General features: G+C 37.2%; 2 protein-coding genes across 6 annotated transcripts in view; both read left to right on the top strand.

Annotated features, from left to right (window-relative positions):
* The window catches only part of SALL3 (spalt like transcription factor 3), a 25,431-nt gene extending 16,471 nt beyond the window's left edge, over window positions 1–8,960 (top strand). For 2 of the 4 annotated variants that reach the window (XM_058032235.1, XM_058032220.1), the window contains exons 2-4: window positions 1–1,307; window positions 1,524–1,864; window positions 2,850–8,960. The exon at window positions 1–1,307 is cut by the window's left edge. In XM_058032235.1, coding sequence (XP_057888218.1) covers window positions 1–1,307; window positions 1,524–1,864; window positions 2,850–3,281 — 2,080 coding nt within the window. In that variant the 3' untranslated portion in view covers window positions 3,282–8,960. The remainder of the gene's footprint in view (window positions 1,308–1,523; window positions 1,865–2,849) is intronic. The other 2 variants (XR_009115083.1, XM_058032243.1) reach the window with 2 other exon arrangements.
* Window positions 8,961–45,117: 36,157 nt separating this feature from the next.
* On the top strand, window positions 45,118–201,717 carry ATP9B (ATPase phospholipid transporting 9B (putative)). 2 transcript variants are annotated; one of them, XM_058024544.1, is made up of 30 exons: window positions 45,118–45,240; window positions 61,562–61,735; window positions 70,717–70,867; window positions 74,356–74,469; window positions 78,061–78,169; window positions 86,892–86,950; window positions 93,266–93,317; window positions 107,878–107,972; window positions 116,799–116,879; window positions 123,241–123,316; window positions 130,265–130,341; window positions 151,830–151,990; window positions 163,253–163,395; window positions 171,170–171,282; window positions 175,486–175,734; window positions 184,034–184,195; window positions 184,804–184,896; window positions 186,042–186,125; window positions 186,698–186,868; window positions 188,276–188,374; window positions 190,881–190,970; window positions 191,417–191,561; window positions 191,889–191,953; window positions 192,387–192,542; window positions 192,705–192,769; window positions 193,960–194,068; window positions 195,717–195,774; window positions 196,455–196,658; window positions 199,139–199,171; window positions 199,928–201,717. In XM_058024544.1, the coding sequence occupies exons 1-30, from the start codon at window positions 45,146–45,148 to the stop codon at window positions 200,062–200,064; spliced, it is 3,420 nt and encodes a 1,139-aa protein (XP_057880527.1). In that variant the 5' UTR covers window positions 45,118–45,145; the 3' UTR covers window positions 200,065–201,717. The 2 variants fall into 2 exon arrangements, with proteins under 2 accessions (XP_057880527.1, XP_057880536.1); XM_058024553.1 differs by lacking the exon at window positions 199,139–199,171.
* Window positions 201,718–220,047: the final 18,330 nt, after the last annotated feature.

The following is a 220,047-nucleotide window of genomic DNA, read 5'->3' as shown; positions in this document are numbered from 1 at the left end:
GTCACCCCAGAGGCCTTCTCCCGCCTCCAGTGAATGCACTTCTCTATCCCCCAGCCTCAACACTTCTGAGTTGAGCGTTCCAGCATCTGCTGAATCCCCGCAGCCCGTTCAGAGTGGCTCATCTCTGAACAAGGCAGAACCTGTCACTCTGCCTCCCACGAGCACACGGCTCGGGGACCTTTCTGCAGGTGGGCAAGTTTCTGCAGCTGCCACATCTTCAATTCCTACGGTGGTTACAGACAGCACTGTTGCAACAAGCCTCCCAAACCCTGTGCTTCCAGCAGTGTCTGACCAGTTTAAGGCAAAGTTTCCATTTGGTGGTCTGCTAGACTCTATGCAAACATCAGAAACCTCAAAACTACAACAGCTAGTGGAGAACATTGATAAGAAGATGACAGATCCGAATCAATGTGTCATTTGTCACCGTGTTCTTAGTTGTCAGAGCGCTCTCAAGATGCATTACAGAACACATACTGGAGAAAGACCATTTAAATGCAAAATTTGTGGACGTGCCTTTACTACAAAAGGCAATCTAAAAACACATTTTGGAGTTCATCGAGCAAAGCCACCACTTAGAGTACAGCACTCGTGTCCCATTTGTCAGAAGAAATTTACAAACGCGGTTGTTCTTCAGCAGCACATTCGTATGCATATGGGTGGGCAAATTCCGAACACACCACTACCAGAGGGCTTCCAGGATGCCATGGACTCGGAGCTTTCCTATGACGAGAAGAATGTTGACACACTGAGCAACTTCGATGATGACATTGATGAAAATTCTATGGAAGAGGACCCGGAACTAAAGGACACGGCAAGTGATTCATCCAAACCCCTTATCTCTTACTCTGGGTCATGTCCTTCTTCACCACCTTCTGTGATCTCCAGTATTGCTGCTTTGGAGAATCAAATGAAAATGATTGATTCTGTCATGAACTGTCAGCAGCTGACCAGTTTAAAATCCATAGAAAATGGATCAGGGGAAAGTGACCATTTGAGCAATGACTCCTCATCAGCCGTTGGTGATCTTGAAAGCCAGAGTGCAGGCAGCCCTGCAATGTCAGAGTCTTCTTCCTCCATGCAAGCTTTGTCTCCTGTGAATAGCAATAGTGAAAGTTTCAGATCAAAGTCCCCCGGTCTCAGTAACCAGGAAGAGCCTCAAGAAATACAATTAAAGACAGAAAAACCAGACAGTCCACCACCCACAGCTGAAAATGGAGGCGCATTAGACCTGACATCCACCAACCCGGGAAGACCAGTCATCAAAGAGGAGGCTCCTTTTAGTCTGCTGTTCCTGAACAGAGAACGTGGTAAGTTTAAAAGTACTGTTTGTAATATCTGTGGCAAGCCTTTTGCTTGTAAGAGTGCATTGGAAATTCACTACCGCAGCCATACTAAAGAACGTCCATTTGTTTGTACAGTCTGCAGTCGTGGGTGTTCCACTATGGGTAATTTAAAACAGCACTTACTGACGCACAAATTAAAAGAGCTGCCTTCTCAGTTATTTGAACCCAACTTTACTCTAGGTCCCAGCCAAAGTACTCCTAGCCTGGTCACCAGTACAGCACCTACCATGATCAAAATGGAAGTGAATGGTCACAGCAAGCCGATCTCTTTGGGTGAGGTTCCCTCGCTTCCAGCTGGAATCCAGGTTCCTGCTGCACCACAGACAGTGATGAGTCCGGGGATCACCCCTATGCTGGCACCCCCCCCTCGCCGGACTCCCAAGCAGCACAACTGTCAGTCATGCGGGAAGACCTTCTCCTCAGCAAGTGCACTGCAGATACACGAGCGCACCCATACCGGTGAAAAACCGTTTGGTTGCACAATCTGTGGTAGAGCTTTTACCACAAAGGGGAATCTTAAGGTAAGAGGCCACATGAAACTGTAAAGGCTTGGGGAGGGGGGAAATAAAGAGCACTGCTCTTAAATTCAGCAAGTTTTAGTGCTAAGTGTTTGTCCCAAAGACAGGTGAGAAGGGACCTTCAAGGAAATGCTTGCTGTATGGTGGTGGTCGTTAAGCTTTCACTGTGTAGAAGATAAGGACTGGAAAGTGGCTGTGCAATGATGTGAACTTTAAAACTGGTTCCAACTATACATGCAGGCATGTTGTAGTTCTGACTGACATGATGGTACACCCAGTCAGCTGGTGGACATGTTCTGAGAGTTCTTGTGGACCATCAATGCAAAATAATGTTGCTATGAGCCAGGAACACAGGGCTTGCTCAGCTCCTTGGGTGCCTCCCCAATTTCTATTTTCTATTCCACTTTGAAGCTGTTGCAGAGCAGAAAGCTGTTTCTCACAGATTTACAATGGGTTACTGCAGGACTGGTTGCTCCTATTCCTGCCGTTTGGTTAACCATCAGGACTCAGCCTAGGGAAGACATTTTAAATGTCCTTTTAAAAAATAATAAATTTAGCAAATTAATCAGTGCTTCTGTGATGAGATAAAACATGAAAACAGACAGGATGAAAAAAGGAAAAGGAAAAAACCACCCTTCTCCTGGTATGAGTAATGCCCTTGGTAATCTTCAGTATGTGAGGACTTCCAGCTTGCATGTGAAATTCTCTAACCCAAGAGAGTATGTACCCTTAAATCTTGCAGCGCTGTTTGTTTTCACTGAGAAGAAGCAGATGCACATTGAAAAACAACCATGGACCTGGGTTTTCTTTGTGTGGGCTGACTGGAACTTAGAACTGTGTCCTTACTGAAATTATTTTTTTTCCAATGTGAATTAAAGGGCATTTTTTTAAAATAGCAAGCACTACTCTAAGTAACAGCATTTCAGGCTAGACTCCTCACCAGAACATGCTAACTTGGGGGTGCTTCTCTTCCCTGTTCACTCTGCAGGTTCACATGGGGACTCACATGTGGAATAACGCCCCTGCACGCCGTGGCCGACGCCTCTCTGTGGAAAATCCCATGGCTTTGCTCGGTGGCGACGCTCTCAAGTTCTCCGAGATGTTCCAGAAGGATTTGGCAGCTCGGGCCATGAATGTTGACCCCAATTTTTGGAACCAATATGCTGCAGCTATCACTAACGGACTTGCTATGAAGAACAATGAGATTTCTGTCATACAGAACGGAGGCATTCCTCAGCTCCCAGTAAGTCTAGGCGGAGGCGCCATCCCGCCTCTAAGTAACCTTACCGGTGGCATGGACAAAGCTCGCACGGGCAGCAGCCCTCCCATTGTCAGTCTGGACAAAGCAAGTTCTGAGACGGGAGCCGGTCGTCCATTCACCAGATTTATTGAGGATAATAAAGAGATTGGCATAAATTAAAAGCATTCATTCCGAATAACTGTTGGACCTCTACTCGACACAACACTTGTCCTGTTCCATGTACAGCTTTTGAAGCTAAGCATTAGTTTCCTGACCTAAATGCATAGGTTCCCTTTAAAATTTTACCCATAGCAGAAATACATAACTTTTTGTGGCTGCTGAAAAGTTGTCTTGCAAGATCTGCATGGTACTTCTTTCAACAGTGAGTTTGACTGTTACTGAGAACTTTGAAATCTTTTAATTTAACAGAAAACAAGCAAACAAACCAGTTATGGGATAACTTCATTAGAAACAGAAAGAGGCTAGTCTACATTCACTTTGCTTCTTACAAAACTTACTATCACCTGAGAAAGGGGGGCTTCATTACGGCATTCTGTCACACTTATTTGCTGGTTTTTGTTCAAATTAGTTAGCAACTTGGACTATGTTTTTAGGAATCTTAATCTTAAATAAGTGATTTAGTACCCCAATGCTGTGTATTATTACAGTATCCTTGTCTGTAGTATTTATAATGTTAAGATTATGCGGGTAACAGACAATATACTAGCCCCAAACTTAAATGAAGCTTTTGTACTGCAAAATACATCTGGCTATGTGATTTTTCTTTTTTCTTTTTCCTTTTGTCTTTTTGTTTTTTAAGCAAGTTTTGTTTTACTATGAATAAGTGGTTTCTTTCAATGCAGGCAAATTTGTGAAGTTTTATTGGGAAAGATAGCATGCTTTTCATGTGCAAGTACCTGTCAGTAACAAACCTTTTTTTATTTAAATATTTGTAGCTGCTATGTGGACAGTTGTTCTATTAAATGAAAAAAAAATGTAGTGTGGATTTTAGCTCAATGATTGGAAAACAAGTTACAGACAAACCTTAGCACCATAAATTATTCACAACATTATAAACAGTTGTGAGTAAATACTCCGTGTTATCAAAGCTGCACAATAAAAAGGTAATGTTTGTATAATGTGGTTGCAAACTCTTAATTTATACTATTGCACTTTTAGTATTTTGTATTAGGGAGGTTTGTCTATAATTTGAAGCTGAACAAAGATGTCAACTATTTTATAAATAGTACTTTGACTTAAGGAGTAAGGAGGAGGACCCTGTTGCAGTTTCTTGTTTTGTTTTAAGCTCAAACAATGAGAGATCTCTATCAACTAAGCAGAAAATTGCAGAGAACTGTCAGATCCTTCGGACATATGGGGACTGCCGTTTCTTAAATGGAAACTATTCATTTAACTTTTCTATAATGCCCACTTAAAAGCGGGACCACCCCTGACAGAATTCTGATACATTTATCTTAGGAGTGTGATATTAATACAAGTCTAGGATAGAGGAAGGAGAACATTATGTAGGTTTAATTTTCCTGTAATCTGTTCTGTCTCTTTCACACATAACCATAAGAAAGATGCTGACTGCCTAATAATAGTGGGAACAAAAGAAGAACTTTTGGGCAGCGTGAGCAGTAGTAACACACAAATGCTCTGTATTTGTTTCCAACTGTCTGATTATCTTTTCAGATTGCTCCAAAGCACAATGTACTCTGATTAATCAAATATAATTTTACGTTGATTGCATTGTTGGAATTACACTGAGTAAACAAAGGGATTGGTTCCACTCATAAGTTAAGCGGGGAATGCTGAGGAGACTGGGGCTTAATCAAAACTTGAACAGAAAATGTTTTGTGTACTACCTCATTTTTGTGCGTTACAAGCATGGTGGAGTTGACACTCTGAACTTCCGTCCAGCAGAATTGCTTGAGGGACATTATGGGTAGCTGGGAAACAGCGCAAGGAGTTTCATGCCCCTGAAGAACGAATCAGACAGTGAGGTCTTCTCAGTTAAGACTGAAAAATAGGACAATCTTATAAAACAGAAACCATTACTGTAAGAGGATGGACTATTTCTGCCATCACATAATGGAGTGAAAAGAGCTTCAAACACTTATTAGCTGTTTGTTTCTATTAGAAATGAACAATGAACTCTCCAGCTCCATTTTTCTACAATGATGAGATAGAGATATATAGATATAAAGATATATCTATATCTGAGCAAAATTATATATCTGTAACACCTCTACAATATGACATAATTTTTTGCCACAGTGTGTGGGTGGTTAGGGGTGTTTCCAAGCATTAAAGAAAAAGAAAACTGAGGTGGCTTAATGTTGCTGTATTTCAGCAATTGAATGTTTTTATTTATCTGTGTAATTTTTGGTGTGACTTTTTTTTTTTGTTAGTATTTGGTACCATGTAGTGTTATCTCTATTCCCTAAAGGATGTGTATAATTAAAAAAAAAAAAAAAAAGAAAAAAATAAAAAAGAAGGAAAAATAGAGAAGAAAAAATGAAAAAGGAAAAAGAGAAAAAATATGTATAGTGTTGTAAATAAGATGGTTGATGATGGTACAGTAAGACTGACCCCATTTTGTATTCAGGGTTAGGCATTCCTCTCTGCATGGTGAAGAGAGACACTATTTTTATACTGTGATACCATGTAGGGCTAGGAGCCTCCCTGAAACAGCTGGGAATTGTTACCTAGATCCAATATTTTTTATTATTAAATCTTGTTGGCTTGACACATCTACTGATTGAAATGGATGTCTTAGTCTAGGTTACTATTTTTGTCATATGGAATTGAATAAAATGCAGGATGTAATATTATTTCTGAATTGCGTTCCTTGATTACTCTAATAACAGAACAAGATATGAGACTGAGGTCACTTGTGGTAGATTGGTGTCAATGACTTCTAATCATTGCATCTGGAAATCAGAGTAAGGTCGACACCGTATATTCAAATGTTTTTCTAATTTATATTAATAGTGCAAAGGGATAGAATTATTAAAATATCTTTTCCAATGAAAATAAATTTTAAGAGCATTTATCTCAAGGTAGTAGAACTAAAAAAGACACCAAAAAGAAAATTTTGGAGCGGGGAAAACAGATTTTGGAATGACTACTGTTTCAACCTGACTGCTTTCTGAACATTTATCCTGTACTGTCTAATGAAAAAGCCTCCTTTTCAGGTTGTTTAAACATCTGCCTAATATTCATGATACACCACATGATAAAATTTGTGAACAAATTTATCAGGAGCAGTTCAAATTCTAAAATACAAAAAGGAAAAAAATTGATAGCTCGCATCCATTCATTCCAAATGACATAACCTATACGTTTAAACCCATGGTTTTGTTTTGTCTTTTTTTCCAATATCCTCAATTATCAAAGCATGTCTAACTTTAACAAAATTATTTTTTCACATTGATTTAAATAAAAGTATTTACATTCTTAAGGTTAGGCATGTGGTTACGTATCTCCTGCAAAAAAGCTGTATGTTTGAGTAAACTCCAAGCTGTTATATTCCGATGGTGAATGCCTGCTGCATTTAAAACCGACAAAAGATAAATAAAAGAGAAAAATCTGTATTAATCATTTTTCAGTGGCCTTGTTATGCAGATACTGTGTTTTATAAGACAAACCCAAAGAAGGTATGAGTTTCCTCAGGTTACTCAACAACAATGACAGATTTGTGCTTTTCTTCCTCCATGCACGTCCCTGAGTCTTGCTGAGAGAAAACATGATATGCAAAAGAGAAGAAAAGCAAAGGAGAGCTGATAGCTATGTTTCTGTTCAAAACACAAGAGGAAAATTACCTGCTTTCCCCTCCTCCCCCCAAAAAGGATCAAAGCAGAATGGTATCTATTTTTAAATATGTATGGGTTATTTTTTTTATCATACGAAGACATTAAATAATAAAATATGCTACACAGATTAAAATGGCCAAAGTCTGTTGAATTACAGATGTTTAAAAGGACAGCCATGTAGGAACTCTATATATGATCACAAAAACTGCCTGTTATGATTTTTTAAAGGGCAGTGTTCCAGAAAGGCTTTCAAAGTTTTCACTTCCATTTTTCCCATGAGTTATTAGACAGCATTTATGAAATTATTGAAATAACTTAATTTTTACCCAATTGTTTTTTTTATTTTGTATCTATTAGCCGTCAATATATTACCTGTTCCTTTACCTGTTTTTTCCTTTCTCTTTTGGTAAAAGGTTTGTTTTTCTAAAGCTGCATTTGTGCCGTTCTTCTGTTGTCTTTGATTTACTTCTCTGCATGTACTCTGTCATTTGGAAGACACTGTGGTTTATTTTTTCCCTTTTTCTCTAATTCTGCAGAGGTCAAAAGAGCTGCCTGTTTTTTACGTCTATGTGTAACACTAGCATAATGAGTGATGGAGTCTTCAGTGATGTGATCAGGTATGTGCATAGCTCACAGGATTTGCTGGCAAACATGCCACTCACACTCCCTCCTGCAGATGAAGGCATGAAGCTCACTAGTGCTGCTGGTAGAGGGCAGCCACAGATGGGCAGGAGGATGGAAGTCCTAATCCTGACCCCACTCTGCCTGCTTTTGCACCACTGAAACTCCACAGCCGTCAGTGGAGATGCTCCAGGTTTATTCTGGTGCGAGAGGGACTGCTTCCACTTTCAGATGTCTTGCTTTTCTTTATGCATCTTCAAAACAATGGCTGGCTATACAGTATTTTAAAGTATGTCTAAGCAAAAGCATTCCAGACTTTATTTTTAAAAAGAGGGAAAAGAAAATACATATATTTTAGTACATTCCACAGGATTATCCCAGTTTTAAAGGAGGTCCTGAAAGCTGAATCTAAAAAAATATATGGCTGTGCCCCTTAATATATAACTTGATGCCATCATACAACCATTCACATAAATGAGTATTCACATAAATGAGTAAAAGAAACTGTAATTTTTATGCATATAAGTAAAAGAATGGGAGAGTCTTGCTACAGCTCTGCTGCACAAGGTATGCACTCACAGGTAAATGCCTTCCCTTTGCAGATATGAAACGTACCAGCAGACTTACGAAAAGAAAAATACTTGTTTGTGCATGTCACAGGACCAATACATAGTACCTTATTTTTTCAAAGGGAGAATGTCTCAATCAATTGACAAAGTGACAAATATGAAAGCCAACAGATTTGGGCTGTGCCACTGACATTTTTAAGGATGTGGGCAAGTTCATAATTAGACTAATATTTTGCTGAAGAGCAACATGCTTCTGGGGCCTCTGGGAATCAGGAACCCGGGCCTCTGGGAATCCTCTTGCAGCATCAGCTAGCACCTTGTAGTATTGGGATGAGTTGCCCCATCAGTAAGACGGGGTAACACTTTCATACCTACCTCACAGGGGTGTTGTGAGGAATAGTTTTATGTTTGTATAGTGTTTCAAAGATGGAAAATGCTTGGTATTATCACTGAGTTTAGAGACTTTACAGTACATGTACTATTATTTATTATTTGTACTCCAGTAGTACCTATGAGCTCCAGTCAGGACTGAGAGGACTTATCCTAAATGTTGTACACTCACCTAGTTGGGACTGATACGAAATTTTACTCAGTAACGTTTTTCAAAGGAGATATTTCATTATCAAATGCCTATTTGATTACTATAGGGTTTAATTCAATTATTTAGGTATTTAAATTGATTATCAGTTTTAGGCTATGGCGGAGAATTATCTGGTATCATATTTTGTTTTGAGCTTATACTGATTTTCAGAAAAAGTGCACCAATTTTCTATGGATACTCTACAATCAAATCTTGCCATCAGTGGAATTCTACTGTACTTTTTGCTATTAAAGATAAACATTAAAAAACATGTGTGTCTATACATTATTATACACCAATATACAATATATATACCTTAAAACATGTATGTTTTAAATTTCTTTAGCTACTTAGATTAATTTCAAACTGTGTGTGGCATATTTTGCTCAAGAATTGCCCATTTCAGATGCAACTTAAACATCGTTAAATGGTGTTGGCTCTCAACAAAAGACATATTGTTGCTATCATATCCATGAAGGCTTGTAAGGAAAGTGTCTAAGTCTCAAATGTAATAAAAAACCTTCAGTAAGTAATAGAAGTCTACTTAGATTATGTTGAAATAAACTACTACATCAGAATAAGATCACTGTATATAAGTATGTTAAAATTAATAAATAATTCCAAAGGTAATGCTTGCTATCATTTGGATGTTGAACAGAAAGTAATTTGTTTCCCAGACTGGCAAACTATAGTTAATATGTTTTTACAGGTATCTGATTTACAAGACTGTGTTAAGCAGCCTCTTTAGCATCTGGTCGTGTGCTAAATATATTGGCTCAATTAATTCTATTGATAGTCTTGGCTTTTTTATTTGATTTTAAGGAAAGTTTTTGGTTCAGTTTTGATTGAATTGTCATCAGTGATGTTAGTCTCACTAATTTCACTCAGGCACATCATGGAGTAAACATATGAGCAAGAGTGGGTGAATCTAGCCTGAAGAATGTCTCTTTCTTTTCCTTCTGGGTATTACTGACATCTCTCCATCACCCCATTCCATGCTGGTCACCAGCAAACACACCATAGGTTGTCTTCCTTGTGTATTTATTAGCACTCGTGGCTCAGTCTATTTTGTTGGACACTTGGCACTTGTTCTGCTATGATGCACACTTCATACGGGACCCATAGACACACTAACATAAATATCATATTTAAGACAGGCTGCTGGTGGAGTAAGTGAACACCTCTGCTGGAAGCTGCACATCATTACCTGTTGTGTGTGGCAAATAAAATGGGCACATAAAGGGATGTGGTGATCAGGAGGTTTCTGTCACGTTATAGTCTCAATAATGTGCTTGATATAGGAATATTGGTTTGGATTTTGCTTTTTTAAAAAATTGCTGTAAGAGCAGTTATAAAAAGATACCTTAAAAAGGTGAATATATATTTTCAGGTAGGAGTTTTGCAGGCAGAATTTGATTGGGACCTTCCTTTTTGCTGCCCGTTTTCTATTAAATGACTCTTCCCAACATAATCTTCTAGATAACTTCACAGTCAGAATTTAGTCCTTCATCTAGGTTTTAGTGCCACTATCCCATTCCAAACAGGCTTACTAAAACCAAAGGGCTTTATACTAAGACATTAGCTAATACATCTAATGGGTTATAGAATCTACTTCCCTGTGCACTTTTTAAATTTTCTAAAAAGAAAATTCAGTTAAATCTTCAAAGAGTTTTTCATGTATCTTGTGTCATTGAATGTGATATCTATTCCAATATTTGGCAACAGTCTGGGCCACTCTGCAGTACTTTCCCTTAGACTGGGTTGCTCAGTTCTCCACAGTTTGCACTAAGTAATGCAATGACACGTGCCAACCAGTATTAGTCATTAAATGGATTTTTTTTCAATGTGTTATCATTGAAAGTAAGTTATTAGGAAGAGGCTTCAATTCCAGCCTCACAGAAGGCAGAGTAAATGAGCCTGGTAGTCTCTGCAGCCTACATAATCCCTCTTCTCCAAGCCCTACTATCTTTTTGAAGTAGCTTGCCAGTGTTTCCTCTGTGATAATGTGTCTTCTGATTCTTTTCAGCAAAGTAATGTTATATTAATTTCTTTGGTGTCATTGTCTTTCTGTACATGACGATGTTCTTCACATGTTTTCTTTTAAGGTTGTGTTAAATTTGCCCAATACACACATCTGTCCTTGTATCATGTTGAGATTAATTTCTTTTTTGATTTTGGAGCCAGGCCATATTGTCCCCACTTGTATATCCACCTGATTCCAATTAATTGCTTTTGCTAGGACTATGAGTAGAAGATACTGCATAATGAAGCAAAATTCATCACTCTGAAACTTTGAAGGATTTTTAAATGTTTGTCCAGCTGGTATTACTGCACACCCACATGTTGAACGCTTGAGTTTATCAACTTTAGCTCTTGGGCCTGTAATACATACAAATAGTTCCACTCTTAGCTCCTTTGTGTCTGGAAACTCTTTCAGGCTGACCCTAATTTTACATACTTTTTAAAATAGCAGGATACTACTTTTCCAAAAAAATTGTATCAAAACCCCCAGTCATTTAGTGGCTAATGTTTTCTATGCAACAAACAAATTGTAACAAGGAGTAATCAAATTTTGCTGTTATTTCAAAGGAACAACTCATATATAATGCTGAGATGGAAGTAAAGCTCAGATAAAGGCTCAGCAAAGGCTACAATAAGAAGCCTTTACTTCACAGGTATCTTTATAAGTAGCTTTATCTGTGTATCCCTACTGCTAAATTGAAGAAAAAGATATCACAGACTGCATGATTAGCAACCAACATGGAGATCATGGCAGTAGCAGAGTTAAGCACAAACACGGGCACAGTATCGGAATGAAACACAATAGAAAACACAAGAATGTAAGATACTAGCTTTTAAAAATATACATCATAAGGAAACAGAACCACACATTTATGCAATTAACAATCATAAGCTTTATTTTTTTACAAGGATTGACTTACCTGAAGTCAAGAGCATCTAAGGGAAGCCAAGCAGCACATCCCTGGGTTCAGCTTTTTCTTAGACTTAGGAAACACTTTTTCAAGTTCAGTTGTTAAGGCTGGGGAGCTCCTGAAACCAGAAATGTCCTCTAGTTTATGTTAGTGTGTATGAATGTTGCAAGCAGATTTTCAGCTTACCCCTACTCCACAGTCTTAGAAAAAAGCTGAATATATTGTTACTTCTAAAGCTTACCATAGGGCTCCAAAAGAGTAATGAATATGGCCCTCAGCACATCCTGATAAGTGAAGCTATAAAAGGACTCATCTTTCTTCTGGGCACAGATATTTCAACAGAATCACTCCTGATTTGCCCACTGGTATGGGCAAAATCAAAAGGCTGTAGTGACTGTGTCATCCCTTTTCAATCAGAGCAAGACACTTCTCTCTTTTCTTAAACCAAAAATTTTTCCGTGCACTTTTAGTGGTATAAATCACAGTACACTCTGGAACAAGCATGGGAAAATCAAAGTATATTCTATACTTCTGTTCCTGCCCTAGAGGCCACCTGTCCTAGCAGAAGCTGCATCCATATAATTTCAAACTCTTTCACTCTCTTGGAAGAGGACAGTTACATCCAAAGGGAATATTGAGATTGGCCCTTGCCCCCCAGGTCCCTCTTGGATATTGAATGGGAGTCTGTCTGCCAGCCTGTGTCAAAGCTTCCTATGAATATATTGCAGGCTGGTCGGGCAATTCCTGGCTGCGTGCCCTGGTCCTGGTCAGCTCAAAGAGATCCTTAAAGCCTATGAGGACAAACATTTCTTCCCTGAGAAGCAAAACGTGCTTTAAGGTGGAGTCATCTTCTATTCTGCTTTTATTTAGCTGTACTTTTGAAGTAGCTGGAATGGCCTCTATCAAACCACTCTGTTCAGCATCTTTCTCCCTTGCCATGAGGGATTTGACTCATGGTATGTGATTTCATAGGTCACATCTCATGCTCCTGGGAAGCTGGGCTTCTTCCACCAGCTCTAACGTGCAAAAAGTGAATCACTCCTTGTAGGTTTTCCGATTCAGTGAAGCTGCCAGAGCATCTTTTAGCACCTGTTTATTCATTATTTTATCTAGGCATATTATCTAGCCCACTCTTATTCCAGCATAAGGATGTTATTATTCATGGTTATTCAGGAATAATATTTCCTGAATACTTGTGTAGACAGAGTAGTCCCTTAAGTAATGAGTTCAATTAGGCTAAGATACACTATGCAGCAATTCAATAACAAAAGTCCTGGGAGGTAGAGGGAGGAGAGGCTTGCCAATTGCTTACACACAGTATGCTGGATGACAACTAAAGACTCCGTGCTGTGGCATATTTGGCACATGCTGGCCTTCAGTTATGCCTAGCAACTCCCATGGTTTGAGCAGTTCCTTACTAAGGTTTTAATCAAGGAAAAAAGTAGCATGGTGTGCAAATTAGTAAGACAACAGGCTCCATTTGAAATCTCTTTGGGGATGTTCATTCTTACAGAATACCAGCATCCAAGAAAATCAATTTATCTTCCATTTTTTCCTAAAAAAATGTCAATAGACACTTTATTTAGCAATTCACTACCCTGAGCACAGAGTATTGGATTCAGAACTGTAACTTTAAAAAAACGCTCTCAATACTCAAAACGCACAAAATTTGACAGATTTGAATTAGGAATTACAATGGATTCAGTATTTGGTCAGCATTTCTCATTTCCATTTTTAAAACATTTAAATATTTATTCTAAAAAGATCAGTTAGCTGCATTTTAAATGGGCTAAACATTCTACCATGTACTTGAAAAAACATGCCTTCACTATATATTCTTTTGCGAGAATAATACATTGCAAAACTGCCTGATCTTGCTTAGCTCTGCGTGTAGTCTAGTGAGATTACTCTTCCCAGTTTCCATTTCAAGTTCTTTTTGAGGAGCCTGCCCTGTATAATGTTGCTCATTTTCTGAGAAAATTCCTGCAACATTTAAAACCTACTTCAAATCATTTTAATGACTGTTCAAATGAAAACAATACCCAGAACCTAGCAACACTACATGAAAATGATATAGAATTAAAGGATTCTTATGCCAATACCTCTGATTCATCTGCTTTTCAAGCTGCTGGTTTTGTGATAGCAGTGGGATTCTGTCTGACAGAGCATTAAGAATTCTTCTCCAGCTTCTGAGGAGGTGACTGCCAGTCAAACCTCTTGACTGCTGCTGAGGTTAAGTCTTCAGAGGCTTGAAATATTGATAGAGATTTCTTAGCATTGATTTTTATGGATAATGTTAAAATGTAAAGTTTCACTCAAATGCTTTAAACGAATAACATTATTACAGTAGTCAAGCCACAGAAGCAAAGGAAAACTTTGGGTAATTAAATAAGAGCCATAAGCAGATTTCAGCTGCTGAAGTCATGCATAGCTTTAGAATCTGTGCTGATGGGCCATCCATGGTCTACAAAGGTTAGAACTTGCCTGCTGGGTTAGGATTTTTGAGCCAGACCTGATTGCTCATTGACCCAGCAAAAGCAAGACCCTAACAGGGTATTGGAAAACAGAAAAAAAGCCCCTGTTTCTCCATGGCAAGACAGAGATTTGACTGCTCTCCTGAGCACTTAAAGTTGATGTACTATAGTTTTCATGATTAGAGCATTACAGTAGATCTGAAACTCTGCCAGGGATTTCAATATGGATTTTTGTGCTTTGTTTTTAACTCATCTATATGCCAGTTCATTAACTTGAGGTAAGCTTTTCTCAGCTTGTATTTGATTTCCACTATCATTATTCTTATAATTGGCTTCTGTCCATGCTATTTTGTACACTGACAAGTGGTACTGTTCTGTTCACAGGATGTATTACTCAATAACTAGTTGTAATGTAACTGAAAGCATTCAGAGAAATCACAAATACCCATCACATTGCTGCTTTTTTTTATTAAGATGTCAGATACTGTACTCTAAATTCTTACCTTTGGGCGAAAGTGGCAGATTTGTCTCCATTTTTTTCTTTCCATGTACACCTATAAGAAGGGCACAGCCACTAAAATGACCATGGACTTGGTAGCTGATTCTCTGTTCTAAAACCAAACTCTCACTACCTTGTGCCTGAAGTCTGTATCTCTCCCAGAGTTGTATAACCACATTATATAGTCTCCATCAGTTATTTTGTGGTTTATATGTAGGAACCGGAACAACAGGTTTTTTCTTCTCAGAATGATTCAGAGATTTTAGTAACTTATTAAAACATTGCTACCACCATGACCAGAAATGGTTGGTTTGAGTTGCAGCAAAAGCTGGAGGCAATAACTGGCATAAAGTGATGCAGGCAGCCTTACTGCAGCACAGAAATAAGGAAGCAAGAGACAAGAAATTTGCTTGGGGGAGGGAGGGAGGGAGGAAGGAAGGAAGGAGAAGACTGACAGAGCTAATTGAACTGTTGTGTGTTTAGGAAAAAATCTCTTTGTATACAACGTCTTCAAAGAATACAAGACAAAGGTAATACACAGTGCATCTATATTTTGTGCAGACTGCAGGCTTTTCATTAACTGTTTGATTTTTCTGATATGCTTTCGGACAAACCTTATCTATAATTTATTCCTTGTCTTCAGTATTTCGCACTGTGAAAATTAGTAATGTTTAATTATCAGCTCTGGTTTTGCTTCAACATGAAACATTATAACTCCAATTGCTCCATTGGCTGCTATAAATGTTGTCCTATTGCAAGTTGCAGTAGTACAGTAACAAATTCCATATATCCTAGTCTGAATATAGAAAATTTATCTCAGCTAAAAAAAGCTCTTATAGGATCATCACCAGCACTTCAGGACTGTTGCCTGTGTTCTGATACCATAAAATTGGCCTTTCAGCCCTACTGGAGGCTCAACTGTTGCTGTTTATGGATGTGCTGTAATTTGTCTTTATTTTCTTTGAAGAAGCTGGGTTGACTTACTGAAGAAAATTTTTGAAACGCGGTTTAACAGATTCAGGGCAGACCACTGGAGTCCAGCAGAGCCATTGCAAATCTGTCCAGTTTGTATCTTTCAGAGGCCAAAAGGCTGAATGAAAGGCTTGGAAGCAGACAGCCAGACCTGAGGGGTGATGGAAAAAATGTCATAGGGGTGTGGGAAACTCAGCAGACTTTTCTACTTCTCAATTAGTGAACTGGGATGATGATCACAACTGAAATGCTGCTGTAGGCAGGGAATTGAATGTAACACAGATAATTTTGCCCTATCTATCTCCTCTAAGGGTATTTTTCTACTTAAAATTTGTCATTCAAATAAAAGCTTTTATTCGAATAAAAATTAGCTTCCCTGAGCTGGGGTGGGGAAGCAGAGGAAGCAGGTCTGCACCAAAGCTGTAGTTGAAACAGAGCCTCATGACTTTGTATGTTCAACCTGGTGGCTTCCTTAGGCCACACCAGCTCTAATAAATGTTCTCTTCCCTCATCCATTCAGCCAGCATACAAACACAGCCAGAACCTTCTTCTGAACTGTTTTGAGTTTCTGCATTTCCAAGTATCTGCACATGCAGTGTAAGAATATGATGGGGAAGATTGCATCTGTGCTGGAGAGCAGGATGGTAAAGGAGATCTGAGGTAGTGAAGCAAATGGTAAGGAATGTCTATCCCCATTAGCTGGCATGACCCGTGCTTGGACAAGAGGTGAAGGCATTCCTTCCAATACATTACAGTTAACTGCCTCCAGGCTGATTTCTGACTTTCTGAAATTGTTTGAAACTAATCAGGAACTATCACTGATGGCGAGAAAGGCTTTTCACTCCTATAGATCTTTTCCCCACGCAGAATGGACTGTAACTAAGCTTGTAGTTGAATTTGCTTTTATATGGCAGCAAACACAATTTAAAATAGTGATCACATACATAGCTGAGAAGAGGAAAGCAGGATGTTGGGAGAAGCTCATACATGTCACCTCTAAGTCTCCCTGGGTCTGGATTATTTTCTTTGGAGGCATGATTCACATTGCTGTTACTCCCTGCTGGATGAAGTAGTGGGAATTTTAAAAAGTTTGCAATTGGATTAAATGAAAATATTTGTTCTGGACAGAAGGAATGGATTTACTTATGGACATTGGTCAACCCTGTTCTTGCAGATGTGCAATCATATTTTGTACCTGTATTCAAATCACAATGATAGATTTTTATAAATGTATTTAAAGAAAGAGCAAATACCTGTTTAACTACCCCATTTCTGAAACACCTGTATTCTCTACAATGATGGCCTATTTTTCCTATGCCACTAACATCTGAATTCACCTGTCTGGGTTTTGCTTTCTTCTGTATCCCTTGCTTATGCCACTTTCAGGATCTGCCTATCTAATGTGACTGAGCTCCTGAATATGCGCACATTTTCAACTCTCCTCCCCCATGCTTTTTTCCCCCTTCAGTTATTTCCACGGCTTGTGAGCCATTATAACTCCACTTCTGCTGGTTTAATTAAATTTACCTATGGAAAACAAAGACATGAGATCTGGCAGTCAGGGAGCTCAGGGACACAAGGTGGTCTGTTACTGAATAAAGTGATGCTTGAGAGGTGCTATTCTTTATGCATCATCATGATCATCAGATAAGGAAGAATCATATGACACATTGCAAGAATGCTTTGAGGAAAGTGAAATTCTAATCCTTTCCCAACATAATCATAATGATGTAAATGTATCTCTTTATGTGGTGTAAAATTGATTTTTCCTTCCTGTTAACAGCTGTACAATTTCTGTTCTGCACACATTTTTCTTCAAAACTGCCTGGTTCCCTCTGAGTACATTGTTGTTCTTTCCCTCATCCCTTCCATAAACTCATTCATTTTTTATTTATTTTATTTGCCATCCTGACCCTTGGTAAGGTTAAAATGATTATTCAGCAGTTGTGCACTGTTGAATTACCTGTCTTTTGTTCCACGGTCTATTTTGTTGTTAGTGTATTCCATAGACGCCTTTGACTCAATTATCACTGATATTGTTAATCTCTGGGCTACTCAAGATGAATTCCCAAACTGTATAAAGATGACATTGGCCTATTCTATTCTTAAAAGACTAATTCTTTTGACAGAAATCCAGGAAACTTCAATCTGTGAATGAATAAGGTAAAAAGGACAGAGCAATGATGTGATACTTTTTATCACACTGACATTGTAACTTGATTCTATTATAACTCCTCTAAGGAATCTGATATCCTAGTCCAATAAAAAGTATGGCTGCCTTTATTTTATGTAACAAAAATCTAGCTTGTTCATGTACACTGCTGGACCTTAGCTGTCAGAATGTGGTCAAAGGAGTGCAAAAGCCTGTGCTCTGTTCTCAGAAATAACTTGTGTGCTTAGAAACATAAGGAGTCCCAGAGATGTCCCACGATACGAGGAAATTTTACTGATTTACTATCTTGATAGAGGAGGGGGCAAACTATTGTGCTGCTGAGTTCTCACGGGAAGGCAGGAGTGCTGAAATAGGTGTCTCACAAAATCACTGGACTTTTGCAGCTCTAAAGCCTAAGGTTTGCTTTAGAGGCACAGTGAAAGGCCTCGGCATACATTTGGACAAGGGTGCTTGGATCCAAAATGCCAAGAGCAGCACCCATTAGGACCTCAGAGGAGGTGATCACCCATAAGTATCACCTGCTTAAAGCACTGAATGCACTCTAATAATTTAACACTAGAAAGCTAAAGTACATGAAAATTAGGTAAAAGAAGGATTTTTCCATTTAGTCTCCGATCTCATTGTGGATCTAATACCATAATTTTAATGCTAATGAGAATGTTAATAGTTTAGGCCCACCTCCACTTTTCTCCTGCTTTTCTGGCATTCTACTCCTCAACCTCCCCTTAGATATGATTCTTGTCTATTCTATGTTGACCTGCCACATCTCTCCCTAATCCCTGTCTGCCAACTCACATTCCCCTAAGCTCTGACATTATATTCAAACTTCACACCTGCTTTTATTCTGGAGTATCTAATTCCCTTGGCTCCACTCACACTAGTCCAGGAGAAGTCAGTTCCTCAGACCAAGATCCATTCCAGTTGCAGAGCTTCCCACTGGATCTTCTGAGTGAACTGGTTATGCCTTTAGCCTGATTAGGTGGCTAGGATAGGACTTAGATACATGGCACGAGGAAGATTATTCAAAAAGGAGGATTAGACAGATAATAGCTAAATTGGCAGGGAAGCTAATCCTATGCATGTGCAAGAGGGACAGCTAGCTGTCAAGGGACTTTTCCCTCCCTCATCTGGGTGACTGCTGGGATAGGACAGGTGAAGAGATGGGAGCAAGGCAAGGTGGGCGTGTGGAAACAAATGGAGTTCAGGTGTAGCTCCAACACTTCTGAGTCCCACTGTGGGCCTTCACAGCACTCCTAAATGGGAATGATCCTAACCATTGAGAGAAGGATACAGATCCTGGACTAAGAGCCATCCGACAACTTTCAGGATTCAAAAAATAGATTGGTATGTAACATAGATATGTGTCCATATGGCCTTACAAGATATTTTATGTCTGTGCGGCTGCTCATCTGTCTGAAACAATTTTACTGGGCTACTATAAAATAGCTATTTCCAAAGCAAGCACAAAACCAGCCAGGGATCTCTTCTCTTCTCTTCTCTTCTCTTCTCTTCTCTTCTCTTCTCTTCTCTTCTCTTCTCTTCTCTTCTCTTCTCTTCTCTTCTCTTCTCTTCTCTTCTCTTCTCTTCTCTTCTCTTCTCTTCTCTTCTCTTCTCTTCTCTTCTCTTCTCTTCTCTTCTCTTCTCTTCTCTTCTCTTCTCTTCTCTTCTCTTCTCTTCTCTTCTCTTCTCTTCTCTTCTCTTCTCTTCTCTTCTCTTCTCTTCTCTTCTCTTCTCTTCTCTTCTCTTCTCTTCTCTTCTCTTCTCTTCTCTTCTCTTCTCTTCTCTTCTCTTCTCTTCTCTTCTCTTCTCTTCTCTTCTCTTCTCTTCTCTTCTCTTCTCTTCTCTTCTCTTCTCTTCTCTTCTCTTCTCTTCTCTTCTCTTCTCTTCTCTTCTCTTCTCTTCTCTTCTCTTCTCTTCTCTTCTCTTCTCTTCTCTTCTCTTCTCCTCTCCTCTCCTCTCCTCTCCTCTCCTCTCCTCTCCTCTCCTCTCCTCTCCTCTCCTCTCCTCTCCTCTCCTCTCCTCTCCTCTCCTCTCCTCTCCTCTCCTCTCCTCTCCTCTCCTCTCCTCTCCTCTCCTCTCCTCTCCTCTCCTCTCCTCTCCTCTCCTCTCCTCTCCTCTCCTCTCCTCTCCTCTCCTCTCCTCTCCTCTCCTCTCCTCTCCTCTCCTCTCCTCTCCTCTCCTCTCCTCTCCTCTCCTCTCCTCTCCTCTCCTCTCCTCTCCTCTCCTCTCCTCTCCTCTCCTCTCCTCTCCTCTCCTCTCCTCTCCTCTCCTCTCCTCTCCCCCAGCAGTGGAGGTGGTAATGATATCATTAATATAGAAAAATTTCATGTTTGGTCATAGGTACCTTAATCAATGACTTTCAGTTGGGCTAGAACATTGAGACTTGTGTTTGCCAAAAGGATCATAGTGTTCTATTTTTTGTTTTCATTTTTGGGGGTTTTTTTGTTTGTTTGTTTTAAAGACTTTTCACCTCTCTGTCTTTGACCATAGCCTCTGTTTATTTAGTGTGACTTCTTTACCAGCTGTTCTGGCAGGGTGCTGATCAGTGCAGATTTTATTTGTCTAATACTTTTCATTTGTAGTTTTAGGAATTAACATGATTTGGTTTTCATAATTCAATATTGATCTTAGTCCTCTTTTTCTCTTCTTATTTTTTCCCTTCAAAGGATGAAGTGTCTTTTGTTTTGCAATATTCTCTGCATTATTCAATTCTACTTACCTTCAAATATTCCTAAACTACCGCACAATTTATTTTTTTTTTTTGGCTTTGGCTATTAACTAACTTGCAAGTGCAGATGTCTCAGGTATCAGCTGTGGTATTTTCTTTTTATTGGCAATTCTTTTTGCTTTTCATATAGCTGACCATTTTACATAAGCAGAGAAGAGCTAAGAAACCTGAGATTTAACTCTAAATTTTTAGTTTATTCTAAATGAAACAATATGTACAGTTTTAATTTACACATTTCCATATAAGAAGATTTCAGAGATCCAGAAAAAATAATGTTTTAATAATTTCTTTATATTTTTTATTATTATTCATTTCAGAGCAACTGATCTAATTCAGAGTATTTTAACATTTCAGCTTGAAATTAAGTTTCTTTTCCCAAACTCATTCCCCACATCAAAACTTCACCTTTAACTTGCAAGGCCTTGCACAGTTTGACTACATGCAGACTTGGTGAGATATCCAGTTGCTCTGGGAATGCAATAATGAAGTGAGATATGTTTATGCACTGTTTACAGCACTAAATGGTGCTATTTGCAGTTAAACTGGGATTTTGAATTTTTAATACCTGGAAGAAGGACCAAAGCCAAGATCTTCAGAGAGAGACAGAGATTCATGATGCAGACACATGCTCATAAGTTGGCACTGAACTGCCTCAGCCAAAATATGCATGACTAAAGTTCACTAGAGTAACAACATTACTTTCCATGCATTTGAGCTTAAAGATATAATTGCATCAAAAAGTATAATTGAGCTCACTTACAAGGAAGCCAGCAAGGAGTAGAACCCTGTGTTAAGATAGGTTGTCATCTCAGAACTCTGAGCTGCTTGGTTTACCCTATAGAAAATGGCTCAGTATCTCTCTTTAAGCTTACTTGTGGCCTTACTTTTGTGTTGTCTTCAAGGGAAGTCAACAACTTGATAAATCACCAGAACTTTTCCTATATCACCTTTTCTTGTGTCCCAATCAGGATGAATTCTCTTTAAATTGTGACAGAACTGCAAACTGGAGTGAGATCTTTGCATAGAGATAGTTTTTAAAATGTAAACATGATGGTTTCAAATTTAAAATATGTGCCAAATGAAGCACATTAGGTTGCACTCCTTATGAGTCTCATTTACTTCTTTGCCATTTTTCCTAAATTACAAGGTCTTTGCTTATTCAAGAAATAAATACATCTAATTATTGTGATGTGGAGAAAAGAGCTTCCATTTTTGAAGTTATCCTGACTGACAATAAAACAGCAGTTCTGCTCAGAGAAAATAGCCAAAAGCATTGTAATTATTCTGCTATTGCATTTTCTATGTGCTTGGTTTTGAACTGTAATTATTTACTTCGTTTTTAGACTTGCCTATATTTACCCATGGTCAGAATTTTCTGCTTTTGTTTGACTCACATTACATCTAAACATTACTGAAAATATAAACACAACTGTGCTTCAATTACTATTTTCCTTCTTCCCTAATCAGGCTTTTTTCTTCCTTATTTTTGTGGCTATTATTGGCTCCCCTTTACCTACTCTAGACTGTTTCAGTATTTCCTCTTTGTCTCCATGCAGCCCTGTCTCACTCTTTTTTTGCTGTGTCCACTTCCACATAACTGTGGGCTGCCAAACAGTCTTCCTTCACTTCCTCCTACTTTTGTCTTAGAGCCACTGAGCTGGCAAAATCACAGGAGCCCACCCATTGACTGCAGAGAGAAGCAGGTCAGCTCTCCCCACTCTCCATGCTTTGATCCTGTGTGAGAGGAAAGAAGGGAAAAAAGCTCCAATGAGTTCCTTCTTTGTGTGTCTTCTGTGTCCTGGTCCTCTGTCTGTCTCAGTTTTGCAGCCTCCTTCAAGTATAGCTTTGTTTGGGTCATTGAGAGAGGAAAAATACTGTTTTTAATGTATTCACACACATTTCAGTGAGACCATTAGTCTTGGGGTGGGATGTTTTAGGATTTTTCCCTGCTGTTTCTAAACCCGTATTTAAGTTATACAGTATGAGGGAAGTTAGAAACTTTATTACTACTCAGAAAGCTTAAGGCATTCCCATTCACATAGAAAAACATGAAACTTGCAGTTCTTCTATCAAAAGCCAGAGATGTATCTATGCTGGTGCTGAACAAGTCAGCCCAAGAGAGGAAAAGATTAATCAATAAATTGTCCAAAACTGACTGAACTCCACAGGGTACAGGACTGAAATTAAAAATATTTTCTGATCTCCATACTCACTATACAGGAGATAAAGCAAGAAGGAAGAGCAGTTATGAAAGATAATAAAGCTTTCGGGGGGAAAAAATGAATGAACTAATACACTTAAGACACACATGAAGTGTTGGGGTAGTTGGTATGCCTGAAAATGCTTAGGGCATAGCTGAGGGCTTAGACCCAGAAGGATTTTTTACAAGCTGGCTGAAAGAGTTATTGAAACAAGCCAATTTAGCTGCCCCAGTTGTGCTGGCATCTGTCAGGAGCCTTCTTGCTAAATAAACTTCTCCCTTCCTGTGTACTGTGCTGGTGGGTTGTGTTATTGTTTTTGTAATAAAGAGGCTCCTTAAAACATCAAGAATTGCTTCTAATCTGAATTACCAAAGTTCTACTCTGGGAATATATATCCAGATTACACTATGTTACTTTTGAAGAGGAGACAGATGTTCATGGCTGTGAAACAGATCTTTCAATATATTGGTTTTCTCCTTGTGCAGTTCACTACTCAGCCAGACTTTGGGTACAAGGCAAGAGACATATGGACAGATTTTAAATCCTGATGAAGCAAGTATGTTTATACAGGATCATGGAAAGTGAGATTTCTGTATTTTCAGAAATGCAGAAATTAATAAATAAAAAAGATCCTCTTAGAAAACTTCATGATAGAGCAGCAAAATATGGAATTAAAACATCCTATAACACAGTGATTATATTTCTTTATGTGATAACTTTATTTAATTCTTAAGGTAAGGTTCAGAGGAAAAATGCATACCATCATTCAAGGATGAAAAGAAGGAAAAAAATACATTCTCTGGAAATCACTTCTCATATCATCATGTCATGGCTGAATTTTAGTCACCTAAGACAGACTTCAGCAAGCAAATTAAGAAGCAAGACCTCTTTAACCATATATTCTAATAATAACTGCTGTGTGCAGTCTTTTTTTTTTTTTCTTTTTTTTTTTTTTTAATTGGATATGCTTATGGGCACAAAACTGAAGGGCAGCTATTAATTTGTAGGATCATGTAATAAATGCCTTCTAGAAAGTATCTTCTATTCCATCTCTTAATACTTCCTAAAACACTGTGGTTTTGTTTGTGGTGGTTTTATATTCATTTTTAACTTACGGCTGTATATTGAGCAGATGGCTTCATTTGAGCCCAGCACAAGGATGTCATGGTCTTTTTCCTGAATGTTTACAGTTAGTTTAGAAAAGCCCAAAACTTCCACTGAAGTCAATGGGGAAAAACTGCTGAGGAAGGCTCAGAGACTATCATGATGTTACAATCTTCAGTATAATTTGGAAAAATAAAAAGAAGGCAGATTTTTTTTCTGAGATAAAAACTTATTAAAATGATAGTGCTAATAGCTTTCTTTTGATAAAACTGGATGTATGTGAAGTAGTTATCCATTTCTCATAAGAGGGATGACGTAGTTAGAGAATTAAGCATTATAAATAGGTCACAAAATTGTTTCCTCACTCCACAGACCAGAATGATGTAGGACAAAACGTCCACAGCTGGATGTTTCAGCATTCTTCTGGAGGCACATGGAGCTATTGGTGTTTAGCATAACTGAGAATCACACTTTATTTTGGTGAGTCTGCATGGAATCAGGATCCATTTTAGTTATTTAGATTTTGAGCTGAATAACTTTTTGTTTTCCTCTGGGTGTAATGGTAATTCTGCTGAGGGTACTGACTCTTTCACACAAACCAAGGGAAAGTGACAGAGGGCAGCCCAGCAGTAGGAGCAGGACCGTGAATTGGGCTGCTCCTATTACTTGTCTCCTTCTCCAGAAAACCACACATGGAAGATGTACAGCAGCACAGGACATATTTCATATTTTAAATCTAGAAGCACAGGGTGTAAACAGCTATAGGTTAGCTCAGCTTCAGTGGTGGCAAACAGGTACTAATTGGGTGCAAAAGCTGATGTTTGGCACCTCTGTGGTTCTTGGCTTAACTAGATGAACAAAGGCATCTACAATAGGGGACTTGACAATCCTGCCCTGAGTTAATAAATGACCAACTGTGTGTGAGGAGCTCTAGATATATGCATGTCTTTGACATTTCTGACCACACAGGTAGCTGAAACTCCTGTTAGAAGTCAGTAATATTCCAGTAGCTCATGCAGTTCTTATGGAAACTCCCTTTAGCATTTTAATAGTTCTCTATCAAACTCTATTTTTCTTCTTGTATCCTGGTGTTTGGTCCCTACATTTCAGTGCATTTCTCAAGAACTATTTCTTTCTGTAATGTTTTTCCATGGCAATATAAATCTATTCAAAGTAGTAAGTGGAATCTGCATGAACCTAAATTTTTGTGAAATTAATATTGTCTATGCAGTTAAAATATTACTTTCATGGATTATTGCGGTTTTTGTTGTGCAGGTAAAAACTGAAGTTGTTGGAAATAATTTGATATTGCAAAAAAGTCCTATTCTTTCTTTAGCTACTTTAGAAGTAATTTATGCAGATTGCTTAAATAACAACTACTTATATGCATTATATGCCAAAACAGATCTTTTCTTTAAAGTCCATTAGGGAATTAGAGAAAACCATTTCAGTTACCGATTCTGTTCTATGAGTTGAATAATTCGACGGTTTTCTTCTTGCAAGCTAATATGTTCATAGATAACCATTCATCTCTAGTGTGGGTATTGTTTACTGTCAAAATGTTTCTTTTGCAATGGGAATTTAGTTAGGGAAAAATGGGGAATTCCATATCCAGCTATCATAGGTCAGTAAACACTTAAAGAAAAGAAAACATTTCTGTGAGGCTTTTAGTTTCTTATATTGACACGGCTAGATTGGGAGAAAAAAACAATTTTTCTTATGGGTAAGAAAAACCCCAAGATGTCAATTTTTCAGACCAAAGAAATTCCATCAATAATTAAAACATATATGAACCAACAGTAGCTCAGTGACAAACTGCAGCTGCATGATACAGCTGGGTTCCAAATGATCAGGAGGCTATTGAGAAAGGTCTGTCCATTCCCTTAGACATAGTAGTGCTGTCTAAACTAAGAAGAAAAGAAGTGTCAATAAATATTAAGTAATGGATTGAAGTCATGATAACTTTTTTTTGAAGGCTGGCACCTAAAGAAACCAGATGGAAAAATCGAATCTGGCTGTGGTCAGTCGAAGAGACAGTGAACATGCTTGTTTTGATTCATATTTCTGAACAAGATGACAAGAAGTGGCATTTTACTGGGACATAAGAGGCTTGATCCTGTCTCCTGTACATATGTATTAGTGCCATCCGAGATTCCCTCAGATATCCCTCCTGGTGCCCCTGGCCCACCACTGCAGCTGGGTTAAGACCTCTTCTAGTCCTATATCACCTTTGCTGGGCCCATGCAGAGGTCTTAGGCACCACTTCTCTGGTTTTAGGAAAGTGAACTGTACACAAGGTGATGGCTGGAGCATCTCTTTCCTCATCCAGTACTACATATAGATGAACTATGTGCAGGTTTTGGTATGGGTGCATTTTGCAGCGTGTTTTATGCAAAACACTGAAGGTGAGATGTAGCTGAGGAAAGTGCTGGATGACAATAAACTAAACCACCACAGCTGGTTTTGCAGTGAAGAATTCAGAGCTTTTGCTGCTTAGGAAGGTGGAAGTGGTGGGGGTTTTCATGGGGTTTTTAAAATGGTTTTAAAGAACTATTGGATAGCAATAGCTTAGACCATTACACAATAACAATGCTGCAACACACAAACATTGTTTTTAACAAGGGGTCAAGGTATTAATTTTTAATTAGGGACGACAAAGGTTAACAGTTTACAATACTCCTATGTGTTCTTCATTTGGCTAGCCCCTTAGTTAATTATAAATCTAGGGAAAAAACAATATCCCCTCATACAAAGACCATACCATTATCACTAATTATTCACATATTTTATAATATCTACATTCAGGAGGAAATAGAGGACTAAACTGAAACACAGATTCCGTACAAACAAATATTAGCTTTATTTAAAGAGACAATATTCTCCAATGGCTAGGCTCAATCCTATTGACTACTTCCTGTGTTTCAGTCAAAATTCTCATGTCTCATGAATCTCAAGCTTTAGCTTCTAGTCAAGGTATTAATTAACCCAGATTGACTTCAAATGTCTATTGAATACAAATTTCATCTGCCTCATGTAATGGCTTTGAAAGGACTGGTCCTGTGATCCTCTATCTTCAGTTTTTGGACCTATGACTTGCTCAGAAAAGTGTACAAAACGTAGAAGGCACCAGTGAATGCTTGTGTAATGGTGTTGATTGGTGTCCCATTTGCCAGGACTCTGCTTCCTGACAACTCCTCCAGCACAGGTGCTTCCTGATCTATGCTGCTGATGGTCAGGCTGGGCAGGTGATTGCTGCATGGCATTTTTGAACTCCTAATTCTGGGTATTCTTTTTTCTTTTTCTTTTTCTTCTTCTTTTTTTTTTTTTTTTTTTTTTTTTTTTTTTTTTTTTTTTTTTTTTTTTGCCTCCAACAGTCTTGCTCTGTATCTAAATGTTTGCTATCTAATCATCTGATTTTTGGCGAGGACTTCAATGGTTCCTTGCTGACAATTTCCAAGGCTGCAGAAAGCTGCCAAAGGGGTCATTAGCACAAATCCATAAACATCTGCTGTGAAAGGGAGTTTTTTTGCCAAAGATAGTAAAATTGGGAAGGAAGTAAAGCTGTCCCAAAGAAGTCAAGGGAGGCAGCACTTCATCTGTAAATGAAATCAAGCTCTTTTGGGAACAAGGATTTTTCCTTCTGTGCTCAGATTGATGGTTCAGCAGTCTGGTGCCTGAGCAATCTCCTGGAAACTGGAGCTGAAGTAGGAGGGATGTGCTTCTGGAAGAAAAAAGATGGTAACTTAATATTCTTTCAGCAAGATGTTGTAGGAAGTACAAGGGCAAATGTCAGGTGATGATAGCACATAAGTATTCTGGTAGAGTGAATTTGATAACCTTCCTTTTCCTCTTTCTCTCTTACCTGATAAATCTGTGTTAAATGTACACAGATGCTTGTGTCTAATCCATGAACTATGTGCTAGGGAAGGAAAGGATCAGACTGATTTCTAAGTGACTGGGATGTCATGCAACTGAGTACCAGATCAGTGCTCAAGTCAACTACCCCAGGTGAAAGACAAGACTTTTTATCCACCCATGTAGCACCCAGTGACTTACTGGGAAAGGAAGTGAATTTTTAGAAAATTCTCTGCAGGTTAAGTGTATTCTATTATGGACAAAGCACAAAACTAAAGATCATGGACATCTGAACATGTCTGATGCCCCTCAAATCCTACTCAGATCCTACTCACTGCCGGAAACACAAACATCACAGAGGACATGAGAGAGGATGAGATGAAAACATCTAAGATGGACTGCTTTGCAGGCACACTGAACAATGGCCTCATTCAGTACATGCTGATGTAAATTCAAGCACAAACTAATGAGCAATTAAGTGATGTGATCTAGGGGAAAGTTAGCTGGCTACTAATTTTTTAAAAAAAACTTTTTTCAGAAAACAGCATACTAAAATATTTATCTTTATGGATCACCATTGCTGCTGTTTCCTTTCTGTGTAAATAAGGATGATAGGAAAGCTACAAAACATCATCACCTATTTAAAAATATTTCCAGTACTTACAGCTGGAATTCCCCATGAAAGATCACTATACTGAAATGGAGGATGGCCCAAATCAAACTTTCCACTCACCTCCAAGAGACATATCAAATAAGTCTTTTGGACTCTTGTGTAATTTTTTGCCAAAGATTGTATAGAATTATCTATGGATAATTCTCTTATCTATAGGATATAATTATATAAGCAAAAAAATTTTGATTCTATAATTATATAAAATACAGAATAATAAATAAGAATAATTGTTCCCTAAGAAATTATGAGAATATTACGGAATTCTTTTAGTTAGTCTCTAATGAGATATGGTCTCACTCTGTGGTGTAAAGACACTACTATCAGTTGTGCACAATTTTCCTGAACATTTAATCAAAAATTTACACCACGGAGAATTGTGAGGAGGTGGGATTTTTTGTTTTCTCATGGCAAAAATATTTCTGTTGCTTCTAAAAATGAGTTTAGGGAAAACACATCACTTTGCCCATATTAACTGTGAGTAGGATTCTTTCACTAAGATTTTCTTATGCTCCCATGACTGGGGACAGAGATTTGAGGCTTGATGTGGCATTGCAACATTTTCTTTTAGGGATGTTTCTTTTGTCATTATTGCACATTAACTGCCCAGATAAGGCCCATTACATGTCTTTAGAAAATGTCCATCTTCATAGGCTCTCCACAGGGTTGTCAGGCTGGTTGCTGCCTTTGTGAAAGGGCATGTTTACAGTGAATGTGCTCTAGTTTTTTTTACAGCTGTTCTGGCTGGGTTCTTTGGTACCAAAAATGAGATCAGGCACATCTTGCCCCTCTTGCCCTTTCATGCCCTTCTCATGTACAAAGGAATAAAATGCCTGAGTGGAATAAAAGGGAGAACAAACAAGTCATAGACTAGAAGGGTAAAGATGAAATAGGGTAAGGATCTAAAAGGTTGGACTGTCAGGCCTTGGGGAAGACTGACTGAGAGAGTAGGGGAGTCTGGCATTCAGACTGAGGGCAGAAAGGATGCCTGAGACTCAGTAACAAATTCAGAGGCAGGACAGAGGAGGGCATTACCCCCACATAACCTTGGAGACTCAAATTAGCATGTCAGAGGTGAAGGTCAGCATGGGAAGAAGAGGTGTGGAGAGTCTAATAGAGTTGCCTGACATTAGCTAAGCCAGGAGTTTTAAGAAAAAATAGTCTGTGTTCAGTGTAACTAAATGGCCTCATAAATTGTACAGAGCTGCATTGAGACTGTGGGAATTTGGAAGTCAAACGATGATGCCATTTTTGTCTTGCTTTATTAGACTAATAGAGAAAGGCTGAGATTTTGGTTGGTTTATTTGGTTTTTCCTTTGTGCAACTTTGAAAGGGAATTAATCCTTTTTTTTTTTTTTCTCTTACAAGCATAAAAAGAATTCTGTTCCTCAAAGTGCAAGCATTTATGAGGACTCAGTGAAAGCAAGAGCCTGAAAAGCCTAGGAACACTTACAGTGCTTGCCTTGGAGCATGTGTTACACCCTGCATGATACTAACCACCTAGAGGACTGGTGTACCACAGCACATGCAGTGATACCCTGCAGTGTGGTCGCTTCTGATATTTATATAGCCTAGAAAACACAGAGACTCAAGGGAGAAATGATCTCACAATAGAAATACTTTCTGGTAGAATAAGGAGCAATGGCCTGAAACTAAGAGAGGAAACATTTAGACTTGCTATTAGAAAAATGTCCTTAATGGTGAGAGCAATTGGGCAGAAGAACAGATTACAATGAGAAGAGATCATGGAACTGCTGCTATTTTAGATTACATTAGGCTGAGAATAATACCAAAAGCCAACAATACCTGTGGAAGTTCACTTTAAGTGTTTCATACTTATAAAAGGTAGAACTTTTAAATAACAATATATAGTTCTCATGGACTCTTTTTCTTGTGATTTTCGAAGCAGTGGATACAATACTAATGATTTCAACCAAAGAAAATGTATTAGGAGAAAACCATGGGAAAATGAAAAAATGTCTGATGGGATTTTGAAATTTCTTCACCAGAATGAAGACACATACACTCATGGTATTTCTTGGTTACCACTTCTGAAAAACTTAGAACAATGCTGAGTACCATGAACTGAACTACCTGCGAGAGCTAAGCCAGGTAATGACAGAAGGGATGTGTTCAGCTGTAGCCAAATCACGGGCAACCTCACTTTTCCACTAGGGTGAAGCTTTGCAGCTCTGAAACCTGACTGATCTGTCATGGTGGATGCCTGGAGGAGAGGTCATATGGGAGGAAAAAAATACTACATGTATTGTAGCACCCAAGAATGTGTTCAACAACTTTGTCATTTGCGGAAGGTAGACCTCAAAAACCTTTGCAATGTTAATAGGTTTTCTTCTATTTGTGTGCAGTTTATTGCCTCTTGTAAATGCCTTTGTGTTGAGTCAGAATCTCAGTCATGCACTGACTCTAAATTATGATCGTAGTAATAACAAAAAAACTACATTGTTATTACAGTTTTGGTTTAGTACATGATCTAAGAGAACCAATTACATTATTTGAAAAAAAGAGAGGCAAGCATAATAGCCAGTGCAAGATGTTGTAGAAATAAAATAATAATCTCATAATGTTGTTTTGTTTCTGATTTTTAATAGCAGGCAACATCTGGAATAAGTAAATGTTATCTAGTTTCATGAAGAGTCGGAAAGGCTACATACCAAACCCTTTTATAATTGAAAATAATGAATGCCTGTGGAAATATTTTTGTGTTATGGCAGAAAGGAAATTTTTATTGTTCTTAGCTACTCATTTGCACCATTGATATTAGAATTGAAACCATCTTAGCACAAAGTCTCTGAATCAGATTAAATAATCACTGACTGAGATAGTGAGATACCTGATTGAATGTAACACCTGATAATGGTATTGAGATGCTTCAAAGCCCCAGCAGATATTAGGGTTTAAAGAGGACGTTCATAAAAATATGAATCTATATATTCTTTAGCAAAGTATTTGTATCTTTAGGCAGTAAATTAAATAAATTAATATCAATTAATATTCTCTACAAGAATTATGAGGGGAAAGTAACTGCAGAAGCCAATAAGCTGCAAAGGTATTTCTTGAGCTCAGAATGTAATTTTCAAGACTAATGTTTCACTGCAGATGTGATGACCCATAGTGTCTCATCTTTTTGTTACATGAAATATATGATGGCACAGGTACTTCAACTGTTAGTCACACCAAGCACAGGAGACTTTCATTGAACATTCACTATACATTGATTACCTGCCATACATTCTGTGGCATGAGCTGACTTATTTGTTTTTATAGTTTAAAAATATACTTAGGACACACACTTTAAAAAAGATTTTGTTATTGTTAAGATTTTATGCTTAACTACTCAAACACAAGTGTTATAAAAAACCCAGTGAGGATTTCAGCATCACCACACAAAAATAAACCTACTTGTGTCACATAGTCTTGGAAGATTAATTGATAAAAAGGCAAAATTAGCTTATTCTTATCTAGGCTGTCCATATTTTTATTTTGAAGAGTAGGGGGTTTTTCAATGCCATTTAAAAGATCTGCTCCATTACACTGTGGCTTTGCAATAAAAACTCAGTGTGGGACAGAGGAACAGCTGTGCTATCTCAGAAGCATCTTAGTGAACCTAAAATTGCCTCATACAATTTTTTTCCCTTTGTCAGAAACTTGGATAATGTGGCTGAAGTTAGTTTGAGTTTTCTTTTATTTTTTTAAAGCTCTTAGAAAAATACATAATCTCTTTCCTTTTATCTGTGGGATAAACTTTTCAAAATATGTATTTACGTATCCAATTTTCCATCAAAATAGTTTTATCTGTATGTTTTTGATAAACCTAGCTTAGAACCACAAACCATCATATTTTCCATGATCCAGAAGGGGACTAAGGTAGTTTTTCCATTCACAGGGGCAGAACTCAGCTAACAAGGAATCAAACCTTTCTTTCAGATTCTCCCTTCTTGCATTTTCTTTGTAACTAGGAATCTGTATGCAACACTGGTCTGTGAAAGAAGTAAAATACTCTGGTTTGTGGCCTTGCAAATAAAGCATATGAAGAAAATGGTCAATCAGCATCTTCTCTTTTGTTTCCTACTTCATAAAGAAGCTCCTTTACCCTTCAAAGACAACATAACAAATGTAGATAAAAGATGGGTGAGAATTCTCTCTAGCTCATTTACTGGAGCCAAATGCAGTTCTCAGAAGAAGCTGGTAAGGACCATATTTTCAAAGTAAATACATCCACAGAATGTGCCAAAGCACAGGGCAGGTTTTGGGGATAGATAAGAGGGCACAGATTAGGTAATATCTGCCTTAACTCTTGAATGTGAGTGACAGAAGTAGTTGAAATACTGGCAATGGTCTGTCAGTTACATGCACTGAATCCTATGGGCTCTGCTTAACCTACAGAATTCAAGGAGGGGTGTTTTGGCTACATATCTGAGAAGGGTGGAAGGGTGTAACTTTGTGCTCTACAGAGTTGTGTACAGCATAAAATTGAATTATGATAACATAAACCATAAGAACAAACAGTTTTAGCAAAATACTGAGTGTCTTCAGGATGGCAGGACTGCAACTGCAACAAGATGGGTACAGTCCACAGTGGTTTGTGAATGTTACATGGACTTAATCTAAAACAAGATATTTTTTAAATCTTTCCTCATATAATGGATATGTCATTTTAAACAAGTTCATTCACAGGGAAAATTTAAGAGTAATATAAGCAAATGTCTGCTTATGTTGTTATATTACTGTATTATTAATATTATGTATTAAAATTCAAGAATAATATAAGCAAATATCTGTACACTGAAACTCTAAAAATAATAATAACACAAAATTCAGCACTGCAAAGCTCTTTCTTGCCTCCTGGGGCCCAGACACTGGAGAGCCACTGATTGCCAGATCTGCGGAGAACATGATGAGACTGGCACTTTGGGGCTACATCTCTTTGCTGAAATGCATTAAAAAGAGCAAGGGGGTTATTTTGGTATTTTAGAGCAGTTATTATTTTTTTCATGCAACTTTATAAGATCAAGATTAACACTTACAGAGAATATATGTGTGTGTTCATTACTACCATCATAACAAAAGTGTTTCTAAAATACGCAGTTGAAAAACCTCTTTTTTGATTATTTGTGATATTTTTGCATTAGTTTTGAAAAACCCACTCCTATAAAAATAAGAATTTAGTTTACAAAAGAGATGTTTGCACGTCATGGAAGAAATCTGCTTTGAACATCCTCAATCATTTTGTTGGTGACAAGGAGAAGCCATATTCTTTGAGCAAATTAAATGCAAGAGCCTAAATTTGCAAGAACAATAATTTTTGTCTTTAGTTTCTTAAATCCTTGAGGAACACCTCAGCACTGTCCTGAAAAAGACAAGAATGCAATATGATTGGGTTCTTTCTACTTTTTCTTATTTATTTAATACAAAATCATCAGTTTATGGGAATCTGTTGCTAAGAGATGGGATTGCACAAATGAAAGGCTAGAATCCTTGGGTCCTCTCTCCCTTCTGAAGAGGGCGCAGCCCTGCAGGATTTGAATCTATGGATGGGGCCCCATTTGCCCTGAATGCACAGCCCACTTGCTCCAGAGCATGGTTTCAAGACTCCATGTCTTTTGGGCAAACAGTAGTGGAGCATTTCTAGTCTTGTGGCTGACTGGACAGGACAAATCATTTGAGTTTCTCTCAGCTTTAACTATTTGTTGAGAGAAAGAACTATGGATAATTTTCCCTGTTCGCTACTTCTTCGATGCAGTACAGAATGGGCATTACCTATGCCAATGTGCTCCATGAATCTGAGGCAGGAAAGAAATGAAAATACCATAATCATCCTTTTGGAAATGCAGGAAGATTTAGACAGAATAATTACTGAAGCTGGAATTTAGCCAGAATGCTGAGTCTGAACACATTTTCTATTCCAAATACTACTGTGGATCCTTTCCTGACTGCATGTGGCCAGAATCTGATTTTTTGCGTGTTATAGCAAGCTGCCATCTCCTTTCATCCTCATACCAAATTAAGAATGACATATTACATCCAAATCATAGACCTGCATTATCAACAGCTCATAGAACAGTCTTCAACATAATCAGTGTAAGTAATTTACCAGATAAAAGAATGTTAATAGCAAGTACAGTATAATTTATGTGGACACAAATTGTACCTATCTTTCAGAAGAAGAAAGGCACTGCTGCGTACAAAGAGTGGAACAAGAGCAAGGTCAAGTGTAAGCACTTCTGTTTAACATGCACAGCCTGAAAACAGCAGGAAGAGCTTTCAAAGACAGATGGAAATTATACCAAATAAAGTTATTATAAATAATTGCTGTTTTTATGCTCCTAGTGGGTTTGATATGAGAGGCAGTTATAAATGGAAGACCTATTGTTTAGAAGGCATTTGATGAAGACCTCATTTCATCAAAAGGGTTGAAAGTTTACAACTTGTAATACTAGAGGGAAACGGTCATTTTAGTTAGCTAAGTTTCTTAGCTAGTGTGGGTAGATATATATGAACACTGGAACAGGAGATTTTGTTCACAGTTCTTGCATCTCAGTTATATGTGTCTTAAAAGCAAACACAAGCGAACAATCGCCTTTGGATTTATGGACCATCTTTTCTTTCTTTAATTACCAGTGCCTAAAATGTACTAGGAATGGACTAGACTGTGAAAATTAAGTATTTTCTTGATGTGTACCAAGGCTTGGGGCTTGTTAGTTGCACAAAAGATCCCATTTTGCCTATATTTTTTTTTTCTCTCCTCTTTATAACTCTGTATAATAGGTTTCAAGGAAAACACTCAGAACTGTCATGCTGTATCTTCATAGTATCTAATAACAAAGCTTCCACTTCTCAGGGAACCTGCTCTTTGCATCATGAGTTGTTTTTTCCCAAATCCACTCCTTCAACAAAGGAAGAAACCTCAGGCTCTTCCCTCTCGTGGTAGAACGTGGACTTTCTGAAGCACAGGAGAAAAAGCCACTTTACTAACTGGCTTTCAGAAGGTTGCTTAGGTGAGACACAGTTTGTAATTGATGCAATATGAGGAATGGTTATTACGAGCTGAAATTGCACTCTGCATGGCATGGAGATCACCCCAAAAATGTGTTGGCTACCATTCTGAAAACCTTCATGCTTCAGAGATCAGCTGTGTAATCTGGTGGATGGGAGTAGATTTCTGTCTAATGAAGCTCCACATTTTTCAGCAAGGTAATTAACCTGGAATAAGCTGGCAGACAGACAACTTTCTGGACAAGATGCTAGACTAGGACTGAGGTAAAAGTGAATTTTTCATTGGATTTTCCATAGCCTTTTTTATTTCATTACTGGTCAGTTCTGGTCCTATGTTTTTATGCTATGAAAAAAAGAATTCCATCTCCATCCCCAAATTTACTTGGGAAAAGTAGGGAATAAGTGAGGCCAGACATGCCACACTGATAGTACCTTGTCAGCACATATCAGCACATTTGCTTCTGGGTATCTGCTAATTTTCACCCCATTTTCTTCACCTTCCTGAGTCAGCCCTGTGTCCAAAGACCTGTGTCTCAGGCTTGTGCTTTGGGAGCTTTGCACAGCTGCTAACATAACTCATCTGGTCAATTCTCCTAAGTCTATCCAGATTTTTAGTCATGCTCTGACCAACAGCGAGGGCAAAGTGATTTTAACTGGTAGGTGAACAATGAGAGATGTCAGCACTCAGCAGCATTTCTGATCCCAGAAACAATGCTGGTGATACAAGGACACTTTAACTGATATCTTTTTCTTGAATTACATGCCATGGAGGGTAACAAAGGCAGACTTTCCAAACTTCACAGACAGAAGAGGAATCTCAGTCACAGTCTATGTCCATATATCTATGGATATACACACACATATACACACACACACATCTATACTGAACAAAGGTAACTGAATGAAAGTCAGATATCCACACAGTTCCCTTGTACTTAGATCATGTTTTCCACTGCCCTCAGTTGTGTTCTCACCTGAGCTCACTGCCAAAAACCTTTCATGCTGTACCCACGGCAAGGAAGCAAAGAAGACAGCAGAAAGGCTCCTTGCTGTAAAGACACAAGAGGTGACTGAGGAGAAATTGAATTTCAAATACTCACACGCACCCATTCACCTCACAATGATTCTATGCCTCTATGAAGCCTAAGGTTACAGGCCCATTCTAAACTCCACCTTTTATGTACCAGTGCACCCACATTGTTCATGTTTCAGAAAGGGCACAAGGATACATTTCTCCTCTCTATCAGTGATGCTTCCATCTCAGCAAAGTCTTCAAATAAGAATCCTATAATGAAATCCATTCTTTCTTCTTAGAGACGATGTTGCACATTATTAGTACAAAGGGATATGCAGTGTAAAACATTAATTTCTATTTTCCAGAAGAAACATCTTTGATCTTAAAACAAAGTTACATTTTGTTTCTTGAAAATATCGTACAATATTTGCAGGGTATCCTCTCTCATTTTTTTTTTTTTAACTGATCAACTTGCCTCTTTCCAGAAAGCAATCTGGATGCAACTTGAGACTACACATACATCCTAGAAGATCAATATTTAATAGTAATGTGTATAATAATCCATAAATTTCATAGAGAAAAAGGAATAGGCTTATGATCTTGGCAGGACGGTATGACGCAGTCCTAATCCCAACTGAATCTGTTTGTCAGCAAATAGTTTTATTCTGTATCACCATACTGACCAGAGGTCTGTTAAATTATTTTCAAGCACCTCTCTCATTGCTTTCAAACTGATCACTCAGATCTTTCCTTGTTTTAAATGAAAAAAAAAAATAAAGCCACAAAAAAACCCCAATAGGATAGGGAAAAAAGAGCATATAATCCCTCCCAAAAAGTCTATTTTCAGCAACAGGAGAAAATATCCTGTCTTATGACATTGATAGAATTCACAGAAGAGAGTATGACTTTTCTTCTTTTTTAAACAGGAAATGTATGGGAGAAGAACAATTCCCTAGGATTCTTTTCTGAAGAGCTTCTTTCTTGACTCTTACCTTACTTTCCTCTTGTCAACAGCCTTCTAACTCAATGAATTAATTCAATTTCCCTGAACTCTATACAAGATGTGGACTCCTTTAGATTCCTTTCACAGAAAATTTACTTAGGGGTTAGAAAAATCTTTCTTTTTTTTCAGAAGACTGAAAAATGACAAGCCATAGCTGACTGTCCTGGCATCCTTACAGTTGTACATACAATCTGCAAAAGAATTTCATGTTGCTCATTCCCTTAGCTGCTTGTTCCAATCAGGTTTTGTCTGTTGGGTTGTTGCACCTATAATTTTTGTTATATAATTATTTTCACTAACATCCTGGGTTATGACTCCACACCTCTGTAATCCAAGAAATTAAATCCTGGCAACTTCAATCTAAATGTATTTCAGACCTTAGGTATTATTTTTAAACAATGGACTGACTAACAATTTATATAGTCACAGTCAATTTTTGTGGATAACCTATTTACTCTGCTACATGAAGTAAATATTTCTTTTCAGCTTAAAGCCTCTTCACAACAATGTTATCTACTTTCAAAAACCACTGTGTTTGGCTACCAGTTCTTCCAGATTTAGATAAGTTAAAATCAGATAAGGATATTGGAAGTTGCAGGTAACTAACATTTGTAGAGTGATTGGTCTTTATCCTAGTACTTTGGAGACAAAATTGATTTTCTTTATTCAGTATTATTGAGGGCAACCCTGGTTTCAGTTTGCTTTGTAGAAGGAAGCTGACCCTTCTTAGTTCTGAAAAGAAGCAATGAGGGGTTTTGTTTTGATTTATGGGAAATTCCCCGGGGAATGGAAGAAAATGTTTGCAAATTATAGTAGACAAAACCCACTGGAATTATTTGATGATTGTAATGGGAAGCAATCTCTCAGTGACAAATAATGAGTTGAGTGGGAACAGATTGCTGCTCAGGCAGTACTGGGGAAGAAGGTAGAGGAAGGACATGGCAGGGCCACACCTCAAATCCTGTGTCCAGTTCTGGGCCTCTCACTGCAAGAAGGACATTGAAGTGCTGGAGCGTGTCCAGAGAAGGGCAATGGAGCTCAGAACGGGTCTGGAGCACATCCTATAAGGAGTGGCTAGGGGAGCTGGGGGTGCTAAGCCTGGAGAAAAGGAGGCCCAGGGGAGACCTTCTCACTCTCTACAACTGCCTGGAAGGAGGCTGTAGTGAAGTGGGGCTTGGCCTCTTCTGCCATGTCTTAGGTGAAAGGACAAGAGGAAATGGCCCTCAGTTGTGCCAGGGGAAGTTCAGATTAGATATCAGAAAAAAAAGGTTTCACTGAAAGTGTGTTCAGGTTCTGCAATAATTTGCCCAGGGAGGTGGTGGAGTCACTGTCTCTGGAAGTGTTCAAGAGCTGTCTGGACATAGCACCTGGGAATCTGAATTAGGAGTGACTATGGTGGTGTTGGGCTGACAGTCAGACTAGATGATCTTGAAGGTCTCTTCCAACCTTGATGACTCTGTGATTCTGTGAAAATAATGTTTCCTATATGGATAAGAGATACAAGAAAAATCTGTAAGGTTCAGTTTGCTGCTTGGAGTGAAATCAGTATACAAAGAGAAGATGTTTAGGTTTTAGCAGAAAACAGATCTGACTGGCTAAAATATCCGAGGAAAAACTCATTAGTAGCTGGTCTGAGGCAAATAAAGTTTCTTTTTTTACTCTTAGCCTGAGCTGATGGCTGAGACAGACATAGGGAGATATCAGAGAAAGAGGAGATTTCAAGCAATTTGAGACTTTCAAAGGATGCACTTTACAAGGCACTAAGTATTTTTTCACTAAGCATCTGGGAACTTTTTCTTCATCTACTTCTGTAGAGCTCCCAGAACAAAGACTCCTAACCCCATGTGAAGCTTTTGGTCATTACTGTATCAGAAACTGCAAAAAGAAATCAGATCCAAGCAAGTCTGATACTAGCAATCACAACTGGATACTTGAGTTTACACTTGGGCCTTATTTGTCCTTCCATGACCTTTTCAGAATGCTCTGAAACAACACAAAATTTGTAATTAACCCATGGGTGTATTTTCTTTCAGTTTCAAGAAGTAGTTAAAACAGTTATATTTATTTATTTGAAATATCAACAGCATGGAATTTGAAGAAATAAACCTACTGAGAAAACGCAAAAAGAAAAAAGGGTCCTTTGAAAGTACTGGTGGTGTGCTTTGCTGTAATTTTGCACAGTAGATCATGGGAATATTTTATCGTATATTCTCTCATTTTAAGAGAAGATCAGAAGTTGGTAATACAGCTCAAGAGTTTTGAGTCCATAGGGCTTTTTATTCTCCAATTAGAAACAGAAATCTAGCACTGAACTTACATACAATAAGAGCATTAGAAAGAATACCTCAGAAGCTAACTAGAAATTCAAAGGCATGGGATTTGAAATGTATATTACAGCAATGTTTAAGTCAGAGTTTAACTTAACAGAAGAGATACGGAGCAAAATTACTAGATGGTTGTCAGTGAAGGGTCATTGTGAAAATACAGTAAAATAATGAACATTGTACCACAAGTTTCTCCTTTTGTTTATTCACAATCAACACTTAACATCTTAAGTGAAAGCATGACTGATATTTATATCAGAAGTCACCAAAGTTTATCTGTTTTTAAACCAATTTTATTTCTAGGATTTGCACTTTTTCTGCCTCAAGCATTGCCAAGCAAATTGGAGAAAATGCCCTATCAGCCTGGCTTGTTACTGTCTAGAAGACATATATCTAGTAAAATCCAAAATACAGCATATACCTTATTTTTCTTATGTAATTGGAGAAGATATTGCTGGAATTTTATTCTGAATGTCTGACTTGGTAGAATACAGGTGAGGGTGACACAGGACTGAAGCCAATGCTGAGGGATGCATAGTTTGGTAAGGATGGACTACAAAAGGAGGAATAGAGATTTGGCAGTCCATAAATCCTGCAGGGCTGCAGAGAGTTGGCATTTACCTAAGAAAATACCTTGAAAGAAGTTGTGAAAGAAATGTAACAGCTGGGAGTGCAATTAATTGACAAACACTGAATGTTGTGAATATTAAAAATAAAATGTGTAGAAATAGAATTTTCTTCCAGCTATGTAGACAATAATATTTTTTAATATGTGAGTAGCATTTTGTTTTCAGAATTTTTATAGTATAGTAATATTTTAAATTATTATTTTTACTTCTTTTTTCTGTTTTTAAACTCATTTACTTTGGCATATAAGTGAATTGCATGAGGCTTCATTATCTGAAGAGATCTTTTAAAACAAGGATCCTTTCAGACAAAATAGTGTCTCCCCTTTTGTTCTCTCTCAGAGCAAGATAATATTTTGTTACATCCTACAGTAATATATTGAAGATGCAAAGGCACAGCTATTAGCATTATTAAAACTGATAACTGCAGCTGGTTTAGCTCCTTCTATTTGGTATATGTTTTGCTCCCTTTCTCTGACAGTGTAAGAATTTACTTGGTGTAGCATTGCCCTTAGCTCTTCCTATAAACAAAACCATATTCTTTCTGTGTTGGTGTGCTTAGGTCTTGCTAGTGATTTTTTTTTAAGCCACCAGGTGTTTTGGACCAATTTACACTTTGATGAAAATTTGAGGACAGATACCAGGCTGGTTCACCACTGATGAAAAAAGTTACACAATCTAAAGAGAAATACATGGCTGTTTGAAGGATAAGGTGACAAAATACCTAGTATATAAGTAATGTAAATTTTGTACCTGTAACATTACATGAGGCTTACTGAAATTTTTTCTTTTGTTTTATATCCAAGGATTTTTGTATCATTTCCACAGAGTTACTCCAGTATAAATGATTTTATAATTTGGCTTTGAGAAGGATAGCAAAGAATGAATTAGCTTCAAACTGCCTTTCATTTCCCCTGTTACCCTAGCCCAGGCTGGATACATAATCAGGATTAGAAGGGAGGGAGCAGTTAACCTTGAACATTTACAGCAGAAGTAGAATGGCAACAGAAGTATAAATTATTATGAAATGCCCTCTGGGGATATCAGGCAGAACTCGTTACAGATAGGTTCTGCACCCGTAGCAGATACATGCAACAAATGCAAAACAGTTTCCATGCCAGCTCATTCCTAGTCAAACCAAGAGTTCACAAGATCCATAAATCATAGGTTCTGGATCTCTCCCACTTATTAGAAATGCAAAAGTTATGCAAAAAAGAAGCACAGAAAGGATGATACAGAAAGCTTATTTCAGAGTGGTGCTATATTTACTTGTTAGCACAAATGTATGATATCATGATATTTAAGTGACAAACATTACTTAGCCAAGTATTAAAATACATATTATAATATTAATATTGAAATTAATTCCTAAAATGAAATTATTTTTTTAATTAAAAAAAAACAACATCTGCCTGAAACACCTGAATACCGAAATCTGGATCAAAAGCAAGTTTATTCTATGACCTTTCAGTATTGCTAAATAAGAAAAGAAATATATTTTCAAAATGCAGGGACATTTTCTAAAGGCAACTTGAAAAGTTATCACATATCACATGCCAAATTGTCAATTCTGCATAGTGAAAACTTTTATACAAAATGTTTAGAATTTTCTTTAAAAAACAAAAGACAGCATCACAGCATAATCTAGAGGCAAAACTGAATGATAATACATACCAAAAAATCAAAGATCCTGCACTTAAGAGCTTCCACCATTTTATGAAAATAGTGATGCAAAAAGGCATTTAGAGTGATCAAGAAGGAGAAATCATGATAGATTTCCAGCAACTGTCTTAACAAGCTTTAAACATATATTTGAAATAATCAAAACAGCATGTATTTAAAATTATTTTGTCACTCTCTTGGCCATTTGCATACTAAAAAACTAATTTTGCTCTTCTTAGAAGGCTTTCTGGTCAAACTCTTCTCTGTACACAGGCAATAGAGAAGTAGTTCTTTCTTGAAACCTTAAAGTAATAATAAATGAAATAATGCTTTATGGGCTACATGAGACTCGGTGAGAAATGAAGACTCTGAAGGTATTTATGATTCCTAATGATTGTCTCATGCTGGGGCCTTTACAAGTCTGACAAGAATAAACCTTTCCTTACACATCCTCAATCACTTATTTGTCTCTGCACATGGAATTTACAAACACATGCACATAATTGACTAACATCAGAGATTAGTTACAGGACAAACAACCTGCTAAATAGCCAGAAATATAACTGAATAGCCAGAACCAAAGTTCTGCACAGACAAGATGATTAATCTTAGGCCACTAACTTGTGAATGAAATGCTTTCTGTTCAGTCCAAAAATTGCTCTGCCATGGGCTAGAATCAATTAATAAACTGGAAGCAGTAGCTTAAATTCTCTTGGCCTCAGTGATCTGCAGTAACTTACTTAGCCACGTGAGAATTCTGAATATATAGTTATTAATATTAATGCTTAACATTTTAAAGCTGCGAAATGCGCAGAATTGCAGTAACAACAGCCATGAAAGCACCTAGGACTGGCATAATTGTTACCCTGAAAGATTTGCAGGCTGTGTTTGCTTATTCCAGCATGTACATCATGGCGGAGCAGGCAGGAGACAGGCAGTACCACACACACCCCATAAACTGCCATAAACATAAAATATATAAACATAAACACTTAAAACGTGGATGCAACGGCAACGTACCCTTGAGCAGAGTCATCCAGCCACACCCTGGGCATTATTACTAACTGTGCAGCCCTTCTCTTCTGTCTGGTACTTGTAGGACCTTATCTGGGTTACCATGCCCAGTTTTGGTCTTCTCATTACACTAGCTCATTGTGATTCGGAAGTGAGTCTATGAGAAAAGCTGACTAAGATGGCGAAGGGGCTGGAGAACATGATATATAAGGAGAGGTTGAAAGCTCAGCCTGCACAGCTTAGAGTAGAAAAAGTTAAGAAGAAGCTTTGTGGCTGAATAAGACTACTTAATGGCACAATACCAAGAAGATGGTGTGACAGGGTTCTTGGATGAGGGGAGAGAGGAGAATGTTGACTCCATGTTCAGAAGGCTTGATTTATTATTTTATGATATAGATATTAGATTTTAACTAACTAAAAAGAATAGAAGGAAAGGTTTCCTCAGAAGGCTAGCTAAGAATAGAATGGAATGAATAACAAAGATTTGTGGCTTGGACAGAGAGTCTAAGGTATTGGTCTGTGGTTGGCCATTAATTGTAAACATTCAAGATGGCCCAATCACAGACACACCCGATGCATTCCACAGTAGCAGACAACCATTGTTTACATTCTGTTTCTGAGGCCTCAGCTTCTCAGAAGGGAAAAAATCCTAAGAAAGGATTTTTAATGAAAAGATGTCTGCCACAGATGGTGGCCAGACTTTTCTCAGAGATGGATGGTTTTGGCTGATCCTGTGTTTCCCAAGCTGGAACACGGGAAGTTTTGGGTACTTATTAGCAATTTGTTTATCACAAGATAAAGATTGTGACAGGTAGCCCAGATAAGTTATGGAAACACTGTGCTGTCCTTGGGGTGTTCAATCCTCCATTGCACATGGCCATGAACAACCTGATATTACACATAAGGTCTTGGTCTAGGTGATGTCTAGACATCTCTTTCAATATAAATTACAATTCTGTGATTCTACTGGGGAACTGATTCTTATTCTAATACCAAGAACATTATAAGGATTAACAGAGTTAGAAAGCTAAATAAATATCTTTCCCCTTTCTGGAATTTCCACATGTGACCCTTTGAATACCCAGCAAAGTCCTGTCACATGCCCAGCATATTTTCCCCCTTCTATTCCTATAGAAGCCTTGTGCTTTCTGTGTAACTGTTGTTCCCATCTCCTGGTTCAACTTCAAAAGTTCTGTCAGAGTCCAGATAGTACACTTGAAGTCAAAATTCTGCTCAGAAATTTGCACTTGGAAAGAGCTGCCAGTGCTCCATAACCTTCACTCCAGCAGATAGGAGCATCCTTCATTGTAAGCTGTGTGTTGTGGTGCCTCCACAATGACCGTCTTCCCTTGGGTGAAGGTACAGCTCAGGAAACAGCAAAACTTCAGTCCAAAGTGCCTGGGTCATAGAAACAAACTTCATTTAGCAACAAGTATTGAGGAAAAAAAGAAAATAACTGTCTTTCTCCTGCTGTAGAAAGTCTTCTGTATTGGTAATGGTGTTAGGCCTTTTGCTCCCCCACAGCATCTAATTTCAGAGGAATACCAAGAGACACCATTCTACAGTAGGTCTATGAACACGCATATCTTCCAAACCAGCTTTTGCTGGTGGTGACCTGTCTATCAGCCCTGTGAGGTAACACAGACTGGTTCATTACTCCTGACATACAGAACGTCCCCTTCCAGGCAGCAATACTTGTCTCTGTTTAATGGCAGGAAACCATCACTGGCAGACGTGGAACCTCGGAAGCTGAATAATCACGGAATCGCAAAATAGCTCAGGTTGGAAGGAACCACAGTATCCAACCTCCCTGTGCAAGCAGGGCCGCCCAGGGCACACCACTGCGTCCAGACGGTGCTTCAGTATCTCCATCGCGGGAGACTCCACAGCCTGTCTGAGCAAGCGCACAGGAAAGAAGTTCTCCCTCGTGTTCAGGTGGAGCTTCCTGTGCACCAGCCGTGTCCTACAGCCGGGCAGCAGGGAGCAGAGCGCGGCTCCCTCCCTCGCTCGCTCCCGTCGTTCCCGCACTGCGGCTCCCCGAGGGCTCAGCGCTCCCTCAGGGCTTCGCGCGCCGCCCGCCCCGTGTTTACCTCGAGCCCCCGCCCCCCCGCCCCGCACGTCACCGGCGTGGCCGTGACGTCAGAAGGGCCGGGGCGGCGCCCGGCTGGGCGGCGGGGGGCGCCCCCAAGATGGCGGACCAGATCCCGCTGCGCCCGGTGCCGCGCAGCGCCCAGCGCAGGGCGGCCTATTACAGCAGCGCGGCCGCGGCGCAGCGGCACAGCAGGTACGGGCGGGGCCGGCACGGCGGCCGCTGACGCCCCCTTCCCCTCTCCTTCCCCTCTCCTTCCCCTCTCCTTCCCCTGTCCCCGGCTGCGGGCGGGGCGGCGTGCGCCCCTCGCCCAGTCCCGCTGCCCGGCGGGATCCGGGACCGCCCGCTCCGCGGGGAGGGCGGGAAAGGGCGGCGGCCCCGCCGCGGATGGCGGAGGGGGGTGTTGGCAGTCATTGGCTCCCGCAGGCCTCCGCGGCGGTGGCCGCCTCTCCTGGGCCGCTGTTCCCGTGTCCCGGCGGCAGGGCCGGGGCCGGGACGGGCTGCGGTGGCGGCGGGAGGATGCTCAGGGCGCCCTCGGCCCCGCTGCTCCCGGCGCCAGCCCCGCTCCCGCGGGTGCGGCCTTCGCTCGCCCGGCCCCGCCGCCCGCAACTCCGCGCAAGTCGGGTCCCTTGGCAGGAGTTCGCCGAGGAGAGGGATGCTCGCGGCGGGGGGCTTCTTTGGGCGTCCTTGGTAAATGTGCTGCGAGCTAGTTGTTGGGGCTAGCACGGACACCATTCCTGAGTGTGGCCATTAAAATGGTTTCAAATTCCTTCAAAGATACTCTATTGGGCTTAAACAATTTAGAGAAGACGGATTAAAGATCTGCCATCAAATTGTTTCCAGGCAAAAATTAAGCGTTGCTTTGCTTCCCATTATTCTGAATAATTTCTAGCTCTGCTCTTGTCGTGAGTGTGGAAAAACTCTGCTCCATAATTTTGGTATCTCCACTGGATAGCACTCTTACGGTGGATTATGTGATTGTACTCACTAATTACATGTTTCTTTCCTCTTTTAGTTCTTGTAGAGCATTGTTTGTGGGTAGAAGGACTGGAGGGAGCAGTTGTAGGATCTGAAGCAAATGGACTTGCTAAGAATAGATAGTTGGTGCTCTTTTTCTAGTTGAAATACAGTGATAAATCTGTTTCATAATGAATAAAATGTGATAAATCTGTTTCATAATGAATTAAATGTATTTACTTCTTTGTCTGGATGCGATAACCAACAAAAAAGGTTGTTTAAAGCTGTGCAAAATAGGTTAGGCTTACATTATGTTGTCTTGATTCTTAAACTAGATAGAGGGTTTTTTTAATGAACATTCACAAGTTTGTAGGACAGTCTGCCATAGTGTTAGCCTTCCCCATCACACTAATACTTGAATGTCTGACAACTTGTTGTAGGTTTGTCCTCTGTCTTGAGGTAGGGCAGTGTCATCATCATTAACCCTATACCTTAGAGAATTGAATCAGAGAATGCTCTTACTGAAATTTGCTTCTCAGTAGGTGTTGGGCTTGGGAATAAAGAGGAGGATTTGGTAGGCAAAAATTTAGTCCAGACTATCAAAGGTACTGGGAGTTCTGTAGGTAAACCAGGAGTGCTCCGGTGATGCTGTAGATGGGATGGCTTGAGTCCATAAGTCACATGGTTACACAGGTTAATTGAAGGTGTGTGTGCAGGTGTCATTGTGGTTCTTTAGACAAACTGTTTAATTGTGGCTCTTTATAAGCAGATTTGGCAAACTGTAGGAACTAGCAAGGATCTACCAACTCGTTACAGATTTGCTTCTTGCCCTCTGTCTTTGATCAACATTGCTCTCCAAAGATTGTGGGTTATATTCCTTCCAGTTTAGATGACATCTTTCAGAGTTAGGGTCTTTTATAATCTGTGTATTTAACATATTGATCCTCCATAAAAGAGATTATCTGTGTTTTTAGTTACTTTTGTGCAGCTTCTGGTAGGTATATAAAAGCTTTAAAAATTGACAGGCTCATTTATTGTGTTTCTTCATTTTTGATCACTTGATTAATGAATTGCTTATCTGAGCTCTGAGAATCAGAATACTTACACCAGCCTCTTCATTCACTTTATGGTTTTATTTTTCTTAATGTGGGTTGAGTAAGTTGGTCATTCTCCTTCAAGAATACCTTACTTTGGATTTGTGAGAGCACCTCTGGAAGGTGTCCTATGGACCTGCAGTAAAGGCATGGCAATGCTTGTGTGGAGTCTACCACAGCTGTCTTGTGTAGAGTCCAAGGGGAAATACAGCAGTGCAAAAAGTGGAATTACAACTTGTAAGTCTTGTGGCTCTAAACTTGTAATTGAACTACAGCTTCTATGTCTTTATGAATGATTCATCCTGCTTTTCCAGTCTTTATCTTCAGCACAGACTCTGAAGAAGCGTTGCATTCCTGTGGAAACTGCAGCAAAGGTCCTGATGTCAGATACTTATGAGAGTGTTGAAGTGAAGTCACTGAGGTCTCTGATATGCAGAAACCTATCATGTGCATGTATGCTTGAGGATTTTGCCTAAAAGGGTGTAATAAATATCTCTGAAGATGTCTAGAAACAAACACCTATTAAAACATACTGGAGTTGGCATGTTGGGTTTAATCCAGTGCTGTTGTTTCTGGACTTCAAGACTTTTTGACTTGGTGTGATTTATTTTTTCAGTGAAGAATTTACAGTATCTTGAAAGTCTTATACACACATCCTTAACTTTAGTGTGGTAGTGTTTTTAACTCCAGTTAATTGTCCTGCTGCTGTGCAACCTCAGTTAGTACAACTCATCAGTTGCTAACCCTTATTGGCCTTGCAGCTAATTTGTAGAATGACTTCTTTTGCTTGAGCTAAGCAGTCTGTAGGACTCTTTGCCAGTGTTTGTGTAGCTCACTTTGCAGTGAGGACAAAGATTATCTCAGTGTTTGTCACACTCACTGTTTGTCTGTAGTGCACGTTGTGCTTTTGAGATTTATTTAGACAGATTGATAGTGCATATTTTAAAGATGGAATATATTTTCCCATACATATCTAAAGAAACTTCAATAATATGCACACTTCTGTATAAAATTGTAGCCAGCTAAGAATCATTAAATATCCTGCAATGTACTTTTATACATAAATAAACATGAGAAGATGATGTATTTTTATATATTTATACTGTATGTGTTAAGGGCTGTTAAAAATATATTAAAAATACATATTAAATATTACCTATGGTTCAATGAACACATGCATCCTGTTCTGCTTTTATTTCTGATGTTTAAGCACAACTTATTACTTTTGCAGTAGAAATTCAGCTTTTACATTTTCTCTCATCTTTCCCTACCTCAGATGGACAGAGAACTATTCATGTGTTGCCATCAACAATCAGAGAAATCTGTCTCGGAGGAAAAAGTTGTTCACCTTAAAATGAATTTGAAAAATCCTTGCTATTGTTTAGTATATTCAATTTGCGTAGTTGTAAAAAGGCTTGGGGGAAAAAACTGATTGGTTCAGCACTTGTTTCAGCACCTTGTCCTTCAGCTTGAAGGTTGTTATCTACAGGGAAATAATTGCTGCTTTTTGTTTACATGGTGAGGGAGAGAGAGGAGCAGAGAACATTCAGGTTCACCTTAAATGTGCATTGAGGCTTATTCTCATCTGTTTGACTTGTGTTTGTCATCATCAACCACAGAGTAATCAACTGCTGACCACAGGAAGGAAGTTGACTGTGCTGTCATGTGAGGTCGGTGGTAGGAAAACAAGAAGCCTGGTGGAATTTTGAAGCTGATAAAGAACTAAACAGTAGTCAACTATCATTTATCCATAAACAAAATACCTGGTTTATTCAGGTGTTCTATGCTTGCTGCTGTCAGTGAGTGATTGTATTTGGCCTAATAGGGCTGAGGCAAGAGGTATTGGGACTCTTGGGCTGGTACCAGACAATCACATCTTTCCAGCTCTCCTTTATGTGACATAAATTCACTTGCACTCCAGATATTCATAAAAGAAATCTGTCCTTGTTCATGGTGTGAATAGTAGTGTGTTTATGAATGACACAACTGGATATATTAAGTGGTCATTGTGGGCAAGTTGTGGAACAGGTCAACTCTGTTGCTTGTCTCTGCAGTTTGCCACTGATGGACCAACTCTGTTTTGAGGCAACTGACTGTGCTGCTATTTGGGAATTCTTTTATGTCATTAGCAAATTAGAAACTTGCACATGAAGGAAAAATGAACCAAGTAATAGGATAATGTGTCTTTTGTGCAGGTAAATGTAGAATACTTGTTGCTTAACAGTTTGTGAACTGTAGCTTATTTAATGTGAAGTATGTATAATAGAAAAAAATGAAATCTGTTCCCGACAAAAGGGAATGGAAGTCTGCAGAACTTGAAATTCAATGAAAATTCACATGATTCCCTGATACTTACAAATTTCAAAACCAGTTTTTGTAGTACACAAAAAAATAAGATTATTTAATGTAGTAATACTGTTCTAGTGCTTTTGAATTGAATGAAAGCTGTTCCCAGCAATCTTGTAGTCCTTATGGTTATGATTTCTCAGAGTGTTTGGCTAGGTTCCACATTGAACCACCAAAAAAGAGATAAAAATGTCAATAGATAATAGTCAAGGCAGGTACTGTAATGCTGTGGAATTTTTAATTTCTGACAGTCTGTTATGAACTCAGTTAAAATACCTTTATTTTCCTACTGCCTTTTAGTTATTTGTTAGAGTTGTGTCCTAATTCTAAATGACAACGTGATTTATGCAGTCTAGATGTTATTCTTTGTAGTCCAGTAGATTTTGATATTTCATGTATAATAACTAAGAATAATGTCTCCAAATAACCAAAAATATTATTTGGTAAGACCATGTAACAATCAGAGCTTTTAGGACCTAACATCTCCTGTAGAATGCTGTTCACAGAAAGTTCATGACTTATATTGCTATAAGTGCAGGTCTGGAAATCCTTTCAAAATGTCCATAATTGTTCAAACCCCCCAAGAATTAATACATATTAGTGGAGTTTACCCATTGAATGGGCTATATGCAGTGATATTTGGTACTTAGTACAGTTTTGTGAAATGCTCCTAGTTTCTATGAATCTCCTTCCCTGGGTATTTCTGAATGTTTAGAACAAAAGTTCTTACAGTATCTGGCCAGAGTTATACAGATTTCAATTTCATCTTCTCCCCGAAACACCTGTTAATTGAATGGCTCTACATATTTCATCCTGAAAATGAGCTTGAAAATGATGGATGAGGCTGAATGGCTGACAATATTGGCATTAATTTGAATTTTAATGTAGTTTCTGTGATAAAAACTTCCAAAGATCAAACTGAATTTGCTTTTGAACATCTGTGTTTTAAAACTGATATTGCAAACTTCTTCCAACATCTGTTGTTTGACTAGAAGCAGTAACTTGTTAAATTCAGAAACTATAAATATCTATGGTTTTGCTGGGTTTTTTTGTTTGGTTGGTTTTGGTATTTGTTTCTTTGTTTTTTGTTTTGGGGTTTTTTTTTTGTAGAAATAGCATTGTTAATGCTATTCATTCTGCTACTCTGGACATGGTCACAGAAACTCCTGGAAGTTAAGCAGCTGTGGGAGTGTGTGGGAGTGGGTCCTGCTTATTAATTCTCCATATGTGTACTGGCGCACCTTCACTTCCTTGTGGATAAAACTCCTAACATCATCCTGGTTCCTGTGGTGCTTCCTTTACTCTGTGACAAGCAAACAGAAATGGCAGCAAATGGATGAACCATTACTGATGAGTCTTCTGTCTCTTTAGGACAGAAATCTTTGCTGGAGGTAGCAACTCAAAGTGAGATGTATCGGTAGTTACTGTGATGCCAAAAGCTGCAAATGTTGCAGGTTGCTCTGATACTTGCTAGAAATGTCATGAACCTTGAACAACTAAATATGTTATTCCTGGGAAGTGTTTCAGGCTGCAGGTGCTGATATGTTTTAGTGTATTGGGAATGAGAACACATTAAATTACACAGCTGTATGTTATGCTGATGTATTTGATTATATATATTCATTACAATACACCTGTCTTCTGTTTCAGCATAAGGAGGAAAGGATCAAATGCTGTATAAAGAAGTCTCTCTAGAATAGTCCTTAGGAGAGTTGTCTGTACTTTCATGCCATTCTTGCAAAGTGGATCAATCATGTATGTCCTTTGTTCTTTTCCAGAACTCTCACCCCTCCCTTTTTTATAGACTTGACCTGAAATTCAAAGTGTTTGTCTCTTTTTAATTAAAAAAAAATTCAACATTGATGTACTGTCTTGCAGGACATACTGCCCTTTGTTTATTAGCTTTTCCTGGATTGTGATTTTGGACAGAGGTTCATTATTACAGCGATCTGAGGAGGTCGCTTGGGGTGAGAGAGAAGGACAAGAATCTTGTTTCTTGATCAGAAGGCTGGATTTATTGATATATGATATATAATACATTATAACTATACTAAATAGAATAAGAAGAGAGAAGTTGCAGAGGCTTGCTAAGCTAAGCTAAGAATAGAATGAATCTAAAACAAAGTTCTGTGTCCTGGGACTCTGTCCCCAGCTTGCTTCTGTGATTGGCCCTTAATTATAAACACATAGAACATGAACCAATCACAGGTGCATCCTATTGCATTCTACAGCATGTGATAACAATTGTTTACATTCTTCTTCTGGGGCCCTTGCTTCCCAGAAGATGCAGAAATCTGAAAGAAATGATTTCTGTGAAAAATGTCTGTGACAGTTCATCCCTGTCATTTTTAACTATGCCACTCAGTGACTTTTAGGCTTAGTCTTAGATCTCATCTCTGAATTCTGATTCTTCCAACAAGGTTGTTTGTGTGGCAGCTTTGTACTTGGAATGCTGTATTTGTGTAACAGTGGTTGAGTTGGGCCTGTTTTCAAGATCTCAAGTTATGGAGAAACTAGTTCTCTACTTTTTAGAAAAAAGCAGTAGTTCATGTATTCCCATTCCTGGACTTTTTGTTTGTTTGGATTTTTTTATGTGGTTTTGTTTTTTATTTTTTTTTCCTCTGCTAAAGACTGTATTTATAGGCTAATCCTGCTGGTTGGAACTGACACCTTATTTAGGATAGGTACAGATTCTGAAACTTATGCCTGGAACAAAGGCCCAAGGAGTTTGAAATATAAGTCTTGAAAAATAGTGTCGCTGTATGTGAATATTTTCAGACCTTTTATGCAGTGTGTGTTGTCATTGTTAGGTTCTGGGGCTTTTACTTTTCAGAGCAAAGTTTAATGATTTAATGATGCAGGTAACCATATGGCATGCATATTAAGTTATTGACGTTAGCAACTGTAAAATAATTTTACGAACAATAAGATTTTCATTGGCACCATACCTGAGAAGCAGTTTGTCATATTTTATCTGCAGACACAAATTTAGATGACATACAAACCTTCGGTGATTTTGGTAAAAAAGTGATTTTTAATTGCAGTTCTTTGATTTGATATTATGTAAACTGTGCATTTGGAAAATGTTGTCTTTATGTTTTTCTGTTCACTAGTAATGGTCTTTCATACCAAGATAGGTTTACAGAAAGTCATAATTTTTGGCACAGTTATTCTTACAGTAACTATCCTGATCTGAAGTGTTTTAATCATTGGGCAGAAAAAAAGTTTGAGAACTTCAAATAACTATTGCAGGTGTTACTATTGTTTGCAGAAGCACAAGTTTAAGCATGTTTAAGCTATTATTTTTGCATGCCTTCCTGTTTTGTATCTATAGTATCTAAATACAGTGATTTGTATTGCTTGGGCAGGCATTTGGATTGCTAAGAAGAGGGAGGGAAAACAATTGATTGGGCTACAATGTCAATAACAATACCCAGTGACAGTGATAAAATGGCCCTGTTGTTCTGATCAATGACATACCCTACTAATTAAAAAAGGGTTCTGCTGAATGTAGATGATGTTTCCTGAGGTCCTACTGTGTACTTAGGTATTTCTAGTATCTATTTGTTAAATACAAGAGACTCACTCATCTTGTCATGGGTTGAAAAAGATCTTGTGTTAAGGTATGCATAGCGCTTTGTAAGGTGAGCAAGGGGTAATAAGGATGGGTGCCTTTTATCATGGAGGCTCCATTACATGTTTTCTCAATTTGCTTCTTCTCTATGTGGTTCTAGTAAGAAAGTGTGATGTAGGAGAAAGAGAAGGCAAATACCATTCAGAATATTTGATTTTTCTCTGGTGGAACCTGTTGTTTTAGTATCTGTTTTAAGCAATTTTTTAAAAGCTACTGATGGAAGGGAGCTGCTGTGGTAATAAGTTTCTATTATGCTTGTAGACCTTTATCTGAACAGATGTAAGGGATTTTCCCTTAGTTCTGCAAGGCTGAAGATATCAGCTTTTTGTTTGTTTGGGGTTTTTTGTTTGTTTAACTTGGTTTTTTGTTTGTTTGCTTTTGTGGTGGGGTTTTTTTGTTGTTGTTTCTTGGTTGGTTGTTGTTGTTGTTTAATTTTGTAGTAGTAGTTCAACAATGCTGCCTTGTGGTTTTCCGTATTATCTCTCTGTATCATTTGGGGCAGGGAGGCAAAGATTTATTTGGTCTTATTGCAGAGTTTGGTCTTACTCATCTCAGTGACACAGTGATAAACTTGCCTGCATGCAGTAGAAGTACTTTTTCCTTATATTTTGTTGTTCAGTGGATAAACATGCACTATGGCAAGAATATTGTACTGTTTTTAAAAGAGCCTGGATGTAAATGTTCTGCTCTACAAATATCCAGCATCCTTAAAAGCTGTTAGTATTAACTGTGGTTACTCCGGAAAAATTTGTAATAGCAGTATTTTGTGTGAGTGTCTGATTCTTTTTTTTCAGGTCAGGACCTGTGTTCAGAGACTTCCCAAGAAACACGGATTAGGGTGTTATGCTCGCATTAGAGGCACAGCTGAAGCTGAATATGAACATAGAACAGCAAGTTCTAATCAATTTTAAAAACTTTAGAAATACCTTTTTTGTGTTTTTTTGGAAGAGGTCAAAGAAAATTCTTTAAATTTCATGCATTTAGCTGTAGAAGATTTTTCCATTTTCAACTTCTCTTGTAATCTAGGAATAGCACGATTGCTTTGTAGATTAACAGAATTTACTGCTGTGTGAAGCATAGAGGTGTTTGAAATTCGAATAAAAATGTAATTTTTAATTCTTAGAAATGCAGGGTAATATTTGAGGAAAATAATTATTTGTAACTTGATTTTTCTTGGGTAACTTTCTAGCAAAGCAATTTGTTTTATGGATACAGTGGTTATTTGTTTAAGAAGAGTTACATGAAACTACATTGTTTAGTTATAAACATGGTTATGAATGAATGTGCCTTGCTAAATAAAATCTGTGCAGCTGCAGTTTCCTGGGAATTTTTTCTTCATTAGAGGATGTGATCTGGACAGTTTTGTCAGTGATACAGGCAGTCTACAGCAGTTGTTGATTTGGTGGTTCATCCTTTAAGAAACAATTTTTGCTCTTCATATAGAAATGCCTGTCACTTTCTTCATTTTTTTCTACTGATGCGTCTCTACAATTTGGCAGATTCCTCCTTTATCCTCGGACTGGGAAAGTGTTCACATAGGTTGGAGGTAGAGCAGGATAGGGTATGAGTGACAGAGATTGCGCAGGTCACTCGGTCCTGTGCCCGTGATGGGAAGCAGAGGGAGTCCTGTGGCAGCCACTCAGCCAAATCACCAGCTCTCAGCAGGATGTAACATGGTCACAGCATTGGGTGGCAGTAGCTCAGCTAGTGTTTCTCAGCTTTTTTGCTCAAGACTTTCTGCTGCAGCCTCTCTTCCATGCTACTCTGCATCCCACAGCCATCTCCTGGTTCCAATTCATTCATAGACTCATGACCATGCATTCCTTTTTTCCTCCCTCGCTAGGTTTGAGAAATACTGCTTTAAAGCATCAACTTTGTTTTCCTTCTTGAGGATGATCATCTATAGCAAAACTGATAGGTGATGAGGAACAAATATTTATGCAGGATCTGACACAGTGCTTATATTCCTGCCTGGGTCTTTTGATCAAGCAGATAAAACAACCCTCTTCATAAATACTGCTTCTACATTTGTTGAGTGAGTAAAACCAGAAAAGCATGCAGTCACAATTGCCCTGTGTCTTGCACCTTCCTGCTGCACCCTTGGATATTGCTCCTTTAGAGTAATGGAAAGCTGGCAGAAAACATAGAAATTATTATGGACCTGAATAGGTAACCAAGGTAGATTTAAATAACTTAAAATGTCTTTCATTACACATTATGGTACCTATGAAACTCTGCATCTGCATCTCCTCTGGCAAACAGCCATCAAAGTGGAATGACGTAAGTACATGTGACTTGAGGCATCATTTTCACCGCAGATATTTATATCAAAATTTCACTTAAAAGTATTTATTGTACATGACTTTGTTTATCTGTTCAATGAGATTCCTAATAGTAGTCAAATTTTGTGGAAAGTTGTTTAATATTAATGTTCCTTTTTTCTTAGGAAACCATATTTTGTCAAGGTAGTTTTCTTCATACCTGATTTAGTAGCAGTCGTGCTGAGAGTTTTGATGTCTCCACTCTGGCTTCTTTATTCATGTTGCTTTCAGTGCTTCCCTGTTTTAATACAAGTTTCTAGGATTATACTTAATTGATTTGTCACTCAAGGAAAATCAGCACTTCAAGCAATTAAGTGCAGCAAAATACTAGGTAACAAAGACACAAAGATTTTTGTTCGCATCCTAGTTATGAAAAATCCATTATTCATTATCTTACTGTTTTTAAATACTGAAGTACAATTTTCCAACACAATAGCAAAATTGCTTTTGAAACAGAATAAATTGCTTGCCAGTTCGCAGGCTGTATTTTGAAGTCAGGGTTACTAAACACGATGATGCTTATGCTCATTATCTTCACTACTTGGTGAAGCTCCATATTTGAAAGTGCAAATGTGGATATCAATTGTAGGGAAAAAAAACCCCTTGCCTTGTCTTTAATATAATGGTAAACAAATCTTAAAGAAATTATGATTAGAAGATCAATGTATTCTGCAAATATTACCACATTAACAAAACAGATTTTAACATTAGGCATATCTATGAATTTTTCTCCATCAAATCTCTCCCATGATTCTCTTGCATTCATGTGTTTCTTCAGGAAAGATTTTACTCTGTTTACTGTGTTACTGTTGTTTATAAGAGATACTATTTTCCAAGTCAGACACTTGTTAACTTTGTAGGAACTAAAAGGGATGTGTTACTTTGTGATATCTTGTACTCTCAATTTCAGCTGTCAGACTGTGATCGCACTGGGTGGTGTTAAAATACATCATTAATTAGTTGTCCAAGAGCAAAACACAAAGCTACATAAAGCTCTCTATTAAAACCATGATAATGTAATTTACAAATTTAATTAGAAAAGATTGTAAAAGCATTGGACAGGAGTATGTTTAAACACAGGCCTGTCTTATTGGAAGTCTAAGAATAAAGTAGTATCTTGAGTTTTTACTATGCAGTGGTTTTATTACCTAGTCTTGATCTGAGAGATCCATGTAATTTGGTATAATATGGATCTTAACCTGTAATAACTGCTGTGTTTTGTGAAGAGATTTTTTTGTATAATGTTTTTCTTCATGTCCATTAATAATAATAATAATAATAATAATAATAATAATAATAATAATAATAATAATAATAATAATAATAATAATAGGAAATATATTTCTAGATTGTCATATTAAACTAAACAACAGATGCAGCTTTTTGCAAACATCATTGTGAAGACCAAGTTTTCTCATGTTTGTTTTTAAACTTTTTTAAAGTACATGCTCTTAACAATAATTTGGAAAGCATTTTCCATGCTATATTCTCACATAACTTTCTGGAAACTTCTAGCTTTTAATATTAGCACAGTGTATTTTATTGTGAAACTTTGGTTGTGTTTTCTGCAGTGTGGCAGTGCTTTTACACGGGTTGAAACATTGATGAAGATTTCTTGTCATAAAGCCTAATGTACTAAAGGCTCCGATACTCGCTTGACTTGCAATGGTGTACAGGAGATGTTTGTTTATTATTACTCCTAGTTATGCAATATTTTCTAATGTGGTCTGAACACACCCCTTAATGGTGTTCCATGCCAAGTGATTCCAAGGCAGTGCAGAAATCTGGGCATCACCTGCCAAAGAAAAGAGGGAGTGTCTAACTCAAGACTTGTTACACAGTAGTGGGTTTAGGGCTTTTTATTCCCTTTCCCTATTAGAGTTTACTTCTTAACTGTATTGATACCAATTTATTGTATAGCCATTGTAAAGTATGTGGTGTACCTTTCCAATAGAAATCTAATATTCAGTCTCTTGCTTCCCTCCCTCTCTTTCCTGGCATCCAAAAAAGTTAGTAACTGCTTTAATATATATTCTTGTATACAATAAGGCTCAACATAGAAAATCTAAGAGGAATAGAAATGGTTTCAGGTTTTTGTATTAGATATATAGTGAGTTGAAAAAATGCAAGCTTTTTAATGCTTAACCCTTGTGGTTTTAATATTGCTTTTTCTAAAAAAAACCCCTGTATTTGACTGAATACTGTTCAGGGTGTTGTTCTGCCAGCAGAACTCCCTCCTGTTAAGCATGGCCACCTACAGCTGCTTGCTCAGGATCATGTCCAGACAGGTTTTAAATGTCTCAAAGGGTGGAGATGCCACAATCTTCCTGGACAGCTCATGCCTATGCTCAGTCATCCTCAAGTTAAAAGTGTTTCCTGATGTTGAGGTGGCACCTTCTGTGTTTCAGTTTGAGCCCATTACCTCTAGTCCTGTGACTGGGCACCACTGAAGAAGCCTGGCTCATTCATCTTTGCAACCTCCCTTCAGGTTCATAGACATTAATAAGATCCTGCTTGTACCTTGTCTTCTCCAGGCTGAGCAGTCCCACCTATCTCATTCTTTCCTTGTAGGAGAGATGCTTCAGTCCCTTCATCATCCTCATGGCCCTTCATTGGACGCTATTCAGCATGGCCATGTCTCTCTTGCACTGGACACACTGCTCCAGTTGTGGCATCCCCAGTGCTGAGCTGAGGGGAAGAATCTCCTCCCTTGATGTGCTGGCAGCACTTTGCCTGATGCAGCCCAGGACTGTCTTTGCAGCGAGGGCACAGCGCTGCCGTCCGCCAGGATCCCCAAATTCTTTGCTGCCAGGCTCCTTCCCTGGAGGGGCCCCCAACATGTAGTGATGAGTGAGGTTGTTCAGGTGAAAACTTAGTAATTCTTCTTGCTGAGCTTCCTGAGGTTCTTATCAATCTGTTTCTCCAGCCACTCAAATTTGCACTGGATAGTGGCATGTTCATCTGGCGTGTTGTCATTCCTTCCAGTTTTGTGTCATCTGCAAACTTGCTAAGGATGTATTTTTCCCCATCTTCCACATCATCAATGAAGATGTTAAACAAGACTAAGCCAGTATGGATCTCTGCGGTACACTGACCTAGTATACTGACCTCCAACTAGACTTTGTGCCCCTGACCACCCTCTGGACCTGGCCATTACAACAGAATTCAATTCATGTCACTGTTTGCTCATCCAGCTACTGCAGGAGCAGCTTGCCTACAGGAGTTTTATAGGAGACAGTGTCTAAGACCTTACTGAAGTTCAGGCAGACACTATCCACTGCTCTTCTCTCATCTACCAGGTCAGCTATTCAATCTTAGTAGTTTATCAGGTTGGTCAAGTAGGACATCCCTTTGGTGAAGCCATGCTTGACTACTCCTCATAATTTTCTTGTCCTTTTTTGGAAAAGATTTCTAAAGATGAACCACTCTTCCAGGGATTGTGATGAGACTGAAAGCTAAGGGCAGGTTCCCTGGGTCCTCCTTCTTGGAAAGGAGGAGAGGCATTTGATTTCCTCCAATCTTTATTCACTTACCCAATTGCCATGATTTATCCAAGATTATTGGAAGTGACTTTGCAAGGACATCTGACAGGTTCCTCCGCACTTGTGGGTGCATCCCATCAGGGCCCAAAAGCTTTTTTATATTTTTACATGCAAATATATATAATAGAATATTACTAATATATAATACATATTTTATTACATATTATAATTACTTTATTATATATGCAATATTACACTATATGAAAGAAATATATATATATATATATAAGTATTCAGTTTGCTTAAGTGTTTCCTCACTCATCTTCCTTGCTTTAGGCTTTTTTCCTGTTCTCTTAGACCTGGGACTCCTGAAAGTCAGTGTTGCTAATCAAGACTGAAGCAAAGGCATCCAGCACCTCAGCCTTTTCCATGTCCTGTGTAACCATATCCCCTGTGTTATTCAATGAGACCCCATTTTCCCTAGTCTTCCTTATCTCACCTATCTACTTAAAACTTCTTCTCTCTGACTTCCCTGGCTGGATTCAATTACATTTGGCTATAGCTGTCCTAGCTTTGTCCTTGGAAGCTTGGACAATGTTTTTGTATTTCCCCAGGTTACCTGTCTTTTTTCTACCCTCTGTGCACTTCTGTTTTGTGCCCGGTTTGAACAGCTCCTTGTTTGTCCAGTCAGAGCCATCCCATTGGATGGGAATCTCTTGAATTTGGAGTAGGTGATCCTTGAGTACTAGCCAGCTTTTTTGGGTCCCTCTTCTCCCCAAGACCTTATTCCATGGGACTCTTTCAAGCACTTCTTGAAGTGGCTGAATCCATTCTGAATTCCAGGGTTATGAGCTGCTTGCTACCTTCCCCCCTGCTCTCAGGGCCTTGAACTTTGCCATCTTATGGTTACTGCAGTCAAGGCTGTGTTGATCTTCCCATCCCCAGTGAGTTCCTCCTTGCTTGGTGAGTAGGAGGTTCAGCAGAACATCTTGTCTCATGGGCTTCCTCCAGAGTAATTAGAGGAGGAAGTTGTTATCAAAGTGCTGCAGGTCCCTCCAGGATTGCCTATGTCCTTTTGTGTTGCTCCTCCAGCAGATACCAGGGTGGCAGAGGTTCTCCATGAAGACCAGGGCTTGAGAATGTGAAGCTGCTCTTCTCTGTAAAGGGCTTCACCTGCATGCATTTCCTGTTCAGGTGGTCTCTAGAAGACACCTACTAAAATGTTGCCTTTACCTGTTCTCTCTTTGTTCTTAATCCAGAAGCTCTCGGTTGCCTCCTCATCCATCCCTAGGCAGAGCACCATGCACTCCATCTACTCAGTCATGTACAGGGAATGAATTTCTAATTTTGTTAATTACTATTTTTAAATGCTTTGGGATTAGCTTGCTGGGGAGAAAATGACACAGTCCCAGGATTCACCTTGTAAGAGATGACTTTAAATATAGTTTCATAAAAATTAAACTTCCTAATTCTGAGTAACAGTGCATCTTCTTTCAATCATCCTCCCTAAGGTATAAAAGGAGTAAGTTAGTCAATTTACATGCACTTAGAGGAATTTTCTTACTGAATATTCCAGTGTTTTGTCTTAGCTTAAAAAGCATTCCACATGTGTAAAATTGAGATAATGGGTAATAGTTTCTGGGAAGGAAAGGACCATTGTTAGTCCAATGTTTCCATGGGTCTGATGCCTTAAGTTTTACCTGCCATATGTTCCAGATTCTGTGCTGCATTAGTATATAACTCTGAATTTCATATAAAGTGTTAGCAAGTTCTCTTCACAGTTTAGTTAGACAAAAGAATCCTTTTCCAGCCCAAGAACCAAGGATGCCCCTGCAGCTTAAGGCCCAAAAAGTGTAAACAACAGCAAATTGAGGAGCATGGGAGGATGGGACGTCATAACCTGAAGCTGTAACTGGGCAATTAACCCCAGTATGTAAATGGACCAAAACTTATAAAAGTGTGAAAACATGTGACCTGTCATCAATGTTGGGTGTAGCCTTGGCTAGGCTCTTGTACAGCCCAAGGTGTACCCTTTGAAGGCCTTTTTAATAAATACCTCCTTTATTCATTTAACACTGCCTAGCCTCTGTTCTAGGTAGCCTCTTAAGGCATCAGGTCCCACAGGCAAATCTTCTTGGCTCACTGAATGTTTTTGTGTAGAATTGTAAGAATTAAACTATAATGTTTTCATAATTAAAGCCAAGATACTGATGAGTGGTGTAGAAAGTGAGGCTCAAAGGCCTGCACACACAAGAAAATACGTCAGGAAAGCAGGTTGAAAAAGCACAGTGGAAATATAAAGTCTGTACTTCCGTCAAAACTCAGTCACTTGTGTCTGCTATAAGCTTTGCAAAGTAACTTCTACCTAACAAAATCTTACAAAAAATCCTTTGAAAAGTAGGAAGTTGCAACTTTGTATGCACATGTTATATAAAAATTTAGAATTTCCCTAGAATTATTTATACTATGATTGACAATGATTGCAGGCTTTCTGCTGTATTACACAATTTTTACTAAAACCTTAATAATGTGTTAACAAAAATGCAGGAGATACTTAGATGAAAATATCTCCCTAATGAAATTCCATAAGGCAAAAAATTAACTTGGTTAGTTTAGGAAATTCCCAGTAACAAAAAGTGATGTACTCACTATTTATGTAGTGCTTTTATCTCATTTTGCCAGGTACCAAGCGGAAGATGAGTCCTCTCATTTGGATGAAATGCCACTTATGATGTCAGAAGAAGGCTTTGAAAATGATGAGAGTGATTACCATACTTTACCAAGAGCCAGAATTTCTCAGAGAAGAAGAGGCTTAGAATGGTTTATCTGTGGTGGCTGGAAGTTCCTTTGCACTAGGTTTGTCACACACTACTACTTCTAATTAAAGTTTAAAAAAAATTAAATAAATGCTAACTTTGTATTGTGTGATATGTGCAGAGTACAGAACACAGAATAATTTGCTTATTGTGAATATTTTATTTATTTATTTGCCTGAATTTTTCTTACTATGACACTGCCAGCTGTTAAAAGCAGTTCTGAAGGGCTGATGCTGTTTGTTGTGCTTCTCCTGTCTGCCTTGCTGCCTTGCAAGAGGGATCATGAGCTAAATTTGTATTAATCTGAGGTCTATAATTTAGCATGTAATCCTGGTTCTCGCTTCACTCAACGCTACATTAGGGTAGAGGGGTTAAATTTTTTACTTTTGCAGATATTAGAGCATTAAGTTTACAATATATATACATTTATTGATGTTACTGTAAGGAAAAAGCAAATTCATCAACTAATGATTAGTCAACCCTTCAATTTTAATGGTTAAAATGTAAATTTAACTGGTGGTCTTGGAGTGAGTCATAACTGGAATTAACTCTTGTGATTTGGTTCTTTCTTAAAAACTTTCTGTGCCAAACTCTACTGTATGCAAATACCTTGGAATATTAATTTTCCAACGAATTTTTAACATAACTTCTAAGTAGTGAAACTGCTGTTAGGATTATTAAGGATCTTCCTTTTTCTGTAATTTGGAGTGATAAAATCTGACAATGAGTAATGTGAAGTGAGTGAAGCATTTCTAGTGAATTTAAAATGCAAATGTTTTCTTTGGCAGATGTTTTTAAAACAGATTTAGATAGAAGTCTACATAGCTGATTTTCATGGTGCATTAAGAGGCCTGTTGTTTTACCTAAGCAAAGTTGTGTTTGTACACCTTCAGTTTTTTAAAATAATTGTTAGAAAGCTTTAAAAAACATGATCTGTGTTGATTCCTGTTTTATATAATGATTTAACAAAACCTCATGGTTTATCAATTTTATTATAGATGTTAAGTGTTTGGAAGGTAGAAGGAAGGAAGGTAGAAAAGTTTACAGAAGTAGTGTTTGTATATGTTAATGGGTTTTGGAAGCAGTGTTTCTGGTACAGGCCTACATTTTAGCTCTTAAAAATAATTTATAAGTATTTAAAGAAGTTGTTAATCTTTTGGACATATCTTAAAGTTTAGATACCTTTCAAACAATATACTTTTATGTGAGTTCAGCTCTGTAAGTATTAGTGATTATTAGTTACTGTGGTTATATTGCTGTAAGTTTGATGAAGACAGGCAGATCAGTAAAGACTGCATCCTGGCATGGAATTTACAGTGTTTGGATAGAGACAGGCAATTGCAAGGTGAGTTTATATTGGAATTAATTAAAAATTGTAAGAGAATGTCACAAGAAATGGTCATTAGTGCTGAAGATTGCAAAATTTCATGTTCCTGCTTGCTTGCTTTTTAAAATTGAGAGGTACATCTTAGCTTTCAAGCCTAGAAACTTTCAAACCTGTTCTTTAAATTACTTGAGTCATATTTATGATGGATTTTTGAGAAGGAAAAGAGAAAGGAAATTGCACTATGGATTCTTTTTTTCTGATTTTTTTGGGGGTTTTTTTTTTTGTTTTTTGTTTTTTTTTGGGGGAGGTTGGTTGTTTTTGTTTTTTGGTTTTTTGGGTTTTTTTTTTCTGGTTTTTTTTTTTTTTTTTTTGCTGTGCTTTATACATACTTTGCTGCTAATATAGGTGTGTGAAAAGGAAAGTCTTCACTAAGAAAGAAGCTTTAGGGGAGTATGACTTCTGCTTTGCTGATTTCCTCAACAAAATTTGGACACAGTAAAGAGTCCATTTGGACTTGCATTTATACTTGCAGGCACACATTAGTGTTCTCTAAAATAGAACATCATAGCAGATAATTTTCCTTTTTCATGGAAAAAATAATGAAAAAATGAGCATCAGATTCTAGCAGAAGATTGAAACTTCAGTTGGATATTAGGAGATAGAGGATACTCCCATAGGAAAACTGCAGATGCCTGCTTAGATGAAGTAGGGAAAAAGATGTGGAAGGGAGGTGAATCCTATGGTATCTTATCTACTGGTCCAGTTAGGCTGGATAGAAACCTCCTCTTGGATGAGAATTTCTGAGTGTGTAAATACCTGTCATTGTAGTAGGGAGATTTCATCTGGGCAGAGAGCATTGTTGAGGCTTTGTAATTGATAAAAATCAGGGATGTGTAGTTGGTGTAAGTTACTCTTTCTAATGGTTTCTCATTATAATAGCACTTTACAAATTTTTACTGGGGCCCACAAAGTAGTTGAGTTTTTGAAATGCCAATTTGCAGTTGATAAAATTACCTAGAATCATACAAAAAATCATGCAGGAAACTTGGAGGCTATTGTCACACATGCAGTATTTACTTACTCTGTGTAGTAGAATTAGTTACAGTGTTTTTATGTGGTGTGAAGTGTTGGTTTGAGATACAATTGTGTGTTGATGCCTTCACTCTTGAAATGGAGAGGATCGTGTTAGAAAACAATTTTTGTGTGTATTAGTGTATTCATGTTAAAGGAACAAATGAAACTTTTTTTCTAGAAGACAAACAGGGTTCTTTTAAGTGTAATGTATGATTAAAGCAGTCTGAGACCTGTTTGGTTAAACAGAACTTAAATTTTCACCTTATTTTTATGGAAATCAGTACTTCATACCTGCATCTGGGTGAGGGTGAAATCTCTGCTTCAACATCTAGAATTTCTTTTTGTGCTTTAAATGAAATTGTAAATTTTTCAAAGCTGTGTCAGAAAGATGAACACAATAAAAGACTTGGCATTATTCTGGAGCCAAGCTCAGGGGGCCCCTGATTTCTTTTGGATTCTCAGTGAGTCTTGTGTTTGTGTTCAAAATCACTTTACATGTTGCAAACAAACAAAAACCCCCATACTCAGTAGGGGTTTTGGTCTGTCTTGCATTGTGAGGATTAATCTCATTTTTGTGAGAGGAAGTTTTCCATCTCTTACTTTGCAGCTTTAGAATTTTATGTTCTATAGATTTTTGTTGCTATATCACAAACTGTTACTCTTTAGTCTAAAAAGTTCCACCTGCTTTGCAGACGCAAGTATGGAAGGTTTGACAAAGTTCTGTGTACTTGAAAAAAGATTTCGTAAAAATTTTTTATACAGCTTTTAACTTCAGTATAGACAATGGACTTGTTGATCAGATCTGAATGGTGTGAACTTTATTTGCAAATCTTCAGCTCTTTAAAGAGTTTTTCCATTTGCAAGAAAAACATCATAATTAAATAAAATGTTGTCTTTGATTTTGAACAAACTGAAGAATTAATTCAACCAATATAACTTTTAACTTCAGAAACTGCTTATTTCTTGCTTTCATAGCACAGTTAAAAGAAAAACTTTGTGATATAGCAGCTGTTTTGTGGTTGTAATCATTTCCCCTTTAACTTACAAATTCTCTTCAAGCTTGTGAAATTATAATGCACATAGATCAATACTCTGGAGTTCTTTGGGCTGGATTGATTTCTTTCTCATGAGATTTACATTCCACTTGTTATCAAAAAACACTTTGTCCCTATGAAATGGTGCCATTGAATGGCATTTCCATATGAAGTGAAGGGGATATCAAATGCTCGGATTAATTTGGGCTCTAAGATGGCCTGTACGCTTTCAATTAATCTGCAACGCATTTGTTATGCAGAAGCATGGGAAAATGCTGATCTTTTGAGAATGACATGACCACTGTGTTGCTTTTGGCCTGATTACTGAAGCTACCTGTTGAGTACAATAATTACAGTATGTTTTCTTTGCAGAACTAGTTTCTGCTACTTAAAACCTAATAAGGAAAAGCTGACCCTTGCAGACAATATAGAGCTTTTATATTATCTTGCCATTCTGATGAAAATGCTGTTTTGTGAAAGATACTGGCAGTTAAGCTCGTAGGATAAAAGTAATGAAAAGAGAGAGAAAAAAAAAGCCTTTATTATTAGAGCTGCAGAGTCAGTTGAGACTTTTACTTTAGCTTTTGACTTGTAGAGATATGCTCTATTTATGAAAAAGTTAAGGGTTCTTATTTAACAATTACTTCAGGTTTTGGTTTGTTGGTAGTGAGTTTTTTTGGTTGGTGGGTTTTTGTTGCTATTTTTAGTTTTAATATGGTATTGGTTATTAATATGAAGACAGTGGTTATTGTTCCTCCACATTAAAATAATACATTAGAAAGCAGGCTAGTAAAATGCTATTTTGTAGATATGCCTTGAAGTTCTTTTATAAATTTGGTTATTTTTCATACATATAGTCTGTTATGTTGATACAGAGAACAAAGCTTGCAACTAGCTTAAGGAAAAGAATTTCTGTGCATGTGTTGAATTTTCTAGGCAAGGCCATTTGAAATACAGACTTAAATCTGTAAATAAAGATGCACCTTATATTTTTTTATTGCTGAATCCCTAGCATTACATGTGGTTTTACATAAGAGTTCAGAAAAATCTGAAGCGTGTGTCAGTCATGCTGCATGTTATGTTATGTTTCTAGGCTATTTGAAGCTTCAAGAATGCTACTCTCATTTATCATACAAATTTACTGAGTACAGAAAGCCTTTGAAAGGGTCTGTACCCTTGCTCAAAAAAATGTTCTGTATTGGAGAATGTTAGTTCAAGAACATATTAGAAATGTGTTGGATGGTGATAATCTGAGTTACAAAAGTTTTGGGTAGACTTCATAGGTGTTAATTTTTTAAAATTAATATAAATTGATTAGGATTTTGGAGGCCAGCATGTCCACCTTGTATTCTTTCTGTGATAAAGCAGTAATTGCTGCTGAGACTGTAAATAGCAGAATCTAACTTATTTCTATGGTAGTAAAGCTCATCTGAACCATGACAATATTGATTTAGGCATAACCTGTAATATTTTCATCGTCTGTGACTTTTCACATCTGAAAACTTGACTGTTAGCTCTGTGTCAGTCAAACCTTTTATCAAAGGTATTGCAGTTGTTTCCCGGTCAGACGTGACTCTTGTGTTTGTACTTTTTGGCATTTGCTAAACTGATGGTCAGGATGGTGTCTGTTGGTCCGTAACAAAATAAGTAGTTTCAAGGAGGGGAGACTCTGTGGCAAGGAAGGCAGCGTAATTATGTTGTTTTAGGTGAATGTTTAATTTTAGCAGTAGAGAAGTCCTTAGTGTCTGAGGAAATGATTCTACAAAAGAGACTGTGCCTAATCAAATATTCCATCTGTTTGCAGTTCAAATTCAAAAACTGATTGAACAATGCTGGATTTCAAAGATTGTCAGGCAATTTCTGTCTACAGGACTGTAGGCAGATCTGTGATGCTAGCTCACTTTCTTCAGGAAAAAGTTGCTTTCCTTGAAACTTTTTTCCTATAGATCTGTCCTTACACTTCTCACTATATAACTAATCTGTGTCTTCTGTCTCCACATCCCTACCCTCGAAAATAACAAGTTTAAAGCTTTAATGTCATGAGCAGTTTTATCAAGTTGGCACTGAGTGAAATCATTCTGCCTTCTGCTGCAAATATATCACCTGCATTGTTTCAACTATTTTTACAGTTTTTTAGATTTTTAAGGATTGGGGATGGATATAACTGAAAATAATCCTCTTTTATTCTGCATTAGTTTACAGCTGGATTGATTTGCAGGCCCAGATTTCCCATGCAGTTACATGAATATTTGTGCCAGCACAAGAGAAAGAGCAAGAATCCACACCTTTGTTTTGGGGGGGAGGGAGGTACTGGACATTTTGGCAGCAGCAGGGTCTGTTCACAGCCATTAAACTGATTGTGGAATCATGAAAAGGAAAGACTGCTGTTTATTTTGCTTTAAGGACAAGTTTAAGTAATAATATTTCTCGTTTGTATGTTACTAAATAACAGGGCTAAATTTTGAAAGTTGAATTAACACTGTTACAATTTTTGTGATAGAATAATTCTTTGTCACTATTTTAAAGTGACTGGGAGAAGCTGATGAAAGGACATTTAATTTTTGTAGCAAAAATAAAATGCATGTTTAGGTCTATCCCATAGTGGGAGTTTTGGGGAGAAAATCTTAAGAATCCAGGAGAAAATCTTAAGAGTCCAGCATTTAAAATTGAAGTATTTTAAAGGTCAGCTTGTGAGTATTGATGTGGTGGTATTTACATAACAAAGTTATTGTTGCTATGAATAACTTTGCTATTGGCATATCCTTTAATTTTCCTTAAAAAGAACAAAAAAACTTTGAATTGCATTCTTTGGCAAAATTAATTTGTAATAAGCATGGGGTTCTGTAGACTACACACAAGAACATTTCAAGAGGCATTGTGGCAATGTAAACTAACTATCAGCCGTCCTTCCCTGCAGTATTTGTGTGTTTCATGATTCTGTAATTGTGAATAAACAGACTAGGAAGGGACCTTAGGAGGTTTCCAGCTGATTCCTTGCCTGTACAGAATTAATTTTATCTACCACTGATGTTTGATCTAGCCACATCTTAGAGATCTGCAGAAATTCCATCCTCCTTAAGCGTCTCCTCCACCACTCTCCTTAAAAGAGTTTACTCAATATCTGTCCATGTTGTGCCCACTCTGCTTATTGATTTGCTAACAGTTGAGGGTCTGTCATTAGTTAATGGTGGTGGACCTAGAGAATAATGGTCCCTTTCCTCTTTGCAGCAGGTTCTTACATACTTGAAACCGTATTAGGTCCACACTCAGCCTTCTGTGAACAGCTCTGTTTCTTTGGTGTATCTAATAGTCAGCTGTCCCTGCTTTCTAGACCTGTAATTGTTTTCTTGCTCTTGTGTGTGGTCTGTTTTCCCAGTAGGCCTGTTGAAATTTGGTATTCAGAATGGTCCTGTAAGCCTACTGAGATCATGCTAGCACAACTGAGAGAAAGGAATACATTCATGACTTCCTACAAGCATTCTTGTCCACACTGAACAGATTTGCACGTGTATAACATTCTCATGTAGTAACTGAGCTACCACCTGGTTTTGGAGCATTTCCTGGTTCTGTGTTTGTGTAGTTAGCTATTTCTCTGTAAATTGTGTTGCAGTTGTACCTGTTCAACTGCATTCTGTTCTTCCAGATAGTTTTTTAGTTTTTTAAATCTGTCAAGACAGCCTTGAACTCTGAACTGCTCTTTGCATCTACCCCTCTCTCTTCTAGTTTTTTTGTGGTCTGAGAAATGAAATATTCAACAGTCAATTACCCAGTAAGTTCTAAATAAAGCTTTAGAGATCTTCACTGAAATTACTTTGGTTTTATGTAAGCTACTCTGCAATTATGATTTTTCCAACTGCATCAGTTCCAAGAATATGTTCCTTTACTTTTCTTATGCTAAATCTCTTGAGAGTTAAATTTTATTAGAGACAGAATCATAGAATGATATCAGTTGAAAGGAACCTTTAAAGATCATCTATTCCAGTCTCCCTGGCATGGGCATGGGCATGGGCATCTCCCACTGGATGAGGGTGCTCAAAGCCCCAGGAGTCCATGGAGGACATGCACTCAAGCAGTAGTGCAATTGCTTCTTAGAGTGAAATTAGTTCAATTTTATAGATTGTTCTTGACATGTCAGTGTTGGTTGTGACTTCTGTTTTCTTACAGGTGTGTACAAATACAAATGAGTAGGTTGACTATAAGAATGAATCCAGTAAACAGGGCTGAGGTGATTGGATTTTAAATTTCTCTTTTGTTCTCAGCCAAATTCTTCCTGTTGGTGTGAATGAAATTTGTAGGAATTTCCTAACATTTGTTTTCTTTTTGCTGCATCAAAAATATTCCCAGTATATTCAAAAACCTCACTAGAAATTGTTTCTCATGTCAACGTCACTAGCTGATGTAGCTGAAATCTGCTGTTATCAGCTCAGTAAGTGCAGTAGGTGAAGAGCACAGAAGGCCTGTCTGCTCGGTATTCCTGATTCACTTGCCTAAAACAGACTCTCAACATGACTGAGGCACCTCCTCACTGTATTAACAAGTAAATACAGATAAATTCTCCTTTAATGTATGAGATTGTAAATCAAGAATATGCAATGTACAGCAAACCCGCTTTTCTTTGCAAATGGTCTCTGGATAGTCTTTCTGCTTCTGTAGATAGTACAAGCAAGTACTTAAGCTTATTGCATTATGTGAGTTGAGTCACTTCCATGTTTGTTCCTTGTTTTATGACTGTTAGTAAATATTCTGTTGAGCCTCAGAGGCATCATTGCATTTGCCAGCTTCTGTTCCTCCTTGTGACCCCTTCCCACCGTTCCTGTATCCTTGTCCAAAATGCAATTGCTCAAATGTCGCTGTGAGCTCTTCTCTATCTCACTGCTCATGGTTTAAACTTCTTCAGTCGATTTGTAAACTGCTTAGGCAAGGGTGCTGTTCCTTTCTTCTGTGAACTGAAGTTCCTCCATTGCAGATCATTGTGCAATCTGCATTTATGTAGTGGGCTTGTTTTGAATGGTTTTCTTGTTTTGTTTGTTAGGTTTGGTTAGGATTTTTTTTTTTTTTTTTTTTTTTTTTTTAATATTTGATACTATGGCATTAGCAGTGGTATGGAGGAAACTGAAGATTTGCAAATTATGTGGTAATTGTATCCAAAGCTGCTGAAATCTTTTGAATTGTATGAAACAGAAGCCTTATTTCCTGTTGAATCATTAGCATAATCTGAATGTTGGTAGTCCAAGATAGAGAGTTTAGCAAAAGGACTAAAAGGCGTGATGCAGAATCTTATTAACTAGAATTTTTTGGACCTGTATCAGGGTATTGTGTAGTGAAACTTCTCATTAGTGTATTGGGATTTTCTGCAAAGAATGTGTAAGTGTTTATATATGTGTATGTCTGGGTGAGTTCAGTACTCTGAAATGCTCTAAAGATTAGAAGCTGACATCATGCTTGCTTATATGCTTATAGAGATGGCAAACATTTTTTTTAACCTGTTTTTTTTAGGTATTTGCCTTCAGGAGCTCCAGGTTTGGAAATTGTGATCTTGTATAGTACATTTTTAGTTTTAAAATAAACAATTGTCTCTCTTTTCAGTTGTTCTGATTGGCTCATAAACATTTGTCGAAGAAAGAAAGACCTGAAGGCTCGCACAGTGTGGCTTGGGTGTCCTGAAAAGTGTGAAGAAAAATACCCCAAAAATGCTATAAAAAATCAAAAGTACAACATCTTTACCTTTATACCTGGGGTAAGGCCACTAAACATTTTCTGATGTTGTACTGACTCTATGTTCTGTAGTGTTTTTTGACTATTCCACAAAAAGATAATTTTATTTGCCCAAGTTCTTCTTTTTCTTTCTGTATTTGTCTCAATGATTTCAATGAAAGTTAACATTTGAGAGCAAGGTTGCATTTTTGTTAAATTCTTTGGTTTTTGAAGGGATATGTACTTAATTACAGTTTCAGTGGTTGGAATTCAGTGAAGCTTTTGAAATTTGAGATGAGTTTCTTTGCACTTCTATTCAGCATTAGAAATTTGTAATCCTTTTTAAAAAAGAAACAGTTCTGCATGCAAAGGATTGACTTCAATTGAGAAGTAAATAGCTGAAAATTTCAATTTATTCCCATGGATCTTTTCTCATACTCCTTGCCATTGAAAGTAAAATAAATAATGAATTCCAAAATGGACAGCTCTTAAAGGACAAAAACAACTAATATCTTCAATTTGTATTGCAAGTAGGGCTAATTTAATACTTTTCAGAGTTGCATGTGTTATTGCAGTCTTTTTGCAGGTATTTTTGACTTTGAGTGCAGTTCTTCAGCAAATACTTTTGTTGTGGAATGAAAATTTGTCACTTTTTTCCTACAAAGCCATATTGTGCTTTAATGTCAATTTTTGGCTTGTGCTATATACCATGTTTATGAAGATAAAAGAGACATTACAGTTTTGTCTAGTTCATAGTTTTTTAAAAAATGTTGTTATAATGAAATTTAGCAACAGAGAAGCAATTTTTGAAACTTAAGCAGTTACATCTAAAAATGTATCCTAGTGTGATATGATAAATTTTAGTATTACACTTTTAGTCATATTTTTAAAAATACCATCCAAGAGTCCTGTGTCCCATAGCAAAAATTGATGTGTCCCATAGCAAAAATTGTGTTTGAATACATTGAATGCTTTGTCTTAAATTTTTTATTTAAGTGATCATGCTGATTTATAAGAGTATTGATTCTATTCTTCTGGCCTCTTTAGTCCAAAGACTGGCAGGTGTTTGGTAATGCATTTCCTTATTAAAACAACAACAAAAAATTAATGGCCTTGTAATTAAGACTGATCTCCTGTCAGGAAAATAAAATGTCACTTATCACATGTGGATAAAATATTCTCATCATTATCGGACAAAGTAAATGTTTTCTTCCATAGTTTAAATTATTAAATACACTAAAATTGGTTAAGCCACATATGCTTTCCTAAAGGTCACAAAATTCATTAAACATATAGTGAGCCATTGATTATTGCAACTCGAAATCTGCAGTGTGGATTACAAGTTGTGAACCAGATTCACATTCCTTATGGGGATCAGATGTAGTTTGCAATTCCTTATTATGAGAGAGAATGTTTCTTCTTTTCTTTTAAAAATCTTGGTTTTATCCAATAGGTCAAGTCAGATTTTTAATTTGGCGCTAGTATTTGAAAACAATAGTTACTTCAAAATGAAGTGAGATCCTAAATGTAAGACCCAATAGTTGGTGAAAATGAAATGTTTTCAAATTTTAATTTTAGATATAAAGTAAGATTTTTATTAAAATATTTTATTGAATATTATATTTTATTAAAATATTAATATTTATTAAAATATTGTGTAGCTGTCTTTTTTTATGCTGGTTTACTGGAAGTAATTTGTAGGGAACATCACTGTATTGGTTCCAAACCCATAAATATTGATAAATATAAATAAACAGCAAATATTGACTCCAATGGTCGTCTCTGGTTGAAATTTTCATCATGTGAAATTTTGTATTCTCTTCTATGGTTTTTTAAACATTGAGGCTGGCAATGAGTGATATTCAAGGATTTCATACCTAAATACAAACTTAAAATAATGCTTAGATTAACAGAATTTTACTTGCTGGCTGAAAGAGCTGTGACATTTCCAAAATATCACCTGATTTCTGAACATTACATAAAATACTTGCTTCTTCTCCCTTTATACCAGTCTGTTCAATTTCTGTTTACAGTTTCATATACATCGTGATACAGCTGCTTAGGAATTTTGCATGTGTTTCCATAAAACAAATCTTCTGTGATGGGTGGGTTTTGAAGATACCTCTCCTGAACTTCAAGGCATTAGTTTCATTAGTTTTATGTAGTTGGAGACTTTTCAATTTGCTTAACTGGACTGAAGTGCTTAGCTTTGTATTGAATGAACTGTCAGTGGTCTGCCAGGATTCAAAAGATTTGTAGCAAGGTGTTTTTTAACTTCCACCTTCTCCTACAAGATCTGCGCCTCCTGAAGTACTGTCAGGACTTTTCTTTGAGTGTATCAAGTTTTTGTAAATAGTTAAACACACTAGCAGAAATGAGTATATGAACTTCATCAGGATCAATATAAGGCACAGGTTCAGCCTGAAATACTTTCATTTTGGAAGAAGGCTCTGACCTTTCTGACAACTTTCGATGTCAATTTTTTATCTTTACAGTTTTATTGGTAAGTCATGAAATAGCATTCCGTGCTCTGAAAAAAATTCTTATGTTTGGAGGCTGTTAAGGTAGTCTCTAGCTGAACTGGCAGCTTTGAGGTACCAGTACTGCGTTGTCCCTGCCAGAATGACACTTTGAACTTTCCTGAATATTTTTTCCTAGCATCTAGGTTTTTACATAATTAAGTACTAATGTTGGACTGGTAAGACTAATAAATATGAGTCAAATAACTTTAATTTTTATGGAAAAGTCATTGTAATATTAACTGAATTTTAAGATTAGAAGATGGACACAATCTCTGAATGTGGCTTTTTGATGTGTTTTGAAAGTTCTGTCTTTTAGATAATTGGTTGTTTGTTTTCTTAAGTGTTCCAAGCTCAGTAGCCACTTCTCTTAATGCTGCTGGAGGCGCCATATTACCCTGGCTTACTGAGGAAATATGTGAAGACTTTGAAGGTTCAAAATTCTATAAAATGAATAATGTTCTTAGCATTGTAATTACAACCAAAGCAATCTTGAGAATGTGTGCTTGCTGAAGTGGTGCTTTTAATTACCAAAGGAATCTCTGCATCTGACATTGCTTTGGAGTATGAGAACAATGTATTCTGTGATAAGTCTACTGTGGCTTCACTTAGAAGTTGGATAATTAGCTCTGAGTTTAAACCAAATCTTTGATTTAGTAGTAAGTATATCTTAATACCTATATTTAAATCTTTCCACAGTGATCTTGATACATAGTCCAGTTTTCAAAATATGCCAAATTTAGTAAATTGCTTTTTTAGAGTGAAAACAGGCAATACTGTCAATGGATTTTTCTCAACAAAAATAGCAGTATAAAAATAGCAGTGTAATATTAAATTAATGTAGTAGTGTGTGATGACATATAATATATTGTGCTATATAAGTATGGTAATAATGCCGTCTATAACAGTATGACATTTAATGCTTTTATATCTCCTATAATGAAAAAGTATACTTTATGTATATTATGAATGGAAATTTTAAGACATTTATCTACTTTCTTTTTCATTTTAGGTTTTATATGAACAGTTCAAGTTTTTCTTGAATCTCTATTTTCTCATCGTGTCCTGCTCACAATTTGTACCAGCACTGAAAATAGGCTACCTGTACACGTACTGGGCTCCTCTGGTAAACAGAAAAATATTATTAACTAGAAATTTGGGGGTTTTAATGTCAATGAAAGGTTCATGTCTATGTACATTGCATAAACCTGCAGCTGGTAAACTACAGTGGTCAAAGAACATAACAGAAGTAAAATGCTTATTTGAAAGCTGTTGTTTGACAGCCTTCCCTTCCATTTGCCTGCTATGCCTCTGCCCCACAGGCGAGGTCACTTTGTTAACCAGCTAGTGTCAGTGTGTAATGCTCCATTCTGCCTGCTGACTTGAGAGTTTAACAAAACCAGCCAGCAAAAAAATCTCCAGCTACTAAAGAAACTTACAGGGTAACATAGGTAATTTGTGTGTTAAATATCTTTCCATTGTTTGTAATTTGGTGACTATTCTGTGTTTTCAGACAAGGTCAGAATTGTTAGCATAATTTTTTTGCATTCCTTCTGTATCAGTTTTGATCACAACCTTTTCTCACAAAAATTGAGATCAAATATTTTAAGCCGTGGATAAATCAGGAGGAAATTGTGCCTTGAAAATAAGTTATTAATTAAACATACTTCTCCTAATTGATCATCCTGCCAGTTGCACTGGCTTTCTTTTGATATATCTTTTATTATTGAGGTCTCTGCAGTATTTTCTTGGGAAACTTTTCAAACCACTTGCTTCTGACTCAGATTTCCTATGGTTTGCAAACTGAATTCTCTTCAGAGGAGGCCCTTTTGGTAGTCTGCCAGTTGTATTGCCATGATTTGGGATTATTTTCTTATTTGTAATCAGATCATTACCTTTTCTTTCATCTTCTTCCCAGTCCCTTCACACTAGATTTAAAGGCAGGAAGTGCTAATGCCTAATGTTTTAAACTTTTTTTTTAAATTGGTATTTTTTAGTAGCATTTATTCTCAGTAGGATTCAAGAGGAACTGTGACATGTTGACTGCTTGAGTAAAGGTCGTTCTTAACGAGTCAATAGAGTAAATATTCTGGATTGATTTCATTGTTTTAATTGTTGTAACATGTGTCCTTCTAACTATGGATAAATGGAGAGACCATCCTGGATGCTCTTCCCACCTCTCTTCCCAGAATTTTGCTTCTTCTGCAACAAAAAAACACTTTTAAGACAGAAAGCTTGTTCAAAAGTGGGATTTTAAATGGATATTTACAAGTCTTTGTCACTGACACAGTAAGAAAAGACAGAAGTCAGCCTTGTCTGGAAGTTGCTCTGTTCACCATGCTGTGCTGTCTGCAGCACTATACATTAGTGGGATAGTAAGGAAAAAAAACCCGTAAACCCTTAGCATCTCAGCTCATTTCTATCCTGCTCAAAGAAGGGAGAAAATACTGCATTTTGTGAACACCAGTGACCTGTTCTGTATAAATGTTTGTCTTATTCAAAGGTATTTTGAATTATGCATCCCAGTTTTCACATATAGCTTAAAAATACTGGTACCTAGTATGGATTTTTTTGCTAAACTCACTTGTTTCTACTTTAATAACTTTTCTGCTAATAATCAACCTCCAGGTAAAAGGCAACAATTGAATGTTGAACAAAGCTAAGCATCTATGAGGAAAATAGAAAACATTTAATTCTGATCCACTGGTCTGCTTTTGCTGCTTAACAGATAAGTTTAGGTTTTTTTGAAGGGTGGGTAACTACTGATAAATCTTCAGTAATTATCACAGAAATAGCTATGACTTGTATTTTCTCTTAAAATTTTAAAGGAAATTGTTTGCCCTGATACATAAATCCAAATGACTAGAAGCTGACTATTCTAGAACTGTTTTGGGAGTTTTTGATTGTGTATGTGGATTTTGTGGGTTGTTTTGTTTAGGATTTTTTTTGCCTTTGGTTTACTTCAACAGATTTTTACAACACAGATACAGTTATATCAAGCCCCAAAGTTCTTAAAACAAGACTATTTTGGTAATTTGTTTTCAACTGCTTTAGGGAATGGACTTCTCATTTCCACTCCAGCATACAAAAGCTTTTAAAGCATACAGGTTTGATTGTAGGCAGTACATGAAAGATACTTACCTGCTTACAGTTAAAGAAAGATGACAGGTTCCCTTGTTAAACTGGCTTCACAATTTCAGCTCTCCTTTGAAGGAATATTGGCTCCCTTTGAGCAAATGAGTAGAAAGACAAGTGTCTTTCTTAAATTGTTCCTCATAGACATAGTCGGCTGTACTCAGCTGCTGAGCAAGAGGCTGCTAAAAGAAATTCTTGCAAGTAGCACCTTGCATTCTGTGTCTTGATTACTGTCTAGTAGCAATGTCTGTGCAAATGAAAAATATGTTTTAAAGTGCTTCAGGAGTGCCCTTTTTATGCAGCCGAAATATCTATATTGCCAAAGTATATGAAAATACTGCTGTCAGAAAAGGAGAAAATCTGATTTTTTTTTTCATTTATTATGCCCTGGGGAGTAAAAAGAGGATGCTTTTTGCATGGGCCATTTTTTGTTCTATGTAGTTCCACTATAATTGTAGCCAATGTAAACTTGAACAAATAACTAGTGCTTAACTGTAAGGTCACAGCTGGATAGGTCTTGGCACTTTGGTTTGGAATAGCAAAACATTAATAAAATCTGTAGTCAACCCTTTTTTTATCAACACTTTTGGGAAACCTCCACACCTTCACTCCTTTCATGTTTCTGGGACATTAGGGGAAGTTTGGCAAACAAAGTTTCTGCAAGAGAAGTCTAATGGCATAAATTTTCTTCTATAAAGTAGTGGTGGCTGTCTGAAGCTAGATAGATAATGTAGAATCTTATTTGTTGCTGGATTTGAATTTTGTGTCCACCTTATTCATAATAATGAAAGGTCCTTTTACTGGTAAAAATTTTCTTTCTCTTTCATTGATGGTGAAAAACTCAAGTGCTGGGTCTAAGCCTGTAGATCTGATATATGAGGAGGTTTAGAGAGGTAGAGAGAAAATGTGTGTGCTTATCCCTGAATTGTTGTGTTTTTTAGCTTACCACTCTTTCTAGCCAGAGATTATCACAGTTGAGTGAAGCACCTCTGTGCACTTCCAGTAGAAGCTGCAGCAGCATTATCTGTGAAAGGAGCAGCCAAAGCATTTAGACACTTAGTTTTTCGGAACAAATCCCCTTTTCCTTTGTCCATATTTGTGATGTGTTGCTAAATAGCTACATTTAAATGTAAAATTATAGAACTAGCCATCCATTTATCTTTTTCTATGTATTAGGAAAAAGGCAATTTTTCAGCATTAGAATTGGAGGCTTTTTAAATGTTTTTGGTGAAGCCTCAAAGTTTGTGGATGATAAGGAAATAAACTTATTGAAACTATAAAGGCTATCTTTAAGTAATCCAAAGCATCTTCTTTTTTTTGTATTTCAAAATGCTGTCTAAATTGTGTGTATTTGGACAGATAGTTACTCTAATTATATTTGTACAATGTGCAAGTATGATTTTGTTTTTCCTGGACTAAACCAAGATACTATTTTAACTTATTGAATAAAAGACTCAAATCCAAATTAAAAAAAAAAAAGTAAATGTTCTAAACACATGTTCTTACTCTGTGTAGTGTTGCTACATGTCTATTTCCATTCTTGCACTGAGAATTCTGAGCTGCATAATTGTATCTTTAACAGGGATTTGTTTTGACGGTCACAGTGGTACGGGAAGCTGTTGATGAATTTCGACGTTACAAGAGAGACAAAGAAATGAACTCACAGTTGTACAGCAAGCTGACAGTACGAGGTTAGCAACACCATTTTATAAATCCTTAAAATATTTCATCTTTTTCTTAAATATACATTTGCAGGTTTTCAGTTCAAAGAAATAACTGATAATTTCAAGCTGTAAAGCTCAGTATGAAACTTATATTCAACTAAATAAAGTAAGTGATTTTCCTTAGACAAATATGATTGTTAAATTTGGTCTGTTTAGGAATTTTAATAAATATTTGGTTGTTTGTCAAAGAAAGGTATATATATATAAGTGTATATATTTTTTAAAAATTCTTCTGTTTAGTACCCTGACTTCAAAGTGCAGTTTACCTCTGAAATTGATGCTGAACAGTAACTCAACAACATTGTCAACTATGTATCAAGCACATACAGGAAAAAAGGAAGTAGTAAATAATGAAACTAATTAAAATACCCTGGAGGTATTCAAATTTGGTGGATATATTTGTGCCTAAGAAAAGGAAGGCGTATTGAGAGTCAGCTTTGATATTAAAAATATTAATTTGATTTTTGCATGTAATTTGAAATGTTTGATTATGCAATGTGGAGCAGTCAGTTTTCTTTAACGAAAGGAGAAATCAGTTATGACTTCTTTTGGAATCATGAAACCAGTAGGTTTTCATGAAGACTTTTAAGGAAGTCAAGCATTTCAGATGTGAAATGACAATTACATTTTGTAGGATATTGTAAATTTTAGACAGGAGCAGAAGAGAGAATTGTGCGTTGCTCTTCACTTTTATGTGCTTAGCACTTCTTACTGTTAGATTCATAACAGAGTGCCACATAGAAAGGTGCCAAAAAATATTATCAAATCCAAATAATAACTTTACATTATGACCTCGCTATTACGATCAAAAGGTCTTTTTTCTTTGTTAATGATTTTCCTTGGCATAAAAATTCTAAAAGGGGGAAGTTAAGGGAATTTGAGGTTGCACCTCAAGCAGTTAGAGTATTTGGCGGACATTGTGCCAAATGGAAACTCTTTACTTCTTCCTAACACACATTTCAGTGCACTCTTCAGTATATCTTGGTGAATATTTTCTGAAAGTCAGTGCGAAGAGTAACATCACCAGGTCTTGGAATCTTGATTAGGAACTAAACTCTTGGAGTAGCTCTGGATAATATTCTCTCCAGAAAATAAGTGGATGAAAAGCTTGTAATGTAACACAAGTATGTTCTGTATGTTCCCGTTTTTTGAGTAATTGGAAGGTAAACAAACAGTCAACAGTCTCGTTAGTGATGGCATAACCTAGCAGCTGAGAGGCATTCATGCTGCTCCCTTGCCATGTGTATTCTTGCATTGTTTTCTGGAGTTTCCACCCTGAAGGGAACAATTGTAGGGAATAGTCTCATGTTCTTTTCTTTCCTTGTCAGTCTGAGATAGTGTTAACAACATTTAGAGGTACAGCTGTTCAAATTTGGCATATGGGATGATTGGCATAGCTATAATTTGTTTAACACAAGGGTTTCACTGCTGGCATACAGATCTTTTTTACAGTCATTAATACAGTCTGCTAGGAAGTAAACTCTTAATGGCTTTTGTTTCAAAGTTTTAATTTAAACTGCTAGTTGGCCGATTCATTTTTTAGATCTATTATGGTAGGCCACTGAACACTCACCTTGAAACAGATAGTACATTCCTGTCCTATTCAGCATCAGTGTTAGCAATCTGAAATTCTTAATTCAGGAAACATATGTACATTTTATAGTTACCTTTGTGATTTACATGTTAAGACTGACATTTTCTCTTTTAAGAGCAAGTTTTGGTACCTTTTGTCCTTCTCTTTTTTAAACATAAGTTAGACATTTAAGCAGCATTTAAGTAGAAGTTTTGGAATTGCAATTTCCTCTTTCCCTACTCATAAAATATTTTGTGAGGGTATATGTATTTGAAAAACCCTTAATTTTGTGGCTTCTTCTAGAAATAAGGAAGTTGTCAGTGAAAATTGGGTTTGGTCACCTTAAAGATTTAGAAGTAGTATACAGTAGTGTATAGGTAAAGTCCAGCAGTTATATCAGGAACTGACACATAGAGAGAAGAGACTTATTAAAAAGAGGCTTTAAAAGTGCCCCTTTAAAAAAAAAAAAAAAAGGATATCAGCTTTTAACCTACAAGAGTGTTTGTCATTTTGACTTTCAGACTTTGGTGTCAATGCCATCATGAATTCATACTTGAATGTTGTTCTATTTTTTGTGTTTTTTGAAGACTGGTCTTCTACAGAAGTAAAGATTCAAAAACTCTGCTTACAATGAACTCTGAATCCTATGTCGACAATTATGTGTGATCATTGAATTAACAGTCTTTTGAGTAATAACTAATTTTAAGAGTGAAAACATTACTGAAGTTACCACTCAAAATTGTACTACATGTTGCTACAAACCTATATATAAAATCATAAGTAGTGATAAATGTCACTTTTTTCCTAATATAGGGTTCTTTCATAATGAAGTATTCTAAAAAGGAGAGATGTAATTTTGATACAAAAAAATGGGATTTCATCCCATCATAATATTAGACCAAAATTCTTTACATGTTTAAAAAAGATGTAGGTTTATCTTATTTATCTGTGTAAATTAATAAAATCAAGTACTGTGCTTCCATAGACTATTTTTAAAAGTAACTTTCAATATAATGACATAATTTTTTCATATTGACAGTATTCTTCAAGTGGAAAAATTCAGTTAGGCCTACTATACTAAAGTACAGGCTAATGGTTTGGAGAAAGAAGGCTTTGTTTCTCGTGAATGAACAAACTTGATACTGATTTAATTAAAAGCCTGAAAACCGATGCCACTCTTAAGAGTCACTTTTCAGAGTGGAACTGCACTTTATACTGCTCTAGCATTTTTTTTTCCTAATGATTTTATGACTTGTGCTAGTTTTACAGACTTCTATTTGAAATATTTATTTTTTTCCATCTTAAAGTGAGAGAAACTGACATAGAGATGTTAAGCAGGTTTCCCCTGCTCAAACTAGACAGTAGAAAAAGTTAAAATTAACAAGGCTCAGTGTTCAGTTTTGGTTGATAAAAATGAAAATTTAATGAAAATAATGTCTAGTTAGTTGTTTTCCAAATTATGTGTTTACTAAAGGAAAATAGACATATTTGTTGCAATAGAAGTTATTGGGATCTAAGTTGTGATTAATTACTTCCATAAAAATATTGTGGGTTGGCTGATTTGTATAAACAATTTTTTTTTAATACAGTGCTGCAGAAAATTAAAATTGGAGAGTCTGTGACTATCTATCAGGCTTAATTTTCCATTGGAGTCTTTCTTAGTTTGGGGAATACTAAACATGTAAAACATGTGAATGCTGTCTTATGACTTGCATGTTGCTAGTGTAACAACTACCAACTTTTGAGGTTAAGAGTATTCATACTAGTAACTGTTGAAGACTTAGAATTTCTTTCTACTAATTCAAAATCTTGAAGATGTATTTATTGTAATCAGCTTTTTTAAATAATTATGAGCTGTTCAGAGCAGGAAATCAAGGGGGAATGGGGCATCTCCTTTAAGTGTTACTTATTTGTAGTTGGACAGGTTAACATCCATAGGCTAATTCTGATTCATGATATCCAGTGATATGCAGTTCCCTGTTTGACATGTAACATGGAAAAGCTCCCTATGTTGCATGGTCACCCCTTGTTGAATTTGCAGTGTGTAACTTTGCACTTTGTGAGCTGGTGAACCTGCTAACCATGAAGTTTGAATTGTTTCTATTTTTTGAACCCTTCATGGCAAGTGATGAAACATGCAAATCAGTAAATGCATTGAAGATTTAAGTGAGCACGTCAATTAAGTGTACCTGTCTCATGTCTGTCATGTGATTCTTTTCCTTTGTTTACTTGATGCTTGATTATTGTATTGAACATATTACATTGTTCAGTGTATGAACAATTCTGCTGTCCTAATCTTATCAAGATGTTTGCTGCAAAATCTGCTTTGCTGCATATGAAAGTCTGCAGATCCTTAATAGACAGTTTTCAGTCAGCATTCAATTTTAAGTTGGAAAGAGGAATTTCTGTTTCAGAGCAGTTCAGCTGCATATCCTTTTCTAGAGTAGAAAACTGCAGTGGGAAAAAATTTAAACCTAGGCATGCAGGTTTGGGAGGTCTTCTGTTTTTCTTACCTGAAGGACAATTATACTTTTGATACAGGCTTATATACAGTATACAGTAGTGTATAGGCTTTACCTATACACTACTGTACACTACTTTATTCTCTTGTGCACTTAGGTATGCCCAGTTAAGTGCCTATAAAAGACTGCTATTCTGAAGCAGAATCACCTGTTAAAAGCCAATTGGATAATAAAATTGTAAAGAAATTTTAACTTTTCTTTTCTCCCTTTCCATTCTTGAAGTTGGCAGTTCTGAACCTTTCCTAGTGAGGTTTGTCTGTGCAGTGTTACTGAAGTTTCCAATTAAAAAAAAGATCAAGAAGAAAATAACTTACTATTGTAGTCACAATTACTAGTAGCAGAAGAGGCCTGCATCTGTCACTTTATCTCATGATGTTTAACGTGTTGCAGAACTCTCACTTTGCAACCTGCAAAACAAAAGAAAAATTGAATGTCAGGAGAGAAAAGTTCAATGAAATAATTCCATACAGGATTCAGGTGTGAAAGCTTAGGTCTTGGCTGTATCCTTAAAAGCTATTAAGGAATGTAATCGTGTTGAAAACATACATTCAAAATTGTGTGAAATTAGGAAAATATCAACCACTAATTATTATACAAGAGGAAAAAGTATGAAAGGTAGTATGTTTCTTTTGGAGACCCAAAGTGATTTCAGCTCTTCAAGAACAGGTTGTCCCTCTGCTTTGAAAAGCCAGTTCATTAAGAAACTACACTATATCTGAATCTAGAGGTACAACATTTTAGGTCGTTATTGCTTGTAACATTTCAGACCTACTGATGATTTTATTCCTGATATTCAGATCATTTGCAACAGACAAGTTTTTAAAAAATTACATAAATTTTGTCTGATTAGGGAATCAGTGCTGTCAACAGAAACAGAATTTGAAATTTTAATGTAAGAAAGAATTTTAAATAGAGCCAGAAGAGAGGAAAAATCAAGGGGACTGTTATTCCACTTTTTTGCAGCATTGAGGAGGTTGGATAAGGAAGAATTTTACTCAAGAGTAGACAGGGCACATGCGAGAGAAGCTAGGAAGCTTTTTTGTAGAGTTTTACAATTGGTGGTTAAAGGCTAACCTTACTTCACTATATAAGATGGAGTTTGAAAGAACAACCTACAGACAACACTTGCTCTGAAAGATCAGCATCCTCATCTTGGACTCAATGGTACTTTTCCTCTGCTGCCTGCCTGCTGTGTTGTCCTCCAGCTTCCTGTTATGTTATGTGTACTCTAATTATGCTGACAGTTCAGGCTAATAGATATCAGGAAGAGCTTTCAAAGGTCTACACTGCCATCAGTCAAAAGAGTTTTGTATATATGGGTTAGAGACAGGCACCATTACTAACTCCACAAACAGTACTTCAGACAGTATTAAAGGTACCACGGGTAAGGTGCAATAGCAACTTTAAAAGAATTTGAAAATGCTGTTTTCAGAAGTGTCTGTTCTTTCAAGAGTGGCAGTCAGGTGATGGAGACACTTTTTAATAAAATGAAGCATAGTTTATACCCACATTTTGTTTACTTCATTTCCTATTTTTTTGCGTGAAGTACTTGTTAGCACATACGAGATATTTATTAGTTTTTCAAATCATTGCAGTTCATTTAAACTGGCTTTGTCTTGGGAGTAAAATGACTTACTACAGACACATTTCAGTGTTCCTGTTCTGCATAATTTTATACATTGCTTTAGGCGAAAGCCTTGCGCCTTGGTGGACTATAAAGTCTGGATGCGCAGCCACTTCTGACAGCTTTGGACTTTTTATTGGTAATTACACAGATGGTGAAGTGTGTTTTGCTATGGAGATGTTTTTAGAGAAAAAATAGTTTGCAAAAATAATTTATGCAGTGAATAACATTGTGTCTTTTTTTTCCTAAATGCATCTTCACTAAGATGTAGTACTGCATTATTTTAATGTTCTCTGAAATGATATCTAATGAGTCTCATTTTTGCTAGCATGAAAGAAAGCTTTATGTTGACTTTTCAGAATTTTAAGTTACTTTTTTAATTACTGCAGCATTTTGTAATTGAATATTTAATGTAATATATTCTGCCATTCAAATTTATTGTAGAATTGTCCTGTATGTATGAAAGGCCTTTTCGTTATGTGCGAGGATGTAAGGGATGATCCAACAAGACATGTTAGTGTCCAATGAAGAGAGCATTCTCTGTTATACTAAGCCACCTAGAAAACAGTCTGATGAGGAAGATTTTCAGTTCATTAAGAGAGATTCCTGGAGTTGCTAGATGAAGTACAAACACAGGTGCAGTATGCGTTCTTCTTGGTGTACTTGGCACCAAAAATCTTTGCTTTATATCTGCCCTACATCATGTTACACATGAACATTCTACCTTCTCTTGGTCTTTCAGGCTTAGTGTCTTTTGGTCTTTACTGTAGGTGCAGCTATGGCCTGACTGTGAAAATCTGATTGTTTAAGCTGATAAAATTGCCAGTAGTTACATTTGGTTAGTACCTCTAAATAGTTTTACTCATACATAACTGTATAGGTAGTGTAGATCTGTGACTTGACATAGCTCATACTAAAATTTTTGTGGCTGTTACTGCTATAATCAAGTGATTGACTGATAAATTGCTGAAAATTTTTAGCAGAAGAATAGAAAACAATATAGTTAATGCTATTCTTTTGATAAACCAGCAAATTTAGAAAGCAAAGTAACGCGACAATGTTTCCTCTGGTATATCCTATTCACTTCTGGTCAAAACTTCCAAATTTTTAAGGAGAATTCACAGGCTTGTGCAGGTAAGCAGGTGAAATATGTTGATTTTATGTCAGACTGTTCTTTTAGTGGTTGAGCTTTAGTTACTTTAAATTAAAAAAAAAAAAGATTTTGAAGCACTGACACTAATTTAATATCTATAGGTATCTTGAAATTCTTGTAGAGAATGGCTGATGTTCTTGTTACAGCTTTTTATACTTTCAGCAGTCTTCTCTTACTTCCTCTCACCTCACAAATTTATTTATTGAAGATAGCATTTGTCTTATATTTGAGAGCAGAGGACAGAAAGTGCTTATGGCAAGTCAAAAATTGAACTAGTGTAAAAGGTCGCTATCAGTAGCAAAGTCTGGCTCTCAGAAGTAACTTTGCAGACAGGCCAAAGAAAGATTGTGATTTTTCCTGACATTGCACATTTTTGAAGTGCTATTTTAATGGAAAATGTATTAAATATTAGCTGTATGTTGCAGGAATACATCTATTATTGACTGAATTAGACATAAAGCAGCTGCTGCTTTTGCATGAAATTTTAAACAGCAAGTACTCAAAATAATTACTCATAATGTGAATCTTACTGCCTTTTACTAAATGCAAATATAAGTATAAGGAATTATGGTCTTTCTTTACTGAGAGTTGTAATGAGAAGGGTCTCGTGGATTTGCATCCTACCCTAGTTTTCTTTGCTATACTTAGTATAAATGAGATGTGACTGTGCATTGAAAATCTGCTACTCATAGTATTTTTGACTGAACTTCAAACTTTTTGCTACTCATTCTGTGCTTTTGTGTGTCTTCTGTTCTGATTCATTCCACTTGTCATTTAGAACTCTAACACCTTGCCATGTTTTGACATGATTTCCATCTTATACCTGCTGCTTGGAATCATGGTAGTATTTCTGTTGAGGGAAGATCATACTTACAGGGGCGCAGGAGACTATTCAAATATGTCTGTGTGTTTATATCCTCAGGGAATTTGGGGTTTTCGTTTGTTTTTAACTCAGGGAAGCCACTTTATTTTGGAGTTGTAGACCTGGGACTAGAACTCCTGAATTCTAATAACTCAATATCAATATTCAATATATATTCAATATTCAAGATGAATAATAACATATTTTGGGCAATAGCTTAACACCTCTGTCTCAGTTTTCCAGTCCATCAAATAAGAATGTTAAAACTTAAGAGTCTTACAAATAATAATACCCTACAGAATGTATGGAAATTAAACAGGAAAATGTATTGTATATATTTTTGAGTGGGTTGTTCACAACAGTTACTGAATGGGCAGCTTTAGAGAATGAAAAACTTCTATTTCAACTTTTGATATTTTACTTTTCTAGAATTAAATCTTTATGCATTTCTTTGACTTCAGAGAGTTTTAAGTCTTTTCTGCTATAATTGCCAACATTATCAGACACTGCCGACAATTACATCAGGAACTTCAGTGGTCAAGCAAAGATACCTGTTGGTAACTGTGCTGTGAATAACAGCTCATATGTGCAAGACTGCTCCATGACTATAAACCTAACAATTCTTCTCAGACACAGAAGTGCTGCCTAGTAGATGTGAAAACTTCTTTTTCCAATTTTGCAACTCTATTACAGATACTATAGATCAGACTTTAGCATCTGCTATAAGTATTTTTCCTCTAATACTTCTACAGTGGCTAACTGGTTACAAAAGTGGAATTTTTTAAACCACTGGGTTATTTATTCAAACAGATTAAATGTATTTATCAATGTATTCAGCAGAGATCTGTTTTGTATCAATTAGTAGCATCTATAAATAACACTTGCATTCTGGAATTTATATTCTTGTTATTCTTTATTAATGTTGATTACATTTTTTCTTTTTTTTTTTTTTAAGGTAAAGTGCAAGTTAAGAGTTCAGACATACAAGTTGGAGACCTCATCATAGTGGAAAAGGTTGATACTTTTAAAATATATTTTAGAGACTAAAGATTATTAACATGCTAATTATCTTCTGAAGAAAAGTGTATCAAGGTACTTATCTGTGAAGTCCTAACTAGCTAGTATTTTAGTTCAAGTCCTATTTTAGAATCTTCAAGGAAGTCTATTATAGAATTAATTATATTTTAATTGAATTTATATATTTATATTTTATGAATAGTTACATGGTTAAATCAATCTTGTGAAGGGAATGCAACTACCAGATTAAATTCCCTGAAATGTGCTCTGCTGAATGTTTTAAGATGCCTCCTTACTGACACCTTCCTTCTGATGTTGAATCGGTGTTTCTCTGTCTGAAACTTTCAAGGATCATCTTTATTTATACATGTGTGTGTGTATATTTATATATTTGTGTCATTTTAATATAATATGTATCTAACTATATATAATTAAATAATAAGAAAGTTTATATGTTTTTTAATGGACAGAAAGCTTTCCAGTTTGTTTGCAGATGGTGAGTGAAAGCTGTGAATTCTTCCTTCATCTAATTACAACATCATAAACGTTATAATAAAGATTGTTGCTTATTTCAGTTGCCATTCTGGGCTACTAAGAAATTATTGTGATCTTAGAAGTCAGCTTAAATTTGTTTTCAGAGGTAACTATTTTTGCTTAAAATGATTCTAGAAAAGTGACTCACTTTCTGGTGCCTGCAACTAATTCCCATCACACTTTGCATCAGAGAGCTGATTCATTGAGATACTGGAAGGAGGCACCTCAAATTGAAGCTTGTATCTACTTCTGCTTCCTTTGGAAAACTTCTGTTTCCTTCCTTTCTATTTCTTATAGTTCAAAGAAAAAAACAATACACCCAGATCTCATTTGGCTTGCTGCTCTCAGCTTAAAATAGATATATTTTCATGTAGTTTTCACCATTTCTTGCTTTTTTCCTGTTCTTTTTTCTCTGCTCTGTGTACCTTATATCTTTTTGGGCCCTTCTGAGCAGCAAGTACTGGGCTGTACAATAAAGGCACTGGTATGTCTGGCCTGTACATCAGTTTTGCTTTATACCTTGTTACTTCAGAATGCAGGTGGAATTGGCTTGCACGTGCTTGCTTCTGCCTATTCCAGAACTTCTAGGAGACTGAGATATTTGCTTTGATTTTTATTAGGAAAGTTTTTGGCCCTTCTTGAACCCTAAACCTGGAATTAATTATTATAGAGTGCAGGGAAGACTCTGATGGCTACTTAGATAATCTGCCTTTCCTGAAATTCACTGTGATCCATCTGTCTGTGGGATTATAGTAGAATTTGGAAAACTGGAGTTACTTTGGGGATAATTCTGTCATGCATGAAGTTGCTATTTTAGCAGTATTTGCAGTAGCTTAGATCTCATATGTTGTGAGTACCTGAAGTTTCTAATGAAAAAAGTAATGTTTAAGGATTTAGAGAAATAATGATTAATGGGCTTTTTGATGAAGATTTGAGTCAGGTATTGCCAGTAAGATGCATATAATGGTTTGAATGTAGTATTTCAGCTTCAAGCTCCCTACTGCCCCAGCAGAGCTGTCTTTTTTCCTTTTGACCTAGCTGGGGGTGCTTTCAGGCTAATGAAATTAAATGTTTTCTGGTTCTGTTGAGGAGTGTATTTTGTTGGAGCAAGCAGTTTTCAATTTCAGAGTATGACTCTTAAGCCAAAGAACCAGTCAGGAGTGAAATGTTCAATTGCTCACTCTAATGGCAGAGAAACAAGTTAACATTGTATTTGACTGGTAGATGCATCAACAGCATCTGCAGTGAAATTAATGACTCACTTGAGCTGAAGATCCATATGTTAACTAGTGACTGCATCACAAATACTAACAGCTTAGGTGAAAGGCTCTTCTAGATTTAAACTTTTAATATCCTGTGATCGTCTTTTTTTTTAATAGTCCTAATTAATTTCAAAATATTTCTTAAGTGACTGTAATATGCTTAAAATAGTTTAAAGTAATAAATCTGTTGTTCCAATTGAAAATTTCATATTGCACTAGTAGTAGGCAGGATGAAGCCTGAACAGATGAAAACATTGCCTAATTTTAAAAGCTCAAAGACATTCATATCTGTTAGCTGAACAATGCCTTGAGCAGTCATGCTACTTCTGGATGTTCTCCTTGGCTTGTGTTAAGATACACGTTTTAGTTTGCAGTGGAAGCAGAGATGTGCATAGTGTTCCTAAATAAGACAATTGAAAGGATGAGTTGTTGAGTTCAGATATTGTTATTTAGACACTGTACCTTATTGACTGTTTGGAAAACATTTTGGAGATGGGAGGAGGCCATAAAACTCAACAACACGTTAAATTAATAATAATAACTACAGATTTATGAGACAACATTTAACAACACATAATAGTGATTTAAAGCATGAGAAGAGCTTTTTCTTCAAACCTTGAGAGTTTTTCTTGGAGCGGTAAAGGTACACAATTTTTACTTTAATCTTGTGTGCAAAGTGAAATTAGTCCAGTATTTGCAAGGATTGCAGCTAATGCTAACATGAAGTATTTCACAGCATGCAGATCCAGGAAGATAACTGGGAAGTGCCTGTTCTATTTATAACTCACAAGCAAGTGGGGGTATTTTAGTTAATGATAGAAGTACATGGTCCATTGCATGCATGGAGAAGGAAGGACAGCAAATGCAGAATTCCAGGGGTCTGTAGCTATGCACAATTGAGGAGAATTGGAAGACTGACTAGGGAACAGGAAAAGTTTATGTAAATAACAATTTCTTGATAATAACATGAGAAAAACATAAAATTAATTTGAAAGCTACGAGAAGAGTATTTTTAAGTGAATATTGTAGTCTGTGTTGCAGGGAAGTATCAATGTCCTTATGGGTTTCTTGTTTACCAATTTGGCTGGTATTCCTGGATGGCATAGTTACTTATGGGAACCCTAGAGCTGGGGAAGCACTTGCCTTGTATTGACCATTGGCTGGCTGTAGTTAGATCTCTAGGACTGAATCTAGAAGTCTGTAAACACTGAGATAAATGGAGCCTTCCTTCTCTGGATCTCTAATTCTGCCCAGATTCAAGAAAAACAATGTATTCAGTAATTTCCATTACTTACATATTTGAATTTCAGTATATTTTAATAAGCATTTCTGGTATAATCTCCACGGTAATTGAGATTATGTAGTTTTTTCACGGGTTTCTGAATGCTTGAAGTTGTATCTGTTGTCATTTTAACTTGTTCTACTTTGATAAATATGACATGAGAGGGCTAACGTGATTGACATACTGCTGCTGTTTGACTGTGACAATGTTCAACAGAATTTAATTTTCTCCATAATGAGATGTTAAAGATTTTTGTAGCATACTTGCCATCTGTTTCTATGTAGTCACACTTTTATAGTGACTAGGTATGTATCTGCAGGGCTATCTTTGCTCTCCAGAGTCAGCAATAATAGTGACAATGTTTTTGGTGCCTAGTACTCCTGTAGTGTCTTTCTGTCCACTTCCAAATTATGAAAAATCTGATAATAAAACAAGATGTCAATTTGAAATACTTTAAAGACAACTCAGTCTCACTACCCTACATGGTAGGATACATTCAGATACATATATGCAGAAAAGGTTTCATTATTTTACAGGAAAGAAAAATGAGCAAGAGCGAACACAAAAGAAGGCAAAATCAATATCTAGTTTTTGCATTAAAATGAGAAATATTCACATGGCTAATTTGATCACAGTCTATAACTTTCTTATTGGGGGTAGAGGGGGAGGAGTTGCTGATCACCCTCTGGTGATCAGCGTCAGGTCACGAGGAAATGGAATCACAATGGTATGCAGTGACAGTACAAGGAGGAGTAATGGCTTTAAATTGAAAAAGGGCGGATACAGATTAGATAGTAGCCAGAAATTCTTCACTGTGATGGTGGTGAGACACTGAACAGATTGCTCAGAGAAGCTGTGTATCCCCTGTCCCTAGAAGTGTTAAAGGTCAGGATGGATGGGGCTTTGAGCAACCTGGTCTAGTGAAAGGTGTTCCTGCCCATAGCAGAGGGTTGGAACAAGATGATATTTAAGGTCCCTTCCAACCCAAACCATTCTATGATTCTATGAATGAAGCTGTGTTAGGGAAAGTTATGGGAAAAGGCTAGTCACTGAACAGGATTCCCAGAGAAGTGATCCTGGCACCAAACCTGTTTGGACTGTCTGAATACTGCTATTAGTCAAATGACTTAGTCATAGATAGTCCTTAAAGCAGCAGGGAGTTGGACTCTGTGATCCTTATGGGTCCCTTCCAACTTCAGATATGCTATGATTCTGCCCAGTTTTGTCAGGCATAAAGTATCTGAATCTTGCATACTCTGTACCAAGCTAATGTTTCATTCAGTCAGTGTGAACTTAAATGTGTCCTCAGTGGAAATTGGTAGTGACTGTTAGGTTCCTCCTTTGTATTACCAGAACTTTTATTTAATTCAGTATCAGATCATTTGACAGTTATTTTTGCAAAATTTTTGGATGTTAGTGAAGTGTTTTAGTTTGTTTACAAGTAGCTGGAAGTTTGTAGGCATGAAGTCAGTAACCTGAAACTCATGTAATGGATTTATGTCAGAGCTGGCAGGGGAGCTGCAAAAATGTATAGCTAATCTATATTAAGACTGGATATCTGTTTAATTGTTATTGTCATTTAAGGACAGAATTATTTAATTTTGAAGTTGTCTTTTCCTTTTCCTCTTTTTTCTTTTTAAGAGGTGCAAAATAATATAGTTTAAGGTTAATATTTTTTCTGCATTTTTTTTCCAAATTTGAACAAGATATTCCTCCTTGAATCTGGGCTCATGGTGGATAAAAAATTTCACTACAACCTTAATTATTAGCTCTTATAGGACAAGATTCAAAGAAATGCTGTACTAGTTACAGATGAACAGCCTCTTCAAGGTGAATAGTGTTGGATTACAAGCAAGTGAACTTTGTAAAAGCATAAAGAGTTAAAATGGGATGTGATGCAGATTAGGAAATACTAATGGATGAAAATGCGTCATTTTAAGTTATGCAGATGGCTTTTTGCTACCTATGTAGAATTTTCAGGTAGACTAAAACATGCATCTGTGTTTTAGTGTTTTCCAATTTCCTCATTTTTCAAGCATCATCTTTGCTTATGATAGTAGCCCTCTCTGTAGCCCCCCTCTTTATGGAACTTCCCATAGAGAATACAGTTACAATTGCTTCCAGTCCCATTTATAAACTGGTGTTGGTGAGAGTATGTTACAAGGAGTGGTGAGAAGTACTGGAGATTCAGAGAGTTTGCATCATGATATTTTGGAAGCTAAGCCCATAAAACACATAGCCTTACAGTTGACTCTGGCAGATCTCTTCAGATTACACTATTCCAAATGGCACTGTTGTGGTGGCATGCTGATTTTGGGAAGGTTTCTGTGGATTAATGGAAAACCTTTTTTTTTGCCTTTCGAGTCCTGTGTCTTGCAAATTTTGATATGTTGGTTATTTTTCCTTTCTCTGGTGTTTCATTCCTAAACCCTGTGTTGGCCATGTGTAACTGGTGCTGGTAGATGCCTTGGGAACAAGTGGAAAGGGAGCTGAGGATTTGGGTAGTCGTGTAGCAGATACCATGTGTGTGGGAGGCTGGTATTGTTCATCTCGTTTAACCTGCGAAAGCTTAGAAAACCTTTCTGTGAGGAACAAATAATTGAAAACTTGATACAGACAATTTTGTGCTGGAAGGGGAAATGGCATAACAGGTACATCTGACTGTGCATGTGATTCTGTGTCTTAGTGAGGAAGAAATTTTGTTCATTTTACATATGTGGAATAGGAAAATGCTGTTCCCTAATTTGCTATTTCCCCTGTGTGTGTTTGTGTGTATTGGAAGAGAGAAGAATGCTCGGTATACATAACATTTGCAACTTGAGTGCCAAGACAGATATTTTAAACTTACCTTCTTTTTTTTTTCCGTTATGTGTGCTAACTGAAGTCAGAGTTTTGCTCAGTGAAACTATGTTTTAAAATATTTTGATTACATATTTATATACTTGAAGTACTGTTTTCAGTCAAGAAAATGTTAATCTGTTCTTCAGGTATTTATGATTCACTTATAAAGAACATCTGAAAGGATTAGCTGTTGTTTGCTTATGGTATAATTTTTCGAAAATATTGATTTCTGAATTGCAAATGCTGAATGTAAAGTACTGCGAGAAATCCTATTTTAATTGAGTTTCAATCCAAGTGTGACCTTTTGGTGATAGATCTTACTGGACTTTTGATTGGAATTCACTTTTTTTGTACTTAGAAAAAATATACCTTTTTTCTGTCTTCTTCTCTCAGAATCAACGAATCCCATCTGATATGGTGTTTCTGAGAACCTCGGAAAAAACAGGTATGTTTTCACAATTCACATTGGTTACATGATAATGTAACCACAATTCTTATTGATTACATGGTTGGTAGTTTTGGTAGAATTTTAGATTGTACACTGTGGCCAATTTGAAATGGTTGAATAGATTGATAGAGCTCTTCCTTCATCAGATTAATTGGAGAGAGTCCATATGTGACAAACACGTTATGCTTGGACTATAAGCCAGAGGTAATCTTACTGCCAACATGAGACTTCTATAGATATGTTTCTCTACATGAGTGGTTTTATGAGCTGTTTTAACAAAAGATTTAAATATTAAAAATGCTAAAAATATTTAGCAGATAGATTTATAAGACTGCATTTTATTAGCATGATTTGTCATTATTTTCACATTTTGACATGATTTCCAACTGATCATTGTCTTGCAACATACCTTTAAATGTCATCTGATTGTGTTTCTGTTACTACATTTGCAAGAACTCAAATCTGAACCTCCTAATATATGTTTAAAATAACTATTTTTGGAAAAATTTATTACAATGATCTGAACTCCTGAAATAACTTTTTTGGGTTCTTTTACTTCGAAATAATACTGCCTTTTTAGTCAGTCAAAAAAAAAAAAAAAGCCAAAAACCCAGGAATTTTCTTGCATGAGAGAAAGAAAAGTGCTGCTTGTTAGCTCCATTACTCTTCACATGGTGATAGGGGACTACTCTTAATCTTTGAGAAACAAATATTTCCTTTATAGGAACCCTATAAATTATAGCTGTTTTGTAAACTTTAGAAATTACTACTGGATGCCCCTGTGTATAACTCAAATGAGTTTTCCTCCTTTATATTACCATTTCTCTTCAGATCCTGAAGAACTGTCTGGTATTTGTCAGACAGCACTAAATTTCACAAAGTTAATAGCTGTGATATTGGTAAGCTCCATATTAGTGGCACATAGTATTTCACTGTGGCACTGAAGTTCTATCATATATTTCAGATAAAAGCCTAAATTTGTAGAGATCATTTGAAAGAGAAGACAAAAATACTTCTGATAGCCTACGGAACTCCGGGAGAGCTATATATTTGCTAAAAGAAGAAATTTCTGTATAGTTACTGTGTCTTGTTGATGCTGATTACATGCAGTGGACATCTATAACTGGCCTGGAGTGACAGTCTTCTACTGGTCTTATATAAGCTCCATTTTTGTTAACCATCCTCTGGTTCAGGATACAGGGATTTTATTTTTATCCCCTCTCAGAACCTCAATCTATTAAAAAGCCTAATTTTCTGTTTACAAGCAACAGGTTAACTAGTTTTATTGGTGCTGCACTTCTTTAAAAACAAAAAAAGAAAGCAAAACCACGCAAAAATAATTTCCTAAACTTCAAGCATATGGCATTAATTGTTTTTTGACTAAAGAGTGAACACTTACATCTGTAATTGTTTCTTCCTGATGTTGCAGTTTTGACTGATTTATGCTTTAATTTATAGTTGAAACTTGTAAGTACTTTGTGAAATAGTTTTTGCATGGTTTTATCTATATGTAATTTTATCTCCTGTGTAATAAAGCAGTTTAACTATAGCTTCTTACTATAAATCTCTAAAGAGTAATGAACTCTTTAGAGAGTTTGAACTAATCTCAAAATCCAAACCTCCCTGTAAGCTTCTTTTGGGGTAAAGTACAATTTTCCAGCTTCAATATTTACATTACATATTAATGCAGTCTGCAGCACTGCAGTATCCTACATCATCACTCAAAAGAAGAAGCAATTTGAGTTATAAATAGACAGCTTACAAAGTTCATCCATAAACTTACCCCCCCACCCCCAATTGCATTTTTAGAGTTTTCTAGGATATTTTTAACTGTGCATAGCAGAAGCTGCATTCTGGGGTATCAAGCTTATTTTGATAAAACTAATTTCTTGTTAGCTATATTTTTCCTTTATCAAATGCATTGTCTTTTAGGTAGAATGATCTCTTCAAAGATCTGCTATAATAACTCGATGTCAATTGTGTGCCTGTATCTAATTTCTAAGTTTCCTATGTTTATTGATCAGACTTTACAGAAGTTATAATCTAAAGGCTCATATCGGTGGCACTTTCTTTGGTATTCATGTGACAGTCTGTAACACTCATATTCCTCTCCTTCATGGATGGAGGCAGCTAGATGGCTGTTTGTATTTTCAGTCAGAATTACTTCCCAGGGGGATGGAGCAGGTGGAAATCATTCCTCAAATGTGAATTCTTTGCTGCTGTCTGGCTCCCTGCATAACAGAGGTTTCCAAAAGATTTTCATGGACTTCCAAAATAAAGAAAAACAATTTATGAAAATTAGGCATGAAAAGCTTGTGGAGCAATATGTTGGAGTTGTATGTATTTGAAAAGGTAGGAGGGGATTATCTATGGCTGAATCTTGATTTTATTCATTATATATGGCAGAAGTGACAAGAAATTTGGATGATTTGTCCCATTTATCAGCTTTCCACCAAATAAAAGGAAATGTTCATGCTGAGCTGGCTGCAAAAGATGGTTTAAAGGTTATTATCATTTTCTGTATAAGCAGGCAGCATGCCAAAATCAACTGACTACCTTAGAGTAAAGCTGTTATGCAAATGTAGGCAAGATCTCTGTTACACCAACACAAAACTCCCTTGCTGAAATTAAACTAGATCTTAAGTGGCCCTTAACAAAACTTTCCAGGATCATTTTTAATTTGTTTGGCATGTTCTCTGCATTTCATTTGTCTATATGCCATCTCAGTCAAAAATCAAAGGCTAGACAGGGCATTCCAGAGATCATCAAATAACTTTATATTTGTCCCCAGAAACTGACAACTGAAGCATGTGTTAACAACTTCATTATGGGAGCATCAAAGATACTGTGTGTGTAAAAACACAAGAAAAATTTCAAAGATAAACTCTTTCCTTCTGTGAGCTACAGTCCTTGCACTCCTCATTGGCTGTGCCTTGGTGCAGTGTCTGGCTTCTGATCCAGCTCAGGTATTCCTATGGTAACATGTGCTCTGAGCATGGGTCTGGTCCTGCCAGAAAATCTGGTGCATGTGACTGTAAGACTCAGTGTTTCTGGAATTTGTGCTCTTTCTACTTTCAAATGTGAAATTTTGAGAGGAATACAAACTTTATAGGGTGACTACAAAGTGTCAAAAAAGAATGAATTAAGCTTATTTTTTTTCCAGACAAGCTTTTCATTTACATTCCTCTAATAATTCCAGATTGTTATTATTCATGGTGAAAAGCTGGCAAATGTAGTGGCAAGTTCTGAGCTAAGCAAATGTTGATTTTAGGTATCAATTTTTGCTAGGTCCTGGAACAGATAACTGTTTGGAGTTACCAGCTTGGCTTTTCTTTTATTCATATGGCTCTTTCATCCTCTCTTGTTTCACAAAACCTCAGGGAACTTGCTAGTTTTGAGTCCATTGTGCTGCCAAACTAGGTTGAAATCGGCCACAAGTCAAAAGTTGCTGGTAGAAAAATGGCATGGCAGAATAGCATTGTACGTGGAATTACAGCTAAAGGAACTAATTGTGTACATCTGCAGCTGGAATAGCCAAGGGGTAAAAAGTTTTAAGTCTTGTGATATGCTCCATGGACACTAGGACTGCAAAAGATTGTTTCTGTATTACTGCTAACTACTTAGGCCTATGACAGACTAATCACAGTGCTGGAAGGGTACTGCAGGAGTAGAATTGCTTAATCTTAGTCAAACTCTTTTGATTGTTCCCAACTCCTCTTTGTCACAGATAGTGCTTTGTGATGATATGGAAGATAGAGCTGCATTTTCTCTTTAGCCTTTTCTGGTGAAACTGAACTTCCAAAGGGTGAATAGGAAGTGGTTTTCCTGGTCTGCTTCAGCTTTCCTGCCCATAGTCTTCTTTCCTAGCACAAGTCTTCTGCATAGAGTTAAATTTTTTTGTAGACATTTGATTTCATGTAGAGTAACAGCCATTGCTTCTGGAAAAGTAGGATTTTTTTTCAAGAGTGAGAGTACTGCTTTAAAATATTTCTCTTTTAACAAACTTGTAAAAGTTCATAAAAAAGATGTATATGTAGATGTCTGGTAAAATAAAGTCACAAATTTATTTTAATATCTCAGCTGCTTTAGATTTCACAACAGCTACTAAATTCACAAAATAGGTTTTTGTTTTGGTTTGTTTTCTTTTTTAATTGTAGAGGTGATACTCTGGAGGGAGCAACTCCCAATGGTTGATCAGTTCCACTGCTGTCGTGCATACTCTCATGCAAACGTTTTTATCATAAACCAGTTTTGGACTGTTTGTCCTTAAATCCAGTACATAATAACTTAGTGGTGTGGACATTGCAAAACACTGTCCTCCACTACAGCTGTGCAATGCAAGCAGTAGGGAAATGGAAAATCATTTAAAAATTCTTACAGTCCTTTGTGAAGAACATTTAACTCTTTCCAAAGTAATGCAAGTTGCACAGTTGCTGCATGCAGGATTTTTCAGGTCACTCTTACATTGTTCTGGTGCTTACTCATCAGCCAATTTCTCCAGCTTGTCAAGGTGCCCATGGACATTTTCCATTGCATAGATCAGTGTTTTGTATTCCACTTATGAAATTATTTAAAAATGGTATTTTTGCTCAGGCATAAAATACTAGTTGCAAACATCTTTATACTTTTTAGAATTGTAGCAAAAAGAGTAATCTCCCTTGCATTAAAATTTGTAGTTAAGTTTTCAAGATTCTTTACTTGTAATTACTTTAGCAACAATGGTATAAGGAAAATGTGGGAATAAAACAGGAAAATAATTTTTATTTTGAGGCTTTGTAGCAATTCATTTCTGTAGCAATATAATTCTCAGATGCGATTTTTATTTAAATGCAAATCATTTAACTGGCATAAACTCTGCAATGCAAGTACAAGCCTAAATAATCATTCATGCAAGTTGATTTTCTGTTGGAAGGAGCTGTGAGTTAACCAGTAAAGGCATACACCAGAGTCTACCATCTCAAACAATGTCTGCTCATTAAAGACATTTTTTTGAAAATGATAAGTTCTTAAGCATTTCTATACAAAAAGAGAGCATTGTGCTCCCAACTACGTTTTACTTATTTAAAATACCTAGTTTTGTAGGTCTTAAAAAGCAAATATTAGTAGAACATTTGTATCAAAGAATGAAACTCCAAACTCACTGCAAGGAAAAATATAATAAAGGTGATGCTAGTACTGTGTATATATTCTGGACAGTTAGGAGTGAGTGTTCTACAAACAACTTGATTGTCTCGGTCCCAGCCTGGCCTGGAACTTCAGATATTTGAAAATCAAACCAGAGGAGAAAATGTCAGTTTGGAATTCTGTTGTGCAGCTGATGTCACTTTTTATTTCTTCATAAAACCAGCTACTGCAGATCATAAGGCTGAAGGAGTTGCATTTGTCACACATTCTGGAATTTTCTATTATGTTTAGAAAACAAGTGTTGTAAAACCTACCTGTCTGGAAACTAAAATGCTTTGAAAATCTATTGCTATAGAGAATGATAAATGACTAGAGTTAAGTTTTGCACATACGGCTAGATAAAAGTTTATCTTCAGGGCATGAGTAGCTGCCAACAATCTGTCCAAACTACTTTAATCTGTTTCTCTGTTTCAGTTCCTATTCCGTTTTTAGCATTTGATTTAACTCAGGCTTGAAATGTTTTGGTATCTGCTTTAAGCCACTGAGTACGGGTGATTTGATGTGATCAGCTACTTGTTTAAAATGTAGTCAGATAGTATGAATGTTATGTAGTGGAAGGAGGTGGTCTTGGCAGACGTTAGGCTCCAAATAATATTCTACTCTTCTATTAGAGCTGTAAAATTACACAGTAAAATATTATTAGAAGACATGATCAGATATTATTTTATTTTTTCTGCATACTTGTCTGACTAGTACAATCCATGTGTTTCATTAGCTTTGCAGCAAAATAAGTGTTAGCAAAGAAATATTCTAATTTTTTTTTCTGTATTTAAAAAAAAGACTAGTTATAGTTGAGAAAATTCATGTGTAAGGAGACTGTGTGTTGTGTTCGCATAAATGAGCCTCTTCCTATTTGCCAGTGAGAATGCATTTTCCCAGAAATTTGAGGGGATTTGGTGGCTTGGCTTGAGTAGCAGCCTGAATGTCCCGAAATCCCAAACAATTCCCCATTTTTGGGAAACAATGTAGAGAAACTGAAGGTGAGATCATCAAAGCAGATGTCAGAAGCAGGGCAAGTCAGGCAAACAAATATATGTATATTAAGTGCTGATAGACTTGTTGATATGTTGTCAAAGACTGTGAAAGTAGAAAAACTAAAATTACTCTTGCAAAAGTAGGTTTAAAGAATTCCTTGTGTGGAAGTTTATAACATGTTGTCTCTAAAGCATCTGTAAAGTCCAGTGTTAAATCTTCATAGCTGAGTCTCTTGCTTCTTTCCAGTTACCAAACAGTAAAGGAAAATTTGCTTTTCCCTGCTAAATTTTAACTAGAAATTTATCCTCATGTTTTTCACATGCCTGTTGTACCCTGATGGCTTTGTCAGCTCCTTTGACTTGTACTTTTCTGTGTTTAAGTTTTATGAGATACGAAGGCTTTTATTACTACTCCTCCTAATTTAGTTAGACTGTCCTTCAAGTTGATTATTATTGCTGCTAAAATCTTGGAAGCAAAACATGTTCTCAGTGGATCCTGGTATATTTGGCCATATGCTTTTCCCAACCTCCTCTGTGAGCTCTGCTTTCATCAAAAGAGGAAATGCTCCTTAAGTCTTCTACAAGCACTCTTCTTTGAGGTGTATATGTACTTTTTCGTGTTACTGGTCTTTAGAAATACATAAGTGCATTAGGAACATTGATGGGGACAGTGAGTTCTGCTATGCTTCCAGAGCTCTCAAATCATGGAGCTGTTTAGCTGGTATTTATATTTTATCTGAAAAGTGAGAATTTTTTCAGTGTTCTAAGCATTGTCTATGGCAGGCTTTTTGATTTAGTCATTACTCTGAATATGTAAATAATGTACACCATCTTGTATCTGTATCAGTGGCTTTCTGCAAAATGAGATTGCTAGTATGCATCAGATGAATAATGGAGGAAAGTGGTGCATCAGATCCTCTTAAAAGGAAAAATTAATGTTTTTTAGTATCCTTCTGTATATCTCGAATAATATAAATCAATAAGCCAGAATTTTAGAATGTGAATACGAATTTAGACTTTTTAAACTTGGAACATTGTTTGCTATATCTGAAAATTCCATAATGTTTTAATAGAGATAAAAATTCCTGAAGCGTAGTGAATCAATACCACAATTCAAAAAAGATGCAATGTGATCAAGCTTGGATTAAAAAACGTCCAAGTTCTTGTCAATAAGGAGCTGTGATGAGTTTAGGGGTATCATATTGACTGTGTATTAATACATGGTATCCTATAAGACCATCAGCTGATTGTTTAGAATGTAAATGAAACTGTTCATGGATCCAGTGACTGATGGCTTAAATTCCAATTAATCAATTGCTTCATCGGTTTCTTAATCAGATCAAATATCTCAAGTACACACAGTTCTTCTCTGGTCTTAAGAGAAATTAATGCTTTTAAACTAATTTAGTCTTTCATAAATTTGTGTCCTCTGGAATGGTGATGGAGCTTAAACGTTTAGGATGTTTCAGGTGTCTTGCGGTTTTGTTCCTCCTAAGATGCCACCATAATTGAAAGCTGTTCATTAGAATAGTAAATGAAACTCTGTACTCCAATATGTCATCTTGGTGCTGCTATTCACCTTGTCATCAGTTTAAAATTTTCATGTACATAGTCACTTAAGTAATATAAATGATTTAAAAATTAAGTTGTTTGTAAATGATCTGGTGTTCAGTGTGCAAAGTCAAAGTCTGTTTTCTTTTGCTGAGTACATTCTAGTAACCCATCTCTTTCAATGTTTTCCACTTAAAGCTGGGAGGCTGGTAATATTGCCAGAAAATATAAAGCTGTTTATGGCACTGCAGTTCCACATGTTTCCCACTGACCCATCAATTAATTCATCAACACTTGACACAAGCTCTTCACTCTGACACTTATACCAGTTGATCGTAATTTGATTGCCGTTAAAACCTTTCTTTCCTGACAACTGTTTTCAATTATACAAAATAAAATCAAGTATTCATAAGTAGGCTGTAATAGGATATAGGCAGACAGATTTAATAATTCAGTTTTGCTGAGGCTTGAAAGGCATTAGTTGTAGCTGTTGTTCTCATTTGTAAAAAATTCATTGGATACAGGTCTGGCGAGAGAAGGCAGACATAATTTTATTTAGTTAGATTGGACAGAGAAGAACCCAGACATGTAGTGATGGTTTAGCATTATCTCTAATTAATAATAACTGACAGGAATTCTTATCAGTTACATATTATAGAAAGTAAATGTAATTCACTTTTATGAATTTTTTTTTACTAATATAAGTACATTATAGGGTTGCTTTTTGACAATATCTGTAATGGAGTGTGGAATTGAACCCTGCATTTATGCAGAAAAAACAATACCTTTTCAAGACTGGGGCGCCTTGCTTTTATTATGCTTGTAAAATATGCATATTCCTGTACATCTGCTATATACAACTAAATTATAGTTGCTTCCCTCTGAAGCATCTTCCTTACTCTATAACATCAAAATGTGTGCTATGGCATATTTGAATTATACCTATAAGTTTACTTTAGTGCTTATTGGCAAGTCGACTTTTAAAGCTTGCTGGTAATTGGCAAAAAAATGCAAGCAGAAATCTATTAACTTTAATGTTTTTTGAGAGAAAATTAAATACAGTTTTTAGAATTTCTGTGTTGATTAACTTCTTATACATTATTCTTTACTGTGTACACTGATGTTTGTAACAAATCCCATAGATGGGTTGACTGGTAAGGCCCTGTGGATTTCCATGTACTTGTGAAATCTAAAAATAGAAATATTGAAAAAAATAATTTCACTCAAAATGCTGATTTAATAGATGTAGTCAAAGACAAGATCTGCTCTAAATTATTGCTCAAAGCAAGAGCAGAAATAGTGAAGGATCAAAGTGTGCAACTCCTTTTATGATGTGTCATTTACTTTGTTGGTTTTTAATGCTAGTCTGAATAAGTTATTCCTTAGCAGGGTTTCTTTTTCCTGAATTGAAAATCCTCTTGTGTCTCATCTCATGACTTAGAACTGCTTTCTCAGACCCTTCCTACAGGCCAGGAGTCAGGAAATGAAAATTAAGTTTGGATACTGGACAAGTTGGATAGCTTAGTTATGTCAAGAAAGCTATCTTAATTTTTCATGTTGCTATTTGTCCAGAAACATGGCCAGTCCTGGAAAGCAAGCATTAGCATATTTTATCTTTAGGTATTAGCATATTTTATCTTTAGGTATTAGCATATTTTCCAACCTTCTCTTTGTAAAAGCAAAGCCAGTAGACTTCATGATCAAGAAGGAAGTAAGGAGGAAGCTCGGTCTTTTCATCATGCCACTCTACGTAAACTTTTTGCTTGCCATTTTCAGAGTCTGATTTGCTCATAATTTCCATCAGTTGATGAATTCATTTTAAGGTATTTGGATTCAGTTATGCAGTCTAGGATTATTCAAGAGTATTACTGCCTAATAAAGAACATTAGGTCATATTTTCATACCTGGTAAGATATTCTGTGTCTGTCTGGCTATTTAAGGGCACCATTAGGCTACTAAGAAAAGTATACAACAGAACAGTCTTTGCCTAAAGCCATGTGTGAAATTAAAATGTCTAGGATATGCAGGAATGTATGTAAACTAACGCAGGAGAGGCTACAAATAGCACAGAGTTTTGATTCTGCGACAAACTAAATCAACTTCTCTAGGCCAGTTGAGATTTCCTTTCCCCACATATTTCAAATATTAAATCTCAATGTTATTAGGATAACATGATTTTTTTTTTCATTGCAGCTTTCCATTAAAATCAAGGGATGCAGTTCTACAAGGAATAAATTATTTTCATTTTGTGAAGTAATTGCTTTAGTCTGTCAATTTTGGGTTTCTTGTGTTAAGCAAAAGTTCTATAAAAGCTACTTGTTTAACAGGCTGAATATTAAGGTAATTGTTCTGAGGAGAAATTATCCATCTTTCTGCTTAACAGAAATAACGTTTCCAAATCAAATAAAATAGAAACAAATAATTTAATTAATAGCCAGCAAATTTTCTTTTCTGACTGACTTTCTAAATAAACCCTGGAAGCTAGAAATCATTTAAGAAAATATGTAACATCCCAAGTAATAGCTTGTTTTCAGAAGCTTAATTTAAAAGCTGTATTTAATATTCTGAAGTATGTATATAAAAATAAAACGGAAGTGTTTGATATTATTGAAAGTTCATATACATCACTATAATTTCAGGAATTTAAAAACATCTACATATAAGGAAATTAATACATAAGCTATGATTAGCAAGTTTGGTAGTATAAAAAAATTAGGCTGGTGATAACCTGGTGATGATGCATAGTATTAAGAGAAAGGGTATGATATAAATGTGTTTTACTTGATTAAGGAGATTCCCTTTCTGGTTTTGGGGAAGAATTTTTTCCTTTTTTTTTTTTCTCTCCTGCGCATTTTTTAAGGTGAAAATATTCCCAGCTTTTTCAAAGGATGACCTGTATTTAGTTTGAGAATTTTAGTTCAGGATTCCTAGAGGCAGGTAGGTAACTGCTGCATGTGCACATGTACACCATTCCCAAAAGCATTAGACATGTACACGTCCTTCAGGTATTATCTGATTGAAGCCTTAAGTCCATCACACACTAAGTAGAATTCTTCCTGCTTACTCTGTATTAACAATACAGAGTTTGTTTGACAAATCTAGGCCAGGCATATTATGGCTCAAGATTAGTGCCATCATAGATAAGCTTTTTTATCTCTATTTCAAAACACTGTAAAAGCTACTGAAGTAAGCATTACTTTTCTTCAATATTCTACTAACACACAAAATACCTTTAAAAATGTATTTTTATCCATGATATATCAAAAAACATAAATAAGAGGTCTTAATAATTATCAATGTATCCTTATAATGTGAAGTTACATAGTTATTTCAAGTTCTTAAAATCATTTAATCCTTTGTATTGATGTGCAATTTTTCCTTGGAAAAGTAACCTTAGGATAAATTCTGGACAGAACTCAAATAATTGAGCTTTTCCTAAACCACCAAACAGAATTGTGAAACCAAAACAGAATTGTAGCTCCAAGACTTTCCTAAGCATCCAACTTTCAAAGTTTCAGCTGAAAAGGTTTCAAAAATCAGTTTAGTTGGTCTTTGGGCAGCACTTTGCATGCATTGCTCTATGTTGATTTCTGCCTGTCTTCAACTGATTAGGTTCAATGAATATTACATACTTGTAAATTAGTTTAAATGTGCTCATGAAGTTTGTACCACTTTTGATAAATGCTTAATCTATATAGATCCAGTGTGATTTCCTTGAATTAATCTTAAATTCTAATTCAGATAATTCCAAAATTTTCACTTGAATGATGGAAATAAGTCAGATGTTCACAATGTACAACTTTGTCTACTAATTTTAAAGAACTGTATAGTTGTGGGAAATGAGCAGCTGAGTGCTTCACTGTATAAGGTAGAAGTTTTAATTTTGTGCATTCTTCTTTATATATAGCCTTATGAAAATTTCTCACGTTCAGTGTGTATTTAAATTTTTATTTTTTAGTTTTTTCTTTTTGTAAACAGCTACTTTTGATTGGTAAATACTTAAAATACTTAATGGCATTTCCTTAAATGCCTCATTTTTAAAAGCAGGACAAGCTTCAAAAAAATTCTTGTGTGCTGTAAAATAATTGTCAGGTTCAAGAGCTATTTCTGTATTCAGAAGGAATAACAACTCCTGACATGTGTAGATGATTTGGGGATTCTTTTATTTTTCTGGCATGTCATATTTGGGTTAGAAATGTAAGAGACTTTTCACATTGTTCTTAAGTATGTAACACAATTTTTACTACTTTTTTGTATAAGCTTTTTGGTTTTAATTTTGTTATTGAGGGAGGAGGGTACAATGCTTCCAAGCATTTTAAAATGGAAAAATAAAAATACTTTTTTTTCAAAAGACTTTGATTTTTAGAAGTTTTATGTACTGCTGACTCAAATACCTCTCAAAGGTAAAGTACACGTGACTTCCACAGAATACACAGTGGAGAATATTTAGTTTTACAAAAATTAAAGGTTTTTGGTAGGGGTGAAGAGTTCTTTTTTTATACTTTCCAATTACATATTTAATCTTCCATGTTTATAGCTTAGTTAAGCTGAGTTAACTTAGAGAATAGTTAAAATTACTTAGTCAAATCTACTGCAATATTTGAGGTGGAGGAGAGGATTGTATTGTTTCAGTTTTGCTTTTGTGATCACTGTTGAAAGCTGACTTGGCAGAAAGCAGTCCTTTTTTCTGGATAAAAGGGAAACAGGCTATGAGATAAGTTATTGATGAAATGAACTGCTGAAGTGAAGAGGAAATGCAGCTGGCCAATACATGTCATAGTGTGAGCTCTATTAAATGAATATATGTGCAGTCAACCATTCACAGCAGCCACACTGGTCTTGAACTGCATTGATCTATAGTATAATTCTAAATGAAATTGATGCAAGAGAGCAACCATTGACAGCAAGGGTAAAGAGAACCATGAAATGTCTTGTACAGGAAAGGTATGATGGAGACTAGGCTCATCTATGCCATGGAATGAAAATGCAGTGATACCGTGGTGTTTCTAGGTACCTCACACTTCATTATAATGCAGTGGATGTTGCTGACTCTTCAAAAAGTGCTTTATAGTATTTTATTCTAAGAAGAAAATTCATAAAGAATTCTATTAAGAATTTAAAACCAGCTTTTCAAGAACTTCGGACGCAGCTTTGCAGCTTGCATCTGTGAACTTTGGGTGAAATTTAGCCGTGATAATGTTTTCTGAGAGCTGTCTATATTAACATTTAAAAATTTGTTTATTTACAATGCCCTTAATATAAATAGAGCTGTTACATGAAAGCTTGTAAGATTCTTTGAAGTCTGTTGTGCAAGAACACTACCTTTTAGTCAGGTACAATTTCAGGTGGCTTTCTCTCAAGCATGTCTTTTCAGGCAACCATTCATCAAACTGCTTAATTTGCAGACTTTGATGGATAAAACATTGAGTTCTATTAGACTTTACTTACACCAGGGTCCACTTGTCCTATAAAATAATCTGTCAATTTATGTTCACTGGTAGGTACCCTTTCTTGGCATACTGCCTTGACACATTCTAGCAGACCTTCTTCTTGTCTATAATGAGACTCAAACCTGGACAAACTCCTTTGCAGTGTTTCCTTCCACCTAATTGCTACCACATCACTTCTGGGGGTAAAATTACTTTGTTAGTTTTTATTGGATTGGTTGAAATACAGACAGAAATATGTGTGTTTACATTAATGTCTGTTAGTTAAAATTTATTAAAAACTTGTAAAATCTATTATTTGCAGACCCATAGCACCCAGTAACAATACTGTATACATTTGTTTAGCTGTAGTATAAAGGAAATTGTAATTACTACTTCAGAAATATTTACGGCTTCTCTAGTGTAGCAGTTGTGAAGAGTGTTGCTAAAATTTTACCACCTTTTTAAAAGGCTTCAAGCTTAGTAGAACGGCAGTTAATTTTGTATTTTTAATACATTTGTGCTGTTTGTGTGTGGTCTTTTTTGAATCTTACATTAGTAATGCATGTAATACTCCAGACTTGATGGTATCCATCAAACTATGTACGGGGGTAAGGGTAGGATCTGCAGCGTTCTCAGTTTTCTGTTCCTTCAATCCTGGTCTTTGGTCTGTACAGCACACTGATTCTCTTTGGTGTATATCAGTGTGTATCTTGAGTTTCCCTCATATCTTAAGTACTTTGCATGTGTTGACAGGTTTCTTTAGTCTTGGACCACCAATAGTTGCAGATGATTCAAAAATATTTCTTTTAAGTATCATACATTCAATTCCACATTGTTTTGAATGCTGTCCATATTAAGGACTTGTTTAATTTATTTTTTTTTCAGAGAAGGCAGGAGACAATAAGCACTGAAAGTTTGTGATGTTATACCAGCATGGAGAAAAAAAATACAGTATTCTGTAGTGTTGGAATTGTACAAGTGACAGAATTATATAAAAAAATGAAATTAAATCTTTTTCAACTCAAGTTGAAGTTGTATCTCTTGATGATAATATTTGAAAACCTACTCAGAAACTTTGAAGAAATCTGTAAACGGTTTTTAAAGGATTCTCATATCCATCACAAAAAATGATGCTCAGTGCCCATGACAGAACATTATTTCCATTCCTGTGAAATGTGGCCTGAATGTGGGTAAAATCAGACATATTGCTAAATTTATTAGAAAAAATGGTGCGTGTGATATCTAAAGCATTCCTGGAAGAGAGCACACAGACACTCCAAAATACAAATCTTTTATATCTTGCACATTTATTTTAAAATGGTTGTAAATTGCGGGTTTTTTCGCTCTTTTACATGTTTTTAACCCAAACTGAATTTTTGAAATGGAAATAATAGTTTGATGTCTCTTTGTAACTTCAAGGTTCATGTTTCATTCGAACTGACCAGCTGGATGGGGAAACAGACTGGAAACTGAAGGTTGCTGTCAGTTGCACACAAAGATTGCCAGCTTTGGGGGTAAGCATTCTGTTTGCTTTTAAGTTATCTTCTGTGTATGCATCTATATCTGTTGTCCAAAAGATTATTACAGTTAATGTAGGTGTTGAAAAATACCCGTTACCAGAACCTTAGTTTTTACAATTAATAAGGCACAAATATTCCTGGTTTTGCAATGAAAAGAAACTGAGTCAGAATTGGATTTTCATCTTTCACCCTAGTGGTTCTCATTGTTGTCCATGCAGAGATTCACACTGTCCAGAAGCAAGTCACAGTTACAGTGTTTTCAACCAAGTGTTAGACTGCAAGTACAAATTATTCTTGTCTCAGGAACCATTGCTTTAATCACTTACTTGTGAGCTTGGGAAACATAATCTGCTTCTGGAAGATGAAGTGCTTTTTGTTGTCACTATTCTTTCTGATCCAACTAGGTACAATGTGCCAGTTCTTGCAAGCAGAGCTCTCTAAGAGTGGCCTAAATGTGGGTATTTTTTGAGTACATTCATTTGTTGTATCACAAGTAGATCTACAGTCATGAAAAGGAGCACAAGTGTGTGTGTCTGTGTGTGTGTGCATATGTGTATATATATACACATCCAAAATAGACACATACCTACAAAAGCAAATGTAAAATTGTATAAACATCTCCTGTACAAGAAGCTCAATTGTTTCCTTTGTACTGGGAAAGCTTTCTGTTATACTGGTGTGTTGGCTTGGTATTAGGAGACCTCCTTTGAAAACATACTCAAGTGACAAGCTCGTGGAAATTTACCTCCACAGATTTTCTGGTGTTTTTACACTAAATCTTTTAAGTGTTTTATTAAAGGCAAATAGACCTTAAGAAGACTGTTTATATTCCATCTCAATGGCAAAAGTGTTAGATTATGTGCTGGATCTTAACAGGACTTCTGCAGTTACACTTCCAGAAATAGAGTTGCTGCCACAGTGTCATACTAGCAAAAAGGAGAAGTTTTCTCCTGTGTTCATATTCTCTGACTACTACCTTCAAAAGTGACAGAAGGAAGAAGTAGTTACATTGCACTTTAAATGCACTTTAGAGGATTTGAGAACAAGGTTTGGAACCAAAGGTGTATCATGCCAGACAGAGATGCCAAGTCAGGCTTCAAGTCATGAGTTCTAGTGCCAGAACAGACTTTTACAAATATTCTGTAACCTGCAATTGAATTTACTGTTTGTAATAACGCTTCTGCTGTCATTTTTAATATTTAATCAAAGCCTTCTCTTGTTTTCTCATAAAAGAAAGTCATATCCAAATTTGGGACACATGTAATGTATTTGACTAAAATACAGTCAACTTTCTATCTTGCTTTAATTTTTTTAAAATTTAATTTAGTAGTACTTCTCCAACAGTTACTCCTGTATTCAACTTAGGTGTTATGTTTTGTTTGTTTTTTTTTTTGGAAACATCACTTACTGCAGTTGCAAATACTCTGCAAGGCACTGCCTCAGTGTTTTATTTGTTGATTATAATTTTGATATTCTCAGTTTAGAAGTCTTGGTCTACTGAGGCTGATGAAATCTGGAGTAAGTAACAATGCAGAGGCTTCTCTGCGTTATTGTTTGGAAAAGAAAAAAAAACTTTTGCATTAACTTTTCTTTTTCCCCTAAAAAAATTCAAATACATGTTTAAAGTTTTTCCCTTCTTGTTAGAAGAAAGCATGGAATTACCTTTCTACCTTTCATGTTAGAAGGAACATGAAATTTTTTTATTGTAACTTTTATATTATGTTCTTTGTTTAAAAAAATATCAATAGACTTGATAAATAAAGCATTAGACATCTATGGTGATAATGCAAAATTATGGCTAAATCTGTGCAGTATGATTTGGAGAACTAAATAAACTTTTCTAGACCAGTAAATCAGAAGTGGTTGAAGTTGGGATGTCTGCATTTGAATGGTGGGACATGCAGCCTCATCTTCCTGCAGACATGAAGGTTCGCTTCAGGGATGGTTGTTTTGGGTGTGAAGGGGAGGGAAGGCAAGTCATTGCCAAGAAATTATTTGTTCATCTGGGAAAAAATATAGTGGGGTCAGCTGTACCCCACTGTAGGAACCATTTCTTCCTTAGTTGTTTCCACTTAGGGCTGTTAACCTCCATCTAACTGTTCTGGGCTTCTTGCAAGATCTTTATACTCTCCCTCTTGAGCTGTAGGTGACCTCAGTCATATTGTAAGTGTGGTTAATCAGGAACTGCTTTCACTTAACACACCTCTCCTGGCTACCAGCAGCATATGAAAGCCACCAAGCAGTTGATGTGCCTCTGCCCTTTCTCACACCACTCATTATTGGTGCTTAAAAAGTGCTAGACAAGGCTTTGTCTGCATAAGCTGACATTTCATTCTGAAGTGACTGACACTGGGTGTAATATTTCCTGCCAACTAAACTGGAAACACTTCCAAATTATTCTACTATGGGGTATGGACAAACCACTTACACCTGGTGGTTCTTCATTGAGCTTATTTTAAATGGCTGCTCCCAGCAAGACTTAGACGTTTGTGATGCTCATGTCTGCTTTGCTCCTAAGCCACATCTGTCTGTGACTTGCTTTGGTGGAGCGGTAGGCGAATGAACCCAAATCTAAATGGTTTTTAAGGGATTCTCATATCCGTCACAAAAAATGATGCTCAGTACCCATCACAGAATATTATTTTCATTCCTGTAGAAAAGCACATTAATAATTAGATTTCTGCAAAGATGTTTTTTACCTTTACTCAAATTACAGTGATATGCAGGAGTGTCAGCCATGTAAAGAAACTCTGTGGATAGACAACTTCAGAGATTGGTATGGAGGTCTAAGCAAGCTGTGAATACCAAACTAACAAAAAATACCATTATGTAACTGTTTTACTGTCAGCTTATTTTTGGGCTTTATAATATAGTCATAAGCTATATTTGTATGTGGGCCGTACAGGAAGTCAAAATGTAGTCCCCAGAATTATTTGGTTACAGTTACCCGGTGGGGTTCCCTTCCTGTACGGAACGCCAGGCGGATGGCGCAGTCACCGTGCTGCTGCCGTGTCCGGCAGTGCAGCCGATGCGCGCCTGCGGCCCGGGGCTCCCGAGCGCCCCTGGCGGCTCCCCAGGCCGGCACAGCCCTCGGCGTGCCCCGAGGCTAAAAGCCCCTATGGCCGTGTGATGGACCCGCACCCGGCGGCTTCTCCCAGGCAGAGCCCGTGCCAGCCAGGGCAGCGGGCTTCAGTCACGGCGGCTCTGCCCTCTCTGCCCCTGGGCTGACGTTTCGGGCTGTTACTGGATGGATCACATTATTTCAGCCAGCCTCTGCCCACAGTGGCTTCCAGAGACGCATCAAGCATCACTGCCACAGTGGCTTTGTTGCATTCTTATTGTTATTATCATATTTCTAGAGTCCCATACTGTTGTTGTTATATTTCTAAAGTCCATACCTTCTAGCTGGTTTTCTACCAGGCCGCTCTACTTCACAGGGGCTCCTCTCTGCAGCAGAGTTCCTCGTGGCTTCACAGGGGCTCCTCCAGGGCTCTCAGCCCACCCCTTTTATCCGTGTTATCTTTACAAGCCACAGCTGCTGCCCAGCTAAGGACTTCACACCAGTAGCTCATTTAGAATAGCTGGGACCCACTTATCTAATACATAGGACCCTCACTACATTTCCCCCTTTTTCTATTACTAACAGATATATTCAAATACAATATAGATATTCAAGTACAATATATGCATTTCCTTACAATACATGTTTTATCCCGAGACCCAAAGGCCTCGTACAACACGCAGCTTCTTGCTCAAAGGCCATATTTCTGGCAGCTCCTGGCTGCCACAGCTCCTTGATTCAATAGCTATGTTCTTCTGCAGCTCTTGGCCACCTTTCTCACAGTCCTGGCTCTATCACTCTGGGGTCACCAATTGTTGTTATCTTGTTGTATATTTCATATTTCTAGCATCCCATCCTATTGTTATTATATTTCTAACGTCCATACCTTCTAGCTGGTTTTCTACCATGCCGCTCTTCTCTGCCATGCAGTTCCACATGGCTTCACAGGAGCTCCTCCAGGGCCCTCAGCCCACCCCCTTTTATCCCAGCTACCTTCACGAGCCACAGCTGCTGCCCAGCTAAGGACTTCGCAGCTGCAGCTCATTTAGAATAGCTGGGTCTCACTTATCCAATACATAGGACTCTCACTATAAGGACCCACTTATCCAATACATAGGACTCTCACTACATGGCTCCTCCATATCTTTGATGTACTTCAAAGCTGAGACTTATAGTTCATGCTTCCATATTGAAATATGTTTTTAATAATTAAAAAATACAATTTATGCAAGTTGAACATAAAGTAGACTATGAATAATTAGCTGTAGTGTTGGATAGAATAAACTCTCCATATTTATCACTCATTTTGATTTCTTTAATTGTAAAAACATAGTCATTAAGGTTGGAAAAGACCTCTAGGACTGTTGAATCCAGTGAACAGCTCCACTGTGTTCACCACTAAACTGTATACCCTAGTGCCACATCCACATGCCTTTTGAACACTTCCAGGTATGGTGATTCCACCGCTTCCCTGGCCAACCTGTTCCGATGCCTGGCACCCTTTCTGAGAAGAAGTTTTGTCTAAGATTTAATCTAAACCTCCCCTGGAGCAACCTGGGGCCATTTCCTCTGCTCCTGTCACTTGTTACCTGGGAGAAGAATCCGACCCCCACCTCGCTACAACCTCCTTTGAGGTAGGAGAGTGAGTATCTTGTGTTGGCATGAGCTGTCAGCCGTGTCACCAGAGCAGCACTGTAATCCTACCCACTGTGGCACCCAGCACAAACAACCCTGCAGACCTTCAGAGCTTTTCTTAAAGAACAGATGATACCACCAAGATGATCGGTACAGATTTTGTTGTCTTTCTAAAGCACTTAATGTGATCAGAGAATTAAAATTTCAGCAAGTCCCTTAATGATGGCTGGGCAGCAAATATGGTAACACCTGGATTAGGTTTCTTGCAGTTTCATAGTTATAGGTGGGACAGTTCTGGCAATACACAAGTTCTGAGGCATTCTTCTCTAGCTTGTGTGATCAGCTGTATTTATTAACAGCAGTGAGGTCACTGTAATTTTCAATAAATGGTGACTTGCTGATTTATATCAGAAGATCCATACGGCAGTAAACAATACCATTTACATTTAATTAGTTTTATTGAACCAAAGGCAATTTTATTTGCAATGAACTACATGTTATGATTAAGAATGTATTTTAATGATCTTTAAGTAAGGTGAACAAATGTTGCCTTTGACCTAATAGAGGAGATTTTTCTGTGTTATTGATAACTGTGGCAATTTTTAAATTGTGAAATGCAAAACAGAGCATTTTCATTATTATACCGTCACAAAGTCATTTTCTGACTTGAGGTGTAGAAGAATGAAATGCATTCTTCACAATTATTATTTTTAAGTATGAGATAATTAAATGCATATCAATTTTTAAGAAAAACTCATCTGCTCTTATATAAGAATATTTTTTACTTGTGATTCAAGTCTTTCATATAGTTTTTTAAATCTAGAACTGTTACAATCCCCACCCAAATGTGGTTTTTTGTCTTGAGTAAGAAAATAAATGAGATCATTTGACCTTATTTCATCCTAAAAGTGATGTAATTTTAGGTATAGAATACTGTTTCTGTTGAAGGTATCAGTAAAATTATTTGGCTTCAGTGAATCAGCAGTTCAATGTATTAGTATGAAAGTAAGTCTTTACTGAAGCTGAGTTTCAAAAATCCCCCATTAGTTAAATCATTAATAAAAAGTAGTTGCCTTTTCTAAAAATAATAGAATCTAATCCTTTGTTTAAGGTAATTTCCTTTCCCCCTGCTTTTGTATAAGGGAAAGCAATGACATAACTGAACAGGGTAATTTTTTCTTGCCTAGTGAGCGGAAATTATATTTACATGTAGTGTTGCTTACAAATCATGATGTCTCCTTGTTAAAATCACCCTCACCATTTCTTTCAAGACATTGAGAGGAGAAATGCAGAGCTTTCATTCTGGAAAAGCAGCACTTGGTGAAAAAATATCTTTATATTACAGTAACCTTTCCTGGTTGTTGAATGGAGTCCATAGGAAATTTGTCTTCTGTAACTGTGTCATTCTTCAAGTTTTTATTTTTTTTTACCTCATATTATAAAACTACCATATTTTATTGGCCTGAGAATGGTGTCCAGTTGGAGTACAGAACACTTGGCTACAGCAAATAAGAATCTTTAACTCTTTTCTTTACCCTAATAATGAAAAAAATACTTCAGAAATCTACTGAGCTCAAGTAATATGCTTTTATGTCTTTCTGCTACTCATGAATTAAATGCCAATTTAATTCATGAGTAGCAGAAAGATTTCACTCAGAACATAGTTTTTTTTAATTTGCAGAAAAACCCCATGCCCTTCTGGAACGCTATGCCAGTTCTAGCTTGTAGCATTTTTGAGTAATGCCAATAATGTGCAGATCTCAGTTTTTCACAAAGGTAAGTAAGTTTGTTTCACAGTTAAAATTCAAAAAAGAAAAAATGGAAAACACAAATTTAGGTGTTAAATGAGAAATAAAAAAGGGGAACTAAAACATAAAAAGACACCAAAGGAATGTAGATAGGTAGACTGAATCTTTTACGTTTGAGATGAAACAAAGGAGATCACCGTAGAAAAAAATAGATTAGAACCAAGGAAAATATATTACTGTACAAATGCCAATTCACTTTAAAAAGGTGTATATTTCTACTTTCTTTTATTTTAATTTTGCTTCCCACTAAGGCGTTCTTTTAAAAGAGAGAAGTTGACGCATTTCACTAGCAGTTTTTATTGTGTATATGAGCATGTGTGTGGTATTAGTTTTCTTCTGTTATCCACTACTGAGAGACTCTTTATTTTTCTTTGCATAATAAAGCACATAATAGCTTAGATTAGCTAAATTGTAGGTGATAACAGATTGGAGAGAAGTGAATGATGAAGATATAGGACACCACATGTGTATTAGTTTCATATGAATTATTTCTCGTGAACTCGTTGAAAGTAGGTAGGAAGAACAAGGGTGCAATGAATGAACTTTGTGTGATAGACTTCAATAAATGTCTAGTAGTTTAAGATAAAGGTAAGTTGTGAGATTCAGTGTTCAGATTTCATTCATGTTTTGAAAAGCATATGAAATATAAAGTTTTTTGGAAGCTATGAGAGATTTCTTGTGTGCAGAATATAAATACAATTTATTATTCGTAGAGCTACACATTTTTAAACTAAAGTCAAACATATTTCATAAATGTACACTGGATTTTAAGAAAGCATTCATTTTGATAATGAAAAGCAAAAATATAGTGATATTCATCAGTCTAGCCATTGTATCAGAGATAAGAAAGGATATAAATATGTTGGGTTTTAAGACATTAACACAGATAGACAATTGCACTTTTAGTTAAATTTTTTTTTACTGTTCAAATTGTGAAACATTCTTACATTGAAAATTTTGGGGAAAAAAATAATGGCCTACTTTTAAAAGTAGCATTTGTGCCAAGGTGTGGTTTATATGTCCTTGAAAGAGGCTGTAAAATAAATTCTCCTTTGGAAGGCAGCACATCCTAGCTAGCTTGAACAAGGTATTGTACCCATGTAATTTAGTCCCCAGAGATGGTGTTTGATTAGCCTTTTGCAAGATTCATCTGGTAGTAAGGGATGGAGATAACCCAAATAATTAGGTGCTGCATAGAGTGGGAAGGTGTACAATCTTCCATTTGATCAGAGATTGCAATTCTTAGATTGACTGGGAGTTGGTATCCAGCATCTGCTCCTCTCCAGAGTTGAAATTGGACTGTTGTGTATGCATAAATGGTCAACTCCTTTTGAAATCCCTTTGCTGCTGTTGGTTCTTATCACCTAAAAAGCACCAAAAATTTGCTTTTGTGATTGACAAATTCCTTTCTATCATGGCTTTAGTCTGTAGTATTTTTGCTGTGGAAGGTGCATGTTTTAGAGCAATTACTTGATGGAATAATTGTTTCAGAATTTTAAGGTGAACTTCCCTGGGCCTCTAGGGACAACTCTTAAGATCTAACAATCATCAGATTTATTAAGGTTTTTTTTCTTTTGTTTATAGTATACTGCCATCAGTTTATAGAGGCTGTTAGTGCACTATCTTAGGTGTTTCCTATTCTTCTTAGTTTTAGGGTAGGAACATTTGTGGATTGATTGTTTGCTGTCATGAGTAGTGGTACCACAATATGTTAGACCAAATTTTATCAGACTAGTTTTGATGTATCCCTGAGTTTAAAGATTTGAGTAATCCTGTTGATGTAGTCAGGCTTTCCTGAAGCTGGTAGGGTTTTCTTGTGGGGTTTTCACTGGGGTGCTGGAGCATTCAAGAGAACTCAAATCCATTTCATTGTTGCCTTTTGTACTCAGTTGGCTTTGTCTTTGCTGGAAAAGTATTTTTTTCCCTGTTTCATTAGAAAACCCAACCAACAAATAAATCAACCGTCCTCCCTCTCCCACTTTATTTTGAGAAGGACAAATATCTGGAAAATATTGTAAGATTACACTATAATTAATTAAAATGGGGCTGTTAAAAGAAATTAGATAAAAATATCTAACTCATAAATGTAAAACAGTTTAGTTTTTGAACTATAAACACATTAAGGATATCAACTTGAAAGTGATTCCTCTATAGCAAGATGTACTAGAAAAAACCCCCATGTTCCTTAGTTGGGTAAAAGTTGTGTGAGCTTAGTTTGGGGTGGGTTGGTGAGGGTCATAAACTGGAATCTTTACCAGGTCTTCAAAATAAATGATTATATTTAAGTAATAACAAATACATTATTCTGTTTTACAGGATCTCTTTTCAATCAATGCTTATGTTTATGCTCAGAAGCCACAGCTGGATATCCACAGTTTTGAGGGCACTTTCACACGGGTAAGTAGTCCATGTTAATAAATTTTCTACTTTCCTCTTTAATACCTTAGTCCTACATGTAGTGTCAACTTTGTACCAGATCTTTCCTTGACTTTACAGCAGTATTTTTTCCTATGTTCCTGCCATGGCAATACTTCATATTAAAAATATCCTGTTAAACATGTATGGCAGAAAACGAATGCATAAAGATTATCTGAAAAAATCTGAATCGGAGAGTTGAATATTTGTTGATTGACATCACTTTAATCTTTTTATGTGAAACTCTTTGTGAACAGTATACTGTTTCCAGGCATCTGATGTATTGTTCATATATGTCAAAAACTGACAAGTTGAATAATAGCAGTAGCCTGAGACAATGTATCTGCTAGTTTATGTGCAATAAAAGTGTGCCTTGTTTAACAGCATTTCTGCTGTACTTCTGAAGTTCAGTTTTCTCAAAATGTAAAAAAAGCTAAAAGCTACTTTTGGGGGCTTTGTATTGAATCTCTTTTCCACAGATAATTATATTCAAAACTAATTATGAAAATAACAATGCAATAATATCTATGTCTTGTTTCTGTTGTTTTTAAAAGGTGGCCTGCTAAAGTTGACCTTATAAAGCAGTGTCCTAATAGGTAGTAATTCTTTTTTTTTTTCATAGATTTAGAGTTTTGTAGCAGTATGTTAGCAGATATAGTGATTATTCTGTTTGTTTCAGCCAAACTCAGTGGTGTTAGACTCATTCCTCTTGATGTTTTTTTTCTAAAATAATTTGAGAGAATTAACTGCTGCGGAGGTAAAGAGAAGGGTTTTTTCCCCGTGACTCAAACTGCTAAAAGATTTTGTTTTGTAATTGGAATTCCAGTTCCCAGTTGTAAATACACTGATGAATGAAATATTGCAATTGCTGCCTCTCAAAGACCAATTTATACTGGGTTCCATCGTCCATGCTGCCTACAAAGTAAATGTCATTTGTTCACACCTTCTAAAGCAGTAAGCAACAGTGTTTACTTAAACCTTGTATTGACCAATTGTCCAAATGAAACTTCCATTAACAGCTGTAAATTCATATTATTCCTCTCAGTGGCTAAGTGTGTAATTTCCTACATATATATTGAACTCTTTGGAATCTTTTTAACAACTCTGGTATAAGTAATTGAGACATTGGGAAATCATCACAGTAATTTGTGTTGTGGGCTCTGTTTGTACACGTCATAAAAGCTGTATGATTCAAATATCCCAGTGGGTGTAAATACCTGTGGTGCATTTTATGGTTTCAGGATTGCATATATGGTTTTTTGGGTGCTTCAGTAGCAAGGATAGTTTAAACTGAACTTGTGTGTTCAGTTTAAAGCATGTGAGGGCATTGCCCTCAAATTTGGTTCACAGTGAATCACACTAGAGATTTTTCAAAGGTTGGTTTTTGTTAGTGGTGTACCTTCTGCATTGTGAAATGCTGTTTTAGGACAATTGTTTACTGATTTATCTTTCTGCTTTTGATGTGAGCCCTTGCTTCTTACAACAAATCAGTTCTTGCATCTAATTTCTATTTTATGTTAAAGCAAAAAAAATTAGTGTGCTTAGTGATGCTAATGCGTACATTTTTTCTACTTAAGCATTGATGTTCAAAGAATTCTTGCAAGGGTAGGTTGACAGGGTAATAGCACATTGATTTTTCTTTTTCTTTTTCCCCCCCATTATGGAGACAGAGTACTAACAATGTAAAAGACAAACTTAGATAATTTCAAAAAGTATGTGTCCATAAAACAAACCAGAAACTTGGGAGCACAGTGCTGGGGTTTTTATGAACAAGCAAGGTCTAAGTACAAATCTATCCACAAAAACCCTGTGGGCTGACAGAAGATATATTTTGCAGAACACCTACATAATCATGTCAGGAGACATAAAAGCTTTGCTTTACTCTAGTGATATCTGCTAGCTTCACATGAAGTTGTTTTCCATTCTCCAAAATTCTCCATAAATTTTGGTGTGGTTTTCCATTGTTCACCACAGATTTTGGATATGCAGTCAGTGCATGAAAGTGAGTGTGTGTCCTTGCATGATCATGTCTGGCCCTTGAATAATGGCATAAATTAATTCCTCTCCTCCTTTCACATTTACTAGACAGCCTATCAAAAAACAATAGATAAGCTAAATTAGTGTTTTGTGGAAATTTATGAGATAGTTTTATTTGTTCTGAGGGCATCATCCATTTCTTTGCTGAGCTTATTTTTAAATAGTGGTGTACAGAGCAAGGATGTAAACAGATATAACTACTAGAGTTTCTCTTCTGTCTGATGCTCCTCTGTAGGCTTGATAAATGAGGGAGCAATTTTATCAATGCTGAAAATCTGTAAAACGACAATAAAAGGTAACCATATTTCTTAACCCAACTTTTACCAGTTAGAGCCTAAAGAGTGTACTAGAGCATTGCATCAGGTGTGTATTGGCATAGCCAGTATTATTTAACCTTTGCTTACTTCTGTATAGGATCATAGAGAGTCTCTCTTGCTTTTAACTTTGGCTATTTTTTGTTTAAATTTGGGTGTTACTTTCACTATTCCCTTGAGAATATTTTCCTTTTATTTCTTGTATGTTGCAGCTCTGTTCTGTCCCCATAGTCTCTTTATTTACTTTGGAACTATATCTTAATTTTTTTAGATTCTAATAGCAATCTTAGAAAGCAAATGCTATTGAGTTTGGTTCAACTATTTCAATAATCTTTTTTTTTCATATGGTACAGAACTATATTGTATAATATATATAATTTTTTACAATATTGCATGTTGTTTGATGCTTAAAATAAACCTAAACTGATGTAATACCCGGTGCATGTAGCTTTATTCATTTATGAGTAGAATCTCTGGCCTGACGCTAATTATACAGATGTTTTCTTGGATATGCCTTGCATTTTAGTAGAGAGAACATTAAGTCACTTTCTTTATTCATGTTTGGTAAAGAATTACCTGTTTTAAAGCAATGGTTGTGTTCACGTCAATCTGGCTTGCTTTTATGTTGCCACTGAAGATAATGGCATTATGTTTTGGAAGTCCTTGTGACTCCCCTTCCTTTATGCCAGCAGTTACAACTATACAGACAACTTGACTAGGGAGTTAATGTGTATGGAACCTAATCTGACCCTGTCCAAAACACATACCAGTAAAAGGAACATAGCCATAAAAATTAACTGTGGGGTTGGGTTGGAGAAGGAATCTCTTTCAGTGATTCAAGTAAATTAATGTTTATTCCACTTTCCTACAAAAGTTGATGGGGGTTGTTGTACTGTATCCTGTCATGCGGGAACTGAGATAGAAAAGGTCAAATAGAAGTGGTACCCTGGTTTACTCAAGGATTAGGGATTTCATCTCAAAGACCTCGCTTATTATTTACAAAAATTTCTAAAAAATGAGAGCTTTGAATTTTTTTAATGACTCCTTGAAATTTGTCATGATCTTTGGTCAGCTGTATTATGAATTCATGAAAGGACTTTATGAAATAATAATGAAAGGACCGAAAATGGGTTGTATTCAATTTTTATTTCACTGATCATCTTTCCTTTCTCACTGCACATGCATGAGCTGCAGACTAATTTGTGCAAAGAAACTATAGACAATTTAAACCTCTATGATCAATGCTGCTCACAGATTAAAAAACTGAGCCTGAATATGAAGCTTGAATATAATACTGAACTCCACTATTCTGGTAATGAACTTAATTCAGAACCCAAAGACCAAGAAACATACAGCTGCCAAATGAAACTCAACCCAGCAGACCTTAAGTGGAAACTTTGTCAGCTGGACAAAGAAGCCCTTGTATGTCAAATTTCTGCTATGAGAGCGAGTGATGGATTTCATTTAACCCGAAACATACATTGTTCTGTTAGTGTCAGAAAATTTGGAGAAATATCTTTTTAACACAGGTCTGGTCTCACTCAGGAGTTGCAGTTTTTGTCCTTCCCTGCTTCATCTATCCCTACTGTCTCTCTAGAAGTACGAATAAATATAGTGTGAAACAGCTAAACCCTTAAATGCACCTTGTTTTTTTCATTTGAATAACTTAGAATAAAAGAAAAATAAGGGTAAGTCATCATCTGATTGGCATGGAAAGTGTGATATTTTGGAAATGGAATGAACTGAAGAAAGCTGAAAATTTTAGGTGAGGGCATAATGACATGAAATAAGGAGAAGATAAGGGGTTGGCAGACCCTTCTGTGGATGAGCATGAGTGGAAAGAGAGAGAGCTCATTTGATGTTTTCCTATTTTGAATCACCTAAAACAAGGTATTTCACTTAATCTTGTATCAGTGTTAGACATTAAACAAGTGACTTTTTCCTAACCCTGTTGTCAGCTCTCTACAATAATTGCAGGGCTTTTGATTTCTTCTTGTAATATGGAAGAGTTTCACAATTCAGTCTTACAATCTGCTAACTGAAAAATAAGGGAAAACAAAGGATTTACCTAGCTTAGTATCCTGTTCTTGACAACAGCCAGAAGCAGAGTGCTGGGAAGCAGAATACAACTAGAGTAAGGACACAGTAGTTCCTCCTCAAAAGAGCCACCTGTTTCTTAACACAAGATATGGGAAATTTCCTGAGTTAGAGCTCTTTGCTGTAAGTAACTTGCAATGAATTTTCGTTCTCTAAACTTACCCAGTTCACCCTTGAACGTGTGTAACCTTTTAATATTGCAATTGAAGGAAGTTACACAGACTAAGTACATATTTAAGAATGATAGCCTGTTTTCAATTTTGTTGACTCTATTTATGACTTCTTTCTTCTTTAGTAAAAATAAGCAGTATCTATCATCCCTTTTTAGGTGCTTGTTTCATAGATGTCTGTCATATTCCCCATTAGAAGCCAGGTTTATTTAGTTGTATCTAGTGTGGAAGACACGTTGACTTCCTTATTGCTCTGTTTGAACATTATCCAGTTCTTTTTACTTTCTGTTTGGAATAAACACAAGAAATAATCACAGAAGCCAAATAATTTGGGAACAATTGTAAATCAAACCAGGAATCTAAGCATTGAGATGTAGGAGTATAACAAATAATTCTTGCAGCATTAATTCCTGAGGTGAGAATCAAAAAATAATTCTCATTTTTCTTAATTTAAGGCTAATCTTATAGAGCATTAATGATTTTTCACAGAATATTCTGAATTGTAAGGGACCCACAACGATCATCAAGTCCAAATCTTAGTGAGTGACTCATAATGGGGATTGAAACCATAAACTTGGCATAATTAGCACCATGCCCTAACCAACTCTGCTAATCCCAAGATTGTCAGAATATAAGTCTTGATTCAGAATTGGTGGTTTTCATCTTAGGGCTAATTCCATATCCTCCCCCTCTTCCCCTCTGTTTTTGCCAGAATGGTTCTCCATGCCTTTTAAATAACAATTTTTCCTCACTTAGGAGAGTAAGAGCTATAGTTTCCTTGCTATATTGGGATCTCTTGATCTATGCACAAAAAGTTATGTGTTTAATTGGAGATTTTTCTTTTTTTAGAAACAGAAATTTCTGTGCAGCTCTTCCTGTGCTTGGTGATTGTTTCAAAATAGAGATGAAAAATGGGCATAGGTTTTGATTATTGACAATATGTATATTGCATACTTTGATAAATAAGTCATCTCCCCTTTCTTGCAAAATGTTTAGCTACAATCTGTAATTTGATCAAATACACTTGATTATCCTACCTCCTAAAGTTGTAAACAGCACATTTCACAGCTGCTAATGAGCAACAAATCTGTACATGCTCCAAATTGATTATGAGAGATTGTCTGTTTACAATCTGCAGATCATTATTGCTTGGGAGGAGAGAGGGGAGGAAAAAAAGGGGATGTTTAAAGTAATCAGGGAAGCAGTTTTCTATTGGAAGTATTTTCCCAAGGAGTATATATTTTGTAAGCATGTAGTAAGATAATGCAAGCCTGCGTTTCATTTTAAGTTGCAATATTTTTCCCTGAAGTTTATATGATGTTGATCAGGTGCAAAGTGATGATCACCATAGCTTACTGTAAGAATTATACATGATTTAAATACAGAACAGGGTGTTAATTTTTGGGAGTTAGTGTTCATAACTCACCTTAAGTGCATGCTGTAACATACTGCTCTGCAGTTTGATACATCTGAGGAAAAGAATATGTTACTTTTAAAATACTTTTGACTAGTTCTTTTAGAATGATTGGGTAGAAGTAATATGAACTTCAAACGTTATTTCACTTTTTAGACAGTGTTTTGTATCTGTGTATGTGCAATGAAAGCTATTATACAGTGATTGATACAAGGTTGCAAATATCCCATGTCAGTTATTCAGATGGTATAACATGGTACTTAACTTCTTGCAATGGCGATTCCCTTATTAGCTGTTCTTATTTTTAACAGGAAGACAGTGATCCTGCAGTTCATGAAAGCCTTAGCATAGAAAATACATTATGGGCAAGCACTGTTGTTGCTTCGGGTAAGTGCTGCAATACAAAGCTGCCAATATATCTAAATACTTCCAAGGAAATGCATCCTTTTATTTCAAAAGTCATTAATATTTCACATTGTAAAATACTTTTATCTTCCAGGCTATTAAACTGTTGCTTTTCCGCCTTCCTGTTGGTTTTATCATGCTGCTCTAAATATTTTCATACATTTTTAATCCTCCTTAATAGCTTTGGGGGTTTCTTAACTTCAGTTTTGATCTTTCAGTATTACAGTCCCTTGTAGCCCACTGACATCACTGACCTTTTTGATTTAATTAAAACTTTAAGTTGTAAGGTGCTCTTTTCAATCATAGTGGATGCTTTTCCGTGCTGAAAACAAGGGTAGTTTTGTATTTTTAGGAGCTTTTCTTCTATGTATACTCTGTGATTAGTATCTTCTATTAGGCAAAGTCTTAATCAGAGAGAGTAGATAAGTTTCAAAGTTAGGCAATTTTAAAATATTGGGATCTAAATATTATTACTGTTTCATGTATGTCCCAGATATTATAAATGAGTACACATTAATACCTAGATGCTCTATTCAGACTTTAAGCCATTGTAACTTCTTGATTTTTAGAGCAGAATTTTTTTTTTCATTTTTGCTCTATGTAAGAAAATTCAAAAGGGCAGTGGTTATTCTGCATGACAACGGAGAATAAGAAATTGAGAGAGCGTGATTTCTGAAGAGAGCTAGGATTTAAGATGGCGAATTGGAACAATTAGAAACAGCCAAGAAATGGGAAGGAACTAAAGAAATTTCCAGCTAAATTGTAAAGTTAGTCCCTACTATGAAGACTTCTTACATCAGTGAGGGGCCTGCTGGAAGGATGTGGGGAAGAGATGAATTCTGACGAGGTAGAAAAGAAGTCTGTGACTGAGAACTCCCTTCCCTAGTGTTGAAAAGACAGTCATGATCTTTGATTGTTAGTGTTGTTTGGTTTGATTGCACTGGAAAATTATTGCTGGAAAATTACCACTCTAAAACTGTGGTCAAATGGATGATGCCTAAAGCTGTCCTCAGGTTTTTAACTTTGGATAAAAAGATGCTTCTCATGAATTATAAATTTCAATACTGTATAAACTTGGTTTGAATTTCCTTTTCCTCAAATCTATGTGTGGAAAAAAACTACAAACAAAGACTATGCATTTGCAAACTCTTTAATTCTGAATCAGTATATATGAATTTTAATTGAAAGCTGTTCATGTTTTCATTTCCATGGTAGATGATTTTGTTTAGAAGTGTAGCTATTGACTGATTGCTCTTGGTCTGCTATTAGAATTTGGCACCTATATTAATGGAAACAGTTCTCCCTAAAATTTATACCTTAGGATAAGTTTGAGTTTTTTACTTCTGAGGGGTCTTGTGAAAGTTTAATTATTTATGAAGGACTTTAGCTCATTATTAATTATGGCAGTGGAAAAACATAAAAAAGGTAATTCTCTTGTTGGGACATAGTTTTTAATAGTGGAATAATACTTTAAGGCAGACTAAGGGCAAACTCACTGAACAATGCAAGGTAAAAAATATTGAATGGCTCTTCAAGACTGCAATGCCTTCTGAAGGGAAAAATAGTGTGATCATGAAATTAAAAACTGTGCTGTGGTGTGCATACAGAAGTTACCTTGAATTTAGGTACCAGACAAAAATAATTTCCTTCAGTAACTGATTTTGTGACATTAATTATATCTAACGTCCGGCATATCATTCATTTCACTTACCTAATTTCATGTATTAACTGCAATTTGATACCATGGTAATGTGCTTCTCTCATGTAAGTATTCATTGTCCTGTAGGCCAAAAATCCAGATCTTAAGAATTACTCAGGAACTGTGTGGATGTAATTTTAGCATTTGATAGGATTAGCCCTTCAGCAAAAACTAGGAAATTATTTCCTTCAGTCTGTTGCTTATCTAATAAGACATTTACAGGATCTTAGAGGTACACTGTGCATATAGTCTTGAGGAAGACCATAAGGTAAAACATCTAGCAAATTGTTAAAATTAAGATGCTCTAGATCTGGTTGATAACTGATGCATCATTCAGTTGTTTCCACCTCACTTCCAAGTTGAATGTACAAAACTAAGTTAGAACACTTGATGCTGAGCTAATTAAATTTGCTTGGGTTTTTTTTACAGTAGATTTAATAATTGAATTTCCAAGATTTGTGACAACTGAAAATCTTAATAAAAATTCTGGTCACTGTCTGACTGCATTATAAACATACATAAGCTGAATTGCTTAAACCTGCCATGGCAGGATATCAAAGGTGGACTCTGCCTACACAAGTTTGCAGGCGCCTCTGCATTCTCTCCCCTGCTATAATCAGTCACAGCCTTTAATTATATCTGAAAAATCTAGTGGAAGAATATACTTGTGCACAGCTTCTATACATAAGTGACACTAGGATTTCATGAAAACAGAAGAATAAACAGCTTGTAGTATGTGAAAGTGTGCAGTTTTTCTACTCTGTAGACAGCTACTTCACCCACACTTGTATCTGATTTCAATGTCCTCACTGTCTAGGTTCACAGTTCTGTTACACACATTTTTCACTGGAAAAAGTCTATGATGTCTGTGTGCAAACCTAATAATTCTATTACTGTTCCACTTTGGTTCAAGAAAGAGGATTTGAGGCCTGAGTCCAGATAGTGGAGGGTAGAGTTCTGCCCTGCAAGGTTTCCTGTATATCTCTTCATTTACCCTAAGACTCTTTAGTATGACAGTCTTTAATACTGTCTAGCTTGAAAGGCTGCTCCCTCCAGTGCTCTCTAAGCAGCCTGGACAGCATCTGTTACTAAGCCAAGCAAATGTGTGACTCATTGGGACCCTGTTAGGCCCTTTCCAACCCCTTGTAGGTTGTTACAGTGTTCTGGGTCAACCTAGCACTATTATCTTGACATATTACTGACTGATGGTGTCAGTTTCAGGAGCAGAGAGAGCTACATCACTGACACCCAGGAAAGGAATATGTACCTGAGTTGCAGACACAAAGCCTAATTTAATTTTTAAAAATGGTTTTGTATAGGACATACAGGACAATTTTTGGGTGAGGGGCTCTCCTCCCAGTGATTAATAGATGTTGAATTTTCTGACAGAACTCTTTGACATATTAGAAAAACCACATTGCATCAGGTAGGATAGCCCACTATCTCCAGGATAGATGCCACTGCTATTTGTCAAGGTGACACAGAGGGTCAAGGTTAGGCTGGGAAAAGTGTTTGGGGAATTATGTGGGGAATACCTCAGAAAATTTGAGCTCTGGTTGCTGATGCCATGATAATTCTAGAAGAGAGAGACCACAAATCAATTATTTCACAGATCAGTAACAGTAAATTTAAGTGTATAACGGTTTCAAGAAATCTTATCAACCGCATCTTGAATGCTGATTACCAAAGCTCATGAGAATATCAGAATACTACAGTAATGGATTCTACAGAGAAAAAAAGCACCTATTGCTAGAACAGTAGAAGTGACAAGAAAAGTATTTGCTATAATTTAAGACTTTTTTGTTTTCTTCATGAATTTTGGGAACCAAAAAATTGATTCAACAAAATTGTGTAATTCCAAACAACTCAAGAATAAACTATTCTATGTCATTTTTTGTATCAAAATATAATGTTCAGAAGAATGAGGTTACTCAGATTTGTACATTTGGAAGGCATTTACTTTCCCTGCATTTAGTTTGTCTCTTTACTCCTTAAAAGAATAATAAGCTAAATGGGAGGGGGGAAGGGAAAACCATTTTACTGCGCCTAATATATACCCAGTTTCAAAACTGATAGTTTAGATATCTAAATGGAGATTCCTACTGATACCCAATTTGCAAGGCTTTTTGCCCTTTGCTGTAAAGCTCTGACAGAGATCTGGTGATCATCTGTATGATGTTTATCCTAACCCTAAAAAAGACAAAGATTAATGTGCCTGGATCACACTGGAAGCTTCTGGCAGGGATGGAAATCAAAAGCCTTTTTCTCAAGTCCAAAGCATGCAGTCATCCTTTAGTTATTCTTTAATAAGTGAGATAGGAAAAAAATATTCTGACTTATCCACTTACAAGTTGTGTTCTAGCAGGTTTTTTAAAAGTAACAGTAAGGCACAGAGTCTCTGTCATTCTTAATATCTGTATTATCACTGTGGAATTAATAACAGTGCCTGAAGGAAAGGAAATTTTGGTTAGTGAAAACTTGCAAAACTACTGTCCCTGGAGAAACACTTTTAAATATAAGCAAGTAACTTAAACCACTGAGTTTTCTGAAAACCTCTTAGTTTATCTTCAATTAAATTACTTATCTTTCAGATGCTTTGTGCTTGTGGCATCAATGACTGTGGTGTTTGTGCTTATTGAAAACTTCAGTAGATTTCATTTCAGAAAGGGAGAGAGGACAGTTAGCAGTTAAATTTTAAAAAGCCTCAGAAGGTCCACTACAGTATGGACTTTAGCTTTTTGTTCTCCACTTGTGGTAATGATTAGTGTGGTTCAAATGCTGAACAAGATAATGCAGCTTTCTGAGAAACCTGCTGAGATACCTATTAAGAGAAGATTTGTATTAATGAAATTGCATCATCATTTTGGCAGATGTCAGTCTTGTGAAGTCACTTTAGATAAAATCAGAACAATTTATATAAATGCACAGCTGTCAAAAGCAGTATTTTCTTCCACCTCCTACCTATGACTTTAATTAATTTGAGCACACCCGGGTTTTTCTGTGGTTCATACAGTGAAGATGTTTGCTTGGGAGACAGCAAAATTGGAATCATCACACACGGGATCCAGAGTATGCTTGGCTATCACAAGTCTGCTTTTCTTTTTTTTCTAGGCCCACATTTGTTCTAGGGGTATGTCCTAACTTCTCTCCCCAGCATTAAGCACTCCCCCCACAGCTATCAGGGATTGCCCAGTGTAGGAGAGCCAGTTTGCAGAGGCCCCTTACGCAATAATACGAGAGTCGGTGCTTTCAGTAAGCTGAGGCCTGCGGTACGGCTGTGCTTCCAGAAATCCCAGCTTGGATTCAATTTGTTATTGGATACCAGAACTGTACCTGCTGCAACCACTGTGGGACAACAATGAAACTACAGATAAAGCTCCCTGCACCAATGTACTTCAGATTTAAGGAGCACTTAGTTATCACTGATACTGTGCTGATGGCACAAAGTTTAAAATCTAAGATCAATGACTTGTTATAAGCAGCAGCTTAGTCAGATCTAACCAAAATTCTGCTCTAAGTTCAGTCATCAAAATGGAATTTATCTGACTTTCACCTTTGAAACCAACTTTTCAAGGAACAAAATATGAGACAAGTAGGACAGTTTGTTTTTCTGAGCTGCAGCAGCCAGGCAAAGCTTTGAAGAAATGTGCCATCTGGAACGTAGAGTCCTCCCAGCTTCTACTGAACTAGATACCTGTGAAGGCAGAGGTTGCTGGAGTGTGCAGGAGGAGATTCCCTACAGCATATTGTCCAATATGTTCTGACTATTGGACACAGGTCAGCTCAGGATCACTCCAAAATAAAGTGCCCCAAAGAGATATGTGGCCATTGGTTGGAGACCGTAGAAAGGGCTTAGAAATTATAGATTAGTGACTATTGGAGGAATTTTGGGGTGGCCTGGGCATTGATCAGTGGGCATGAGCCAATGGTACTATGCATCACTTGTTTCACTTTGGTCTTTGTTTTCTTTTGGGGGGAGGTGGGGTTTGGTGTTTGGTTGGTTGGTTTTAGTTTTTGTTTTTGGGGTTTTTTCCTCTTTATTTCAATATTTATAATATTATCACAAGTATTACTACTATTGTTGTTATGTTTACTTTGTTTCAATCATTAAACCATTCTTATCTCAATCCATGCGTTGTGATGAGATTTTTTCTTTTGTTTTGTTTGTTTTGTTTTCTTTTCAATTTTTATTTTTCTTATCCTCCTCACCATCCTTGTCGTTGGTGCTCTGGGGAGGAAGTGAGTGAACAGCTGCATAAAACTTAGTTGCCTGGGGTTAAACCGGGATACATTCTTATTTTTGAGTAAATGCAGACATCTTTAATGCAAACATCTTTCACTATCATTATTTTTGTCTTTGGGAGTTTCTTCAATTTTTTACAACCTGTTACACTAGAAGAGTAGTGATAGCAGATCTTATATGGGGTTCTAATTGCCAAAGACTAAGTTAATGTCAGACAAACATGTAATACTTCTACGTTTTAAAAAAGTTTTCTGAGTATGCAGTTTTTGAATAGTTATGTTTATTATTTCTTCATATCATAGTGACCCCCAGAAAAATCACGTTATTGGTTGTACTGCCATAAAACCATCTCAGGTAACCTGATGAAGTAATAGAAATAGGAAGTGTTATGTAACATATTAATAATAGAATTAATTTTTTTTAATATAAAAATTTATTAAGTCATGCTGAAGCCAGATTTTCCTATACCATGCTGTAAAAATGGCTAAAAATAATTTTTAAATTAAAATGTTTATAAGCTAATGAAGATAATATTTATGTATAACACTCTGTCAAAGTAATTAATTGGCTGAATCAGATTTTACTTCATTATAGATGGCAGAGGTAGCAGGCAATTGATGTGTGATGTGTTCAGCACCACTTTACTCATTTTTTATTCACTCTGCAGTTATTTATGCTGTCCTAACTTCTGAAAACAGCTAGAGGAAATTTTAAGTTTAAATACAAGTTTCTAACCAGTTTCCATTGGAAGTATTGTTTCCATAAAAAAGAAGGAAAGCATGTTATCATCTTTACAGATGTTTATTGCAGAAGTTAAAATAATTCTTCATTTTTCATTCTGAAAATCAGCACTCACAGTGTTATGCAGAAATGTTGGGGGTTTTTTCATACCATTGATTTATTTAAGGAACTAAATTTGTGCAAGTTGTAATTTGGGAACATCTTCTCTCATTTACCTGACACCTCTGGGGTTTTGTTTGTTTTTCAGGAACTGTAATTGGTGTTGTTATTTACACAGGCAAGGAAACACGAAGTGTAATGAACACATCCAATCCAAAAAATAAGGTAAGTTAGTCTTACTCTGGAATTGCCACATTCTGTTCTCAGAAAACTTAAAAAGAGATGTACCTAAACCCAAAAATCTAAAAGCTTTTGCTGTGGTGTGTTTCATGTGTGCTGCTGCCTTGAATTTTGGTACAGTCTGCTACAGTCTCCTTCTGAAAGTAAAATTATATTTCCTTTAGCTAGGAGTGTTACAGGTGGTAATGTGGGCATTTGCCTTTGAAGTATCAGTGTTCCTCTTCAGACCTTTATAATACTGTCTCACAGCTAAATATTAATTTTCACTTCCCCCAGATTATTTTACTGTACAGTATTTGGTTAAAGGTAGACAGTAGTTTTAAGAAGTGTTTTAAGTTTATAACAGAATACTAAAGTTTATTCAGGCTACCAGTGGTGGTAGAACAAGATGTTCCAGTCACTACCCAGAGCACTCTTCAGTGATTTTTGCAAGCAATTAAAACATTTTCAAGAGATTTTTCTGTAAAGAAGATACCAGAGGTTTCAGTGCTTCCCTCTGTACAAGATTCTTTCAGGTCTAAACAAAGCAAATAGCTCTTCACTTAATCAGTAATGTTTCTAATGTAAGTTGGGGAGCACTCTCAGTTTTAAAGAGATAGAACTTCAGCTGTGGGCTGTACCTTACAACCTAGACCTGTGTTTAGTAAGAAGATAATTATATTAAGAAAGAAAAAAATTATTGCAAGAGGTTTAGAAAAACAATCATCAGTGACAGGTTACCATTTTCACGCCATTCATAATAAGTTGCTCTGAGTAGGAACATCAAGAGTGAAATGATAATACAAATTGCTTGAAGCAGTTATTGCAGTCCCCTGAGTGTATTGATTTGTGTTTCTAATAAAGAGATGCTTTTAAATGTCTCATTGACAGAGACAGGTGATATGTACCATTATGAGGATTAAGATGGCCTTTTATTATTTTAATCTTTGTAACGTGCATTTTAAAATAATAGAGTAAAATGGAACCAGAATCTTTGTGGTGTATGGTTATTTTCTCTTCTACCTGATACAAAGATGAGTCCTTTAGTATAGAATCTTTCTCTCAAGAATTCTCAACAACTTCTCCCTAATAAATAACTTGCACAGGTGTTTAAAATGAAATTATTTAATGTAGCAAACTGATAGGGAAGTATGCATCAGTGTAGCATGCATTACCTAAATTCAACACATTCTGGGGATGTATTAGGCTTTTAGTAAATGTTAATTTTTTTGTATGTGACTATTTCAACAATAATATTGGCGTGGAGATTTTGTCTCTGTGAACTGAACAACCATGTTTAAAGACGTAACCAACATTTAACATGGCCAGTAAGGATGAATTGGGGAACTGAAAACAGGAAAACACTTAGAACTCTCAGAGCTGAGTAAGTGATAAAATGGAGTACTCCACTGTAAAAAATAGTTGTCATCATTTTTAAGGTGTAGTTTTAGCTGTATCTTTATTTGCAGTTTGCATCTTATTTTCTCTTCATCTTCTACCATGGGATGAGATTGGTTTGCATACTTCTGTATGATGAGACACTTGCTATCTGTAGGTGATATTTTGTGCTAGCTAACCATGTAGAAGGTAGACAAACAGTACTCAGTTCATTCCTCCTCTGTGTATTCAGGGATCCTCCTGTGTTTTCTCAAGCTTGAAAATAATGGTTACATGTTAGCTAGGGTATGTAGCATTAGGACCCAAAAGAAGGGCAGAGGGAGTCTAAAATAATCTTTGAGAGTAGAAGATGTATTACATTTGAGAGATTAAAGATTTGAACATTTAAAAATAAAATTAGCATACAACTTGCTGAAACAAAATTAAAATTAAATTGATCAGTTTTGCTATTGCTGCAAACTTGAGAGGAAATAAGTCTGCAGCCTGTTCTGCTTTAGGAAAGCATTGTTTGAAATACCGTTCAAAACCAGTTTTAAAAGGCACATTGTCTCTCTCTGCTGCTCTTTGAAGAAAATAAAAATAACATTTTAGAGATTTTCCTGTACAGTGTGTTGATACACTCTTGTTGGGAACATAGTTCAATAATGCTATTGTCTTCTTTCTCTGGGGGAAAGCAAACACTGAGATCTATGATTCCCAAATTACACTGTCAAACTGATACTCATATGTCCAGAAATAAGCAAGAAATTCATGGGCCTGACTCTTTTATCAGTACTCTCTTCATTGAAATACAAATAAGTGCTACAGCTGTATTTTTTGCTGGAGAATAATATTACTGCTGTACTTCATATTATAAATTTGGTTTTTTCTAATGATAGATTTTTAATTTGCCTTCTTAACACTAGATGCTTTTTGAATGAACCAATATTAAAATTTAAATGTGTAGACATGCTCTATAAATGCTCAGCAAAAGACTAAAACTGAAATAAGTTTAGGAAAACTTGGATAGGAAAAATTGTGAAATTTATGTACCTGTTCAAGCATGGGATTTATCTGTATGTTAAACTTAGAAGGATTTATTGTGTTTACTGAAGTATTTAGTCATTCAAGCAACAATTTTCTTAACTTAAAGTCAACGCTTACTTGTTTTATTACAATTGTAAAAATTGTTTCATTGCCTAAGGATGCAAACACAGTCTGAAAAACACAAAGATAGAGAGTGTAGAATTTTCTTAATGGATCAATTCAATATGTTTTTAATTCCAACAATATAAAGAAAAATTATTTCTGGCAAGGTTTAATTTCAGTCTAAAATGATATATGTTCTGCGCTTCGGATAAATGTGGAAGTGGTAACATCAACATTATAGTGTAATGACTCTCTGCATTTTACCTCATTGGCAGTCACATCAGCTTACTCAGGAATGCAGTTCCAGTCTTTAAAGGAAAAAAAAAATCAGATTGAATTGTGCTCCTCACAATGCTGTAATCAGTAATCAATCCTATTTGGATAGATATTCTTAAACCTTGGCTTTCTGGATGAAGTTGGACTTGTCAATGCTAAAGGTCATTTATAGGTGTTAATTAACCAAGAGGGAAATTAACAAACTAAGGTTATTTATTTATTTTGTCTGGCATTTTGCAGTGTTCTCATTCTTCTTTAAAGTGCAGAACAGTTTTTTGTTATCTAAATTCAGAGTTGCCTTTGCAGCTTTAGTCTTTATAGAAAACAAGACTGTTGGTGCTACCCTTCTGCAAATGTGACTTGTTTCCATCAATGGAAACAAATTTTGGGGGTGAAATTAAAATACCACAGTATCCTTGGCAGGAGATGGAAATGTATTTTGTGTACTAAGATTGAAATATTAAAATTTCTTGAAGTTTTTAATATATATACACCCAGAATGTACACAGTAATGCATCAAAATTAGTAGAAATTATCTCAAATGGAACTGCTGAGAAACCAGTAGCCTCTCTAAAGGAGCTACAGCATGTAATCTGCCTAGTGTGCTTCAGATTAGTATAAAAATAGTTTTAATGTTGCTAATCCTTAAAAGCAGCATTTGAAACACTCTTTCTTCCCCCTTATTTTATGGAATTTTACATCTGCTGTTAAATTTTAACATCAGAAGTAAAACTTCATAGTAACCATTCAATGTTCATCAAAATAGTAATATTGTTTTTACCCTAATTCTTAACTAGCCTGAAAGCTAACTACTCTTATGGTTCCTGCTTTTTTTCCTTGTTTGCTGTTTTGATTTGGTTTTTTAACATATGAAAATCTCAAAAGGGTGGTTGGGTTTTTTTTTCTTTTATTCTGTGTATGTTCCCCTTGGTTATTTGAAAATGGCCTTGCTATTCTGGTAAACTGAGGCAAAATCACTTTGCTACTCTCTCTCTCTCAGTCTCTCATTCTTTCTCTCCTCCAAACATCTCTTTCTGGTTTTCTGTGACCAAACTTACTTCTCTGTGTTTAAAAGGCTTTTATCTATGCTCATTCTCCATTTTTATGAGGATGATTTTTGAAAAATATTTGCTAAAAACAAGGATACCCTCCCTCCAGTTCTTTATTTGGAGTGAAATGGAGTGGCTTCATGTGGTAGATTCATGTTGTCCCAGAAGCTGATGCCACTTCAGCATAGCTATTTCAATATTCAAAATATATGCTTCTTCTGCCTTGACACATTTTTTTGAACAGCAATAAATTAGGTTGTCCAGCATCTTGTTAGTGGCATTAGTAAGACATTCTTGTCTCTTCTACCCCAAAGGCTGACATTTCTAAGTCCAATTTGCATTTCTGTTCTGGGCTTCATAAGGGCATTCACTTCATCCTGCTGCTACATTGTTGAGCAAGAGCCCAGTAATTTCACTTGCATATTTTTTTTACTAAATTGAGAATTTCATGTTCATAGTCTGTTTGAGAAGAATGGCTTTCTCTGGCTGTATGTCTGAAGGGCCAGGGTTAGAGTAGAACAGTGAAAACTGTTACATGGCTCTTCATGGCAAATGTTAGGGATTTATAAGAAAAATGTTTATGCAGCACTTTGTATTGGAGTATAGTCTGCTGTAGTTAATCCTCCTAAAAACTTCTCTTTGTATTGGATAAAACTGAGAAAGCTGTCACCTACAGGTTATATGTAGTGACATGCTTAGCTTGTCCCCTGACACAGAGCTTCTGTCCAAGGAAGTGATTAACTACCAGCTTCCCATGAAGTATGAGACTCCTTTTCTTGGTGTACAGGACAACTTGTGGGATCAGGCCACAGGGAAATGCCTATCATGTAGTGTTGTTGATGCTTTTCTCTCCATGTGCTTTCATCTCTGAGCAAAAGAAGGAGAGTAGCACCTTGAAGAGCCTGGTGTCCCTCGGCAAGAGGGATGGAACTGTGTTGGGTAAGGAGGAAGACAAAAGGTACTTTTCTTTAAAAGTTTGGAAAGAAAGGGCTAAATGGCAGAGGAGGCACCTTTGTTGTTCCAAAATTAGAATGTAGGAATTTTAATGCTTGGAAGCAGTCAGCAGAGTTTTAGCAAACCAAAGACAAAATTTGAGTGTCCTTTACTCTGAGACAGAGAGAACACCTACCTACTATAATTATCTTTAACACCATTAACTGAAATAGCAAGAGTGTCGAGTGGGAATTTCAATCCTTAGATGACTAGTATCAGAAAGCATAATTCCACATAAAGGAGCTGAGGTTTTCAATTTTCTTTGATATTTAGAAAACTGGAAGAATGCTAGATTTATACCATGATTTTAAGACAATAAGAAAACAATAAGACTGGAAGTCTTGACTGACTTCCTTGAGTGTATATGTGGACAAAAATCACTTCATGCAGTCTGTTGAGCTGGGGTGTTTTTTACACTCATGAATTTTATTTACAGCATGCTGCTTCTTTTCAGAGACTTGGTGGGGCACTTTTTATCCCCATTAGCAATGCTTTTCGAGTAATGGTGTATATATTTTTATTCTCTTCCTATTTACATTGTTCTCCTCTAAAGAAATAAAATGGTAATACTACAAATGGGAAACTGAGGCATGAGAGATAAAGGAGGTGGGGTGGGGGAAAACAGAAGATCCACAAAAGAAACAGGAGCTGAGAGTGGTCAGTTAAGGGTATTCAACTTCATTTTTCATCCAACCTAGCTGAATGTTTTACAGTACTCTTAGGTTTCAAAATCCACTAATTTGGGGTTTGTGTACACATGATATATATGGGTTTGTATGTATGTGATGCCTGTAGCCTTAAAGTTGATCATCATGTATTTTCTTTGGCATCTTAAAATAATTAGATCATCACTTGCTTATCTACTTCGCTGTTGTATCCCTAAGCTAGAGAAGTTGTTCCATGATGTGGCTATCAATTCACAAGTTAAAGTTACAGAATAACCTATACCCCAATTTCTTATTTGTTCTGGAACCAACAACTAAACATATCATGCAATTGCTATACCTAGGCACGTGATAGGTCTTTTCTGGCTGCATGAAAGTTGTGTGGCACACTGTGTTGCTGTGTGGTGCCTGAGGCACTCAGCCTGAATGCTGCTCAAGGACCAGGCTGAGGAGCTTGGCTGTGGTGTGTTAGGGTGCTGCTGCTTGGGACATGGATGTTGAATCACTGTCCTTTTTCAGCTGGTGCCACTTTTTGTTTACAGAGTTTAGTTCCAAACAACTCATTGCTATTCAACAATATACAGAACAAGTGAGGGAATGGCCCTTCAGTAGTGGGAGAGTATTCTCACTGTACTCTGGGTATACTCCTGAGTTTACTGTGTATTTTAGAGTTCATGCCAAACTCTAGCGCTGATTTTGCAAAGCTATATAATTTATTCACAGCTGTAAAATTCCTACAGTGTTAAATTTATTCCCTATTGCAAAGCTGTAGAAGGATAAAAATTGATATATGCCAGAATGTTAATGGCAAGTCACAAACCATGTCTAACTTGGAGTCCTAAATTCTGGTGATTCTCATCAAGAATGTTACTTGATGTTCTGTGATATCTCTCTTCCCATTTTGGAGACTCCCATGAAAAAGTTGCTTGAGTTTTGTTATCTTAGTGTTTTTAGAACATATGTAGGTTAGAATTTGTCTCGGTAGTTCAATGTCATTTCACACTGATGTTTAAGGAAGGATCAGTGGTGGAATACACCATTTCTGAACTAATCTATAAATCTATTAAAATAGATTAACCTCACAAAATAGTCAGAACAATTCTTAAAAAGGATCAAGTTATGGAATAGCAACAGCGTGCTATTTAGCTTATTCACCAGAAATTACATGTATTTTACCTGGGACAATCTAAGCTAAAATTAATGATTTATGGTAAAATAAAGAAATCATTTTAAATGTTGTCATTCTGCAGGAGACAGTGCAAAAAGGAGATTCCCTGCACATTTGCTTGTGTGGAATATCCCAGTAAGCTCTCAAAGAAGCAGACTCTGATGGCCATTTTCTTTCAGCTGCTGCCTCCACTGCTGCTCATCAGCTGAGGGAGTTTGCTTTTACCTTTTCATTGCTCCTTATGGCTTTGTTGCCATTCAGAATTTAATCATGCCCTTGGCAAAATGCAGCTGCTGGGAGATGAGGGTAGGGGCAAAGGGCACGGCCTCTCAGAGGGTACTTGGAACCTCATCCCATGGCTTAGGACTGCACCATTTTCAGAAGGCTCTGCCCGCAAGGCCTTGCTGGCTGTGAGCAAGCCAAAGTGGTGGCAACTAAATACTGATGATGTGGAAGGAGGCTGCTGTGCATTTTCCTTCATTAGGGTTATGTTCTGTACACTTGGTGTTTGATAATAAAAACAATTGTATCCCAGTCAGCACTTTTTTGGGTTTTTTTTCTTTTTTGTGTGTATTTTATAGGAAATCTGAAACCTTATTTTTGGAATTATTTTTTCCTTAATTAAGATGCATGCAAACACATTTCTTTGATATATAGTTCCAAAACTTGATGCTGCAACTGTGTAGCAAGTCAGGTGTGCCTAAGGTCCTTATGAACTCTAGTTGTTATTAGGAAAAGCCTACATAATGTCTTTTGCATAATTTTCATTATTTCTGCAATTATTTTCATATTTTTTCTGAATAAGCTTAATTTTTTCTAATATGGAAAGGAACTCTATAAGAAATGATAGAGATATTAATTTTAGTGATGGGTAAGTTGAAAGTATATTGATTATTATTTTTTACGATTATTATGAAAGAGGGATGTCTCAAATGTCAGAAACTAGGATGTTTAAGACCTGCAGAGCATTCTTAGAATAGATGCTCATCCATTTTTCAAAACATCTATTTGGATGCTTACAAGCATTAATTATTATTTACTGTTATTATTGGATAGCCTTCTCTTTGTGTGAAGCAAGTAAAAAAATACATCTTTTGAGGTTTTTATGTGACTCAATAATTCATGCAACTGAAGTCTCATGTATTTCTCTAATTAGTGGAGGCTCAGAAACCATCATGATTCACATGACCTGAAATCTTAGTTTACAGTGATGGATATCTAGAGGGAATGTTCTCTCCATATCAGAACATAGTATTTGTTGTGGTGTAGGCTGAACATAGTGATCATAACTAAGATAATTTACTGAGTTGTGTTTGATGCTTGAAGTAACAAGCTTGTCATAATCTTAACAAATACAGTCTTTGCCCTTCTTTTTTACCTCAGTTCAGAGAGCAAGCCCGTGGATACACTGAGCATTAAAATCAGCATTCCAAATTGTACCAGATGAAAATAATGTGGTTTAGATTGTGGATTAGTTTGTAAAGAGTGGGTTGCTCTTCATATTCTTAAAGCTCATTTTCTTCCCATTATATCTTTTGGAATGTATCCCAAAATACTGTTTATACAAAACAGCATTCAGTTTCATTTCTCTTATGATTTGGAGACATTGTGGAATCTTTTCTTAATCTCGTAGTCTCCAAGGAATCCACTCAAATGTTTTCTTTTGTAAAAGCAAAGATAGATGACTTGTGACTCAGCTCAAGAAAGAAAATAAGATTCTTACTGACGCCTACTGGGTTTGAGGGATAGGCTTTTTTTTGTTTGTTTGTTTTTGGGGGTTTTTTTTGTTTTGCTTATCACATAGAGTTCTTTTTCTAGTCTAAATTTGACAGTCCTTGGACAGTTGTTTATTTTGGGTTTTTTGAAAGAACTCTTGAAAAACTTTTTGATTCAGTTAGTTGTGATTCCCTACTATATGTATGGTCTCTGGAAGATTCAGCCAGCACCAGTGCTTTGTATTCAATATATCTTTCTTCTGACTACCTTCCCCCTTGCCTTGTTCTGCTTCTCCACCCTATTACTCTGGTCTAATACTTTCACTAGGTCCACCTACTTCCCTTCCTTCCTTCCTTCCTTCCTTCCTTCCTTCCTTCCTTCCTTCCTTCCTTCCTTCCTTCCTTCCTTCCTTCCTTCCTTCCTTCCTTCCTTCCTTCCTTCCTTCCTTCCTTCCTTCCTTCCTTCCTTCCTTCCTTCCTTCCTTCCTTCCTTCCTTCCTTCCTTCCTTCCTTCCTTCCTTCCTTCCTTCCTTCCTTCCTTCCTTCCTTCCGCCACTTCCTTCCTTCCGCCACTTCCTTCCTTCCGCCACTTCCTTCCTTCCGCCACTTCCTTCCTTCCGCCACTTCCTTCCGCCACTTCCTTCCGCCACTTCCTTCCTTCCTTCCGCCACTTCCTTCCGCCACTTCCTTCCGCCACTTCCTTCCGCCACTTCCTTCCGCCACTTCCTTCCGCCACTTCCTTCCTTCCTTCCGCCACTTCCTTCCGCCACTTCCTTCCGCCACTTCCTTCCTTCCTTCCGCCACTTCCTTCCGCCACTTCCTTCCGCCACTTCCTTCCTTCCTTCCGCCACTTCCTTCCTTCCTTCCGCCACTTCCTTCCTTCCTTCCGCCACTTCCTTCCGCCACTTCCTTCCGCCACTTCCTTCCTTCCTTCCGCCACTTCCTTCCTTCCGCCACTTCCTTCCTTCCTTCCGCCACTTCCTTCCGCCACTTCCTTCCGCCACTTCCTTCCGCCACTTCCTTCCTTCCGCCACTTCCTTCCGCCACTTCCTTCCTTCCGCCACTTCCTTCCTTCCTTCCTTCCGCCACTTCCTTCCTTCCGCCACTTCCTTCCTTCCGCCACTTCCTTCCGCCACTTCCTTCCGCCACTTCCTTCCTTCCTTCCTTCCTTCCTTCCTTCCTTCCTTCCTTCCTTCCTTCCTTCCTTCCTTCCTTCCTTCCTTCCTTCCTTCCTTCCTTCCTTCCTTCCTTCCTTCCTTCCTTCCTTCCTTCCTTCCTTCCTTCCTTCCTTCCTTCCGACACTTCCTTCCGACACTTCCTTCCGACACTTCCTTCCTTCCGACACTTCCTTCCTTCCTTCCTTCCGACACTTCCTTCCTTCCGACACTTCCTTCCGACGCTTCCTTCCTTCCGACACTTCCTTCCTTCCTTCCGCCACTTCCTTCCGCCACTTCCTTCCTCTCTCTTTCTCTCTCTTTCTTTCTTCTCTCTCTTTCGTCTCCCTCCCTCTCTTTCCTTCTTTTTTCTCTTTGCACATCTTACACATGCTCATTTTTTTTCTCTGACAGGGTAGTACATTTGTGAAGAAGAAAGTTTAAGTCTTTGATCAGATAAAATTATCAAATAATCTGTCACAATTTTTTTACCTTGAAAAATGCTGTCTTGGTTAGTGTGCACTCATATTGTGATGATAAAAGATGATGATCCTGGTTCACCTCTTCAGCTCTTACCCCCATCTTTCCATGAGTTCCTTCCTCCTTAGTCTATCCAGCCCTGTCACCTTCCTTTTAAAGCTACTTTTATCACAACTCATGTATCTTTCATCTGCTCTGCTATCAAGTTGTTGGCTACAACTTTTGAATGCATTGTTGATTTTTTAACAGTTTTATGCACAAGAAGAAATTCCTCCATAAGCAGCTGCGTAGCCATTTCATTGACCTTATCTATACATTTTTGAAATTCTCAAAATTGAATTTTTGAAATTCTCAAAAGTTCTCTGGCTCTATGTCCACATCTTACTCTCACTTTTGGGGTTTTGTTTCAGCTATTACTTGTATCATTAAGTACCATTACTTGAATTAAGTATCATTATTTGATCCTTTATGCTCAAATCAATTTATCTTTCCATGGCTTGTTGAGGTAGTTCATGCAGTACCTGGTGCGGCACTGTGCTTCATCTAAGGGGATCTCACTCTTGATTTGCAGCTAAAAAAATCAAAGCAAATTTGTGTGTATTTATAAATTTGGAGGTTGTAGGAATTAATTTTTGCCAATGAGACACACCTAATTGTGTTTGAGCTGTGAAACAGTACATTTGAAGGCACAGCAGAAGTGTGGAGGGGCATCCACTTAAGTGTTGTATTCCAGGTATGAATCTTCCCTTGGCCTTTTTTTCCTCTTGCATTGAAGCATGTATTCAGTAAGTATCTTATTCATGCACTGAAGAAGAAGTGTGTTTATGTTTCCCCTCCTTTGGGACACAGGTTTGAATTGTTTAGCAGGTACATTAGCTGATGTTCCTACTAGTTTTGTAATGACTCTCCCCATTGTGAGGCTAAGATATGCTCTGTGTGCACTGTTTTATTTTTAAATGTATTTAGTCCTGTAAACACTAGGTGAGCTTTTAATGCCTTGCATAATATTTTATATTCTATTTTGACCTTCCAATTTTCTTTGAGAACCTGAATAATTTATTTCTAAGTACTGAAGTGTTTTACAGTTGTACTGCACAACAGTTTCCTTGTGGAAGGTCTGCTAGCTTCCAATGACCCTTAGCTACCATCTGGTACAAATTCAAAGTGCTTCTGTCATCTGCTGCTAATTGCTGTCACCTGCATATTGCAGTCACTGAGCAACTTGGAGTGCAGTAAAGCAGGAGGCATACTGCTTTGTATAGCTGCAATCTATCCATAATACCCATGATTTCTGATTTCTTTATTAATATTAATTTAATGATAAAAGAAGTATATGCCTCATGAAATGGTATGAATTAATATAAATGACATTTCATGTTTATTTTAGTAACTTTCAGGGTTTAATCTGACATTCAAAAATGCATGTAGATTTGTATTATAAATATATTTATTATTTCGGTATTCTTCAGCCTGTTTATTCTGCTGAGATTGTTCAAACTGAATCTTACAGAAGAGTTCTTTAATCTTTTTTGTAAGCTGATAAGCTTTAGTCAGGGCACTAGCCTACAGCACCATATTATATTAATGTATTTTACTTGTAATTTAGAGAACAAGAAGAATATCCTGATCTGAAGGCTAAACTGTCCCCTGTGGCACTTGCACAGCTGATAATCGTGAACTAGAAAGATGTGTATATCAAATAGTTTACAAAATGAAGCCAGCTGTGTTTCCCTACATACTGTGGCTTCCTGACATGCATCATTAAACCTTATTAGCTACTTCCTTTTACAAAGATTCTTGTAGTCTTGAACATTGCATATTAACATTTTCTGCCCCTCCAACTGGAAATTATTTGCTTTATTGTAGAGTGTCAACTTGCTCTAGTTTCTGATATGCGTTCTAATTGGTACTTTGGAGTATAATCATAGTGAAATACCACTCAGTGCATTTCTTTATTTGGAAAATTAATACAGACCTTTTCACTTCATCTGTCAATCTGTGCAACTTTTCACACAATTCCCAACTGTTGGGATTGCTTGCAAACCATTAAGTATGAAGTGGTTCATAAAATGTCTTGAAGAATATAAACACAAAAAGAAGGAGTTGACTTTTATGGTAAGATTTTTTTGTTGTTGTTGCTTGCTTAATAGAAATAAAGCTATTTCAGCTGATAAATTTAATGATGTAAAAATTCTAGAAAATGTAGTGATATTATAAAGTTAATTTTTGTTGTTCAGATGAGGCTTTGTTTAATAAAACCACCATCTTGCACATTTACACACACACACACCACTTGGTTGCTGAATTCTGATAATGGAATTCAGCTCTTAAACCTTAGGAAAGCAGAATTTTTGAAATATTAATCTCTCTGTGGGTAAAAACAGATTTGGAATTAAGTACCAAAATCATAATATGTGTTATGTATATACATTTGTACATATTTACAGCTCTTTTCTATATCTGACCAGAAAGGCAATTAAATACTTCTGATCTTTATGGACAACATTTTGGAAAATATTATTCCAGAACCTTATTTGTTTGTATGATCTCAAGAACAATTTCAAAGAAACATGTTCTGTTAATAGTCTTGAAACATATTTTGTATTTATGTTAGGACAGGAGGCACTCATAACACAGACATTATATAGATTATGAATAACATGTAACTGGATAAAGAAAAAAAAATTAAGAACCATCCTAAAAACCTTTTTGTTGATATTCCTCATCTAAAAACTTTGCTATTTGTTTCAGAAGGACAGATATATTTGTAAACACATCCGTGCATTTAAATTGAGCTAGAAATTTTAGAGCTCAGGTCATAATTTCTTCTACTTATTTTGAGTCTGAAAATTGATGTTTTTACATAATATTAGTAAGAAGTTGCACATCAGATCTTATCTAGAATTCTTTACTAAGAAAATCTGGTTTTTATGTGCCTTAAATGGTTGTGGACATTTGCTCTGGATTTATTTTGGTATTTCTACTTAGACTTGAAGAAGGGCCACTCCCTTTTCTTGGACATTTTTCTATATATTTTGACATTTAATCTTTTAGGAGACTATTGCTGATTTCCCGCTGTATGGAGCATTTCTTAAGCTTCTATTTAATTTTGAAGTAAAAATAACACCAAGTTTTTCTTTCAATATATATCTCAGGCTTTTTGAAACATTTCTTCTCAGTTTGCAGGCTAACGGGATTTTATAGTCAGGAATAGCTGGGGGCAGAGACAAAAGTTCAATGCAGTCAAAATGCTCTTTCTCACTTCCTTTCTCACACGTTTTTCCATTTATTCTTGAATATTATTATATGTAAATTACATTTTATTCCTTATGAATAGGATTCAGATTTAAATGCTTCAAAACAAACTATGAGATGCTTTGTGTTGTGTGGCTGTTCATTTTTTTAACCTGATTTCCTGTGCAAGAATACCTGGATGATTTTCTTTGTATGTGGACCTGTGCTGAGACAGGTTTAATGATGGGCGTGGAGTATGCACATCAGAGGAGTAGGGAGGTTGTAGAAATGCTCCACCAATTACTGAATCAGTGCATACTGCCAATTTTGATTCTTCATTCAAGAATTTTTATTTATTCTTTTACATTTATTGGCTAATCTATTTCTGAAAGTTTCCTCAGTCACTTTAATAATCTGTGTATTGTATGTACTGTATTACTGTAATGTATTACTTAATTTGCTTTTCCATGAAGAAAGGTTGCAGCTCTGCTTTCCATCTACTTTGGGGCATAAGCACCAACTTCATATATATCAGTGTTTCTCATTGAAGTTTTTTTCCAACTTTCATTAACTTTTATGTATGTAATTACAGACATACATTTACCTAGAAAGAAATTTTAAAAATGAACCTCTGAATTTAACCTCTAGTAAGATGGAAGGAAATCATATCCTTTCAACTGTTTTTAAGTTTAGTTTCAGTTTGAGATAAAATGAAATGGTGACATTTTAAAATAAGCTTGGACTTTCTGGGTTCTTGGCTTCATTTATTGAATTATATTCTTAATGTAAAAATTGACATGTGTTTTGATAACCTTAGCTCTGACCTCTCTTATCCCAGCCCTGTGTGAGATTAAACTCATTACAAAATGTAATAATCTCTGCTAATAGCTTAATCTAGATAGTCTATGAGGAGATGAGTTACTAACACTTCTTTTGAATGTGGAGTAAAGAAATGTTGGATTTCTGTAAGCATCCATTTTCCAGTATTCAATTTCAAAGATGTCTTTGAAAAAGCTGTAAGGTTCTCATACCGTTTATGAAATATTATTACACATACTGTGTTATATATAAAACCCACAAATGCAATCCCTGCTATGAAAATACTACATTTGTGCAGTTTTCTATTGGAAAAAGTTATTTAGACCAGTCAGCCACAGGTCTGACAGTAGACTTCAGGCACAGGTCTGAAGTGTAGGTATATTACTATTTCCAACATTTATGCAAATGAAAGAACTAGCTGTTGTCAATTTGTTAGGTCCCTTTTGTAATTCTTTTTTCTTGAAGGAAGTAGTACCTGTTACTGAGCTATTTATTTTTTTACATATATCTCAAATTTTTGCATTTATTTATTTATATGCAAATTTTACACAATAAAAGTTTTGGAACCAGTTTTCTCTGCACTAATTTTGCGGTTATTTTGGTACAGCTAATTATCTTAATCTGTGGGAGAGTAAATAATGTTTTTTAACCTATTCAGAGTTGAAAAAATGCCATCTCCATTGAGCGTATTTTAATAATAGTGTGTAATGTGTAAAGCTGCTTATTCTGTATTCTGACCCTTGAAAGACCTGATTACATGACAGCATCCGTAGAAAAGTCTTGAGTTGAAGCTGGTGATGGCTGAGCTTAAAGAAGGTATAACAAGCACATGTGAAAGGTACATATGAAATAGAAATCTGAAGATAATGTTGCAGTGTAAAATCAAGCACCTTTAAATCCTGCTCTTCCCCCACCCCTGAGAATTCCATGTCTTAGCAATATTGATCAGATATAAGGAGGATTGCGAGTGCTTAGAAACTAAATTTTTTCTGTGCTGTGTACCTAATTTTTTTTTTAATTGAAAAAAATCCTGATGAATTAGAGTTTCCCTGTGTGAATGTTTTTGGTTGAAGTTTCCAGTATGACTAGTTATCTTAGATTACTGAAGCAATTATTCTAAATTGATGGGTGGTCTTGAGAAAATGTTTTCAACTGGTAGCTTTTAATAGGAGGAGAGTATGTAATACAGCACAGTCCCTGTATGAATACCGGAATTCAGGGGGCTGTTAACCTTTTCGATTTCTTAACGTGCTCTCTACACATTTTAATCAATCATTTGTGTTTGTGACAAATACATAGCAAAGTCGGAGAACATATGGTCGCACAGCATCTGACTGCTGCTGCCTTAAGGTGCCAGACTGTGGCTGTATAAAAGGTGTATGAAGTGAAGCGTTTCGCTGGGGAGGAAGCAGAACGATGTGAGCGCACACTCCGAGGTGTCGAAGCCGAGCCCTTCGCTCCGAAGTCTCAAAGCCGAGCCCCTCGCTCCGAAGTGTCCAAGCCGAGCCCCTCGCTCCGAAGTGCCCAAGCCGAGCCCCTCGCTCCGAAGTGCCCAAGCCGAGCCCCTCGCTCCGAAGTGTCCAAGCCGAGCCCCTCGCTCCGAAGTGCCCAAGCCGAGCCCCTCGCTCCGAAGTGTCCAAGCCGAGCCCCTCGCTCCGAAGTGTCCAAGCCGAGCCCCTCGCTCCGAAGTGTCAAAGCCGAGCCCCTCGCTCCGAAGTGTCCAAGCCGAGCCCCTCGCTCCGAAGTGTCAAAGCCGAGCCCTTCGCTCCGAAGTGTCAAAGCCGAGCCCCTCGCTCCGAAGTGTCAAAGCCGAGCCCCTCGCTCCGAAGTGTCAAAGCCGAGCCCCTCGCTCCGAAGTGTCAAAGCCGAGCCCTTCGCTCCGAGCGGCTCTCGCCGAGCGCGGCCGAGGCTCCGCGCTGCACAGGCGGGCGCGGGCGCCCTCTGCTGACCAAAGCGCGCATGGCAGCGCTGCCCGGGGAAGCCAAACATCCACGGCTTGGCTTCCCTGCTCCGCGTAAAGACTTGTTCTAAGAAAAAACAGCGGATTGAAGAATATATAGAGATAATAATGTAGTTTACCAAGCCACAAAAGTGTTAATGAAGGCCAGATTTATGGTCAGAAGGATATTAGGAATGAGTCATGTTCAGTTTCTCTCATTGGGATCATTTGAAACAGTATTTTTACTACAAAAAAAAATTAAATCGTTGGCATTCAGGTAAACCAGGATACAATTGAAAAAGAAGACACTCTTAGGAAGGTTATGGAATCTGTGACTAACATTTGACAAAACGAGGGCCTTGCTTCAAACAACTGAGCCCTACCAAAGTGCAGTTGTGGAAATAGCTCACTTACAGTTTTTATTGCAGTAGACAAGTAGAGAGAGCTAAGCACCTCTAAAATCCTGGAGAGGACTCTCAAGCTTCAGTTTGAGTATCCAGACTCAGATGATGTTGAGTCTGGAAAAGGCAATAATATAAAATAGACAAATAAATGAGGCAATGAGGCAGTGAGAGAAAGAATGGTGTGCATCCTCTTTTTTTAAATTTATTTTAGAATTATAGATATTTCCATTTACAAAAGGAAATTATGCATCCAAAGTGATTAGTTTATTTCAAAGCACATAAATATTAGTTTATGAATGGAGTGTTAAAGTAAAGCCAGGCAAGTCAGAAGGGTAATTGCAAAACATAATAATAGTATTCTGCTTTTAAGAGCAGTTAAACCTCTGGTTTTAAATATGCATCAAAACACTACAAAAGTGTACTTGAGCTTCTGTTTCACTGGGCAATGAACTGTATTTCTTCTTGGCTTCTAAAATTTCTGCTGTTTTCAACATCTGTGCGTTGGAGACAGACTGATTTATGTAAGAGTACAGAGAAGTAATTTGTTTCTTTGGGGATGTGATTAACACTAAATATCTAAAATTATTTGTTGCAATCAGTGTAGAAATTACATAATTCAGTTCCATAAAACTGCAGTATTAACATGATAACAAATATTTCACTTTGCACAAAGGTTCAGTTCCATGAAGGATGAATTTTTTTTTGCCAAAAGTAAGACAGAAAATTTTACTGGAATCAAATGAACTATTTTCTGGTAATTACTTCTGCACAAGTCAAATGGAGTAGACTAAATAATTAAAGTTTATTTCATTTTTATGAACTTAAGTAGACCAGTCCTCCCCCTGCATTATTGCTCAATTCTAAAATTAATCAAACTTGTAAAAGGTTTTTAGTGCTTCAGAAAATGTTCTCAAGGTTTCCTTGTTGCTCTTGCAGCTAAACCAATGATGAGACTGTTTGAAAATTGATATCAGAAAAAGCAGGGATAGGTGACTTTTTTTACTAAATGGTCACTTTATGGTTTTTTATGTTTTTTTGCCTTTCCCGCCTTTGAATTTACTGATTAAAAGAATGAGGAAGATATTGATTAAACAGAGTACATACTGTATGCAAGATTTGGTAGGCTTGACATTAATCAGGTTACGTTTGTAGAGAATCATATTTGTCCAGACTATTGCATGAGTAGAGGGAATTAAGGCAAGATGCTTCCTAACCCTGAATTTACTTGTTTTGATTCATAGTTACATTATCTTAATGTGGTTACTGGGATTGCTGAGCAGCCAAGTATTTGAATCATAGGAGACTTGAGAAAGAAGAAACATTTACAGATTCCAGAGTTGCTCTTTGTGGTTTTAATGTCAAAGATTAAGGTAGTTGCATAAGGATGTGTCACTTTATTTAGCCTTTAAACACAGATTAGTAATCTGTTATTTCCAGGGACTATGGGGAGGGTTTAACAGATTATTGAAGGAGGTCTTGGAGGTTTGGATAAATGCAGCTGACTGTATAGTAAAATATATATAATTTTTTATAAATGATGGAATGCTACTAATAATTTTTGTTAGGCAAACCTTGTTTTTGTTACCCTGAAGCTGAAAGATGTATTATTTGAATTTTAGTCCTTTGAAGTATTTACTGTAATATACCTTTTACCTCTAAGTGTATGCTACAACTAATGGAAACATATGTAATATACTAGTAATCAAGGATTAATAAATTAATTTCAGAGCATGTATTAAGAATAGGAAAGAAAATTTTTGTGTTTACAGTGCAAATTAAAACCCAAGTCCCTCTCAAACATGCATACCATGAAATTTCATTGTAGTCAATGTAGTGTTTGGCAGTGCAGAACCAGGCTGATTACTGAAATATAATTACCTTTGTGGAGGAATTTGGTTGCAGGGGGAAGTCTGTCCTAAGACTGTGCCTTAATACTTCAGTAGTATTAAAGTAGGACATTTAAAGGCTATTCGTGAGCAATTATTTCTAATGCACTTTAAACTGTAATTGAATAAAAAATGGCTGCACTAGACTATTTTGAGGAATCTTTGCCATTTTATAACATTTAATTATCAAATTTTGCATATCAGTATTCTAGCATTTTAAAAGTTCTCATTTTCAAAGTAATACACATTTTATAGTGCTAAAAGAATTGTTCTATTGCTACAAGAATAGCTTCAGAAGATAACCTTTCCTAAAAGTTAAGCATCTAGGGCAGGAACAGCAATATTGTTGTTCAGATTGTATTTCAGTAACCGGAAAAGTTCTTGTTGTTTTCAGCTTTTTAATTAAATTAAGATTTTTCTCATAAGATAATGAATTATACCTTGTGGCCCAGAATGTAAAGTGTAGACTTTGAATCTTTGCCTCATTCAAATATGAAGTATTTTAAAAACTTGTCAGCTTTTTTACCACGCAAGTAGACAATTGATGGTATAAGCCATTACTTTATTGAAAACCATTAGCTGTTTAAAACTCTGTGCATAAATTAAAGAGGAGCTAAATGGATTTGTGGCTGTTGCCATTAGTAGCATTTTAAATTATACAGGCAATTATTGTGTTCATTTTCATTATCCTAGAACAGCTCTTTTCCAAAACTATTGTGGTTTTCTTAGACATTATGTACAAATTTTCCCTTGGTGATTAAAATTTCCAGTGGTGTGTTTAATTTTGTTAAGTTGTTTCAAATAGAACAAATATTATGACAAGTAGAAGAAAATTTGTTTTACTAATATGGGAAATAGCAATAAACATGGAAAATTACTGCAATTCTTAATTCATCTATTTCTAATATTTTCATAGTTATTCTAATTACTATTTTCCAAAGAAAAGAAGTAGCATTTGTAAGATGGCATATTTTACAAGTACTTTGGTAAAATCACAGTCTAGTTAAAATGAAATCTATCCACTTTTCCAATATTCAGATAAATTTTAGAGAATATTAGTGATTTTCTACATGAAATTTATATGGATAGTTCAACAGTGTTTCATTAGTTGACTGCAGAAATTGTTTAAGTGGAAAGGCACACAATTAAACTAACTAAGTATCTTTTAGTACATTGGAGTAACTAGTTTTTGAGAAATGGAGAATGCATTTCTATTAAAACTTACTTTCTTTATGTGCCTTCTTAAGTAGAATTTTGCAATTGCCTTCACTTACTATAGTAAGAAAAACATTGACATTTACTATGGCCAATAGTATGATCTATATTTAAAAAAATTGGCATTATTAGTGGCAAATCAAGTGTTCTTGAGCAAAAGATTTATAGTGTGAGAAGTTTTTCAGCATCGACTTTTTTATTGTCATAATACCTCTCCAAACATGTTTTTTTTGGGTCCCAAACTCAAATTCACATCTGTCTTCATCAATTAGAAAGGTATTGATGCTTTGAGTTAGCTACATATCAGTGCACAGTGGACTAAATTTAATGTTTCTGTCCTAAAAGTGGCATTCTTTCCAAAGAAGCTCTTTATTCATTTCTCTTCTGGAGTGGGGTTTTTTATGGGGGGTGGAGAGGGGAGAGATAGGCTTTCACTACCATGATGCAGGGGAAAAAAAAGTGTGAGGTAGTAGTTATGCATATTGCAAGACAGTGATTCTTTATTTTATTACAAAAAAAGACCAACTCTAGAAGGCCAGATTAAATCATTCCTTTCACTTTTTAATGGGATTTGGATGAATAGAGTAAAATATGCACTTTGCATTCATTGATAGCATCTTTAGGTTGAGGTAATTGAGTCTTTTTTCCCTGACTGAATGAATAATGACTTCATCTGATCCTCAGCGAGGCCTGAAACTTAGGCTGCCTTTGTCAACGCAAAAAGATCTGGGCTTTGAAACATGCTCTACTTCCCTGGCTTCATTTTTCTTCATTTTAATCCAAAAACCTATTTTTCTCAATAATTCAAGCATAAACTATGTAGTAGTTGAAGCAGCGGAAATTGCAAGATATTTGTCCTCGTTGTGCTGCTTTTTAAATGCAGCTGATAAATCAGCCGCTGTGGTCTTCAGCTGCCTGCTTCTCTAGGGAAGGGACAGCCCATGTGTAAGCAAGATTGCTGGAATTTTTAAGAACTATATTTAAAGTGCTTCTTTTTCAGCCTGTTTGTTATCTAAGGAAGTGTTATGTTTTACTGCTCTTACTGGCAAGACTTGGAGATAAAAGGGGCATCTGTGATGGGGCCTAGGAAACTCTTCCTGACACGATTTTCCCACATATTTTACTGACTACTAGGCCATCCCAAAAAGTGGAGTAAAAATACCTTAGCTTACATCATACATTATTGAAATGGTGAGAGTCTTAGTTACATAGCTTAAATATATTTTTTTCATGAGAAACAGTGGGTGAAGGATAGCTTCTCCTAATGTTGTACTTAAAATGTTTCTAAATCAAATACCTTTCTATTCATGTGCAGTTGAAGCCCTGTTTCACTGTATTGGTTTGAAAATGGATATTCCACTTTATTGTTGTTTTTATTATTATATTGGATAAGTGAAAGCTTTATACAATTAAAAATTGTTTCTGTGGCATTGGTTCAGATTTACAGAGTGGGATGAGAGCATAGAGACGAGTTGCAGTGCACTTGTCCCATAAATAAGTCACAGGCTCTGACCCATGTGCCTCTTGGTTCTTGAATCTAACAGGTATTTGATCTTCTAGCAGTCAATGGGTAATACCCTGTGCCCGTATTTTTGCTGAAGCATGACAGAAGAAAATTTTCCCTGCTCATTTGTTCATCTGTAATTATCTTGTCTCCTTGCCCTTCTGTGTTCCTGTCCTAGAACAAGGAATGGAGAAGGGATGTGTCAGATTTGAAGGTGTTCAAAAGACTTGGCTGGGACAGTTCATATTGGTTCTAGGAACTGGTATTGCCAAAAAACCAGGGAACATCTTCTGTGTGCAAGCATAGGAATAACAATCAATGCAATTATCAAAGTTCAGTTAATGGTTGCAAGTGCATGGATTTTTAATAGGTAGGAATAACAAAGCAAATAATGCTAATTGTTTGCATTGCAGAAGCATAAATTAAGAAAAACTCCTGACTAACTTGATTTCTTTTTCTTCCTCCAGGTTGGCTTGTTGGACCTGGAGCTGAATCAACTGACCAAAGCCCTGTTTTTGGCCTTAGTTGCACTTTCAGTTGTTATGGTCACTTTGCAAGGATTTGTAGGCCCGTGGTATCGCAACCTTTTCCGGTTCCTCCTCCTGTTCTCCTATATCATCCCAATCAGGTAGGTAGAAGAATGAAAGCAAAATACAGTTGCTTAAATTTACTGTATGTGGCTTTCTTGAAATTTATACTTGCTTCTCATTGCAAAGGAAATTGATCTTATCAGGAAGCTGAAGGAGAAGGTGCCAACAAATCTGCTGATTCTTGAAGGATCACTGTACAGAAAACAATACTGTTGTATTTTTTCTGTATAATGTTCATCTTGCTGGAGTAATCAGGATATCTAATCCTTTGCTAGCATAAATGTATTAATAAGGATACAAGGTATATGAGAAGGTGGTTTCAGGAAGCAGGCAGATGAATGAACTGCTAGACACGTTATGGAATTTTATTTTCAATGCCTTAAATACTAAAAATGTTCCATTTCTCTGGTTAAAATATAGACATTTTACCCCAATAATAATTAATTTAAATTGGATGGCTGAATAATGTAAGTGCTCTTTTACAACGAGAGGAGTTTTAACGTGTAACCAAGTAGAGACTTGCCCTGAATTAATTAATTCATTAAGCATGAGTACTGTATATTCAAATTGCAGATAAACTGGAACACGAAATAATATCCATGTGTGTAATCAAGTCTTCTGTGCACACAGAAGTGAGAACAGTGCCCCTGAACTGAATTATTTTCTTTGCATGGGTATTGCCTTTGCAAAATGGACATACTGTTTCCTGTTAAAATACCCAGTGTTTAGATTAAGGTAATTGTTAGTTTTAGATCCTCTTTAGAACTGTTCAGTTTGAGATACATCATTCAGTAAGCCCAGTGATCAGCCAGAGTTATCAGCATCTAAACTGTAGCTAGATTTAAGACCTGTCCCCTCAGGCATGCACACAATATTTAAGTTCACATAGTAAAGAAAAGAAAAATAACAGGGGGATTTCATTAGGCCTTTTAATCTAAGTTTACATTACTTACACGTTACTGTGATCACATTTTTAAAGTACATGTCTGTGTGAAGGAAATTGTATCATATTTGACCAATGGGGTGCTCAGGAAGCCTCTGTTTTAACATTTTATAATTAGGACTTTATTTTTAGAGTACTTTTGTGTTGCAAGAGAAACTGATTCTGTGGGAAGTTGAAGGAGAAGGTTCTGGCAAATCTGCTGGAACCACAATTTTGGAATATCTTTCTCAACACTGTCACTGTCATAACTCCTTTACTGCTTGAATGATGCTGTTCAATCATATTGCCCTCAACCCCCATACACAAACAGTTACTGAGTATTAAGCAATTTATCCATGTGAAGAGGCAAAAAGGCCTCCATTCAAATGGTTAAGTCTATGTTTTACCACACATGTACTTTAAAACTTCCAGAGGAGGAGAAAAAAGGGCATCACTTCTAACTAAAGGACAACTTTTAACCATTTTAATGTCTTTGTTACTGGATGCAAGAGGATTAAGGCCATATAGGTGTTGTAAGTAAATTTTATTCTATATTGAAGGTTCAACATATGCCATTAAAAAAATATTTTCACTGAGCAGCTCATTTTCAGTGTAAGAGTTCTTTAGTGGACTTGTGGAATAGCTTTTTTCCAAAAATAACTTCTAGTATGCATATAATCCAATTTACAATTTTTTGGGAGAGATAATATAAAAACTAAAAGTATTAGAGAATAAGGTTGGTTTAGTTCATCAGACAGGAATTTATCACGGAATGCTTTCCTCCCTAGAGATTTATCTGTTTCTCTACCAAATCTTATTCAACCCGAATCTTCATTAATACAGAGTTGCTTCCCACACTGTCAGCAAGAAGAACAACTCAATCATGCTGGTGTTCAGACTTGACTACACTTCCCTTCCTCTCTTCTGTATGTTAAGCATGAGAATGACTTAATTTCTAGGCTGAGTTTTCATCTCAAAGATGAAAATTACAAAGCCAATGACATCCAAGCACCAGATGTTGTACCCTCCCATTATTTTTAAAATAGCTATGTGGGGGAAATAATTAACTTAAAGATTTAAATGAAATGTCAGAGATTAGGATTCACTGGTAGAGGCAAAGCATATCTGGACTCAGGCACACATGAAATGTGTTGCTTGATAGTTTTAGAGAATTCAGGAAATTTCTAATTGTGGAACTTTTTTGCAGTTCTGTTTGGCTTTTGGTTTGCAGAGCAAGGGAACTTCCAGGTATGCAATAAAAACAGATTTTCATGTCTAGACATGTTTGGTGAAGATCATCAGGAAGATGATGATACAGTTAGTAGAGTTTAACTGATCTCTGTGCAGCCTCTCCTATCATTAATAGGAAGAGGAACTTTTCAGATGCTTCAGAAAGAAGCTGGTTCCTTGTATTTCAGCTGCATCCTAAATACTCGTGTAGATCAGTGTTGCTTCACTTTGTGCAGGGTATTACTGTGGGGTATATAAGACTACAGAAGTATGAACATAAAACAACTGTAAAAAAAACCCCAACAGCACTGCAAAATAAAAACCATCCCTATAAGCAACACTTACCCACCCCTCACCTTCAAAAAATCAGCCTCCAACATTGCACACATTCTGTGGTGTACAAGGAATCAAGAAAAATGGAGAAAAAGTAGTAATAAACAGATATCAAAAGCTCAGTCCATCTCTAAACTGTTTGTAAGTTAGAATCATTATGCACAAAATGGCTTTGAACAGCCCCACACCTCCAGAAATCTGCTGCCCTAAAAAGTCAAGGTATTTTAATTTCTTAAGATTTATCAGGGAAAGAGGATATAAAGCAAGTCCTTGACAGTCTGTTCAAAACAAAGTAAATCTCACTATGATTATCTTCATCCATTATCTGAATTCTTCCATGTTCTCTAGCATTTTTAGGCATTTTTGTAGCTGATTCTAGCCAACTGGACTGTATCACCTGGTGTAGTTGTCACATAGCAGGCCAGTGTGTGTGTCCTCAAGTATGTCCATGCTGCTGCTGTTTGTGATACCAGTGTGGAAGTTCTTAAGTCTGTGATGTCACCTTTACTTTTTTTTAATAAGGTGCTTTTGTTGAACAACTTGTATTTTTTGGATTGTCTGTTTTCTGAATTACATGGGTCAGAGGGCAATAACAGTCATGCTAATGAAAAGCCAGTAGCCTGGGTGGGGGAAGATTTTTGAATAAGTGCAAGAGAATAGAAGAGGTTTTAATCAGTATGGGGTGCAAGATACCAGCTGCTACTGAGATGAAAATTCTGATGTTTGTGTATATGGATGTAGGAAAGATGTTAAGGTTGTTAGAGAGCCTTGTCACAAAATGACTCTGTTCTTTTCCCTGGCCTTGAGTACTAACATGTCTTTATCAGCTCACTTGAGCTATCATAGCAAATGGTTCAAAAAGCCCAGGCCAAATTAAAGAATTAGTGATGACACTGCCCCACAAACTGGATCCCTTCCATCACCAGCAGACTTTGTTAATTCATTGTCCAGTCTTCTTCACCACCTTGAAAGACAAAGTGAGTTGCACTATGTGTTGAGGTCTTCTGTATGTTTGGGTTTTGTTTAAAAAAATAAATAAGTAACTAAATAATGTAGCCAGGAAAGTTTTTCAAGATAATTAGCCAGTGTTTGGTGAAATTGCTGCTTCACGTACAGACGTGTGAGTCTTGTAGCTGTATGTGCTTCTGCTTAGCTATTAAGAACTGTAGAGAATTTACCATAAAATTATAAGATATTGACTTGGGATCTGTTAAAAATGTGTATCACCCAAGCTCTATATTTAGTAGCAGTTTACAGCTGGATTGACAGGGGCTTAATCAGCCATCATTTTAGAAGGATCCTTTAGTTTTTATGTGAACAAAAGCTGAAATGTCTCTTGTCCTCTCCTTTGTACACCCCGAGGCTCCTTGTCACTGAGCTGTTCTGCCAAAAGAAGCTGTCCCAAATGACTGGAAGGAACTGCCTTGCACTTAAGTAGTAAAGTTTTGGGGCATTAGGTGGTTCCCAGCTGGGTTTTTTTCAGGATCTTTAAGAGAAGCACTTAAATCAAATCCTTCAAATTATGTCAGTCTGTTCTCAAGGGCAGTGAGGAAAACACTGCTAGGAGGTCTAATATCTGAAATTCATTAATAGCCTCTCAAATGCCAGATCATACAGATATGAATTTCTGTGTTTTCTTGAGATCCAGGCAACTCACACCTCTGCAGGCTGTCTAATAGCCACAAGCAACTATGCTGCTTTAAATCATGCTGTAGTTTCTGCTGTATTGGAGATTATCTGTATAATCTATAGATGTGAGAGTATCAGTACATGAAGTGTCACACAGAGAGACAGAATATATTTTAGATATATGATGCAAAGGTTTCAGTGTGGAAGAGCTAAAGAGCTGCTTATGAAGTGGCTTAAGCAAGTGGTTTAATACACATTTAGTGTATTGTGCTTTACCATATAATGATATTATAATACAATCTCCAATAATATAATGCAATATATAGAGACTGAAAACATTATGTGACGCTTCCTGACATTTTACCAATTAATTTTGCAGCAGAAGTTAAGGTGTGTCTCTCTTGTGCTAGGACTGTCTTACACTGTCCAGTGTGGTGCTGTACTACTGCCTGAGCTAGATTTTTGTTTCTCTTAAAATGTCTGATATTCATGCTACACAGAAAAACACAGAATCAAAGTTATTTAGATTAGAGGACTTAAAAGATCATCAAATCCAACTATTAACCCAGCACTGCCAAGTCCACCGCTAAAACATTTCCTTAAGTGTTAGTCCGATCTGTGGGTCTTTTAAAATACCTCCAGGGGTCTAGACTCTACCACTAGCCTAGGCAGCTAGTTCTAATGCTTGGCAACAGTTACAGTGAGGAAATTTTTCCTGATACCCAATCTAGAGTTCCCCTGGTGTGACTTGACGCTGTTTCCTTTTGAGACTGACCCCCACCTGGCTACACCCTCTTCCAGGCAGTTGTAGAGAGTGATAAGGTCACCCCTGAGCCTCCTTTGCTCCAGGCTAAACACCCCCAGCTCCCTCAGCTGCTCCTCATAGGACTTGTGCTCCAGACCCTTCCCCAGCTTTGTTGCCCTTATCTGGACACTCTCCAGCCCCTCAATGTGGTGCATTCTTGTAGTGAGGGGCTCAACACTGAGCACAAGATTCAAGGTGTGGCCTGGCCAGTGCTGAGTACAGTGGGACAATCACTGCCCTGGTCCTGCTGGCCACACCATTGCTGATACAGGCAACCTGGGCCACCTGGGCACTGCTGGCTCAGGTTCAACAGCTGCCAACCAGCACCCCCAGGTCCTTTTCTGCAGGGCAGCTTTCCAGGCAGTCTGTCCCCAGCCTGTGGAGCTGCCTGGGCTTGTTGTGACCCAAGGGCAGGACCTGGCAGCTGGCCTTGCTGACCCTCATACAATGGCCTCTGCCCATTGACACAGCCCGTCCAAACCCCTCTGTAGGTCCATCCTTCCTTCCTTCCCTCCAGCAGATCAACACTCCCACCCAGCCTGGTGTCCTCCACAAACTTACTCAGGAGGATCTAGGGATCCTACTCTAGATCTAGGGATCTTACTCTAGATCCCCTTGTCCAGATCATTATTACAGATATTTATAAAACAGGACTGGCCACAGTACTGAGCACAATCAGTCTAAAAAAGAAGTCATTTTTAAAGTGATCTATTGTAGTAAATCTTTCTTCAAATCTTGCAACATTGCCTATTTGCTTCTAGGTTATTTTTTCTGGTTTTACAGCAAGTAATACAAGAATTTGTGTAGAATATCCAAAAAACCCTCCCCCCCTCATGTTTTAAGTATTATTTGTATTGGACCTCCAATATCAATATTGTCACGCTGGTATAAGAGGCCTAATGAAGGATGGCATCTGAGCTGGTAAATGTGATCGTAACAAAGGAACATTTTTCATAGGAAGTGATCACTGTCACTCTGATCTGCACATGCTACATCTCTTACGCAAAGGTGCTTGTTTGACATGTGAGTTGTTTATTTTTTTTTTTTTTTGCATTCTTCTGTGTTTTAAGCCTGTAAGAAATTCACAGATAAATTTTTTCATTCATTATTCCCTAGATTTCCTAAGTTCTATCTATGTTACAACATGTAATTATCTGTATCTGGGTTGCATTTGGCCCTTGAAAAACTGCATGTACCACAGTCACTATAGCAATACAGAGTTGATACACTTTTTTTGCCTCAAATATTTAATCGTGTATGTGGGGTTGAGTTCTCTTTTAAAGTTGCATTCACTCTCAGGGTTTCATGCAAAATGCTATGTGTACCTTCCTTAATTTTCTTTTATATGCTCACATAATAGGCAAAATTTAGAAAAATTAGTGAAAGAGAAGTAGTGAGACCAGTTATGAAGCAAACAGGAACTGAGTTCTGAGGCTCTTCTTGGGAGTGCCAAACAGATAGCAAAAAAAGCTAAATAAAAAAAAAATATGTAGTGGACAAAACACAAAGGAATATTATATTCCATTTTCCTTGTCAAATAAAATATGAGAGATGGGGAAATTAAAGGATGATCTATAGGTTGATTTTTATTTGCTTAGATCTTTGTATGATATTGTGCTTAAATTAAGTAACTTCTGTTTTGTTCTAATTTTTTCTGTTTAATGACAGTTAATACCAGTTACTAGGCTCCAAAAAATCAGTTTCTGTGAAGATTTAACTTTCCAGGCATATTGAATTGAAAATATTTTTGGTTGTTTTTTGACCAATATTTTAAAAACTATTCAATTTTTTCCTACATTTTAAATAATGCATATATCACTTATAGCTTATGGCTGTTTCAAGAAAGCAGGGATATGTTAAGAAGTTTAGGGGATGTAGCCATAGGGGATTTGGTGCAGTTTTGGATAATAATGGGACCCAAATATCAGTATCATTTTCACAGAGAAGGAAGTCCTGAAAATAAGACTACATCTCAAATACTTCACTTATTTTAAAAAGTAGATACCGCTTTGGGTAGTTGTATTTATCTGGAGTTCTGGTAGTGCACTGGTGTTTTGGTTACAAAATTCTTACATATACAGGAAGTGCAGGAAGTTAGGAAAAAAACCTGCCATCTAACTTTTAGTCAAAATCATACTTGAATTTTATTGTCGCAATATCACTTTGTTCACAAAATTGTCCTTACTACCTTCATTAGGTCTTGATTGCTTTTCACTGAATGGTAGCATGTTACTGGAGTTTCTAAATGTATTTGTCAAACTTTCTTAGTGAAGGCCTTTGCTTATTGGCAAATTTGTCCTTTTGACAAAAAAAACCCCAAATCAGACACCTTTAGAAGGGGACCTTGCATCATTACAATTTGTTAAAAAAAAAAAAGAAATTTAGAAATCCTGTAAATAGGAGTGTTTAATCTAAAATATTGGTGTTGTTTTTGAGGGAATAAGAGCACAGCTATTCATTTTTAACATGTAGTTAAAAGCAGTGTGGATTCTGAAATGTTGTCCTGAGGCTGAATTGAAGAGAAACCCTGGCTCTTAATGGAATAAATCCCCAAGCTGGATAAAAATTGCCTTAGGATTGCCTGCTTTAGGATAACTAGTGCTGAGGTGGAGAGACCAGAAACGTATTACTGTGCTTGCTAAATATGCTCATTCTCTGCAACAGCCTTCAAATTCCTGTATTAACATACTCTGCCTAAATATTGCATGTTAATTGGTTTGCTAAAAATTAGTGTTACTAATGCAACAGTTGCTAATGCTACGTTGGATGCTGTTCTGTGTGTTTTCATGAATAACTGATGTGTTTGAAGTTGGTTAATTTGGATTAAATTGAGAAGGATTTGAAAAATGGTGAATTTAAAATGTTTTGCTTATATAATGAGGTTTCCTAAAGTCCGCAAAGAAATTATGAGAAATTACAGCTAATATTATCAGGCACTGAAAGTAGCTTTATGTTGAGTAAGCTTAGTGTCTCCTTGTTTTATTATGTAAAAATTCTTGGACTTTTCAGTGAAGTATTTTTATCCATTCCTGTGAAGCTCTGTTGGAGAGGTTTCTAGTTTCAAAAGCAAACTCACTATTAATAGGCCATCAGCATTTTTAGTATTGCATCAGTTTCCATAATGTGCTAAGCAACAGCTACAATGATTTCAAATATAAAAATTTCCTCTAAGACAACAAGCATTAAGTGAAAGAAGTCAGAAAAGGCTACAGTGTGCAAATTTTAGAATTAATACTAAAAAAATAATCTATGGCACTCATTTTTATTCCCATTTAATTCTTTATTCATCTTAACAATTCAAGCATATACCCAATATCTTTCTGTGTGCCAGAAAGCTGCCTTGGACTGTCCTAGTCATTGGGGAGACATTATTTCTCTATAGACCTGGAGTGCCAGCTATTAGGTCCATCAGCATAAAGGGGGTACATTCTGTTCTACTTAGCAGTGTATGCTGGAAAACAAGAGTAATTCCTAAAATGCCGTAGTACTTTGAAATATGGATTTCTCCTGACTGCTCAACAAGAAAAGTTGGAGTCTGGTTTTCTTTTCTTTTTTCCTTACCTTTAAATTATATTCAAGTATATTGTAGTTCAATGCATGGAGTGTTTAGAACATCAAAACCAGGTGATAAACATGCTTATAAAAAGTGCAAGTAAAGATGCCTGCTGCACTTCAGCTTTGGGAGCCTTTTCTGATTTTATCTTACCAAAGCACTATTTTTCCTGTCTGAGCAGCTGCAGATCTCCATTGGTAGAGCAGCCATGTGGACATGTCTCTGTGTGTGCCATGCACCTGAGACTGAAGTACTTAAATAGAGTGTTCATCTCAGAATTTCTGTCTTGGTAGATAGCCTAAATGCCTCTTTGAAGTGGGGTGGTGAGCAGCTTTCATCATTCGGTTAATCCACTTGCTCGTGGCTAGAGCAAATGTCCATCTGTTTTTAAATTAACTAAGTGTGCTTCGGGTATCTCTTGTCAAGTTGAACGGCATCCTTTGTACTTGACTGGCTAACTAGCAGGTTTGTATCCCCAAGAGGAGTAAAGCTTTTGCTCTTCCTTTGGTTTCAATGTGAGGTGTGTTACTTTGGTCTTTATATTCACTCTGAAAGTTAACAGACAAGCATAATAAGAATGCAGTTTGCACAGTACTGGCTCTGGAATGAGTTCTTACTCGTTTTTACCCTCTTACAGGGTAGAACTGTAGTTAACCAGTGTGAGGCAAGTTACTTCCAGTATTTTTCTCGCATTTTCAGTAAAAAGAATCTGTAGAGTCCTCCTTCTGTTGTCTGTCCTTTTGTTATATGTATTTGCATGTCTGAAGACAGATGAAATTAGGGAAAATGTTGCAGGACTAATTTGGGCATATCACCACAGAGAAGGATAATTTTCAGATTATTATGATTATGGTGGGAAAATAAGATGTAGTTAAAGCATAAAATACCATCCTAAATAGTAAATCTTGTGTTTAAAATGTATGTTTCTTTTCTGTGGCAACATGTTTTGTCTTCTGCTGTACAAATTCAGGAGGTAGGGTATGTAGAATAAACTTTTTTTCAGCATGTGTCAAAATTTCAGATGCTCTCACAATTCTAATTAAATGCATCTCTTCTTTATGGGATAGTGCAGATTGTGGCTCACTGTTCCCTCCACTGTTACCTCAGGTAATCCGCAATCTGTTGCTGTGATTCCAAGAGGACGGATGAAAATTCCTGGTAGCTGCGCTTTTTGTTATGCAGTTAAACAGGATGGTGTCAGGACTGTTACAAAAATGTCTGAAGTGCATTAGCAGTATTTTGACCTTGATAGGTACCTTTGAACAGTTCTAAGAATTACATTACTGTAAACCTGTTGCTTAACTTGGGACTCTTGTGATAGCAACTTAGCTACTAATAGTTTGCAGAATCACAGAATATGCTGAATTGGAAGGAACTGATATTGATCATCGAGTCCAACTCCTGGCCCTGCACAGGACCATCCTCAAGAGTCACACCATGTGCCTGAGAGCATTGTCCAAACACACCTTGAATTCTATCAGGCTTGGTGCTGTGACAGCTTCCTTGGGGAGCCTGTGCCAGTGCCCAAACATCCTTTGGGTGAAGAGACTTTTTCTAATATTCAATATATTTCTAATATTTAAACATCCCCTTACACAAATCAGGCCATTCCCTCAGATCCTTTCACTGGTCATCACAGAGAAGAGATCAGAATTTGCCCCTCCTCTTCCCCTTAGAAGCAAGTTATAGACTATGATGAGGTCTCCCCTCAGTCTCCCCTTAGTCTCCCCTTCTCCAGGCTGAACAGACCAAGTGACCTCAGTAGTTCATGTAGCTGCTGTCCTACCTGTCTTTTCAGTATTTCTGTTAGAGCAGAGTCAAGAGAAACCAACATATGCCTTTTTCTTAGTGACCGCTCCTCTGACATGGCAACAGAAATATGGTGAATAGCCAGAGGAAAGTAGCATTTTAATAGTTTAGAACAAGGTGGATAGAGTTTTGTGTTGGAACATTTTATTATGGGGAAGATAATTGTGATTAAATGAGTGAAGACTTTTTTATTGTAACATAGGAATACAAGGTCCGTCTTAGTTCTTATATGATGAAGACATGGAAATATTAAAAAATTAATGCACAGAGTGAACTGGAAAAACATACTTTTGATTTTGGACTTCTATGTCTAATCAGTAAAACTTGCTGCAAATTGCATATTTTCTGTTAGTGAGCAGCCCAAAGATTACTTCATGCCAATGTGGTATCACGAGGGTGCATTTTGCTGTTTTGCATTTTTCTCCTTTTACAATGGACCCTCTCTAGCTACAATTTGGAAAGGACAAAAATATAATTGATTTTTTGGGAAAGAGCAATTGACAAATATAGTTCTACTATCCTAAAGAAATACTATTGTTGGTTGTTTTTTATAAAACAAAAAAATCCCACGAGTGACTTGAAAAGGTACAAAAATATTTGTAATTTCACATCATAAAGAGAACCTAGATGGTGTTTCTGGTTTTTTTATCAGATAAAAACTTGAATCTGTTCTTGCTGAATCTGTTTTTGCTATATGTTATCCCTCATGTTATGTATAAGAGTAGTAATGTAATTATGTCAAGAGTCTTCATAAAGTGTTGGAATCTGTCTCATGCAGAATGCATGATACTGCATTTGTTGGTATAGCCATATCTTCTAAAAGTCTCAGATGAAGCCTGTGTGTGATATGTACTCTACAAACACATTAAAAAAGCATTCTTCCAAAATTTTCGTGCACATAGGTTTAAGATCTTTCTTTTTTCAGATATCCAAAAAAGAGCTTGTGTTGTTATTTTTATGGTTATCATTTTCATTTTGCCTAATATTCACACTGATTATGGTATAAATTTCCTTTGCAGTTTACGTGTCAACTTGGACATGGGTAAGGCAGCCTATGGGTGGATGATTATGAAAGATGACAATATTCCTGGAACAGTTGTTCGAACTAGCACCATACCAGAAGAGTTGGGACGATTAGTTTATTTACTAACGGATAAAACAGGTATATCAGGTTACCATTCTGAAATCTGATAACTTTTATAAAATTTCTAAATGTAATTCTATGAATATGCTAACGTAAGAGTAGATTTAGACTGCTGATTTTTTTTTCTCAGTAAAATTTTACATATTTGCTTGAGTACTTTTACAAGTACCTATAGGCTTGGGTAGGTCAGTAATTAGATGTTAAAATCAATATTTGGTAGTACTCTGATTTATTCCAGTGGGAACAGCTCTTCTATAGCAAGAGGATACTGTACAGCATGAGTAAGAGTACCATATGTCTTCCTCTGAAAAGACTTTGGAATAGCACTCAGGATGCTGGATTATTTTGCACTTCATTGCTACTGCAATATTGTATGATAATAAGTAAGAATGGCTTTTGAGAGCAAGCAATTTCCAAAACAAGTCACGAGATCAGCCTTCAAAATGGTATCTGTTGGCCCAGTGAAATTATTTGCCCTTTATGTTGCCAAGACCAGTTCTAGAGTTGCTGAATGATTTCAGCTTCATAACTGCAACCTGTTACTGTACCTCATCTGGTGTACTGGAACCCCCAACCCTTACCAAGATCAGAAGGTAAGTACTGAGTGTGAAGGAGTAATAACTTGTGTTACACTTTCTTGTTTCTTTCTGAGATTGAATAAATAATTTCTGATAGGTATACATGGGTATTTTTAAAGAAGCTTTACTTCTGAACAGAGAAAGTTGTTTCTCGAAAAACTTGAGGAATGCTTTTACTTGTTTTAAGTAAAATATAGTTCAAAATCATGAAAAGCTGCTGGAGAAGGCAGGGGTTGGCCTCTGTTATACTGCTCCAAAAGCATAATATACAGTTTATATCTCCATCTGTTTTAAATAGTTCTCTATTCCCTCCCATGCTAACACTTCCATTACTGCATATTTGAAATGAAGTGTTAGTATAATAAATCGTCACTTTCTCAAAACACGCTATCCTTTTTTCTTCTATAGGCACATATGTTATCCTGTATACATCTGAATGTTCTTCTATTTTGTAAAAGGAAAGTACATTGCTAATTATAGTGTGGCAATTCTTCAGACCAAGTGAATGATTGTTATACAAGTCTTATTTCAGTTACCTAATGATTTGTATAGTATTTGAAACTGTTTATTGATTTTAATTGCAACCTTCATCATGATAATTTATGTAACTTTGAGTGCTGTCCCATTGAAGACTTGAAGTATGTAATTTACAGCATGTTTGGAAAAAGTATGTTCAAAAATAATTTATTTTCAAAACAATGCAGTAAAGTTAAATTACAAAGTAAATTCTAAAGTTAGTTACAAAACACTACTTTCTAAGCAAAACCAATGTAAACTTTTAAACTTTGCTGGTAGAGATTCCAGATTGTTGGTGTTCAACCTCAAAGGCTTTTCAGAGGACTGAGGTCTGCTGAGCTCTGGTGGAAGGTCTGAATCTGTACAATAATGGTGTAAAAATGAAAGTGAAGGCCATACTCTAGGGCAGTAGTTTCGAAGTGTTTTGAAAAGGAGCAGTCAGCAGTCTCACCCTATGCGTTTTTACCTGAGTGTCAGCTGAAAGCTCATGGAAGTGAAAATAAGCCAGGAGTCCTGGAGACGTCACCAGCTTCTCACCACTGACTGTGCCTGGCAGAGATGGGAAACACTTCTCTGTTTTAATAAGCTTAAGTGCCTTGCAAATTCTAAACTGTTCTTCATTCTGGGCAAACACATCGACAATGTACTTTTTACCCAAGTATATTGGTAGCTGCTTCCAGTTTCCTTTCCTGAATACATTTGTTCTCATTATGCATTTTATGATAAATGTGAAAAATACTGTGAGATAATGAACAAAGTCTGTGCTCTTAATCCATGATTGACATTGCATGATTATACAGTTTATAAGAGCTGGTCTTGGCACTTTCTCATTTGAATTTTCATTTCTAGTCATATAAACTAGTTGATTCTGTTCTTCTGCCCACTTAAGGCCTGGCTGTCAGAGGATAAAGAAGGGAGTCAGTTTTGCAGCCATCTGCCCAAGTGGGTGCTACCAAAAAGCAACACTAAAAGGCTGATTTAGTTAAATGTAAATAGGCAAAGTTTTTCTCAATACTGAAAAGGAAAGGAAATCCAGAGAACTGTCTGCAAAAGTCTTATATTGTGGCCCAAGCTTCACTGGAAATGATTGAGAATTAGTTGTTGAGTCTAAGGAGCATTGCATTACTAACATAATTGCAAGGTAGTCCTTTGTATGATTGTAAATTGGGTTTGTGCTTCATCAATAAGCTTTTTGACAAGAAGCGTCCATCACAGTGGCTCTCTCATTTGCCACAGTATAATAGAAAATGAAGTATCCCAATAATTGCATTATAGTTTCCTTATTGTGGGACAAGAAAGCAATGTGGTATAATTAGGTTTGATTGGAGTGCATGTTTCCGGTAAGATCTGAAATTAATGATGTTGCTATAGTGACACATCTGTGGCCACCAGTGCGTGAAACATAAAGTAATTCATTCGACAAGAGAAGACATCTGTTAACTGCAAGGATGCAGAGCATATTGACACTGACCAGAAATACTAGACGTTATGTGATAAATGAACAAATGATGCTGAAACAGGAGGACAGATAATTTGTACTTAATCTGCTGGGACAACTTTAATCTTCTCACTGGTTGCATTTGACAATGCCATTGTTTAAAGAACAATGCTGCAGAGAACTCATAAATTTTAAAACTTAACTCAGGGTGCAGCCTATTAAAGCAATACATTAATTCCTTTGTTAGGGAGTTTTTATCTTCATGTAGAACAAAGCCATTACTAAAAGCACCCAGTAAAGCAACAGGTTTTTTAGGACTCACATTTTAATTATAGCATCCATTACCCATAATGCCACGTTGTTTGGACTTGAATCACATATAACTTTGACAGAAAGGCATCATCCATTATGATGGTGGATAGCAGTTTGCATGAGCATGATTTCTCATGGTCTCCAGGGTACAGAAAATTTCTAATGGTGAAAAAAAAAGATGTTTGCCCATATTTAATGAGAGTTTTTGTTTCTTTGGATGTGGTTTAGAAATCCACCTGCTATTCATAACTACCAATGTGTTCAGCTAAAACAAACATGTAGTCGTCCAAGTGTAGTTATTTACTAATGAATGTACTTGTATTTGAGTTCTGTAATTAACATTTTAGTGGTATTTGGACCAAATGAGATACTTAACAGATATAATCGTTGAACAGATGCATAGAGCAATGGGATTCTTGAATTTTTTGGAAAATCTGTGTATTAGAGGTCAGTGTATATGGACTTTTGTTAAATGTGCCTAATGTAATGTACTATTAGAATGTTACTCTTCAGTGTAAGCAACTAGAGAGAAGGAGTAATTTAAAAAATTGATGGAATAACATCTTCCTTCCTTCACTTAGATGTATCTATATTTATGCTCTGCCTCTTGAGATTTTTAGTACCACTAGGTTTGCAGGGTGAGTAGAGCAGAGTAGAAATGAAATTTTTTCATTGAGACATCCTACTGGAAGATTCTAGACTAAGGAATCCTTACTTTTTGTCTTCTGTTGGACTCCCATTCACTGAAAACACCCAGCGAGCATGATGTTGCTCTTACACTGCTGAATGCACAGGTATTGTGCTTGTGGGAGGCAGAAGGCACAGAGGAAATAGGTACTGCTCTTCACAGCATGGTTTAGGAGTGGGATTCCCTAACTCAGTGCCCCCAAGTTACCTGTTACCTCCACTGTGACCCTCTGCCCAGGAAAGATGAGGTTTAGCTCAACTCTCTTGGTCTTTGTCCTCATTCTCAATGGGTTGTACTGGGACTTCCTTGGTCTGAGGTTTTGTGTAGGTTGTGTTTATGGCATACTCACAAGTGGAGCAGCTGAATGAGCAGACATATGCTATGTATGCTTACCATGAGTTTTTTTCATCTTCTTCTTATATTATATGCCAGATTTTATTTTTTCCAGGGTTCATAGAAAAAAATATGTATTTCCAGATTGTTGTCAACAGTCTAATTATTAGACTGATTAGGCCTGATCTCCCTTAAAGTTTCCATAGAAATGTGCACATTTACACTGACTTTTTATCTGTTTAAGCAAATAGCTTAAACAACATACTCAAATTATATGAAAAGTTACTCATCTCTTAATTTCTCACAAAGTTACTAATTTTTCTGCTGTACAAATTTTCTTGCTTTTTCTTGTTTTGGACTTTTTAGATTGCTGGTATTGGTCCAAATTGCTGGCTAGTATTACAGGATCAGAATGATCTGCATCTGCTTCTCAAAAAACAGCAACAAAAAAATCTCTGCTGCTCTGTGAATCACATCTGTTGCCACCCAAGGAATGATGCCTTCAGGACTTTTTCCTTAGAAATTAATTTCCTCTTTGCCTGCTTTACTCTGTGTTTAATGATACAATTGTAGGAAAGAAGGGACAAAAAAAAGCTCTTGGCTTCAATAAAGAACACACTAAATTTTTCTCCAGCAATTCTACACTAACTTTTTTGTCAGGCTATTTTCCTTGTGTGGTACCTGCATTCCAGAGCTAAGTTCAGGAATGTATAACAGTAGTACTAGATGGTACATTGACTGATGTGCTTTTTGGAAGCTTTTCTAAAGTAAGCTGTTTTTTAAATCTAACAACGCTTCGTATTAGCAAAGTCCTGAAAGTGTGGAATTGATAACTATTTAAAAATATTTTTAAAAATAGAAAGTTCCTCCACTGTTCTATAGTACTTACCACCTTGAGCAGACTGAAAAAGTTCAGCTTTGTATTGTTTTTGTTGTTCAAAAAGTGGGCAATATTAGAAAATCTACCTCTAGATACTTGAAGAGTTTGCATATAGGGGCATAAAATACAAGACATGTTGTTCTGTCATAGAGTATTAGTCATCAACTAAAACTAATTAGTCTTCGACTAAAATTTAAGACAGAACTGCTGCTGAAGTCATAACATGACTGGTTGGCACCATGTAATGTATGGAACAAGTTATTGGGAATGTTTCTGTCCCGTTTTGGCATTTCATTAATTAGAAGAATTTAGAAGTGAAGCTTAATTTGCACACGTGATGAAATATTATTTCCATGTGAAAGGCTGAAAAAGGTGTATTTTGTTAAGGTGGGGGTTTTTTTCAGAATTTTTTGAGAATATTTTCATAACTTCAGCTACCCCTTTTTGTCTAACAACACATCAGGTTTATTATGGCTGTTCTTGAAAGTCTTACTCTAGTCTTGAGAAGCATAAGCAAACTGGAATTGTTGCTTCTTTTCTTTATTTTTGTTTTTGGTTAGTTGTCATAGATATTTCCTACTAGCATAGCTGATAAAAAGGATTGTATTAGAGATGTGTAAGGTGCAAGTATTGAATCAGGATTTCCAGCATGTTTATTTCCGTGTCTTTGTTGATTGTTTTTCCTCACCTGTTTTTCCTAAACCTTCTTCCCTGGCTCCTGTTGATTGCAAGATAGGAAAATTCATACTTTTCTATGCAGAAGCTTTTCTTCTCTGCTTGCTGAGAAAGAGGGGGTAGAACACAGAAATTTTCCAGCCATCTACCTTTCCCTCACCAAGCATGATATGGCGTTGGACTGATTTAGTGGTGTCAGAAGAAATAATCTATCCATATAATAATCATAGGGCTAATTTTGTTTCCTGCTCAGTTTTCCCAAGCAGCAATTACAGAAGTAGTGGGAAGCAGGTTTGACAGCTGCCTGTTGTCTCACCTTTTGACTAGCATTTAGTTTCACAATTCCTAGAGAGAGATTTTTTAATTCAAAGACTTGGCAAAGTCAAGGACAGTGAGAAGGTATTAGCACACCTGGAAGGTTAGGAAGGTGATAAAGATTGGCTTGAGAATTTCTTGCACTGAATATTTTTGCACAGTGTATGGGTTTTGGTTTTGCTTTCTTTTAGAAATGGAGATTTTAGTTTCTTGTATTTATTGGTGGAAATGTTCATGTTTCTCATGTGCAAACTGGAGATTTAATTTTTCTAGTCATGAATTTAAGTACAAAAATGTAATGAATTTTAATAAAAAGTCTCAATAAAAGCACAGCTTATAAAAGTAGAACAAGTGGATTTATGTGATTACTGTAAAACAAAATTTCATTTTCCCATGTATGAAAGCAACCAAAAATTTCCAATTTGCTAATTATAGAGATATGGAACTTTGTCTTCCTGGGCTGTTTCCCAGCCTTGGGAATGTTCAGCTTCTCATGTAAATTTTTAATAATGTTATGCATATTTTGTAGAGAATTTATGCATTTCACATAAACCTTATTTTAATTATTTTTTCAAATTCAAATAATATCATTATAGAAAGAAAAATCATCAGCAACATGTAAGGAAAAGCAAATTGGAAATGTAGTTTTTAATGGTAAAGGGAGAATTTGGAACAAAAATCTTGCACTGGTAAAACAGAAAGAGTTTGATAGTGCAGTGTGGTGGTACAACAATGGAGATGAAGTGTCACTGTACAGGTATCACCAGGAAGTGGGAGTAGTAGACATTTCACATGCAACTGGGAAAGACATGAGACTTTTACAGCCCTAATGAATCTTTGAAGATCTCTGATAGTTCTAGCCCTGATAAGAGCATAAGCTGTATGCTGACTGGCCAGACTGTTGTTTTGCAGACAACTATAGCATACCTCATCCTTTTAGTCTTTTCTTCTCCTGTTGCTTAGCATGTAGCTTGGCATATAGCATGTAGTTTGGCACACTACGATAAAGATGTGAAATAAAAATAGTTAAGTTAAATAAAATACTTATGAAGTATTTTATTCTGCAGTATTTATTTCCAGAGAATTTTCTTGTACTCCATTTAAAAAATATTGTAGAAGCTTCAAGAATGTCTACTCTGGTACTATGTTTGGTTTATTTTTTTATGATCAGACTTATGCATTTTAATGACACAAACCTGTCTGGTTAAATATAGGAATAGCTTTATACTGTTATTATACTTACTCTGCCTGAGTAGCCATAGGGAAAAATTTTAGGAAGAGCCATAATCAAAATAATCTTTTGTGAGCTGACCATGGAAAGCTAGGCAGTAGTGACCCCTTTCTGCCTCACATACCCCATCAGGCAAGGCTGACACCCCCACCCCTCAATTAGAGGTTTTCCAAACCAGAGGATGTGACTGGTTGGCAGAGGTGGGTGCAGTGTCAGTCTGCCTGACACTCTGTAGTTTCTTGCAAATGTGAAGTGAGCACAGAAAACACTGGTTTTGTTCATTCTGCCTTATTCTGCTTGGAGGCTCAATCTGTCAAATTTGGAAGTGATATTAGGTCTTAATGACTTAATCTAGATAACACTGACACTGAATGTGTCCAGTTGTCAGAATGTCTGCCTTGGTACATGAAGTGTAGAAAATTTGTAAAATTTGTATTAATTTTTGGGGTTTCCTGTAGGGTTTTTTTCCTTTAGATTTTCTGATACATGGTGCAAACTCTTGCTTTTGAGAGTTAGCTCTATCTACATACTGCAAATTCAATTTTTTGTATATATATATTTTGAAAGAAAGGTTTTGTCTCTTCAAGTTTGTATGTTTAGTTATTGGCAAAATCAGCTTGCAGGTGGAACCAGTGATTTCTTCCAGAATGACTAACCCTGATCTTTCTCCACAAACGTTCCTTTAATTAAGTAAATTGATGCTAAGTTGTGATTCATTCCTGCTTTCCAGAGGAAAGATTTTTTGGGGGGGGGAGGCAGAGGAGGTGTCTGTGGCCATCTCATAGTATTTTTCACTGCTTTGTGATATACTTCTCCTTTATTACAGGAACACTTACACAGAATGAGATGATATTTAAGCGCCTCCACCTAGGTACTGTTTCCTATGGAACAGACACAATGGATGAAATACAGAGTCATATTATAAACTCTTATTCACAGGTATTTCATAAATCATTTACATTTCATATGGGGGGTGTAATGACATTGAAGCATTGTTGTTAATAATTATGTCTAGAATTTGAGAAGCTATGAAAGTTGCTATGTCTAGGTATCTCTTAAGAAATATGATGGAAGGGAAAAATATGAGTACGTAGATCTCTCCTGATTCCAAAGTTCCTCATAATGCCCACTTAAAGAGATTTACTTTTCTGTTCTTCACTAGCAGAAATCTGTGTTAACCTGTCTGTGCAGTACAGTCTTTCTCCTGCCAAATCATCTAAGAGTAAGCTATTCATTACTGTGACTACAAATTATAAGGAAGTGTCCAGAACAACACTGGACACTGAACAGTAATTATATCTTTGAAGATACTCATCAAGAATATACATCAAAAAGCCACATTAATTGGTATAACCAAATGGTATAACAGTAGTGGTCAAAATAAAACTTACACAGATATATTTTAAAATTCTTTTCTAAAAAAATTAAGATGATTTCAAACAGCATAAAACTGGGAGGGAGAAAGGGTGAGAAAATGGAAAACTCCATATTGCTTGAGATCAAATTGTTCCTGTGATGTATAAGAGTGCTTGGTCTGGAAAGTGTACTAGAGGATTGTGACTGAGTGGGATTCTGCAACAATTACTTACATTTCCCATGTATGTAAACTGTTTGGGTGCTTGCTGCAAACCTTCCTAAACACTTGATCCTACTCTGAGATTAAGATGAACTTTGTGCTTTATTTTTTATTTCTATTCTTTGAAACAAAAAAATAAGAAAATTTACAGAAGAGACAACAAATGAAAAGTTAACTGGTATTTCCCTGATGTTTACAGTATGATAATAAAAATTTATATAATTTTCCCCTGTAGTTAACGTGAATAAACAAACATGATTTCCTGACCCAGTGTCCTGGTTGATGGCAAATTTGGGAGGAAACCTCTGAATGGGGTCTCTCTAGAAAGCAAATTCCCAACCACTGGTCCAGGAAAGATTTCCTTGGAGAAGAGTGGAAAAAACTGTTTATTTAACAAGCCAAGTGTGTACAAGTATAAAAAAAATGAATAATACTAAACAATAAAACCTCTCGCTGTTCTGAAGAGATCGCAAATTAAGAAAGTCCTTTTGTAATTCCAAGAGTCCTCTGTGGGTATTTCTTGGCTCACTGAGTGTCTCTCAGTCCCTCTGGCACTGGAAAATGCCACGTCCCAGGCCCCGATGGGCCATAGGTGTGAGAACCCAGTGTTTTTCTGGGTTTTCAGTCCAAAGCAGTTCCCAGAAAAAGAAAAGCCACAGTCTAGAGAACTTCTTTGCCTCAGCTAGGTAAAAACTAAATAAAAGCAAAGGAGAGCTCTGTCCTGCTGTCTCTGTTGCAGACAACACAGTCTGTGAGAAGGAATGAGGGGAGCAAGAGCAGTTTCTGATAACAAACTGAGCTGCTTCTCCCTCCCTTCGTTCTCAGAACCAGTCTTAAAGCTGCAGAACTTAATATCCAGCATAAGCAGAACAGACAACTGGGGATGCAAGCATCATAAAGTCACACTAGGACACCCAGTTAAGTTTGTAGACTGACTTCCTTGTCTGTGTCCTCATTTTCTCTCTTGGAAGAACTGTAGAATCAACAATTGCTTGGAATATCTAGCTGTGCTGTGTTGTAAATGCGGTTCCCTTCTTATTTGCTTAAAATAAGAATAAAAGTTTAATTTAACACCACACCGGACCCAGTTAATACTTTGTAGCTTTTGGGAAGAGAGACAAGAGGGAAGACAGTGATGAAGTGTGTACATTTTAAGCTCACAACTTAAATTCTTAATTATTTTCTGTCTATACAATTCAACAAATCCCCTTCTTGAATTCTTTTCCTTGGATAAATCTATTTCAGCTTAATTTTTAGTAGGTATAGCCACGGATAGTGAGTGAGATACAATAATCATGCCTTGGAAAAGGGAAATTGAGCTCTTTCACCTAAAGATCAGCTGTCCAGATTTGGTTCAGAATGTGTTAACTGAAATTACCTGCTACTCACTAAGTTTATAAAAACCACACCAAGCTTGTGCCATTTGGGTGTTCACAGCAACAGGTGTAGCAATAAATGATATTAACTGACAGTCTTGAGCTGACACACCTTGGTCTGAGTGAGTTTGACAGCTAAGCACCAAGCATGCTCACAAATACCAGTTTTATATTTTGCAGTTAAATATGCTGTCTGAAAAGAATTGGATTCCTGGAACAATTCCTGGAATTCTTACTACTGAAAGCTTTTACTAATTTACTGTAAAATTTAATGAGTGGCAACCATGGTTACGAGTTTTTAGTAACTGTAACATACTTAAAATAAGAAATGTGAGGGAAACTTTTCTTCTCAATTCTGGGAAAAAGGTTTTCAAAATATAGGGTTGCTATTAGTAGATGATGAAAAGAACTTTCTTGGAACGTCCTTTCTTTCAGCTTTGTATAACACTACTCTGTGTTTAAATAATGCTTTATAAATAATGCTTTAATTGTGCTTATGTTAGTAGCAACTCATTAAAACAGAACAGTGATGGAGTCTCAGTAACAAACCAAGCAACTACTAAACAATTGTTTCAATCTGAAAAAGTATGGGGAGGTTTTTTAATTTAATCTATGATAATAGAAGCTGCCGGTTAGCTAGGCAGTGGTTCTTGTGTGACATTGATTTTATCCCTTGTTTGTGTTCTGTTTTATTATTACAGTGGACCTACCAGACTATTGTCATCTTAATGTAACACACAAATCTATTATAACCTGATTATATTTCCCCACTGGAAGCATTTTGTGATAGAGGGCATAATCTTTAATGGAATTTGTGTGAAATTAAATTATACAAGCATCAATAAACATAACATAATTCAGAAGGAGTAAATCAGCTTAATTTATTTGTGACTGTAATGGCATCAGTGTTAGCAGAATGCAAATGCAGAGGTTTAAAGCAGTAGCTGAAAAGCAGTGCCAGATGAGCAGAAAGTTAAACCCTTTATTAGACAACACTGTAATTTGATGGGCAGAATGTTCACGGTTCAGCAGATTGCAGTCAGGAGGAAAAAAGCGTGGATTCTGAAAAGGTTTTCTGAGTTCCATTGGAGTGAACGGAAGAGCACTGTGGTGGTACTGCTGATATATTTAATGTGCTGACTTTTAAACAAAAAAAACAAAACCCAACCAGCAAAAACCAATAACCCCCCCACCTAAAAACGCAACTGATTTTAACTAATCATGAACACATAGTACTTTTGAGAGGAAGATTAGCTCTGCCATGTGCTCGAGCATTTGTGAAAGGTAACTTAAAACAGTGGTAGTTTGTTGGTTATGCAACAGTAATACAGTCTTCAAGTATGTGTCAAACTGTTATTTTGCATGATTATTTTACTGGATTATTGCATTCTTGTAAGGACAAAAAACATTTCAGCTGGAGCAAAAGAGTAAAACTGCATTAGTTCACAAATAATACAGAAATTGTGTAAGTTATAAATAAAATCAGCAATATTGGTATTTTAATTATTCCTAATATTTATACTTGACAATGTTCCTGCTTTTGTTCTTCTGATCTCCTCTTCTTCTGGTCTCTCCTGATTACCACAAATGTGGTCATCTTTTAAAATACTGAGATTTACGTGTTTTTTTTTTAAAAAGGGGTTCTTTTCAGTTTAATGACGCATGTGAAGAAGAACAACAAAATATCAAATTTTGAAATTTTGTCTCAGTGTTTCTGAACTCATCCACTTGGTGTCTGGTTTAAATACTTTTTCTTAAAAGGAAGAGAAAAAATAATTCACTGGATGCAATAGACATGAAAGGACTATTGTGACAGATAATTGAAAAATGTAAAATCTGAAGTGAGGTAGCAGGGGTTTCTGCAGAATCTGATCAGCCTATTCAGCCCTTTTCCAACGTACTTGTTTTTATTTCATGTTTTTCAATAGTCTCCAGGCTCTGTTATTGAAATTTGACTACAAATGCAAGGTGATGAGCCCATAGTTATGTATCATTTCTTTAAAAAAGGAGATGAGGCTTTTTATTTATCACAAGCTGAATGCGTTAACCATAGGTTATATAAAAATAAATGGATGCTTACTAGCCTTATCACCTTTGTAAAAGGAACAGTCAGATATAGATGGATAAGTATTCATGTTTTGTTTCCAGTTTTGAACTTTGGTTCACTGTTCATTGTGTTGGCTCTTAAAGGTCCACTCTCAGAACAGTGGGAACAGTACAAGCTCCACACCATCCAGGAAGCCTCAATCATCGGCGCCCAAAGTGCGCAAGAGCGTGAGCAGCCGGATCCACGAGGCGGTGAAGGCCATCGCGCTCTGCCACAACGTCACCCCTGTGTACGAGTCCCGCGCCGGCGTGTCTGCAGAGACTGAGTATGCAGAAGTGGATCAGGACTTCAGCGATGAGAATCGAACTTACCAGGCTTCCAGCCCGGATGAGGTTGGTGTGCAAGGCTGAAAATATTTATTTATAACTCCTAAAGAATGGGGGAGACTAAGTAAAAAAGAGAAATGATGTGAAAAAAATGTGTTTTGAGCTGGAGTTTCTTTAAACCCCTATAGTATGTTACTATAAGACACAAAATAACATGACAAACACGCACTGCTGTTTTCGAAGTAAAAACGAGACCTTTTAATTTCTAACTTTAGCATTTTCAGATTTCTAAAAGTGACAGTAGATTAGAAGGCAAAAGTGCTGCCTCTCCAATGACACTAAACAAACTAATAGTCTATCAAATTTCTCTTCTTCTATAAAAGTATACAAAACAATACGTTATTTACAAAAAGTGTGTGAAAAAGTTCATTACAAGAATGTAAACATCAAAAAGCTTAAAAAATCTTAAAAAATCAAAACAACATCAGTACTAATCTATTTTTATATTTTCTAGCTTAGGAAAGATCTACTGGTTCTGACGCCTTGCTGTATAAAAGTGTTTTCAGTTTTTGACTTAAAGACCTATGAAGTCAGAATTTTGGGGTCAGTATTGTATTGAGGATTGCAATTAAAGATTTATGATTTTTTATTATTATTCTCAAAACATTAATCCATGTGTGAATCAAAGTATGCTACTAAATGGAATATGAAGCGCTACCAGATACCAGAACGTACAGATTCCTAACAGGAAAAAACAACAAACTAACAAAACCCCCAGAAAGAAACAAACAAAAAAACCCCATCAAATCTTGAATACTTCTGTAGAAAAGTTTTTGAGCTTCAAACTGTAGGCAGCTTCATAATCTTTCAAAATTGCATCAAGTGTAACAGAAATTAACCGTTTCAATAAAAACATGCCTTTGAGTTTTATTGAAATCCAAATTTTAAAAAAATCCTAGTGCTTTCATTGGATTTGTGTTATTGTTCTGAATAATCCTATTTTGGTCCTTAAATTGATTGCCTAAAATTCAATCTAAAAAGATACTAGAAGAGAGAGGCAAAGCTCATGTTGCAAGATACTGGAAAGAGTTTACTTTATAATAATGTGTATAGTTGATATAGTAAAATGGAGAAATAGACTATTTTGAAGTTGGTTTGAAAGTGAACAGGTTGAGAAGAATCTTTGTTTTAAAGAATTTCTAGCATTTTCTGAAGGTACTGTTTTTGTTGTAACCCCAGTAGCTTAGTCATAAATAAAATAAGGTTTTTGTAAGATATGAAGAAGGAATTATGTACCTGAAAGCCTGAATATTTCTCTAGCTGTGCAAGTTGATCTCATACAAGTTAATGTTTCTTTCACAAACTTCATCCTGCTACATAGTGTATTATTCAAGTATACATTTGGTTTTCATGTCTAATATGTCACCATATGTAATGCTAACAAAACTTAAGCAGTTCATACTGCAGGCTATCATTGCCAAAAGAAACAAGTCTGTAACAAGGGTTTTTAGAAATGCAAGAAATAAAATTAAATCTCTCTTTATGTACTAACAAGATAGCAGACATTACATACCTTTCAGATGCCATAAACACAGCTAATAGTGTCAAAGGATTGTAGAATATAAAGTGGCTGGTTCTCCATGACTAAAAAATGGCAGTCAGAACAGTTTTAAAAATAAAACTCTTTATTCTTAAATAAAGAAGTAGAACTTGAGATGCTGATCTTTGGCTAAAATCAGTAATCCATAATACAGTATGTGGTGTTATACAGTATGAGCTGATCCACATTATGAATTGAGAATCCTGGAAGGGCATTTGTTTATGCCAGAAGGGTGTTTGTTTATGATATATATTTGTATAATGTTCGACTTGTATTATACACAAGTGAACAAATTTTCATCTGCACATGCATTCATATTTACTTAATGTTTCAGTTTAATGAGCCTGTGAGGTACTACTGAGTATAATGAATGACTGCATGAGCAAGGATCTGACTAGGAAGATATGATGACAGCTATAAATTAAGTAAATATTCTGCTTTAATAGCCAAAGGTATTACTAAATCAGGTGAAGAGATGTGCATTTGAGAGAGACTATGTGAGTTTTTTCTCCCGCTTGCTCCTCTCTCCCTGTGGGCTTTTGTGTATTTGTTCAGTTGTTTGAAAGCTGAAAATGCTACCATGAAGAACAATTCTCCTCCCATATTTACTAAAGAAAGCAGCTGTAAGACTCAAGAATTATACAAGCGCTGCCCTGGGAAGACAGTAGGGAATTTGACCTTGGAGAGATGAAAGGAAGGAAAGGAAAGTTGATAAAGTGCTAATATAATAGATCTGGGACTCAGGGTGGAAAAGGAGGTAGAAGAAGAAATCAACAACAAAGAAACTGTTCATGCTGCAAAGGAGATAATGCACAGATACTGTTTTAATAATGATTTTTTTATCATTTAAGCTCATACATTAAAACTATATGGCAGTGAGAGGAAATGTTTCCATTCTAAAACAGGCTTAAATTTCATTTTTGTTTCTCAAAGATAATGCTTGAAACACTAGTAAAATTATCATATGGAACAAATATGCTTTTATGTAATGAGAAATTGATGTTAAATGGAGTCTTGTAAAAAGATGAAGCTACAAAAAGCATGTAAACAGCATAAAAATTGCAGCATGACAGAAAAAAGCCTGAGAGTTCAAAGACTAGCAGGTCTTTATCATAATTTTTTTAAGACTTCTATTGATGCAATGTTTGCAAATCACTGGAGCCTAAGGAAAATAATGTAAATGGTTCATTATTTAGCTTATTGAACTTTCCTGCAGTTAGGTTGACGAATGATGCCAATGTTTCCCAATCACCAAAGTACCATTTTAAAAGCATTTTTTATTGAATAAAGTGCTTTGAATATTGCACCCTGGAGCTTTATTTAGGGAAATGGTTCAATTGATGTTTTCTGTTTAACCTCAGCACTGACCTATCACAACATACTTGGTTAATAAGCAACATTATCATTTAATAGACTTAACTGGTTTTATGCATTGTACTTTCTCCACATTTCAACACTGTTCTCTTAGATTTTGTTTATGGATCTGGCTTGATTGCAGTCTTTTGGAACAAGATGTTGTTTGCATAGTTGTGTGTTGCATTATATAATATTGCATGATCACACCATAGGATGTAAAGAGCAGAGAACAGCATGTAAGTATAAACTATTCTTCCATGTAGGAAGGTATAAGAAACAGCTCAGCAATAGGCTGACTACACTGCGCACTTAATTAGTGGACTTGAGGAACTCTTTTGAAATTCCTCACATCTGTGCATATATGTGTGCATCCATATACAGATATAATATGAGCATAACAAAGTATGCACATTTAGAAGTAGGTATATTCATCATAAAAGATGTATTTATTCATTGTTAGAGTAACCTGAGATAAGTAACTGATTTTGTATTCATAATGCAAATCCTACTTATGCCAGGCTCTTTGTTTCTTATGATAAGTGATCAATATTTCATTTTCTCTGAAAGAGTGGAAAGTTTCATTTGTCTGTCACTTGTCCTCTACAGCTGTAGCATAGCAAACAATAAACATTCACTGAGAACCCACTGGATGGAAAAAAAAACTAAAAGGAAAAAAAGCCATACCAAAACTCAGCTTCGACTTTGCCATCATAGGTGTGGGTTCAGCTCATCTGTAGAAAGCCAGTTACCTTAATGTAATGAACAATCATGAAAGGATATAAGCTAAGTAGGCAAAGTGATGGAGTTCAAAGGTCAGAGACCCAAGCAATTCAGGGCATGCTATGAACAGGAGCCTTTGAAGACCTTTGCTCCCCTTAGTTAGAAAAGGTTGATCAGTCATGATTTTTAATGACTGCTTACTCTCATAAACCAGCCATTTATTGGTTATGCTTTGTCCTGCACTGTTATAGTCTCAAGCATTTCTAATTCCAGGATCTTGAATATTTAAATACCACCTTGAAGTGTGGTCAGTTATTTAATTCCAGCGTTTCTGTCCAGAGACAACAGAGTTGCTAAAATTAATTACAAGGATACAAAGCCAATCATTTAAAAACAGACAGGGAAATTATATGCCCTTAGTGAAGCAGCTTTTGTGTTTACAAAAGTGAAGCTGTAATGTATGAGACATGTTGTATTGTTTAATTCATTTTATTGTGTGTGCTTATTGAAGCAAGACTAATTGTGTTGTTTTGTCAATGTATTGTGAAAAGCAAATCACTCAGTAGCATAAAACCATCACTTGCGTGACCTTCGAGACTCACAAAGAATAACTACTCCATAGCTTGTCTTGAATATTGATTGGTAGTTTTTTCACATGATCAAGCTGTATTTTTAAGTTAATAATTTTATTTTAATTATGAAGGGTTTTTTATGAAAAGTGATGGACTGCAAACGTTAGTTTGCATAAAATGGTTGTTTATAAATATAAACAAACCAAACCACTGATTGGAAACAGATATGAGATGTTGAACAGTCCCAGTGGAAATGGTTGGAAACACTCAGGCAGTGGGGAAAGGATAGCTCACTGCTTCTTTTCTGTTTCCAAAGCAATAGCCTTAACTTAAAAAATACCCCACTTACAATGTCTGTACAACTTATAGGACAGTTTGATTTTGAAAGCAGTTCCTATTGTCTGAAGTGATGCTCTTAAATACTCTGAAAGGAATACAAGTGGGTTACATGAGAATTCTTCTAAGCAGCAAAACTGGCTAACAAAATTCCCATGTCTAGTCCTTCTTTTTTGCCCTACAAATTGCTCCCTCATATATGCTAAAAACATTGAAGACTTTATTAATGCAGATTCTTTTTTGGTTTAAGTGGCCAGGTTCACAGCAGGGCTTCAGGAAAGATATGAGTACAACTATGGTGCAGCTCCTAAACTGGTCCCTGTGAGGTAGAGAACTGCCAACTGCAGCAACAAGGCAGTGGGACTTTTTCTTAAACTAATGTCAGCTCAAAAAAGAATATTGTACATTGAAAGTGACAATTATTTGTTCATAAAATGTTTTGAGCAACAAGTACTGTAAATGTTGAGCAGTTCAATATTTCTGCTAGGGAGCAGAAATGATAGCCTGGGCCATAAGGAAAGAAAAGCAGGAGGTGGGTATGATAGCCAGGCTGCTGGAGGTTGAGGCCTCAGTGATGAGGTGTATAGCCCCACAGGATCCAAGTATGGTGAACAGAGCATGTCCTGTGATGGAAACCTGCAGTCAAGAGTATTATTGTACAGGTCAACCCTAACCCAGTGCAAAAGCTATGTGTGGTTTGATTTGGTTCGATAAATGAACATTTCTAAAAAAAATGGGATGATAATGTCCCCAAAACATGGACATGAATGGTGCTTTTGAAGTTTCACCTCTTTATGCCCTTCTGGAAATGCACTCATTCCTCAGGTGACTGAGTGAGACACACTCCTACTGAGAGAAGCTGCTTCTAACTCTTGAGCTGCTACTGCTCTAGGTGATGTGGGTTGCACAGTTACTGCTTAATTTGGGAGAGTTTCCTTATGAAATCTCTGAATTTGAGTGGAAATCTGTGCCCTGGTAATTGAAGAGTGTGCTGTTTGGATCTGTGAACTCTAGAAGCTCAGAATGTTGGGTGGCCTTTAGTGGGGAGACTGCTGACAGAAGCAGCCAGAGTTCAAGAGTGGGCATGTGGTAAATGGAAGCATCTGAAAGATTTAGGGTAAGAGCACTAGGTGGTATTTCTCACTAGTTTGCATCAGATCTGTTGCATTTCTGTTTCACAATGCAATTATTTGCTCCTTTCTTTCCTAATTTGTAAGTTGCATCTTTGACATCGTCATGTGAGAGGTGAATGGTCATCTTTACCCTTGGGGTTGCTACTTAGGAGGAGGAAAATCAGCAAGTTAGCAACCACAAATCTCTCTTTGCCTCCATATGCATTACCTGCCCTAGGAACATCACACAGTTAGTGAGTTCACTGCATACCTGTGTCTCAGTAATGGGAAGACCATTTAGCCACCAACAGGCTTATGTCTCCCAGGCAGCCAGTTTCCCTAGAAGGGAAGCTTTGTGATAAGCCAGAGAAGATCCATAAAACATTCAAATAAGTCCCTAATCTGGACTCAAGAAACTTGACACATTTCATCTGTTTGTGTGTCAGCAAATTAAGATTATCTGCAAATTAATATTAACATTGCAATGGATTATTTTAAAGCCTTTTATGCTTGTCCAACCGTTAATTGCTTTATCTGCCTTCATCCAATATGTCAAGCTCTGTAGAAGCCACAGCTTCTGCATTTTCCTGGTATTCTAGGAGTTCTTGATTTAGGTACACTAGATTGCAAGACCATTTTAATGTAAAGGTTCCGAAATGTATTGAAGAGAAGAGAATGTGTTTGTAGAGGGGAAACCTCAAGAAGAGAGACTAGCCTAAGAATCTTTTTTCTGAACTCTCTATAGCCAGCCTTTTAGTATATGTGTATTTGTTAGGATTTACAATGTAGATGTTAATTTGTGAAATACTTGTTGAGAAAAAAAATTCTACATTCCAAAAGCTTCAGGTATTTCAATGGTAAGATCTGGCTGTATTGTTTTGGGTGCTGCGCTGATTCATTCTGAGTGATGGGAGTCAAACTCGTCTTTCTCTCAAGTTTTTCAGTGTCCTTGTAGGCATCTGTTTGACTCTTGAGCCTTATTGACTGTTTCTTGTATGGTATTTGCCCTGATCAATTTAAAAGAAAAAATAAATATGCAGTTGTGTATAGGCCAGGTATAAGAATACAAAATGACTGTGCTGCAAAATGCTAATTTAAATGGTATGTGAAGCCAAGCATAAATATAATAAACAGATCTGAGTCACCAAATATAGAACACTTTAGTCCTAGCTGCAAAGGGACACAAATAAGATGATAGGGTTTTAGTAGAAAGATGCAATTTACAGGTCAGAATGTAATAGTAACCCTTCACTGTGAAAATTGAAAATTAACCTTGGAAGTACTGGATCGTTTACAGCTTATAAGCTACTTCTGGTAAAGTAGAAAAGTTTGTAAAAAGGCTTGTAAAAAAAAAAAGGCTTGTAAAAAAAAAAGTTTTTAAAAAGGCAGTTTTCAAGAATTTAAAATGATCCTTTTCAAAGTGTGCTCTATTCTCTTCCATTACTGCATCTCACTGTATTTTCATCTGGTGATGCCTACACAGATGGCATTACTAGGGTTTTTACAGGTTCACACAGGATTTTATTCCAATTTTAAATTTTCTTAGAAGCTGAGGTGTTTTATTTGCTTTGTGTGAAATTCTTAGTGACCATCATGTCCGTTGAACTTACCGAGGGAATTTTCTACTTGCTTGTTTTTTATCAGAGTGTTTGATGTTTATTGTTTTCATCTTGCCTGAGATTAATAGCAGAGCCTATTAATCCGTAAAAATCCAGGATCCATAAAAATCATGTGAATTTCCTTATAGTTAACTTTCCAGTGATTTAAAAATCTGGTTTCCAGTAAAGATTAACCTTTGGAAAACTAAAAGCAGATTGAGGAGAAGTTTTCTTTAATCAGAAAAAAAATGAGATATGGAATGTGTCTTGTATACAAAACAGTAAAATCAGTGAAACAGTTTTCCTAAAATATTAATTTTTTTGAAGGAATAAATCAGATGGTGGTGGTGGGAGATATTTAAAGTGTAATACAGAAAAATGTTGAAGCTACATGTCATGCACTTCAAAGCAGCAAAATTTTGGAAAAGGGACTTTCCCATGTGAGTTTGTGGGATGCAGTATTGTAAGGTTGGTTTCCATCTAATTTGATGTCAGAAGTCATATTACTGTTGAAACAAAGTATTGATATTATGCAAGTGAGTAAACTTAAAATAAGGTCCTTTGCTTTCCTATTTATTACCAATTAAATTGTCTCATCTTGCATGTAACTGTAGATTTAACAAAATATTTTATATTGAAATTCTCCCAAAGAGTTTTACTTACATAATGGTCTTGTTGATATAGAAATCGTCTTCTCATTTTGCAAAATTTCTACTTGATGTTCTTGATTTATTCTTGAATATATGTGGGTATTTATTAAAATAGTTATTTCTAAACAATATATTGAGAGTACCTCATTTTCAGCAATAAGTTGAAGAAGGTTTTATATTCTTCATAAGAAATTTTTATAAGCTCTTCAAGGGACACACATAATTTGATGTGTTAATATTTTATACTCAGTCTGCTGCTGTTCCCTTGTTTTTTTCCCTAGATTATTGGAAGAGTTTATACTTTCACCCTAGCAACAGTTCTTTGGTTTTAACTTATGTAACAGTGTCACAGACCTTTCACATTTAAATAATTTAAATATGTCTCTTTTTTCTTTCTTTTTTTTTTTCCTTTGTTCTTTAGGTAGCTCTGGTGCAGTGGACAGAGAGTGTGGGTCTCACTCTGGTTAACAGGGATCTGACCTCAATGCAGCTGAAGACCCCTGGTGGGCACATCCTCACATATTATATCCTGCAGATCTTCCCCTTCACTTCTGAGAGCAAGCGCATGGGCATCATAGTTAGGGTAATTTGGGGCATTTTCTGGGTGCTTGGTTTGATTTTTTAAAAATGCTGGCAGATCAGACTGATTCACTCCTTCTGCAACAGACAATACCACAGGAATTCATTGATTGCATTCGCCTGTGTGTGGATTCACTGACTATGCAATGAGTGTTGCATCATTAAAATGTGTAACAAGTATATACACTAAGTTATTTGTAAATTTTTCATTACCAGGTGTTTCAGACATACAGAGCTTTCTGTTTTGGGTTGGTATTTGCCACCCAAGAAACAAAATACAAGTTAGAGGGGATGTAACATGGATATTTTAAAATTTAGTTTAGGGGTGCTGAGAATGTCTTATGCTTGTGGACTTCAGTTAGAACTGATCCTCTTACATGGAAATAGCAGACATGTATCTCAGTGGAATCAGAGATAACACTGGAAATAGTAACATCAAGTAATACAACCTACCCACTTCTTGACAAGGTACTTTGTCTTTTATAAATGGGAACCTATTGAGTGCTTCAGAAGGCAATTAAGTTATTGGTAGGTAATTGTTTTGACTTTATAAACAGATATTCCTCTCCCTCCACACCCCCACCCCTTCCCATTTCTTTTGTAAAATTTTAGGATGAATCTTCAGGAGAAATTACATTTTACATGAAGGGTGCAGATGTTGCCATGTCCACTATTGTACAGTACAATGATTGGTTAGAAGAAGAGGTAAGAAAGAAAATCAACATTTACAAAAATTAATATTTTATAAAAATTTCAAATCTCAAATATATCAGATGGTATTGGGATATGTTGAAAGGACAATCTGAGGCAATGCAATAATGGATTTTGAACTTCAGTTATGGATATCCTGAATGGGTTTTAAGGGATTACAACTATTTCCAATTCCTGAGTAACATACAAGAAAAGTGAAGCTGGTAGCAGTAGCAGGACACGTTCCTACTTAAAACGAGGAAAGTTGTTTTTCATTGACTGACCTTTCACATAAAACCTAATTACTGCTGAGAAGTATTCTGCTATAAATCTTTTTATCCCTTGTTTGATCAAAATCTGCAGTGAGGTATGATTATGAATTATAGACTTTGACAAGCATTGTGTCCAAAATATTTTCTTTTTACCACATTTATTAAACTTCAAATAAAATAGTTAGTGACTAAATTTCAAACCTGATTAATATTTTTCAGTATGTGTTCTAGTAGGTACCAGCAATCATCTTATTTTTGACCCTACATACAGCCAATATGTTAATACAATGATTACACCATGTATGTTCATAATGGTATTGGCAATATGAATCAATATCTGCTGCAGGGCAGTTTGATTTATTCAGGGACATGAATAAATTAAACTCCCTCAAGACCTAGCAAAATGTCATAAAAATTACTTTTGGCGATAATGATGCACAATTAATTGTAAAATACTTGTTTAATTTATTTAGCTTTATGAGGTCAAATCAATAAGCGTTTGCACTGGAGAGCCCTGTCTTTCATTAAGACATGCTATTCCATGGCTATTTTTAATGTGTAGATGCTTTTCTGATAAGGGATACGTTCAGTGAAAAAAGAAATTGAATTCTGTTATGTGCCTCAAAAGTAGTTTTAGTTTAAAGCTTCAACCTAAAAGATATTTTCTTTAAGCTAGGAGAGGAGATCTAATTGACTTACTGATATCAAACCACTTCATTTGGGACACCTGGAGTATAATTGCTTTTCATCCTGTTTGTGGCTTCTCCAGAATATTTTAAGAGTCTAAAGAAACACCAAAGCTACAGATACACCCTGTTAGCATACAGTAGAAATCATGAACACAGATTTGAATATTTGCATGACTGTTCTGTGCTTTGGTTCATTTAGTGTGGTAATATGGCACGAGAAGGACTGCGCACACTGGTCGTTGCCAAAAAATCACTTACTGAAGAACAGTATCAAGATTTTGAGGTATGAAAGGACAGAGTGATCTTGTGCTTATGGTCATCATGTGCTTACGATCATGTTTAATTACTTCAAGGAGAACATTCCTCTATTTTATTGTTTAAGATTGCAGAAAAAGATGATTCATATTTAAAAAACAGATAATTGAGATATTGTCCACAATCTGTTAAAGGCTTTGTCATTCATTAATGATGGTTGTGCAGTCATATTTGCAGGGTCCTATTTGCTTTATTATTGGATTGGACAGTGTTTTCCCAGAAGCTAATGTAATGTTACTTTTGTAGGTTCAACATGACCTAAAAGACCTACTTGTTCTCAAAGAAAAGGCCTGTCCTCCTTTGAAGCTGTGATGCCTAGTTCTTAATAGTTCTTCAGGAGGCATTCTCTTTAGGTGCATTGTCAGAAGAGCCCTGTATAACAGTGGGTGTAAAGTAAAATTGCTCCTTTAGCCTTGTTCTTCATTAAAGATATATAAAGACAAACATTTAGCCTAATGGATCCATGCTATCTCTGAGTGGTAGACTGAATGTATACTTTATGAGTTGAAGCAAACTCTAAGTGGTTTTGTGTTTGTGCAGAGTCGATATAACCAAGCAAAGCTAAGCATACATGACAGAAACCTGAAGGTTGCCGCTGTTGTAGAGAGTTTGGAGCGAGAAATGGAATTACTGTGTCTCACTGGAGTAGAAGATCAGCTGCAAACAGATGTTAGACCAACTCTAGAGATGCTAAGGAATGCTGGAATAAAGGTACTTAACACATATTGCTGACATAACAGGTTATCATTTATTAACTTTTTAAATCAAGACATAACTTATATTTTTCTGTATTTAGTTTCTTTCAAAGTAAGAAATGTGTCAAGTCCCCAGCACATTCTGGGCATGAACTAGCAGAAACAAACAAGACACTGTGTGCAAAGTTCCCTTGCCTACAAGGTTTCATCAATCTCAAACTTACTTCTGTAGGAAAACTACCAATGGATAGATGAATGTGTGTCTCAGTCATTTATCCCCAGGCTGTCTACGGTAAACTGTCCTTGCTGACACTGACTGAGTTTGGCACAAGATTTGTGTGACAACGATGTTTTCAGGTTTGATGCTTGTAAGAAGTTTCAGCAAAGATCAAAACGTGAATTATTTGAACTATAATTCAGAACTGCCCTTGGAGTTTGTTCAGTTCATGTTAAAGGGATGGCATGAAAAGCCATGCAGAAGAGTTGGTTTGCTAGACACCTATCAATTGCACATATACATATATAATGCATATACAATTTATTTGAGGGAGGGTTTCAAGTAAATAGATGAACAGTATCTGAGGGGAGGGGGCAAGATTATAGACATTTTGCTTTAAGCAGTGTCAAACTCTACTCCAGATAGTTGTAATGACTTTGCATTGGTTAAACTGAGTCAGACACAGTGGGATATTTTGCATATGCTGCTTGTGCTGGACTTCAGCCCCTCCATTATCTGCTGGAAGGGCAGCTCAGGAGGTCAAAGCAAACCAGGAGAATTTTGGGATGCGATGACAATAATTTCCTTACACTGGTGACTGAGTCATCTTCCTAACTAGTCATCATACTAACAAACCTTCTTGGTGTTAAGGGCCTGAAAGAGCTGTCACACGATGGGAACGTAACAACTTTATCCCTTAATCTTTACTGCTTCCTCAGTTCTGCGTGGTCAGTGGGCAGGATCTTTTCAGAGTGTTGGGACTGTAGCTCATGCTCCAAGATTTGCTGTCTCATGGCTTGGCTGCTGCTTCCTGAGATTATCACCAGGGTCACAGATTGTTGTGTTGCATCATTTTGCTGACAAATGTAATCTGTATGCTCACTTTTCTGATCAAGGTCGTGTCAAGGCCTCGGGGAAAGGATTTTATGCTTCCCCAGAGCTTTACTTTGTCTTCATATACATTGAGACATTGGCCCTTGTGAGAATGGAGCTGCAAAAAGTAAAGACAGTTCTTTTCTGCTTTGCATACTATTGCAGTAAAAACTGTTAGTTAATTTTACTTTAAAATGCACAAGTCAGTATATTTTCTTGGATAACTTAATCCAAAAAGGTGCCAGAGAAAAGTTGGAGAGAGATGTCACTTAGATTTGGAGAGCAGACAATTCGCTAATGTCCAAAGAAATAAACTCTTACATTTTTTTGCAGATATGGATGTTAACAGGAGATAAACTGGAGACAGCAACTTGCATTGCAAAAAGTTCTCACTTAGTGTCTAGAAATCAAGATATTCATATTTTCAGACCTGTAAGTATAGTTCAAACTTTTTTTGTTGGTTCATCAAAGAATGGGTAACAGCAGTGTTGCTGTATTAATAGCTGGCTGGCTGTTGGAAGTTGTTGGGTTATTGTACTGAGTGTCACTGTAATGGTCCAGAGGGTAGTACTTAAGTCGTTATTCAAGGCAGTAAAATGACAAAGCATTTAAGGGTGTTGTTTTCTAGAGTTGGTGATGTGCTGTAGAAATGTTTGTAGCCATGTGAGGGTGAGCCAGGTTCAACAGACGTTTTACACCCTTCATAAGAGACATAGCAAGATACCTCTAAATAGTGATGGAGGTGGGGTGCTGAGCAACTAAGAAACTGTCCATGCATTTAGGCTGTCTGAATGTCATTCTTGCTTGTTTTAGCATTTTCATTGATAGAACTCTTTAGACTCAAGCAGAATTAATCCTGAATGAAACTGTGAGCATCCCCTCTGTAAACAGAGATCAAATTGGTATGAGAAATTTTTTTCATGTCATTATATACATGTGCATTTTACCAGCAGACTGTTTAAGTAATTGTTATAAAAGTAAACTGAATCTTCTTCTATATATTTTATATGCATGCTATTCACTTGACTGAAGCCAAACAAAAATAGATTTTCCAGACATTGATTGATGCTGTGTGATCAGACATAATGCATCTGTTTGTTCTAAATGAACCACTCGCACCTACAGAAATAATTATATGAATATAATTTACATGTAAATGTATTTTCTTCTGAAGCATCAGAATGGCAAATTAGGCCCTGCAGACTACTATTTGCAATTAAATTATTAATGCTTCTGATAAAACTTCAGATCAATTTTTGTTGACCTTTCCACATTGTAACACCACAAATTAAGTCTTCCTGAACAAAATGTATTTAGTTGAGTCAGATTTTTATTTTCATTACCTTGACTGGTAATAAGAGATCAGCATAAAGCTATGTTAACTTAGAATACAGTTTTAAATTAGTAAGAAAACACATTTATACAGAATTACTTCTGTGGCTATACTTGTTGCAAAGAAATAACTACTAAATTAATGTAAGAAAATATCAAGCACTATAACACTTCTACTGTAGTTATAAATTAGAGTGATAAAACCTTTTGCTACTCTCTTACCAAGAAGCTGTGTTTTGTTTTTAAAAAAACTGTTTATTCTTAGAAGTCTCAGCTTCCATAGTTTGTAATTCTGGAGATATTTACAAATTTAAAAAAAAAAAAAAGGCGTTCTGTTAGGTTGAAATGTAGAACAGAGAGGAAAATCACTGCTCATCAGTGTGCACAAGTGCTGACATCTCTTCATCTCTGCAATGCAGAAAGAATGTGCTAGGCCAACACAGGCTGGGCTTCCTAACAGCTGCCAGACAAGGAGGTTTCTCTTTTCATGCTTAATTGCGGAAAAGAAGGAAAAAAATTCTGAATTGGGGCATGTGCATGAGTTTTTCTCTTTGCAGGGACTTTTTAATGTAACTCAAATTTTATGGGTAGTAGAACCCATCTGGAGAGAGAAGATTCTTTGAACTGCATCAGGCTGGGTAATTGTGGGTCAAGGACAAAGCTTCACATTCAATGTAATTAAGATTCATATATCTTAAAAGTTATTTAATCTATGTGATCTGTTGACAGAGACAAAATTAAAAGTGTAATCAGACCTTGTGTTTTATTCTGTGCTTGGAAGTTTGTCTAGCATGATACCTCTAAAATACATTGATATTTATGGGGAAAAAAATTAAAAATAAACAAACAAAAAACCCACCAAAAACCACACAAAAAAAAACCCCACCACCACACCCAAATCTGCCAGTCTCCTCAAAATCTGATTATAATTTCAATTTTTTGTATTCTGTTTATAGTTCAAAACCTTCTAAAATGCATTTAGTATCATTTGACTGTTTTTTGCACTTCACAGCTGGGCTTTTCTGAAACAATTATGTAAATTTTTAAAATCTATGATGTAATTCTTTCATGTTATGCCACTTGATCTTGTCTTCAGAGTCATGCAAGATCCAAAAGGATTAGTACTAATGAGCATCTTTATGTCCCTTTGAAATCTGTGCTTGGTTTTCCTTCCTGAAACTGAAGGGACAATTAATAGGGACCCTTTATGTTATTCTAAGAGCATATTTTGCTGGTTAATAAACAAAACAATTAAGGTTTGCTTGAGAAAGTTTTATATTTTTCTCTAGACCTGCCAGGATGAAAAGACTCAGGCCAGCTCAAAACTGAGATATTTTAATGTCATTAATTCAGCACTATTTCAGCCCTAGCAAACTTTAGTGAGGAACCACTTAAGCCGACGACATAGATTTTACTTGTTTGAGGATTACTCTGTCAATTCATAAGGCTTGAGGCTTATAGTAAAATTCCATGGGTATTAGACTTGCAATGGGATAAAACCCTTGAACCAAGGCTTCTGGATATGAGTTCTCAAAACTTGATTTGTTTAGGCAGGGGTTTTTTAAGAATATAACAAAATCTTTTAACTGAGTGGTTTTTATTGAAGGTTGTCACTCGAGGAGAGGCTCACTTAGAACTAAATGCTTTTAGGAGGAAGCATGACTGTGCCTTGGTGATATCTGGGGACTCACTTGAGGTAAAAACTTGGTTTTGGTCAAATTATTTATATGCTTATGGTCAGAAAGTAATGTATCAGCACCTTCATGCTCTTTTTTCAAGTATTTCCCCATACTTTTAAGTAGTCCTTAGAGATACTTTTGCTTATCGCTGAGTGTGAATTAGATGATATATGTTGTAAATGTTACTGGGTTTCTAGTCTTCTGTACAGTAATAGAAATGGAATGTGTATACAGCATGCTTTAGTATTGTCTATTCTCTTAACCTCAAAGCACTTTGCCACTCAATCCCTTTGATTTAAAAAATAATAAAGCCACAGTCAGGAGAATCTTTCCTTTTTTTTCCTTCCAGTTAGATGTTGTACATGGAAAACACAATAAAAAATCTTTATACTGTGTTTTTGTGTTGGGCTACATGTAGTAATATTTAATTGTAAATAAATCCAAGCATTTTTTTTCCCCTCAGGTTTGTCTGAAGTATTATGAGCATGAATTTGTAGAGCTGGCTTGTCAGTGTCCTGCTGTGGTGTGCTGCCGATGCTCTCCCACGCAGAAAGCCCACATTGTGAAACTGTTACAGCACCACACCGGGAAACGCACGTGTGCAATAGGTAACTGGGCACAATCCTCCTAGGAAAATCTGTAAAAATGTAAGCAGCAGGTGGCACCACAGAGAAATAGCTGAAACAAAACCAGAGACCTCTTTACCAACCTTTATCAGCAGCCAGGTATTGCATAGTTATGGCAAAAATGCTATTCCGTGAGAAAGGTGTGGTTATCTTCTCTATTCTGCAGGAGAGTCTTGATTACTGAAGTAATTAATGATAAGTCATAGATTAATTGTAAGAATTTAAAGGCATGTAAGAGGTTTCTCAATTACTGTAAGGCCAGGAGAATAAAACCTCTGAAGAACTGAATATTGCAGTGACATTTTCCAGGTGATGGAGGAAATGATGTCAGCATGATCCAAGCAGCAGACTGTGGAATTGGAATTGAAGGCAAGGTAATGTTAACAGTTTCATTGTGAAATGTGTGTCACATAGAGGCCTGGTAGAATGTGATTAGATGCTTTATTCTTAAACAACAGTGAATTGATAATTTCCAATTAAAGAATTCTGCAAGATTATAAGAATGCTTAGTCTTTAGTATTTTTGCTTGTGTGTCTTCTGCTTAATCTTTTTAAAAGCAGGAAAAATTATAGTTGTTTCTGTGCAGCATTTACCTGGAAGAAGTGAGAGAAGCAATTCAACTTATTTGTTACAGCACACTGCATCTTAGAATATGCGCAAAAAAATTGTCGTTGTCTCATTGTAGGGTTGATTCTCAAAAAAGGAACAAACTTGTCTTTTGAAATTAATTATTGCTTAGGATTTTGAAACTTGATATACATCTTTTACACTGGGATTCATATTTGAAATATTTTTCTTTTTTTCTAGGAGGGAAAACAAGCTTCTCTAGCAGCTGACTTTTCTATCACACAGTTTAAACACATAGGTAGGCTGCTGATGGTACATGGCCGAAACAGTTACAAAAGATCAGCAGCACTTGGTCAGTTTGTCATGCACCGAGGCCTTATTATTTCAACTATGCAGGTATTTAATACTTTGTTTTCTGAATAGTTAAAATCCCTATGTCTGTCTTTGAAATGTCACAAATGTTTTGTGATTGTTATTTTTTGTATTGTTATTTTTTGCTATATTGTATCATTTTGTATGTAGAATTACATTAAATAATTAATTACCTGCTTTCTCTAGGCTGTATTTTCATCAGTCTTCTACTTTGCATCTGTTCCCTTGTACCAAGGATTCCTAATGGTAGGGTAAGTCAAAGCAGCAGTAACAATTTCTGGTAATAAATAAAGCCAACTAACTGGTTAAATAACACTGTGGGCTTGGTGTCATCCATGTTTTCCATGCATTTATCATGGGTACACTACCAAAACCTGGGATGAGTGCACCAAGAAAAGTCACTTTTAGGTTGGTTATGCACTATATGATGGGGGAAGTCTCATTATCAGTTCTCTGGAGAAAGGGATCTGCATAGCCTTAGAAGAAGATACTGTAGAACCTGTGCACATACAGGGTGAAAACAATAAAGAAAATCTCCCAGACCAGACCAGCTTCAGCTGGGCTAGATTAATGTCCAAATCTCAGTGAGAATCACAGGGGTTTGTGTTTAAAATGGAGCTGAAGCTACTGTGATATTTCCTCTGAGAGTGCACTATCCAAGTTTGCCACATAGATTTCCATTAATGTGAATATGTGCAGCACTGAGAGCACCTTGGTCGTGTTGCAGCAGCTGGTTTATTCATATGGTTCCCCAAGTTATATAGCTGAGAGCTGTGCATATGTTTGTGTTTGTCCCTGTTCTCTGTCCCTGTGACCTAAGAGCTTCTTTTTATTCTCCTTGTAAGTAATAACAACTGAAACCAAGAGTAACTTAAACCTTAGTCAAACCATGGTCTGATTACACCAGACTTTGCAGAGGCAAGCAGCAGACCTCTTTAAAAGGTTTGCAGAAGTGTGCTAAGTTCCAAGGAAGTATATGTGGAAGTGTGTATCTGGCATGTGTACAATAAAATCCAAAGCCATTCAGAGAGCTGTTAAGACTCTTACTCATCCACCTACCATGTTGTCCAGAATATAGTGCCCTTTTTTTAATTCCATTTTCACGCATCCATCTATAGATGAATTTAAATGTCAGGTCTTTGGACTGGTTGTCCAAAGTGCAAGTGCACAGGGAGTATGGTAACAGGTGATAGGCTTGGGTGATAGAATAAAGAAATGTGTTTATTGGTTTTGACTGTATAAGACTGTAACTTCTCACAACTGACAGCTCTCAGAACTGCAAGAGCAGGTTGCATGTGAAAGCTCTGTTGGTAAGCTGCCTAAGTACTGGGAAAAAGAATCAGTTTCATTTCATTTCATAAAAAGAATAATTGAACTCATTGAACTCAAGTTAAAATTATGTCATATGAAAGTGTTAATGTGTGTTCTTCCTTTCTCTTAGGTATGCAACCATATATACTATGTTTCCAGTCTTCTCTCTAGTATTGGATCAAGATGTGAAGCCAGAAATGGCATTGCTATATCCAGAACTTTATAAGGATCTCACAAAGGTATGAATGTCCTCAGTGCTCAGCTACAAACAAATGCTAAAATCTCCAGTGTGCGAAACTGGGAATTGTTGCAATCATTTTCATAAGATATTCCAAGCAAGACAGATTGCACAACTATTGCCAACTTCTGCACTATTAAAATAATCCACAGTACTAAACATTTCAATCATTTTTATTAATACATTTCTCTAGTCACCAGTGGCTGTACTGAAATAATTCAAACCTGAAGGTATGTTGATAAAGCAACCTTCACTCTGGCCCCAAAATCTCTCATGTGGAGTTATTTGTTTACATTTTTACATCTTACTTTTCTGTTCTAATTGGTAGCTGAATTTATAGATTTATTTTTTCTCAACGTGCAGAAATTACTGCTGTTGTCTCCCAAAATGCTCTTCTTTTAAATAACAGATATTTATAACTGATATATCTGAACTCAGTCATCAATGGATACTGCTTTCTTTGTGTTTGCACATACTTGCAAACAATCAAAGTTTGTAATTTTGTTACCCACAAGAGTGAAATAAATATCAAGATTCTGGTTTAATAGGCTTTTTGAAAAGCACTTCTTCTCCATCCTTAGCTGTCAGCTAGGAAAGTTATAGTCCAAGACAGAAGCAGACAGTCTTTTTTAGGGATAGTAAATTCTTCAAAGATGTTTCTAAAAGTTCAGAAGCAGACTCCTGTTAAAGACTCCAGTTCAAAATTTTCTGAGTCTTTGTCTTTTTAATTGCACTAAATTAGCTATTACCTATGTTAATCTGGGATCATCTTTTTTCCTCTTTTGGAGACCTTGGTTCTTTCTCTGCTTGAGAATCTTTGAAGTTTTTGATATTTCAGTCCTTTATCAAACTCCAAAAAGCATGGCCTTCACCTGCTAAACAGAGTCATAAGCTTGTCTGTGGAACGCTGTTCACAGAACTTGGAACTTGTTGCAGTAATGAAGAACTGCTGATTCTAGATTGATCTTTTTTTTTTTTTTGTTGCAAAATGGCTGCTTTGTTTGCCACTTTATCCCTTAAAATGTGTATCTTTTCAACTCTTCAGTTCTAACATATTTCATCAGTACCCTCACAGAATGCAAGAGTCATATTACATGTACAGCATTTATTCTTTGATTTTTGCATATATTTCAGTCTCTACCATTCACAATCAAAATATTTAAAATTTATTTGGTAATAGTTACTTGCTGAAAATTTGCAGTAATCATAAATTTATTCTGTGAAAGCAAATGGGCAGTTTATCCAACGTTTAGAAGTTACTAGTAAATAACTGCAGATTTGCTTAAGGTTTTGGTCAGTAGGTACAACGCTGTAGTTATTTTGAAGACTACATTTTACAAATAAAAAATAAATGAATTTTTCTGTATTTATCATTCTGAAAACCAGCCAGAGCATTGCAAGCTAAAATATCTCTTCTGTTTATGGCCTTAACTTCTTACTCCTAAGTTTAGACTTTGTGCGATTTCTATATAAACTTGAAATGAAGAATCATAAAAACAAGTAGAAGCTTTGTAGCCTTTATCACTTCAAATACTGTGTATTTTACTTGTAAAATGTTTCTCTGGCAATGAACTATTAAAAATATATGAGCTGAGTAGATTTATTTTTTTAAAGTTGTGTTTAACTGTCCTCTCACATGTTTCCCTTAGGGGAGATCTTTGTCCTTTAAGACCTTCCTCATCTGGGTTTTAATCAGTATTTACCAAGGTAGGAGAGAGTCCTAATTTTGCTGAACTGAGAAATTTTTGTCTGCTATTAGCAATATTGTTTTTCAGCTGCAGGTTGAATTCCCAAAGCTTAGCATTTCATCAGTAGTTATATATATTGCTTTCTGTTTATCTCGTAAATCGATATTCCTGTAGTGTGCCAGGCCTATTCAAAACACAGCTTGATTGGTATTTTTATTGGTGCATGTCACCTAAAAAAGGACATATTTTTAATTAAATGCTAATCCAGAAAAAATTTAATGAGTGCTTATCACATTGCATGTATTTACACAGTAGTTTTCTTTCATTGAATGACAGAAGTACTGTTGAAGAAATATGAATTACGTAATCAGTAGAAAGTAATTACAGTTTCAGCAATATCTCATTTATTTGCAGCACTTGACAAAATTAGGTTAATTAACAGTTCATCAGATATATTGCACTAAAAGGTGTGTAATTTTCTAATAGTTTTATTTCTGTATGGCTTTACTTTGGTTGGCTTATTTCACATGTACAAAGTACAGTAAATATCCTTCTTTTAGAAAGACGGATGTTTTAAAAATTACTGGACAAACTTTCATAATGAGCAATCAAACATTCGGTGTGCAGTTGTAAAAGCTGGTACAGTGAAATTTCACTGCAGGGTGTCTTGCCAACCCTGTGTGCCTCTGCACCCCACAGGTGGAATTCTGATGTACGGAGCCCTGCTGCTTTTTGAATCCGAGTTTGTTCACGTCGTTGCCATTTCCTTCACTGCCCTGATCTTGACTGAGCTCTTGATGGTTGCACTGACCATACGAACGTGGCACTGGTTAATGGTGGTGGCTGAATTCCTCAGTCTTGGCTGCTATGTGGCCTCTCTTGCATTCCTAAATGAATACTTTGGTGAGTAAAAGTTCTTTAGCAAAGAACTGTTTTGTATCTTTAATAATGTTTTTCTCTTCCCTCTTTTTCAATGAAGATTAGGTGATGTTTTAAAATGCAGCTTTCTTTATAAGAAATATAATTGAGTCCAAATTAGGCCAAATTAGTGCTGGGTTAAAATATTCTCTTACCCTTTTCTCCTAGAATTCAACACTCTTTATCCTGTTAGTATGGTTTATCTGGATTATAAACTTTAGTCAAAACACTCCTGCCTTTTCCATCCTTGGTCTGATATTGACAGTCGAAATTGTATAGTTTAAATTAGCTTTGAGATTTGCACTATTGAAAATAGATATAGTTTGTTAAAAATCAGGATCTTTTGCTGAATTGGTGCATTATTTTACACACCAGGCCAAGTGGGCCTCATTAGATCTAACTCACAAGGCTAAAATTGCTGAAATATTGTTAGGAAGTGATGCAGCAGCCTAGAAGGAAAGACCTTATATAGGAGCCATTGCTTCATAATTATAGTAAGCTTGTATTAAGCTTGCTTTGCTTTAGGTTTTGGCATGCCATACTGTGCCTTAAGGTACTGATTGTTTACAGTTCACAAGATGAAAGAACACATTCCAACTGCAAATCTTACCAATCAAGAATCTCAGCATCAAAATAATACCTATTTCTTCTTGGATCAACTTATCCTTTAGTAAAAATAAAGTATCTAGGTGTGATTTTACAAATGTAGCTTACAGAAATATATGTAACAGCTTTAATTATACCTCATGAGGAGCTGAGAATCCAGCTTCTTCTCTGACTTTTAGGATCTGATGAGTATTGAGCTGCCCTTCTTCACCTGTCATTTCACATAGCAGAATTGAGCATTACATGGCAGTTTCTAGAAGTCTTACAATTCTGCCTTCACTTTGTCAGTCCCCAGGTGGTCAGTGCTAGGGTAGTGTGTGTGCATTATATAATTATTTATATAATTATTTATATAATTATTTATTTAATCAGTAAATGCTTCACTGCCTGTCCCAGGTGTTCTAGTACTTCCAAGATTTCTCAGGAGTGAAGAAACAACTCTGCTGGGCTTGGTACTTATTTTGCACATTATTTCAGGTTTGCCAGAGCACCCTTTTTTTTCCTCTGACACTGATGCACAGACACAATAATAGAGATTATTGGGTTGATTTTTGAATGTTTGCGGTCAAATTACAAATTAAAGGAACAAACAAGATCAGATATAGGTACTTGCACTTGAGTCCAGACCTGCAGGAACTTCATAAAGCAGAACTTACAGCTTCACCTTTGAAAGTCTGTAGTATTGGTAACAGCCAGTCCTTCCATCCTTTCTGGTGTTGTTCTGTGAAAAACATTTTTAGATGATGTTCACAAAGGTGTAGAAACCACAGGAACTTTGTTTCTTGCAGACTTTTCTGTAAAGGGGAGTGTTTTCCTTTCTGTGCTTGTGGATTTGCTGGGCAAGCCCAAGCGAGTCCATAAACAGTTGCATGGCTTCTTGCAACCCAGGGACTTAACTTCACTATTTTTGTTTTTGAGAGTACTGAAAAGGCTGCAGTTTCATGAGATTTTGTAAAGATGTATTTTATGTGTGTTATTCACCACTTATCTGAGAAAATGCCTTTCTTCTAGTCTCACTTCTGCTTAATGCTTTGTTCTTATTTAATCTGTCCCATTATAACTGGGGGGAGGGAACGTTTTTGTGTATGTGATGCAGCATAATGTGATGGTTTGCAGTTCAAGATATAGAACAACTTCCATGGATCAGGAAAAATGGTCCAGACCAATAGTGCTTGACTTCACTTGCAGATAAACTTATTTCAGTGATGGTGCTTATAAGGATCGTCTCCTTCCAGAGAAATTATATGATGACATGGCACTTAAATTAGAAAGGCAAAAATACCAAAGGCAAAGCAGATACTGCTCTAGAGCTCTGACTCATGAAAGCAAACCAGTTTTTATGTTTCTGAGTTAATTACACACAGTGGCCTTTTTAGGGTGTCTATGATAGGTTACATGGGCTTTCAGTATGTCCAAGCAGGCTTAGGCTAAAACTGCATAACAAGTTTATACATTGAAATTTAATATACTAAGTATTTTAATAAGCAGAGTTGGAGCAGGAAAGGATTTCTTTATTGCATTTTATGAAGTGAATTTTCATTCACATGATCAAGTTGTTTGTACAGTAAATTATACCTTGAAGTAAAATGTAAGAAAAGTGCCAATCTATTTCCAACCTTAAAACATGACCAAATATAAAATCTCTATGTTTTCAAAGTGTTTTGATTTAATTGCTGCTTAAAGTAATCTGACTGACATGTGAAAGGCAATACTAATCCAGTTAATGCTACTAACATATTTTTCATCTCCTCTTTGTGTAGCTAACCTGTTGGAGTTTGTTGTTGTTTTGGGGGTTTTTTTTGCATAACTTTTGTATTTTCTGTAAATCTATCCTTTCACTTTCCCTCTTTGTGAAACAGGTATAGGCAGAGTGTCTTTTGGAGCTTTCTTAGGTAGGTGAAGTTTAACTTTTCTTGAAGTTTTGGGTTGGCTTTTTTTTTTTTTATCTTTAAAGATTCAGTCAAGAGTAGAGAATTTCTTAATATATGCATTTGTAAATAATAGGTAAAAATTAAAGAAAAAATTCTTGGGGTTCCCTGAGTTCTAGGATCTTTTCGTGATTTTTAAGTATGATCTAATTATCACAAATAGGGTCCAAAAAATTCATTAGCAAGCATAGTGTGTCAGCATTATTGTTAATTTTTTGTCAAAAATGATTATATTTTCCTTGTGGTAGGTAGCAGTATCACTACATTTTGCCTTGAAATATATGGGCTCTGATTTAATCTCTATGATTTTAAGAATCATTCAGCATAGATGTAAGAAAAATAATACAGAATAAAAGATCCAAATTGGTTGGGAACGTATAGGAGGTAAAAATCATTCTTACTAATAGAAAAATAAGCTGAATTAGCTTTTTATTATGAGAGAGTTGTGCTTTTAAACTGAGATTCTGCTTCCCCTAAAAGTTACTTCAGCTGAAAAACAGTGTGAGGACCATAAAGGAACTCTGAAGTTCCTCTCCAAAAAAATAATTTGCAAAAGCAAAAGCCTGAGATTAACTTTCTGTTGCTTTATTGCCCTTTTTTTAAAAATTGGACAATAGCATAAGCAAACAATTAATAGACATTTATTGACTTTGCACTGTGGAAGTTTCAGTTTCCATGTTAGTGGCTCCCATTACTTATTTTCCCTTTTTGTTTCTGCAGATGTTGCCTTTATCACAACTGTGACCTTCCTGTGGAAAGTGTCAGCAATCACTGTTGTAAGCTGTCTTCCACTTTACATTCTCAAGTACTTGAAGCGCAAGTTCTCTCCTCCAAGTTACTCCAAGCTTACCTCGTAAAAGTGATTATATTCCCTATGGGTTTTCACTCACACCAGTCTGCAGATTGCATATTCACTGTGCTTTAGCATCTATGGATTCATGTTGGACTAAAGAAATTTAAAAAAAAAATCAAAATTCAAAAGGGATAATGTGAATAGAGCACAAAAAGAGGAGGAAACATCTGAGAGATACAATAACACAGAAGTACACTAACAGCTATCAGAGATAAACTAAATTTTCTTTGTGTTAATTTTCTTTTTTTCTTTCGGTTGTTATGATTATAAATTAAAACCAAATTACCTTTGATTTGACAATGATTCTGAATGGTTTCATTGCTACTGTGAAGGATCTTTTGCTACTATAAAGGATTTTTTCCAACTATGTTTATCTTCTGCAAGTTAAATTGAAACTTTTGTTATTTATTACATAAATTTCCATCTTTAATTATTGTATGACTTCTTAATTCAAGCCCTTTCTTTTAATGTTTATATATGGAAAAGTTTATTCATCCATACTTACTCTAACAAACCTAATACCTGTAAATGCCTGTGTCTGTATTAGCAGCTATTATTCCTCATCAGACATTGATTAATATGCACTATTTGAATTATGTACTGATGTCTGCATAGCACAGTATTATTTTAGAGCTGTTGTCCTATTCTGTACTCTCCATTTCTGGCACCAGTAAATTACAGATGTGTGATGTTGACAGCAGTTTTTTAAATGCACATTACAGCCAGGTTGCACAAAAGCTGTTTAAAAATTAAATTATAAATTCTGTACATAATTCCACAGCACTTATTGATCTGTACAGATATCAAAACATGGCTGCTCAGTAAATATGTTTTAAAGTTCTTATTCATTTTGTATTTGTAAAACTGCAAATAGTGTCAAAGTACATTTCTATATATGAGAAGTCCAGTAAACCTTGTATTAGCTAATATGTCTAAATTGCCTTGTAATCTGTTTACTTAGGTTACTCAGGTAAAAGAAAATAAGAGGAACACATGAACATCATGGTAGGAAAACCTTTCATCTTCCAAGTTGTAAATGTTATGTTTTTACAATTAGTTTGGATGCAAACTTGCAAAAAAAAATCAAAATATTTTTGCTTGTAAGCTGTCAGAGTTGAGTGTCTTGGCTGAGTTATGACACTTTATCACACTCAAGATTTGTTCCAGAAACTCAAATACTCTGATGCAATCTGAAGGGTCCAAATCTTGCACACTGTAGTGGCAAGTAGGATAAATTAATTTTCTATTGTGATACAACTTTGCTTTCTCATGAAGTACATATAATGAATTTGGCATAGTCTGTTAATCAGAGGAAAGGAACAACATAACTATTCATGCTTTCTTTATTAAATATTTACATGTGTGTTTTTAAAACCCACTTAATATGGATGTCATTTTTATGTTTGACTGTATGCCTTTACAACATAATTCCTTGTTTAGTCTCTTTTCCCTTATGCCATTATTACTTTGGATGAGTAATATTTAAGTGATAATTATAACTACTTCCTGGGAGAGCAGAGGAAATGGCTACAGAGCTATTTGGATTCCACCCCATTCCATTAATTTCTGTTTTCAAAGTTTTTCTAACTAGCTGTTTATCTGCTTTTTTAATTTTCATTCCTCATTATAAAAGCAATAAAGCCTAATTTCTACCAAATATTAGTGGTATATGTATTAAATAAACTGTTGAGGTAGTTTCCTTTAATTACCCATCATCACAGACTAGTTTGCCCTGTCCCTCTGTGAACTCGATTCTGTAAATCCCCACAAGATGTCACTGTTCTTGCATATTAGCAGGAGCCTTCCTGCATTCCGTGTGGTTTTGCCAAGATGCTCCTGATTTACGTTTTTAGCTTAGTTCTGTGGTGTTTTTGTCACTGATTTGCTTTAGTTTTTTCTTTTCCCCAATAAGTGATGATTACTTTCAAACAAATAAGAAAGTCACTGTGTGCAGTTCTGAAATGATGATGGCATTTTCTTCAGACCTTTTTTGTCTTATATATTGTGGGCTCACAACCATATGGATAAGATTTGGGAGATAAGCACAAGAGTTAGTTGTCTTTCATCTATACATCACATCTGTGAAATTAGGCAGAAAATGGGGGGAAAAACCCCAGAAATAGAACTAACAGCATGAAAGCAATAGTGTTACTGCAGTACATCTGTATGAGACACAATTGTACCCATGGGTAAAGAACTGCTCAGTTAGAACCTATGTGTAGGTATATTAACTGCCAGCATTAAAACCCTTAAGGGTAGTGTGAGAGCAAATGTATGGTTCTGCACACAGCTATAAGCCTTTCAAAATGGAGTCACTTCTCTAAAGTGCCTGCTTCCTTAGTATTTCCAATGAACAGCAAAGGTCCAGTTTCAGCTCACACTTTGTTTTAAGGCTTGTGGAAGCCTGACTCAAGTCACTTACCTTGCTTTTGAGGTTCAGCTTACATAAACAGATTTAGGCCTTGGCTCTGCAAGTTACACCCAGAAGGACATTAGATTTTCTTGGTATTAAATAAATGTTTACTTTTGAGAGCTCCTATGTCAGATATGTATTTCTGAAATGGTAATCACGTCTCTCTGAAAACATATTTGGAAAAGAATTTCAGAACTGGGACAGAATGGAGGAAGGAGCAAGGTGTGACCAGGAAATACATCTTCACCAAAGTAACTTACATAACAATACATGGGCCATGTTTAATAAACACATGAGCTGAACACCTAGACTTCCAATGTAGTTTGATGGAAGAAGAGAGGGAAAGGAGAGATCTTGCAAAAAAGGAGAGTATTGGTAATTATATTGGTTTTTTCTGATGCTATTCAAAAATCCTATGTTCATGTAACTGCTGGAAAACATTTTACTACCTAAGATATTAGTTTGCAAATGGAAGATAAATTAAATCCTTGTATCCTTAACATTAAATCCGTAGCACTCGTCCATGAGTGCGAGTGTTTACACCAATGTTTTTATGTTCAAACTGAGCTTGCAATTCATGCAATCAGAATTCAGCTATGTAATATCTCCCGTTTTCTTCCTAAACCTTCAAAGGGGTCATCAAAAATGTGCCATTGCTTTTATATATATATGCTGGAAGTGTTTTTTATCTTGATGAGCAGCTTCCACTCGAGCAAGCCTTTATTACAAGTGTCCTACCCTCCATCTGAAAGAGTGTGAGCTGAAGCTTTTCTTCAGTCTCCATTTAAAGTGTGTCTGAAAGAGGGAGCTTTGCAGTTGGGAACCTTTTTGGACTGGACAGCATTTCTGGAGGTATTTAAGCAAGAATTTTGATAGCCTGTTATGCAGTCAAACAGTTATGCTGTTCGTCATGAGGCTCAGACAGACAAAGCTTCTGTAGGTGAAGAGGAGGTGATTTCCCCACATATTGCTCTTGCAAGGTACACTGGAGGGTTCCTTCATCACTGGAGGCTGGGGCTGTTGGAGCCTGATCCACCTGGGGTTGCATATTGACCTCATCCCTGCTGGTGAGGGAGGCCTGGCTCACTGTGCAAACAACAGTATGGACTTCCTCGGGGCTTTGGAGGTGGGCTCTTAACAGAGATACCCCTCTGCCTGCTTCTACAGAGCTTCATATTCCTGAGTTTTACACTGGCAAAATAACATGAAAGAGGCTTGCATCTGTTTCACACTTGCATCCTTTCACATGCTCAGAGCTATTAATGTGACTCCAAAACTCCTGCAGGGCAAAGGAATTAATTGCAGATTATGTGGGCTCTGGATGGACAGCTCTCCTTAAAAAATGACAGCCACAGAAGGAGATTAAGCTGTCCTGCTCTTGCCACTGATGCAGAAACTGTTCTTGTAGGTCCTGCTTACACTGACATCCATTTCAATTTTACCTTCCATGGAGTTTCTCGTTATTTTTGCTGGCCAGAAAAGAAAAAAAAATTGGGTCAGCAGTCTCTTATAATACTTAATTGAATAACCTCTCTGTATCTAGGCTGTTATTATTATAACTCAATTGAAAGTTGAAGGCAATCAAAAAAGCCCTTCAATATGTTAGCCCCCTGTTGGGAGGAAAATCAGTACAGTGAACAAAGATAACACGGATCGAACATTGTATGTAAATAAACAGGAGGCACAATGTCTTTAACACTGTGTTAAAAAGCAGAGGAATTTCTTTTGTAAACAAAACACACTTAAAGCGAGATACTTCCCAACAAGTATTAACTACCCAACAGATGCCCTCAGCAGGGTTCACAGCTGTTATTGCAAGTGGAAATTTGCTCAGCCAATTGCCAACAAAATCCCCCTCAAACAGGCAATTGCACTGAAAGACCTATTCACTACTTCATCGACCAAAACCATAGTTTTGATCAAAATATTTTACAGCAGAGGTGGTGAAAACTGGATGCCATCAACAGAATAATGAGAGTGCACTCTGCAGTGGAGTTGACAAATTCTGCTTTATTCTTCCATCCCTGACCAGGTTTTAGCAGAGGTTTCTGCAGCTGAGGTTTCTCCTGATCATAGACTCCTCCTCTCCTCTAGCATGCTTTCAAAGTGAGATGGTAATCAGCAATATTAAACTTCTAAATTGCTCAAAAAAAAGCAGGCTTGAGTAATTTTGGCTTTGGAATTTAGCCTTTATGCATTACTGAGCTGTGAAAAGATCATCATCTGCTCTAAGGAGATACTGTGTACTATAGCTGTGATGCATGATAGGTATTTATGTGCCTGGTTTTATTCTTCTGGCAGTAAACTATCTTTATTTCCTCTGCTTTTGACAAAAATGCTAAGAATAAAAAGAGCTTTGGTTATAATCATGTAGCTTTAAGCAAGCAATACACAAAATAGACCATTGTAATTCTTATTTGTAGAGCTGCTTTCCATTGTTTCTCTATAATATACACATCTAGTTTTTTCCATGGGCCCTCTGTGTTTTGCTCTAAGTTCTAACCATGCATTTGATTTTGCAAAGTAAACACACGTTGTGTGGAAGCAAATTATAGATAACTACTTCAAAAGTCTGTTGAAAATGAATTCCTGACTGGAAGGCTGGGGGATGTTAATGGATGAGCAGACCTGTAAGGGGTAAGTGTATGTACATATGTTTTGTATTTATTGCAATTATCTATTGCCTATTTGAAGGAGAGATCTGGGAATTCTCAGTCAAGATGCTCCCCTGGGGAAAAGCTCAGTGCTGCATGTGCTTGGTAGAGGAAGATGAGCTGTTGTTTCCCCTGTGTGTAATTGCTGGTTGCTGCCTCCTCTTGCTATTGAATTCCAAATTCATCTGCAGGAGCACAGCTACATAGGCACTTCCTCCCACAGCTTCTGCTTCCCAGAGCACCTTCTCCCTTCATTAGGGTACTGACTCTTCCATGACAGTCACTTGAATACGTCTGTTGGTTATCTTGATCCCAGCTGAATGGGGTTTATCCCAGCTCTAGAAGGTAATTTTCTGTGTGAGTGGCATGAGCAAGACAGGTGACACAGATGTGGTCTAGTACATACTTACACTTATCCAAATGCAACTAAAGCAATTGTAGACAATCTGTGATTGAAAATAAATAAATGCAACAAACCTGAGCACATACAATTTTATCAGATTCTAGGAAGGAGGTGAAGGGAAACAAAAGCTAATGGCTTTGAAACTTTTACCCTGTGGCTGTAGTAGTTTTGCCTTGCTTATAGTTGCCTTTCAATTTCTTGCATAATCTTCTTCACATGAGAAAATGGTAAAATATTTCAAGTTACTAAATTATTAACCTGATTTTTTAAAAATAACCTAGCTGGAGGCCTTCACATTACCTTCCTACCTGTGCATGGCTAGTTTTAATTCTGGTAGGTCCTTTTACATAATTTTTGGTATTATAATACATGGAAGGTTGAAAGTTGAAAGCAACGTATGAGGATATCCATACATTTGCTCAAAAATTGGATGTTATAGTGAAGGATGCCAATATTGAAAATGTAAGAAAATGTTTTAATTTATAATTATTGTATGATTCTATGAAATAAGAGGTGGATGGAAGAAGTCTGCTGCTGACAGCAACTTAGGTTTTAGATGCCCTTAACTTGTGCAGACTTCAGAGAAAAACAAACAAACAGACAAACAAACAAGAAACCCACATAGCAAATCTTATTTAAAAAAAAAAAAAATTTAAGAAATTAAGCCTTTTAAGATGACTGTGAGACTCAGACCTGAATGTCTGGAACTACTGAGAGAAATCATGTTTTTAACAACCCATCTTGGCAACAGCTGCCTGAAAGAAACTATTCCAGTCAAAATCCCTTGCATTTCTGCCTAGCTTGGGTATCAGTCTGGCCCTGCTTGCATTAGAAGAGGTTTGATTCCTCCTGACCAGGAATGACCAGGATGGGCTGTCACACTACACTTACATTGTCATGTTACCCTGATAAGGGCAACCACAGCAAGGTCCCTCTGTGCTTTGGTTCAGCTGTGCCCACTGGAATGTCAGGGCACGGGTGGAAGAAGTCCCCAGCCTGAGCAGTTCTGCAGTTGCTGAAACAATTGACTTCTGTGTAAACTGGTTTGGTTTGTAGTGCTGGAAGGGAAGCAGGGAGGAGAAAAATAAGCTCTCTTTGTATAACCTGAAGCAGATTTGGGGGGAGTGGGAAAAGCCAAGCTGCAGTCACATAACCAGGCTGCCAGCTTGCCATCTGTCCAAAAGCAATTACTTGGAGATGGCAGGTGAGGAGGGAGAGCAAGGTTATAGCTCAGCTGTAACGCAGAGCCAGCCACAGTCACTGATCTGGTACGTGGCAGCAAAGGAGTCTTTCTTCTTGACGTGCAGGTAACTCACTCTGCCAGCTCAGACATATCATCACTGTGAGTGATGGAGTTCACTGCTGGAGAAGCAGGGAAAGACTTCTTACAGCAAAGCCTGCCCTGGAGGCAGCTACCTCAGGGCATGGCAGCAGAGATGTCCAAAAGTGCACAGCTTTACATGTTCTGGTCAGACACTGGAAATGCCTTTGGAGGCAGAAGGCTGAGGAAGAAAATGGTGGAAATTTCATTTTGCCTGAGGCCCAAGAAAAACAAACCCTCACCTCTCTCCCTTTGCTCTGCTGTACAGTGCAATGGAACCTCCAGACTGTGCCCTGCTGCAGGATCCATGCAGCCCTTTGCAGCTTCCACCTCCCAGCCCTCTGGAGACAAATCTGAAGGCTGCTTGCAGCTACCTTGCAGGAGCCCTGAGCCAAGTCCGGGGGGCTGTCTGTCTGGCCCTGTGCCACCCAGTGCTGGGTGGGCAGGCACAGCCAGCCCCTCAGCACAGCCTGCTGCTTGGGCCTGGCACTCTTGATAGGAAGTCACTTGGCATCACCCTGGGGACATCAGGAGATCTCCCTCGGTCTTCCTGAAAGCCATCTTGGTTTTTGTGTTTTGATAATTTGATTGGGCATGTCTTTGCCCTAGCTATTCATCAGCACCTTCCATTCCTGCTTGTGGTGTTCTCCTCTGAGTAACCTGGGTGTCTGGGCCTCTCTGAAATTGCTGCCTGCTGATCTTGTAGCTGTTGACTCAAGCACAGACACATCTGCATGTGGGTCAGGGCTGGTGACTACAGTCAAGACTTCATTTATTCGTGTTGTATTTATTTTTAAAGATGGGACACAAATTCCATGAGAGAGACTCATTTGGTGATCATGTGAAGAGAATGACCAGGCAGCTGCATGTGGCTGAGCTGCTTTCTGGCAAGCTGAATTCAGTATATGCCAGTATATACTGGCAGTAAGGGGGGAATTTTGGAAGGAAGACACCAGATAGAGCCCTCCAGCAACTCAAGGAAAACATTAAAAACAAAGGCTTCTCTATAGTCTTTCTTTTACCTGCCAGTCCTGTTTGAGTTGCAGACATCTCACAGCTCTTCTTCTTTGTGTCCCTCCTGTCTTGGTTTGATACTTTTCCCAGGCATAAAAAATGTGGGAACTTTATCTTTTCTTAAGAGAGAAAAAATGGGAGCTGCTTGCAAGTCTGAAATACAGCAGTAAATCAGTTTTATGTTACACAAATTTCAATGAGAATATCAAAACCTGAGGCAGTAACTAAGAATTTGAGATGTGAGGAGAGTCAAGGGGAAAGCTAATAATTTCCATTGTTTTGCCCATGCAACAATTTCTATTCTTAGTCTATTCCACCAGAAGTGACTGGTGATTTTAAATGATACTATTTTTAAGATGTTTGTTTTTAAAGTAGGAGCCTGGTTTCCAAAAAAAAAAAAAAAACAAAAAAACAAAAAAACCCCAAAAACTAAATATTCACTGTACAAGACTTCAGTCTCTTGATTAATCTTAAGCTGGGCAACCAAAATGATCAGCAGGAAGGGAATAAAGCATAGTACATGAGCAGCAAATAGATAATGGTCTTGGTATCACATTACAGAGCTGAGAAGGATGCTGTAGATAATGATACAGATTATTCAGAGAGAGAAAAATACACCCTTTACTCATTAGGAGACTGATGACAAGGGAAGAAATTGCTGCCATAGAATGTACTGAAGTGAGAAAATACAACGAGTAATAGTGAGAGTGAGGTGATAGGGCTGGGATTAGTCTGTAAGGAGAAAGGTCCTAGGAAGTCCCTGACATGACTTGGGAGGAAAGAAATATTACCTTTTTCTTGGAAGGAGGCAGAATTTTCATCAAGGTGGTAAATCTATTGATTTAAAATCTCTGACATGGTGGGGGGGGGGGGGGCTCAACAGTGTCATTTACACATGGCATGAAGGAAGGACTTCTTCACTTTTAACCTGAGATTGATCATCCTTCTTGTTTGAGACACGTCACCTTAGGGACCGCTTCACTTGGATTCGAATTTTTTTACATGAAAATAAAGTGTGAATTTTTGCTATATTCAGACATGGTCACTCTAGAAGTTACCTGGTTAACTTTGGTGTAATTCCATACCCATCACTCAATTTTCTTCTCATCCTCCAGATAACTGCAATCTCACACAAGCATGTGCACCCCTGAGTACAGGAAACACACCTGCAGGGGCTCCTGTCCTGCTCACAGCTCTGCCTCGGTGCCGTGTCTGGCAGGTTTGAGCCGGTGCCCTGCTGCTCTGCCCCTTGCCTTGCCCAGAGCTCCCGGAGATCAGCTCCTTGTTGTAGCGGTGTTCCAGCCCGCAAACCGCTCCAACTCCTGCTCGTCCCATCCATGGAAAGCACGGCCAGCACTGTCAGAAGTGATTAGTGTGGAACTCAAGCGATCGAACTGAGGCATCTTAGCCCAGCGCAATGACCGAAAGAGCTGTACACTCATTCCAGGGAGCCGGCGCTGGGGCAGAATGACTGTGCAAGCTCTCTATGCCAAGCCAGTTTCACAGCCACCAGCCCCTTTCACCCAGTGGGAAGCAGTACCTGCATCGTTTCCCTTGCCATTCAGCATCCCTGCTTTCCAAAGGTGGGCTCGGTTCCAGTTTGAATTATTGATTTATTTTTATTTTTTTTTTTTTAGTAGATAATCGTCAACATCAATAAACATGGGGGATTTTGCTTTAGTTTATTTCCAAGGCAAGTTTCTTGTGAAACTTTCTGGTGTTTTTATATAAGCCAGAAGAGGGCGATGCAAGCCAACAAATAAAGTAAAATTCCACATTCATGGTCGTCACACCCAAGGAAAAAAGATCTTTCTTTCTAGGCACACGGTGCTCGTTTTCTAAAACTGTTTCCACAGTACGAGGAGGGCGGGGGGGGGGGGGAGGAGTTTCCTGATCGGTAAAAATTCTAAATTTTTAAATCCTTAAATTTTTCAGATGAGCCAGAAATCCATTATGTAAAGGGTTTCTTTCCACTTCAGTCGCTATTAAACACCATCACCACAAATGCTGCCACTGAGGATGTTGTCTCAGTGACAGGCTAATTTATTTACCAATGGGGGTGTTGCAAGGGGAAGGTATTTCTGCCAGCAATCCACCCAGGCTAGCTTCAAACAAAGTCTTGGGTATTCAGAGCCCTCGCCCTCTGAGGCAAGCTTGTGGTTTTTATTGAACTTTTAATTGGGTGAAGGGAGGAGAAAAAGCCCTTAACACCCCACAAAGGGTGGTGTCTGGATGGTGGAGGCAGCTGGGTCAGGACAGACTTTGTGCCAGGGCCCTCCTTAACCACTTTTTGTCAGATTTGCTGACCACTAGTGCCAAGCATCAGAAGCAACATGATCCCATGCTCCTAGCAGGACATGGATCCTAGCAGGACATGCTCCTAGCAGGACAGGGTGCTTCATCCCAGCAAGACATTCCCCTCCTCACCACTTCTGAATCAACAAACTCCACAGGGCTGCTCTGCCAGACTCAGCGCTGTGGTGTGGTCTCTGAACTGAACTCTGGTAGCCCTTGCCCTGCCTTCTCCTGCTTCACTTGAGACCTTCACAACAACATTCCTGAAAGACTCTCATCACTAAAATGTGAGCCCATGCTTTGGCCCCTCCACAGTTATCCCAAACAGATAACTCTCCCTGCCTTTGCCCTCCTCTGATCTGCCACTGATACCAACCTTAAATGCTGCTCATCCAAGCCAATCCCAGGACATAAGAAGTCTTGCACTGGACTTTGTACCCAGGCAGTGGATATCCTTCAAACACCTCTGCCAGACTAAGTTTTTCCCTGAGGTCGCCAAGTCTAGCTAGCCATGAACTCTGAACAGAGTTGGGATGCTCCTGCGTGTGTATGTGCCCATGCATGCACAGTTTCTGAGGTCTCAGTGACAGGAGCTCCCAGGTCTGTGCATTGAGGGGGCTCTGCAGCCCAGCGACCAGTGAAGGAGCTGTCTGTGGGAAGGAGGAGAGCCAATGGTGGATGAGAATAGACTTTCTTTGTCCTGCTAGGGGTTGCTGGCCGCTTCTGTGAAATTGGTCTGCAGCCACTTCTTGGAGTGCTGCCAGAGAAACTTGGAGCCAAATCCCAGACTTACAGACTTGACAGCTTTGACTCATGTAACTTGAGAAACACCACGAGACTTGCATTGTGGCACAGCTCTTACGGACTGCTCCGGGCATCAGTGCTGGGCAGCAAGCAGGGAGCAGCCCTTGAGCAGTAAACATGAGTGGCTTCCACCTCAAAGACTCACCTCTGGTGACAGATTCCTCAGCTGAAGTCCCAAAGGCAATTTCTGTGAAACAAGTCCGTGAAACAATCCCTTGAAACAATTTCGGCTCCAGTCTTTAGTCTATCTTTTCACACCTGCCTTCCCCAGAATCAGCCTGGCGGATAGACCCAGCTCTGGGAGGTTGCTCTGCCATTGTTCTGCCTCATAGCTTAACAAAGGCTTTCCTGTCTGCACAGCTCTGTCCATGCAGTTCCCTCTTGCACCATGTGCACAACTGTGGGCAGTCTCCTTCTCATACACCCCAGTTAAGAGGTTTCTTTAATTTCACAGTTTACTCAGTGTGCTAAAAAAGCAATCTGAAATTTAATTGGACTCTGAGAAGGAAGATCGTAATGAGAGTCTTGGAAGAAAAGGCAAAGAGATTAATTTGTACCATCTTCATGGTTTTCTGTAACTGTTCCAGGCCTGCATTTGATGTATCTGCATTAACTCGATGTGGAAGAGTCTGTTGATGAGACCTGAGGCACAGTGCAGATACAGAGCCTGGTGTTGGGAGCTTGTGGCGTTTCCTAACACCCGTGGTTTCACTGTTGCACCAGAGCACCATTTAGAGCAGAAGAATCATGAGGTGCTTTTTGGCATTTTCCTCAGCAACGAGGAAAAGGATTCTCTGGCTTTGCAGAGGGGAGAGTCTCATATTTGGACTGCTGGGGCTGTGTTCATCCTGAAAAACTTTTCCATGGCTTTTGGAAGGTCCTGCTCTACAGTGCATGCCAAGCAACTGCAATGACTTAACACATTCAATTTTCAGAGATTCAACTGCGGGATCTCAGAAGTTTAACCTTGCTAATGTTTGTAAATGTGTCTTCTTCTAGCTGCTAGTGAATTTGCACTCTCACATACAGCAACAGATGCAAAAGAAGAGATGGGGCTCTTCCTGGGACTTTTTGGTTCTGCATACTCATTTAGAAATCAATTGAATGCATTTTAATTGCCTATTTTTCTCCTTGGTTTTCTCTTTACAGCTACACACAGCAAAAAATAATAAGGTAGAGTCTAGCCAGGCAGACTGCTAATGAGGAGGCTTGACTCAAGAAGATTTTAATTTTCAGCATTTGCTCTTCAAGATAGCTACTTCAGCATGCAGGGATGTCACAAAACAGGAATGCTTCTAATGGAACAAAGGCTTTGAGCTTGTACATCATTTCCGTACACAAACAACCAAACCTATCCTTGACCAAGCTACAGGAGTCTGGCAATTCCTTTTGGCTTGCTGGCCCCCTCAGTCAAACCACCCCAGTAAAGAAAACTCTAATTGTGCATGGACTGAGGTGTGAAAAGAATGAGGGAGACAAAATGCAAGCTGTGAAACGGTGTATGTTAAAAGCCCAGTTTCTTGATAGGCTTTCAAGATCCCTCTGGCAAAGAGAAGCTTCTGTCTCTGCCAACCTGACTGAAGTGCTTCTCAGAAATTCCCCATCCATGGGGCATTTCTGTGAGAAATCAGAATTAGCTGAGGTCTGTGGCATCCCTGGAGAGCCAGAGCAGGCAGGATAGCACAAAGTCATGCTGGGTTTTGGGATCAAAGTCACCCTACCACCAAGGTGCCCCTGATTCCCTGGTCATGACCTTGGCACCACTAAATGCTGTATCTAAACCTTGCCATTGCTGCTGAAGTAGTACATTGCAGTTGGTGCATCTGTGTCACCAACCCCGTTATAACCCCTCAATAGCTCACAGTTCTTATAATTTCATCTTTTAGGTTGAAAAGCTCCAAGTTTCATCCCTGTCCAAGCCAAGACCCCTGTCTTTGGAAAGGCTGGGCTGCTCAAAGTGGGGTGAAAATAAGAGCAGAGGAGAGTATATTTCTTTACACCATTGGACTGTAATTCATTATTACTTTACAGCAAATGTAAAGGATGCTTCTCAATAGGGCACAGCCACAAGTGAGGGAATAAAACCTTGGCACCACATTTCATAACCTGGAAAATATTTAATTTCTCCCTAAATACCTCTCATCCCCTAAGTTACCCTATCATGCTGAAAGTAGAAGGGAAAGGGGGAGCAGGGACTGGTGTATGCAAGCATCTGGCACAAAGGGCCATAGTCAAAATTGCTGCTAGAGTAGTCCAAATCCTATTCATAAAGTTTGTGAAGGTGAGCCCAGAAAAGTTTAAAGCAATGATTTTGTGTTTGCTGGAGTTTAACAAGGTTACTGACTCTGCCTCAGAAAATGAAGTCAGTAAAATGTATACAAGTATTGGAGTATCAATATTAGGAGGATAAACTTGGGTTAGGGAAGAGAGAAGTGCAATAAATAGCTCTGTGCACCAGAAGAGAGCTTACAGGGCAGATCTCCTGGGGCTCGGAGCCGGCACTTGCTCTGTTTAAGAGTTTTGCACAAATGAGCCCGAGGCTGGCGCGATGTGCCGGTGTCCAGATGCAGATGACATCATGATAGGAGGGGAGGCTGCTGATAAATTTCAGGAACGCACTAGACTACAGGAGGATTTGGAGACACTAGGGGGAATAGACTAATACAAAGGAATTCAATATTACACAATGGAAGGTTATTCATTTAGGGAGAACCAATAGCACATTTAAATGCAGGTTTAATGAACTAGAGCAGGAGGAAACTAATGAAGGCAAAGACTGCTGGTGCTGAGAAGCAGTAGGAATAGCAGCAGTCTGACAAGTAAATAATAGTGCAGCTGAGATATTGGAAAAGAGGGCTTATGCTGCTGCCAGGGAATCCAGGACTTCACATCGGGTCATTCATTCTGTGTGGCAGTGAGGGTGCTCCCAGCAGTGAACTTGAAGTGTGAAAGAGGCTGGTCCCCAGTTATAGAGAGAAAGGCTACAAAGGGCCCCTCACTGCTGGCTCTGCTCTGTGCACAGGGACATGGAGCCTTGGATCTAAAACACGATGCTTCCATATGCATGGAAGTGAAGGTGGCTAAGTACATGTTTGGACTCACAGGGCATTTGGTCGTGACCACAGCTCAGGACATGCTGCCATTGGAGTATATCAGCTCAGTCTAGCTGATAGCTCACAGCTCTGGCTGTGGAGGGAAATGCACTCAGGGACCAAGCATTGGCAGAGGGTAGAGTTTGAGAAGAAATTACAGAGCCTGTCACTAAAAGCACAATTTCCAGGAGCTGTAGAGCTTATGGGCTAGGCAAGAGGGAAGGAGTCCCTTCTGCACTGGAAGGGCATGTGCAGCCTTTCCTGACTCCTGACCATCCAAACTCAACCACTGGCTCCTGGACTGATGAGTGAAGCAACACTTCTGCACATGCAGACACCCCAGGCTTTGTGTCCATCTTGCTGGGTCACGGCTTCCATTAAGCCTCCAGCAGCAATTCTGCTCCTTCAGAAAAAACATGGACATCTGGGGAAAAAAATGCTTTGCACTGCCTGAAAATGAAGGTGTGATCCTGTGCCTCAGAGGATGGATGAGGTGAAAGCCGCCATCCCCACAGTGTGCAGGAACTGATCCCTACCACAGGTCCCAGTCTGCCACAGACATCGTAAATCTGATGGAGAGGGGAGAGGGATCTGCTCTGCTGCCAGCTTTAGTCCCTGTGTACCCAATGAGCCTTTCCCTCATTAAGTACTTCTGAATGAGGCAAAAAGTGTGTTACACCCCCTGTACCAGCAACTAGGGAATTCTGAAACTTTAAATATTTCCAGAGCTAAAATATGATGCCTGGTACAAAACCTTGTCACTTTTTCTTTGCAAGTCTGGCAATACTGCACAAGCACAACTAGAGAATTAGATATGCTCTTATTTTTTAACCACCCTGCATTGCACATTCCATCGGCAGGGTCCAGGAAGAAATGCAGAGCATTGGTATTTTCATTGTTGATGGTTGTTTTGCCGTGTGAAGAGAGTTCCTGAATGGCCACCCCAGGGTCACACAACAGAGATGGAATTCAGCCACCTGCTGGCACCCACCTCAGCTGGGACAGCTGCAGGGAGGATGCTGCACATTGACCCCAGCCAGCAGCAAGGGTTCTGTCCTGTACCTGCCCACAATCTGGGTTTCTGCAAGGGGCAAACTCAAAAGGAAACAAAGGGGCACCGATGCAGCACATATCATTATGAAATGATTTCTCTGAACTAATGTCTCAGTTTAATTCAGTCACGGCTTTCTGTATATGGGTCTGGTGCGGCTGTCTGATGTATATCTTGATTTTAAAAAGTCGGTGTCTGAACAGATGACTGTAGCTCCAAAAAGTTTAAGGTCCTTTGCCTGCAGTCACTGGCTGCATTCCTAAACTGTCGTTTAAAAAGAGTTCACTAAATCAAAAGCCAGGTAAATCAACAGAGCACTCAACATTGTAATGAGACCGGTTATAAGGTAAATTACAACATTATTCAAGCACACAAAATTCCTCCGCTGGCATTTGTCCTGCTAAGTGCAATGCACCTTAAAAGTGGTGAAATGATTTCTGGCAGCCTGTGAAAGAGCCTGTGTCAGGGGGATGGGAGGCTGAGCCCAGCCTCTGCCTTTGCACCAGCTTCCAACTCTGGGCAGTAGCCGGCCACTGCTCAGGTGTGCTCCCTGCCTTGTTTGAAAGGTTTATGGATGGGTTTTCAAAATGGTGCTGTACCAGCCATAAACACTGGCCATGTGCTGTCTCTGTTTCCAGCAAATCTTGTTATAATTTTCAAAGCAGGAGACTAGAAAGACTTTAATTAGGTCCTTGGTTAGGGAGGCTTGAGACTTATAAATATTTTGTTACAATGAATGAAATACTGAACAGATGCTGATGCTTTTGAGGCTGCCAAGACCCAAAAGATGGGCATGCAGACCCTAAGGAGATGGCCACTATTATGAATGTTAGATATAAAAGGCTGTAAGGATACAAGGGCAAGAAGCCCAAAACAGGACAAAAATTCCATGCAGAGCACGGGTGGCTTTTTCTGATACATATTTTCATATTTTGGATTATGGGATTCTGCACATTTATTGTAAGAAAATGTTTGATATTGGCAAACACTCGAAAGAGGGGTTCCCCCCTCCCCCATCCTGCCTTCAAAACACTTCTGTGTAGACAAAGCTGAAAGTTTTCATTTTACAGGACATGGCCTGAAGAAAAAAATTGCCCCAAGTCTTGCAAGCAGCTCAGGGTGCCAGTCAGGCACAGCCTGTTGTGCAGTGCTACTGACCTAAACCCTCTGGTGGGGTGAGAACGAAGGAGTTTTGGTTGAATTAGAGGTTCCCGGATAAGTACTGTGACTACTGTGTGCAAAGGTTCATGCAAACCATCCCTCCCAGACTACTGAGGCCCTACAAAAAGGAGAGGAAAGAAATATGGAGGAGGAAAGGCACAGACTCACACAACTTCACATTATATGAAACTAATCCAGTGAACACGAATCAGACTCTGGTGATTAAAACATCATGTATAAACACTCTGGAGTATTTTTTTTAAGGATAACACTACATTCAAGAGCTGAGAACAGGGAACGGATTTAGTGCTTTGCTTGCAAAGATGAGCAGGAGGGGTAAATTGTAGTCAAAAAGTGCCCACTGAAGCCTGCATCGTTTGGCTCCTTCCTGGAGAAAAGGAGTGGTGTTTGTGGCTGGGAGGAAGCAAGTGTCAGATGGCCAAGCTGCACAGGGAACGCCAGCACGGCTCTGGGACCCAGCATTGAGGGGCTCAGCAAAGCAATCACCAGCGGTGGGAAGTCCTGCAATTCTGGGCACTGCTCTGCACATCTGGGAGAGGAGAGAGAGGGGAGGCTCCTTTTCTACTCCCACCCTCCCTCCTTCTGTAATGCACCGATTTTTTTTCTTCTTCTGATTTCTCCAGGGCACTGATTGCTGTCAGGGCAGTGGAAAATGGGTGGGAACCCAAAAAGGCTGGGTCCCAAGGCTGAGGCTCTGTGGCCTGCTCGGTCCCCCTTCTTAGCAAACTCTTATCCCAGTCCAGCTGCTTTCCCTTGGGACAGCTGCAGTACACCAAGTGCACTGTCTCCCACAAGCACCACCTTGACATGCAGTCGCACAGACGAGTCTCTCAGCCTGACCCAGGCCACACAAGCCACTGCGTGCTGTCTCAGCCACGGAGGAAAGGTAGAGCAGGGCAGCTGATTAACCCAATTACTGGTTAAGTCCAGCAAGTGTTTTGTTTTCAAGCACAGCTGCCTCTGTGGAGGGGAAGGGAAGCAGCAGCTCACCCCGTCCTTGCAGTGGGACATGCGGATGGAGAGGGACTGCCCAGGGAGCCCATACAACTCCGTGGCAGATGTGGATGGTAAAAAGAGAGGGCCCAGCGGAAGTATTCCTGTGGAAAGCCAGAGAAAGCTGGCTGCATGGCAGTGACAGGGGGGAGACACGTCCTGGCACAGCACTGGTGCCAAGGGAGGATTTCTAGCTGGGATGCCTGCCTGAACAGCCCTGTGTGGAGCAGAGCAGAGCAGTGGACTGCTGACGTCCCACCAGCTCTGCTGGGATTTACCTATGAGGGATTAGGACTGGTCAGTGAGGGGCTAGATTTGGACAGCGGGAGCCTTATGTCTGGTCTTAGTGCCTGAACTGGCATGCAGTGATACCCACAAAGGGAAAAGAAGGGTGATGGGGAGGGAGGCAGCAGTAGCAGACACATCTCCCTGTTGTCCACCGCTGACCTCTCCCACATGTGGGCTGTGATGGTCAGCATGTCATGTGGGGGCCCAGGGAGCTGCTTAGAATGAAGCTAGATGAGAAGACCTGCTTCTTGCATCTTTCCTGGGAGGCGAAGAAGCTCTACATAATCATCAGCCCTGTCTCAAAAGCCACGGGGGAGGCTGATACTGGTCCCTGCTAACCCAGCACCAGAGGTCACTAAAAAGTACTCCGAATGCTTTCGTAACTTTTTTTCCCCTCATTTTTTAAGCTTGTGTTTACTTCTGTTGAAAGAAGACGTCCTAAAGATCAAAATAATGAAGGCCAACGGTGGGCGAAGCCCTTACAGGGAGGATTTAGGGAGGAGATGTAGGGAAGCAAAGTAAAGAGGGCCAGCCGGTGTGCGAGCCTCAGTACCAGAGTCTTGCGGCAGCACAGAACGAGAGACCTGGCATAGGGGATGCGGCTTTTAGAAGCGCTGGGGTGCGTTTGCTACAATGATCCACTGAAACAACAGCCGTCTAAAAATAAGGTTGTTTTCTGTACTAAGCTCCTTTTAACTTCGTTAGTCATCACCGAGTCCCAAAATAAGCTCCGTGTAACAGTCTCTCCTAGTAGCGGCTGTAAACAAACTCGGGGAGGCGGGAAGGAGGCGCAGGGCCGAGGGAAGCGGAGGCGGGGCGGCCCCGGGGCGGCCCCGCGGGGCTGCGGGGGCGGCGGGGCCGGGAGCGGCGGCGGGGCCGGGGCACGAGTCGGGGGGCGGCAGCGGGGCCCACGCTGCGCCGCCGCTGCCGGCTGCCCGCGCCGGCTGGCGGGGCCTTGGAGCGGCGCCACGGTGGTCCGGGCAACGGCATTAAACAGGAGGAAACAGACGGGGGATTCCGTCATTTCGGCGGGGAGCGGGGCGGGGGGGCGGGGGACGGCAGGAAAGGAGAGTCCCGCCGAGAGCAGCGCGGCTCTCGCCCGCCCCCGCCCCAGCCTCCCGGGAAGCAGCCGGGATCTTCCGCCCTCCTCCCCCCGCGCCGGCCAGCCGCGGCAGCCACGCCGGTGGGAGCGGGCCCGGGCACCGCGGGCCCCCTAGCGCCGCCCCGTCGGGGGCACGGGGGAGGCGCCCTCAGCGCCGCCCCGCGCCCGTCCCGCCCCGCGGCGCCCCCTGGCGGCGCCCCGGCGTCCCGCGTGCGCTACGTCCGGGTGGCGCGCGCCGCTTGCCTGAGGGGAGGCTGGGAAAGGCCGCCGGGGGCTGAGGGCTTCCCCCCTCTGTTCTCCCGTTCGGTGTTCCTTGAAAGAAAAGCATCGCCCTCTTGGTTCAGGTTTTGGGGTTTCCCCACCCGACGGAACGGCGAGGTCGGTGGAGGGTGCTGCGCTCCCCGCCGGGCGCGCTCCTTGCTGGGCGCCGTCTTCCGCCGCTCTTCAGTGGAGGAGCCCGCCCCGAAGAACCAGCCGCGGGCTCCCGTTCCCCAGAAGCAGACAAGATTTCTTTTATACTGTATAATATTTCTTTTATACTGTATAATATTTCTTTTATACTTTTCTTTTGTACTTTCCAACTACACATGGGTGTCAAGGACTAGATTTATGATTTTTTTTTTTCTTCACACACCAGATATATGCTCAAAACCACCCCAACTGGCCCGCATGTCCCATTCCAAAAGTTTGATTCTCTCCTGCCAGCTGTGGGGGCAGAGGGAGGCCGGAGAGGGAGCGGGGGATGAGGGGCAGCAGGGCTGGGAGCGGGGGCGGCGCGGCCACTCACAGCAGCCCCCGTCCGGGAGGCTCCCGCCTCGGCCGGGGTATCACGGCCGCGTCGGGGGCCGGGACGGGGAATCCCGGAGATGGGAGGTGGGAGGAGGAGTCGCAGTGGGATGGAAATCTCTTCTTCTCCCTGCTACGAAGTGATGAGACACAACTGTGTTGCCGAGATATTTACAGAATAATAATAAATAATAATAATAAATCTGGAGCGACTGAAACCGAGTCCGCGGGTCTGTTAGTAATTTAGCAGAATGGGATTTTCCTTTCTCTCGCCTGCCAGTTGATGCTCTTTTCCAAATTTCCACAGCGGGGGAAGCCTGCGATTTTTTTACATAATGATTTCAGCATGCGAGGCTGCCTCGCCTTTTTTTTCTTTTTCTTTTTTTTTTTTTTTTTTTTTTTTTCTTTTTCCCTCTCCCTGCTTGCCTCTTTCGCTCCCCAGTCTACCTTCTTTCCCCATCTTCACTTTGCGACCCCTGTGCGCCGCCCGTTTCCCGCAGGAGGGCACCCGGCTCCCGCAGGCTGGGGAGACCCCGCGGGCGGTGGCGGCGGGGCCGGGGCTGGGCGGGCGCCGTGCCCCGTGGAGGGC

Source organism: Melospiza georgiana, chromosome 1 (genome assembly GCF_028018845.1).
Source record: "Melospiza georgiana isolate bMelGeo1 chromosome 1, bMelGeo1.pri, whole genome shotgun sequence".
Lineage (NCBI taxonomy): Eukaryota > Metazoa > Chordata > Aves > Passeriformes > Passerellidae > Melospiza > Melospiza georgiana.
This window is presented reverse-complemented; position numbering and strand designations above follow the sequence as displayed.

Excerpts from the sequence above, each read along its gene's own strand:
- ATP9B (XM_058024544.1), top strand. The coding sequence starts at position 45,146 with ATGGCGGACCAGATCCCGCTGCGCCCGGTGCCGCGCAGCGCCCAGCGC. Across the intron at positions 184,897-186,041 it reads ATGATTGGTTAGAAGAAGAG|TGTGGTAATATGGCACGAGA; the intron begins GTAAGAAAGAAA and ends TGGTTCATTTAG. Across the intron at positions 188,375-190,880 it reads ATATTCATATTTTCAGACCT|GTTGTCACTCGAGGAGAGGC; the intron begins GTAAGTATAGTT and ends TTTTTATTGAAG.